The 249,205-nt window shown below is 45.2% G+C and overlaps 5 protein-coding genes, 4 long non-coding RNA genes, 1 other non-coding gene and 1 pseudogene across 19 annotated transcripts; 7 read left to right on the top strand and 4 right to left on the bottom strand.

The window, feature by feature from the left end:
- Positions 1-23,373: 23,373 nt before the first annotated feature.
- On the top strand, positions 23,374-23,497 carry LOC112207335 (small nucleolar RNA SNORA25). Its single transcript, XR_002941766.1, has one exon. It is a non-coding gene; the product is annotated as a small nucleolar RNA SNORA25 (small nucleolar RNA).
- A 13,559-nt stretch (positions 23,498-37,056) lies between these two features.
- LOC104002403 (uncharacterized) lies at positions 37,057-89,881 on the bottom strand. Of its 3 annotated transcripts, XR_008548381.2 has the most exons (4): positions 89,702-89,832; positions 81,749-81,861; positions 43,008-43,128; positions 37,057-39,196 (listed from the first exon to the last, which is right to left on the bottom strand). It is a non-coding gene; the product is annotated as an uncharacterized LOC104002403 (long non-coding RNA). The 3 variants fall into 3 exon arrangements; XR_010152870.1 differs by lacking the exon at positions 81,749-81,861 and having other exon boundaries at positions 89,702-89,881; XR_010152869.1 differs by lacking the exons at positions 37,057-39,196; positions 43,008-43,128; positions 81,749-81,861 and adding exons at positions 66,190-66,441; positions 69,460-69,577 and having other exon boundaries at positions 89,702-89,831.
- Positions 89,731-97,398, top strand: LOC134806918 (RNA binding motif protein 15). 3 transcript variants are annotated; one of them, XM_063798571.1, is made up of 3 exons: positions 89,731-92,975; positions 96,255-96,365; positions 97,028-97,398. In XM_063798571.1, the coding sequence occupies exons 1-2, from the start codon at positions 90,113-90,115 to the stop codon at positions 96,323-96,325; spliced, it is 2,934 nt and encodes a 977-aa protein (XP_063654641.1). In that variant the 5' UTR covers positions 89,731-90,112; the 3' UTR covers positions 96,326-96,365; positions 97,028-97,398. The 3 variants fall into 3 exon arrangements, with proteins under 3 accessions (XP_063654641.1, XP_063654643.1, XP_063654635.1); XM_063798573.1 differs by lacking the exon at positions 96,255-96,365; XM_063798565.1 differs by having other exon boundaries at positions 96,255-97,398.
- A 551-nt stretch (positions 97,399-97,949) lies between these two features.
- On the top strand, positions 97,950-123,750 carry RBM15 (RNA binding motif protein 15). Its single transcript, XM_054685493.2, has 3 exons — positions 97,950-98,608; positions 106,626-106,781; positions 122,881-123,750. The coding sequence occupies exons 1-3, from the start codon at positions 98,504-98,506 to the stop codon at positions 122,929-122,931; spliced, it is 312 nt and encodes a 103-aa protein (XP_054541468.2). The 5' UTR covers positions 97,950-98,503; the 3' UTR covers positions 122,932-123,750.
- On the bottom strand, positions 113,665-142,411 carry SLC16A4 (solute carrier family 16 member 4). 5 transcript variants are annotated; one of them, XM_016925853.4, is made up of 9 exons: positions 141,672-141,868; positions 140,043-140,161; positions 133,605-133,737; positions 132,429-132,572; positions 131,733-131,894; positions 129,585-130,088; positions 127,682-127,893; positions 126,188-126,281; positions 113,665-114,632 (listed from the first exon to the last, which is right to left on the bottom strand). In XM_016925853.4, the coding sequence occupies exons 2-9, from the start codon at positions 140,127-140,129 to the stop codon at positions 114,505-114,507; spliced, it is 1,464 nt and encodes a 487-aa protein (XP_016781342.1). In that variant the 5' UTR covers positions 140,130-140,161; positions 141,672-141,868; the 3' UTR covers positions 113,665-114,504. The 5 variants fall into 5 exon arrangements, with proteins under 5 accessions (XP_016781342.1, XP_016781344.1, XP_016781343.1 ...); XM_016925855.4 differs by lacking the exon at positions 133,605-133,737 and having other exon boundaries at positions 141,672-142,411; XM_016925854.4 differs by lacking the exon at positions 132,429-132,572 and having other exon boundaries at positions 141,672-141,854.
- Positions 142,412-152,071: 9,660 nt separating this feature from the next.
- On the bottom strand, positions 152,072-159,905 carry LAMTOR5 (late endosomal/lysosomal adaptor, MAPK and MTOR activator 5). Its single transcript, XM_513650.9, has 4 exons — positions 158,426-159,905; positions 157,158-157,219; positions 154,754-154,871; positions 152,072-152,406 (listed from the first exon to the last, which is right to left on the bottom strand). Exons 1-4 carry the CDS (start codon positions 158,704-158,706, stop codon positions 152,346-152,348), a joined length of 522 nt encoding a protein of 173 aa, XP_513650.1. The 5' UTR covers positions 158,707-159,905; the 3' UTR covers positions 152,072-152,345.
- On the top strand, positions 158,627-169,347 carry LOC104002400 (uncharacterized). The gene is made up of 4 exons (XR_001709017.3): positions 158,627-158,794; positions 163,024-163,144; positions 166,866-167,045; positions 169,108-169,347. It is a non-coding gene; the product is annotated as an uncharacterized LOC104002400 (long non-coding RNA).
- A 32,538-nt stretch (positions 169,348-201,885) lies between these two features.
- PROK1 (prokineticin 1) lies at positions 201,886-208,186 on the top strand. The gene is made up of 3 exons (XM_001162989.4): positions 201,886-202,112; positions 204,784-204,909; positions 207,060-208,186. Exons 1-3 carry the CDS (start codon positions 202,041-202,043, stop codon positions 207,177-207,179), a joined length of 318 nt encoding a protein of 105 aa, XP_001162989.1. The 5' UTR covers positions 201,886-202,040; the 3' UTR covers positions 207,180-208,186.
- Positions 208,187-223,041: 14,855 nt separating this feature from the next.
- On the bottom strand, positions 223,042-224,152 carry LOC107974016 (uncharacterized). The gene is made up of 2 exons (XR_001716575.3): positions 224,068-224,152; positions 223,042-223,365 (listed from the first exon to the last, which is right to left on the bottom strand). It is a non-coding gene; the product is annotated as an uncharacterized LOC107974016 (long non-coding RNA).
- Positions 224,153-224,194: 42 nt separating this feature from the next.
- On the top strand, positions 224,195-225,483 carry LOC107974014 (uncharacterized). Of its 2 annotated transcripts, XR_001716573.3 has the most exons (3): positions 224,195-224,297; positions 224,447-224,585; positions 225,211-225,483. It is a non-coding gene; the product is annotated as an uncharacterized LOC107974014 (long non-coding RNA). The 2 variants fall into 2 exon arrangements; XR_010148967.1 differs by lacking the exon at positions 224,195-224,297 and having other exon boundaries at positions 224,318-224,585.
- A 5,706-nt stretch (positions 225,484-231,189) lies between these two features.
- CYMP (chymosin, pseudogene) lies at positions 231,190-241,729 on the top strand (annotated as a pseudogene).
- Positions 241,730-249,205: the final 7,476 nt, after the last annotated feature.

The raw sequence follows: 249,205 nt of genomic DNA, 5'->3' as shown, positions 1-249,205 counted from the left end.
GGAGCCCAGATAGGACTCTTGTCCCTTCCTGCCCCATGGCCAACTACATCACTATGAAGATTCTGTCAGACAACCCTAACTGCTTCTCACCATCTGGACACAGAGGCACTTTTGTTGTTAGAGGTCAGTAGCAGAGCAGGCCCCTTTTTTTCTGGGGGCTCTGGAAAAAATTCTTTCGGTCCTGCATCCTGGCAGACAATTGCAAGAATATGTCTCTTCCCCTTTACCCTCCTGCCCATCTCCACAATAAGGGATGGCAGGCTGGTAACTGAGGGTGAAAGTTGCTTGCAAATTCCTTGAGGAGAGAAGCTGTTGATTTGTATGCCTGGCACCTGGTTAGCACGTTGCCTGGCATACAGCAGACACTCAGTGAATGCTAATCCACCTCCCCTCCCTCGGCCCGACTTCAGCACCAGAGCCAGCTTCCTTCCAATGAGTCTGATATATAGACTCCTTGGCCTGGACAGAACACTGATTAATCAATCCCCCCTCTGGGAGTCTTGAGCAGGATCAGCTGATAATTAGGCATCAAGCTCAGAGTTGGTGACCTTTTAGAAGTGTCACTGCTCTTGTCTGCTCTCCTTAAAAGAAAAGAGAAATTGGTAGAGGCTTTGCTTCTGGAGAATAAAAGCATTGCTTTAAAAAAATTGTTGCCAAATAGACATAAGATAAATTTATTATTTTAACCATTTTTTTCAGTGACATTACGTACATTCACATGTTGTGCAACCTATACAGCCATCCATCTCCAGAACTCTTTCTGTCTTCCCAAACTGAGACTCTGCACCCATTAAACAATGACTCCTCATTCTCTTCTCCCCCAGTCCCTAGCAACCAGCATTCTACTGTCTTTGTGAATTTGACTAAGTACCCCATATAAGTGGAATCATACGTTTTCAAGTCCCACCTTGAAGCTGTTATCAGCGAACACTTTCCTTAATTAAAAATTAACACCTTAGCAAGAATTAGTCTCTGACAACAGGAATGGGTCATCACTCCTTTTCTCATGCCAAATGAAACACTGTCTTCCATATGGTTCCCAGACACAGCTCCCCTTTCCCGGGCTCCCCCACCTCCCTCCTCCCACATGACCAGGCCTCGCACACTCATCTGGCTAATGCCTACTCAGCTCAACCCTCTTCTCCAGCCAGAAGTCCAGACAGACCCCTGGAAGGGGTCTCTCCTCCCTCCTCCATGTCCTCCAGGCTGCCATCTGGTAGGCCACCCTGTATCTTGCCCTACTGCCTTCTACACTCACTCCCTCTGGCCACAAGCTCCCTGAGGGCACAGTTCCCACCAGTCTCTTTGTATGGCTTGCACCTACCAAACCAGGCCTTTGAGTTGCTTAGAATAGTTCATATGTCACATTTGGCACCACTGCACAAGCCTGGGCCATTTTGTGGTTAGAAACTCCCAGGAAAAAAGATGGAATTATCCTCTTGGAGAAATATGCCTGCATGGTTGGTGTAAGGAAGGGCCAGGGGCACTGTCAGTGTGGATAGAGATTCCTGTCCTGAGGAAAAGCAAATTGCCAAGGGGATGAATTAGTTTTGAGACCTTCAGCACAGTTATTCCTTCTTTTATTCACTCAGTCATCCTACAAACATGCAGTGGCACTTGCTCTGAGTGAGGCACCCAGCAAGGCCCCCAAGGGAAAAGAGGAAAGGAAGACCCCCCTCGGAGGTACTGTGTGCTCATACACAGCCAGTCTGCTAGGAGAGGCCCTGGGCTTCTCTAGGAGGAGGAGGAGAGGAGCGGCTGGGGTAGGGGAGGCTAGGCCAAGCCCATCAGGTGGAGAAGCAGGTGGTTGTTCCTGAGGCCTCAAGCCCATAGACTGCCTTGAAGCCCTGGCCTCACCTCCTGGAGACTTAGCTATACTCCAGCTTTTGAGGTCAGTTCTGGGGGACGGGACTAGGGCCATGTAAGCAGGCAGAGAGGGGAGACAGGTCCTAGGCAAACAGGAACAGCCAGGTATCCCTTGTGGCAGTTGCTTCTACCCAGAGGGTGGCAGGGGAGTGCCTGCAGGGTAGAGTGGTCTACTGGCAGGAGTCCCTATAGGACCTCCATGTGAGGGGCCCCAACGTCACTGCATGCTAGTCCGGCTTGGCTTAGAGAGTCCACTTAGAGGACTTCAAGCTCCACAGGCCACGAACGTTGTTATGGTTTGGCTGTGTCCCCACTCAAATCTCATCTTGAATTGTAGCACCCATAATTCCCATATGTTGTGGGAAGACCTAGTGGGAAGTAATTGAATCATGGGGGCAGGTCTTTCCCATGCTGTTCTCACAATAGTGAATACATCTCATGAGAAATGATGGTTTTATAAAGGGGAGTTCCCCTGCACACTCTCTCTTGCCTGCCGCCATGTAAGACATGCCTTTGCTCCTCCTTCACCTTTTGCCATGATTGTGAGGCACCCCCAGCCATGTGGAACTGTGAATCCATTAAACCTCTTTCTTTTGTAAATAACTCAGTCTCAGATATGTCTTCATTAGCAGCTTGGGAACAGACTAATACAAACATGAAGTCTATAGTAGAAAGTGACAGAATTTGAATCTGCTCAGAGGGTAAGCATTTGGGATTATTTACCCAAGAGAGAAGGAGGAACTTAAGTGACTTGGTTATCATGATTATTTTTAAGGTGTTAAGCTGACAACATTAACTCGAATGGTCCTCACAACAACCCTATGAGAGGAGCAGGGCAGAAACAGCGATCCCATTATGCAGGCAAAGACAACAAGGCACAAAAGGTTAAGGCCCTTGCTGGCCACTCACTTCATCAGTAGAGGAGTTGGGGTTTGACCCCAGTGTTTCTGTCCTTGGTCCAGGGTCCTTGCTCAACCAGCCTGCCTCTCCTTACACCATGGGTCTAATGGGGGCCCCACATTAGGGGGACTTTGAGAGCAAGCCCATGATGGTGAGCGCTCCAGCTGCTCCAGGCAGCCCTTCTGATGAGGGGCCAAAGGAGGGAGCAAGGGGTGGGGCAGGCTCTGAGTCACTCCAGGCCTGCACAGCCCACCAATCTCTCACCCCCACTCCTAATCAAGGTGCCCAGAACCCAGTAAGCCTGGAGCTTGAGTTCATTTATCTTATCAGGCATTGGCAGGGGCAGCTTGGGGAGCTCAGAGGCCTCCTGGCTAGGGGAGGATGTCCAGATTCTGTGACTCTCAGTGTGCCCCTAAGAAAATAAATCCATTAAAATGATTTCTTTTTCCTTCCAACCAAGAAATGAGGTTCATAACCCATCCTTGGCTACCAGAGAACAGCCCTCTCCCAATTCCTTCCCTACCTTGGTTACAGCTGTTAAATTGGTCATTTGGGTTTCACAGGATGAAAGTCTGCCCTGCAAAACCTGTGGTTGGGCCTGGTTAACTCACTGGCTCAGGCCTGAGAGAAGGGTGGAGAGAGGCTTAGCTTCCCACTGGCTGTCTTGAGCACAGACGGAACTTGCCTGGATAGAGCACTCAGAAATGCTCTCCCTTGATCACCGGAGAGAGGTTGGATGGCTCAGCTGAAACCCTGCCCCTCTGCTCCAGAAACTTCCTGATGCCCTGCCTCCCGAGAATGGCTCTGGTACAATATCACATTCATTGAGCATCTACTCTGTGCCAAATATTTTACATATCTCATTCAATTCTAACACAATCCTTCAAAAGAGATATTATCTCCACTCTAAAAATGAGAAATCTGAGCATCAGGGAAGTTAGGTTAACTTGTCTGGTCAGGCAGCTAGTGAGTTGCAGAACCATGGCTTGGATCTATTGTAATCTCACCACAGTCCCTTCAGGTATGTGTTGTTATCAACTTTTCATAGGATAGGAGAAGAAATTGGGACTCAGATAGGCTAATTATAGGCCAATTATGCTTGCCCAAGGCAAGCAACTCCCCAGCGTATGTTTGTGATCTTATCTCTCTGCTCTCCCAGGCAGGCTGATTCCCTCACCCCATATTTAGTGGGGCCTCCATGCTTTTGCTAGGTCTCCTCCACTCAACACTCTTCCCCAGCCCCATCTTCTCAGCCAACTCTCTGAAGCTGGTATATCTTCCCAGTCCAATGCACAATGGCTCCCTCCACAAAGCCTTCCCTAGCACTTGGGGCCATGCTGACCCCATGCTGATCATCCCTTCCTCCCCTTTCCAATCTCCAACCACATTTACTGACCATGAGGGCACTTCATTGTTGTCTGTTTATGCATCTTCTTGTTTTGCACATGTGTGCCTTGTTTCTGCCCACTCTGGTCTTCCCTAAAGAATAACAACCAATCATGAGAGATGTCTCATTGCTTACAGCCCTGAGATGTCAACTCTAGATTCTGCAAGTGTCTTCACAGTGGAGGCCACATTCATGCATCTGCCACAGCATCTAGCATAGTGTCAACCACAAACAGAGTGTTGAATAAATTCCACGCATCTGTATGTTATTGTTCAAAGCATTTGAATGTCCCCTGTCTTGATGCATCCTCCTGAGAACAGTGTGAGGTGGTGTCCAGGCTCTGAGGGGCTAGTGCTGTAGCTAAGGTCAGTGGGAGACCCGGACCAGGACCCAGATTTTCTGATCCTGAGTCTAGGGCTCTTTCCTCTGCTCAGGCCACAGATAATCAACTGTTTCTTGGAACATGTTCCAATCAGCTTATTTTCTCCACTGTTCCTTCTTCCCCAGAGCCATGAGAAGGGAGCCTTCCTTGTTGACAGTGTTATCAGACTGGCTCTGAGGGCAGCAGAAGTCAGAGGGCAGGGGTGGTGAAAGCATCTCAAGTGAAGCTCTGAATGAGTCCAGCCACCTGGCTAGGCTGAAGTCCTGGTCAAGAGAGGCCTTTCCCATTTCTCCTCAGGGGTTCTTGGGTCTATAGGGCCCCTGCCCTACTTCACAGCCGTGCAGAGAGCCACCAATAGAGGCAGGTGATCAGTTGCAGACCAAGGTCCAGGTACCCTCAGGATCCTTCCTCTAGCAGGAAGGGGAAGGAAAACCCTCAGAGGCCTGCTACGGCTTCTTCATGAGAAGGAAGAAATAGGCAGAAGTCGGGGTGGGGAGGCGTTTCTGTTGTTGTTTTGCCTGCAGGGTTCCAGGAGGGAACCCCAAGCAGCTCTGCTGTGGATGTCCCCCATCAGACGTATCTGGAGATGCTTTGTCAGAAAGGAGGATTCGGTTGCATAAAACCATTCCCATTCTCAGCTAGACAGCCTGTGGGATTTGGGTGCATCCAGGAGACCAGCCCCTTCTCTCTGCTCTAAGCCAACCAGCCAGCCACAGGATCTGACCCCTGAGGCTTGGGAGGATGGTCAGGGTCACTGTGGCATCTTCATGTGATTCAGTGCATCATTTGCACCTCATGTTCCTTCATAGTACCCACTGCACATCCAAGAACATCCCCAGAGAGTCATGGTCATTTTCCATTTCTCCATCTTGTGGCTTATCTGCCACGTGGAGGAGGCCAGGTTGGAGTTAAAGACTGGGGCTGAGTGTGTGACACCTGCTTTTTGAGAGCAGCCCTGGCATAGGCTGCTTGCTCTAAACTCTGTACAGCTTCCTGCCCTGGGAAATGCAGAATTAATTGAATGACATGTGAAGTGATTACGGGAACAAGGAGATGAGTTGGGGGGAGGACTGTCTGTAGATCCTGCCAAGGAGACTAGGAATATATTCAAACCATCACCTTATACTGAGCTCCCTTAGCAGGTGTCAGTGTAGCAGTCACCTGGTCTATCCCAAATACAGCACCTTACAGCCTGAGCACATACTTTGCAGAGCCAGCCAGAGCCTCTGGGAGGCCCACAAGAAGGCTGCAGCAGTGCTGTAGAACAGCCTACAGCAGTTGTAGCAATGCCATTCCAGTCCATCCCATTCCATTCAATTCTGTATTAGCTCACCACCTACTATGTTCTGGAAAGGGTGCCAACATTATAAGTAAAATAATCTTCAAGCTGATGAAGCTCACTGCATAGCATAGGAGACATCCAAGTATATACAGATAGCATTTCTGGACTTGCAGAGATGATTCTCATTTAAGACATTTGGTAAACTCTGGTGAGAGCAGGGAACATACACTCTCTTTTATTCACCCCTGTAATCCCAGTGCCTGGCACAGAGCCTGGAGCAGAGTAGGTGCTTAATAGATGGTTGGCAAATGAGCAAATGCCTAGATCGTCGGAGTTGGACAAACAAGTTCCCTAGAGCTCTGCAGGGAGTTAAGATTCAATGTGCTCTCTGTTGGCCGTCCCTCTGGAACCCCCTGGTTTCCTCTCAGGAGGTCCCCCTCACTTCACCATCTTCTCTCCAGCTCACCCCTTCACACTTAGGCTCTGCAGTTTTGCATTCAACACCCTACTCCATGTCCCCAGGCACAAGTTGCCAAAGATAACTAATATTAGCAGGTTAGAGTCAGCACAGATATACTTTAAGATGCTTAGTGGGGCTGGAGAGCCCTAGACAGAGCCGGGTGTATTTTTAGCTCTTTGGGTATCTGGAAAGGTATTGAGATGCAGTCATTGCTACAGACACCCAGGCAAATCAGTATTCTGCTACTGGCCTCCCCATACCAGGCAGTTTCCATTCAGTGTCTCAAAAGCAAGGGTTGCCATGGAGACTGAGTGCCAGGACAACCGAACTTCCTCTCAGGAAACAACAGCACAGGTGGAGCTCTGGGCCAATGGGGATCAAGAAGCTTCTCAGATGGCCACAGCTTTCTCTCCTGAAGGCAAACGATGGCAGAGGTCCCTGGCACCCTCAGAAGGGGTCAGCCAGAAGATGGAGGACACTGTCTCTGGAACTTCATTCAGGGAGGGGTTGATTCTATTTCTCACTCACACTTGCTGTGGACTGCTTTAGTTCTCTTCCTGGCCCTTCCTTCCACAAAGGGATTTGGCCACCCAAGAAGCAGTCTAGAAGCTGCTCAGGGAGGAAGGTGGCAGGGCCATTTTGCAGTAGAGGCCAGTTCTGGCAAACACCTAGAACACAAGCTCTGCAGGAGGCTGGGGGAGGCCCGGTCAGTCCTGCAGCCATTAGAATTACAGTAGCCCACTCTTCTGGGTGGCACTGTACAGGACCATCTTATCCTATTCTTGCTATCATCTGGGGAAGCAGCCAAGACAGGTGGCATGATCTCCACTTTCCTCCTGCATTCGACAAGCATTTCCTGTGTACCTGACATGTTAGACAAGCGAGATGAAAACCCAAGGCTCCAAGAGGCTATGAAACCCACCTACAGTTACAAAGCTATTAAGGGTGGAACCAGAAGAGCACCCAGATCTCTCCAGTCCCTAGATTCAGAGGGATACGAGCCCAAAGAATCTGTTAGAGATTATTTAGTGTGACCCTCACACTTCAGAGAAAATAAACTGAGGCCCCGAAAGAACACATAACTTGGTCACTCAGAACTTGTAGTGGAGCAAGGCCAAGATTCTTTTGCCCAGTCTTCTCATCACCCGTAGCTCTTCCCAGATATTCCAGCTTTTACTGGACATCATGCTGTGTCAGGCAGTGGATCAGCTAAGAATTACATTTAGTTGTGATTAATGAAGACCTGACCACAATGACTTAAACAGGGGCTTACGTCTCACTCATAAAAGTCCAGAGGCGACGGAGGCCTTGCTCGCTCCAGGCCCGGTCACAGTGGTTGCAGTGGAAGAAAGACGAGTCTGCAGTGGACGGGAAGCGCCGTCACGCCCCGGTATTACAAGGACAAGCTGAAGGAGGACCTGGGCGTGTGTCTGTTGCAGTCCAACTGTGTGGTCCAGGAAGGAAAATCCCCTCTGCAGTGTTTGAAGGAAGGATACTGCAAAGCTTTGAAATACTCATTTTTTGAGTATAAAAGATCAGTGTTGGATATCAGATCAAGAACCAGAGGAAGAAAGGGATATTGATACATTATGTTGAAGCCAAGATGAAAACAACAAAGGATTTTCTCTGGTTATTAACACAAAGAAGCCAAAACAGGAAACATACTTTTTACTACATCTGTTTGGTTGGACCAGTTTTCCCCTCCATGGAACACTGAAGAAAATGAATGAGTTCTGTTTTTTAATATGTATAAAGTAAATGATTCTCTTGATCCAAGTTATTTTTAGAAGAAAAACCTAATTAAACAGTTATGGGTTGGGAGCATAATAAATGTGTTTTCAGAATTGTTCTAAAGCACAGAGAATGGAAAGATTGTTATTTGCAAACTTGACTCTTCAATTGAATTACACAATTTGTACAGGCCACTGATGTGACTGACACAGTTGATAACATGGAGCCTGTCCAGAAGACGTCAGTTGGGAAAGTTTAGGGTAAAACTTTTTCTTTAGTTCAGTCTTTCCTGTCTAGTTATAAAATAAATTGTGTTTGATTCCCTCCCCCGCTGCAAAAAAAAAAAAGTCCAGGGACCGGGTGCGGTGGCTCACGCCTGTAATCCCAGCACTTTGGGAGGCCAAGGCGGGTGGATCACGAGGTCAGGAGATCGAGACCATCCTGGCTAACATGGTGAAACCCCGTCTCTACTAAAAATACAAAAAAAAAAATTAGCCAGGCAAGGTGGCGGGCGCCTGTAGTCCCAGCTACTCGGGAGGCTGAGGCAGGAGAATGGCGTGAACCCAGAAGGTGGAGCTTGCAGTAAGCCGAGATCGCTCTACTGCACTCCAGCCTTGGCAACAGAGCAAGACTCCGTCTCAAAAAAAAAAAAAAAAAAAAAAAAAAGTCCAGAGGCAGGTGTTCCAGGGCTGGTATGGCAGCTCTAACCAAGTCATCAGGGATGCAGCTTTCTTCTAGCTTTCTGCATCACTGACTTTTGCACACAGCTTTAATCCTAAAATGTCCAAGACTACTGCTGGTGTTTTAGCCATCACATCCATATTTCAGGCAGGAAAAGTGAGAACAGAAAGGAACAAAAGGACATGACATGCATGCCTGACCTGTCTGCCCCGTTAGGAGTCTTTCTGCAATCCCATCCAAGTTCTACTTATAATCCTTTCGCACTTGCCAGTAAGGGAGGTTAAGAAATGTTGTCTTTTACCTGGGCACATTGCTATGCTAAATGGATTTGAGCTTGTGGTAGGAATGAAGAATGATATTGGGAGCAACCAGAAATTTCTGCCATAGACACTTTCCTAGGCACTAAATGGAGATACTATTCATATATCTAGAATCTGTATCTAGATTTGTATTTCTCCTAAGATTTATGAAGGGTTTTTGTTTCCTGCTTCTTTTTTTTGAGACGGAGTCTTGCTCTTTTGCCAGGCTGGAGTACAGTGGCGTGATCTCGGCTCACTGCAACCTCCGCCTCCTGGGTTCAAGCGATTCTCCTGCCTCCGCCTCCTGAGTAGCTGGAACCACAGGCACACGCCACCATGCCCAGCTAATCTTTGTACTTTTAGTAGAGACAAGGTTTCACCACATTGGCCAGGATGGTCTCGATCTCTTGACCTCATGATCCGCCCGCCTCAGCCTCCCAAAGTGCTGGGATTACAGGGGTAAGCCACAGTGCCTGGCCATTTCCTGCTTCTTAAAATTGTTCTGTACTTTCTAAATTTTCTTCAGCATGTATGTGTTGATTTCACAATGAGAGAAAAACACCCATCCATCCTCCTTCAAATCATTCACACAGATGACTATTAACCCTGCCCAGAGTCACCTAGGCTATGCTGTTTTTACGAGGAAGGCACAAAAATTCTTAAAACAGGATTTGAGCAAAATATCAATTCTGTTCAGCTTGAATGAAATCTACCATATCACCCTATGAGGAGGCATGGAGCAGAAGTGGTGAATCCTCCAAGGCACTGATGAGAATCACAGCTTCATGCACAGCCAGCTCCCCAGCCCTCAGCCTCCCCTCCTCCTGCTCCCATCTCCTCTTGTCTGGGAGTACCTCCCACACAAGGTCTTCTCCACGCTGAAATCCAATGCCCTCAGGGGCTTCTGGGCTGCATGCCCATCTGGACTCAGAGCTGAATAGCAGGGGTGGATGCTGTGGCTCTGCGATTGAGGCTCAGCCTTTGCACAGCCTGTCACAGATGGCTCTGTTTATTTGTGAATCGGAGGTATCCTCCTCAAGCACCCAGAAGGTAGGTCAAGGACCTGGAGGAGTCTCCTTTTCCCCACAGTAAACCAAAGGCTGGGTCCAGGCATCCTGACCCCTACTGTCCCCAAGGAAATTGTTCAGGAATAAATCGTAGGCCAGCTCAGCATGTGACTAGGGCACACGGGGAACCCACCGGAACACTTTCTCTCAGTGTGCTGCTTGTCTAAGGCATGATGAACAGGTGTTTGAGAGGGGACGGTGGACAAGCAAGGATCAGTCTATTCCATATGGAATTGAAGCATGGGTGCTTAATTCATGAGAAGAGCCCAGACATTGCTACTTATTCCAGAATCTTTCCTCCCCTTCATCTTACTAAATGGACATCAATTTTACTTGGGGCTGTAATGTGTTCAGTTGATACCTGATCTCTCACACTCTCTTGCAGATGTTCACAGTGCTGGACCTTGAAATGTAGGTTCAGGGCTCTGGAAAGGGTATGTGTGCCTGCAAAGAAAGGCCCAAGAGGCTGCATTTGGCCTCACCCTTCCCCTTCTTCCCGCCTGGAGGAGGAGATGCCTGGGAATGAAGCAGCTGTCTCACACTCCTGAAAAGGAAAGCTCCATGCTAGGATGGTGGGGCAGGAAGCTAGAAGGATCTGAGGTTCTTCTTGACTTTCTTGACAACATCTCTGGACTATCTACTTCCTGATTTCTTGTTACATGACACAAATAAAAGCCTCATTTGGGTAAGCCAGCATGGTTGGGTTTCTAGTACAGGGAGCCAAATACAATTTTAAGTGATGCCTAAAGATTGTCAAAGAGGGTGCCTTTTTGTGTGATTGCAGACTCGCCAACCAATGTGCATTTCCTGTCCAGGTTCTGTCCTCAGGCTCACTTCCTCTTAGGTAAGACCTGGCCAGGCTGCATTGTCCCAGCAGAACGCCCAGCAGGCCTGGGCATGCATCTCAGATGAGGCTGAGCTCTTTGACTGTTCATCTGTATTTATCACTATGGGGGAAAGTGAAGAATAAACTACCATGGATTGTTTTTACTCCTCTCAAGAGACAATGTGGAATACAAGAAAATACATCTTGGCTGAGAAGTCCCTGAGAATTAAAAATTTGATCCTCCTGAACTAGGAACAGGGGGGCTTTTCCCTCTCTTTATCAAACCATTTAGGGCATAAGGGTGCTTCCCACTGAAAGCCCCATGGATTGCAGATCTTGAAAATCCTTTGGGATCTGTAAGATGTTAGGACTTTGTAAAGAGGAATTGATGATCTTAGACTAGATAGTGTGAGAAAAAAAAAAGGAAATGATGAATATATCATCTATCAGGTTTCAGGTTTTTCTCAATCAACCAACATCTTTTCAAATGCCTACCGTGTGTCTATATAACTTTCACAAAATGAACAAATGTCTTTGAAAGATTCCTGCAAAGAAATTCGGGTTGGAGATAATATCAATAGTAAAAGCATAAAAAACAAAAAGAATATTTCTGGGGTGACCCTTTTCTTTCTTTATAAGTTCTTTGTTAGCCACTTTATAAGGCAAAAGCAATGAGAATCCAATCAGATCTGAAAAGAAGTTGACAGAAAAATGCAACATTTAAAAAACAATTCTCTCTTTGGGAGGTCGAGGTGGGTGGATCACGAGGTCAGGAGATCGAGACAATCCTGGCTAACACGGTGAAACCCCATCTCTACTAAAAATACAAAAAATTAGCCGGGCACGGAGACGTGCGCTTGTAGTCCCAGCTACTCGGGAGGCTGAGGGAGGAGAATGGTGTGAACCTGGGAGGCGGAGCTTGCAGCGAGCCGAGATCGCGCCACTGCACTCCAGCCTGGGTGACACAGCGAGACTCCGTCTCAAAAAAATAAATAAATAAAAAGCAAAAACAATTCTCTGAAACATGGTTGCCATTTATTATTGTTAATGAAGGATATTGTCCTAAGAGTTTTTGTCTTGAGATATTAGCTAATGATAGCAGAAAATTTCCCAATTAGTAAGATATTTAAAAATTAAGCATCTAGACCATGAAGAAAAACTTTCTCAATTTTTTCATTAATGCGTAAAGTCATTACAATGCTTAATCCGGTATTTAACAACATTTCATTAAATCTAATGATAAACATATGCATGAATCCTTTAGTGTTCTTAGTAATTGCAAAACACAAAAAGCCATATGCCCTTAGGGAAACACTTGCTTTTTCTACCATGAAAAATGGCTGAAATAAGACATGAAAAACAATATGGCAATAAAAAATGCAATCTTTTGTCAGCAGGCATTATTGACAGATAAATAAAAAACATTGCTGAAAAAATTTTAAATGAATATTAGGACAAAGTATGCCTGATAGGAAATCTGCTATATATTTGATTTAAAGTATAGAGATTTCTAACATCTCAGTTAATGGGATTTGCTACATTTTGTTGAAATACGAGAATTATATGATAAAGCACTATTTTTGAGCCACTAAAGGGAAGATGAGTGGGAAAAGAGTAAATGACTTCCCTAATAAAAATGCTTTATAGAAAAAGTATTGACTGGAATAAAAAGAGGGATCTGGTGTGGTTACGAAGATAGAACCACACTTAATATTCCTTTACTGGGCAGCAAAGAAGTTAAAGCCATATGTGCACAAAATGCTGTGTTGTCATTGATGATGTTAATTTTATAAAAAGAAGGTCTGTAAAATATAACAGAATTCTTATAACACTTTGAAATGGGATATGGAGTGACCAGGGAGGTCTTTTGATTCCCATAAAGGTTTACCAATTTTCTCATGGCAAGTACTTAAGGTTTATCAAAATTAAAAAGTTACTTGTTTTTCTTATACAAAACAACAAGCGTTCCATTTTAAAGGTGATGCTTTATCATCTTTTAAAAATTGATGACATGCTAAGGAAAAAACATTTGAAAACAGATGTTTAGATGTTTCCATCATTACGCAATTTTGCCCAAAGCACTGTTTTGTAATACCTTTAAATCTCTCATACCTGTACACTTAAAAAAGATTGGAAACAAAATTTTCTACCTTATTTTAAAATCTTGTGAATGAGGCCATATGTTTTGATTCCATTTTATTAGAACTATAAAGATATAATTATATAATAAATGCTTATAAAATATAAAGTTATAAAAATATTTCTGTTTGCTTAAAAGAACAGACTCTGGGCGCTATAGCAATTATGTGATGCTTATTGTATACTGCCTTAGACTTCTGGCTTCTTATCTTGAATGCCTGACCTCAAGCCATCCTTGAGCGCTGGGATTACAGGCATGAGCCGCTGCACCCAGCCAACCTCTGGCTTCTTATGGAGTACTTTGTCTTTTGATGCAACTGGGAGCTCAGTGACTGCTTCTTCTTCTTTCTGTGCCTTTCCTCTTCCCTAACTTCCCCAACCCTACCCTGCCCCAGTGCCTACCTCTTTGATCTGCAGCCGCTGCATTTGTGAAAGTGAATTTAAAGTTCAGGCCAATAGGGAGTTTCCAGTTCTTGTATCATACATTTTAAGGTCCATTTACTTGACCTACTCTGGCTCCCAGAAGCCCATAGGATAAGCTCTAATTTCTTAGCAATACAGCTGTCCTTCTGCCTCACTGTCTCTATCAACCTTGTCAAACCCACCTTTCTCCAATACTTCTCCAGAAGCCCTTCCTCTCCCCTACTAAGTGGAGGTCTAGATTTGTGAGAAGGTACTTCTTAGGTCCCATTTCTTCGGCCCTGACCCCCTCCTTTTGGTCTTTTCCTCCTCTGAGGGCTTTCCTATAGTGCTTACCTGCACAGTCAGGACTGATAATAAGCATTTGTCATGATGAGGATGTCCTGTCTTTCCCGCCTGTCAAGCCTTGAGCATCTGTGGTAAGACTCTGCGTAACCCCATCACCTAGGATAGCCCTGTGAACAACAGAGGATGCTGTGCACAGGCCCTGTCAGGAAATGCTCATTGGTGACAGCATGACCTCTGGTGTCTGTTTCATGACCTGTTTGCATCTGTCACTTGCACATTTTTCTGTGGTGGAGGGAGTTGCCGTGTGCTGTGGTTCTAGAATGGCTGCCTGCCTGGTGGCAAAGGGAACATGTGGGTCAGCAGTGGTGGGGCTTTTCAACCTGTTTTGGGGACAGCCAGCTATCCTGAGCCCAGGAAACTGAGGGCTGGATGCTGGCTCATCCCTTGGGTAAGAGATACGGTAATAGCAGCTGTTCTGGGCCAAAATACATTAGTGACATCCTGGGAGATTTTGGTGCATGAGGCATGCTTTAAAAATACATGAGAATTTAAGGGTTTTTTTTTTCCCACACCTGCTGGGGAAACATGTCCACACATCTAGGCTAATATTAGGGCTGTTTATTTCCTAGGGTTGACATTTTCTTGGCTGTCTAAGATTGTTGCCGGAGATAGAATGACCGATATTCACTTTGGCATCCTTCAGCCAGAAAGGATGATCAAGGTTAAATAGGAGCACGTCTCGGCAACACAGACAGACAGACACCCAGAAATATGTAGGCCACTCCAAACAGGGTCATCATCTGACCCACAGTGTTGCTGCGGCTCAAAGTGGCCCCTACATAAAGGACTCCAGTTTAGAGGGTACATTTCATATGGGAGACTGATTGATAGGTTCAAAAATCCAGTTTTATACATAGAATAAGAAATAGCTCTTCCCGTGGGAAAGACTACTTTGGGGAACAAATTGAGGCCTGGAAGGCAACCAGCCTTCCTCTCTAAAAAAAAACAATCTCTAGCAAGCTTTCAGTGATGGGGGGAGCTGAATTGGGGTCTCCATTTGGGGAGAGTCCTTCTCAAGCATCTCTACCTCTGGGCTTTTTCTCTCCTCTGGGTACAAAGCTCCCCCATTCTCCCTGGTCAAATGGATGGGGTGGGGGAATCTCTTTCCCATGTTATTCTTGGTACAATTGAAGAATTCCAAAAGGGACTTTGCATACAAAAAAAAGAGAAAAGATGTTTTTTTAACTGAACAGGTGTCTTCTGGCCCCGGGCAGTAAAGCCAAACACTGACATTGGGACTGCAATGAAAGAAACCAAGGCATTTATTGTAGGGCACCAAGCAAGGAGAATTGGGCCACTAATGCTTAAACCCTGAAGTCCTCAGTGGCTTACAGGTAAGAGTTTTTGAAGGCAAGGAGACAGAGGTTACAGGCAAAGTCATAAATCAATACATAGAGTCTGTGCATTGGTTTGACCTAAAAAGGCAAGACATCTCAAAGTGGAGGAGAGAGCAACAGGTCATAGGTGGATTCAAAGATTTTTTTGATTTGTGATTGGTTAAGGAGGCTTTGTCTAAAAATTTGGAAGCAAGCAGAAAAGAATATTAGCTCTGGCTCATGGGCATGACCTCCTCCAAGCCCTTCAGGAAGAATTTTAGAAGAAAGAACAGAGGTCAGAGTTCAGTCCTTAGTCCCCCCTTATCTGAGGTCGACATGCCAGCAGATCCATTTAGTAGGGGTCCAGGTTTCTGAAAAACAACTCAGGGACATATGTTGAGATGTTATCTTTAGTTTCTAAAGGGAACCAAACATGACTTTCACTTCCTTGGCTATTGTTTTAAGCCACTGTTACCTTCCTGCTTACCAAGTTGCTTATTTACTTCTCAAGGCTAGCTAGGAGCCTGCAATTTTCCTGGAAGGAACTCAAGATTTTTCTTTATTTAGACCCCTAAGAGGGATCCCTACTCGTCTCTGGAGAAGGAGGGGGAGAAAGAAAGGAGAGAGCTGGCTGGGCGCGGTGGCTCATGCCTGTAATTCCAGCACTTTGGGAGGCCACGACAGGCGGATGGCTTAAGGTCGGGAGTTCGAAACCAGCCTGGCCAACATGGTGAAACCCCATCTCTACTAAAAATACAAAAATTATCCGGGCATGGTGGCACACACCTGTAATCTCAACTACTCGGGAGGCTGGGGCGGGAGAATCACTTGAACCCGGGAGGTGGAGGTTGCAGTGAGCGGAGATTGTGCCACTGCACTCCAGCCTGGGCAACAGAACCAAGACTCTGTCTCAGAAAAAAAAAAAGAAAAGGTGGGGGAGAGTGAAAGAAAATAAAGAACAAAACCACTTGCAATCAAAACAGAATTTATTGATGCTATACTAGTAACTTCTTTTACCCTGTCCCTTCCCCCACACTCTGAGCATCTTCAGAGAAAGATCTCGTTTATAGTGTTCAGGTTCTTCCTAGGCAAGAAGCCTCGGAAAAATAAGTTTACAAGTGGCTGATGAGTGAGCAGTAGAACTCTCAGGCTCCCTGAGTTTCCAGCAGCAGAAATAAAACATAAATAAAATAAAATAAAATAAAATATTCCCCACCCAGAGGATGGCCCCTAGCAGTCAGGTTTTAGGCTGCTAGAAGAGGGCTCCCAAAGGAGCTTTTAGAGAGGGCTGCCCAAGAAGTCATCCAGGCCCCTGTTCCCAGGCAACACTGAGGAACTCTGCACTCCTCTGGGCTGCTTGAGTTTCTTGCATTACAACAGTACTTATGTCAAAATGTTAACCCTCTCTGGTTTGGAGAGAAAGCCCCAATAGTCATCATCTTCCATTTTAGCACCAGGGAGCCTGTTCTGGGCCCCGAAGAGGAACTCAGAGCCAGGGAAGAGGCCCTTGGAGGTGGGTAGGACAGGGTAGGTCCTGCCCAGCACTAGACTCTCTCCTCCTGAAAACACGGAGAAACTGGGCTGGTGGTGCTCCAGTCCCAGAGAGGCCCTTGGTTCCTTTGTTGACCCTCCCAGTGACTTGTTGCACCTACCTTCCTACCTTGTTTGTCATTTGTTCATTCATTCATTCTTTCAGCACAGATAGACCCAGCCTACCATGTGATAACATTAAACCTCAGAGCACCGCAGGAATACAAAAGAAATACATGTAGCCTTGTTCCCTTTTCACATAGAGAGCTAGGGACAGGGTGGGGACTGCCTCTTGAAGTTTCATGAAGGCAGAAGAGGCACTGTGGAGCATTTAATAGATGCAGGCATTCTTCTGCTTAAGCACAATTCACCCAATTCCCCCGACAGCTCTGGAAATAGGGGGAGAAATAATGGGCAGGGAAGCAAGTTAAGTGGCTGATCAGGGACACAAGTACTGGCTTTGTGGTAACCAGATCCCAACACTGTTGCATGGGGAGAGAGTCTCAGCTGACTGAAAGGATCAGATATTGAAACATTCATAGCCGCAACACCGAAACTGCACCCTGGAGGGCTGAGTGAGGAGGGGAGGGGCTGGAGTGCAGAACAAACCTGGTCCCACAAATAAATCCAGCCCCAGGACATCACTTTCCTAATGAGAAGCAGCAAGAATCTCTGCAAGGTTTTTGGAAGAACCTTTGGAAACAGTCATTCATTGTTGGTAACCCTCACTGAGTCCTTAGGAACAGCCAGGCTTGCTCTAAGCACTTTACATGGGATAACTCCTTTAGTCTCCCTAGCAACCCTAGGAAGTAGGTACTATTACTATTCTCATTTTGCTAATGAGGAAAGGTAAAAACGACTTGCCCAAGGGCACAGAACCTTTAAGTGGCAGGGCTGGGATTTGAACCCAGCCTAGCTCCAGCCTCTGCTCCTAGCTATAAGTCTGCCACAGCTGTTGTTGCCATTCTTGATCCAGATTGGCCCCCTTGCTCTTTGTATGGGCCCCATTTCTTCCCCTTAAGTCCTTGGCATCTGTACCCCAAGGGACCCGAATACCAGGAGAGACCTAAAGTCTGTGTTCCCCGGACCCGAGGACCCCGTGCCTTGATGTGCCATTGTCATGGGGATGTTTGCCCCTTCTGATGTCTCCTTCTTAGCTCCTGGTTAGTTCTCTTGAAGCATCCCACTTTCTCACTTTGGCTTGCGGGGCAGGCTGAGCAAACACCATCTGCCAAGGGGCCTGCAGCAAAACAAACTGCAGCAGCCCCAGAGGTCTTGTAGCTTCCATTTAGGAAGCAGCCCGCACGCCTCTGTGGGCAGAACCCTTGGGGAGAGGGCTGCTATTCATCACTTGTTTGGCTGTGGGAGGCTCAGCAGTCTGTGTAGGGTGGGCTTTGCTGGGGAGAAAGGTGCTGGTTTTCTGAGAGCTGAGGAGGCCACTGGGAAGGTTTGGGGCCCAGGAGGGCTGCTGCTGGACTCCAGGTTGCTCAGGATCAACGTCTTTTCTCCATTCTGCTGCAGAGGAACGATGTGCTTGCTTGTTTGCTATTTATACTGCAGTTGCTGTCTAGGGGTTTTCTTTGAAGGGAATGAATAGACTCTGAGGCTCTAAGTACATTTCTGGCTCAGTGCTGTGCTGCACACACCTCAGTTCAGCTGATACGAGGCCCGTCCTTATTCCCCGCTGCCTCCATGTCCTTCTGGAATCCGTACATTCCAGATAGCACCACTCCCCAATGCCTCCACCACCCACATGAACACACTCCTAAGTACATTTACAATCCGGCTCCCGCTTCCTTCCCTGGCCAGCAAAACTTCATTTCAGCCTCTCTTAGGATTAGGTTATGCCCCTAGCCCTCATCTTATTCTGTTCCTTTTAGCAAGATGCGAACCTCTACATTCAGGCATTCTTAATCCTCCTTGCCCCACTTTCTATGTATCTCACCACCAGGAAGGGACTGAAATCGCCTTTGCAGAATTATAAGTAATGAGAGAAATCTAACCTGACAGACTCCATCTTGCTTCTAACCTCACAGGCTAAATTGGTTTTTTGCTTATTCTAGTCTGGAGGCCAATATAACTATGAGAGGAATTTGGTTTACAGTTAAACTTTGAGGCCAGAAAAACTGCCCCTTCCTTGTTCAGAGATTGAAGTCGTATTCGTAATACATGGTTAGAATCATGGTAAGGGCTCTAACTTTGCTGAAGAATAGGCATAGTTAAGCAATAACCTGCCATGACTTAGCGTGCTTTTCTAGAAGTTTTTTACTACCCCAGAGTCATGTAAGCAGGGGTCACAAGATTTATAACTTCCCCAGCTATTCCTATAGATAACATCACTATTGTGAAACCTAAAGAACTTCCCCATATGTATCTGAGATATTTTTGAGATTTTTTTTCAGATTTGGCATTTTGGCAGACCAAGAGATAGATGCCACCTGGTCTTGAGACCCCCTCCCAGTACCTGACTCAGCTGCACAAAGGCAGCTTTAGATACCCCTGTGATCTTATCCCCTGTCAATCAATTGTTTCAATTCTCCAGCCCCCTGGCTGCCAGAGTGCCCTTAAGAAACCCTAGCCTTGGCCGGGTACCGGCTCACGCCTGTAATCCCAGCACTTTGGGAGGCCGAGGCGGGCAGATCACGAGGTCAGGAGATCAAGACCATCCTGGCTAACACGGTGAAACCCCATCTCTAATAAAATACAAAAAATTAGCCAGGCGTGGTGGCGGGCGCCTGTAGTCCCAGCTACTCCGGAGGCTGAGGCGAGAGAATGGCGTGAACCCGGGAGGCAGAGTTTGCAGTGAGCCGAGATCGCACCACTGCACTCCAGCCTGGGAGACAGAGCACGAGACTGTCTCAAAAGAAAAAAAAAGAAAAGAAAAGAAAAGAAAAGAAACCCTAGCCTTGGAATTCTCGGGAAGACAGGCTTGAGAAGTTTCTCCCGTTCTGCTCATGTGGCTGGCCCTGAGATTTTTTTTTTTTTTTTTTTTTTTTTTTGAGACGGAGTCTCGCTGTGTCACCCAGGCTGGAGTGCAGTGGCGCGATCTGGGCTCACTGCAAGCTCCGCCTCCCGAGTTCACTCCATTCTCCTGCCTCAGCCTCTCTGAGTAGCTGGGACTACAGGCGCCCGCCACCACGCCCGGCTAATTTTTTGTATTTTTAGTAGAGACGGGGTTTCACCGTAGTCTCGATCTCCTGACCTCGTGATCCGCCCGCCTCGGCCTTCCAAAGTACTGGGATTACAAGCGTGAGCCACCGGGCCCGGCCTGCCCTGAGATTATTAAACTCTTTCTTTGCTGCAACAACCTGCTGTTCTCATTGTTTTCTTCAGGGCAGCAGGCAAGAAGAACCCATCAGTCTGTGACAGGGCCATCTTTTCAGAAAGCAAATCTCCCTGGGCCTTCCTGTAGCCTGGTATTTTGTTTTTTTCATTCAGGTTTATTAAAGTGCAATTTACACCAAGTAAAATACAACTCAAGATTTTTGACAGACACGTCAATTGAGTAACCACCACCACAATCAAGATACAGAACAATTCCATCACCCCAAAACATTCTCTCATATACCTTTAAAGCCAACAACTTCCCCCATCGCCAGCTTCTCACAACCACCGATCTAATCTGTGGTGGTTTTATTTTTCTCCCCTCTGGTTTCGCCTTTCCCAGAATGTTACATAAATGAAATCTGGAGTCTGGCTTCTTTCACTCAGAGAGATTCAGCCATGTTGTTGCAAGCAGCAGTAGTCCATTGCTAGGTAGTATTCTGAAGTATGGATGTACCACAGTTTATCAGTTCACCAGTAGAAGGACATTAGAGTTTCAAGTTTTGGGCAATTATGAATAAAGCTGCTATAAACATTCATGTAGAATTTTTATGTGAACATATGTTTTCATTTCTCCTGGTAAATACCTAGGAACGGGATTTATGAGTTGTAAGGTAAGTATATATTTAACTTTTTTTTTTTTTTTTGGTTACCAGATCTCAGGCAAGAGGATATATTTAACTTTTAAGAAACTGCCAAACTGTTTTCCAAAGTGGCTGTATTATTTTGCATTTCTCCCAGCAGTGTGTGACAGATCCAGTTATTTTGCATTTTTACAATGTCAGGTATTGCCAGTTTCCCCATTCCAACCTCCCTCCGTTCTAAAGATGTGTTACATGGCACTTTTGTGATCTATTTTTGTGCTTCTTTTTCTCAAGTGGCAGTCCTAGAAGGCAGGAAATGGGATTTGTTTATTTCTATATTGCCTACACAGAATATATCAGGGTAGGAGCTCAATATATCTTTAACACATATATGAATGAACACATGAAGCTTTCTAGGTTGCTTGGCAGTTTCTAGAGGACAGAGCTACTGATGCTTCATCCTTCTCACCTGGAAAAACACTGACGTCCAACTGGCTTCCCTTGGTCATGAGCAGTTCCTGATCTACCTCTGTCCTCACCCCTTCTTGAAGTCATGCCGCCCTCAGACTCTCCTCTCTGGGTCCTTTCTGTTTGGATGTTGCCTGCTGCATTGGCCTCATTCCTCTGGAAATAAGCTGAGTGCAGAGAGGACCTTCCCCTCCAGTACCAAGTTATGGTCAGCAGATCCCCCAGGGAACAAGCTACTGGAAAGATTTAAGGACTGCGTGATTAAGAGAGGGAACAGCCATGAAAAACAGTTGCATCTGCCTGAAGATCAAACCAAAGCTAAGGAGTTGGATGAGGCTATACTAATAATCTCAGGGTGGACTTAGAAGCAGCCTGATGACCCTGTCCACATAGGCACTGCGAGTCTTACAAGTTGTCCCCATATGTGTCTACTGAACTTCTTTAGGGAGATAAGCTGCTGACTGGAGGGTGTGAGCACAAACCAGGAGGCTGAGCGAATGACCTTCAAGAAAGGAACAGGTGCAAGGGAGCTGGTTGTGAGGAAGATAAATAGAAGCAGTATGTGCGAGGGAAACAAGGCTACAAAGGTGGGAAGGGATTGCCTCCAAAGTGGGCCTGGCTCTTCTCACCCAACCACACTGCATCAGAGGTGAGCAGCCTATCAGGGCCTGAGGGTCTGAACACAGGATGCCTGGCCTACCCTCAGTTGCATTGCATTTTTCAGCCCCTGCAGACTGGCTCTGCGGTGGCCTCAATTCAGAGGTACACATTCCAGGACATTGGAGGAGTCTATTGATGTGGAAGATCAGCTCTTCAGTAGATTTAGACCCTGGGGGGCTGAATGGAACCCTCTTGAAAGATCTTTTCAGGAAGGCTTGGAAGCAAATGGAAGGATCCTGAGGATGACAGTTCTGGAGAGGGTAGAAATAGAAAACAAACAAACAAGGAATGACTCTCCAGAGTCAAAGGCATGCAATTCTCCTTGTGTGAACTGGCAAGGGCTAGATGCCACTCAGACCCTGGAGAAACTGAGCAAAGAGAAAAGAGAGGTTAAACCTTCAGAGGTGGGAAGGTTGTGAGAGTTCAGGGCATATTCCTGGAGGTGAGAATAGCTGAGCACTGATGGTGTGGTTGGGTGAAAGCTGGATAACAGAAGGTCAAGAAGAAAAGAGCATTAAAGATCATCTACTCCAAATTCCCTCTTTATACAGGGGAGAGATCTGAAGCTTAGGGTGGGGAAGGGATAGCCCGCAGTTACATTGCTAGTTAGTAGTAGAGCTAAAACTGGAACCCAAGTCTCTGGACTCTTGAGAGTAGTTTTGAATCCTGGCAGCTCATTAGAAAAATCTAGTCTAGAAAATTTCTCTTAAAGAGCAAAAAGCTAAGAATGGGAAGCAAGACTCATGTGAACCCAGATCTGTTTGGACTGGTTTATTCCTATCCCAAATACTTGCACTTGGGTAGCCTCTGATTACAGGGGCTTAAGCTTGTGAGTTCAGTGCCAGCAGACAACTTTCTCATTCTTTAGAAGGCCATTCCAACAAAAAGTGGGCTAGCTGCCTCTGGAAACATTTAGGTCCAGTTTTGCTAGGAAGCAAACAATCATGTGGGGGCTGTTTCTATTGCAGGGTAGGGAAGAAGGGGGTTGAGGTGTGGGGTTGGGGAGGAGACTGTCCCCATCGCATGCTTTGGGAATCTTCCCTCTTGCTGCCAACTGTACAGTGACTCTGAAAAGCATCTGAAAGAGGAGGAGGAGGAGGCTCCGTTCACACATGAAAGGCTAAGACTCACTTAGGTTATAACACACACTCACCCATAATTACCCCATATTCCTCTAAATTGTCCATACCATGTTGGACAGATCCCCCCTTCCCGCCACAATTTTCCCTAAAGTTGTGGACCTCTGATGACCTTGAAACTGATCTAACATAGTAATTTTGTTCTGGGGTACCTGGCCCACTCCATCTTCTTCTGTGATCTGTCTTGGATTGTAAGCCCTACTGAAGGGACCAGCTGGATTGCCTTATGTGTTCTATGTGACCATCCAGCTACAGCTGGTTGGACCAGAATCAGATCCTGTCTCAATATTGAACAATCTATTGGCTGGTCAGCAGCCAATCAGATTCACCCTCTTGAGAATTTCAAGTATGTGTTGCACAGCCAGAATGCAATCAGAGCTCAAAGGTTACTGAGGGTTGGGAACTTTACCTACAATCAATGCTGTAAACAGGCTGAAGTTATTAAGAGGCAGAGATGCTTCTTGAACAAGCTGCAGAGAGAAAAATGGCCCAAATGTATGAACAGATGAGACCATAGAGACACCATAGAGGCCCCAGAGAAAGAGAATCAAAGAGAGGGACTATAAGTCATTTCAAAGAGGGCTTGGATGGCTATGAAACCAGAGCTCTTAAGGTTATAATAAGATTGAAATTTTCCATAGGATGCTGTAGTCACACAATAGTGCTGTTTTCTTGAGGAGACAGAAGACTTAGCCACTCATAATCATGACATCTCATTCATAATAATCCATGATTGGAGGTGTGGGAAAGTGAATAGGTATCTTACAGTTAGGGTGAGAGAGGAAAAGAGAAAAAGAGGGGGTGGGGAGAGAGACAGAGAGAGAGGATACCTTGAGCCCTAACAGTTCAGATTTCCCAGATTCAATTTTCAAAATGATACTGGCTGCACTTTATTTCCATGAGCTGTCTTAGAACCTTACAATGACTACCTTGTTCATTTTGGTTTGCTTTTCTGTCCTTTGCATGCAGTAAATTCATCCTAAAATTCATTTATCTAAATGTAATCTGATTTCCTTGTATTATAAAAATCCTCAGTCCCAAGTCTCCAAGGGATAGTCCTGGAGTTGGTTGTGGTGTCTATCTAAATCTCCGCAGTTCCCCTGACAATTGGCCTTGGCAGAATGAAAGACCATTAAGAAGCTGAGCAAGGAGAGGAAGGAGGAAAGCTTCACCTCTGTAACTGCATATAATGTTTCCTGGAGAAAAATGAACCCAGGAGCTGAAAGAGGGCATCTAGTTAGAGCTACAGAGTGCCTTTCATTGACCTGGTGTGGTCCCTAGAGAGAAAGTGCTGTGTGTTTCCTCAACTGGTTCCTTTACTCATTTATTGTACATAGATATGGGCCTGACCCTGGGCTTGGTGCTAAGGAAGCAGATAAATACAACACTAAACCTTCACTAAATCATGAGTTTCTTCTCATGGTTTAGTGGAGACACTTTGGCATTCTATTGGTACTGCAACAAAACAGTCTGCCTTCTGTGAGAGTTATTTATCTCTGTGTCAGTCTCTTCTTTGAGACGAAGAGTCTGGAAAGAACAGGGACCCTGGGTTATCATCTCTCCTTCCCTCCGCTGAAACTAATGCCAAGCCTGGCACTCAAAAACTGACTGGAGAATTGGCTACCAGGTTTGGGCTGTGGATTTGAACTGTGTTGCTCCTCCCTGCCCACTGATGGCCACCCTGGCCCTCTCCAGCAAATCGTGGAACTATGTGCTCCTGGTCACAGTGGGAGGCTAAGGAGCATTGAGGAATGTGGGTGAAACCACTCAAATTCATTCTGGGGGAAGAGCTCAAAGCACATGCCCACTGGATATGGGTGAGTGGTGTCTGTAGGGAGGTGCCCTGGAACTTATAGATAAAGCCACTCACCTAGGAGTAGAGCAGGTAGCAAAACTAGTTGTCTCTAAGTTCTCTGGATGCCCTGAGTTTTCTGAGGGAGTCATCCAAATTTCAGAGTCTGCATTGATGGTAGAGAGGACTCAAAACACTCCCAGAACCAACCCAGGAACATAAGGAGCTTCCTTAGGACTAAAACGTTATTAAGAACTTAATGTGGAAGTCATAGACAGAGCAATCAGGCAACAGAAAGAAATAAAAGGCATCCAAATTGGAAAAGGGGAAGTCAAATTATTTCTGTTCACTGATGATATGATCTTATATCTAGAAAGCCCTCAAGACTCCTCCGAAAAACTCTCAGATTTGATAAATAAATTCAGTAAAATTTCAGGATACAAAATCAACATACAAAAATCAGTAGCATTTCTATATGCCAATAAAACTCAAGCTGAGAAGCAAATCCAGAACACAATCCCATTTACAATAGCCACCAAAACAAAATTACCTAGGACTATATTTAACCAAGGAGGTAATACTATTCAGCCATGAAAAAGAATGAAATCTCAACAAGGAAAACTACAAAACACTGATGAAAGAAACTGTAGATGATATAAACAAATAGAAAAATAACTCATGCTCATAGATTGAAAGAATTAATATTGTTAAAATGACCATACTGCCCAAAGCAATCTACAGATTCAATGCAATCCTTATCAAAATGCCATTGTCATTTTTCACAGAATTAGAAAAAACAAGCCTAAAATTCATATGAGACCTAAAAAGAGCCCAAATAGCCAAAGCAATCCTAAGCAAAAATAGCAAAGCTGGAGCCATTACATTACCTGACCTCAAATTATACTACTGGGCTATAGCAACCAAAACAGCATGGCATGGGCATAAAAATAGACACACAGATCAATAGAACAGAATTTAAAAACCCAGAAATAAAGCCACATACCTACAGCCAACTGATCTTTGAAAATGTCAACAAAAATATACATGAGGGAAAGGATACCCTTTTCAATAAACGGTGCTGGGGAAATTGGATTGCTATATGCAGAAGAATAAAACTGGACCCCTGTCCCTCACCACTTACAAAAATCAATTCAAGATGGATAAATACTTAAATGTAAGGCCTGAAACTACAAAAATACTAGAAGAAAACCTAGGGCAAACTCTTCTGGACATTGGTCTAGGTGAAGAATTCATGACTAAGACCTCAAAAGCACAAGCAATAAAAACAAAAATAGACAACTAGAACTTAACTAAAATGTTTCTGCGCAGCAAAAGAAATAATCAACAGAGTGAACAGACAACATGCAGAATGGAAGAAAATATTTGCAAACTATGCATCTAGTAGGTTACTGATGTCCAGAATTTACAAGGAACTCAAACAACAACAAAAGCAAAAAACAAATAACCCCATTAAAAAGTGGGCAAAGGAAATGAATAGACATTTTCAAAAGCAGACATACAAATGGCCAAGAAGCATAGGAAAAAAATGGCCAACATCACTAATCATCAGGTTTTAATGCAAATTAAAGCCACAATGAAGTATCATCTTATACTAATCAGAATAGTTATTATTAAAAAGTCAAAAAAATAGATGTTGGTGAGGATGCAGAGAACAAGGAATGCTTATACACTATTGGTGGGAATGCAAATTAGTACAACCTCTATGGAAAACAGTATGGCTATTTCTCAAAGAACTAAAAATAGAACTACCATTTGATCCAGCACTTCTACTACTGGTTATCTACCCAAAGGAGAAGAAATCATTATATAAAAAAGATACTTGCATTTGTATGTTTATCACAATAGCAAAAATAGGGAATCAACCTGAGTGTCCATCAATGGAGGACTGGATAAAGAAAATGTGATATGTATATACCACGGAATACTATTCAGCCACTTAAAAAAGAATGAAATCAGCTGGATGTCCCTGTAATCCCAGCGCTTTGGGAGGCTGAGGCGGGTGGATCATGAGGTCAGGAGATCGAGACCATTCTGGCTAACACAGTGAAACCCCGTCTCTACTAAAAATACAAAAAATTAGCCAGGCATGGTGGCACACGCCTGTAGTCCAAACTACTCAGGAGGCTGACACAGGAGAATCACTTGGACCCGGGAGGTGGAGGTTGCAGTGAGCTGAGATCACACCACTGCACTCCAGCAGCCTGGGTGACAGTGAGACTGCCTCAAAAAAAAAAAAAAAAAAAAGAAGAAGAATGAAATCATGTATTTTTCAACAAAATGGATGGTACTAGAGACCATTATCTTAAGTGAAAAAAAACTCAGAAACAAATTCAAATACCACATGTTCTCTTATAAGTGGGAGCTAAATAATGTGTACAGCTGGACACAGAGTGTGGAATGATAGACATTGAAGACTCTGAAGGGTGGGAGTGTGGGAGTGGAGTGAGGGATGAGAAATTGCTTAATGGGTACAATGTACATTATTCAGGTGAAGGTTACACTAAAAGCCCAGACTTCACCACTACATAATATATCCATGTAAAAAAACTGCACTTACATGCTTTCAATTTATACAAAAAAAAAAAAAAAAGGACCTTAGTGTTCTGTGATCTTTATACGTGAAGAATGGGTTAATAGAAATAGCTGGGTTTTCATGGTGTTCAGGCAAACAGGACACCAGGACCAGAGAGAGAAAGAGAATTTCAGTGTCTCCAGCTTTTTCAGAAGGAGAGGGAGCCCTGACTAGCCCTCATGGGTACCTGGACTTCTTGGCAGGACTTTTTCTGGAGTGAAGACATAGGTACCTAGCTCCCATGGCATAATATATTGACCATCAAAAGCATAAACCAACCTCCTGTGCCCCACATTCTGCCTCAGGACCATCCAGTCCAGCCTGTTTGGGTTCTATTTCTCATGACAATTCTGGTTTACCATCAATCTCTTAGGAGGCTCATTGGCATGTATTAGTCCTATAGTGCATCTAAATGCAAGAGCATCATCTTCAGGCAGAGAGAGCAGGACATTTTGTATTCAACACATCTTAGAACAGCCCCAGGAGCTTAGTATCTCATGCAGGAATAGTGTATCATGTCACCAAGCCAAAAACAAACTAAAGACTGACAAACATGGACCTCCAAGGGAAGACTGCAAAAGTGAGTTGATAACAGACAGTTGCCCCCAGAAGTTCTCAACAGTGCTGAGAGCCGGGTCATATGTATATACCAATACCACCCACACATTTTTCATTATCAGAGACTCAGATTTTACCAAATTGCAAAGGACATATAAACTGTCTTCTGAAGCCTCTGCTTTCAGCATTACCTTCCACCCCACATCCCGCTGAAATCTAAATTTAGCCATCTGTTTTCACCATTCCAATAATCACAGGGACTTAGGCTTACTTGATAGGGGTGATAATGTAAGTGAAGTCAAGAAAGAACACACATCATTAAAAATGTTCAGGGCCAGCCAAATGCCTTTGAAATCACTTGCTTTTTAGCTGGAAATGTGAAATAGCATAGCAGCAGCAGGTCTTGATGCCCTCATCAGGAAGATAATAGAAATGTAATGCTATTCCCTGTGTCACTTTTAATGCCACGGGCAACTCTGGGCTCTAACAAATTAGCATTGGGAAGTCCTTTTCTTTAAGAAAGAAGAAAATAAGTTTTATTGGTGAAATGGACAGCCCACCACATTTCTTATTCCATCACCTTACCTGTCCCTGAGATAGCTCATCTGCTACCAACCTTGGAGCTCTTCCTCTCCAGATGAAACGTAGGGCCTTCGTCTTCCTTCAATACCAAGATCTATAAAGTCTGACATTCAAGTCAGTGGCACTGCCATGGGAGCTGAGAGTGACAGTGCTTCTATCTCCAAAACCTGGTACACGCTGTTCTAAACCAGATTCCAGGAAGGTCGGAGTGGGAAGTAACATCATAAAAGGCCCCAGACCCAGTACCCCCAGGAGAGGGGACAGGAGCAGAGCCCTCCTCCAATTAAATGTAGGCTAATTCTAAAAGGTTTTATATAGCTGTGCAAAAGTTGTATGATCTCACTAGGTGCAGATTTATAAGACCCTTTCTTTTTGTGTGGGGTGTTATTAGAAGAATTCTTGGGCTGGGCATGGTGGCTCATACGCCAGGCACACTGGCTAATGCCTGTAATCCCAGCACCTTGGGAAACTGAGGCAAGATTGCTTGAGCCCCGGAGTTTGAGAGCAGCCTGCACAACTGGCGAAACCCCATCTCTACAAAAATACAAAAAATAGCCGGGTGTAGTGGCAGATGCCTATAGTCCCAGTTATTTGGCAGGCTGAGGCAGAAGGATCATCTGAGTCCAGGAGGTCGAGGCTGCTGTGAGCTATGATCGCATCACTACCCTCCAGCCTGGATGACAGAATGAGATCCTGTTTCAAGAAAGAAAAGAAAAGAAGGAAGGAAGGGAGGGAGGGAGGGACGGAAGGAGGAAAAAAAAAGAGAATTCTCCAGGGAGAGTCACCAAAGAACATACTAAATGTCGCTTGGGCAGATCACCTTTCTGGACCTCAGTTTCTTTATCCATAGATTGAGATGATATGAGTCAATGGTTTTGAACCAGGGGTGACTTTGCTTCCTGGGGACATTTGGTAGCATCTGGAGATGGAGGTGTTTTGGATTGTAACAATGAGAGGGAGTATGCAGTGCTACTATCATCCATGGATGCTGCTGATCAGCCCCCAATGCACAGGCTCTGTGTGCCCCAACAACAAGCAAGTATTTGGTTTAAAATATCAATTGTGCCAAGGTTGAGAAACCCTGGAGTAGATGATTTCAAAGTTCTCTCCCACTTATAAGAATATCTTCCCTTTGGTGTGAGTATTAAAAACCCAAGTGAACATGTATAATTGGGATCCCTGAGTTTTAATGGCAAGGCCCAAAATTTATTTCAGGTACCAGGAAGGTGCCCTGCTTCTGTGCCTACGTCCTGAACTCACCTTCCTAGCCAAGCAGACCCAGGGCCATCTGCTGCAATCGTATCTGTCATCCCAGGGTCAGCAGAACACCTATCATCATGGAAGGCATTCCCAGCTAGAGAAGCTTGATGGGAAGTGGGGACAGAGGTATCACTTGTCACTGGGCTTTTCTCACTGCCCGGTTCCTCTCATTATCTGGTGAACTCTGTTCCTGTCTGTCAGCATGCCACTCAGGGGCCCAACTGCAATCTTCCTTCCGTCTCATGTCTATTTCTTTCCTCTTCTGGGACTTAGGTCTGCCAGCTCTGAAGACTCACCTTCCCCAGGGGTGGGGAAGCTCTTCATCACTCCATCCCCCAGGCTTGGATTCATAGTCCTAAAGAGATTCAAGTTGTGGGCTTTTCTTCCAGGATATAAATGCAAGGAAAGGCTTGATGTGCATATCAGTGGAACATCTGTGCCACTTCTCTTTCCTGCACCCATGGCAGACCACTAATCATCACAAAACCTTTCCCCATTGAGCTGGAGCATGGCTAAACATGGCTCTCGACAAAGCCACTTCCAGTTGATAGAGTCGGCATTCTGATTTTAACCAACTCACCATCCTGTTCTCTGAACCATCCAAGTGAAGATAATAAGGGTTGGGAGAGATAATGAATGAAATGAGATTCTCAACTAGATTGTAAGTTCCTTGGGGGCAAGGGCAAGTTCTGTCTCATTCACTTGTCTGTCCCCAGTATACACAGGAGAGACCCAATAAACATTTGTGGAATGAATGAAGAGCCTCCCATGTGGTCTCCCTGAGATGCACACTCCCCACCTGGCTCCCTAAAATTGGAATGGACTCCAATTCATAGCTTGCCATCTGGACTAATGCTGGATAGAGTGATCCTGGGAAAGGAGAGATTTGAAAGAGCAAAGATGATATAGTGAGCTCTGCTCTCAGATGTAAAAGGGGAATGCAGGACTGATGCTTTCCATTATTTCTGAAAGAGTGATAATGGCTGTGAGAGAGAGCTTTGAAAGAATCTGGTACCTGTGTCACTTCTCCATGTTAATTTTTTTTTATTATCCCCTTCCTGGTTCCCTGTGGGCTTTAGGAATTTTTTTTTTTTTTTTTTTTTTTGAGATGGAGTCTCACTCTGTTGCCCGGGCTGGAGTGCAGTAGCATGATCTCAGCTCGCTGCAACCTCCGCCTCCCGGATTCAAGTGATTCTCCTGCCTCAGCCTCCCCGAGTAGCTGGGATTACAGGCACCCGCCACTACGCCCAGTTAATTTTTTGTATTTTTAGTAGAGACGGGGTTTCATCATGTTGGCCAGGCTGGTCTCAATCTCTTGTGATCCACATGCCTTGGCCTCCCAAAGTGCTGGGATTACAGGTGTGAGCCACCGCACCCGGCTGGAATGTTAAGGCTATCATTTATTGAGTGCTGTGTTCCATCAGCTTTGTAAACATTGACCCACTAGATGATCACAATAGGTTGGTTCTCTTTTTAACTATTTCGCAGAAATTGAGGCACAGAGGGGTTAATTACATGTCTATGATGCCCAGCTAGAGGGCGACTAAGTTCAGGTTCATACCTAGGCCAGTGTGCCTCCAAAGCTGGTCTTTGTAAAGCCCTTCAAACAGAGAGATTCTGCGTGCTTGTGCTTGGTGGCCACAGGGTGGGAGGAGATTGTGCTCTGTCTCCCTGCCAAGGTTGAAGACTCTGGGGGAGGGAGTGGCAATGGGAGAAGCTAAGGGAAGGTGTCTTCCCTGAGACCTTAGGGAAGGCGGAAACAAGTCCCGTGAAATTGGCCTGGATAGGAAACAGGTCCTCAGTCTACAACTCTGCGAAACCCCTGAGGACAGAGGCCCAGCTCAGAGGCCCAGGTGAGTCTAGCCTGGTCCGCTGCCCACAATCCCCTAATCTCCTGCTACACCATCGCCTAGTTATCTCCCCCAACATTTGGGTGGCCAGATTTAGCAAATAAAATTACAGGATGGCCAGGTAACTTTGCAATTCAAATAACAACAAATTTTTTTTCAGTATAAGTATGGCATATTTGGGACAAATACTAAAAAATTATTTGTTGTTTATCTGAAATTCATATTTAATTGGGTGTCTTGTATTTTATGTAGCAATTCTATCTACCATCCTTGGCCACCTCCCACACCATCCCCTGGTCTGCTGCCCTGCTATTCCCAGTGGAAATTCCTGGCCCCACGTAGACCAAATTGCTGTGTCACATTCCCTACCCAGAGCTGCCCAGTGATCTTTACCCAGCTTAGTTTCTCCAGGAGCCCTCCTCGAAGCAAACAGTTGCATCCCTGAAGACAGGACCGTGAGCATCCTGCCCCAAGTCACTCAGATCCTCCTGGGGGTATTAGGTTCAGGCTCCCTGTGGTGGTGGTGGTGGTGGTGGTGCGGGGGCTTCTGGATAGCAAAGTAAAGAAGCTAATGAGACAAGAAACCTTGCCTCATAATTTGGAAAACTTTATCACTTCCCTGGCTCTGGGCCAAAGCAATCATTTTAAGGTGCTTGGAGCGGGGAAGGGGGACTGAGAGGAGGGTGGTTTGCTGTGGGTTTCTCCTCCCAGACTTGCCAGCTGCAGACAGGATATGGTTAATGAGCTGTGGAAGCAGAATTCACCCAGGAAATGATGTGGGGCCACCCTACACCTGTTTCCAAAGGCTGTGGAGCTCCAGGCTTGGAATGAGTGAAATCTGAAAACTTACTACCTATTTGGGGGCTCCCACTCCTCTCTTCAGACATAAATACAGAGATGGGAAAGGACTTGACAGGAACCCATGGACTGAGGAAGATAGCAATGGGGGCGGGAAGGGGGAAGGGGGATTAGAGGAGCTGTGCTTTCTTTATCTGACTCCCCACATATGTAAAAACACACACACACACACACGTACTGCACTTACAGCTCAGGAGCTGGGGAGCTGAGTTCTCATGCCTATTCTGTGGCTCATGGTGAGCCAGTTGCTTCCCTTGTCTAGGCCTCAGTTTGCTCATCTATAAATTTTAGGAGAAGGGCTAGAATCTCTCCGGCCCAGCCTGCAGAGGTCCAGGAATTTGGTATCCCCACCTAAGTATGATCTCTCTGAGAGCAGGGACTTGGCTTCAATCTCATGGATGACTGATCACTCAGAACCCAGCCAGCCTCAGGGAGAGTCCAGCAATGCTGGCTTCTGTTGCTGCTGCTGTCCCTAGACCTGAAGACTGGCCACAAAACCAGAGGCATTTCCCAATGTGTGAGCCGGGGCCTTCCCAGGCTGCGCTGGCAGAGGCTGCAGGGGAACCAGGAGCCTAAATTCCCAAGCAGGCAAATTACCCACTGAACACCCTGCACCCTAGTGCCTAGGGACCAGTCCAGGAGACAGGGCAGAGGAGGACACATCTGCCAGGTGGCTCCCAGGGTCCCACCCCCGAGTCATTCTCATACTCAGTGCCACTGTTAATGCCTTCCGCTTTAGCTTAATTAAGCCATCTGCCCACATTAAATGGTAAATTATCTCAATCACTCCCTGGATCCCAGAGGGGAGAAAGAGATGAAAGGAAAATGTCATCCCTTGAGTGGAGCTGGAGGACTCTGCCCCACCTGTGATGACTTCTCCCTCAGTGAGAGACAGCCTCCAGTGTTTACAAATCCTTCTGTGTCCTTGAAAATCTAACTCCACCTGTCATCTCTCTGCTTCTTTCTCTTCCTATAGGGAGGAGCGAGGCTCTTACATGTCTGACCATGGGTAGGAAAAAAGATGAGAGCTTTTCTGTTTTTCCTCTACCTTAGGGGTGCTTGAGTGTCTGTAATGTTGCTCTCTTCCAATAAGCCTGTTATTTTTGCACCCCTGTCAGCTCTCAGTTCTGCTGAGGAAGCACTGTGCTCCCACTGAAGTGACCTGTGAACACCACTCTGCTCTGCAGGCATGTGGCCAGAGGCTGGAGGATGGAGGGATCTCATTACAGGCATCTGTGGGGTAAGTGGGGAGGTGTCTCCCAGGGTAGAAGCACCTTCTTTGAAGGGTTGCTGTGGACCAGGGGATGGCCCTTGCTTGGCTTTGCAGTTCCAGACATTGGATTTATAAGCATGCTCGTAGTTGTTCAGGTTCAAGAACCATTGACTTACAGTCACTAAATCCCTAAGAGACTGATGAACCTGAGTCCAGTAAAAAACTGGGAGACATGACTTAAGAGAGATTGACTCACAGTCACTAAACTTCTAAGAGACTGAGTGTCTTGGTTCATTTTGTGTTGCTATAGCAGAATACCCAAGGCTGAGTAATTTATAAAGAAAAGAGGTATATTTAGCTCATGGTTCTGCAGGCTGGGAGGTTCAAGAAGCATGGTGCTGGCATCTGCTTGGCTTCTGTGTGGGCTTTCTTGCTGCATTAAGACATGGTGGAAGATCAAAGGGGAAGTGGACATGTGCAAAGAGGTAAATTTCAAGGAGTGTCCTGGTTCTATTAAAGCCCACTCTCAAGGGAGCATTCCTGTGAGAACTAGTTCAGTCTCACAGAGAGCAAGCGCTGACTACCACCAACCATTTATGAGAGATCTGTCCCCACCTGTCACTGGGCCCCACTTCCCAACACCACCACATTGGGGATCAGTTTCAACATGCATTTTGGTGGGGTCAAACTCAAACCATAGCACTAAGGAGCCCAAGGTAAATGTAAAATGGTGAGTATTCCTACCAAGTATTCCCTTTTTGGTACCAAGCTTACCCAGAAAACTAATAATCAGAAGATTGCTTACTGAGTTCAGAACAAAGAGACATTAGGTCAGGGGATAGGAAATTGTGATTAACGATGTCTGGTCCAGAGCCACTTGTCTCTCTCAGTGGAAGTGGAGACACACTGACTGGTTGTATTATTTGACTGCCCCTTTTCTGGACGCCTAGCAGACCGAGATCTTCAGTTGCCCTAGGCTTCCTTCAGTCAGATTGGGGACTACTGACTGGGCCCCAGCTCTCTTTAGCTACATTTAGTCCTGACGACTTTTTTTGGACTTGGGTACTTCCCAGTCTCTTCATTATGCATTTACAAAGCATCATTTAGAGTGGGTCTTTTCTATGAATTGTTAATGCTTAGCTGTTGTACTTTCTTGAAAATGACTGAAGTCCCAGGTTCTGTTAATCTCTTTCTGTAGCTCCCTAGCTACACAGTTATTTTATGAATCATAAGTCATGCCCCCGGATCTCAGACAGACTTCATATGCTATTTCAGGGCACATTGGGCTTCTGCTGAGGCATCACTCAATGGAGCCACTTGCTAACTGTGTTACTTTGGGCACAACACTAAGCCTCCATGAGCCTTGGTTTCCTTGGGATAAAATGGGGATATTAATGATGATTTCACAGGGATACAAAGATCAAGGGAAATAGTCAAGTGTTATATCTTGATCATGTATCAAAATGGGCTGTGACCTCCTTACAGTGACTGTCATCAGTCAGAAGCCTCAAGGGATGCTTTCCCAGACAGAAATAGTCTTGTGAATATGCTTAATTTGTTTATTCACAAAACATTTATCAAGCACCTACTGTGTGACAAGCATGGTACTTGCAGTGAGAGAATAAATTTTCTTAAATGCTGAAATAATTACCATGAGAGGTGAGGGTAGTACATTGACAACTAATATTGGGAACTTATTGTGTGCCAGAGAGGGAACTAATTGCAGGTATCATTTTATTGAATTCACACAATGGTCAAATGAGGTAGACACTTTTACTACTCCCATTTTGCAGATTAGCACACTGAGCTAATCAAATTCTTTAAGGTCAGACAGCTTGTATATGGTATAATTAGAACCCCGATCTGAGTGGCTGCAAAGATCATGCTCTCAACTAAACTCCAGAGAGGGATAGATTACAAGTGCAAAATCAAGATTGGTACAGATTAGACCCTCTTGCACTGTGTGTGTGATTTTCTTGCATGGTTATTAAATGTAATGTGTTGTATTCAAACATGACTGTGAGTTTAAGGCTACAATGTTTGGGTGAGTAAAAGGAGTATCTCCTTCAATAGGGTGAATAGTGATGAAAGAGCCCATAATGGAGACAAAGAGGATTCTCAGACTAGAATTCAGGAAGCAGAGGGAATGCCCCATGTAGGTGTGGCCTCCTGGAAAGTTAAGTGCAAAGGCAGCATCCACCACTTTGAGGAAAGCAGGAATCAGGAAGTGGGAAAGGGGCAGTGGGCCAGGGAGACCTGCCATCTCTCTTAATAAAATCCCAGACCTCCAAAACCAGCATATAAGGGGACCTGGGCCTCACTGCGTCCAACCCAGGGATTCATACTCCCCTCAGGGATGTTCTGACAATGACTGCTGCCTCTCTCATTGGGCTTCACGTCTAAAGGTCCAGCCCTTCTGTCTAAGGGACAAAAGATTGTCTTTAAAGCCTATTGCTGAGTGGGCAGGGTGTCTTGAAGTCATGTTCTATGGTCATATTCTATTGCCTGCATTTTTTTTTTTCTCTGTTATTCCTAAGCCTTTAGTCAAGTCTCATGTAACTGGCCCAGCCTGATTTCACCAGACAAAAGGAAAGGTCTTGTATTCAGGCTCTAATTGGAGCATTAAAAAGATTGCAGGCTCCCTTCAGCTTTGTGGAGAGAATGTATTCCAGGTTAGAGTGTCCTCTGCATCCTCATCAGGAGATATGCTGGAATGGCCTTGTCACCACAAGACTGCCACAAAGCTTGTGAAGTTCACGGAATCACTTTAAGGCCCCAACCCACCCTCAGGCCCCAGCAGCTGATGCCCTTGCTCTCAGATTCCCATCATGGTTCCAGGTGGTGACCATTACCCAGTACCATACGTCCCAGACTGTGCCCATCTCAGGAGCCAGCTTGACAAACTCATCCCTAGAGTTTGTCAAGAATGCAGAGCCTTGAGCCTACTCCAGACCTCCTGAATCAGAATCTGCATGTTAACAGAGCCCAGATGATTCAGAAGCACATGGAAGTTTGAGAAGCACAGATCCAGGGCAGGAGCTCTTAATCTGGGTCCATGAGCTCAATGGGGGAAAAATAGTATTACGTCTTTATTTTTTTATTTTTATTTTTATTTTTGAGACGGAGTCTCGCTCTGTCGTCAGGCTGGAGTGCAGCGGTGTGATCTCGGCTCACAGCAACCTCCGCCTCCTGGGTTCAAGTGATTCTCCTGTCTCAGCCTCCCAAGTAGCTGGGACTACAGACACATGCCACCATGCCCAGCTAATTTTTGTATTTTTAGTAGAGACGGCGTTTCACCATGTTGGCCAGGATGATCTTGATCTCCTGACTTCGTGATCCGCCCGCCTTGGCTTCCCAAAGTGCTGGGATTACAGGCGTGAGCCACCGCGCCCGCCCACATCTTTATTTTTATCAATCACTAACCAAACATTAGGATTTCCTTCCATTTTGGATGTAGCTTGCAAATCACAGAAGTATTCACGATACTTTTGACTTTGTCACTGATAGAAATCATGGATATTTTTGTAACACATTACAGTTGTTTTAGACATCTCAAAATAGCATATATATTCACAACTACTTCAAAATAACAATAGCTATTAGATATGAAGTTATATTATACTATATAATAGCAACCAAACTTATTATATCACAAAATTTGAAAAATATTTTTGATAAGGATTTCAAAGGACATGACTTCCCTTATTATCCCATGTGTTTTACTTTCTGCATTAGAAACTTTTTTCTGAGAAGGGCTCACTAAGTTGCTGAGGGATCCATTACACTAAAAAGGCAAAGAACCTCTGCTCTAAGAATCACAGCAGGGCCGGAATAGTGTTTGGAGAATTTCAGACATGTGGGGTGAGCATTACTCAATCTGGAAAGCCCCAGAAGTCACATTCCCCCACAGATAGGCAGCCTTCAGAGCAGACCTGACTGGCAGCTAGAGGTCTGCTTCAATGGCTTCTTCATTCTCCCTTCATTAAAAAGTGGGTTTGATAAGGCCCATGCTAAGGAATAAAACCAAGATTCCAAGTAGGGAAGATTGCTCTTGTCAGCCCAGCAAGAAAATCAGCAATCCAACTGAAAGAATATCAAAGATTATTCCTTTTATCAGCCCCTGTCAATTTCCCCGCAGTGATCCACAGAAAAACACTTAAAAGGAAAATCACCTGTGTGCCTGTCTTTAGGGGCAGAAAGGAAGGAGCCAGTAGGGACACCAGCTGCCTTTGCAGCCGGAGGGGTGAGGAGAGTCCTGGGGAATGAGAGTGGGTGGTGGTAGCTTTAAAAAGAAGATCCTGGCTGGGAGCGGTGGCTCATGCCTGTAATCCCAACATTCTGGGAGGCTGAGGCGGGTGGATCACCTGAGGTCAGGAGATCGAGATTGGCCTGGCCAACATGGTGAAACCCCATCTCTACTAAAAGTAAAAAAATTAGCCAAATGTGGTGGCACACCTGTAATCCCAGCTCCTGGGAGGCTGAGGCAGGAGAATCACTTGAACCCAGGAGGTGGAGGTTGCAGTGAGCCGAGATAGCGCCACTGCACTGCACTCCAGCCTGGGTGACAGAGCGAGACTCCATCTCAAAAAAAAAAACAAAAACAAAAAAGAAAAGAAATCCCTTTACACTGTGTTAGGCATAAGGAAAATATAAACAAATAAAAATAAAAAGAAGATCCCATGGTAGGGGAGCAGCATCCCTAGACCTGAGGGAATGGTGGGGGTGTCTGGGTGAGATGTGACCCTGAGGCCAACAGCAGGCCTGAGCTGGTTGGTCCCCAGAATTCTCTTGAGGAGAGGGAAGCGGCCACCCCTAAAAAAAAGCTCCTCTGGCAAGAGTGTAATGGAAGGGATAGCAAGATCAGGGGTCAGTGCTTCTCCCTGGGTCCTCAGCTGGAGGCAGGGTGGGTACAATGAGCCATTCCAGGAGCTGGGATGGACCAACAGCCCTGTGCTCTTTGGGGGCCTTGAAAACATGGTCCTATAGGGCTCCTGGCAAGATGCTTTGGGCCAACAATGGGGCTCTCTAGGGTAAGACTAACCTCGCGCTGTCCTTTATGAATAATGATAATAACTTCACAAACTGTTTAATATTTTAGACTTTTCAAAGTTGCCTTAAGGCAACCTGATATGGTAGTGGAAAGGGACCAAAACTGAAATCTACTTCTGCCCATGAAAAAGAAAATAAAGAAAGCCATAGCCCAATTTCTTTGGCCCTCTTGAGCTTCAGTTCTTTCCATCTGAAAGGTGGGGATAATAATAGCTGAGGAACCTGCTCAGTGATTTGTGTGCAGATCAAATGGCGCATGGGCACGAAAGATGAGGGCTTTGCCATGGAAGTGGAAGGTCCTGTTTCATCTGAGCACTGTCACCTCCTGTATGAGTTTCCTAGTGCTGCTGTAATAAAGTGCCACAGTCAGTGGCTTAAACCACAGGAATGTATTGGCTTACTGTTCTGGAGGCTGCAAGTCCAAGACCAAGGCATTAGCAGGGTTGGTTCCTTCTGAGGGCTGTGCTTCTTCCTTTGCTTCTAGTGGTGGGCTGGCAACTGTAGGAGTTTCTCAGCAAGTAGAGGCATCACCCTGACCTCTGCCTTCATCTTCACATAGTGTTCTTCTTGGTAGGGTGTCTGTGTCCAATTTCTCCTTTTTATAAGGACACCAATCATACTGGAGTAGGGGCCTACCCAAATATAATAAGACCTTATGTCAACTAATTACATCGCAACAACCCCATTTCCAAACAAGGCCATAGAATGAAGGAGGGGTGGGACTTCAAAATTTGAGTTTGGGGCCAACACAATTCAGCCCATTACACTCCGTTAGCCCATTGATGCTCCTTGGCCGTGGGGAGCCCAGAACACACAGGTCAGGTACAGAGGATGGAGCAGGCTGGAGAAGTTCCAACTCTTCTAGGCAGATTCTGCTCTCAGATGAATTGAGGTCTTCCACCACTTCTTTTATTAAGCACCTAAACTTTATTAAACATCTACATTATGCCAGATATAGAGAATATAAAATGAATAAATTATTGTCCTTAACTTCAAGGGAAAAGAGAGACAGACATGTAAACAAATCATTGCAAGGCAGCATGATTCACACAATAAGAGATTTATGTGGCAAAAAAGACAGAGTCCAGGACAGGATTGTCAAGGAAGGCTCCTAGGAGGTGGTAACATTGGAACTAAATATTGAAGACAACTAGGGATTTTCCAGGCAGGCAAAAGGCAGAGACATTTCAACTAGACTGAAAGCACCACAGCACAGAAGTGTAAGAGCCTGGCTTGAGTAATAGTTTGGCTGGGCTAGAGATGGGAGCAATGGGAGACAGAAGTCAGAGGTAGGTTAGGGCCAGGTTAAGGGGGTTATCCACCAACCTAAAGAATGTAAACTTTAGAATGGAAATCCTATAGGACCGCCATGGAAAATTTTCTATGCTGTAAGTTCTGAAAAGTCAATGATCTCATTGGTTGTGGGAGATGAGGCCAGAGTACTAACATAGCAGACACTCAATATATATGCAACAAACACATGAATGAATGAAAGAGTGAATGAATGAATGGTTTTAAGCAGCAGAGTGGTATGAGAGTCTTAAGAGTAGGGTGCATATGGAAGCAGATAAACACAGTCAGGATAATTTGCTGTATACCAGGCAAGTGCTGTGAGGGCCTGAATAGCCTCCAAGAAGAGAAGAAACACATGGCCTTCAATGGGATGGGAAAGGGGGGAAAAGGTGAAACTAATGGTACATCTGTAGGGGTCTTAAGATGGGATTTTTTTTTTTTTTGAGACAGGGTCTCACTCTGTTGCCCAGGCTGGGGTGCAGTGACACGATCTTGGCTCACTGCAACCTCTGCCTCCTGGCTCAAGCAATCCTCACACCTCAGCCTCCTGACTAGCTGGGACCACAGGTGCACCAAGAATACAAAAATTAGCCACCATGCCCAGCTAATTTTTGTATTCTTTGTAGAGATGGGGTTTCACCATGTCACCCAGGCTGGTCTCAAACTCCTGGGCTCAAGGGATCCTCCTGCCTCGGCCTCCCAAATTGCTGGGATTATAGGTATGAGCCACTGTGCCTGGCCTTAAGGTTTGAATTTGGAGGAGTTCCTGCCCCAGACCTCAGCCATCTCTGGGGTGCTACTTCCCGAGGGAAAAGAAAGAAGAGGCTGTAGGAGGCACTCTTGCTGAGAAGCACTGAAACCAGCAAAGAGCAGGAGGAGCCAAGAACAGAGCTCAGCTGCCCCAAGGCCAAAAGGGAGATAGATGCCCAACTGTGGGCCTGAGCTAAGCTTGGGGAATTTGGAACGCAATAGAAGGAAAAACGGGGCTACAGTGGGTTGAATAATGTCTCCCCAAAATTCATGTCTACCCAGAACCTTGAAATGTGACCTCATTTGGAAACAGGGTCTTTGCAGATGTGAAATGAGATCATACTGAATTAGGGTGGGTCCTAAATCCAATGATAGGTGTCATTATAAGAGACAGGAAAGGACACAGACACACAGGGAGGAAGGCCATGTGAAGAAGGAAGCAGAGATTGGAGCTGTGCTGCCACAAGCCAAGGAAGGCCAGGAGCCACCAGCAGCGGGAACAGGTAAGGAAGAGTTCTCCCCCAGTGCCGTCACAGAGAGCACGGCCCCACCAACACCTTCATTTTGGACTTTTGGCCTCTGGAACTATGAGAGAATACATTTCCCATTGTTTTAAGCCCTTGAACTTGTGGTACTTTGTTATGGCAGCCCCAGAAAACTAACACAGAGTCAGAATACAAGGGGCTGGTGAAGGTTAGGTCAAATGGTCAACCATGGAGTAGGGATCCAGGCAGGAAAGGAAGGGACATCAGGAGGGACTGGTAGACTCAGAGAGGTCTAGGGCTGAAGGTCTTGAGGAAGAATGACAGGTTTGGGGAAAAGCTGAATGAACAGATTTATATCCTGAGGGTGGTATATTTAAAATTAAGATTTTAGAGGTGTCTGTTGGACAAGAAGTTGTAAAAAAAAAAAAAAAAGATTTCAGAGATGGAACAGTTCCAGGTGACTATAGGTGTAATCAGATTAATCTCTTTTTTAGTGGAGAAAAGCTGCCTGACAACAGATTTACCCAGCCTGGCAAGACAATTTATCCTCCTTGGAATCTGCGCTTTAAATCCAAGGACTAAAGAAGAGCCTATGTTCTTCTGAGAAATTACTATTAGCTCCCTTCATGTCGAGGCATTTCAGACACTGCCTGGGAGTTTTGTGTTTTAGGAAGGTCATAGGGGTGGGGGACAAGGTCTCAAATCTCAGCCTGTGGGTGAGTCTTCCCAGGCCTGGCCCAGGCTTTCAGAGAAAGGCACCCCCCAGAGGCTTTCAGAAAGGTGTGCTTGTCTGGAGACCCCTGGGACATTAGATGGCAGAGAAAATAAAACCCACCAAAATGGCAAGGCAAAGCTGGGCCATTTGAGGAAATTCAGAAGGAAAAACTCCAAACAGAATCTGAAGGTAATAAAGTGACACCTCTACTGCAAGCCAGAGAAATTCTCAGAGTTGCCCTGGGGCCAGGAATTACTCAATTAAATAGCAAAAGCCCAGAGGGAAATGGAGAAACAGTACCTCTTCCTCCTTTACCTGAAGCTCTGCTCCCCCTATTCCCTTCACCCCATATGCCCTCTGCTAGCAGCTTCTCCCCGCAGGCCCTACCCTTAGACCAGTCTGCCATCACATCCCAGCTGTCAGTACATTCCTCCTTTCCCACTAGGACACGAACACTGATGGATCTTCTCTCCTCCTGCTCCTCTCTGGCCCTGGTCCAGGCTGTTTTCTATCACTTTCTCTCGGGAGCTTTCTAGCTGAGCTTTCCTATCACTTTCCCCCGGGGCGGGGCAGGGTCTCATTTCCACCTTCTCAAGATATTGTCTCCTATTATATATTTATTTTTTCTTTTTTAGCTATCTCCTGCCGAGAGGGTGGTCTCCTACTATTTAAACAGAAAAGAGTGTTTGTTTTGAGGGAGAGTGGACAGGCAATAAGGAAGTTACATTTCTTTCCTTACACAGTGCCTGAGCCAAGAGGACTCTGGCCCTAGTATCCATGTGACCAGAGCATCCTCAAGCCTGCCTCGTCAGCCCCTGCACTGTCCCCCAAAGGCCCTTGCATTTGCCAGCCCAAGACTGTCAGGGGCATAACCCTCTGACCATATCCTCACACTCTCTACCTTTAGCTCATTCTCCTCTCCCTGTGGCATCCTGGGCACCACTTCTTCCTCTCTCTCTCCCTAGCCCTTTCTCCAAATCCCCCAAGTGGGAGGGATAGGTTGGGAGCAGAAGGCTGTTTAGCTTTTACAAGCCCAGTGCAAGGATCTGCTAAGAACTATTCCAACGACCACGTTTTCCAGAACAGATTTTGTATTTAATCAATGAAGGTGTTTCTCTCCCAGCAGACAGCTAATCTCCAAGAGCCTCACATTCATCTTCTCTCGGTATTTACTCAGATGGGAAAAGTGGCTCCTCTTACCCTTACTGCCTGAAGATCATTCTTCCTTTCCCCAGCTTCTCCCCATTCACATCGGGGAACTGTACTATTCGACCAGCTCTCTCCTGTGCGAAAAGTCAGAGGCGAGTGAGAGGATGGTGACCTGGGGAGGCAAAGTGACAGAATATGTCAAAGAGCAGTGACAGTCTCTAGGTTGTAAGCTGCCTGGGATGGCATGGGGGATGGTGATTATATTGAGTCACCACTGATGAAATATTTATTGAGCTGTAAAGGAAACACTCCAGGGTAAAGCAGAGAAGCAGTAACTGATTTAAGATGCAGAAGTTCAAGTACTCACACCATTGCCTCACTGTGCAGGGACAGCAAGTTCTTTACCTTCTCTGGGTGTCAGCTTATAGGCTGGGCTGTCAGGGCTGGAAGGGAGCAGACAGAACCTTTATTGGAACCTCACCTATTAAAGATGGGGCATTGGTGGGTTGCTGATGACAGAACCTGAAAAAACCTACTCCTCTACAGCAGGTCGAATTCATGACCTGAAACTGAATACTTCCAGCATATTTGTTCAGGGTGTAGATGGGAATAAAGTATCTTTGCAGTGCTATGTTCCCTCCATCTTCCCAGACATCTGACACCCTGAAAGCCATCCACAGCTGTGGAGCCTGAGCGACACCTTGATTTGTGTTGTCACCTGACCAAGCCTAAAGACCTCCAGCTCAGTCCCCCACCTTCATCCCACCCCCCACATGATAAAATTCAGACCTCTCTCCTGAAAGGCAGAGGTTAAACATTCGGGACTGTTTCTGGCCGAGGACTTCTTCCAATTTAAATCCCCACTGTGGGCTGTCTCCCCTCATTTCATTTTTCTAAAGAGGCAGAGGCTCTTTTAAAAAATAATAAAATGCAATTTATGTGATTTACTTTTCTGATCTCTTTGAGAAATAGAGAAATATAAAAGTGTGTTCTTAATTCCGGAACCACTCTTTTTGCATAAATACCTCATTGGGTGGCTTTCTAATTGTGATTTTCCTGAGTCTCCCTTCATTGGATCTGCCGAAAGACTTGTCAGGGAACCTTTAGTGAGGGTACTTCTTCCTATTTTTCTTCTGTTTTTGGAGGCATGCACATTATGCATAACCAAAACAATGGCTCAATTGTGTTTAACTTTGTATTTTGATTGTTGAGAACAAAAACAAAAAGTATCGATGTGTATGTGGCTGTTTGTAGTGAATTCATTGCAGAATGAGGTTGTCCGCGTCCTTAACAAGCTAAGGGGCAGGAGGCACCCTCTCTTATTCTTATTCCCTTCTCCAAGAGCAGTAGATAATTTAAGCACAAGCCTATTTGTGAAAGAATATTTTGCTTAAGTGCCATTCACCTTAGTCTTGGAATTCCTTCCCAAACGTCAGGTGTTCTTTCAGCTTCCAAACCAGCATATGTATCCATTAGTCTGACAGATCACCTGAACACCACTAAGAGGTGTGGTGCTTTTGCTTTCATTTCTCCTGCTGGGAGAAGTGGCAGTTCATGTGTCATTCAGTATCTCACATACTCACACAAGGCAGGGGGGAGGGGGAAACGGGGAACTGTAGCAATATTTAAAGATGCTTTGGAAACCAACCGTGAACACATCAACACCACGACATCTACGATTACTTGCTGTTGGCCCTCGGACACATTTAAGAGAAAGAGACAGTCACTCTTTTTTTCTTAAATGATATACACATAGACAGTTATTTTTATTCTATTATAATTGTCTTTTACCTTTATCTAGTGCTATGTGGAAAGGGTTTGCATCATAGATTTTTCCCAGCTTTATAATATACCACAAGCTCCTACTTCCCTGCTCCTCTCTAATCAGTATTCTTTCAAGAGTTCTTTGGTGAAGCCAGCTATCTGAAACTAAAATGAACCAAACCCATATCACTGGTGGTTGGAGAAACCATGGCCAAAACGATTGTGGCAGGTCTCAATCTTGGGAGTTTTTAAGAAGGAATGTGCCAGAGGCCTTTCCCAAGAATGGAGTTTTGTTTTGTTTTGCAGAGGCATTCAATGTGTCTGGTGCTTGCTGGCCACAGCAGTTACTACCACAGAGACTTCTGGGAGGGGCCGTTGTGTTGAAGGAGGCTCCTGCCTGAGGGACAGCATCAGGTAGTGGGCTCTGTAGAGTGAGAACCAGGTGGACGCCTTCTGTGCCCAGCTCCGAGTCCTGCACCACGCCAGGACTGCCCCGGCCAAGGGCTACTGACGCAGGTTCCACTCATTCCACTGTGTGGGGGGCCTTGCACCTCTCCTAGAAGGGCTCCTGGAGAAGGAATTGGAGTTACGTACAAGTGACCTAAATGGGAAGCTTTTCTTTTTTTTTCTTTTTCTTTTTTTTTTTTTTTTATACAGAGTCTCGCTCTGTCTCCCAGGCTGGAGTGCAGTGGTGTGATCTCGGCTCACTGCAAGCTCCGCTCCCCGAGTTCACGCCATTCTCCTGCCTCAGTCTCCTGAGTAGCTGGGACTACAGGCGCCCGCCACCACGCCCAGCTAATTTTTTGTATTTTTAGTAGAGACAGGGTTTCACCTTGTTAGCCAGGATGGTCTCGATTTCCTGACCTCGTGATCCGCCCACCTCGGCCTCCGAAACTGCTGGGATTAAAGGCGTGAGCCACCGCGCCGGACCAATGGGAAGCTTTTCTAGATGAGATTGGATTAAATTCCATGTGATTTCTCTTTCCCTTTAATTCAGGTTGGGACTCGTTTCTTTCTGGTGGATCACAGCTGCCCAGATGTTGCAACTGATTTTTATGTTTCTGTAGAGAAGTACTTTTCTTTAATCTTCAGGATTTTTTTTGCCACCAAAAGAAAACATGGAACTCTGTGTTTCCTCTTGATTATGACTTCCCAGTGTTGACAGTTAAGTCCTTAGTGTTGCAGGTCCCAGCCCACCAATACTATATCAAACACTGTTATGCACATAATGCAGCACTGTGATCTAATTTAAATAATACTTTTTTATTAATTATGCTACTATATGTAATATACATCAACACTTTCGCCATATAACCTAGGTGATAACCCTCTTTTAGTTACCTGCCAAACTCTGGACTTGGTTTATATTGCAGTTAACACAGTTACAAAGTTGTAATGGTGTCTTTTTTTCCTTTGTAACGGAATGTGTAAATCAAAGTATATACATTGTGTGGTGTTCCCGTTTCTGGAGTTTCATGAGGATTTACACATGGCATTCACTGTTCTGTATAGATCTGCACACCTTTGTAAATTCATCTGTTAACCCCTCTTCCTTTGAGAGAGCACCGGCGATGGTCGTTAACTCCTTGTGTTTTCTCTCTCTCCTACTGGTTATTCTATTTTTTTTTTTTTCCTCTCTGTCGCCCAGGCTGGAGTGCAGTGGCGCAATCTCAGCTCACTGCAAGCTCTGCCTCCCGGGTTAACGCCATTCTCCTGCCTCAGCCTCCCGCTAATGGTTATTCTGAATTAAGCACAGACTTGTCAGCTCAGTTGCTTTATCATGAATAATGTGTGTGACCTTGCAGTTCTTCCACAGTTCAGCAAACAACTGCTAGCTTCACTGACCAAAAATTAAGTAAGGAAAACGCAGTTTTTAAAATGATCCATCTTTTAACAGCCGAAACCGATGTGTCTATGGTGCTGCATCTTGCTGTTGTACTTCTGAAATCAGACCTGTGTGAATGATCATTTCTGACTTAACTGTGAGATGCTCACGAGTACCCTTCCTGTTGTTTTGTTAGTGATGAAATCAAGACTATTTATTTGGAATATATACAACCGTGTTTTTCCATTGTATTTCATTTGCAAAAGTTGAGAACTGCTTTCTCTACCTTTTGCAAAATAATTGATATTCCATATTGGATTATCAAAGACTTCGATATGGTGAACCTATTAAACCTAGAAATTGTATTCATCCTTTCATGACTGTGGCCTGAGTTCCCCAGCCCCTCTCCTCCTTTTTTTTGGATGAGATTTAGCACACTCTCAGTTATTTAAACATGCAACATTTCTTAAGTATGTATGTTGAGGCCATCTGAACTCATAGCTGATTCAGTAACCAGTTTCATGCTGTGTCATTCACACTCACTACTTTATATTGCCATGGTGAAAATGTGGAGGAAAAATGTATCCATATGTGTCTGGGAAGCATATACACTTGTATATTTTTTAATACTCTGATTCTGTAACATTTCCCAGTTTTGTTTTGTTTTACAGAAAAAAAAAGTGATAAAGCAATCAGAAGACCAAGAGGTTTACTGTTGATGCTTAGGGTCGTCTGACCTTGGCTGGCCAATAGACCTACATGGCCAAATTAATTTATGAGAGTAATAATTTTTCAAAAGCCAATTTTTTTTTCTGTATTTTCTTTGTGAAACTGCCAATATCATGAATAGAAAGGGAGAACCATAAAGGAGAAAGAACGTGATGTTCAGTTATGTTCGTGTGAACCTAAAGAAACAACGTGGAGGCAGGTGCCATCAGCCGAACTCTAGGGACTTGATGGTGTTGCTTGGAAGGCATCCATACCTGCATTTTGCATTCTTTGTATGTAATCATATTGCCAAAGACAAACTATTTCATCATTTCTTGTAAATAACACTCTTCCACAGACCCACCATAAAGTTTCTGTGATGCATTGTCTTCCAGTTGCAATAAAAATTACTGAGTTGCATCAATTGGAAAAAAACAAAAAAAAAAGATAGGGCATTGGACTTGGAGAGGCTGAGCTGCTCCAAACTGTAATTCCAGATGGATGGAGGCAGGGACAGCATCAAGAGCCAGCCTCCAGTCCCTGGCCACTGTCCTGTCTATCTGCTAATTAGTTTGGGAAAGACCTGAACCTGTTTGATCAGCAAAGAAGCCATTGGCCTTCCTTCCAAGTAGCTCCAAAAGGAGCGGCCTCAGATGAACATTAGGAGGCTTGGTCAGGTCCCAGCAGGAAACAGAAGGATCCTCAACTGGGATTATGAAGGTAATTGCACGAGGGAACCATTTGCAGAAGTACGGCAAGGTTAAGGGAATCAACAAGGAATGCTGAGACAGGTAGGGACCAGCAACAACAGGAAGCTCTTCCTACTCTCAACCTGAGGAGATGCATGGAAGAATGGAGTCCTCAGGACCCAGAAAGTGTTGGAGCCATGCAAGGGGGCTGCCCAGAAGGAGTTGTAGTCGTAGAATTAAAGCAAGGCAGGGAAGGAGGGAGCAGAAGAAACATCCTGACCTGTCTCCTGCCTTTGATCTCCTGCCAAAGCTTCCTGTTAATCTAACCCAAACTGGAAGACAGAAGACAGGAGAGCCCTGTGATACTATGCACAGAGATTTGTCTCCTGGAGCATGGAGCAGGCAGAAAATGGATCTTGGACTGGGAGCAAAGCAAAACTGCAAAACCAGCAGATGGGGTGTTGTAGATGGTGCACCCCAGTAGAAATAACAAGTCCTTGGAAACCAGTAGTCAGTATGAATCCTGAGTTTCCTGCTTACTAACTGTGTGATCTTGGGCAAGTCACTTTACTCTCTGAGCCTGGGTTTTCTTCTTGGGGCTAATTATACCCTATTGATGGAGTAGTTGTGAGGATTAAATGAGACACCTTATGGGAAAGTGCCGACCATGTACAAGGTTCTTATAAGGATTGTTTTTCCTTCCCTTCTGAGCCCCACTTCCAAGCTCTGCTGGACTGGAGGCACTGGAGTAGAGTGGAATGGAAGAAACACACAAACTTTGGATTCAGACCCTGGCTCCACAGCTACCAGCTGCATGACTTTCCACAAGTCACTTAACTGCATGACCAGGGGCAGGTTATGTATCCTCTCCAACTTTGTTTTCTTAATGGTAAAAAGGGACTACCCAACTCATAACATTGTTGTGAGGATTAGAAATGATGTAAGGCACCTACTAAGGTATTGGGCTTATGGTAGGTAAGCCCTGGAATTAGACTAATTTCAAATCCTACTTCCCTCCTTATGAACCATGCAATCTTGCACAAGTTTTTGGATCTCTCTGAGCCTCAGTTTCTTCATCTATAAGATGGGGATAATAAAAGCACCTCTTTTTTAGGGTTGTTGATAATGAAGTGAAGTCATGGGCACACAATGTGCCAGGCATAGAGTTGGCCCTCAAAAGTTTGTTGTTATTGATCATTACTATTATAAGTCTTACGATGTTTCTTGTGTATCTTTCCCCAATCAAGCATCCAACCCTTCTACTCAGACCCCCAGAGTCTTTGCTGGAGAAAAGCAAGTAGGGAATGGGACCAGGGGAGACAGCTAATTCAGAGGGGATGGGTTCATGGCATAAGAATGGCTCAGCCTGCTTGGCAAATGCCTTTGCACATGCATCCAGACATGAGGTGCAGTTGAAAACTCAGCCTGTAACTCTTTGGCCTTCCTCTATCAGGTTGCCCAAACAAGAGGATGGCCTGCCCTCCAGCTTTCTCACCCTCATCTTGGGCTGCCTGATGCCATGTTGAGACTGACTGGCTTTCAGTTAGATAAAAACAGAGGAAAAGGGGGAGTGTAGAGTATGTCTAGACTTGACACTGTATGCCCCAATCATAATTTGCTGAACACTTACTATGTGCTAGGCATTGTGGAGACTTAACATAATTAGCTCACATCAATTTTGGCAATATTTGAAATTAGCCAAATTGAAATAGTAACATTAGTAATACTGGAAGTTAAAGCTCAGAGAGGTTGAGGAACTTGGCCAGCATCACACAGACAGTAATTGGCAGAGTCCACATTTGAAATCAGGTCTGATTGTTCCCAAAGCTCAAGCTTGGGCAGCCGTGCCACGTGGCCTCCCGGAAGGATGGCTCATATGTTGAACATCAACACAAGGGTTTAAGGAGAGGGTGGGAAGACAGGAGTGAGGAATGAGCCTGGAACAGATGTGAGAACAGCATTGTCTGCCATTGCCGGTCACTTCCCTAGGAGGCTTGGGGACTGAGAATTTCTGAGGCTCCTTTCCCTCTGATATTCTGTGAGCCAGACCCTAACTGCCAGGGTCCTGGAGAAGAGAGACAAAAATTCCCCTTCCCAAGGCCCCAGAAGCTGGCCTCTTTCCCTCCTCCCCATCCTAGTTCCTTAGGGCTCAGATCACCTTTTCCTACCCTGAGCTGCAGAAAGCCTCTTAGCTAATGGTTTAGTGTGCCCCAGAGGGTGCCTAGAAAAAGATGGTGGACTTTCAGATGGGGGCCAGGAAGGAGGGGCTTTTCCTTACATCATAATGCCCAGGTGCTTTTGAGCCCTTAGTCTGTCAGCCTCTCAGGCGAAATCTGTGGTCTTAAGTGTAAATGGACTGGCCAAAGGGTTGTGGGGAGCAGCAGCTGGACTGCTACAGCCTCTGTTGGCCTCTTCAGAGCACACATACTCTTCTTGGGACTTCTGCAGCCAGGAAATGTGGGAGCTCAGAGCAGTGAAGGAGCTTTGCCATGGGGTGGGGGAACACACAGCCCTGGGTGCCCCTCAGAACTAGACCCCCCAGGATGTTCATTGGTTTCTTCATGGATTCCACAGTTTTTGAGCATTTATTTTAGGTGAGCCCTGTGTAGGCAAAATCAGATAGAATCATGCCCTCGAGTTGCTTAGATATCATAGGAGAGATAAAACGTGCAACACAAAAATACCAAAGCGCTGGGCACAGTGGCTCACGCCTGTATACCCAGCACTTTGGGAGGCTGAGGCAGGGGGATCACCTGAGGTCAGGAGTTCAAGACCAGCCTGACCAACATGGTGAAACCCTGCCTCTACTAAAAATACAAAATTAGCCGGGTGTGGTGGTGCACGCCTGTAATCCCAGCTACTCAGGAGGCTGAGGCAGGAGAATCACTTGAATCCAGGAGGCGGAGGTTGCGGTGAGCAGAGATTGCACCATTGCACTCCAGCCTGGGCAACAAGAGTGAAACTCTGTCTCAAAAAACAAAAAACAAAACAAGCAAAAACAAAACAAAACAAACAAAAAACAAACCAAAACAAAATCCAAAGCATGGAATGTTATCCAAACCTCTTCTTGGCATTTATAAGTATCTGAAGGGATCAGAAAGACAGCAGGTAGGGGAAGGGGATGCTTCCATAGCACTTACTGTATACCAGTCACTGTTCTAAATGCTTTGCATACATTAACTCTCATAATCCTCACAACCACCCCATCATTCTACAGATGAAGGAACAGGCATAGAGAGGCTAAGTGACTTTCCTCAGGGCCTAAAGCTGGTAAGTGGATTTGACCAAGGCTGTGTGGCTCAGAGTCTGTGCTCTTATCTAGGTTATTGTGCGGGGATCCTGCCTTGCCCTCAGGTCTTATCACCTGATTGTTAAAACACAATGATAAAAAAACAAGCACTAATATTTTCACCTGTATTATGCTCAGTTGTTAAAAATCAGTATATCTGCAACATGTTAATATGTGTCATTGTTAGATTATAAGCTACAAAGAATCTCATTCAGCTATACTCATTGAGTGTCTGCCAACAGCCAGGCACTGCTGTAGCTGCTTAGCATATTCTAGGTCAATTTACTTCTTGTAACAGCCTTGGGAAATAGGTGGCAATTTCCCCCTGGGTTCCAAAGGAAGAAAATGAGAGACAGACAGCAAAGATATTTGCTACACCAGTAACTCCTGGAACTAAGCTTTGGACATAGTTCTTTTAACACCAGCTTTAACTTTTACTGCTTTTAATTTTAAAGATGAATATTAATATGGTTAATCTTCATTATATAGAACCACATACAGTGTAGCCTATACCTAGTATCTTTTTCATTTGTTTTTGCATGTGAAGTAAGCTTTTAATTTTTTTTTTTTTTTTTTAGCACTAGTGTCTTAACTCCTAATATTAAAGAGCATAGAATGTGGGCTTTGAATTTGGCTCTGAGTTCAAGTTTTCTGGTTATCAGTATAAGGATACAAACTTGGGCAAATCTCCTCAAATCACAGTCTCCTTATCTATAAAATGGGGATTATAATAGCCAACTCCATGAGGTTATTGTAAGGATTACATTAAATTTCATACAGAAAGAGCCAAGAATTGTGTATGATACCCTATATATCCTATAGACTCAGCAAACAGTAGCTATTCTTTATAGACAGCTACATAGCATGGGTCCAATAAATATGTCATGGAGTGATGGGTCTTATGTAGTCCTCTAATACACATCTTCATTTCATCCCATCAGTACCGTTGGGAGATAGATATTCTCATTTCAGAGACAGATATCCCACATCTAGTAGATGATGGAGCAGAATCTCAAATGCATATCTCCTGACTTGCCATTCCAGTGACCTCTCTGCCTTCCCTCATCTGTTCAATGGGGACAATGGCAATGCTAGTCTTACCATCCATTGTGACCCTGGGAGATTTGCGTGATGGGACAGTTGCCCAGAAGGATCACAAAACATTAATGGTGACCTCTCTGATGGTGAAGACAGGTGAGTGCCTCCAAGGCACATGTACCAAGGTACTGTCCTAGAAATATCAATCCTATGAGGTATTAAAAAAAAAAAAAGTTTCTTAGCCAAATTTGTTGGCTATGGCCACTGGCTATGGCCAGTCCTATCTCAGAAAGCCCCTATTTGGTGAATAAGTCCTGACTTAGAAAATCCCTAGGTCTGCAGCTTAGTTAGAAATTCAGTATCTGGAATCTGGCTGTTGCAGCCAGGTGTACGTGGTTTGAGTGAAGGTTTATTGGTTAAGATATTGATGATGGCCCACTACCTCCTTGGGTTGAGAGGAGATAGACACCTGAGAGAGAAGAGACTCCTGTTCCCCTCACCCTATGGGACCCCCATTTAGCATTAGCTGTGTGAGCCCTGTGATTCAGAGTGTATCTGTGTGAGGTTGGATTTATTAGTTGATCTTACCCTAGTCTTTGTCTAACCAGTTGCCTTCCATCCTACACTTGGTCTTAGCCAAAAGGCTGAGAAGCAATGCCTTCTAACCTTTATCTGAGATAAGTAGATGTTCTCCACCATCCTGAGCACTATCTTAGGGTTCTGTATCTGCTTGCCCTAAGCCATGTTGATCTTGAGTTCCCACACCTTTCTTCTTGGAATATCACAACGTTCATTAACATATTAGGGCTCTAAGAAATGTGCTTTAGTTAATCACGGGTCTCTTTATCCTATAACACCTATTAATAGCCTACAGCCCATAGAACACAGTTTGGGAAACACTGTCCTAACGAAAGAGAACCCAGGTTCCATTGCCTAACAGAAGGGAATCCAAATTTCACACACACCTTAATGAGCCTCCACTTCTGAGTAATCAATAAGAAGGCATTAAAGCTTACCATGTGCAGGGGTCTGTGGGATGGAGAATGTGGGAGGCTACAAAGCTGTGCTGAGCCCCCAAGCCTGCTCTCGAGGAATCCACAACATGATTGAGAGAGATAAAACACCCACATAATCAAGGCTGAAGGAGGCCGAGTGTGGTTTAGTGCCAAGGATGGTGTAGGGAAGGCATCAACGTTGCTCTAGGAGAATTCACCCAGGGAGCAGACCAAGGGAGAGAGAAGGAGTTGGGAGGCAAATTGATGATAGTCCTGGCACCATGGGGGTTTTTTCAAAGGACAAGTTGGTCCCAACTTGGAACCAAAGAAAGCAATCCCAAGTGAGGCTGAGAACCCAGCCAGGTATGCCATCAGGTGTGGAGGAGGAGGCTTGGCAGGGCTCTGGCTGAGCAAGCAGCAGAGCAGTGGAGAAGCAGCCACAACCAAAGCCCTGCAGAGCAGGAGCATCCATGAATCAGATGTGGAGGGGAATGGAGGAGGCTGTGGGAAGTGGGTCCCAAGAGGGCAGTCCAGAGATGGGGGAGAACATGCTGGCCCCAGCTTTGGAGTCTCTGACTCTAGGTTCATGAAGGGCAGAGTGGGTAAGGAGAAAGGGCATGCACCAGTTGTCCATGACACTTCTTTGCATGGCTCTGTACACCAGAAAAAAAAAAATAAAACAGCGAGGACAACGAAACTGAAGTCTGAGCTCAGCTTCATCCAATAACTATGTATGGAGCACCTACTCTGTGAAAGAGACTGCACCAGCCCCATCTGGGTCTCTGCCCTTGAGAGTAGAGGGCTAGGGGTAGAGGCCACATGTGGGAAACAACAGCTTAATACCAATTTGTAAAAAGTGCTTGGTAAACTCTACCAACTGTAGGTCCTGCATTCATTCTCTCATCTGGCTTTGGGCCAGAGAAAGCTTCCTGGGCTGGTGACCAGGGTGGACATCATTCCATTTAGCCAAACTGATATGAATGAGCCCAACATGTGCTGGTTGCTAGGAGTGGGTTCAGGGACAGATAAGGAAATTAAAATTGTAAGGTCTCACTTAGGTGCTGTGACAAAACCAAAAAGATCCTAGAAGTGTTTGATAGGCTCTTTTTGGTTCTGTCAAAGCACCTACGACTGGCGTTAGGGAGACAAGGGCTATGCCACAGAGGTAGTATGCCCGAGCAGATCAGAAAGGCAATGTGGAGTAAGGGCGCTGCCTGGGAAGAAAAGAAATTGGCAGACTTAAGAGGTAGCTCACAGGCAACTGTGAATAATCTTGGCCAAGCCCAGAGGATTAGGCCTTCCATAGGACCATCACAGCTCAGTGTGGAGTAGAGGAGAAAAGCTGAGTATCCCAGCCTGGTTACAGTGTGGGCTGGAGAAGAGGAATAAGCATGACAGATCTTCCAAGGCATGCTAAGGAGTCTGGCCTCTACTGGGGAGCCATTGAACATCCATTGGTGGATGTTGCATGGGGCAGGATGCCATTAGCTTTGCCCTTTAGAAAGAGCTTTCTGGACTGGGTGCAGTTGCTTATGCTTGTAATCCCAGCACTTTGAAAGACTAAGGCAAGAGGACTGCTTGAGTCCAGGAGTTCTAGACCAGCCTGGGCAACATAGCAAGACCCCATCTCTATAAGAAATACAAAAATTTGCCGGGTGCAGTGGCACGCATCTGTAGTCCCATCTACTCAGTAGGCTGAGGTGGGAGGATCTCTTGAACCTGAGAGTTTGAGGCTGCAGCAGTGAGCTGTGATTGTGCCACTGCACTCCAGCCTGGATGACAGAGTGAGACTCTGTTTCAAAAAAAAAAAAAAAAAAAAACAAGAAGAAAAAGAAAAAGAAAAGCTCTTTCTGGTGCCTCAGAGAGCTGGTGCAGCCAGAGGCAGAGGACTCCGGTGAAGCTTAAACTGGGACCTTAGGGTGGCTTCAGTTCTGGCATATGGAGAGAGTGGGTCAGCCTTCAAGACTGGGAGAAAACCCTGGCCTTAAGGAAATGTTGACTCTGGGGATGGAAGTAAGAAGCAGGCTAGACCCCACTTGGCCCCTGGTCCATGGCCCCTGTGGCCACACTGTGCTCCATCTCTTTCCTATCAACTCCCTTTCACCACTTTCAAATACTGTTTTGGGACCAGCCAACCTTGTATCCTGTAGAGAGGATAAAAATCAGCCGTGCCCCAAAGGGGAGGGAGGATAACAGAGGAGATAAAGAATTATGAATTAACAGAGGAGGGGAAGGATTCAGTGTAGGTTCTGCCCCTCTAGCTTGGTGCCTGGGCCAAGAGGTGGGCAGGGGTAAGTCTCAAGGGTAAAGCAAGCTCCAGGGACTCAGATGTTGGCTTTGAAGCACTGGCAAGGCAGCCTTGTGCCTAAAGGTCTCTCAGGGACCAGAAATGGACAGTCACGTCTGTTGATAATGTTCTCCTTCAATATTCTGAAGTGACAAGAGGATGTGAGATGATGACAATAGGCTTCGAAGCAGAGCTGATTCAGCTGATGTGGGAACCACATGTTAACATGTCAGAGACGACATGTTAGATTCAAAATGAAGCAGGGTCTCCAAGACACTGGATATTAAAGCATTTATAGTGTAGGTAGTCTGGGTACGGAGCAAGTGAGTGGCATTAGACAGTCTGGGCATGTAGTAGGTGAGTGGCAGATGAAATTACATTTCTCATCCTTGTGTTATGACACTTTTCCCCAAGCATCTTGCAGAATGCTACCACATCAGGCCTCAGTGCCTCAGGTCCTCCTACTGATAATGGGGTGGTGACCAAAGCCCTATGACTGGAAACCAAGGGCAGAGAACACAAGGCTCAAGCCCCTTTTGAAGCTGCAGAACTAGGACCATGAAGATTCAGTAATGCTTCCTGGCTGCCTAGCACTCTGCCCAATCTCTCTTCCCTACACTGTGCTGCTCAGTCTCAGAGACCCACAGGGATAAATGAGAATATCAGAGTCCAAAATCTGCCCAAGCCCAAGGGTAGAACTACATTGCCATCCACCAGGGTTCATCCACAGGGCAAAGCTGGGATGAAGCTGAGGGCCCAGGAGTGGTAACAGGCAGAGAGAATGAGGACATTCGGCTGAAATGACTATCAGCTACTTTACTTCTCCTGGTCTGAAACTATGCCTGTGCTGTCTAGTACAGTAGCCACTAGCCACATGTGTCTGATTGGATTTAAGTTAGTTAAAATTGAATGCAATTACAAATTCAGTTCCTAAGTCACACTAGCCACACTTCAAGTGCTCACTCGTGGCTAGTGGTTACCTTATTGGATAGCACAGGTGGAGAACATTTCCATCACTGCGGAAGGTTCTGTTGGATAGGTCTGTGGCACTCCAAAGTAAGATCAACACTAAAATCAAGCCTCACCTCTTACACCATGTACAAAATAGGCTTTTCTGTCTCCATTTCCCTTTTCTCATGTATAGCCCTTCCTCCTTTCTTTCTCTGGGCTCCTCCTCCTCACATGCCTGGGGTTCCCTGCTCCATTGTGGCCAGACCTTTGCAGGCAGTGATATTCCTTGCCTGCTGACCTCTCGGTTAGCTCCTCCTCCTAGACCTTGGCTTCCTGGCCCCCTTCCACAAAAGTGGAGCACAGGAGAATTGCACAGGGGGCATTGCAGTGTGGAGTGTAAGTTCTGGGCCCCTGCCTTTTTTCCTCCCCTGGTAACTTGGGCTGGACCTAAGGTTGCCTGAACCTGCCTCATCTGAGCCCAGAGCTGGCCCTAGGTTACCAGGCCTCTCTTCAGAGGGTCCTCTAGACCTTGAGAGCACCATTCCCCTTGGCCAAGAGCTTCCCAGTTCTTTGAGCCTCAAAGTCAAATACTCCTAGCATGTCTTCCCTGCAGGACACCATGCTCCTAAGGTGAGGAGATGGGTGCCTACTAATGCTACCCCATGGTAGCATTGGGATGTTGTCCAAGCTCCCCATGTCTTTTCCATCTGTTCCGTTCTCAGGTGCTTCTTCCCAATCCTCTATCGCAAAATGTCCTCTGTGCTTTTAGGCATGTGACAGAGATTGCTGATTGATCACCAAATCCATCTCACCTTCTCTGGCATATGGCTAGGCTTCATTTCCCAGGCTGCCTTGCAGGTTAGCTGTGTTCTTGGGAATGAGTTTTGGTCAGTGGAGTATGAGGTGATGTGTGCCACTTTCAGACCTGACTGTAAAAACATCCCAGTGTGGTCTCAATGTTCTTTCTTTCTGCATCCGCTGGACACCAAATCCCAGGGCAGCCTTGGTTGGAGACGGCAAAACCATGGCCACCCATGGTCCCTGAATAACTGAGTAGAGCACAAGCCCATGCTACCAACCCGTACCTGCCCTGGAGTGAAAGGAGCCAGGAGACAAGGCGCACTCACATGTATACATATATGTGCACAGGCTGTCATCACATCTGGTTGGGGGTGCTCCTCTGGGCTCCTGGCCTGGTACTATTTCTAGTTAACAGGCAGGGCATGTCTGCCTCAAGGATCTGTGGATGAGGGGCCTTCTGCTTCCCCAGACACCTTCCTGTCCATGTCGCCTTTCAAGTTAGTCTGCAAATTGCTTTGGACAATCTTGCTCAGATCCTGAGGCCAGAAAGAACATTTCTTTCCCTGCAGGCCGATGACTTGACCCTTGCCACTTGGCAAGCTTCTTCCTCTCACTGTGGAGAATGGGGCCAAGTGATGGTCAGAGGAGGGACCAAGGACTCCAGCTGAGACCAGATCTGATTCTAAGTGGTCAAAGGAGCCCCTAACCTTGGCCATCCCTGCATACCTCTTGCAGATAGAAGCCCCTGTGTCAGCAAATTTGGATTCAAGTTTCAGAGACTAGATTTGATGCACAGAAAGACCCTGCTTGATTTACCAAAGAGGCACAGGACAGAAGGCCTTCCTCGGACTGTCTCTGGCAATTTCCCGCTGTCCCACCCCAGGGATGAAAGGGGCGGTAGTCTCCTCAGACTGTGTCCATGGGTCTGGGGGTCCTTCCGCTTCCACTACTCTGTGATGCCTGCTGGGTGGGGTCTTCTGTGAGGCACATGCTCCAGCGAGTCTAAACTGCGTTAGAAGTAGTTTCTTAAACTACCTTAGTCAAGTGCTCATCAAGCCACAAATGAACAGCTGCCTCCTGCCTTGAGCCCAATGCCTGGATTATTCATCCTTTTTGGCTTTCAGATCCTCTTTTTGGATCCAGGCAGATACTGCTCCTTCCACAGCCACCTTAGTTTGTAATGTCATCTTCCCAGTCACCCCCTCCCCACTCCTGGCCCTTTTCTCTTTTTGGTTGGGCACATCTACCTCTTCTCCAGGCCCCTCCTTTCATCCTGGATAGAGTCTCTGGGGCATGGCTCCAGGCTTCTCTTGCTTCTAATCAGTTCCTTTCCCCCTTATCCCAGCAGCCTCCATTCATTTTGTTGGCTCCTCTCCATTTTACTGAGCTTTCCTTAAAATATCTCCTTCCTTTTTATCTATCTCTGTTCCATCCCCTTGGAAGTGTGGTCTTTAGTAGGCCCTTGTTTCTCATGCCTCCTGGGGCTCTTTCCTTCCTCATTACGACCATCCACCTTGTCCAGGCACCACCCTGCAGCTACTAGAATACATATCACTGATGGAGTGTGGAATATGTGCCAGGCACTATGTAAATGCTTTGCCTGCATTTTTTCACTTCATTTCCTCATAATAACCCCTTGACAGCCAATACTATCACCCCCTTTTAGAGTGAGGAAACTGAGGGAGAACCACAGAGGTTGAGTAATTTGCCCAGAGCCACAGTCCGTGGGAGGAGGAATTCCAATCCAGCTCTCTCATGCTCCCTGCTCACCCTGCCTCACACACACTCCAAGTCAGCAGATATTTATGAAAAGTCTACTGCATACAAAGTGCTGTGGGTAATAGTTATGTGGGGAGGAAATAGAAAGAAAATAAGATTCTGTCTATGCCCTCAAAGAGCATTGCCTAGGGTAGGAGACATGCATACGTATGTATAACACTACATGGAAAGCCTAAGGGTTAAACATAAGCACAGTTTCTGAGCGCTTAGGAGAGGGAGTGGCCTAGCATGAGAGATGGGAATCTCCCTACAGGAGGCTCTTGCTTCCTTGAATCAAAAATCTAAACATGGAATGAGAGTGCATTTCAGGCAGGGATGCTCCAATCACGACAGGAGAGCAGGATTTGTTGCAGGGCATCTTAGATGTTCAGTACTTGAGCTCTGCATCAGATTCCTGATCACGTTGGCCTTGGACAAGGAATCTAACATCTTGAGGTATCCGTTTTTTAATCTGCAAATTGGAGGATGCATACTACCTGTGTCATAGGAGTGCTGGGAGGATTAATTGAGATAGCACATTTTGAGTAAAGAATTGAGCATAATAACGGGTATGTTTTAAGTGCTCAGTGATTATCATTCCCATAACCTTTCTTCTTGCCACAAAGTTTCCCACTCCTATGCGGTGAAAAAGGGCATTTATTGAATATCTCCTTAGAGTGAGGTGGCTTCACATGGGTTAATTCATTCAATTCTCAGAACAAAGCTGTAAGTTTTGTTTGGTGTAGTTGGTTGTCATCATTTTAACAAATGAGGGAACCCAGGCCCGGAGGGCTCAGCAATTTGCTCAAGGTCATCTGGTTAAGAGAGCCTTCATCAGGACTCCAGTGGCTCTGCCTGGCTCTACAAGGCCATGTATTTTCCCTCTGCATGAGTCACCAAAAAGTCCTGGAGTGGAGTCACCAAGCGGAAGTGGAGGCATCAAGATCCAGGGGGACCTCAGAGTACATCAGGCCCCAAGATGTGGGCCTGTGGAAGGAGAGAGCCTAGAGAACTACTTTAAGTTAATGCTAGGCATTCTCCTGGTGACCCTGTGAATACTGAGCTATTTTCCTGCTCACAGTGGGGATAGGCAACCAGAGCATCTGGTTTTCCCTGAAAATGTCTACATTTCCACCAAAATCTGGCCAGTCTGCATGTGGTAAAGGTAGGAGGATGTTGTCTATCCTTGCTACAAGGTAATAGGAGGACACTGGGCGTTGGCATCTTGATGTAATAAACACAGGATTTGAAGATAGATAGACATGGGTTCAAATCTCAACCCCAAGCCTTGGAAGCTGGGTGACCCTGCATGAGGCACTTCTGAGTGGCCCTTGCTTTTCTGTCTCTAAACACGGATGATCATAATCATACCAGTCTCCACTGACTCCAGACAGTGGTCATTAGATCCAATGAGTCAACACATGGGAGTACACTTTACAGAGTCAGTTATAACCGGGCATTAGCTGTCAAATGAATGAGTCGGGTATCTAGGAGAGTTCACTGCCTGAGGAAGGAAATCCAACCAATCCCCTGCCTGAGAGCCGAGAGCATCCAGCTCTAAGGCACCTCCTGGAGGATCTTGCAGCCCTCTGGCACTGAGTTCTTTCTTCTCCAACTTCCTACCCCCACATGTTTATAGTCCACACCATATCTAGTTCTCACGGTTCAGAAAGTCCTCCAAGCCAGCCCATCTGAATCCTTTAATGACACCCCCACAGCTGTTACCCAGCGCCACACACAGAGCAGACGCTGAATCACTGCTTATTGACTGAATCAGCAATGGGGTACCTGCTCCTGCCCTGCTTGCTTTCCTTTGCAGAGCCTCCTTCTATCAATACTTTCCCCCTCACATGGAATCCATCCTCACACAGGCCTTTCAGGAGGAAACTTCCCCTGGGCCCCTGACCAGTGTTTCTTTTCAGAGCTTCATCATTTCCCAGGTGGCTGAGGTTGTAGATTTCAAAGCAAGGCCACAGAACGTAAGCTCCGGGCTGGTTTTCACTGCTTCTGCCAGCCCTGCTGCTTACCCTCACACGTCCCTGAAAAGCTTTGGCTGGAACCAGATGCCAATAGGCTAAGGTCCCTGTTGCCTGGCCCTCCACAGCATCCAAACCAGCAAACCAGGGGCTTCCCTGGGGCCGACTGACCTTCTCTGGGAAGTAGGCCAGAGCTCAGCAAAGTGCTACCTCTTCAGCCACTGTGACTGTGTGAGGCCTGGGCTGAATCCCAAAGAACGAGGGCCCAGCTCTGCGGCTGAGAATCTCAATAGGGGCAGGGCTACAGGGACCTCCATGGTCAGCAAGCTCAACCTTGTCATTGTCCAGAGGAGGATACTAAGGCCCAAAGAGGCTTGGCAATGTGGATAAGGTAGCAATCTGATAGCAGAGATGTGCTAGGCCATGGTCCTCTCTCCCAGCCCAGGGCTATTTACACCACCCAACAGCTCCTAGTGCCTGGACAAGAAGATTCCAAAGCCCAGCTTCCGATTCTTTCCTTTTGAGTTGCTCTTTGGCTTTCCCAGGGAAGAAGATGGCTGTTTAATTTATTCATCCTTCCAATTTCAGATTAAGAGGGACTGGAAAGAACAGGGGCTATAAGGTAAATACTATTAGTGTCTCTATTTTATAGATGGGGACACTGAGACTTGTAGATATCAAGTATCTTGCCTAAGGTCCGACAGCCAGTACATGGTGGTGCTGGAATTGCAATGCAGGTGACTGGCTCTATCACATTATGCTGCCAGCACTACACACCTGGTGAATTACCCCTCAACCTGAGAAGCACTTGCTGCTCCTTGGAGCCCTAAAGGTTAGGCTGGAGTGAGGAAAATTCAGTCTGTCTCCCACCTGGGGTTGGGTAACACAAGCAGTGGCTAGAGTTTAGTAGAGAGGATGTATCCAAAGAGAAATCCCCAAGGAGGCAGAGAGACTCCAAGATTTGAGCAGCTCACCATAGGGATCGAGCCACTTTCTCCAGATGGTCACAGATGAAGATTCTAGCAGCAATTGCAAATGAGAGGAACTTTACTTCTCCTGGTTCCACAGTTCTCTGAGCCTCAGTTCTATTTATTTTTTAATCAGTAAAACTGGGAACTCAAATTACTTGTCCAAGATTCCTTCTTCATCAATAGCAAACAAGTATTGAGCACGGTGCTGAGAGCCTTTACATAGCAGCATCAGCACCCACCATCCCTCCTGGAGAGGAATGGGCAACAAAGTCCTTGCTTCAATGTCTTAGATTAGTTGAGAAAACACATTTTGAAGAGTGCATAAACTGGTCCTTGCTTGCAGGTTCAAGTGGCCCTTCTAACCGTCAGAGTCCATAAAGGGAATGGGAATTTGGGGAATGGCTCCTTCCCATTCCATCCTCCAGTTTCCTCCCATTCCAGGCCTATTTCACCTCCCTGATTTCTTAACCCTCAGACTTCAAGAGGTCACGCGAGCCTTCACACACTTCGCATCTTTCTGCAGCAGGACTCTATGGGGACCAGAGAAGCCTGGGGAGAGGTGGCTCCACGTGCTTTACCCAGAACAGCATTCCTTCAGGTTGAGTTCACCCTGCCCAGACTGACAGCACGGTGGGCATCCACTCCTCACTTCCATTCTCAAAAAAACATCTGCTTCAACTGTTATCCCAAGCACACAGTCCCCTGACCAGGATGAGAGAGAGCTGGGAAGGAGAAAGAATCGCAATCTGCACACTTGCTTCATTATTCCACTTAATACTCACAGTAGCGCCACCAGTTTATAGAAAAGGAAATCAAGTCTGAAAATGACTTACCCAAGGTCCCATGACATATAGATGGAAAACCAGGACACAAAGGCAAATCTGACTCCAAACCTGCCTCCTAACCACTCAGGTATCAGATTTGGCATTCACCCATTCATATCCAGCGAGTTAGCCTTTTATGCACTTCCAAATGGGGGTTTCAGCCCAGCCCAAGGAGAGCCTCAAACTCCTTTAGTGAAGTCCAGGCATTCTCTGAAGCAAACAGCCCCACCCATCCACCGTAGCAGGCCTGGCCTCCCATGGCTCCTCTGTGACATGTAGACTGGGCTGTCCCTGTTACTTGAAACACTTTGCTGGGAAGAGATCCCTCCAGCCTTCTCCCTGAGCCATCGCATGTTATCAGCCTCATCCTTCCTTCCTTCCCCATGCAGGAGGGAGTGACTTTGCCAGTCCAGAGGTCTGAGGTCTCAGCCTTGCCAGGTGACATCTAGGGCCTCATAGCCCTTGCTGGAGAGGTCCTTGCTGGAGAGGCCCTTGCTGGAGAGGCCCAACATGCTCACAACCCTCGGAATGTTTGCAGCTTGGCAGGACTGAGTGACCCAGTTTCCCCGGCAGGGAAGCTCACTTGGCTAGTGGGCTGTGCAGGGTTTGGCATCTGCACGTCTCTCCTGCCCTCTGCTGGTCACCAGGCAGGAGGCTTGCCAGGGCAGGCAACCCCACGCTGCGTCCGCTGTGGGAATTGACTCTCAGGCCTGTAAATATTTGCTGAATTAACTGAATGAATGAGTGTATCGTGTACAGTTCTAGGCTTTAGGGCCTAACGTGGCCGAAGAGACAGGAGCTACTCTGGGAAAAGAGTGAATTCTGCTGAGCTGGGCCTGTGTTCCCAGCAGGCCTCCCCCTACACTTTCCTCCTGCGTCCCTGCATAACCAGCTCTCCGCTCCCTCACAGGCGCTCCCCTCCCTCACAGCGTGCTGCCATCCTAGGATGAATTAGATCTTCCCAGGCCCAGGTCAACTAGTTTCATCACCACCTGACTCGTTACATTTCCTCTACCACATTCCCATGGAGTGGTCTCAAATCTCTGTTTGAATGCCTCCAATGGCAGGCACTCACTATCAGGTAGCCCTTTCCACTTTCCGAGAGCTATAATCAAAAGAATGCTCTTCTTTCTTCACACTAAATCAGCCCTGACACTTCCACTTAGAGACCCAGTTCTTACCTGTTGGTCACTCAGAAGTCTGACCAGGCCACCCTGTGACAGCCTTTCAACTCCTTGAAGACGGCAGTCATATTCCTGAGACTTCTCTTCTCTCCCCGCAAACACACTGGGCTCTCTACTTCCTGCCATTTATCTTAGTAAGTCTGGAAGACTTGGACAATGACTCTCCAGCGGTGGAATTCTAAAAGATGAAGGTATTTTCAGTCTGAAGACTTTCTGCACTTGAACTTAGCCAAAAGGCCGAGAAGCAAGTTTGAAGACCTTCTGAAAGGCAACTTTCTGTCTACTCTAGGAGAAGTCCTAAATCACAAAATGGGATAATTATTTGGCCACAGCTTGCAAATTTACAAAGCTCTTTCATAGGCCACCATCTCAGTGTGTAAAAGTATCATCATCCCAATTTTAGGGATGAAAACAGCAAGGCCTCACAGAGGAAAAATGCTTCACTGGTGATCATACAGGAAGCAAAAGCTAAGTGGTACTCAGACTCAATCTTCTGATTCCAAGTCTACCATTCTTTATACAAAGGCATTGCTGCTTCTGCCTTTTGAGAACGTAAAAAGAAAAAAAAAAAAGGCAGATAACAAGTATTGAGCACTTACTATATGCCAGACATTGTTCTAAGGGGCTTAATATTTATTAACTTCATGTCCAAAATGACTTTGTAAGGTATGTATGTACACTTATTATTATTCTAATTTTATTTTCCAGGGTTAGTACATTCAAAATCCAGGACACTAACCAGTGCAATTCAGCTCAAGAACTAACACTTAACCACATCACCATGGCTCTCCATGCTTGCCTAAGTTTATACATACATCCATCTTTGTTTCTCTCCTTGCCTCTCATTTATCTGACCAATGATACTGTGGAGAAAGTTAAAGAAGAGTTCCCCAGTGGTGGGAGTGGGGAGACTTTCCTTCCTTCCAAGGCAGTGAACCAGAGGCAGTGAATCCTAGCTCTGCCACTTTTCAGCAAGTGACCTTGAGCCAAGTTATTCAACCTCCCTCCTCTCCTCGGTTTCATCATCTGTAAAATGGAGGTGCCACCAGCACTGACTTCATTGGGTCTCCGTGAGTTATGAGTTAATGTTTTTGTAAAGTGGTTAGAGAAGTGAATTTCTATTACTAAATTTGGACCCTCGGCTGTTTGAGGTGACCGGGGCAAAGTCTAGATGGTGGGTAAAAGCAGGCACCGTCCTGTGGGAACACAGAAGGAAAGAGCCCTGGAGCCCAGATGGAGGATGGGCTGGGGGAGGTGGAGTGGAGAGAGAAACTGATGGAGAACTGGGATGACTTTTGGTGGGATCTGACCCTTTCATGGAGTCACAGTTTCTCTGAGTTAAAAGTATCTTTCTAGGGCATCTAATGCAGCCAAGCAGTGGAGCAGGCACAAGTCTCCAGTCTCAGCCAGAGGCCTTGGAAGATGAAGAATTCCATTTCCTAAGACTGGGGGCACACTGCATTAAAATAAATGACACTTGGCAGGCTGGAGTTGAGGGAGGTTCTCTCTGGCCTCTTGAAGAAACTAGACAGCAGGGATATAAGGTCCAGATGCCTTTACACCTGGCCTCAATTTGGTCTCATATTCTGTTCTCAGGAACAATACAAATCTGTAGCAGAACTGCATGAGTTCCAAGCTGATAGCACACTGATAATAATAGCTAACACTTATGAGGGATTCCCATGCACTAGATGCAATTCTGAACGCTCATTTGTGTTAGCTCATTTAATTTTACATCATTGCTTTAACGGTATTAGCCCCACTTTACCCAGGAGGAAATGGATGCACTGGGAAGTTCAAACACTTGATCATCATCATGCAGCAAGTTGTGATCAAAATCAGAGGATGAGACCCAGACCCTCTGACTCCAGGAGCAGTATTCTTAACTATTATAAAAAGCCAGCCATAGGCGGATCACTTGAGGTCAGGAGTTCAAGACCTCCCTGGCCAACATGGATGGTGAAACTCCGTCTCTATAAAAATACAAACATTAGCCAGTCGTGGTGGCGGGCACCTGTAATCCCAGCTACTCAGGAGGCTGAGGCACGAGAATTGCTTGAACCCGGGGGGCAGAGGTTGCAGTGAGCTGAGATTGCACCACTGCACTCCAGCCTGGGTGACAGCGAGACTCCATCTCAAAAAAAAAAAAAAAAAACCCCAGCCATTATCCTCATTTCAGAAATTATTGAAATTGTGTATTAAAGAATATTCATTTTGAAAAAGTAACCAAATCTTTAAAGGCTTCAGAGAAGCAGATTTCTCTTGTAGCTTGTGGCAGCATTTTCTCAGAACTGGACGGGGCCACCAGTAGCGTCCTTCATTCATATATCCGGGTGCTCGTTCCATGCAGTCATGGTATTAGGTTCTGGGGATGCTGCACACAGTGACACACACTCAGTCACTGCCCTGATGGGGTTTTTACAACCTGGTGAGGCAAAGAGATACTGGTCAAATAGTCACACCAACATATAATCCACAATTACAATAAATGCTATGAAGGAAAAGACTAGAATGCTCTAAGAGTGCATTATGGGTAGCAAGAACTGCCCTAGACTGGGGTGTGGGGTGGGGGAGGGATGTGTCAGGAAAAACTTTGCCTCTAGGTTTTTATATAAAAGAATGTCTTTGGGCTGGGTGCAGTGGCTCACGCCTATAATCCCAGCACTTTGGGAGGCTGAGGAGGGAGGATTGCTTGAGCCCAGGAGATTAAGACCAGCCTGGGCAACATAGTGAGAACTTGTCTCTACGAAAACAAAAAATTAATTAGCCAGATATGGTGGCACATGCCTATAGTCCCAGCTACTTGGGAGGCTGAGGTGGGAGGATCACTTGAGCCCAGGAGGTTGAGGCTGCAGTGAGCTATGATCAGCCACTGCACTCCAGCCTAGGTGACAGAGTGAGACCCTATCCCTTAAAAAAATATATATTTTTCTAAGGTTATTTCTGAGTTAGTGTAAATAATGGACATGGACTCAAGTTTCAATTAGAGTTTCAATACTTAGACACAGGAAAGCTTCACCAAGAAACTTCTGAGACTGCATAGTCCTGGGGTAAAGAGGGTCAAAAATGCTTCTGGGGTGTCCATAGTGAGCTGGCATGAAGGAATCTTCATTGATCCCAGGAACTTACAGTGCTCTGGCTCTTGTTTCTAGAAATGACAATCCCTATACATTCACGGCATGCCCCACCCAGCCTTTAGTAGCAGAGTGATGTTAGGAGCCCTGGCTGGCTCTGGAGCCAGATGGACACGTGGTAAATTCCTTAATTTCTAGAGTCTTCAGTTTCTACTCTATAAAATGGGTTGATAATAATATCTACTTGCAGGGTTAATGTGAGACGTAAATGAGATAAGACATAGGAAGTACCTGAGAATTATGTGGATCGCACCAAGTGTTCAATCAATGTTAGCTAGTATAGCCTTCAACTCTAACTACAAACGGGCAGGATAGTGAGATGAACCTGTATTTATCTCAAGATATAACATGGAATTTCATTTCTTTCTAAGCAAACCATTGCTTATTTCCACATCATTGTTTCCTTCTTTTCTTCCTTCCTTTCCTATTTACCTGCCAGTTTACATTATCTAATTTTATAAACCTTCATGGGAAAAGGTCACGTGACAAAAAAATTGCTTGGTATTTCCTATGTGAAAAGACAAAAGAGAATCAATATGGAAATTGAATTCTGTTCAACATTCCCAATGGTTATTTATAAAATTTACCCAGAGGGAGAGAAAGAATTCTAAATATAAAAATCACACAGAAATTTCCATTTAGGGAGCCCAAAGTACTTTATTTTTAATGTATTATTATGATTGCAGAGGCTATTGTTAAATTTCAGATGCTGCGGTAATGCTGTGGGGGTGGCAAGAAAACCTGCAGGTGGATCTCACCCACAACATCTCTGGGGCCCGGGGAAGGGGCCCGGGGAAGGGGCCCAGGGAAGGGGCCCGGGGAAGGGGGTCTTCATGAGTGGCTTTCAGAGCTCAACCACGCTCTAAGAAGCTACCTTGATGGTGGCTCCAGGCAGTGAACTTCAGAAATGTTTTTCTCTCTCTCCACATTGGAAATGAATCGATAAAGAAAAATATGACTCCGCAGGGGATTCCTGCCTAGGTGTGTCCTGTGTGTGTGTGAAAGCTGCATCCAGATTCCTGACCCTCTGAGGGCAGGAAAGCAGCTCCTGCTCCCCCAGTCTCTAATAGAACACTCTATCACTTATCTCCCTCCCTCGACAATGGCTGGAATGCTGCCTCTCCAGGCAAAAGTAATTGCTAACCATAACTATACTTGACATTTGGACAACACTTTATAGCCACTAATTAGTTAAATGCACACAGCACCCTGTGAGAACCAGAAGGATCCCAGCTCTACTTCGTGGAGGGGAAAGGCCGGGTGGGGAGTAGGACCTCAGGTGCAGCTTGAATCAGAGAGGCAATGTTTCCGGGCCCTGCTGCCACTCCCTGCCCAGCACCACAAGCTCTGGGCAGCTATTAATAACAAGGATGTTAGTTTTCTTCTCCCTCAGAAAGACAATGAGGTGAAGGTCCCCTAAAGTATTTCTTCTGCTATGGTAATGGTAATACAAACAGTACGGTCAGCAATCTCTGCATCAATCCGAAGCCCTGGTTAACTGACTACCAAGCACCTTTTGAGCTCTGACTGTACATATATCTGTACTTCACCTGTGCTAAACATCGTGGGGAAAAGGCAGGCCTCCATTCCTTCCCTCAAGGAGCTCATAACCTAGCTGCACTGGAGTGGGGCAAAATAGCGGCCATGAAATAATCAGAGGGTAAGTCAACAGGAGAGAATGATGTGGAACGAAGTTTGCTGAAGACTGAATGAAAGAAGGACTTGTTGCTCCAGCTCCTGGGAGTGCTGTAAGTGGACAACCAGCAGCTGTCAGCCACTTGGGGATTTCCTCAACTGCAGAGAGCTGCCTTGCCCAAGCTCATGCTCCTTTCCATGGTGGCCCATCCAATGACTGGACAATGCAGAAACATAAAAGCTCATCCGTCTTAGCCCATTGTGGGACAACTCTGAAGGAACATTCTAACTCCAGAGCTCCTCACTGAGTCAGCTGAGGCTGTGTTGGGCCTGTATTGCAGCTCCACTTTTTATCCTTCCCAATTCTAGTTCCTTCTCTTCCCTGCCACAGGTGTCCACTCAAAGTAACCCCTTAAGAAAAACCCTGCATGCTAAGCTCTGCCTCAGAGTTCACTTCCCAGGGAACCCAATATTAGAAATTTAGATAAATGGACTTCAGTTAGGGGCCCACTCCAGAATTAGGAAAGTGGGATGTGGAACCAACATAAAGGAAGAAGAAAAAATAGGACTTTGTAGCAGATTATTTTCAGAGAGAAAAGTCAAAGCCTGTGCAACATGGAGAAACCCTGTCTCTACAAAATATACAAAAATCAGATGGGCATGGTGGCGTGTACCTGTAATCCCAGCTACTTGGAGGGCTGAGGTGGGAGGATGGCTTGAGCCCAGGAGGCAGAGGTCACAGTGAGCCGAGATGGCACCACTGCACTCCAGCCTGCGTGACAGAGCAATTCCCTGTCTCAAAGAAAAAAAAAAAAGAAAAATGTTTTAGTCTGTTTTTTTAAAAAGTTATCATATTACAATAATAATAATAATAATAATGGGATGGAGGTTTGTTGTGATAAATTCTCCTTTAGACTTGAGTTGACAACAAAACTTCCAAGTGGAGATATCTTGGGGGCAATTGTGTATATAAAATAAGTCAATTTGGGAGCTATGTCGATTGTTTTTTCCAAAGATGGCCACAACACGTGTTCCCATCCCACATGTGCTTCTGTACTGTCAACTGGCCATTGCCCTCATCAAGAAGTGGAGTCTAATTCCTCCCACCCCCCCCTTGAATCTGGACCACTTGAGACTGCTTCAACTAATTGAGTACAGTAGAGGAGATGTTGTGTGACTTCTGAAGCTAGATCAGAAAAGGCCATGCGACTTCTGCCTGGTTCTCTTGAAATGAAGCCATATGTCATGTAAGAAGTCTGACTACCCCCAGACTACCCTGCTGGAGAGGCTGTGTACAGCAGATGACAGCTGGCATCAACTGCCAACCATGCATCTTTATTTATCTTAGCACAGACAAGATAAATAAAGCTCCAACCAACATCCAACTACAACTATGAGGGAGACCTCAAGTGTGAACCACCCAGCAGAGCCCTTCCCAGATTTCTGACCCACAATTGTTTTAAGCTGCTAAGCACTGGAGTAACTTGTTATGTAGCAATAGTAAGGGGGAAAGGGTCATTAGCAGAGAAAAGCATAGAACCTCATCATTCTGTCCTGCACAATACCTTCCTGTCTTCCAGTCTTGCTCCACCCCACTCTGCCCTGCTTCACCTACCCTACCCTATCACTATCTACCTTCCACATAGCCACCAGGGATCCTTCTTAAGCAGTTCCCAGCTAATCTGATCAAATCACTTTTCTTGAAAACCTTCCATGGTCCCTAATGGCCTGTAAAGGTCCTCAGATTACAGTGTGCATTCAAAACCACCTATACGATACACAGTATGTATCAGTAATCATCTGTGTGATGGTTAATTTTTGTGTCAACTTGATTGAGCCACAGGGCGTCCAGACATTTGGTCAAACATTATTCTGAGTATGTCTGTGAGGGTGTTTCTGGGTAAGACTAACATTTGCCGGGCACAGTGACTCACACCGGTAATCTCAGCACTTTGGGAGGCTGAGGCAGGCAGATCACTTGAGCCCAAGCATTTGAAACCAGCCTGGCCAACATGGGGAAACCCCATCACTACAAAAAATACAAAAATTAGCCAGGTGGGCATGCTGGCAGGCACCTGTAATCCCAGATACTCAAGAGGCTGAGGCACAAGAATCGCTTGGACCTGGGAGGTGGAGGTTGCAGTGAGCTGAGATCACACCACTGCACTCCAGCCTGGGTGACAGAGTGAGGCTCTGTCACAAAACAAACAAAAATACACCTAGCATTTGACCTAGTAGACTGAGTAAAGCAGACTGCCCTCCCTAATGTGGGTAAACCTCATCTAATCAATTGAAGACCCAAATAGAACAAAAGGGCTGAGTAAAGGGAAACTCCTTCTGCCTGACCACTTGAACTGCACATGGGTCTTTTCCTGCCTTCAGATTCCCACTAAAAAATTGGTTGTTCTTGGGTCTCAAGCCTGCCAACTTTCAGAATGAAACTAACATTGAGGCCAGGTGCGGTGGCTCACACCTGTAATCCCAGCACTTTGGGAGGCTGAGGCGGGCGGATCACCTGAGGTCAGGAGTTCTAGACCAGACTGACCAACATGGAGAAACCCTGTCTCTACTAAAAATACAAAAAATTAGCTGGGTGTGGTGGCACATGCCTGTAATCCCAGCTACTTGGGAGGCTGAGGTAGGAGAATCACTTGAACCCAGGAGGCGGAGGATGTGGTGAGCTGTGATTACGCCATTGCACTCCAGCCTGGGCAGCAAGAGTGAAACTCCATCTCAAAAATAAATAAAAGAAATTAACATCATCAGCTCTCCTGAGTCTCAAGCTAGCTGACTGCAGATCTCGGGACCTCTGAGCCTCTATAATTGCATAAGCCAATTCCTTATAATAAATTATATATATATGTATACACACACACAGAGTCATAAGCCACATAATGAAATTTTGGTCAATGACGAACACTGACTTACAGGACAATGGTCCTATAAGATCATAATACTGTATTTTTGCTATACTTTTTCTAGGTTTAAATATGTTAGATACACAAATACTCCTGTGTTACAATTGTCTACAGTATTTAGTACGTTAACATGCTGTACAGGTGTGTAGCCTAGGAGCAATAGGCTATCCATATAGCCCAAGTGTATAGTGGACTATGCTCTCTGGGTTTCTTTAAATACACTCTATGATGTTTGCAGAACGATGAAATCACCTAATGATGCTTTTCTCAGAATGCATCCCTATTGTTATGTAACACATAGGATCCAGGAATTTGCTTTTTAAAACAACATCCCCAAAACAAAAACAATAAATAAATAAAAATAAAATAAAATAAAAAAAAAACAAGATCCCCAGGTGATTTTGATTTTGATTCTGACACCAGTTGACAAACCTTAACCTACAGAATACAGTCCTTCAAAGCCCATTATTCTACACCCCCTTTTGTTAAACATAAAAATCTCACCACCATCCTCAAGAAGACAATGGTTTTGCTGCAGAACCTCTGGAACTTCTATATTTACCTATATTTATCCAGTTTTCCTAGTTTGAGCTTTAATTTCTGTAATTCATATTATGAAGACAATAATTTTATTCTCATTCTTGTTATATAAATGTATAAAATTGAATCTATAAATTAATATTTTATGTAATGTGGTTTTAAATATGCATGTTTGTAAAATTTATAAGTTAAATTGCAACAGTAGGAATACATTTTTCATATGCAATCCCCCTTCAGATACACATTGTTCCCTTCACCATCCCCTTCCATGCCTCCAGAGAACGTAATACTCTGCCTCACTGTGTTGAAAACCACTACTTTAGCTAGTGAGGGCTCCCTAGAGATCCCTGTTTGTGCTATTATCTCCACCTGGAAGACTATTTGTTTCTTTGACAAATATTTGTTGAAAATTTAGCACGTGCCAGGCATGGTGCTATGCAATGTACCCCCTCCCCCCATAGAGAAGTAATCGATTCTTTCTCTGAGGGCTACAGGCCCTGAGTGTGCACTTCTATAACAGCCTCTCCACTCCATGATATAGTTAGCTGACTCCTTCACTACACTGTGCAGTCTCTAAGGTCAGGGACTACATCTTGTTCATCTTTGTATCCGTCACTGGTAGAGTGCCCAACACCCAGTAGGAACTCAATTAATGTTGATGAATGAGCTAATAAACCAATGATGATAGTCCAGTGTCTGGCACAGCATAGATGACCAATAAATACTGGTTGAAATGAAATTGAATTGAAAGTGCAGGTCACAGAAACAAGAGCAGAAAGAATTTAAAGAAAGAGGAGTTGTGACACTGTCAAAAAGATACCAAAAGATCAAAGAGGGTTAGCACTGGGGTGAAAAAGAAAGAGAAAACATTGGATTTGACGAAACTGAAGTTAATATTAAGTCCTAGCATTAGCAGCGATGGACAAAACATTTATCACAAAACCAACAAGATCAGTATTTAATTGTCTTCAGCGTGTTCATGGTACTTCTTTAAATCCAGTTACTAGGTATGTAAGTTCCTGTGAATGGTGCAGGTTTATTATGCCTCACTCTTTACTACATAGCCAGTTAAAATGCTCACACACAAAGATCTTCTACTCACACTTGAATTTTAGGTTTAACAATAAAATTGTATTTTCTATGAAAAGATGAGACCACCAGCTAAGGTGTGATCACCCCAGATACTTTCTCTCTCCATTCATTCACCAAACAAATGTTTAGTGTGCTACATACTGTGCTGAGTAGAGTCCATTCTTCAGCTAACTGTGCAGGTTCTATTTGTAGAACTTGTTTGTGCTTGTGGCGCCATTTAACACATCTTAAATCCTAGACTTGCCTGGATTCCCAAGGCAGCTTGACTCTTGGGAAATTTCTCTCTCTCTCTCCCTCTTTTTTTTTTTTTTTAAACAGAGTCTCACTCTGTCACCCAGGCTGGAGTGCAGTGGTGTGATCTTGGCTCACTGCCACCTCTACCTCCACCTCCTGGATTCAAGCAATTCTTGTGCCTCAGCCTTCCAAGTAGCTGGGACTACAGGTGTGCACCACCACACCTGGTTAATTTTTGTATTTTTAGTAAAGATGGGATTTCACAGTGTTACCCAGGCTGGTCTCAAACTCCTGACCTCAAGTGATTCGTCTGCCTTGGCCTCCCAAAGTGCTGGGATTACAGGCATGAGCCACCGTGCCCGGCCAATTCTTGGGAAATTTCTCTTAGTACACATTTAGAACACTTCCTGCCATTTGCTGCTTCCAGAAACAGCACTAGCATTGGCATCCAAGTTGTCTCTCTTGAGTAGAAGTGCTGCCCCCAGTATGTCCTGGTTTATATCCTGTGGTCAAATAAGTTGAGGGCTTCTTTACTGCAGGATTTGACAGTCTTTTATATGAAAATATGTGTGTGGGGGGTAGAGATGGAGGCTTAAATAATATGCTATAAAGTGTTTTCTAAAGTCATTTGACTTTTTACTCAACTTCATTTTATAGGATATTTGAAAATATTATCATAGATTACGTTCATTCATTCACTCAGCAACAATTTTTGTGTGCCAATTATGTGCCTGGCAGTGTGCTGAGACTGGATAAAATGGTGACTAACCAGACATACTGTCCTGACATTATGAAGACTTGGGGGGAGATACACATGAATCAAATGCACTAAACTGTAAATCAAATAATCGTAAGAAATATGAAATTGTAATTTTGACAGGAGCAATAAAGAAAAGTCACATTACATGGCCAAATGAGAGCCTATAATAGGGAGCTTCAGTCTGGTCAGGGAAGGCTGCTCTGAGGAGGTGACCTGGGGCTGACATCTAAAGTATGAGTAGGAGTTCACATGGGGATGAGGGTGGAGAAGAGCATTTGCCCCAGAATGGGATAGAAAGAAAGCCAGTGAAAGAATGGAGAGCAAGATGAGGCTAGAATGACAGAAAAGGCCACACCATATAGGGCGCTATAGGCCATGTTGGGAATTTGTTTTTATCCAAGGAGTATGGAAGCCATTCAAATTGCTGAGTGGAGAACTCATCAGAGGTGAGCCAGAGTGAATCTAGGTGAGCTGTTTAAAAAGCTATTGAAGTGGTTCAGGATGGTGGTAACTTAGCCTAAGATGACGGTGGTGGAAGAGATGCTGAAAAAAAATCAATTCATGTGTCTAGATCAATCCCTCTTCTACAAAGCAGTTGAACCCACACAGAGCTGGCTTTGTAATAACTCATAGATACCCATTCACTTCTCCAGAAATCTCCCATCTGTACCTAAAGGATTGGGAATGGGGAAAGAAGTGGTCTGCTGTTATCTCAATTCATTCAAGCAAAGCATTGTGCAGAAACATGTCTTAAAATTAGAGATGTTCTCTGGAACATCTATTATTAGGATCTAAAAAGAGCCCCAGGACTCTCTTTCCAGCCTAACACCCACCTGTAACCATGCACTTTGGGGCCTACCATTTACTCTTCATGACTGCAAGTTTGATTTATGTATCTGGGAATTTCAAAGCTGGGAGGGATTACAGAAGTCATCATCACCCTCAACCATATGCAAAAATTCCTATATTTCTGAAAAACGTCTCAAACAAGAGTCAACTCATTCTATACCCAATTATACTAATTATTAGCATCACAAATACAAGTCTTTCATCCTGTCCCCAAGCCTCTGGGGTCTTTAGAGTTTAAGCATCATCTCACAACTGCCCATAGCAATTCCTGACATTCTTACAGTTACCTACTCTCTTATTTACTCACAACAACTCCAGTTTACAGAGGGGTTAAGTGTCATGCCCAAGGTTACACACTAAGGACACTTAGAGTCAGCACCCCTCATAAAACATTGCTTGGAATGTAATCAGAATTCTATACTGTGCATTCTGTACTGTCTGGAATGTTACAATGAACACATATAACTGGCCTGGTTTTCCCAGTCTGTGCTGGTCTACTTTCACTAAATTTTTATACTTGACAACTTTTTTTTTTTGACAGATAAAATTCTATGTATTTATCGCATACAAGATAATATTTTGAAGGCTTAACTTATAAATATTTATATTTTAATTATTCATTGACTAATTTTTAAGTGTACCTGGTTTTTGTCCCCATATAAGCAAATTCTGGGTAGGAATCATATCTTGATTTTCTCCCTGTATTTTAACTGTATTAGGCACATAAAACATGATTAATAATGATTAATTAGTTGATTTATTAAAGGAAATCACAATTTTTTTTTTTTTTGAAACAGAGTTTCGCTCTGTCACCCAGGCTGGAATGCAGTGACGTGATCTTGGCTCACTGCAACCTCTGCCTCCTGGGCTCAAGTGATTCTCCTGCCTCAGCTTCCCGAGTAGCTGGGACTACAGGTGCCCACCACCGTGCGTGGCAAACTTTTGTGTTTGTTGTAGAGATGGGTTTTCGCTATATTGCCCAGGCTGGTCTCGAACTCTTGACCTCAAGCAATCCACCCGCCTCAGCCTCCCAAAGTGCTGGGATTTGAGGTGTCAGCCACCATGCCCTGCCTGGAACTTACAATTTAAAAATTTCATGGCAATACTGCTTTTATTCATGCTACATATATACAAACATTTGCAGAAATCCACTTTTTTGCTTTTTTTTTTTTTTTTGAGACAGAGTCTCTATCTGTCGCCCAGGCTGGAGTGCAGTGGCTCGATCTCAGCTCACTGCAACCTCTGCCTCCTGGGTTGAAGCAATTCTCCTGCCTCACCCTGCTGAGTAGCTGGGATTACAGGCACACACCACCACACCTGGATAATCTTTGTATTTTTAGTAGAGACAGGTTTCCCCATGTTGGCCAGGGTGGTCTTGAACTCTTAACCTCAAGGAATCCACCTACCTTGGCCTCCCAAAATGCAGGATTATAGGTGTGAGCCACCACGCCCAGCCAAAACTCCACTTTTTTTCTACTAGATGATATACAGCTGTTTCAAGAGGCTGGATTTCTCTAAACTTTGTCTCATCTCGCTAATAGTGGGCTCACAGAAATGGCTTGTGAGATCTCAGAAGTTGATTGCATTTGTGTGACAGACTTGATGTGCTAAAACACCCCAGAAAATATCTGAATCTACCACGTTTTGTCCAACTGAAACACAGTTGGCTGGGAGCAGCGGCTCATGCCTATAATCCCAGCACTTTGGGAGGCCAAGGCAGTCTTCTACGTAATTAATTTTAAAACCATAAAAAAGAAGAGGAAAAAGAAAAAAGAAACACAGTTGGTAACAGATGTACTCATATTCTATCAACTTTATAACCATACCAGTTTTTATAGGCGGGTGGAATTTCAGATGTGAGAGATAGGAAGACTACATAGAATATACTCTCAAGACCTCTTTAAATTGATATCTCCACCAGACACTAGAAACAGCAAGAGAATTTTGCCTAATACCCAATAAACAGCTGAAAATCAAACTTTTATTGTCTCTGACTGTAGACGCTTTGTCCAATAATTGAGAGTCCCTGAATCTCCATCTCCTTTGCAAAACACCTAAATTTTGCCTCTAAACTGTCCACAATCAAGTGAAATACTCTCTTGTGGTTTCTATAAACTACTGAGGTTAAAGTACCATTCTTGAAGCAGGCAATTAATAACATAGTTACTGTATATTTCTACATTACATTTCTATAGAATTGTCTGCACCACTTGTTATCAACTTTCCTGTTAAAATATTGCACTTATTCACAACAAAGAACAGGAGAATGGATATTGGTTACACAACAAGCAGTGTCATCCACAATATGGAAGGATGACTTAAAATCAAATACTTTGCACAGACTGTGGTGGCAGCCAGGGGATCAATCAGGGTACACATATTATTCTTCTTAAATATTTGTAAAATATATTAGATCTCTAAGCCTCAGTTTCTTTTTCTGAAGAAAAAGGGATTATAAGACTACCTGTCTCCTGGGGTTGTTGTGAGGATAAAGTAAGCTAATGTGAGGAAAGTTTTAGTGGAGTGCCTGGCATGTAGTATGTGCTCAATAAAGGCTGGCTTTTATTTGTCAGTGAATGGATCATGTGATGATTTATTTGTTCACATTTCTACTTTGGGAAGGAGAGGCAGCTTCTCAAGACCCATGTCATTTCCAACAACCTGTTTCACATGGGATACAGTGGAAAGTGTCCAGTGGTGGCAGTCAGTGGACTTGAGTTCTGTCCCTTGCAGACTTATGTGCCAAATTGGGAAAGTCACAAAACATAGAATTACAGGACTTGACAGGGAGAGATTCTGTCTAGAGAATCTGGGGCTCCTGAATGGTGCCACTGCTCCTTTCCCTTCAACTGTACTGCCTCCCTCTTTAAAAACAAAACAAGGAAGGCCGGGCACGGTGGCTCAAGCCTGTAATCCCAGCACTTTGGGAGGCTGAGGCGGGCGGATCACAAGGTCAGGAGATGGAGACCATCCTGGCTAACACAGTGAAACCCCATCTCTACTAAAAATACAAAAAATTAGCCGGGCGTGGTGGCGGGCACCTGTAGTCCCAGCTACTGGGGAGGCTGAGGCAGGAGAATCGCTTGAACCCAGGAGGCGGAGCTTGCAGTGAGCCGAGATCATGCCACTGCACTCCAGCCTGGGCAACAGAGTGAGACTCCATCTAAAAAAAAAAACCAAAAAACAAAAAACAAGGCCGGGTGCAGTGGCTCATGCCTGTAATCTCAACACTTTGGTAGGCCGAGGCGGGTGGATTACCTGAGGTCAGGAGTTTGAGACCAGCCTGACCAAAATGCTGAAACCCCGTCTCTACTAAAAATACAAAAAATTAGCCGGGCGTGGTGGCAGGTGCCTGTAATCCCAGCTACTCAGGAGGCTGAGGCAGGAGAATCCCTTGAACTTGTGGGGGTGGAAGTTGGAGTGAGCACAGGTTGCACCACTGCACTCCAGCCTGGGCAACAAGAGCGAAACTCCATCTCAAAAAAAACAAAAAAACAAATACTACCAACGATAATCATAATTAGCTGAATTTTAGTTTTCTAAATCTGCAATTTAGTGTTCTAATCTGCAATTAAGATATTAATGTTTGTCTTTACTCATATGATTACTGTGAGAATCGGATTAGATAATGTAAGTCAAATCATGAAATGACATGCTATAATCGAATCCTACTAAGTACCATGGACTTTACATGCATTGTGTCATATAATTCACCCAGTATGGAGTTGTGGAAGAAACTGCTGGTTGGCCCCAGTGTCTGCTCTTCCCCTTTTCCTTAGATATAAAACCTCTGCTTTTCAGCTGGGCTAAAATAAATTTAAAAATACACTTCCCAGCCTCTCTTGCAGCTAAATGTAGCCAGATGTCTGTTTTGGCTAATGAGATATAGGTGGAATTTTAGTGTGTCACTTCCAGGTAGTGTTGTAAAAGGAAGCTGGCATGCTGCTGTTCCTCCCTTCTTTCCTGTTGGCTGACTGGAATGCTTATCATGGCTGCAACTTGAGAAGCCATGTCAGATCATAATTCAGTAGAAGTGCAGAGCCACAAAATAGAAGGAAATAATCTGTTCCTTGAAAGTTTTCTGAGTCATTTAGAGGAAGTTGGAGATATCCCTTTACTTTACCCTTTGTGAACTGGAAGTATCTGAGACAGGTCTCAATCAATTAGAAAGTCTATTTTGCCAAAGTTAAGGACGCATGCCCGTGACACAGCCTCAGGAGGTCCTGACAACATGTACCCAAGGTGGTCAGGGCACAGTTTGGTTTTATACATTTTAGGGCAACATGAGACATCAAACAATACATGCAAGATGTACATTGGTTTGGTTGGGAAAAGTGAGACAACTTGAAGCGAGGAGGCAGCTTCCAGGTCATAGGTAGATAAGAGACAGATGGTTGCATTCTTTTTAGTTTCTCATTAGCCTTTCCAAAGGAAGCAATCAGATATGCATTTATCTTAGTGAGCAGAGGGATGACTTTGAGTTCTGTCTGTCCTTTGTCCGCAAGGAATTTCCCTGTGGACAAATTGTGAGTGAGGTATGTAGCTTTTTTATCTTAGTAGCTATCTTTTTTAGGAATAGAATGGGAAGCAGGTTTGCCCTAAGCAGTTCCAAGCTTGATTTTTCCCTTTGGCTTAGTGATTTGAGGATCCCACGATTTATTTTCCTTTCACACCTTAAGTATTTCAGCATGTGTTTCTGACCTTAAAGGCATTATCTTAATAACCCCAGAACACCGATCAAAATCAGGAACTATAACATTGGTACATTACTATTAACTAATTCATAATACATATTCAAATTGTATTAATTGTCCCAGTACAGGTTGAGCATCCTTAACATGAAATTTCAAATGCTCCCAAACCCAAAACTTTTTGAGTACTGACATGAAGCCGCAAGTGGAAATTTCCACACATAAACGTTAACACAAACTTGGTTTCATGCACAAAATTATTATTACTTTATTTTCTTTTGAGACGGAGTCTTACCATATTGCCCAGGCTGGAGTGCAGTGGCACCATCTTGGCTCACTGCAACCTCCACCTCCTGGGTTCAAGTGATTCTCCTGTCTCAGCCCCCCAAGCAGCTGGGATTACAGGCGCATGCCACCATGCCCGGCTAATTTTTGTATTTTAGTAGAGACAGGGTTTCACCATGTTGGCCAGGCTGGTCTCGAACTCCTGATCTCAGGTGATCCGCCCGCCTTGGCCTCCCAAAGCGCTGGGATTACAGTCATGAGCCACCGCGCCCAGCCACAATTATTTAAAATATTGTATAAAATTATCTTCAAGTTATAAGATATATATGAAACATAAATGAGTTTCATGTTTAGACTTGGGTCCCATCCCCAAGATATCTCATTATGTATATGCAAATATTTCAAAATCCAGAAAAAAAAATCTGAAACACTTCTGGACCCAAGCATTTTGGATAAGAGATACTCCATTTGTTTTGTGCTTTATAGCTTCTTTTCCCATCTAGGATATAAGGTAGCATTAGGCATTGATTTTATTGACATGTCTCTCGTCTACTCTGGAAGAAATTCAACTTCTATAATTAAAAACTTGATAGCTAACTGGAATAAAGCGAATTTTCTTAAGGTAAGGATAATAAGAAAACAAACAAAATGCATAATAAACATCATCTTAAATGGAGAAACATTAGAAGTACTCCTTTTAAAATTAGGAATAATAAGCCAGGTGCAGTTGCTCACACCTGTAATCCCAGCGCTCTGGGAGGCTGAGGCGGATGGATCACCTGAGGACAGCAGTTCGAGACCAGCCTGACCAAAGTGGTGAAACCCCATCTCTACTAATGTAGCAGGATGAGCCGCAGACAAAACCCCTCAGACACCAGGTTAAAGAAGGAAGAGGCTTTATTCGGCTGGGAGCATCGGCAGAATTGCGTCTCAAGAACCGAGCTCCCCAAAGAAAGAGTTCCTGGCCCTTTTAAGGGCTTCCAACTCTAAGAAGTCCACGTGAAAAGGTCGTGATAGATTGAGCAAGCAAGAGGTGTGTGACTATGTCCACAAACACTAGCGGCAGGGGTAAGCAAGGCAAGTATTTCTCTATACCATTGTCTGTGATCTATAGATAGCACGAGCAGTTAGGGTGGGTGTTAATCTTTTTTTTTTTTTTTAAGACAGAGTCTTGCTCTGTTGCCCAGGCTGGAGTGCAGTGGCACAGTCTCGGCTCACTGCAAGCTCCGCCTCCCGGGTTCACGCCATTCTCCTGTCTCAGCCTCCCGAGTAGCTGGGACTCCAGGTGCCTGCCACCACGCCCAGCTAATTTTTTTTGTATTTTTAGTAGAGACACGGTTTCACCATGTTAGCCAGGATGGTCTCGATCTCCTGACCTCGTGATCCGCCCTCCTCGGCCTCCCAAAGTGCTGGGATTACAGGCACGAGCCACCACGCCTGGCCAGGGTGAGGGTTAATCTTTAACCTACAGGCCTGGCCAGTGGCGCTGATCAGTCTGTTATTTTTCAGTTTTTACTTCCTCCTTTTCTTTGGAGACGGGACAGGAGGAGAAATGGCCTCTCTCCTTACTAAAAATAGAAAAAATTAGACAGACCTGTTGGTGCTCAGGAGGCTGAGGCAGGGGAATCACTGGAACCCAGGAGGCAGATGTTGCAGTGAGCCAAGATCATGCCATTGCACTCCAGCCTGGGCAACGAGAGTGAAACTCTGTCTCAAAAAATAAAAATAAAATAAAATGAGGAATAATAGTGCTTACCATCATTCTTTCTATGTAACATTCTATCAAAGATTCTATCAGTCAAAGTTAGCACAGTAACACCAGAAAAGCAAAATCATAAGGATTAGAAAGGAAGAAATATTCTTACTATTTGTAGATGATATGACTGCCTACATAAAAAACTAAAAGGGGGTCAGGCACAATGGCTCATGCTTGTAATCCCAGCACTTTGGGAAGCCAAGGTGGGGAGATCGCTTGAGCCCAGGAGTTCAAGATCAGCCTGGGCAATATGGTGAAACCCTATCTCCACTAAAAATACAAAAACTGAGGTGAGAGGATCACCTAAGCCCTGGGAGGTCGAGGCTGCAGTGAGCCGTGATCACACCACTGCCCTCCAGCCTGGGCAACAGAGTGAGACCCTGTCTCAAAAAAAAAAAAAAAATTTAGCAAGGGGCTGTATTTTGAATCCTGACAACAGACAAATAAAAAGCATAATTTAATTTAAAAAGACACCATTACCAATAGTTACGAACCATACTAAAAGAGATGCAAGAGTATTCATCAAGTATACAAATTTTGCTGAAGGAAACGAAATAAGACCTAATTAAATGAAAAAAATCCATATTCACTGAAATACTTTTTTAATAAGGAAAAATAATTTTTTTATAGGGAGACTTTTTTTTGTCTTTTTCTTTCCTTTTTGTGGAGAACAGGGTCTCGCTATGTTGCCCATGCAGATCTCAAACTCCTGGGCTCAAGCTATCCTCCCCTCTCTGCCTCCCTAAGTGCTGGGATTACAGGTGTGAACCACTCTGCCTTATAATTTATAAGAAGGAACACAAATTTAATATAGTCAAATACTGGTGGCAGGGTTGGGGAAAGTGATGAGGATTTCTTAGACAAGATACAGAAAGTGCTAACTATAAAATGTTGATAAATTCAATCTTATTTAAATTAAGAATTTGTTTCTTAAATATCAGCTTAAATTGTGTGAAAAGATAAGCCACAACTAGAAAAAGATGTTTGCCATACATACACTCTATAATAAAGCATTAGGATCAAGAACATGTGAAAAACTCATATACCTATAAGAAACATACAATTCAATAGAGGAGCAAAATACATGAGTAGATATTTCATAGATGAAGAAATATATATGGCCAGTAAACTTATAAAGAGATATGCAACCTCACTAGTAATCAAGGAAATAAAATATCAAAACCACAGAGACATGCTATTTTATGTCCATTTGATTAAAAAAAGTTATAAAATGTTAGTGACGTGGATCAATAAGATCTCTTATACACTACTGATGAGACTGTAAATTGCTAAATACCACTTTAGAAAACAATTTGACATTATCCTGTGAAATTGGATATTCAATATAACCTTTTTTTTTTTTTAAGAGACAGGGAGGGTCTCACTATATGACCCAGGCTGGCCTTGAACTCCTGGGCTCAAGTGATCTGTCCACCTCAGCCTCCTGAGTAGCTGGGGTTACAGGCCAGCTTCAATATAACTTTTTAATCCAGTAATTCCACTCCTAGGTATCCTTCACCTCTCCATCCTATCCCAGGGGAATTCTTGCATGTGTGCCTCAGGACATATGAATAAGAATCTTCATCATAGCACTGCGTTAGGCCATTCTGCGTTGCTATAAAGGAATACACAAGACTGGGGTAATTTATAAAGAAAAGAGGTTTTAACTGGCTCATAGTTCTGCAGGCTGTACAGGAAGCATGGTGCTGACATCTGCTCAGCTTCTGGTGAGGTTTTGGCCTGCTTACAATCATGGCAGAAGGCAAAGGGGGAGCCAGCATATCACATAGTGAGAGTGGGAGTGAGAGAGAGTGGAGTGACATATACTTTTAAACAACCAGAACTCTGGAGAACTCACTCACTATCACGAGGACAGCACCAAGCCGTGAAGGATCCTCCCCCATGATCCAAATGCCTCTCACCAGGCCCCACCACCAACACTGAAGATAACATTTCAACATGAGATTAGAGGGGACAACATTCAAACTATATCAAGCACTCTTCATAATAGCACAAAAAGTAAAAAATACTCATAGCCCAAATCAAAAGAAGAATGGATATATAAGTAGTAGTATATTCAATATAATGGAATATTTTACAACAATGGAAATAAACTATAGCTACTATGTATGATAACATGCAAGAATCATAGTAACACAATAAATGAAAAATGCAAATCTCAGGAATTATATATAGTGTGTTGTTCGAATACACGTTTGTATAAAGTTCAAAAACAACCGAAATGAAAAGAATATACTTTTAAAGTATGTGTGTGCACACATGTGCAAGCACACACACATGAACTCTTTAAAATTCCTTTAAAAATTCCTTTACAAGGCAAGGATTGTTAAATGCTAGATTCAGGATATCTATGAAGATGGGCAGTAGACAGGATAGAGGAGCAGCATTTAGGTAGATGTAAATTACTGATAATTTTCTATTTGTTTGAGTGCTGGATTGAGTGCTGGGTTCAGGGATATTCATTATGTTATTAATAAATAATAAACGTTGAATGGCCCATATATGGACCATTGATGATTGTATACCATGAATTAAAGATTACAATTAATCCAATTCTATATACCCAAGTTCAAAGAGAAAATATATTAATAATAGCAATCATTTATATAGTGCTTACCATGTGCCAGGCACTGTTCTAAGCTCTTTATATAGTTTAACCCATTTAATTTTCCCTGTGAGGAGAAAACCAAGGCCCAGAGAGGTTACCAGTAACTCTTCTGAGGCCCATAGCAGAGCTGGGATTTAATCCAGGCTCGCAGCCTCCAGAGTCTGTACTCTTAATCACTACCCTATAAGGTGTCTAAATAAATAAAAGAGATAATTACATTACGGCTTAGTCATGAAAAAGTTATAGCAGAGTGCTTTCTATAACAATATTAAAGGAGGAACCACATGGACAGCTCTGTAAGGATACTAAAACCCCCTGAATTGTATTACTTTGAGTGGGTAAACTTTATGGTATATAAATTATATCTTAATAAAGCTGTTAAAAAAAACTCTCACAGACCACAAATAGTGATTTTGTAACACAAACTGGGTCCTGAATGCTTGTTTGCTACTTGTGGGACTTAATATTTGCCTAAGGGTAAAAAGATACACTTTTTCTGCAGACCAAACAAAATAAACCTCACTGTCAAGACACCACTCATTTTATGAAGGAAGATGAAATAGAAAATTTTAATCTGCTATTATGGATAGAAAAAAATTTTCAATTCCCAGCTTTAGCCTCTTTTTTGCATCTGCCAGGAAATTGGATGGCTCTCAACTCTCAAGATAAATTTCATATTGCAGTTGTAATTTTTTGTGCGTATATTGAGGATACACAAACAATAAAACCTAGGAAAGATGAGGGTGGAAAGAGGACATTTGATTGAAAACATACACATAAGTTTAAGATGCCAGTATGTTTTCAATCTTTATTAAGCTTAATTTATATACCATAAAGTTTATGCATTTAAAATACACAATTCTAAAATTAGCTGGGCGTGGTTGTGCATACCTGTAATCCCAGCTACTTTGGAGGCTGAGGCAGGAGAATCACCTCAACCCGGGAGGTGGAGGCTTCAGTGAGCTGAGATTGCATCACTGCACTCCAGCCTAGGCAACTGAGCAACACTCCATCAAATAAATAAATAAATAAATAAAGTATACAGTTCAGTGGTTTTTTTTTTTTTTTTTTTACTATCCTTACAGAGCTGCTCTGATGCTCAGGGAATCTGCTGGTAACTTAACTCTGTTTTCTTTCATTTTTTTCTTTTTTGAGACAGAGTCTTGATCTGTCGTCCAGGCCGGAGTGCTGTGGCACCATTTCAGCTCACTGCAACCTCTGTCTCCTGGGTTCAAGCGATTTTCCTGCCTTCGCCTCCCGAGTAGCTGGGATTACAGGCGTCTGCTACCAGGCCTGGCTAATTTTTGTATTTTTAGTAGAGACACGGGGTGGGGTTTCACCATGTTGGCCATGCTGATCTCCAACTCCTGACCTCAAGTGATACACCCATCTTGGTCTCCCAAAGTGCTGGGATTACAGGCGTGAGCCACTTTGTCCAGCCCTGTTTTCATGACCACCGAAAATCCTCCTCACCTAGGTCAGCTCTCCTCACAAATCTGGCCATTGATCACAAAGAGATCAAATGAAAGCTCAGGTTGCACCTTAACAATTCCAACAGCAACAGCAAAAGAAGGGTTCAAAGTCCTGGCCAACTAAACCATGGGTCACTTTTATCCACTTTTACACATGTGCCCTCTCTAAAGCACACATGTAAACAGAGGATAAAACCTAACTTGGTTGGGTGCAGTGGCTCACATCTGTAATCCCAGTGCTTTGGGGAGGCTGAGATAGGAGGATCACTTGAGGCCAGTAGTTTGAGATAAGCCTGGGCAAGACAGCTAGACCCCATTGCTACAAAAAATTAAAAAATTAGCTTAGTGTGGTGGTGTGTGCCTGTGGTCCTAGCTACATGGAAGGCTGAATCGGGAGGATTGCTTGAGCCCAGGAATTTGAGGTTGCAGTGAGTTATGACTGCACCATTACACTCCAGCCTGGGTGACAGAGCAAGTCCCTGTCTCTAAAACAAAAACAAAAACAAAACAAAACAACAAAAAAGAAAAAACAAAAAAATAAAAAACTCACTAAGCAGCTTTATGCTTTAAAGCAGGGGTTCCCAGACCCCAGGCTGTGGACCAGTAATGGTCAGTTGCCTGTTAGGACGTGGCTGCACAGCAGGTGAGGGGCAGGGGAGGGAGCATTACTGCCTGAGCTCTGCCTCCTGACAGATCAGCAGAGGCATTTGATTCTCAGAGGAGGGCTAACCCTATTGTGAATGGAGTATGTGAGGGATGTGGGTTGTGTGTTCCTTATGATAATCTAATGCCTGATGATCTGAGGTGGAACAGTTCCATGAAACTGGTCCCTGATGCCAAAAAGTTTGGGGACCACTGCTTTAAAGAACACAAAGGATTTTCAGGTAGTATCTGCTGGAAGCCAGGGGAGGGGGTAATTTTGGGGACAATAACACAAAGGAAATGAAAACAATCACTTATTTTAACTACAGCATGGATCCAACTTATGTCATTCGTTTTGGAAACACACACACACACACACACACACACATACACATCACAGGCAATATTTTGGCTGTTACTCTTAATGGAATCTAGGCCTTTTCCATCTAACCATAAAACTTACTAGCACTCTTGGCTCCAGGCAGATTTCCAGTCCCCCTAGGCAAGCCTTTGTACTATAGCCAGCTGCAGGCAGTAGCTTCCATCAAGCTCCCTGGTATTTGAAGTGGCAAGCCACTAAGCTTGGCATGCCTCTGGTGCATGTTCACACAGACTGGGTGTCTGTTTATCTCCCTGAATTATTTCTCTCAAATCTTGTGCTCCCTCAACCCCTATCTTGAAGTTTGGAAAACTACTGATTTGGTCATTATCTTTTTCTTTGATCAGTGAGTCACCTTAGCAGGTCTATTTAGGTTAAAAAGTCACTCTGGTGCCTGGTTTATTATCTCGATTGGTTATTACATTGAGTAATCAGATAATGGCTTAACTTCAATTTCCATTTGTGGTCTATTAATATAACCTTGAAACAGATTTAAACCCAGCTATAACTTTTTATTTCATGCTTTTACAAATAATGTGTTCATGTGTTTTTTATCCTCCAGCATCCAGATTTTTATCTTTAAATACCATCTCCCACTAAAAGGAACCAGAGCTCTCTGGAGAAATGGCTGATTCCACAACTGGGGCAGGAAATGTATCAGGTAAGTCCGGAAGAAAATAATGGAGAAAGGAAGAGTGGGAAGAGTGATGCAGATGAAACAAGATTGACATGATTTGATAATTGCTGAAATAGGGTGTTGGGTACACATGGGAGTTCTTTAAAGTATTCTTTTATAAATTTTAAACTTTTTCCACAAAAATAGTTTAAGGAAAGTTAAAAATGTTATTTTTTAAACTGAAGGAGTAATAGCGCCCTTTGTAGAAACAAAAGATTTCTACAAAGAAAAGTCTCCCTCCTACTCCAGACCCTCGCACCCCTCTTCAGGGCAATCCTAGTAACAATTTCCCGTGTGTTTGTCAAGAAAGTTTCCATGAAAATATATTTTTTAAATGTACATACTCATAAATACAAACGTTTTTAAAACCACAAATGGTAGCGTATTATACACATTATTTTATGCCTTATGAAGTTTTATTTCCCATTTTAATACAATGAAGATGTCTACACATTACAATATTGTGGATTTTTATGCTTTACAATTGAGCTTCTTCCTTCGAGTTTCTTTGATCTAATCAAGAGATAGAAGGCCTCCAGCTTCACATTCCTCACAATTATTTACAAAAAGAAGGATGGCTCAGCCAAGGCTAAATTTAGGTTACAGTCCCTAATCTTAACACAGTTTTTAAGTTTAGGTTTCAGCTTTTGGGATATTATTGTTACCTTGAAAAATGTCATGTTTAAAAACATCTCACACCCTCTACTATAGATTGGATCTTGGGAAATAGGGTTGAGGACCGGATCAATACGAGAATCCTCATAACCTCCGCCCCGGCGCGAACCTGGGAGGGCTGCAGACAGTCTAAAGGCTGTGGTGACCTCAGCGCTGCGTCCCTCCAGCAACCGGCGAGTGCTGGGGCACAGGCCATACCCCCCTAAGCTCGGCATCGCCTGCACCTCTCACAGGTGCTCTGTCCGCCACAGTAACGCACTATGGAAAGGAAAGTTGTACGGCGAACGACTGAAGGAGCCAAACGAGGTGGATCTGGAGCGGCCGCAAGGTGCCTGTGCTGCTGGCTTTTAACACACAATAAGAGTGCCAAGGGATACAAGAAGCCACAGGGGGAAAAACAAGGGACATATCTGCATGGAGCCTAAATTTCGCTTGGTGATTTTCAGGGTAGAAGCATTACATATTAAAAACACTGCTATTTTAGGGGAATACAGAATTTAAAAATCCACACAGATTCGCAACATAAAACATGCCGCCCAAAGACACGTCCGCGGTGTCCCGACAGTTCCGGCTCCGCCCGCGGGCCACGAGGCGGGGAGCGACAGTCACTCCCCTCGGTTACCCGGAGTACTTGGGCGGGAACGGGTAGCTCGCGGGAGAGACGGGCTCCTGGGCGAGGGCTGCGTCTTAGTAGCCCTGCTTCCTAGCTCTCGAGGTCCCGCGTGTTACGTGTTAGCACCGCCCGGGGGCGTCAGCATGACCCGAGGCTGCAGGAACCGTGAACTCTCTGCCCCGCGGGCCCAGGTGACCGCGGGCGGCGCTCTCCCGCGCGCGGGGGGCGGGGCTCCCCCCGGCTGTTCACTCAGCTACCACAGCGACGTAAAATGGTGTCCGCTAGGCGTCCCAGGACGGCTTCCTGAGGGACTGGAGGGCCCCGACAGCCGGAGAGCCTACCCCGCCCCTTGGCCGGCACAGGCACGACGGCGGGGAGCTCAGAAGTTTCGAACTCCAAGGGCCGAAGCACAGCCAAATACCCGACGGAACTTAACAAATGTTTGTGGGGAGAACGCCGAAAACGCAGGGAGGCGGGGCTGGCGCACAGTCACCCTCTCGCGACATCTAAGTGACGTCGCACAGCAAGCACGTGTTCTAGTCTTTCACCTTCAGTCAGCCTCCTCCGTTATACAGGCCTACCCCTTTAAGCGAGTGATGGACAGTTATTTCAGCCTATCAACTTCCTTGCCGACATCCAATCAGATTTAAACTTCTTTTAGCCGCCGGAGGAGTTGGAAAAAGGGGGTCGAAAGAGGGAGCTTACCGTCTCTCGCGATATCGCTGTGAGCCTGCCTCTCTGGAAAAAACGCCGAAACTGATGGCCCGACCTCCCAAATAGTGGTTTAAAGGACGGGTTTATAAGCCAATGAAAGGGATAAGGAGGTGGGGTTGCTGCTTTCACTGAGCAAGAAGTACCGTTACAGGGCAGACTTTTTGTCCAATCAACACCTCAACACTTTGGGTCACGTGACCGCAGAGTGCGAGGGGCGGAGCTACAGTCTGGCGCGAGGAACCGTTAAGATAGACAACAAATGTAACCAATGAGGTACTCCGACTAGGGGGTTGGAAACCCAATAACAGTGGTTGGGCGGGCGCCTTCCTGGAGCGCGGGGAGATGTAAAGATAGACAAATAATTTTCCCAATGAGACTGTAGAAGAGAGAGCTAATTGGCCAATGAGGACTGCGGGGCGGGACCCTGTGCCGCGGCGGAGTCCAAGATGGCGGCGTGCGGTTCCGCTGTGTGAAACGAGCGCGGGGCGGCGGGTTACTCAGCTCCGCGGAGACGACCTCCGACGACCCGCAACAATGAAGGGAAAAGAGCGCTCGCCAGTGAAGGCCAAACGCTCTCGTGGTGGTGAGGACTCGACTTCCCGCGGTGAGCGGAGCAAGAAGTTAGGGGGCTCTGGTGGCAGCAATGGGAGCAGCAGCGGAAAGACCGATAGCGGCGGTGGGTCGCGGCGGAGTCTCCACCTGGACAAGTCCAGCAGTCGAGGTGGCAGCCGCGAGTATGACACCGGTGGGGGCAGCTCCAGTAGCCGCTTGCATAGTTATAGCTCCCCGAGCACCAAAAATTCTTCGGGCGGGGGCGAGTCGCGCAGCAGCTCCCGGGGTGGAGGCGGGGAGTCACGTTCCTCTGGGGCCGCCTCCTCAGCTCCCGGCGGCGGGGACGGCGCGGAATACAAGACTCTGAAGATAAGCGAATTGGGGTCCCAGCTTAGTGACGAAGCGGTGGAGGACGGCCTGTTTCATGAGTTCAAACGCTTCGGTGATGTAAGTGTGAAAATCAGTCATCTGTCGGGTTCTGGCAGCGGGGATGAGCGGGTAGCCTTTGTGAACTTCCGGCGGCCAGAGGACGCGCGGGCGGCCAAGCATGCCAGAGGCCGCCTGGTGCTCTATGACCGGCCTCTGAAGATAGAAGCTGTGTATGTGAGCCGGCGCCGCAGCCGCTCCCCTTTAGACAAAGATACTTATCCTCCATCAGCCAGCGTGGTCGGGGCCTCTGTAGGTGGTCACCGGCACCCCCCTGGAGGTGGTGGAGGCCAGAGATCACTTTCCCCTGGTGGCGCTGCTTTGGGATACAGAGACTACCGGCTGCAGCAGTTGGCTCTTGGCCGCCTGCCCCCTCCACCTCCGCCACCATTGCCTCGAGACCTGGAGAGAGAAAGAGACTACCCGTTCTATGAGAGAGTGCGCCCTGCATACAGTCTTGAGCCAAGGGTGGGAGCTGGAGCAGGTGCTGCTCCTTTCAGAGAAGTGGATGAGATTTCACCCGAGGATGATCAGCGAGCTAACCGGACGCTCTTCTTGGGCAACCTAGACATCACTGTAACGGAGAGTGATTTAAGAAGGGCGTTTGATCGCTTTGGAGTCATCACAGAAGTAGATATCAAGAGGCCTTCTCGCGGCCAGACTAGTACTTACGGCTTTCTCAAATTTGAGAACTTAGATATGTCTCACCGGGCCAAATTAGCAATGTCTGGCAAAATTATAATTCGGAATCCTATCAAAATTGGTTATGGTAAAGCTACACCCACCACCCGCCTCTGGGTGGGAGGCCTGGGACCTTGGGTTCCTCTTGCTGCCCTGGCACGAGAATTTGATCGATTTGGCACCATACGCACCATAGACTACCGAAAAGGTGATAGTTGGGCATATATCCAGTATGAAAGCCTGGATGCAGCGCATGCTGCCTGGACCCATATGCGGGGCTTCCCACTTGGTGGCCCAGATCGACGCCTTAGAGTAGACTTTGCCGACACCGAACATCGTTACCAGCAGCAGTATCTGCAGCCTCTGCCCTTGACTCATTATGAGCTGGTGACAGATGCTTTTGGACATCGGGCACCAGACCCTTTGAGGGGTGCTCGGGATAGGACACCACCCTTACTATACAGAGATCGTGATAGGGACCTTTATCCTGACTCTGATTGGGTGCCACCCCCACCCCCAGTCCGAGAACGCAGCACTCGGACTGCAGCTACTTCTGTGCCTGCTTACGAGCCACTGGATAGCCTAGATCGCAGGCGGGATGGTTGGTCCTTGGACCGGGACAGAGGTGATCGAGATCTGCCCAGCAGCAGAGACCAGCCTAGGAAGCGAAGGCTGCCTGAGGAGAGTGGAGGACGTCATCTGGATAGGTCTCCTGAGAGTGACCGCCCACGAAAACGTCACTGCGCTCCTTCTCCTGACCGCAGTCCAGAATTGAGCAGTAGCCGGGATCGTTACAACAGCGACAATGATCGATCTTCCCGTCTTCTCTTGGAAAGGCCCTCTCCAATCAGAGACAGACGAGGTAGTTTGGAGAAGAGCCAGGGTGACAAGCGAGACCGTAAAAACTCTGCATCAGCTGAACGAGATAGGAAGCACCGGACAACTGCTCCCACTGAGGGAAAAAGCCCTCTGAAAAAAGAAGACCGCTCTGATGGGAGTGCACCTAGCACCAGCACTGCTTCCTCCAAGCTGAAGTCCCCGTCCCAGAAACAGGATGGGGGGACAGCCCCTGTGGCATCAGCCTCTCCCAAACTCTGTTTGGCCTGGCAGGGCATGCTTCTACTGAAGAACAGCAACTTTCCTTCCAACATGCATCTGTTGCAGGGTGACCTCCAAGTGGCTAGTAGTCTTCTTGTGGAGGGTTCAACTGGAGGCAAAGTGGCCCAGCTCAAGATCACTCAGCGTCTCCGTTTGGACCAGCCCAAGTTGGATGAAGTAACTCGACGCATCAAAGTAGCAGGGCCCAATGGTTATGCCATTCTTTTGGCTGTGCCTGGAAGTTCTGACAGCCGGTCCTCCTCTTCCTCAGCTGCATCAGACACTGCCACTTCTACTCAGAGGCCACTTAGGAACCTTGTGTCCTATTTAAAGCAAAAGCAGGCAGCCGGGGTGATCAGCCTCCCTGTGGGGGGCAACAAAGACAAGGAAAACACCGGGGTCCTTCATGCCTTCCCACCTTGTGAGTTCTCCCAGCAGTTCCTGGATTCCCCTGCCAAGGCACTGGCCAAATCTGAAGAAGATTACCTGGTCATGATCATTGTCCGTGGTGCGTCCTAAAGTCCATGTGTAACTTGTATTTACTACTTTGACATGGTTCCTGTTTTGTGATGTGTAATGGGATACAGCATCAGATGCAATTTTCTTTTTAGTTGTTAGTTGTAACATTTTCTTTTTTATATTTTTATAAACGTCTTTAAAATAGAAATCAGGACAGTTTAGCTATTTTTTTTTGTTTGTTTAGCTATTATTTTAAGTGAAAGGGCTGCCCTAAAGGTAGCAGGCAGGCAGACAGATTTGCTTTAATTAGGAGTTCCCACCCTTATGAGTAATTTTTTTTCTCTATTCAGTTGTTTTTTTTTTAAATCTTGAGCTTAAAAAATCCTCAGAGTTACAAAACCAAAATTTTGAAAAGTCAGAATTTGGAGAAAGGAGTCCACTGACCATATAAAGAGAGTAATAGCCACCTAAAAATGACTCGATTGGTGTGTAGGTAAATAATTCTTTTACCAGAAATGTGTGTGACTGAAATTTGATCAGGGATCTCAAAGATATGCTGGTAAATTGTATAGCAATGTAATTATTTTAATCAGGTATTTGAGTATTTCTTAAGATACAGTTTATTCCCAGAGAGTTTGCTTTAACATGCATTTTTAAAATCATTTGTTCTAGAGTTCTGTATCCCATATATGCACTTTTGGTTTGTAGCAGTAACTGTTCAGTAAAAATTAAGGACTGTGTTACAAACCATATATGTCTTATGCTTACACTAGTATGCAAGAAGTGAGTAGGTGCTTTGAAAATCAGAATTATTTGGTCAGTTATTGGTGTGTGGTGGTGTTTTTACTGACTTTTTCAGAGAGGTGTAGCAGGTACAGTTCTAATCATGCATATTTCAAAACTAAGTGTTCTTCATCAAAGATGAGTTTTTGTTTTTGTATCAATTCAAATTTCTGGTTTCAATAATAGAAAGAAGAGTTGTCTGCAGGCTCATAGTCATCTTTTATTTCAGTGGGCATTTAAATCAGCCATATTTGGATTGCAGAATTTCTTAAAAAGTCATCATAAAATGCCTTTGACATGCTCTTTTAAAATTTTGCTTGTCTTTTTATTTTCATATTTAAACAGTAGTGACATTACATTATTGAAAATGTTTTGAACATCTTGGAAATTTTATGTTCAATATTCTCACTGCTGTCCAGCTACGGAATTGAAATGTCAGTGTAGGAAAACCTTTTTTAATTGTTTTATTTTCCCAGACACCCGGAATTAATACAGGATCATTTAACTTAGCCTCACAGTTTTTTTTTTTTCAAAGGTGAGAATGATATCAATCTCTGGTTCTCAACAAGGACTTTTGCTGCTTAACAGTAATGGATTTTTTTTTTTTTTTTAATCTATCCCCTCTGTCCCACCCCTAATTTGTCAGGTCATTAGTAAGTATATTTTTCTCCCTTGATTTAAGTGCTGAAGACTTCAGCTAAGGCCCTTGATATTTAATTATGATTAGAGACTTTTGGACCTTCTGGATCATGGTCATGTTTCTGTTCTATGAAAGTGACTTAACTTGAAGCCTGGCAGAACCCAACTGTTTTCTTTCTGTTATCAAAGCTGGTAGTTTTGAAATAGCACCAATAATAACCCAGGGAAATGTCATGTAATTTTTATTTTCCATTATGACAGGTGTCTAATGCATGTCAGCACGAAAGTGTCATCACTGCTGTGTCATCCCTCTTGGTTTTCACTATGCATCTATAATTTTTTAAGTTTGCAGGTTTTGTGGGGGTTTTTGTTTGTTTGTTTTTAAACTGGAAAAACTAGCCATTTTGAGAGAAGGAAGGTTCTAGGCTATGAGCATGAAGGTCCTTGTGCCTCTTGGGAAAATACCTGAAATCCTATAATGAAGACTTTTGATGCTTCTTGCTTTCAAAAAGCTGTGCTTGGTTTGGAGTAGACACCTGTTCAGAAACTAATGCAAGTGTGGAGTCTGCATACGTGGGCTCATAGTATAATTTGTGGCCAGCTACATTTTTCCAGTTTAAATAAACTCACTAACCATTAATTTTTGAATATCTTTTGTTGAGATAGTTGGACAAATGATTTTGCTCTTTTGGAGAGTGAAGTCCATGACATCTAATTTTACTGTCATCCAAAATGTGTGTTTTATTTCTTTTCTTTTACTTTCTTTTTTTTTGTTTGTTTTTTGTTTTTTGTTAGTGTGACAGCTTACAGAAGAGTACTATGTTTTTGCTCCATGTTTGTTTGAATCTTTACCTGACATTGCCGCTTTTGTTAGGTCTGGGCAATTTGTGCTTCAGTGTTTTTGAAACAATGGCTTGATACCATTTCTAAATGTATGTATTATAAAAAACTAATTATGTTTAGTTGGTCATTACCTACAGAGTGCCATAGTCCACATGAACCTCATATTTGTACTGCCCATTCTTTTGTGCAGGTTCATAATATCCATAAAGTATCTAGTTAAACCTTAAGAATTCGAATGAAAGCAAAAGTCTAAAACCGGTTCTACTTCTCATTAGCCAGGATTTAATAATCCCAACGTTGAATGTTCTTTGTAACAACCAATTTTTTTCTATCTTTCTTCTTTAATTATTTTAATGTAGTTGATTTTTCTGGAACTCAGTTAAAATGAATGGAAAGAAAACTTCAGGATATCATTTAATGACTATTAAGTATTATTGGTAAAAACGTGAAGATAAGACTTTTAGATCACAGCTTCAAATTTTATGGAAAATTAAGCAAGCAATACCTAGCCAATAGTTCTGCTTAACTTTTTGGTTAAGTATTTTGTTGGGATTCCTATAAATAATTTTTCACACAAAGTTTTAAATTTCTGGTGTACTTTGACTCTCAACTGAGAGTGGATAGAGTTTTTCTTTTGAGGATTACATCTTAAAATGTCCATCACCTGGCTGGTTATAAGCATTTGTCACCTTTTGAAGGTAAAATATACTCTGGCCCTTCTTGACTCAGTTACAGGTCATTTTAGGTCCAGTAATAAGAGTCAGGTGTTTGGTTATTGCTTTCAGAGTCAGACATTGTTTAGGTTTATTTAAAAACTATTAGCAGGTTTTCACTGACAATGCTTTTTTAAAAATAAAAAATGTAAATCCACTTTTTTAAGGCAGATTGTTCATTATGCATATACAGCTTGAACTATAGTTTGGGTCCATATAGGAACCAATCACCAAAAACTCTGGTAACAGAATTAGGAAATCCTCTTGAGAAGAGGGCCTTAATGACCTTTTATGTGAAAAAAATTTTGGAGAGAATTTCTGGACATTTTTTTTTTCTGTCTCTCTCACAGGGTTTGGTTTTCAGATAGGAGTTAGGTATGAGAACAAGAAGAGAGAAAACTTGGCGCTGACCCTGTTATAGTGGTTATAGTGGTGTCCCTAAAGGGAGGAAATGATTTCAGGTAACCACAGTGAAATGTTAAGCTGAATGAAGAGTTTTATATGTATGGTTTAAACAGAGTTGAAAAGTGAGATTCCTGAAGTGTTCTTTGGCTGTTTAACAATTATTTGTATGAGTGTTTTCTTAAAATAACGGCTGCTGTCTTTGGTAACATAGATGAGGGTGGATTTTTAAATGGCTTTGTATCGACCCCTTTCTACAATAATGTGGAGTAGTCTATGTTGCTCCATATAAATTACAGAATGAAAATAGATGGGGCAAAAGTTTGACTAAACTTCACCTTTTTATAGTTTCACTTTTTAAGTTATATTTAGAATATATTGATAGATTATAAATTGATTGTGAAACTTTTTTCTGAATTTTTTCAACATGTTTTACTCAGTTACATGAGTGTAAAGGATATTTTCAGTCCTGTTATCTTCAATTGCAGTCTTTAAAAAAACCCACCCTATTGTTCTACTTGTTATATGTCTATTCATACAGTAAATTCATTTCAAGGTTTATGCCAGTGGGTATTATTGGTGCTTTTTGAAGTTGAGGTGAACCATCCAGGAAGGTCTTGTTAATGTTATGTTCATCTATAATGGCATAGGGGAAATATATATATTTTTAATATTGTAAACATTTGTACTGAATAACCTTTTTTTCCCCCCCCTCCGCAAGCAAAACTGGTTGAACAGCGGATGAAGATATGGAATTCAAAGCTCTAATGGACCTTTTTGAAGAGAAGTTGTGGCTTATGTGGAGTTTACATGGGCCTCTGATGGAAGAAAGCTAATCTGTTTAGTATTTGTGCATTTTACTAAAATGGCAGCTTAAAGTTGTGTATCTGCTATTGTGATGCCAATGCCGGTGTTTTAAGTGGAAAAAAAATGACCTCTTTGCTTTGTGCTGTGTACACAAGATTTCTGGAAAAGTAAAGAAAAACCCTTTTTATGGCTCACACAGCTTAAGAGTAGCTGTCTCTCAAACCGTGCGCTCACAGTTGAGCTGCTTTTGTTTTATTCTAAATAAATTGTTTCTTTTGAGGAAAATGTTTTTCTGCCTGGAAGTGAATTGACGGCAAACCTTTGACCCCTTTGTTTGCAGCCGAGGGGGTGCTTGCTGCTGCTCAGATCTTGTATGTCTTGAGCAAGAAGCAGGGAGACCATCAATTTCATTTTGACTATCACGGTGTGTCAATTCTGAAGGATCACTAGTGTTACTGTTGACCCCCTTTGTTTGCAGTGAAGGGGATCATTTGCTTCTCGGTTCTCAACGTGATGAGGAAATGGTGCTGTTTGCTGGCACGCAAGAAGCCGGGGCAGGCACCCTAAGCCTCACCACAGTGCCTGAGTCGGGGGCTTTTGCTGGTATGAAGAGCTGGAGTTGCTGAAATTTAAGTTTTGATTTATTTTGTTCACCCATCACGTTTGGCCTTAGTTTCATTTTTAATTTGAAGAAAAGTTTGAAATTGCTTTATCTTGCACTTAACATTTGCACCAAATTGCCAAAAGAAGGAGAAATGCTCCGTTTGCTTTTTAAATGTTAATGATGATGTTAATAAAGCCTTTCCTGACACATTTGAGGAGCTCCTCCGTCTCCAGGGGCTTCTTACCAGAGTTATGCAGTGATGGGTTTAGTTCTGAATGGATGAAGAGTTCCTGAGAGCTAGCGTTTGTAATTAGAACCGTTACTTGGTATCTGTGCCTTATTTGACCTTTGGTTCCACATGCCTTGGATGTGCATGCACCGTGACGGTTTCATAGGTACGAACGCACACTCAGGCCCAGTCACTTCGGTTGGTAGTACAGATTGTGAGGAAAAAGATGGAGGCATCCTTAAGGAGGAAAAATGTTTGCCTTTAGTTCCTGCATTATCCTGTACAGAGGGGCTCCTGAGTTTTGGAAGCCTGTTCCCAGTACAGGAGAACAACTCCCCTGTTTGCAGCAGGAGACTTCAGTGCACGGTGACAACGCTGGAGTTCAAGAGGAAGCCAGCAATGCTGCACCATTGGCTTCAGACACCATTGTTGTTGTTTGCCAGTTTTAAACTTAACTAGTTGCAGACGAAGACCACCTTGAAATGCAGGCTTGTTGGGCTTGTTTTGAATTTTAACCTCGGATGGAAGAGCCCTAGTGCTGTCTGTCTCCATGCGGGATGATGATTGCTAGGCAACAGGTGATTATCAACAAAGGATGCCACGGTTATACTCTGCAAGGTGGTGTTCCAGTGGCAAACAGCTGTATAAACTCTTGTAAACAGGTAAGAGGGTTTTTAGAGGTCAAAATGCATTATAATTAATAGGGTGAGGGCTTTTAATGTTTTGGGTCTGTTTCTCTAGATGGAAGCCTTAAGGCACTCTGCTGCCATTACTAGCTTCCTTCACCAAAGTGTCATATTTCAGGTCAGAACTTTTGTTCTACTTGATATTTTTAAATTTATTTTTAACATTAAAAAAATACTTTTAATGTGGGAGCCAAAGTTTTAAAATCTTGGTTATGGATTTGGGACCTATAGCCTTTATGTCCTTTAAAATTTTGACATTTGCTGTTAACCTTGGCCTTTACCCGTAGTCACGATTTAATGATGCAGGAGGACTTACTGCTGTAAAAACGTTGCTTGTTTACGAATACTGATTTCTAAACTTCAGAGTTAAGACATTACAGTGTATAACAGCAACAAAAGTATGCCATCAGATTGTGAATGATACATATTTTAGCCAGGATTTTTTCTTTCTTTCTTTCTTTTTGTCCCACAGAGAGATTATAAAACTAGGCAACCTTAACTTTAGGGAAATTAATAAGCAGTGTTGAGAAGTCTGGCTTTTTTTGGTCTCCCCTTAACATTTTCAGTATTTATTTAGTTTTACCAGCCTTCTGAGCCCTTCTTCCCCACATTCATCAAGTTTGAAGCTTTGGCAACTTATCACAAGCCCAGCTTTTTTAGTATATAATACAACTTAGGTTTCCTTGCTTTATTTCAAATGGGATCAAAATTTTTGAATAGAATTGTTATTTTTTCATCTCTTCTGGAAGACATCCAGTATCTAGTAACTACAATAGCTGATCTATACTAGCTACTTTTTCCACAAGATAGAGCTCCTTGGGTTGTTTTGCTAGGCAGCTTATGTACCCATACTTTGATATAGTAAAAGGGAAAAAATGAAGTACAGTGGAATTTTTCAGGTTCTCAGTGTGTCATAAGAATTTTTAAAACAGCTGGTTATGAGATGATGGCTGCCATCTGAGGCTTTTCTAAATGGTCTCTCCCCTGCATTTCTTTAAACATTTTATACTTGTTGGAAATGTCAGTTTTCAGTGTGTTTTCTTTTTCTTACTAGTTCACACCATGAGCCTGCTGAGTGGTTTTTTCCAGTTAGTAAGCAAATATTTTAAATCACTATGGAGATTTAGAAAGATTATGTTACACTTTATACATATTTCTGTATGTCTGGTATCTTTTTAAAGTTTCAAGCTTCATCTCTAGTAAGAACAAGGAAAAAAAGTTGCAGACAGGGCATTTGTTTATTTGTGTATAAAACCATGTCATACAAAATGGGAAGGTACACAGCATGACAATTTTTTGAAATTACTCATGAAATCATTTTATTTATTCCCAGTTGCACTGTGAAAAAAATTAACTGGACTGAGTGTTAGATTCAGTGTTCTGGTTTTATAAATTGGAAACTTCTCTTTTGAAGTATTTGTGTGGTTTCCCAGTGTCCTTCATATGATCTAAATTTAGGGTTCTGTAAAGGAACTACTTCCAGGAATACCTCCAAGTTGACTTGGGCTCGATTTGAAAAGCTTTGTTGTTAGTACTAAAATTGAAAATGAGGATTACCCTGATTTCAGTAAAACAACCCAAATTGTATAAATTGCCACTTCCATAGCTTAAGTTGTATAATTGTTTATAAGCTGTTTATCTGAGGCAATATATTTAGTGTTTACAGCTTATAGAGCATCTATTTTTCTTCTGACAATAGTATATCTGATTATGGCTTCTGACCATCATCTCTATCTCCTATTTCAGTTTAGTCTTTTTGAGCTTCCCTGTTTAAAGATCCTTTAACTTAATAACTTGAATTATCTAGTTTTAAAATCTTGGCAGAGGAATTTATTGAATAACAAAATTCCTTCAAACCTCAGACAAGTTTGGTCTTAGCAACAAATAAGTTATTTTGATCAATCTATTCTCTTCAGCAACTTGTACTCTTAATTGGAGAAACTATTAAACAGGTGAATAGTTAATTGCTAATGATTTTTTTTTCCTGTCGCCCAGGCTGGAGTGCAGTGGCATGATTTTGGCTCACTACAACCTCTGCCTCCGGGGTTCAAGCGATTCTCCTGCCTCAGCCTCCTGAGTAGTTGGGATTATAGGTGTGTGCTGTCACGCCTGGCTGATTTTTTGTAATTTAGTAGAGACAGGGTTTCACCACGTTGGCCAGGGTGGTCTCGAACTCCTGGCCTGAAACAATCCCCCCACCTCAGCCTCCGAAAGTGTTGGGATTACAGGCATGAGCCACTGCGCCCTGCCTCTAATGAATTTTTATGGGTGATATAGGTGTATGAATGAGCATATGAACAAGTTACTTGAAACTGGGATGGTCAAGAAAGGCTTTACAAAAGAATTTGTTAGAGTAGGACATGGAATGGTGGAGAGAGGTTGGGATGGACGTGTCAGGCAGACAAGCATAAGTAAGAATATAGCAGCTTGTGGATTGATGGGAAAGATAAGATGCAAACTGAAGCCTGGAATACTAGTAAAATGATTGGGTCAACAAAAATAGGGAATCCTGAAGGGTAGGCCAGTTTGAGGGGTGGAGAGTGGAAACAGATCATTTGGGGCACATTGATAGCAGTCATTTATTGACTGTCTACTTCAAGCCAAGGATTCTGCCAAGTACTGTACACACATTGTCTCATTTAAGTCTCACCACAGACCATAATTTGACAGTTTAGTGATAGAGCCACAGTTCTAACCAGGCCTTTGTCCCAGCTAAGGCTCTCTTGGTTACCGTACTTGTGGAGGCTAGGAATGAGATTAAAGCTGCAAACCTGAAAAAATGGGCAATGGATTTCAAACTATAGTTTATGAACATTGGCAGTAGTTGGGAAACGTACAGGCCCTTGGTACCTCCCTAGACATTCTGGAATTTGTTAGGACCAGCATGACTTAGGAGTCTTTGTTCTTTTACAAACCCCTCAGGTAATTCTGATATATTCTGTGGTCAGTGGGCCATGTGTTGAGCAACACTGGCCCATAGAGAGTAGAGTACTAAGGTAAACTTAGGATAATGTCATATTTGAGGCATGGGAAGAGAAGATGGTGCTGGAAAAAAGCCTAGATAGGAAAAAAAGAATTGTGTTGTCTCAGAAACTGAGAGGAGCTTCTAGAAGATAACTTTAAAGCTGTTGCAGCAGGCAAGGAGAACAAAACTGCAATTGCCATGGAATTTATTACTTAAAATTGCCACTTAAGTAACATAACAGTTTTCTAGTCATGTAATTATTTCTCCAAGAAACTCAATCTAGATTACTATTTAATTTTGCCTCATAACAGTCCTGAAGATGGGCCACTGTTTTGTTTATGAAATGCTAAAGGGACACCAGAAAAGTTTTGTGACTAACTGAAGGATACACAGCCAGGAACTGATTGAGGTATCTTTGAGTTTTCAGATGTCTATCTAAAAATACTGTGACTATAGTCTTAAAATTGAAAGTGATGCTGGGATTGAGTGTGTACACATGAAACTTATTTCCATTAATGGACCATCACCTATATCTACTACTCCTAAGTTATCAATAGGATTGAGACAAAGGCATTATAGGTAAAGTTGAGTGTATCTTTGTCCTGTAAATGATTATTTTGAATTACAGTATCTATACTGCATTTGTGTTTGATAGGTATAGCCAATGAACTATTCAAATATTTGAGTACATATTATATATCAGACATTATTCTAGATCTTGGGAGTGTATTTGTGAAAAAAAAAAGAGACGTTTTTCTCTTTTCTTGTGGAGCTTACAGTCTGATGGAAGAAAGGAGGTGGTAAGCTATAAATTAGGGCCTTTAGGCTCCAGACAAAGGGTTTGGATTGTATTCTAAGTGCTGATTGCTGTGGGAAGACATTGTAGGTTTTTAAGCAGAGAGTGATGTGATTTCATCAATATTTGACTACCTGTCTGAGGAAAGTAATAAATTTCCTTCAAATGCCAAAGAAAATAAGTTACTTAGCATTTCACAGATTCTCTGTCAGATTGTAAATATGTTCCTGTTCAGAGATCAGCACTGTTCTTTTATTTAAATACAATAATAAAGATTTTATTTCTTTTTAGGGCTCATAGTTGTTGACCATCCTGAACTTTCAAAGCAGTCTTCCTTCTGAAGATGCCTCATTTTCTGAATATGCTGCTTCATATTTTCTGCTTTCAATAAACTGTCATGACAGTTTCCACTGTAGTCATATATATGACTGATATAACACACTGACCATGCTTTCTATATTTCATAACTTGCAATTTTTATAGTGATATTTAACCAGACTCCCTTGCTAAAAAATAGTTTAGAGGGTCTTTTTGTGAAATGGCTGTTATCCTATGCAAATAAGATACATGTGTGTATACAGTTTTTAAGTGCTGAATTTATCTGACCTTTCTGAGGTAACCAGCAGATTCCTTTTTACCTAGGAAAAGGACTTAATGAAAAATTTTTATGCATAAGCCTAAGTCATTACACTAGTGTCTGCAATATAATTATTACAGGTAAAATTATTAACACTTTGGGATGCTGTATTCGTATATGTTTTTTATTACACAGTTTAAGACCTATTGGGAAAATTAATGTTTCATAAAATTGATTTTCATTTTAGCATATAGAAATTGACTATCAGAGGCCAGGCGCAGTGGCTCACGCCTGTAATCCCAGCGCTGTGGGAGGCCAAGGTGGTTGGATCATGAGGTCAGGAATTTGAGACCAGCTTGGCCAACATAGTAAAACGTGTCTCTACTAAAAATACAAAAAATTAGCCGGGCATGGTGGCGCATGCCTGTAATCCCAGCTATTCGGGAGGCTGAGGCAGGAGAATCGCTTGAACCCGGGAGGTAGAGGTTGCAGTGAGCCGAGATCACACCATTGCACTCCAGCCCGGGTGACAGTGCGAGACTCCGTCTCAAAAAAAAAAAAAAAAATTGCCTATCAGGCTGGGCGCTGAGTCTTGCACCTGTAATCCCAGCGCTTTGGGAGGCCGAGGTGGGAGGATTGCTTGAGCCCAGGAGTGCAAGACGTATCTCTTTAAAAAAAAAAAAAAAATTGAGTATCAATAGTTTTACCTAGCTCCCAAGATAAGTATCTTTCTTTCTTTCTTTTTTTGTGATGGAGTCTTGCACTGTTGCCCTGGCTGTAGTGCAATGGCGTGATCTTGGCTCACTGCAACCTCTGCCTCCTGGGTTCAAGCGATTCTCCTGCGTTCAAGCGATTCTCCTGCCTCAGCCTCCGGAGTAGCTGCAATTATAGGTGCCTGCCACCACACCCGGCTAATTTTTTGTATTTTTAGTAGTGTTGGGGTTTCACTCTGTTCGCTAGGCTGGTCTTGAACTCCTGACCTCGTGATCTGCCCACCTTGGCCTCCCAAAGTGCTGGGATTACAGGCATGAGCCATCGCGCCCAGCCTACGATAAGTATCTTAATATATGCCATTTGTGTATATTTATGTACAGAAACACTTCAGTAAACTGGACCCCTTAATTGGAATTTTTCTGCATTCTATGGCAGAGGTCTCAACTCTGGCTGTACAATGGAATCACCTGAGGAACTTTAATACCAATGACTGGGGCCCACTCTCAGAGATTCATATAAATTGATGTAGATTGGGTGGGTTTCTGCAAAGGCCCAGTTTTGTTGTCATTTTGTTTTAAGTGCTCCCAGGTGATTGTAAGGTGCAGTCAGGGTTGACAACCACTGCTCTAGAGACACATTTTATACCTACAAACACACACAATCAGCCTTTTAAGGATTGCTTGAAAATCAAAACACAAAACTTTGAGAATGTAATTTGGGTTCAGTACAGTATGTATATTGCTCGGTCTTCTAGAATCTGTTATTGAAGTGTGGTCCTCAGACCAACAGCATTAGTCTCAGCCGGAAGCTTATTAGAAATGCAGAATTGCAGGGCCTTATCCCAAACCCACTGAATGGAACAAGATCCTCAGGTGATTTGTACATATATAAGTTTGAGAAGCAGTACTTTAGATGTAGATATAAATGTTCTGTGTGATAAAAATTGATAATTAGAATCTTCTTCCATGTGCATAGGATTCTCAGATTTGTGCATTAGTCAGTGACATTTACTATAAAGCATTTTTAAAAATACTTTCAACAAGAAAAGTGGAACAAAGTAGTTCTTACTTAGTGAGCCTCAGGTGACCAGAAAATTACCAGAGGTCTCTGTCACCAAGGTAGGGGAAAGGGTTACTGTTTTGCCTATCCTAGTTGGTTGGTTCTTGATTACTTTGCTCTGCTTATCTCTTTTCTTGCCTTCCCATTCTATCCTTGTCACCTGTCTTCTTTATGAGATAGAAAATGTTACTTTTTTACAAGTACAGGTGCAGATATTGGAGACACTCTGCTAATAGGTGCCGCAGGATTTAGGAAATTTGGTAGTAGTAGGTTTAGAGCTTTCTGTGAGGGGATAGATATGGGCAGGACTGAGGAATGGTTCCTAATTGCCTTTGTTTCTGAAGTGTAGTATACTAACTTCATAAATCAATTTTCCTTACATAACAAGAATCAAATACCTATTAAAGTACACAGTGACAAATAATGTATTAAGATTCATATGTATTGAATGGTTCAGTATGAATGCTCAGAGACAAATAATGTATTAAGATTCATGTATTAAAGGGAATGGTTCAATATGAATGTTCAGATAGTACTCTAAATTGCAGTGTATCAAATTAGGTTCAGGAATGACATTTTTACCTTTTTTTTTTTTTTTTTTTTTTTTTTTTTTTTTTTTTTTGAGACAGTGTCTCACTCTTGTCACCCAGACTGGAGTGCAGTGGTACAATCTCAGCTCACTGCAACCTCCACCTCCAGGGCTTAAGTGATCCTCCCACCTCAACCTCCCAAGTAGCTGGGACTATAGGCATGCACCACACTGGGTAATTTTTGTATTTTAATTAGAGGCAGAGTTTCACTATGTCACCCAGCCTGGTCTTGAACTCCTGGACTCAAGCAATCCACCTGCCTCAGCCTCCCAAAGTGCTAGAATTACAAGCATGAGTCACTGCGCATGGCCAGGAATGACTTTTTTTTTTTTTTTTTTTTTTTTTGTTGAGACAGAGTCTTGCACTGTTGTTCAGGCTGGAATGCAGTGGCACCATCTCGGCTCACTGCAACCTCCGCCTCCCAGGTTCAGGTGATTATCCTGCCTCAGCCTCCGGAGTAGCTGGGACTACAAGCACGAGCCACCAAGCCTGGATAATTTTTGTATTTTTAGTAGAGATGGGGTTTCGCCATGTTGGCCAGGCTGGTCTTGAACTCCTGACCTCCTGCCTCGGCCTCCCAAAGCGCTAGGATTGCAGGCATGAGCCACTGTACCCGGCCTGATACTTTTAATATGTAAGTTTTTCATACTCAGAGGCACATGAAGAGATAAAATAATGTGTAAATTTTTATGATAAAAGAATCTCAAATACATTCACCAAGCAACCATGTGGATTTCAATTGAAAAATTGTACTCAATCCCACAATTTTAAAATTTCTAAATTGGTATATGTGACTTAGAGGGATTTTTTTTCATCAAGCACAACAATGCCAACGTCTCTAGAAGACTTTTCAAAGGTTCATTTGTAATTTATAGATTTCTCCTAGAAATGAGAGGTTTTTAGTGGAGACTTAACCTATGTCATCATTTCTCCTGACAAATTTCATGTGTGAAGTTTACCCTTTGCAGTGCTGTAACCTTACTGAAAGTTCACTCCACAAAAGGAATGGATTCATCTGAACTTTAAGGTTTAGTGAATGAAACTACTTTATAATGTATGAGTGCTTTTTTCCTTTAATATAGTAGTTTAAAAGGGTTTTGGACCTTCAGAGACACCCTCTCTTCTGTTTGCTGCTCCTTAATTTTAGTAAAGTCTGAAGCCCTAATAAAAATTTTTTTAACATGTGGTGTTAGATCTCCCTCCTCAATTTTTTTTAAAGCCAATTTTAAAGGGAGCATTTCTAAGTACAGTAATTGGTTAAACATCTTTTTTCCCCCTGGGTTTCTTTTTAGGAACTACTGACAAAAACCTATAGTCGACTTTGGGATCTGACTTTATTATTCAGCAACTCAAAGATGAGTTCTAATTGGCAGACTTCTGGCACTGGCACTTGTCCTCCTGTTTCTATAGAAACTGGGTTGGAAGTCAGAGCTGCACAAAGGGAAAGGGTAAGTTTCTTTTAATTCCATATTTATAAACCCATATCTTATTAACTGTGACATGTTGTCAGTTTTCACATAAGAATATACATCCTCGAGCTAGAACTCAAATATGTGCTACTGATTTTCACTTGAGTGGAAACTGACATCAGGTCACTAAATATAATAGGAGGGTTTAAATATGGATTTATTTTTCTTGTGACTGACTTCACATTTCTTGAAGCAGTGAACTCAATGTCAATTCGCACTTTCAGCTATTTTTAATTTGGGGGTCATAAAATTGTTTTTTATTATCTTAGATCTTATTCTCTTGTACTTCTCTGGTAAGTGAAAATTGGAAGGACATTTTGAAAGTCTGCATGGATTATAAAATCTTGTTGTAGCGAAGTCTGATTCTTCTTTCCATTATAAAGTACTATACTACTGATCAGTTTTTTTAGTCTCTCTACTCTCTTAGCCAAGCAGGATGAGTTCGTCTGTTGGGGCACATACATTTGTTTTCACCTGGGCAGACACCCATTATTTGTAGAACCTAAGACACCTGCCAGTTGGTGAGTCATCTTATTGCTATGGCTTCAGAGGACTGCTGTACAGCTGGAGTATTTAGGCTTGAAATTGTTTGATTAGGTATGATAAGCACATTCCTCTAATTTACAGGTTGCCATATATAGGTAACTTATATTGAACTGTGACTAGTTTTGAGGTAGTGGAAGGAAGGTAATATTTGCTGTTGCTCTTTAAAAGTTGTCTCACTTATTTCCTTGGTCCTGGCGTACTACCCTTAAGGGATGGACTTACTTTTTTCCTGCTAAAAGACATAAGATTGGTTGACAGAAGTCAAAGGGTGGAACACCTTGCCATTACTTCTGCTCAATTTGTCACTTTTAAAAATAGTTTAAAAGCTGGAAGCTTGTCAATAGGAAAAGTAAACTCATTTTAAAAAATTTATTTTCACAAGGCAAATAATTAATGCCTTAAAGTGGCTTCTTTTTAAAAATTTAATTTAATTAATTCTACTCTGATGGATTCTCATTAAAAGTGTTGTATGCCTCCTTTGTTGGTTTCTGTTTTGCTCATTAGTGCTTGCACGAGGTAAAAATAGAAATGAATTTGTGGATTTTTTTTTGTTTGTTTGGAAGGTGGCTAGAAAAAACTTTAGTCTTTCGTTGTGTGCTATCAAGTATTCAGATGTATTCTCCACTACTTAATAAGGAGTAGCCAACTCATCCTGGCTTTAAAACTGAAAGTTCTATGTCTCAAGAACTCCTTTGTTTCTGTCTAGACCCAGACAGTCACCCTAATCCTAGTTCACTCTCTGTATCCCTAAAAAGGCCTCACTAAGTTGTTATTGATTATCATTTTGAATGGAAGGAGATTTCATAATATACTAGCTTCTGTTGGAATGTATCAGGGATTAGGTTATTTTTATTTTTATTTATTTTTGGGGGGTTCGGAGTCTCGTTCTGTCTCCCAGGCTGGAGTGCAGTGGTGCCATTTCGGCTCTCTGCAACCTCCACCTCCCAGGTTCAAGTGATTCTCCTATCTCAGCCTCCTGAGTAGCTGGGATTACAGGCGCCCACCACCATGCCTGGCTAATTTTTGTATTTTTAGTAGAGACGGGGTTTCACCATGATGGCCAGGCTGGTTTCGAACTCCTGAGCTCAAGTGATCCACCCGCCTCGGCCTCCCAAAGTGCCAGGATTTCAGGCGCGAGCCACCATGCCTGGCCCCAGGTACTTTTTTCAAGAAATGACTTGTCTCTGATCCTAAGTCATGCCAGTCTAATTCTCACAGAAATAAAACATGAAGAATTTTAAATGGATTTTAAAAGTTGCTTTCAAGCACTTTAGTTATTTTTTGTTTGTGTATATGTTAAGACCATAGATGACAAATGTGAAACAATTGAGTAGATATTTGTGGCAAATGAGTAGCCACATGAGGCAAATATATAGATATAAAGCCTCATACAAGGTGATTCTGGCTTAAGAGAAACACTCAAGGCTTTTAAAAAGTATTGGGCTTTGGGCCAGGTGTGGTGGCTCATGCCTGTAATCCCAGCACTTTGGGAACCTGAATCGAGGATCACTTGAACTCGAGTTAAAGACCAGCCTGGGTGATGTGGCGAAACTCCGTCTCTACTAAAAATACAAAAATTTAGCCAGGTGTGGTGGTGTGCACCTGTAGTCCCAGCTACTCTGGAGGCTGAGGGAGTCTGGGGCAGGAGAATTGCTCGAGCCTGGGAGACAGGTTGCACTGAGCTGATATTGCGCCACTGCGCTAGAGCCCAGGCAACATGAGTGAAACCCTGTCTCAATAAAAAGTATTGGGCTTTGGTTTTATATGAGGTCTTCAGAGAAACCACCGTCCAAGTTTTGCACTATGTCTCTCTTAAAAACAATTAAAATAATAGTATATGATTTTTCTCCTCACATGGAAAAAGCTGATTTTACAGTTAGACAAATGTATTTACTAAACATATTTTGCAAACAGGACATAACACATACCTCAATTATTTGAAAAAAATCACAAAAGTATCATTTCAGTCCATATAAGTATAATTGCTTTTAATAAAGTTAAACTCCTAGAGAATCATTAAAGAAGAAAAGCCAGGGGCCACGAGCTAATTAATCAGCACCAGTAATTAGGTTTTAAAATTGGCTTTGTTAAGGGCTAGCTTTAAGCAAATAACTTGTTCTTAATTGCCTTTGTTCCTTATATATGAAATAGAAATAATAATAATACTTATCCATACTTTGTCACAGAATTAACGTGATGATAATGAGGTAATAGATGGGAAAGAACTCCAAATAGTTAACAGTACCGTAAGGTAGAGTTTTAGTGTCAGAAATAGTATTTTACAATGACATATATGGACAATTCCTTCTTTTATAATGATGGAAATATCCTAACAGTTTTAAACATAACCCAAGAAGTAGCAGAGAAGAAAGTATACTGAAGTATACTGAACTTTTATGTTCAAATTACAATAGCTCTTCTAGATATGTGTGTGTATTTTAAGGCTTACAATTTGTAAACACTCCAACTATTAATAATAACGTATTAAGGAATTATAAGCGGCCCTGTACGTAGGCATTATTTTCTCTTTAATCAGGTTCACTGAGTATTGGGAGACCTAAGAAAGTTAATTATCTTAACACAACTACATTATTATTGCATTGTAGCAGATGTATTTTGTGGTTTTAATTTTGACGGAGGTGGAGGATGGGGGGTGGTTCTTAGGTACTTTGCATATTTGCATTCTCTTTTTTTTTTTTTTTTTTTGAGACGGAGTCTTGCTCTGTCGTCCAGGCTGGAGTGCAGTGGCACGATCATAGCTCACGGCAGCCTCCACCACCTGGGCTCAAGTGATCTTCCTGCCTCAGCCCCCCGAGTAGCTTGACTACAGGCGTGTGCCACCCTGTCCAGCTAATTTTAAACAATTTTTTGTAGAGATGGGGCTCACTGTGTTGCCCAGGCTGGTCTTGAACTCCTGATCACTCAAGTGATCCTCCCACCGCAGCCTCCCAAAGTGCCAGGATTACAGGTGTGAGCCACCTGGCCCGCATTCTCCTTTTTGTTTCAATACAGACATTAAAATTTTAGGCCAATTTGAGTTAGATTTTTATTATAACTGCTTTCAATTAAATCAGCTTCATAATCTGTTGATACTGCCAAGAAGCCAGAGTAATATAAAGGAGAAAGAGTAGGGTTTTGTGTTAGATTGTGTTTGAATTATTACTCCACTACTCACTGGGTATTTAATTTCTTTGACCTTCAGGCTGGGCACGGTGGCTCATGCCTGTAATCCCAGCATTTGGAGAGGCCCAGGTGGGCAAATCACCTGAGGTCAGGAGTTCAAGACCAGCCTGGCCAACATGGCAAAACCACATCTCTACTAAAAGTACAAAAATTAGCTGGGCCTGGTGGCGGGCATCTGTAATCCCAGCTACTTGGGAGGCTGAGGCATGAAAATTGCTTGAACCCGGGAGGTGGAGGTTGCAGTGAGCCCAGATCATGTCATTGCACTCTAGCCTGGGTGACAAGAGTGAAACTCCATCTCAAATAAAACTGAATTATTTTAAAAAATAATAATTTATTTGACCTTCAGTTTCTTCATTTGTAGAATGGGCATCATAGTATGGTATCTCTATCTGCTTCTGAAGGTTATCATGAAGACTAAATAGGATATTTGTCAGCTGGGTGCAGTGGCTCACACCTGTATTCCCAGCACTTTGGGAGGCTGACACGGGAGATTCACTTGAGCCTAGGAGTTCTAGACCAGCCTGGGCAACATGGCAAAACCCCGTCTCTACCAAAAATACAAAACTTTGCCAGGCATGGTGCACGTCTGAGGTCCCAGCTACTTGGGAGGCTGAGGTGGGAGGATCACTGGAGCCCAGGAAGTAGAGGCTGCAGTGATCTGTGATTGTGCCACTGCACACCAGCCTGGGTAACAGAGCGAGACCTGGTCTCAAATAAAAATTTTTTGAAAGAAAATTATTTTTTTAAAAAAGGTATGTGTCTACCTCAGTAACTGGTGTATTATTAGATGTTGAAGTGAAGTTATTCACCACCCTACTGCCCCAAGCGCACTTACTCATATGTAAGTTGTGTAATATTTGTTTCCTCTTTGTTTTATGGAATCTCTTGAGGGGGAAGAAAAAATCAGCAACTATTATGCTTTTCTTGAAACTCCATATATAGCTGGGATGATATTCCTGCATTATGGATTCCTAGAAATGTTTTATATGGCATCTTATTGTCCACAAAAATGACAACATAGCAGTAAATGAACAGGAACATCATAAGTTAATTGTTAATATGATGAACGCGTTAGTTATAGAAGTCGTTAGCTTTCTGTAGTCTTGGGATTCAGGCTTTCTTAATTCACACCACCCAGGTTTAGAGGGCCTATTACTATTGAGTAGGATAAAGAACTTCTCTGTTGCATGAGATTCATAAAACCTAAGAATTCAATTTGGAGTTCTTTAGTTGGTCCCACTTAAAATGTACAGCTTGCTTAGCTAGGAGGAAGGATCAGGTTGCTCTAGGTAGTTGAAGTCCCTTTTAAAAATAATTGCTACTCTAAAGAGAAGGAGGAATTAATGAAAGTGGTTCATAAAATCATTGATTTCTTTTATCTTTTGTTTTGACATGAAAGCAGAATGGACATTAGCAGCTACTATATATGAAGGGCATTTTGCCTGGTATAAGTATATTTTCTTTTTCTTTTTTTTTTTTTTTTTTTTGAGACGGAGTCTCGCTCTGTTGCCCAGGCTGGAGTGCAGTGGCATGATCTCACTGCCACCTCCGCCTCCCGGGTTCAAGCGATTCTCCTGCCTCAGCCTCCTAAGTAGTTGGGACTACAGGCGTGCGCCACTGTGCCCAGCTAATTTTTGTATTTTTAGTAGAGACAGAGTTTCACCGTGTTGGCTAGGCTGGTCTTGAACTCTTGACCTCAAGTGATCCACCCGCCTCAGCTCTCAAAGTGCTAGGATTGAAGGTGTGAGCAACCATGCCCGGCACAAGTATATTTTCATGGGTTTAGTCCTCACAGTATATCTGTGAGGTAGGTTGGTGGTATTTTCATTTTACAGAGCAGGAAATTGGGTCTCAGATAAGTTAATTTTAAGTAACTTTCATGAGGGCATATGGTAACAAGTGGCAGAGCTGATATTTATTATTAGTTAACTATTTTTGCTGTTTGTATGTGTAAGGGGTGGTTTTTTTTCATATTTTCTTACATGTAAAATGTAAAAATATTAGACATCCACATCTAAATGTAAAAATGACATTTCTTTTTTTTTAAGTCAGAAAACCAGTTTTCTTTTTTCTTTTGCTTTAGTCAGAAAGCCATAAAAACCATATTTAAATAGGATCAACTACTGGTTTTTAACATAACTGAGATTTGAACCGAGATTAATTTGGTTCCAAAGCTTATGCTAGGCCTTGGAGAATACAAAGATGAATGAAACCCCATTCATCTTGTTGATCTTGCAGACTAATGGAAAGGATTGACATGTGAGTTCATGTAGTACTCTGTTAAAAGTTAGATAGGATTCCAGATGAGAATGACAATGCTGGGGAAGATTTTTCCAAAGGAGGTAGCCTTTGAGTGAGTCAGATAGTGAAAAGTGAAATGGTGCCTGGTAGAGAAGGCATACATAGGCAGTGACAGGGTATGGAGCTAAAACCAGTCTTCTAGAGTTTTTCTCTGTAAGTTGTTAATAGACATTTTAAAGCAGAGAGGAATGGAAGAGTGGAATAACGATGATGGTAATAGTTTAAGAAGCATTTTGGACCAGGCATGGAGGCTCACGCCTGTAATCCCACCATTTTGGGAGGCCGAGGCGGGTGGATCACTTGAGGTCAGGAGTTTGAGACCAGTCTGGCCAAGATGGTGAAACCCTGTCTCTATTAAAAATAACAAAAATTAGCTGGGCATGGTGGCCGATGCCGGTGATCCCAGCTGCTTGGGAGGCTGAGGCAGAATAGCTTGAACTCTGGAGGCGGAGTTTGCAGTGAGCCGAGATCATACCACTGCACTCCAGCCTGGGCGACAGAGTGAGACCCTGTCTCAAAAAAAAAAAAAAAAAAAAAGCATTCAGAAGGAGATGCTAAGGGAGGTTGGTGGTATAAGAAACATCTTTTAATTTAAACATATTTCCTATTAAAACCACCTATTCAACTTTCATGTAAATCTTGTAAAGACACGTTTCAATATTTAGTGTGAATATTTTGTTAATTAGATGTACCAGAAAAATAACGCTTTGATGGGCAAAATTGCTGTTCAGATGATCTTGAAATAAAGAAGTTTTTAAAGCAATTTTTATATACTTTTTATTATTTAGCAATACATGTTTATCATAGAAATTTAAGAACCTAAGTAATACAAAGAAAGTAAGGATTACCTTTAATTAAGAACCTAAGTAATACAAAGAAAGTAAGGATTACCTTTAATCAATAAACAAAGATAAACTTTTGGAGGGAGCATATACCATTCCAGTCACTAAGTAAGGTTTTAATATTCAGATTCCAGAATTCTGATCAATCAATGGCTATGTTTCACACTTCTTTAAATTAAAAAATTTTCTATCTTTACATATTTTAGTGACTGAATTACCATGGCGTAATTGAGAGTTTGGATTTATTATGGTACATTCCGATTTCTATTTAATACATAAGGCACCTGATTAAAATTTTAGCCTATTTGGTTAAATACTAACAATACAGGTTGCTATTACTCTTGTCTTACTACCAATTAGACATTTCTCAGAATGCTAAAGCAAGAAGGAACCTTAAAAACTTATCTGGCCGCGCCCAGTGGCTCATGCCTGTAATCCCAGCACTTTGGAGGACAAGGCGGGCGGATCACGATGTCAGGAGATGGAGACCATCCTGGCTAACATGGTGAAACCCCGCCTCTACTAAAAATACAAAAAATTAGCTGGGTGTGGTGGCGTGTGCCTGTAGTCCCAGCTACTTGGGAGGCTGAGGCAGGAGAATCCCTTGAACCCAGGAGGCGGAGATTACAGTGAGCCGAGATTGCGCTACTGCACTCCAGCCTGGGCAAAAGAGCGAGACTCCGTCTCAAAAAAAAAAAAAAAAAAATTGTTTTCCTTCTCATGTTACAAATGTAGATGCGATGTGTTTCTTTCAAGCTTTTGTTTCCAATGACATTAGTTTAGGTTTTCTTTCGTTTAGCTCTCACTTGATTGCAGTCTTCTTTCTTTCAGGTCAGACTGTTTTTCCATCTTTCGGCCAATGGTACAAAAAAAAAGGAAACTGAAGAGAGGAGATAGCATATGCCAGAGAAGTAGAAAGAGCCATTGTATGTCTGGGTATAATCATATAACCAGCCTGGAAGGAAGGAATGATTTCTGTTAGGGAAGGAAATTTTGCCATTAGTAACTCTCAGCCATGAATAGCTCCTCAAAGCAAGGAGCCTCCTGTATTGTGACCCATTTGAACTTAGTGAAGCTTCTTAGCTGCCCTATTTTTCACTGATGAAGTTGAATCAGCTCCACCTGAGTTAGGGACTTACACCATCTCCAATCTTACAGTGGAAGTTGGAGAAAATTAGGAACACATACCATTTTATTTTACCATGAATTTTATTAGAAGACCACTATTATGAAGAAAATAATCATAAATTATTGTTTTCCAAAGAAAAAAAGAAGTGATAATAATCAGTTTTCTTTTTTTTCCTTTACTAAACAAAGACTTGAGTACTTACTATATTCCTGTTAATATTGCTAGGTGTTGAGGATACACTAGTGAGCCAAAACAGATACGGTCCTTGCCCTCACAGAACTTTAGTGGGGGAGATAGGTACCAACCACATAAATAATATGTGATAAGTGCTATGAAGGGAAGGTGCAGGAGGCTATCAGAATATATAAGAAGGAACTGACTGCTTGATCACATGAGTTAAACAATGACAAGTTCCCCCCTGAAATCTAAATGCTTTTTTTTTTTTTTTGAGACAGAGGCTTGCTTTGTCACCCAGGTTGGAGTGGTGTAGTGGCACGATCTCTGCTTTGCTTACTGCAACCTCCACCTCCTGGGTTCAAGCAGTTCTCCTGCCTCAGCCTCCCAAGTAGCTGGGATTACAGGTGCCCGCCACCACACCCGGCTAATTTTTGTGTTTTTAGTAGAGACGGAGTTTCGCCATGTTGGCCAGGGTGGTCTTGAACTCCTGACCTCCAGTGATCCGCCTACCTCGGCCTCCCAAAGTGCTGGGATTATAAGCGTGAGCCACTGCGCCTGGTCCTAAGTGCTTTTTAAAAGCATAAGTTGGAGGGTCTTCAAAGTCTTTTGGCTAATGGCACATATTAAAACTTAAGCGAAACACTTTTTTTTTTTTTTTTTTAACTGAGTAGGTGATAGCAAAGAATATTTATGCTAAGGCACATCATTGCAAAAGTCAACACTGAAAAGAGCAAATAATGTCCTTAGTATTATCATGACAATAATTTTGGCCTCCTGGACTTCCTAAAGGGTCTCAAGGATCTCTGGGGGTCTGTTGACCTCACTTTGAGAAGTTCTTTTCTAAAGTATAGTATGTATATTATATCTGATCACTTATTCAAGAAATTTCAGTGCTGTATGGCAGCACAGGTCTGGGTTTCAGGGATATACCCCTGAACAAAATAGATGAAAATATCTGCCCTCATGGAGCTTACATTGTGTCTTTGATTTTTCCCTTCTATCTTAGATCATGATGCCTCACTGGATATGTAGAGTATACCCTCCCCCACCTTTTTCTTCTGGTCTGCTTGTCTCATCTCCTCTTTGTTCTGTTATGGACAAAGAGGAGATGAGACAAGCAGACCAGAAAAAACTGACTTAATTTATTTTTGTTTTATAGCTCTGTGTTTCCTATTGTTAATGTAAAAAATAAGTGAATAGAATGTTTTATAACCTCTTAAGTTCAACTAACTTTAAGTTGCTTTTTACTTACTGACTCCTGTTTGATTAGTGACCTCTATTAAATGTTTCTTGGAGTTACTGGAGTGAAAACAACTGGACAAGTCTTTGTGTTATGTTGATTGTTATTGACCTATAGATCTCTAAGAAATAGGTGACTAGTCTCTGAACTCTTGTAGACATTTCTAGAAAGGAAGGAGTATAGAAGGTAGCAGTCCTTACCCTCCCATCCCTTGTCATTCTTGCCTTAGTCCTGCCAACACAGCAAATGTATTAGAGTGTATGTGTCTGTGTATGTATATGTGTATATATAAAACCTGTGAATTATAAAATAGTGGTCTCAGAAGTAACACCCTGGGGAAAGACTAGGAATTCTTGGACAAAAAGGTAGACAGTGCTACTAAAATGTCAGGTAGCACAGCTAAAAATAGTAAAAATGGATTGAAGAGAAAAACTGTTTATAAGCCTTTTCTTTCTTTTCTTTTCTTTTTTTAAAATTTCTTGTAGAGACTGGATCTAAGTTACCCACGCTAGTCTCAAATTCCTGGCCCCAAGTCATCCTCCTGCATTGGCCTCCCAAAGTGCTGGGATTACAGGTGTGAGCCATCATGCCGACCAAGCCTTTCATTTTACACACACACACACACACACACACACACACACACTCTTTCTCTCTCACTCACTCACTTTTTTTTTTTGTTTTTTGAGACAGAGCCTCGCTCTGTCGCCCAGGCTGGAGTGAGTTGCGCAATCTCGGCTCACTGCAACCTCCGACCCGCAGGTTCAAGTGATTCTCTTGCCTCAGCCTCATGAGTTACTGGGATTATAGGTGCCTACCACCACACCCGGCTCATTTTTTTGGATTTTTAGTAGAGATGGGGTTTCGCCATGTTGGCCAGGTTGGTCTCAAACTCCTGATCTCAGGTGATCCGCCTGCCTCAGCCTTCTAAAGTGCTTGGATTTCACTCACTCTTAGAATGCTGTTTCTGAAACATTAAGTATTAAAATATAGTCATGTGGCACATAACAGGACAAACCTCATGAGGTTATGATATGCATTTTTACTGTATCTATGTTTAGATACATGAATACTTTGTTTGGATACACGAGTATCTTTCTATGTTTAGATACAGTTGCCTACAGTGCTCAGCACAGTAACATGCTGTATAGATTTGTAGCCTAGGAGCAATAGGCTCTACCATATAGCCTAGGTGTGTGTAGGTATACTGTTCATATGACAATGAAATCATCTAACACATTTCTCAGAATGTATCCCTGTTAAATAACTCATGACTATATTTAATATATTTTCTTACCAGGGCGGGGAATTGTTTAGCATGTTTTAGAATTATTTCTATGTATTTCCATGCAAAATTAGGTGAAATAAAACCTGGATGAAATAATTGTTGTAAATCTGTTTCTCCCAGTCATATTTGATCATTGAGATATTTGTATTTTTTAGATTCTAAATTAAGATCCAATTGCCATTCAATAGGATAATAGTATACAGCTGAGTATTTAGTTTTAGGATGCTGTTTATACTAGCAAATATGAGGTAAAATGTAGGATGCAGAAATATACATATGACTGATTATTTTATGAAAGTATTAGTTGTTAAAATCAAGCTTATATTTAAGTGGCTACTAGGTTAGTTAAGTTTTGAGCTTCATTGCTATTGAAACATCTACTTTATTTGATTGGAATAACTAGCCATTCTCTCCTGCTGAAAGTAAAAGGATTGGCCAGGCACAGTGGCTCATGCCTGTAATCCTAGCACTTTGGAAGGCCAAGGCAGGCAGAACTCTTGAGCCCAAGAGTTCAAGGCCAGACTGGGCAATGTGGTGAGACCCTATCTCTACAAAAAAGAAGTAATAAATTAGCTGGGTGTTGGCCAGGCGTGATGGCTCATGCCTATAATCTTAGCACTTTGGGAGGCCAAGGTAGAAGGATGACTTGAGCTTAGGAGTTCAAGACCAGCCTGGGCAACACAGTCAGACTTTGTCCCTATTCTATCAAAAATTAAAATTAAATTTAGAAAAATATTGGAAAAGAATAAAGAAAAAGTTAAAGAAAAAAAAGCCAGGTGTCATGGCACATGCCTGTAGTCCCAGCTACTCAGGAGGCTGAGTTGGGAGGATCACTTGAGCCCAGGAGGTTGAGGCTACAGTGAGCTGTGATTGTGTCACTGCCCTCCAGCCTGGGCAACAGAGGGAGAGCCTGTCTCAAAAATTCAAAAAATATATATATGTAGGGAGAGAGAACGAGTGTCTGATTTTATTAGATCTCTGTATTTTTTTGGTAACAGTATGAAAAATCTGTTCAGATGCACTTCGGACCCTAAACAGTTTAATGCTTCTAAGTAAATTTTTGTTTTTTTTTGAGAGGAATCTCACTCTGTCACCCAGGCTGGAGTGCAGTGGCGCAATCTCCACTCACTCCCAGCTCCGCCTCCCAGATTCACACCATTCTCCTGTCTCAGCCTCCCGAGTAGCTGGGACCATAGGCGTCCGCCACCGTGCCCGGCTAATTTTTTGTATTTTTAGTAGAGACAGGGTTTCACCATGTTAGCCAGGATGGTCTCGATCTCCTGACCTCGTGATCTGCCCGCCTCGGCCTCCCAAAGTGCTGGGATTACAGGCGTGAGCCACTGCGCCCAGCCAAGTAAATATTTTTAAAAGAAAGTATTGTTGATAGTTCAGAAGCCACTGTATTCTCACCATTTTAAATGGAAGCACACACATAAGTTGACATTCAAAAGACTAGATTCCTTTGTGGTCATAGCATAAGCATTGTGAACGTCAGAGAAAGACAAGATTACATACCAGTTATAATCTAGGATAATGTGCATGTATCTGAATGTTCACTCTATGCCTGGTATTACTGTATGTAGCCAGCACTCTGAGGAATAAACTGGCAGCTGATGCAGAATTATTGAGCTGAAGACCTCTGTAAGCATTTCCTTGGTGTCTACAGGCTACCTGCGTCAGATTTACCTGAGATGCATGTTAATAATGCAGATTCACTGGATTCTGTCAAGCATAACTCCATCCTGGGTGGCACTCAGTTGATTCTTACGCACAGTAAAATTATTATTTAACAATAATAATTATTGTGTTTGAAGTTACTAGTCCAGACTCTTTTCTTATATCTATGGCTATAGGACTTGTTTTAGGCAGAAATGTCTAGTAATGTTTCCTGTGATAATTTAAAACAAATAGGAAGATTGGGCTGAGCTTCTTTAAACACTTGTGCAAACCAGTTTTTTTACAGTCAGTTAAAAAGGAATAAGAATAATTATTCAAGTTAGATATTTAATACAGGATTCTGAACTCATTTTTTAAGTGTTAATATTTTAAAACTATTCCACATTATTTTATGTGTTAGGCCATACATGTTTCAAAAGGAATTTAGCATCCTGTCTAAAAAGTATTCATACCTTCAGACATCTCAGAATCTCAGAACTTGATTGTTAAGCTAAGTTATGAATCTTTTTTTTTTTTTTTGAGATGGAGTCTCGCCCTGTCGCCCAGGCTGAAATGCAGTGGTGCAATCTCGGCTCACTGCAACCTCCTCCTCCTGGGTTTAAGCGATTCTCCTGCCCCAACCTCCCAAGTAGCTGGGATTACAGGCGCACACCACTACGCCCAGCTAATTTTTGTATTTTTAGTAGAGACAAGGTTTCGCTATGTTGGTCAAGCTGGTCTTGAACTCTTGACCTCGTGATCTACCTGCCTCAGCCTCCCAAAGTGCTGGGATTACAGGCGTGAGCCACTGTGCCCAGTCATGAATCATTTTTATTAGGATTACTATGTAAGTTTACTATTGGTCATCTTATTGAAACTTAACATGGCCGGGTGCAGTGGCTCACACCTGTAATCCCAGCACTTTGGGAGGCCGATGTGGGCAGATTGCTTGAGCTCAGTAGTTCGAGACCAGCCTGGGCAACATGGTGAATCCCATCTCTACTAAAAATAGAAAAAATTAGCCAGGCATGGTGGCACACGCCTGTAGTCCCAGCTACTCAGGAGGCTGAGGTGGGAGAATCACTTGAACCTGGATAAGTGAGCCAAGATTGCACCACTGCACTCCAGCCTGGGTGACAGAGGGAGACTCCATCTCAAAACAAAAAACAAACAAAAAACTTAGAAGGTCCTTAATTCCAAACTTTCTTGGTGCTAGTTCTAAAGTGGTTGAAAATTCTGCAGGTGACTGGTCAGAGTTGAATCAGAACTCCTGTGGTTGGGTTGTAGCATAGTGGCAAATTTCCAAGGTGTGCAAAGACAATTTTCCTCTCATCCCTGGGGCCACTGGAGCCACCAGCTGGCTATTGGCAATCTTGTTCTTTTACTTTGGGTGTATTGTGCAAATATTTTCTATATGTGCCATGATCGGAAAAATCTTGGGAAACTTGGCTTAGCAAATTTAAATTTCAGGGCCTTTTAAGATGGGAACTCAGTAAAGTTTCCTTGATAGAAATTTGCAATAAGATTTACTAGGAATGCTTCAAGTATTAGCTCTGTGCTGTAATTTTTATTAAAAGGATTGTGGTGTCTATTAGGATGTGGAAGCTGGATTCTTTGGCCTTGCAAAGTGTGTTATAAAAGGGAAGAACTCCTCTTCTTAAACCACAATAGAGAGCTATTTGGAATTTATTTTTGATGCTTTGTAGGTATTCATCAATCTTAGGAAAACTGAATCAAAGTAAAAATCTGTAAGGCTTTGTAGTTTATGGGGAAAATAATCACTAGATACATAAAATATTTACTTTTTTTTAGCCTTTTTTTCCCCCCACAGAACATATAGAGGACAGGGCTTTGCTCTGCCTTCTCACTTTCTCCCCACTCACCCCCAACCTCCAGAGTGTGTTTTCCAAGTAAAATTTTAGGCCATAGAGAAATTCGCAATTGATAGGCCAAGGTGACTGATAAAACTCTAGAGGTCAGGATTGGTAATAGTGGAGCGAGGACCAGATGGAATTTTTGTTTAATACTGTATCTGAAATTGAGGATGGGATAGATAGGAAATGACCTATCATTTCATGAGGAGATGACTTTTCTGTGATAATGGGACAGAGATGAGCTTAGATGAATGAATATATATTTTAGCACTTACCTTTTTCCATAAAACACAAATAGACTTGGTGCAAAATTACCAGTCTCACTCCATGGTATTGCTGATGAGATCGGTAAATAATAGAGAGAGACATACTTCTTTAGGAGCTAGCTGACTTTAACATATGCTGGAGTACAATTGACTTACAACTATTTGGCGTTAGAAATGATTTTTCTAGGGCTTGGTGGGGGAAAAATACTCGTGAAATACCTGCCTTGACTTAAACTTCAACATATTTTAAAGTCATTTTATTATCCCACAACTCAGAATGTCTTCAATTAAAGGTAAGAAAATAAGGTGATGGGCTACAGTGGCTTAATCAGGTGTTCAGTTAATGAAGTAGAAGAAGGATACAGATTCTAATAATTCACAGTTGTAGAGGTTCTAGACTGTTCTTAGTATGAAGTCCTGGCAGTGTATGTGGCAGAGTGAATAATGTTTCACGACCTGGTGAGTCATGTGAGGACTGTGAGTAACTTTTATCTTCTGTGTGTCCCACATAGCGTATAACAGTACTATGCTAGTGATTTGCTTGACAGTTATTGAATGAATGCTAAGTTTCAAATATTTATTTGATAGTCACTTGATTACCAAGTAATCAAATAATTACTTATAGTGTTTTAGGGAGTTTTCAGAAGATATTTGTGATTAAATAAATGATTATATATGTATATTAGCATACTGTATGCATTTGTCAGTTGGGAAAGAGGGGAATATGGAGAAGTGGGGAACTGCATTCAGTTTTTATTTTATAGGCAACTAATATGGTCCTTTGGTTTTATTTTAAAATGAAACTGAGCCTTGAGCATTTTGAGCTTTCATGTCAAATGCCTTGAATGGAAGAGTAGGAATTTCATGTAAGTAGCTTACATCTGCCCTGTGTGTTGGAGAATGTGATTAGATATACTTGCTTTTCTGCCCAAGGCACTATTTTTGTATTTATATTGCTTTTTGCAGGTTTACTTCTGTTAACAGGGGTCTGTGAGAAATAAGGCTTAAAATATCAATACTTCTCATTTTTCCACAGCCTTCCAAGGCTTCCATCTTTGTGCCAGTGTGTAGCTCTGGGTGCCATCTAACCCCAAAAGCAGCAGTTGGGTTTAGATGAGCTGTGTGACATTTGGCCTACACTTAGGTCTACTCACCACCCTGGTCAGGGAACCTGGAACAATCCTAAAACTCACCTACTCTAATGCAGGCCATATTTTTTAATTAAAATTGAAATTGTCACTGAGTATTGGAATAAGAAGGGACTTTGGGGTGGAGTGGGTGAGCAGGGCATTGTCTTACAGAGGAGGTGTGGGGACCGGTAAGTTTTAACTTTCATCCTTTCAATCTCTCAGTTTCAGCAAAGATCTTATAAAGAATTTTGTTGCTACCATTATTTCTTAAATTCATGAAAGAAATGTAAGAAATTGAGGTGTGTAATTTTCTTGCCCGTATTCTCTATATTAAAAAAAAAATAAGAATATGGTTCTATGAATTTCTTGTGCTATTTTTGCTTTCCTTGAATTATTAAAATATGTTGCATAGAACTAATATTGTTTTCTTTTTTATTTTTATACAGGAAGGAGAGAAATATTGTTCATGTAATGTGTTACCTTTTTTGTCTGTGTGATCTACAAGAGCATGGCTGAAATGTTACCAATTTTAACTAGTGTTTTGACTGAAGATTATTATGAAAAGTTTTACTTTTGTTAGATTCCTAATTAAAAATGCCTATACTCTTTTATAGGAGTTTCAACTTTTGCAATTTGGTAATAACAGATTTAGGTAAGTAAAAAATGGGAATCTCATACAGTTCTGAAGATCTAAGTTTGGTTGAGAATTTAATGTTTCATCACCAGTAAATTCAATTAAAGACTTTTGATTCAATTAAAGACTCAGTTCTGCCTACACCTGCAAGAACTGAGTTGATCTGTACATCAACATTTCTGATGTTTCTTTGGTAGTTGCTGCTGGAGTCAGAAGTTAGGAACAAATCTAATGGCCTTTGTAATGTCCTCTGTCATTTCACGGAGGAATGACTTAGAGGAACAAAGCTTTCCTGTGATTTCTTTCTTCAACAGATGGCTAATGGCACAGCATTGCAGTTAGAATCTTGTTTAAGATACTAGGAGCACGTCCTGGACTAAAAATTTCTACATAAGCTTTAGCAACAACCTTATAGCTTCCTTTGACTTTTTTGTAGAGCTTACAGAATGTATGGCTGCCTAAGTAATAGTCTCTGAATTAATGGGTAAAAAATATATTATGAGTTTTTTATCCTCACGTATGGTGCTAGGCTATACTGGATTTGGGCTAACAAAAGCTTGTTAACTTTTTTTTGTCTCATTGACAGAAGTATTTTATATCTCATATTTTACATTACATAGGTGTGTGTGTGTGTATGAAATAAAAGTTTGAAAATAAAGTGATATACTCTTTTTTAATCTGCTCTGTGGTAGTCTATCTTTTTTCATAAAAACAATGAGATCATGACCCAAGAAATTTATTTCAGAACTCACATATATACCTGTAGCTTTTTCTTTTCAGGTAATGGTCTTCAGAAACTTGACTTGTCTTCTCGAGTATTGAACTATTTAAACATTTTATTTTAAGAAGTATACAAAGACACATAGGACATTAAACATGTTATAGTTTTGTTGCTTGTCTTTTTCATTTGAGTAAGATATTCTATGCCCTTGTATTTGTTACTTCCTTGTACTTTTGGCCCAATAGGCTTGAAAAATTCCAAGGCACTACTGGGACAGCCAATGAAGAAGGATCAAGATTGAAAAAAATGCATCAGCAAACTGTGTTTGAGCTCTGTTTTCTGTATCTCACTGTCCTGGGTACTAGCCATAGAGTAGTTGTGCAAGGTACTTCTGGTATTTGGCCTCCTTTTACTAGTCCCTATATAAAAATTCTGGGCTTTACTTTATAATTCTAGCCTGCTTTCCAGGTATGAAACGTAGGCTAAGTGTTAGATAGCATGGGAAGGGGTGTGTTCATAAATGCAAATAAGAGAGTTGGTTGCATATTTATGTAAATTTTTTCTTTAGAATAAGTATGCCTTAATTGAACCTCAGCTATTGGCATATTTTTTGTTCCCAGTAATAATTTTTTTTTTTTTTTTTTTGAGATGGGGTCTCACTCTGTCACCCAGGCTAGAGTGCAGTGGCATGATCAAGGCTCACTGCACTCATTCCTGGGCTCAAGCAATCCTCCGGCCTCAGCCTGCCGTGTAGCTGGGACTACAGGTATGCACCATCACACCTGGCTGATTTTTAAAATTTTTTTGTAGAGATGGTGCCTCACTATCTTGTCCAGGCTGGTCTGGAACTCCTGGACTCACACAATCCTCCCACCTTGGCCTCCCTAAGTGCTGGGATTATAGGCGTGAGCTACTATTGCCAGGCCCTCTCAGTAACAATTCTTGTTATCCTTAGTTTATAGTCTCCTTCTTTTAATATTTACTTTTTCTGAGATGAAGTCTCGCTCTGTTGCCCAGGCTGGAGTGAAGTGGTGCAAAGTGAAGTCGGCTCACTGCAACCTCTGTCCCCCGGGTTCAAGCAATTCTCCTGCCTCAGCCTCCCAAGTTAGCTGGGATTATAGGCATCTGCCATTACACTCGGCTAATTTTTGTATTTTTAGTAGAGACCAGGTTTCACCATGGTGGCCAGGCTGGTCTCGAACTCCTGACCTCAGGTGATCCACCCACTTGGACCTCCCAAAGTGCTGGGATTACAGGCGTGAGCCACTGCGCCTGGCCCCTTTCTCAGTCTTAAGAGGTATAAACTTAACATCATTATGAAACTTAATTTTTAAAAAAATGATAGTAGGACAAGATTAACTCCCTTCTGTCTTACTTCAGGACTAAAAGAAGCAAAAGTAAGTTTTAGGCTAAGTTCCTTTATGTGGATGATTAGAAATGTCATAGTAATTTGTACACTGAAATACATTGAGAACCTGTGGTGTGTGAGAAACTAAAGTTTAGGTCTATTCCCTAGAAATACTTCTGTGTGAGTATTCAAGTTTGTAATAGTATTAGATTAAATATTCAGCAAGTACAGAATGTCCAATTAGGTAAAAAGTGAATGTAAAACTACAATTTGAATCTTAAAGTTAACTTACATATCAGAACTCCCCAAATGTCTACTGTACTTGTATATAATAATTTCCAACGGCCCCCAATATCCTCTCCATAGAGATGGGGCCTTTAGGCCAAGTATCCTCCCATCCTTGGTACCGACAATTTGAAGGGCCCTCTTTTCAAAGAGAGATACTTAACAGATAACAGGCAATCTTGGACATCCATATGGCACATCAGAAGAACAAAAGTGTCAGGCCTATACCTTTCAAGCTCTATAAAAGTGACTCATGTTTAGATACAAGATGCTAGTCGTTCATTGTTTTTTTGTTTTGTTTTGTTTTTTATTTTATAGAGACAAGGTCTGTCTGTTGCCCAGGCTGGTCTTGAACCCCTCAGCTCAAGTGATACCCCCGCCTTGGCCTCCCAGAGTGCTAGAATTACAGGCGTGAGCAATTGCTCCCAGCCTTTTTTTTTTTTTTTTTTTTTTTTAAAGCATCATGGGTCTTTGAGGCTCTGAAAAAACTCTGGATTGTCTCCCCAGACAAGTAGACATAGATCCAGTGTCTGCCCTACAACTCCCAAGAATATAAGAATCTGCTTAAGGCACATCTTAAGATAATACAAGAATCTGAGCCTTCAGATTTTCCTGCATTGGTGGTGGAGTGAGTAGATACAGGAAAAGCAGAAATAATCTGTTTCTTTTAACCTGATACCGTCATTACATGTTACCATTAATCCTGGATCAGTTTTTCCCTTTTATTGCTATTGAAATTTGTTCAGAATGTGGTGAAGGTGTTACCTGCTATAGGTGGTCCAGAAAGGACAGCCATCCCAGCAAAGAAACTGGCAAGTCCCAAAAACCTGTTTACTGTAGAATTCCTACACAGATCAACCTGTAGGAATTAGAATTCAGTGTTAGCCATATTAAGGGTGAAATTCTATAGAGACCTATGCCTAAAAGGGACAAATACTATTTATATCATCTCAAGCTATGAACAGTGTGACTTCTGGGGTGAGTTGGTTGGCTTTTTGCCCCCAATATTGCGAAAGAGCTGAGGACTAATAGCGGACAGTAAATGCTAGGCAGGCAGTGTTTTCAGTTTATTAGTAAGAACACAAGTTTTTATTTTCATTTTAATTTTTTAGGTAGTTCATGGGTACTTTTTCTTCCCCAAACCTTGCTGCTTTTCTCTTATTAGGAAATGATATTTACAATATGAATTAATAGTGATATTCTTTTTGAGACAGGGTTTCACTCTGTCACCCAGAGTGGAGTGCAGTGGTGTGATCTTGGCTCACTGCAACCTCCACCTCCCAGGCTCAAGCGATCCTCCCAGTTACTTCCAAGTAGCTGGGACCACAGGTGCGTGCCACCACACCTGGCTAATTTTTTTATTTTTTGTAGAGACGGAGTTTCACCATGTTGCCCAGGCTGGTCTCCAACTCCTGAGCTCAAGCGATCCACCTGCCTCTGCCTCCCAAAGTGCTGGGATTACAGGTGTGAGCCACCACGCCCGGCCAGATGGTGATATTCTTGAATCCCCTAAGGCTAAGTATCAACCATTGGTTTGTAAGTAATCAGATATCACAAGGAGTTAATTTCAGCTTTAGGAAGCTTGATTTTTGCCTGCACTTCATATAATATCCTGTAGCACTTACGCTAATATTGATAGAACAGAAGTTTTCTAGGAAATCTGTTCCAGCATGTTTAGGACCTGGTTCTAAGGAGAACCCATGAGACTCCCAGGGGTTCCCAGAACACTGAAGTGTTTGTATAAGTATTTTGGTTCCATCTGGGTCGAGGACTTTGCGTCAGTTTAGGGTAAAAATGGAGAGGAAGTATAAAACAATGGCCCTGTGAAAGTACACAGGACCAAGGCAATAACTTCAAGAGAGAAACCACACTGGTCAGGAAATCCTTTTTTCTCTTGAAGTGTTCTCAGGGAGCTTTTCTTTAAGATTGTGTCTTAAAAGGAGCCAAACAAGTTTCTGGAGCTGAAGGAGAGAAGTGAACACAATCCTAATCTAGGAGACTGATAAGTAAAAAGGAATCCTGCTGATCCCTTTTTTGCTTTAATTTTATTCCTGTCCCATGTGGATAGTCCTCTCACCATTCCTCCCCACTCACACACAAGATGAGTAACTGGACAGGATATAGCTGCAGAGTTTCTAAGGTCTTTGAAATGATTTTTTAAGTTACAAAATTAATACAAAATACGTATTTTGGGGAGATTGTTACTGATACTTGCTTTTACTAAATGGTTTAACAATGTTAATGAGTGTGTCTACTCACCAGTACAGGCAGTATCAATGCCAGGTAACCACCAGCAAAGATGGCAAAGCAGATGGTGTAGGTCATAAGTAGTGGAAATGTGGTGGCTAAAGGAGCAAGCAGGTTAGTGATGCCGCAGAGGATGAGGTAAGACTTGTGGTAATGATACTTCTTAATCCAGTTTTGATCAGCAACCCATCCAGAAATAATCTGACTGACCGTCTCAAGGATACCTGGAACAATATTGAAATCTTTTTATTTTCCTGGTCCCTTTGAAAAATGTGAATGCATACAGCATCATTTCCCAAGTAATATGATCTCATCCTGAGGCCAGGATATGTGAGGAAAAAAATGATTTGATTTGTGTACCAGTAAGCTCTATTATATACTTACCTATTCCAAATACATTTAATAAAATAGCAAAAAAGTCTCCGCTAGAGTAGTGTAGAAGACCCATGTAGTTAGTGTTTTTTTCTGATTGTGTTTGGAAAGCTTACGTCACTACAGTGGTAATCCCTGGTTACAGAGGACCCTGGGCACAGAAGGCCATGCAGTCTCTTCGTCTAAGAGGTCCTGCAAGTGAGAAAATGAAGTTTCTAAAAGACAAATAGACCTTCAGGTCAGTGTCTTGGGGAAGTCATATTGTAGAAGATTGGAGTATAAATAAGTCTTCTGTTAAAAAAGGAGATGTTGGGACTCATAATTGCATATGAAGTTTTAGGAATTAAGTCCTCCAAAGTTTATGCTTAATTTGAAAATATGTAGGAAGTTTGGAAATGGGAGATTGTATTTTGGACCACTGCACCTGGCCAAATCCCTCTTCTAGATCAAGGATTCTGTCTTTAAACAGTTTTATGAGTAGTCAACTAAAATAGTTGTTTTTATTTATTTATTTATTTTTATTTTATTATTATTTTTTGAAACGGAGTCACGCTTCGTCACCCAGGCTGGAGTGCAGTGGTGCATTCTCGGCTCACTGCAAGCTCCGCCTCCCGGGTTCATGCCATTCTCCTGCCTCAGCCTCCTGAATAGCTGCTACTACAGGCGCCCGCAACCACGCCCGGCTAATTTTTTATATTTTTAGTAGAGATGGGGTTTCACCACGTTAGCTAGGATGGTCTTGATCTCCTGGCCTCATGATCCACCTGCCTCGGCCTCCCAAAGTGCTGGGATTACAGGCGTGAGCCACCACGCCTGGCCAGTTGTTTTTACTTTTAATTTACATTTTAACTTATTTTAAATATCAGACAATCCATAAGTGACTAGCCTTAAAAGTCACATTTATCTGTTTTACTATGAGTTCAAGGGGAAAATTCCTTAGCTACAAATAATAAAACATTATTGAATGCTTACTACAGGCCAGGCACTATTCTAAACTCTACATGCATTGCTTTTTTGATCCTGACAATCTTATGAGGGTAGATACTATTATCCCTATATTACAGATGAGGAAATGAAGGCACCATGAAGCAAAGTAACTTGCTGAAGTTCCCACAGTTAAGAAATACAGAGCAGGAGGTTGAGCCAGGGAAGTCTTGCTCCAGAACCAATCCTTGAGCCACTGCACTGTGCTGTCTACCTGGGGTTTTCTGTTCCTTATAGTGGCTATTGCCATTGAGCATCAGCTTTTTGAAATTTCCGCATTTATCCAATAAATAATGTCTACTGTGTCAAACACTGTTATATGAAGATGAATAATACTTGATTTAGGGTCCACTGTCTAGTAGGGGAGCCTGTGTGCAGTGACAGAGATCTCTTCCTGGGAAATGCCCAGGTGCTCCATCTAGCCTCAAAAATTTTACTTTCTCTGGCCCTTCTACAATTCCTCTTTTGTTTTTCTTTAGCTTTTTATTAAAATGTAATAAACTTGTAAAATTAAGTTGATCTTTCCTTTTGGGTAGGAGGCTGATGTAGGCTTTCTTACCTGCTACAGAAACAAGGTAAGAGGCATCCATGATGTCAATCCCCAGTGTTTTGGCTCTGGCTACCAGGTGAAAGGTAGGGATGAAGTATGCTAACTGACTGAGGAGAAAAGACCAAGTAAATATGTAGAAGAAAGGATTTCTAAAGAGAGAAATGTCAAACAGTTGTTTGCAGCTCCACGAAATAACCTTATCACTTTCTTCATCACTCTTTAATAACAGTCTGTTCCTGTTAGGCCCATTGTAGAACTCTTCACTTTGATTTTGTGAGACTGTTAAATTTTTGCTAGGTAGTCCAGCCTTCTGCGTAGTACTGTCCTTGATGGTAGACTCTTCTGTCTCATGGCAGTGTGTTTCTGTTGCATGTGCCTCTGGACCATGTGCAGACAAACTGCTGCCTTTATCTTTAATACCAGAATTGTTCTCACTTTTGATATGGATGGGTCTTAAGAGCATACTAGAAGGCACCAAATTCAATGCGATAGCTCCAAATAATATAAGGGCACCTAAATAGGAGGGAGAGATTGAGCAATTAAAAATAGCCTTTCAGTTCACAATACTGTTTTGTGTTCATAGGCTCAGAAGAGGCCCCACTGGCATAGCCCATTAATTCTTGAAAACATTACTTTGTCTCCGATTTGACTTATTAGTCATATACACTGCTGTATCCATGTAATAATGTAGTGCTTTGGAGATAGAAAACCAGAAAGCTGCACCAATAGATGGGATAAAAGGAGAGATGGTGGTTATTTGTGTTAAGGGGGGTAGGGGGGGCAAGTTTTTGGAGGGAGAGGAGAGTGTTTCAAATGCTAAAAAATTAAATAGAAAATTTAAATATCCTGAAGTGAGAGTACAGATTTAGGTACAGAAAAAATAGAATAAGATGAAAGAAATCATTTGGAAACAGCCTTAGAAGAGGGGACAGCTGGCCAGGTGCTATGGCTCATACCTGTAGTCCTAGCATTTTGGGAGGCTGAGGCAGGCAGATCACTTGAGCCCAGGAGTTCAGGACCAGCCTGGGCAACATGGTGAAAACCTGTCTCTACAAGAAATGCAAAAAAATTAATTGATGTGGTGGTGTGCACCTGTAGTCCCAGTTACTTGGGAGGCTGAGGTGGGAGGATCGCTTAGCCTGGGAGGTGGAGGTTGCAGTGAGCCGGTATCATGCCACAGCACTCCAGCCTGAATGACAAAGCGGGAGAGCCTGTCTCAAAAAAAAAAAAGAAAGAAAAAAGCAGGGGGAGGGAGGAAGGCATGGATAGCCTTTCATCCCATGACATTTTTTAGATCTTCCTTAAAAGATGACAGATGCTAATCTTGCCTTTGGAGCTGAATAGTTGCTTGCATTCAGCATGTCCTGATCAAAGCTATGATTTGTATGGTGCTTCTAAAGATAGAATGGGCTATAGGTTCTGCTATCCTATCATGGATTTGTCAGCTGGTCCCATTCACCATGAGACTACTGAATAGTTAGGAAAGATTCAACAAAACTGCCATGTAGATAGCAATAGGCATATGAATACACACATATACATGTATTTTTTCCAGTAGTTTAGGATTATTTTAATCCAAATGTCTTAGTTACAAAGAAAATTGTGAGATGAATCATTTTTTATTCATTTGTGAAAATTTATAGTTGACATTACATAAACTATTAAGGAACATACTCTTTTTACCAAAGTATTTGTTTCTTTTTTATCTATTTCAGTGAGTCCGATGGGGGAGGAGTTTTTTTAAATGCAGATACTTGTCTTAAAGGGAAAATGGGAAAAGTGAGGGTTTTTGATGGGGCGGGGGCGGGGGGGGGGGAGGGAAGGGGGAAGCCTTATTTCCCCAGAAGTATCGCTTTTACTGCAAGCTGTTTCCAGCTGCACGGAATGCCCTCCATCTCCTCAGACATTTGAGCCCTATGGTGAATTCTGAGTTGCTTGTGTGAGCTGGCAAAGCCTGCAAGTATTTCAAGATCTCTTTTGCGTATGTATTCTCCAGGGAAGAGAAGCATGTTTACTTTAGAAATTATGCTCATTTCCTCTCTTGCAATACCTTGTGAAATCGATTGCTCTGAAAGTCTTAACTTCCATTTCTCAAAGGGAGAAAGCTGAACGCTAAATCTTGCACAGTTGATAGTAAATAAACTTAGAATGACGTACCTGTCCAGTCATACAGATCTATCAGGAATTTCGTAAAGGGTGCCAAAAGAAAAGTCAGTCCCATCCCAGAACGGGCAATAGCTGTAGAAAGAGCCAATCGTTTTTTGAAGTATTTGGTAGTTACCACAGCAGCCACTTGGTATAAGAAAGCAGAACCCAAACCTAAAAGAAAAACGTAATAGTTTAGAATCACTCTCACATTAAGTGGCTTGGTAACAGAAAAGATAATCTCCTGGATCCGAGATAATACAGCTAGGCCTTTTGGACCCAGGAACAGTAGAAGGGAAGAGTCCTGTTCCATCTTCTATCTTCTATGGATGGATGCATATATATATATATATATATACACACACACACACAGACACACACACACACACATATTTTGAGACAGGGTCTCACTTTGTCACCCAGACTGGAGTGCAGTGGCACAATCTCGGCTCACAACAGCCTCAGCTTCCTGGGCTCAAGCAATCCTCCCACCTCAGCTTCCCAAATAGCTGGGACTACAGGCATGTGCCACCACTGGCCTGGCTAATTTTTGTATTTTTAGTAGAGATGGGGTTTCACCATGTTGCCCAGGCTGGTCTCGAACTGGACTCAAGCGATCCACCCACTTTGGCCTCCCAAAGTGCTAGGATTACAAGTGTGAGCCACCACTCCTGGCCTTCTATGGTCACATAATTACAATGGACTCACCGGGTAGAAGTCCCATAGTCACACAAAGAAAAGGAATACTTGTGGCCCAGCTGCTGATCAGATATCCACCAGTAACAAGGAAAGCCCCAAGAATGGAGGTAGTTTTCTCTCCAAGTATGTCACAAATAATAGCAACCAGGGGACCTTAAGAGAAGAAAGCAATTCTTAGGTAAATAATGATCTGGCATCCCTTATCCTCTGATGGCGATTTAAATGAATGACAAGGAAAGCAAGAGGACTGTTTACTTTGAAGTATTACGTATTCTTCAAAAAAGATTTTCATATCGGGTTTCTTAATATCACTAGTCCCACACTATTTTAGTTTTTGGAAGGGGAGTTTAAAAGGAAATGTTGATTGTAAGTAAGGTTTGGAGGGGAGATGATTTGAAATGCATTATAGAACCTCCACAAAAAGATTGCATCTAGTGGTCAATGACTAGAATACGGTTGAATCACTTATCTGCTCTTCCACCCTGTTACAGCTCCAAATAAAAGGAGAAGAAATTGGTTCTATAATTTGTTCTGAGGCTGGATGCCATGGCTCTTTAATCCCATACTTTGGGAGGCCAAGGTGGGCAGATCACCTGAGGTCTGGAGTTTGAGACCAGCCTGGCCAACATGGTGAAACCCCATCTCTACTAAAAATACAAAAATTAGCCAGGCATGGTGGCAGGCGCCTGTAATCCCAGCTACTTGGGAGGCTGAAGCAGGAGAGTTGCTTGAACCTGGGAGGCAGAGGTTGCAGTGAGCCGAGATAGCACCACTGCACTCCAACCTGGGCAACAGAGACTGTGTCTCAAAAAAATAAATAAATAAATAAAATTGTTTTGAATATACTTAGATAACTAGAACTTCATGGCCTAACTTCCAGGTTGAGGGTCTAACTCATTGAACCTATATTAAGGCATTAACAGACTGGAAAGGCAATGCATGAAATACTGAATCATGGCATTTAATAATTCTTCAGCTTTCTTTGTTTGAATGCTGATTCTCCCAACTTTGTTACTAAGTCAAGTGGAAGCTAAATATTGCAATTCCTTACTTTCTCAGCGTTACATATCAGTAAATGAACCTTAATTTTAGAAACTGAATTCCTATTCAGTCTTGAATAGGAATCTTGGAATTGCCCTTTGTGGTTCTTCTCCTTAGACAGCAAGCTTATTGCCAGCCTTATACCTGCACAAAAACGAAGAGATGACATGATGGATCCAATCCAACCAATTTGCTCTGAGGTGCCTTCAAACTCTTCTTGAAAGACCACAAAGAAAATTGCAAAAGTCTTGGTCATCCCCATCACAAACACATTCACCTAAATCAAAGCAGACCAGAGTCCAACTCAGGTGGTAAGTGAGCCATTACAGAGGCAATTACAGCTACTAGAAGTTATGATTCCCTCAGCTTACTACTATTTACCAGTTTGCCTTATTGGTTCAGCCTCATTATACATCTTATATTTTATGGGGGAAGTCATTCCTTTTAAAGTAGCTAAGCATTTTAAATGGAAACATCTCATTTAATCCTCATTTCATGGCTTTGGAATAGGCATGCCAATGTTGTGTACCAAATAATTTATACCAAATAAACCACCCAGTGGGTTCATCTTGCCTGCTGCCTAGATACAGCTGATTCATCAAGACAGGAATTGCAATAGAGAAAGAGTTATTCCCACAGAGCCCATTGTGCAAGAGACTGGAGTTTATTAGACCAATCAGTTTCCCCGAGCTTTTGGGGATCAGAGTTTTTAAGGATAATTTGGTGGGTGGGAGGCCAGTGAGTTGGGAGTGCTGATTGGTTGGGTCAGAGATGAAATTCTATCAAAGCTGCCCTTTTGCGCTGAGTCACTTCTGGGTGGAAGGGTGGAGGGGGACCCACAACCAGATGAGCCAGTTTATTAATCTGGGTGGTGCCAGCTGATCCATCAAATGCAGGGTCTGCAAATTATCTCAAGCACTGATCTTAGGTTTCACAATAGTGATGTTATCCCCCGAGCAATTTGGGGAGGGTCAGTCTTGTGGCCTCCAGCTGTATGACTCCTAAACCATAATTTCTAATCTTATGGCTAATGTGTTAGTCCTACAAAGGCAATCTAGTCCCCAGGCAGGAAGGAAGTGTTTTGTTTTTTTTTTTTGGAAAGGGGTGTTAAAAGGAGGTTTTTTTTTTTTTTTTTTTTTTTTGGAAAGGGCTGTTAGTTTCTCTTTCAAAGTTAAGCTATCAACTAAGTTTCCCCCAAAGTTAGTTCAGCCTACACATGGGAATGAACAAGGACAGCTTGGAAGTTAGAAGCAAGATGGAGTTGGTTAGGTCAGATCTCTGTCACTGTAATAATTTTCTCAGTTATAACTTTGCAACAGCAGTTCCAAGATCAGGAAATTGAAGTTTAGAGAGGTAAAAAGTTGCTTAAAATAGGGGTACTGGAACTGAGATTTGAACCCAGATTAGACTGACTCTAGACCTGGCACTCTTTTACTGCCCTCAGTAGCATCTGTTAAAGACAGCTAATTCCAGTTACCTTTGTGGGAGAAAAGTGTTTGTCCAAAAGAGGAATAATTATTCCTGTCAGTTCTTAGATTAGTTTTGATTTAACTCTGCTGCTGAGCTGAGTACCTTCCTTCACTTGATATAGAAATAGGTTGACCATAAAATGTATCATCCAAATTGAGACACTCAAGAGTGAAAAGGGGTGCTTAATTTTGGATTAACTGGGATTTGTGGCCATCTTAAGGTTGGGCCAGGGGCCCCATCCTTTTCTTTCTGCCCCACCTAATCTTCCTTACCTGTACTCCACTAGAATTGCTGCTTTGGAGATGAGGTTTTCTTTCTGTGGAGTATTAACTTTTATTTCTCAGAATTCTAGTTAGCCGGGAGGCTGTTAAGTGCTATTCTTTCTTTCCGTTTTTAAGTAACAGTCATGCTTTATCCCACAGGGGTCTAGAGGGGAACCTAGCCAGGGTTTGCATTCACTCGTAAAGCCCAGGTGTACTCTCTGTCTCCAGGGGTTTGGTAGCGTTGGCTTTTCAAGGCCACTTCTGCTTTCAACCTGGCCATGCATTGCTTATGAACCACAAAACCAGCTGGGCATGGAGGCTCCTGCCTATAATCCTAGTACTTTGGGAGGCCGAGGTGGGTGGATCGCTTGAGCCCAGGAGTTCAAGACCAGCCTGGGCAACATGGCGAAACCCCGTCTCTACAAAAAGTACAAAAAATTAGCTGGGCATAGTGGTATAACACCTGTAGTCCCAGCTACCTGGGAGGGTGAGGTGGGAGGATCACCTGAACCTGGGAGGTCGAGGGTACAGTGAGTAGCGATCACACTACTGCACTCCAGCCTGGGCGACAGTGAGACCTTGTCTCAAAATTAATAATAATAAAAGAACCACAAAGCCTTAGGTTCCCCTTCATTAATTCCACTTTCTCAGCCTGCCTGTTACAGTTCTGTACTCATCTCGCTTGATACCTGCTCCCTGGACAATCATTTACTCTCAAGGTTTTAATTACCACCTGCATACTTATGGTGGTGTAGCTGAACAGGGTTCTGCAATCAGTCTGCCTTAACTTGCATCCAGGCTGTTCTTCCTACTGGGGCGTGACCTTGGGCAAACAACTTCGCACGTCACATGGGTTAAGCTTCCGCTTTTATGATGGGGGAGGCGGCATTGGGGATGAAAATATTACCTAGCTCATAAGACTGTGAAGATTAATTGAGAAAATTCTGATAAAGTACTTAATATTTGGCACTTAACACTCAAACAATTAACTGTGGTTTCCATTCTGCTTTCCCGAGAGCTTCAGACTCCTAATTGTCTACCATATCTTTATAACTTCTGGTCAACTTGTCCAAACATAAACTCATATTTCCCTTATCCTATGCCTACTCTTTTCAGTTTTTTCTATTGGTACCATCCACCCATTCATTTGAAAGACAGATGTGCCTTCTCTTAGACACCTCCCTCCCTCAGCCCCTGCTTTTAAATAATGGTCAAGACCTGCCCCCTTCTTTTCACCCCATCACTACTGGCGATGCTCAGAAATTGCAAAAGTGGTAGTGGTGAGGAAGAAGTCTCTTAATATACTTTTTCCCATTCTGATTTGATAAAAGGAACAAAACTTATTTAGAATGAACAGTGCTATAAACGCCAGGACTATATATTCAAAAGTTAAAAAGACATTTTATCAGGCCCCCATTGAGGCAATTTATAACCATAATTTTCCTCTAAGGCACTTCTGTCAGGCTAGAAATTAGGTTAGAAAATATACACAGATCTCAAATGACTTAGACTTTCTTCTCTCAGTTCATAATAATGTGATGATTGTGTCCTCTCATGAGCAAGGAATAATACAGTGCATCATTCTGTAAAGTAAACTTCCTTTTGTTCTATGGACGTGGGTTCTGTGCTGGTGTCTAGAGGATGTTGACCTCTATATTCTTAGCTACCTAAATTTAGCTAGCTACTGGTCCCCCAGTTCAGAGCTTTTCATCTCTGGTCTGTCCTTGGTGTCTGCGTGTAGCAGCAGTGAATGGTTAGGACTTGTCTCTAATAACTGGGTCCGTGTCCACTATGTATCAAGAAGACCAAGGGCAGAGCCTTTGCACCTACCATGCTTCCCGTCCCTTAACTTGAAGTCTTCCAACTTTGTTTCAGTTTTGACTCAAAGATATTAAAAATCTCTCCCAAGGTCTAGGTTTTTCCTTAGTTAATTTAGCAGACTACATAAATCTGCATTATTCTACATAATCCCATGTCTTAGACCAAGCTTGGTGGGTTTTAGTTCTGTTACCAGAGTCCACATCATACATTGTAAATGGCTCACTCCAAAATAAAGCAAAAACCCTGGAACTTCTCCAGTCCCCTCATTTTCTTTTTGTTTTTAAGAGCAGTTAATTGGGTTGAACCTGGCAGGAACACCTTAAGCAGGACTTCCCCCACACCCCACCTCCAATAAGAGCTTCCTCACTAGATCATTTTAATTATTGTCTGGGAAAGGAGTTGGATCAGCCTCAGTGACTTATTTTCAATACAGGCACCAGGCTTTGTCAGAGTTAGTTTTATCTAATAACAACTTCTTATCCTGCGTCCTTTTCTAGTATCACCCTAGCTCCTCCTGACCTTCACAGGCAAACTTCTGTAAAAAATAGTCTATTAGGTATCTCCACTTTCTGTCATTCTGCTACTCCACTGAAAACTAAAGTTCACTACCTTTGGCCCCCACTGCTCCACTGTACTAGCTCTTATCAAGGTTATTAGATTTCTTTGTTGCTAAACCAATAGAGTCTTGTTATTTCTCTCCTATTTGACCTCTCAGTAGCATCTGCTGGTCACATTTCTCTGAAATGCAAATCTAGCACATCCCTGCTTAATTTTTCTCATTAGCTTCTCATAGCCTCAAGAGCCATTCTCATCTCTTCAGTTTCATCAACTATCCCCTTCATCCTTATTTGTTTATTCATAAATGTGTGCAGCTATCAATTCATCCATCCATCTATCCATCCACCAACAGTATTTTACTGAGTGCCTACTATGTTCCAGGCTGTATACTGGCACTGGGCTTACGGTAATGAGCATATACTCATGAGCAATGCAGACATAGACCCTGCCCCCATGGAACATTCAGTCTAGTAAGACAGACTGAATACAGAAAACAGTCATACAAATATATAAAGTGTGGTAAGTTGGTTAGAATGAATCTCTCTCTTTTTTTTTAAGTAGGAAGCTCCCAAAGAACATTGTTATTTTTCACTTACTAGGAGCTCATCTGTTATAGAAAAGAACAGTTGTAAGTCATACAGAAACAAAAGCACAGTCATTCAAGTATCCACATTACAACAGTGGGGGATTAGCCCCTGAATTTATTGTTAACATTTTGAGGATCCAGTGCATTTTTTGTGCTTAGTAAGCAGTATCACACCCTAAAAGTGGGACAGTGTTTATTAATCTGGTTATTAGATGGTTTTTCCTATCAGCAACTAAATTGATCAAAAACCATTCTATCCTCAGAGGATAATGTAGAAAAAGTCAGGGTGGTTACTGGGGAGAAAGGCAGGAGAATTAGAGATCCTCACCAACAGTGCCTATTCTGCAAAGCCTATGATTTAGGGAGGTGGCCCAGCCCCAGGAAGGGCTCTCAGACTTAGGGCATCCTTTAGTTTCCCTATTAGTAACATTTCTAGGGGGAAAATGAGATTCCCCTAAAATAACATATTCTAGGGGGAAAATGAGATTGTTTAGTACTGAAGCTAATGTTTAGCAAGTACTACTATTATGTGTTAAGAGTTTTGTATTACATAAATCCTGGCTGGGGACCTCTGCCCCTATCTTGTCTAGCACGAGGGAGGAGGCCTGATGTTTTCCCACCATCCTATTTGTAGAATTCTTAGATATCTGCATGTGAACTATAGGATTATTAGAAGGCACCAAGACCTGTGCTACCTTTCCCCGTGAGCTGCTTACTGTAGGGCTGAGTAGGGGGGAAGTGTCGGCAAGAAAAGGGTGTTTTTTTTTTTAGTGCATCTCAAAGTTAATAGAACTCTGGAAACACTTAAGAATTGTGCAGCTGGTGCCACTCTCTGGAGAGCTGTGTGGGGCATAGCTGGGGTTCACCAACATTCTGGAATGGGCATGCTGATGATGCAGATCACCACTGTCACACCTCAACCCCTGGGAGGGTGAGGGAAAGAAGTTAATTTAAAAAATGGAATGCCTCATCTAGTTGCTTATGGGTAAAGGAGAATAATCAGACTCCCCCTTCAAAATCTTGTCCTCCCTTTCCAAACACATCGGAAATATAGACAGCATAAACTACAGTTAGTGGGGATGGATTGGGAAGTAGACAGCAGGCCAAACAGAGGAAATGTCCCCACCCCTTATCAGTGGAAGGGGCTGTGCCCACAGTGTTCTATCTATGCTGGGCTGAACTGGGGAGATCACCCCCAGAGCACTTTTTAGCACCTCCCAGTGCTACTTTTGGGTTGGTTAAAAGTATGATTGTCCCCAAACCCTAACTGCCATGCAGCCAGTACAGAACTGCTGATTGTGACTGAGCATTCTCAGGTTTAAGAGATGATAGGAAGAGTAGATGACTGGATTCAGGAACACTTCTGTTTGTTTGTTTTGAGAGAGTCTCTCATGGTTGCCTAGGCTGCAGTGCAGTGGCACGATCTTGGCTCACTTCAATCTCCACCTCCTGATTTCAAGCAATTCTCCTGCCTCAGCCTCCCAAGTAGCTGGGACTACAGGTGCATGCCACTGCACTCAGCTAATTTTTGTATTTTTGTAGTGATCGGGTTTCACCATGTTAGCTAGGCTGGTCTCGAACTCCTGACTTCAAGTGATCCGCACACCTAGGCCTCCCAAAGTGCTGGGATTATAGGCGTGAGCCCCCACACCCAGCCCAGGAACATTTCCGCTTTTGCTCTAGGGGCATTTTCAACTTTCTCCTGGGTTCGGCATGGGCCTCTGACTTTAGCAGTTTTTGGCAGCTCCTGGCCTTGTTCCTGCCCACCCCTCCACTCAGATGCCAAAGATTTCCTAAGTGATCCTATTCGTAGGCAGCTCTGAGCCTTTCTCCAGAAAGCCTGCTTTTAGGCAATAGGAAAGGGGGAAAAAAGCGAATTCTTACCAGGAAAAAATGAATCACAATCATCCATCCCCATCCTCCATCCAGGGTTTTAGTGTAAGGTTGGACCTTCCCCTCCCTCTTCAGCATGATGCCTCTTCTATTTTAAATGCAGAAGATCCCTGTGATAAATCCAAGACAGTTGATTCAGTGGACCAGAAACTAATCTAAACTTTTAAACTTTTTATCTGAAAGGGAACGTTCATACATTGTTGGTGGGAATGCAAATTAGTTCAGCCACTGTGCAACGCAGTTTGGAGATTTCTGAAAGAACCAAAAATTGAACTACCATTTGACCCAGTAATCCCATTCCTGGGTATATACCCAAAGGAAGATAAATTGTTCTACCAAAAAGCCACATGCACTTTTATGTTCACTGCAGCATTATTCACAATAGCAAAGACATGGAATCAACCTACGTGCTCATCAACAGTGGGTTGGATAAAGAAAATGTGATACATAGACACCATGGAATACTACACAGCCACCATAAAAAAGAACAAAATCATATCCTTTCCAGCAATATGGATGCAGCTGGAGACCATTATCTTGAGCAAATTGATGCAGAAACAACCAAATACTGCATGTTCTCACTTATAAGTGGGAGCTAAAAATTGGGTACATATGGACATAGAGGGGAACCACAGACACTGGGGACTACAAGATAGGGAGGGAGGAGGGTTGAAAAACTCCCTATTGGATGCTATGCTCACTATCTGGGTGAGGGGTTCAATTATACTCCAAATCTCAGCATCACACAATATGCCTTTGTAACAAACCTACACATGTACCCCCTGAATCTAAAATAAAAGTTGAAATTTAATACAAAACAGAAAAAAAACCTTTTTCCCTATGATATAAAACCACTTGTAATTTTTTTTTTAACCCCTCAGTTACAGATGAAGTCTGCCTGATGCAACTAAGGACTTAGTTACCTGGAAAGCCTGATCTCAGTGACTGTGGGGTGGCCACTCCTAGAACTGTACTCAGTGTCCCTCCCCCCAGGTCTGCAAGCCAGTTTCTTGGAGAAGCTGTGCGTCACCCTGCTGGTCCTCCGGGTGAACGCTTAAGAGAAATAGAAAGGGAAGGCGAGCCTTGAGTTTAGGAATTCTCCTTAGAAAACATTTGCTAAATGTAAATATTTTTGGAGCTAAACAGACATGACAACGAAATGCGATACCCGCTTATTGAATATATCCTAGATCAGAAAAAAAAGTTGTAAAAGACAGTTTGTGGGGACAATTGGGGAAATTTGAATATGGACTGTATAATACAGAATACTGTACCAAGGTTAACCTCTTGGAACCTCTTCCACAAGAGAATATTCTTAGGAGATACATGCTGAAGTATTCAGGAGTAACATGACACTATGCTACCTTCTCCCAATCGGTTCCGTAAAATAAACAAGTGTATATAAAGAATGATAGCAAAAAGAAAATGTAAATGTTCTGAGGAAGGGGGAACAGTACTCATTATTTCCCCTGTCGGGTCGAAGGCTGACTGTTTCTAACTGGAAAGGAAAGTCAGCTGGCAGGGTATGCGGAATGGCCATCTGGTGAGCAGGCTGGGTGGGGAGAGATGCCAGTCGTTGTTAGAAAACCAACCCAGCACACAGTCCCATTCCCATCTTACCTTTGATGTGGTGTTCAGCAAAGAAATCCTCCACAGATGGGGCAATTAAGGAAGAAAAATAAATTACACCGTTTTCTGGAATGTTACTCTTTTTCTAAGGCATTTCATTTTGCTGCATTGTGAAAACAAGTGAGCATTGTAAGAGCCAAGGAGGGCTCAGACGATTTAGGCCCTCCTGCTAGTGGACTTTACTTCCTGAGGGGAGGAGGAAAGACTGTGATTTGATGTCATCTCAGGCCCTCCCTCCACCCACAGTCACTTAGAAGGTAGAATTTTTTGCCGCAGGCTCAAAAGCAAGCATGAAGTAAACTAAGTGGAAAGTCCTTTTGGCGACTATGCTCAGGGCAGGGGGATGGGGCTCCAGAGCTCTCATACACTTGTCTTCAAATTTCCTCAGGGAACTTCTCACAACATGCTTATTTTACAGGAGAATATAAAACTCCTGGATGGGTGGCGAGAGAGGCATTTCCTGGGCCACAAACAGAAATCTTCAGTAAGCTCAACCCATTCGTGTGGCCTTTTGTATATTGACTAAAGATTCTGGTTACTAATTTGGGGTTTCAGACCCCATTTTAATTGCATTTTTGAGATCTGATTACCTCAACCACCTCCTGCAAAAGACGTATGCTCGTAGTAATTTTAATGAGATTGTTTTTTATTATATTTTGGAAATGGTTAAGGCTGAGACCCCTAGAAAATTACTGGGATAATTCAACTTTCTCTTCCCATTTCCTCCCTCTACCCTCCACATAAAACAAAACAAAACAAACAAGTCAAATGGGAAATTGTCTTTCGTCTCCCACACCAATATTCCAGATTTTAAACCAGAGTATATTTTAGACGAAAGGATGCGTTTTTAGTTTTATCTGGAAAATCTGCACATATTTATGCATGTTCCTTTTTAAGAAGCAAGAGGCTTCTCAGATGCTTAAAATCAAACTCTATAATACTTTTTGATTAAAGTGCTTGCAGAAGGACAGCTTAGTGGTTTGGGAGGGTGCCCTGTGAGTGTAAGCATGGAAGGATTATGCAGTTACATGATGCTGGTGGCAAGGATCAAATAAACATTCAACAGGAGAAAACCCAAAGAGAGAAGGCTTTTTGCTTTTCAGAGAGCTGTTTGTAATTATGAATACACTCTAGACAACAATTTTTTTTTTTTGAGACAGAGTCTCACTCTGTCGCCCAGGCTGGAGTGCAGTGGTGCAATTTCGGTTCACTGCAAACTCTGCCTCCCGTGTTCAAGTGATTCTCCTGCCTCAGTCTCCCAAGTACCTGGTACTACAGGCGCATACCACCACGCCCAGCTAATTTTTTGTATTTTAGTAGAAACGGGGTTTCACCATGTTGCCCAGGCTGGTCTCAAACTCCTGAGCTCAGGCAATCCGCCTGCCTTAGCCTGCCAAAGTGCTGGGATTACAGACGTAAGCCACCGTGGCCAGCCTGAAAACATTTTTTAGTAAACAAGACTGATTTATTTATTTTTTTGGTGGCACGCTTGTTGCTCTTTTAAAGCAGGGCTATCTATGATTTCTTTTTTTCTTGAGACAGGGCCTGCTCTATTGCCCAGGCTGGAGTCAGTGGCATAATCATGGTTTACTGCAGCCTTGACCTCCCCAGCTCAAGCAATCCTCCTACCTCAGCCTCCTGAGTAGCTGGGACTACAGGCATGCACCACCATGCTCAGCTAATTAATTTTTTTTTTTTTTAAGAGATGGGGGTTTCACTCTGTTGCCCAGGCTGTTTGCGATGTCCTGGGCTCAAGCGATCCTCCCATCCTGACCTCCCAAAGTATTAGGATTACAGGCATAAACCACTGTAAGGAGCCAGCTATCCATAATTCTAATCACAGGATGAAATGATGCTAGGCTATATATATATTTTTCTTACACACACACAGGAATATATATATACACACATATACATATAGGAACATATACAACTGGGAACTTAGTTTTCAGGAGGGTTCCTACCATTCCTTAAATGATAATAGTGAATCATTGTGCCTAACCTATGTAAACAATACATTATATATGTGTGTATATATATTCCTATTCATCTTTGTCTTATAATAGGCTTTATATTGATAGAGAACTCTGATGCTAATGCCTGGGGTCAGATTTGAAATGCGGCAGAACAGCAAGTCATTCATAGAGGCCAAGAGGGCAGCAAAGTAATCAGAGATGAACTTCAAACATACGTTTCATAGAGGCACATGAACAGAAATGCAGGCTTGGTGATAATCTCAATTTTGTCAGTTTTTAAGCCCGTAGACTCTGGGCAATTTACTCTCTTTGAGTCTGTTTCTAAAACTCTAAAGCGTAGCTAATATTTTGCAAGGTTGTTGTGAGGATTAACAATATATAATGTAAGATGACTGCACATTGGACCTACTATTGGTACTTGGTTCATGAAAAATAATTTTTGTTAGTCAAATGAGGCCTAATAGCAAGAAGAAATAATTCTTAAGCCACCTTTGGGATATTAGTTAACATTTTGGCATCTGTACCCAATTGTCTTAATAAAGCTTGTAGGGTCTTTAACGAAACATAAACAATTCCCTCAACTTCTAACCTTTTAACTCTTGGCCCTAAAGCTATTCAGCAAGAATGCAGCATGATTTGGCAATCACCACTATTACCCTCATCCCACTGTCAAACATAGCCAGCCCAGGAATAATTTTTAACACTTATGGATTTAGATTTTAATAAGCTTTACCAACTAGAATTAAGATACTTTATTTTTAGTTGACTCTCTCCTTGCCCTCATTCAATCCTTGTTCAGAAAAGAGTTAACATCGCTGGCCTGAGATTCCTATTCTTTGAAAGGCCTGTTTACATGGTTGGCCTTTGGCTGGCAACTGGGAACTTAGATTTCAGGAGGGTTCCTACCATTCCTTAAATGATAATAGTGAATCATTGTGCTTAAACTATGTAAACAATACAATTTTTATGCTGAACATTTGCTTTTTTTTCGGGAGCTTGGAATTTTGATATGTGCTAGGCAGAGAGGGTACTTTGGTGACCAGCCCCCTTGGGCACTGAGTCTCTACTAAGCTTTCTGGATTGGCAACATTTCACACATGTTGTTACAACTCATTGCTGGAGGAATTAACTGCATCCTGTGTATCTTCACTAATAGAAGAATTCTTGCAAGCTTCTGCCTGGTTTCTTCTGGACTTTGCCCCATCCTCCTTTTGCCTTTGTTGAGTCAGCTTTGTATCCTTTCACTTTAATAAACCATGTAAGTACAACAACTAAATGCTCAGTCCTGTGAGTCATCCTAGTGAATTATCAAACCTGAGGGGTTGAATGAGTCTGGGTTCTCGAGAAAGAACAGAATATTCTCCAGAGCAAGAACCAGTGATGGGGGAGGAGATACTAAGGTTGATTTACTATGAGAATTGACTCACATGATTATGGAGACTGAAAAGCCTGCACTCTGGTCAGCAAGCGGGACACTCAAGAGAGTTGATGGTGTAGTTCCAGTCTGAGTCCAGAAGCCTGAAAACCAGAAGTGCTGATGGTGTAAGTTTTAGTCTGAGAGGGCCTGAGAACCAGGAGAGCCATTTGTGTAAGTTCCATTCTGAGTTTGAGTCCAAACTCAGGAGAAGACTGATGTCCCGACTCCAAGACAGTCAGGCAGTGAGAAATTCTTTCTTAGCCTTTTATTCTATTCAGGCCTTTAATGGATTGCATGAGTTCCACTCACATTGGGGAGGGCAGTCTTCTTCAGTCTACTGATTCAAATGCTGATCTCATCCAGAAACACCTTCACAGTTACACCCCAAAATAATGTCTAGCCAAATACCTGAGCATCCCATAGCCCAGCCAAGCTGACACATGAAATTAACTATTATAGAAGTGTCCTGGGACTCCCTCATACAAGCATACTTCAGCTTTGGCTCTGTACAGACTAGAAAATGAGACTTTTCCAGCCTCAAGCTCTTTCCAGCACATCTTATGTTTCATCGATAAATTGGATACATTACATCCTACCTCAAAGGGTGCTGTGAAGAATAAATGAGAATGTACGTTCATTTATTTCATTCAATAAAAACAATTGCTTCCTATGTGCCAGACGCTGTGCCAGAGGGGGATATGTGGTAGACACAGGGTGGCATGAGATCTGGCCCAAGGGGTTAGCAGGGCCTGAATTATGCAGGGGTTGGGAGGTCATGGTTAGAACTTAATTTTTTTTTTTTTTTTTTTTTTTTTGAGACAGGGTCTCGCTCAGTCACAGCCCAGGCTGGAGTGCAATGGCACAATCTCATCTCACTGCAACCTCCGCCTCCTGGGTTCAAGTGATTCTTGTGCCTCATCCTCCTGAGTAGCTGGGATCATGTGCACCACCACACCCAGCTAATTTTTTTGGATATTTAGTAGAAATGGGATTTCACCATATTGGCCAGGCTGGTCTCGAACTCTGGACCTCAAGGGATCTGCCCCTCTCGGCCTCCCAGAGTGCTAGGATTACAGGCATGAACCGCTGTGCCCAGCCATAACTTTTTAATTCTAAATGCAATGGGAGGCTGTTCGTGGTGGCTCATACCTATAATCCCAGTGTGCCCGGAATTGGTGGGTTCTTGGTCTCACTCACTTCAAGAATGAAGCCGCAGACCCTGGCCGTGAGTGTTACAGTTCTTAAAGGTGGCGTGTCTGGAGTTTGTTCCTTCTGATGTTCAGATGTGTTCAGAGTTTCTTCCTTCTGGTGGGTTCGTGGTCTCGCTGGCTCAGGAGTGAAGCTGCAGACCTTCGCCGTCAGTGTTACAGCTCATAAAGACAATGTAGACCCAAAGAGTGAGCAGTAGCCAGATTCATTGCAGAGAGAAAGAACAAAGCTTCCACAGTCTGGAAAGAGACCACACGAGTTTGCCACTCACTGCTGGCTCAGGCAGCCTGCTTTTACTCTCTTATCTGGCCCCACCCACATCCTGCTGATTGGTCCATTTTACAGAGAGCCGATTGGTCTGTTTTACAGAGAGGTGATTGGTCCGTTTTGACAGGGTGCTGATTGGTGCGTTTACAATCCCTGAGCTAGACACAAAAGTTCTCCACATCCCCACTAGATTAGCTAGATACAGGGTGTCGATTGGTGTATTTACAAACCCTGAGCTAGACACAGAGTGCTGATTGGTGCATTTACAAACCCTGAGCTAGACACAGAGTGCCCATTGGTGCATTCACAATCCCTTAGCTAGACGTAAAGATTCTCCAAGTCCCCACCAGATTAGCTAGATACAGAGTGCTGATTGGTGCATCCACAAACCCTGAGCTAGACACAGGGTGCTGATTGGTGTGTTCACAAACCTTGAGCTAGACACAGAGTGCTGATTGGTGCACTTACAATCCCTTAGCTAGACATAAAGGTTCTCCAAGTCTCCACTAGACTCAGGAGGCCAGCTGGCCTCACCCAGTGGATCTCGCACTGGGGCCGCAGGTGGAGCTGCCCACCAGTCCAGTGTGGTGCGCGCAGTCCTCAGCCCTTGGGCGGTGGTTGGGACCGGGCGCCGTGGAGCAGGGGGCAGTGCTCGTCGGGGAGGTTCAGGCCGTGCAGGAGCCCACAGCCGGCCATGGGGGTAGACTCAGACATGGCGGGCTGCAGGTTCCAAGCCCTGCCCCGCGGGGAGGCAGCTAAGGCCTGGCGAGAAATCGAGTGCAGCGCCGGTGGGCCAGCACTGCTGGGGGACCCCGCGCACCCTCCGCAGCTGCTGGCCTGGGTGCTAAGCCCCTCACTGCCCGGGGCCGGCAGGGCTGGCGGGCCGGCCTCTCCGAGTGCGGGGCCCGCCAAGCCCACACCCACCCGGAACTCTAGCTAGCCCGCAAGCGCCGCGCACAGTTCCGGGTCCCGCCCGTGCCTCTCCCTCCACACCTCCCCGCAAGCCGAGGGAGCCGGCTCCAGCCTCGGCCAGCCCAGAGAAGGGCTCCCACGGTGCAGCGGCGGGCTGAAGGGCTCCTCAAGCACTGCCAGAATGGGTGCCGAGGCCAAGGAGGCACCGAGAGCAAGCGAGGGCTGCATGGGCTGCCAGCACGCTGTCACCTCTCACAGGCACTTTGAGAGGCCAAGGTGAGTGGATCAGTTGAGGCCAGGAGTTTGAAACCAACCTGGCCAACATGGCGAAACCCTGTCTCTATGCAAAAATTAGCCAGGTGTTGTGGTGCATGCCTGTAATCCCAGCTACTTGGGACACTTGAGGCACGAGAAGCGCTTCGACCTGGGAGGAAGAGGGTTGCAGAGAGCTGAGATAGTGCCACTAGGCCCCAGCCTGGGTGACAGAGTGACACTCTATGTCAAATAAATAGATAAATAAATAAATAAATGTGAATGCAATGAGAGGCTCCTTAGGGGAGGTTTAGCATTGTGCCTGGTAAACAGCAAGCACTCAATACATGCTTGCTATTAAGGATTACCACCAAGATGCCCTGTCAACATCTAAAATCAAACCCAGTCATCTTTTCGCTGTTATTAAGTTCACTGCTTTTTTCTAAGACACCCAGTTCTATCGCCTAGACTAGAAAATTCAATCATCTTTAATTCTTCATTCTCCTTTATTCCCTTTCTGCCAAATTTTTTAATTTAATTTTATTTTTTTGAGATCGCATTTTGCTTTTGTTGCCCAGGCTGGAGTGCAATGGCGCGATCTCACTGCAACCTCCCTCTCCTGGGTTCAAGCAATTCTCCTGCCTCAGCCTCCCGAGTAGCTGGGATTACAGGCATGCGCCACCATGCCCAGCTAATTTTGTATTTTTAGTAGAGATGGGGTTTCTCCATGTTGGTCAGACTGGTCTTGAATTGCCGACCTCAAGTGATCCACCCGCCTCAGCCTCCCAAAGTGCTGGGATTACAGGCGTGAGCCACCGCGCCCGGCCTAATTTGCTTTTTTTGTCTCTTACATTTGATCCTGAGCTAATCATCTTGTGGAGCCTATTTCTTCTCTAAAATGGGGATAATACCTTGTAAGATTGAGGATCAAATGAGGTAAATGAATGTAAATTGCTTAGCATGTGGCAAAAACTCACTAAAGATTCACTGTTATTACTTTGGGCTAGGAACTGGAGATACATAGATGAACAAAAGGAAGCTCACCTTGAAAAAAATGAGCTCTTTCTACAAATTAATTTTGTTTTTCTTTGAGATGGAGTCTCACTCTGTCACCCAGGCTGGAGTGCAGTGGTGCAATCTTGGCTCACTACAACGTCCGCCTCCCGGGCTCAAGCGATTCTCCTGCCTCAGCCTCTCAAAGTAGCTGGGATTGTAGGTGCTTGCCACCACACCCAGCTAATTTTTATATTTTTAGTGGAGATGGGGTTTCACCAGGTTGACCAGGCTGGTCTTGAACTCCTGACCTCAGATGATCCAGCTGCCTCGGCCTCCCAAAGTGCTGGGATTATAGGCGCGAGCCACGGTGCCTGGCCACTACAAATTAATCTTAAAACTCCACCTTTACTCTCACCTGCTCCAAAATCCAATCTGCTAATAGGATAAAGCCTAGATTTCTTAAAAAGCAGATATTCAGTTTCCTTGAGTTAGCTGCCCTACCTTTCAGCTTTTTCACTTCCTACCTCACAGACCAAACTAAGGCATTTGCTATTACATATTCCTTTTGGTTTATCCACTCTTCACACTGCCATTTCCTCTTGCTGGAAACCCCATATTCCTTTTACTGCAAGCATCCATTCATTCTATCTTTGGAGGCTCAGTTCATACTACAAAACTCCTTTGTGGGGCCAGGCATGGTTGCTCACACCTGTAATCCCAGCACCTTGGGAGGCCGAGGCGGGAGGATTGCTTGAGGTCAGGAGTTCAAGACCAGCCTGGGCAACACAGCAAAACCCTGTCTCTACTAAAAGTACAAAAATTAGCCAGACGTGGTGGTGTGCGCCTGTAGCCCCAGCTACTCGGGAGGCTGAGGCACAAGAATCTCTTACACCTGGGAAAGCAGAGGTTGCAGTGAGTCAAGATTGTGTCCCTGTACTCCAGCCTGGGCGATAGAGCAGGACCCTGTCTCAAAAACAAAAAAATAAAGAAAACCTCTTGTACTAGTTATATACTCATCTATTCAGCAATTATTCAGTGCCTACTCTGTTCTAGGAACTGTTCTAGGTGCTTAAGATATATATGTAAATAAGACTAAGGGGCTGGGTGCGGTGGCTCACGCCTGAAATCCTAGCACTTGGGAAGCCGAGGCAGGTGGATCGTTTGAGGCCAAGAGTTTGAGACCAGCTGGCCCAACATGGCAAAACACTGTCTCTACTAAAAATACAAAAATTAGCTGGGCGTGGTGGCGTGTACCTGTAGTCCCAGCTACTCAGGAGGCTGAGGCACAAAAATCACTTGAACCCGGGAGGCGGAGGTTGCAGTGAGCCGAGATTGTGCCACTGCACTCCAGCCTGGGTCACAGAGCGAGACTGTCTCAAAAAAAAAAAAAAAAAAAAAAAAGACAAAGCTTTTGCCCTCAAAGTGTGTACATTATTGGGGAAATCAGACATAAAACAACATGTATGTCAGGTATTAATAAGTATGGTGAAGACCATACATATATATCCCATTTATTAAAGTACAAGCTCAAGGGCTGGAGCTATGTCTTACTAAAAATCTTTGCTTTCTCACATAGCACCTTATATTTGTAGATGCTTAATATTTTTGGATAAATAATATCCTGGAGGTTTTTATACTGTCAAATGTTAAATCGCTAGAGCAACAGAACTACATTCAAGTTCAACAAATCAGTCTTTTGTGCCTGCTTGTGCACAATTCCGTTGAGAACTATAAAGGTTGAAGCGAACCTTTTTTTTTTTTTTTTTGAGACAGTGGCTTGCTCTGTCACCCAGGCTAGGGTGCAGTGGCACATCAACGTCAACCTTCTGGGCTCAAGTGATTCTCCTGCCTCAGCCTCCCAAGTAGCTGGGACTACAGGCCCATGCCACCATACCTGGTTAATTAAAAAAAAACATTTTTTGTAGAGATGGGGTCACACTATGTTGCCCAGGCTGGTCTTGGCTTAAGCCATCCTCCTGCCTTGACCTCCCAAAGTGTTGGGATTACAGGCATGAGTCACTGTGCCCAGCTAGACCTATACTTTTCAAATGTAAAAGTTTATTTTCTAGCCAACATGTCCTATTTGGTGGTCTGGGTGTTAAAGAGTACAGACTCAGCTGGGCGCGGTGGCTCATGCCTATAATCCCAGCACTTTGGGAGGCTGAGGCGGGTGGATCATGAGGTCAGGAGATTGAGACCATCCTGGCTAACACAGTGAAACCCCATCTCTACTAAAAGACAAAAAATTAGCCGGGTGTGGTGGAGGGCACCTGTAGTCCCAGCTACTCGGGAGGCTGAGGCAGGAGAATGGCGTGAACCCAGGAGGCAGAGCTTGCAGTGAGCTGAGATCATGCCACTACACTCCAGCCTGGGCAACAGAGCAAAACTCCGTCTCAAAAAAAAAAAAAAAAAAAAAAAGTACAGACTGAATTGGAGTCCTGAGTTCAAATGATGACTCTGGTAATTTCATAGCCTTAGTTACACAAACCTAAGATAGGGTAAGTAAGAGTACCTACTGTATAGGGTTGTTAAGGATAATTAAATGAGTTCCTGGCATATAGTATACTTGATCCTTGAACAACACGGGTCCACTTACACATGAATTTTCTTTCACCTCTGTCACCCCTGAGACAGTGAGACAAACCCTCCTTTTCAGCCTACTCAATGTGAAGATGACAAATATAAAGACCTTTTATAATGATCCACTTCTACTTAATGAATATTGAATATATTTTATCTTCATAGTTTTAATAACATTTTTTCTAGCTTACTTTACTCTAAGAATATAGTATATAATACATAAAACAGCCGGGTGCGGTGGCTCATTGCCTATAATCCCAGCACTTTGGGAGGCTGAGGCGGGTGGATCACGAGGTCAGGAGATCGAGACGATCCTGGCCAACATGGCGAAACCCCATCTCTACTAAAAATACAAAAATCAGCCAGGTGTGGTGTCGTGCGCCTGTAGTCCCAGCTACTCTGGAGGCTGAGGCAGGAGAATCGCTTGAACCCAGGAGGCGGAGCTTGCAGTGAGCCGAGATCGCACCACTGCACTCCAGCCTGGCGACAGAGCAGGACTCTGTCTACTGAAAAAAACAAAACAAAACAAAACAAAAAACAAAAACGTAAAACATAGAAAACTCGTGTTACTGTTTAAGTCAGTAGGCTACTGAGGGGTCAAAAGTTACATGTAGATTTCTGACTGCACACGGGTGGGATCCATGGACATACCTGTGAGAATGTAGGTATTTCAGGAAGCTTCTTAAATAAAAGTAATTTAGAACAAAGACCTTTTAAAAAAATTACAGTTTGATAACTGAACAAAAAGAACATTTGGTTAAGTTTAAAGAATCTAGAAAAGATCCATTTTCCTCCAAACAGATTTATTGAATATAGCAAAATTCTATATACAAAGTGACCTGGACCTGCTGCTTCAAAACATGATCCTTTCTTACTAATATCTTGATAGTCGGTCCATAGAGCATTAGAAAGCAATTGACTCTTAAATAAACAGAAAAGTGCCTAATGCACATTAAATGAATGGCCTAACTACTGGAACTTTAGTAGTTCTATAAGGTAATTAACATAGGTAGGATCCAGTTCCTATGACAGGCTACTGAAGAACAGATATGAGCATCAAGACGCCATTTTGTGCACTGCCACTGTGATGCCATCGTGTTTCTGGATCATAATGTTCCTGAAATGCAAGGAAGAAAATATTCAGTAAAACGTAATCAGTGGGACTTCACTGTAAGATTAAAGATGTTGTTTGCTTTAGGATACAATATTTAAAATAATGTAATTGTTTCTACGTATAAAAGCAATATTTAAACATAACAAAACATTTGGGAAATACATAAACATATAGCATGTGAACATGAAATGAATCCTTAATCCTACTACACACAGACAACCACTGTTAATATTTCCCTGGTTCTTTGTTTCGGTTTTTTAGGCACTGTCTTGCTATGTTGCCCAAGCTGGCCTCAAACTCCTGGGCTCAAGCAATCCTGCTTCAGCCACCTCAGTAGCTGGAACTACAAAAAAAAGGCTTTACTGGTCTTTGTTTTCTTTGCATGTATATGATACAGTCATGTGCTGCATAACAATGCTTCAGTCAACAGTGGACCCTACATATGATGGTGGTCCCGTAAGATTATAATGGAACTGAAAAATTCCTATTGCCTAGTGACCTTTTAACCGTCCCAGCATCACATAGCACAACACACTACTCACATGTTTGTGGTAATGCTGGTGTAAACAAATTGTGCTGCCAGTCATAAAAAGTATAGCACATACAATTACGTACAGTACATAACGCTTGATAATAATAAATGACTATGCTATGGTTTATGTATTTACTATACTTTTTTTCTTTTTTTTGAGACAGAGTCTTGCTCTGTTGCCCAGGCTGGAGGGCAGTGGCATGATCTCAGCTCACTGCAACCTCTGCCTCCCGGGTTCAAGCAATTCTCCTGCCTCAGCCTCCTGAGTAGCTAGGATTACAGGTGCCTGCCACCATGCCTAATTTTTGTATTTTTAGTAGAGACAGGGTTTCACCATGTTGGTTAGGCTGTCTCACACTCCTTACCTCAAGTGATCTGCCCGCCTTGGCCTCCTAAAGTGCTGGGATTACAAGTGTGAGCCACCATGCCGGGCCTACTTTTTATCATTATTTTAGAGTATACTACTCCTACTTATTAAGACAAGGTTAACTATAAAACAGCCTCAGACAGGTCCTTTAGGAGGTATTCCAGAAGGTATCATCATTACAGGAGATGACAACTCCATGCATGTTACTGCCCTGGATGACCTTCCAGTGAGAGAAGATGTGGAGGTAGAAGCCAGTGATATTGATGATCCTGACCCTGTGCAGGCCTAGGCTAATGTGTGTTTCTTCTTTGCTTTTAACAAAAAAGTCTAAAAAGTAAAAAAAAAAAAAGTTTAAAAAAAGAATTTTTGTACAGCTGTACAACTGTTTTAAGTGTTATTATAAAGTCAAAAAGTTTTATTGACTCACTCAGAGCAACTTCCAGTGTTGTAAGCTCCATTATGGTAAGTGCCCTATTCAGATATACCTTTTAAAAAATTTCCCTATGCCATACTTTTACTGTATCTTCTCTATGTTTAGATACATAAATACCACTGTTATAACTGCCTACATTATTTAGGCTACAAATCTTTGTAGTCTAAGAGCAATACAGCCTAGGTGTGTAATAGGGTGTACCACCTAGGTTTAAGTACACTCTATGATGTTCATACAACAAAACTGCCTGACACATTTCTCAGAACATATCCCCATTGTTAAGCAATGCATGACTGTATGTTTTTTCTTTTTACAAGGCTGTGATAGTAGCAGTTGTATATATATACTTTTTTTCACATATTATTCTGAGGACCATCACTTGGAATATCTTTAGTAATTTTATTACTTTAGAAGTAATTTTTGGCTGGGTGCAGTGACTCATTCCTGTAATCCCAGCACTTTGGGAGGCTGAGGCGGGCAAATTACTGGAGCCCAGGAGTTCGAGACCAGCCTGGGAAACATGGTGAAACCTCATCTCTACAAAAAAATACAAAAATTAGCTGGGTGTGGTAGTGTACACCTGTAGTCTCAGCTACAACTCGGGAGGCTGAGTTGGGTGAATTGCTTGAGCCCGGTGGGGTTGAAGTCACAGTGACCCATGATCACACCACTGTACTCCAGCCTGGTGCCAGAGCAACACCCTGCCTCAAAAAGAAAAAAAAAAAAAAAAAGTAATTTTTATTCTCTGATTAGTTTTCCTTTGTGCTATTTATTACTTTCTTTTTGTTGGTAAACTGATAGCTTCTGCCAATTCTTATTCTTCATTTAAATAGCATTGTGGCCTGAGAGCACATTAGCTTTAGGGATCAACTTGTCTGTTCCTGTGATTCAAAAGATTAAGAACTTTTCCCAAAGTAGTCTGAATAAGGAATCACTGATGAACACAGGGCCGGCCCCCGCCAATTTTACCAGGAATTTTTCTGAACAAAAAGGAAAGGATCTGCTGAAATCTACTCACCCATTATCTGATTCTAGACACACCACGGGAATATCAGTGGGGTCAGAGGTTAGCTTAGCTGCTTGCTGGGCTAGAACAGATATCACTCCAGCATGCTCATCTGACAGGGTCCCGCGGCCTGGAAAATAGAGATGATATATGTCACCTGATTGCTCATAGAGTATTTCTGCTAAAATAAGCTAGCTGGCTGTTTTAAAATGTCAACAGAATTGTCTTTTTATTAATGTTTGTATTAGTCTGTATATATTATAGTAACTAAATCTCGGGTACAAAAGTACCTATAAATTCTAGGTACGAAAATTAATTACTAAGTGTACTTTACAATATATTTCTGTATATAAAGGCAACACAAAGTTAACTGTACCTGAAACCAAATCAGGTAATAGACATGCCACTATGGCAGAGCATTTGGATGTACTATTACTATACAAAACATTTTGACCAGATCCGATGCCGACGTTTGAGCCTTGAAGGTTTCTTGAAGGAACTCATTTAGTTTTAGATTTCCATACCTGAATTTCAGTCTTTCCATTAGTAAGCCTAGCAAATGCTTCCAAAAATTTACCCTTTTTCTCCCAAATGACTGATCTGCATGTTAAACATAACTGAGTTACACCGATTACCTCTTTCAGTTACCCTTCCAGCAAAAATTCAGAGCTTTAAACATTCCTGCATTAGGAGCAACAAGTCTTGGGTTTACTAGTTGTCACTAATTAACTGAATGCTTTACTTATTTACCTTTCCAAACTTATTTCCTCATGTGTAATTGCTACCATTTATTAAGTATTATGTCTCAGTTCTATGTAAGCATTTTATACATATTATATAACCTTAAAATATCGTGATTAGGCCGGGTGTAGTGGCTCATTCCTGTAATCCCGCACTTTGGGAGGCGGAGGTGGGTGGATCACCTGAGATAAGGAGTTTGAGACCAGCCTGGCCAACATAGTGAAACCCTGTATCTACTAAAAATACAAAAATTATCTGGGCGTGGTGGCAGGCGCCTGTAATCCCAGCTACTCAGGAGGCTGAGGCAGGAGAATTGCTTGAACCTGGGAAATGGAGGTTGCAGTGAGCCAAGATCGTGCCACTGCACTCTAGCCTGGGCGACAGAGCAAGATTTCGTCTCAAAAAAAAAAAAAAAAAAAAAAAGTGATTAAGAGGCATCAGGGCCAGACAAAAATCCTAGCTTAACGACTTACTAGCTGTATGACCTCAGGCAAGTTATTTAACCTCTGTGTCTCAGTTTCTTTTTTTATTTTTTGAGACAGAGTCTCGCTCTTGTCGTCCAGGCTGGAGTGCAATGGTGCAATCTCGGCTTACTGCAACCTCTGCCTCCCAGGTTCAAGCGATTCTCCTGCCTCAGCCTCCCGAGTAGCTGGGATTACTAGCACCTGCTACCATGCCTGGCTAATTTTTTTTTGCATTTTTAGTAGAGATGTGGTTTCACCATGTTGGCCAGGCTAGTCTCGAACTCCTGACCTCAGGTGATCCACCCGCCTCCGCCTCCCAAAGTGCTGGGATCACAGGTGTGAGCCACCGCATCCGGCCTCTTTTTTTAAATTTAAAAAACATATATATATGTTTATTGTAAAAATAGAGATGGGGGGTCTCACTGTGTTGCACAGGCTGGTCTTGAACTCCTGGGCTCAAGTGATCTGCCCACCTTGGTCTCCCAAAGTGCTGGGATTACAGGCGTGAGACACTGCACCTGGTCCCTCAATTTCTTTTTCTACCTCACTGGGTTGTTATGAGGAATAAAAGAGTATATGTAAAGCACTTACAATGGTGCTTGGCACATAACAGCTCAATAAATATAATTCTATGATTATTACCATTATCAAATAACAACCCAGTGAAGAAAATGAGGGCCTAAAAGGTAGTTTTTTGGTCCACGTTCACACTACTAACAAATGAAAGAGCAAGGGGTTGAGACCAGGTATGTCCAACACTGAAATCCCATTTTACTGCCTATTCACTTCTTGTTTAGTGTAGTTGAGCTTCAAAATTGTACACCACCCACCTTGCCGGGTTGTTGTGAAAATTAAAGATAATGTATTTAGAGCCTAGCAGTCTCAGCATATGGCATACATTCAATAAATGGTTAACAGCTGTCATTATCTGAAGTCCTTTCTAGACTCAATTTAAAATGATTCAAATATTATTTTTAGTAGAGACAACTATTTATTGTTATAGGACTGCAAGGAACATCTTCCTTCATAAATACCAACTGAAAAGTTTCAATTTTCTGATACTGTTATTTGGAGATAATCTCTACTCTCAAACTCAGAAAGAACTGGCAAGGTAACAGGAAATAAAAGCTAGAAAATAATAGCACGCTAGGCTCCAAGTCAACATCAGATGCTATGCAATTCATCAAATAGTTGGTATGAGAGATACTTACAACCCAGATTAAGTCCTTGTGAATCTGTGCACAGGACTCCAACAATGGAGGGATTCTTCATTCTAATTCCAGGAACACAAGAGAATTGAAGTACATAATGGGAGAAAAAGGATTTAAATAAGTACAAACATACAGGTGTTCTATGTACCAGGCATTAAGTGCTTTAAATCAATGTTTCTCAATCTTTTTTCATTGTCACACCCTAAGAAAAAAATTAAGTTCTAGGGCCGGGCGCGATGGCTCACGCCTGTAATCCCAGCACTTTGGGAGGCCGAGGTGGGCGGATCACCTGAGGTCGGGAGTTCAAGACCAGCCTGACCAACATGGAGAAACCCCGTCTCTACTAAAAATACAAAATTAGCCAGGCGTGGTGGCGCATGACTGTAATCCCAGCTACTCGGGAGGCTGAGGCAAGAGAATCGCTTGAACCTGGGAGGCGGAGGCTGCAGTGAGCCGAGATCACGCCATTGCACTCCAGCCTGGACGACGAGCGAAATTCCGTCTCAAAAAAAGAAAACAAAAAATTTAAGTTCTAATTAATTAATTGAAATAAACCAGTTTCTCTCTGATGAGAGAAAAAAATGTGCTAAGTACTGCTGAGTTCTGGAGGGCCACAAACACTGCGTGAAAAACATCTAGGATGTTTTCACTCTTGTTAAAAACGCATGTTTTAGTACTAACTCATTTAAAACAACTGTTGAAAAACTCAAGTTACCTCCTGGAGGGTAAGTGGAAGCTAAGGGACATCGGTGGGAGGCAGGTGTCTCTCTGTACCCTTTATACTTTTCCAGTTTTGAATTTTACATAGATACTGCTTGTTCGAAAAATTTAAAGAATGATTTTTATCTACTTAAGCACCAAGTAACTGATAGGTTACACACAGGAGATACGTGTTTGTTTACACTGCAGGGCTCGACTCTGCACAACTGGCACAATCTTCCCAAAAGTCAACCCGTTTTCTAAAACTTCTGCAGAACCACCCTGACCGTAAAGACGATTTCAACAACGAGATAGGCAGTTTTGGCCCGTGGCCTGGGCCCGGGAGACTCGCTCAAGAGGGAATGTGCGGTGCCCGGCAGGATTTTAATTCCGGGTCACCCGCCCCGCCCTGCGGCCTTGGGTAGGGCTTAGCCCCCTCATCCCGTGTCCCGGGGGTCGCGCGACGTCCCCGAGACGCCCTGGCCGGTACTCGCAGCTCGCGCCTTTCGTTCCGCTCAAGTTCCTCCGCCGCGACCTCAGGACAGGCCGAAGAGGCGCGCACTACTCACGTGTCTTCCAAGTGCTGCTCCAAGGTCGCCTCCATCCCACCCACCGACCACTCCGGCTCAGAACCCAGCGGCACGGCACGTCCTTCTCCACCACAGGCCTCAGTCACTTGACGCGAGCGGGGCGTGGACCGTAACGGCGCCTCCAAAGGGACAAAATTGATCACGGTGCAACGTCCGCGTTCTTTACTGGAAAACATCACTGCGCTTCCGCCGCACAGAGCCTGACGAAGGCTTGGGCTCCCCGCGCGGTGACCGTCGAGGTGACCTGCACCTGGCTCCATGGCGGAACCGGCTGGCACGGATTATTCCCCTCTCGGGAGAGGTCTGCAGCCGGGCTTCAGTGCTTCAGTTCGTGGCCTGGCATTTTGTGTCAGTGTTTTTTAACCTTTGGACCCTAGTTCAACCGACTCCAAGACCTAGGGGACAGATCTTAAGTTTTACAATAACCCAGGGGTCAGACAGGGTCTGATCTAGCCTGTGGGGCAAGTACGGGGAAGACACGGGACCTCTTGGAGGGGGTCAATAGGCTTGTAGGGGGAAAGACGCACACAGGGACTAAAGGACGAGATGGAGCAAGGTTCAACCCCCTAGCTGAGTGTTGGCAGTGTCGGGATTTTAACGAAGACATTGGTGCTTATTATGGTGAGGGGACTCAGGACAGTTTAGGGGAAGAGAGTGGCATTTGAGTCCTAACTCGTAAGGAAGACTGGGTAGGACTACTTGAAAATAACTTTTAAAAATTAATTATAAAGCTGGTAAAAATAGGAAAACACCTATGGCCCCACTGTCCAAAGATGACTTTTAACTTCTTGGAGAATATCCTTTCAGATAGTTGTCTTTGTAAATGTATACTTTTAATGTTTTTTCGTTTGCCTTTTTAAAATAAATTTTTTGGGGTACAGGGTCTTGCTCTGTTACCCAGGCTGTAGTGCAGTAGAACGATTATAGCTCATTGCAACCCCGACGTCCTGGGTTCAAGCTATCCTCACCTCTCAGCCTCTCGACTGGCTAGGACCACAGCCTCGAGCCATCATGCCTGGCTAATTTTTACGTTTTTTGTAGAGATGGGGGTCTCGCTGTGTTGTCCAGGCTGGTCTTAAACTCCTTGCTTCAACAGATCCTCCCACTCCAGCCTCCCAAAATGTGATTACAGGCTGAGTCACCACGCCCAGCATGGTTTTTTGTTGTTTTTTTTTTTTTTTTTTTTGTAAGCAATATTGACATACATACTGGAGATACAATTCTGTAGCTGGCCTTCTTTTCAGAGTTTAGAATAAATGTCTTTCCATGTCAAGTTTTCACTTACATCCTTTGTAATAGTTGCAAAATATTCCATTTTATAGCTGTATCTTAATTGTGGATTAAGGTTGGAGTGCAGTGGCACTATCATGGCTTAGTCCAGCCTCAGCCTTCTAGGTTCAAGCGATCTTCCCACCTCAGCCTCCCAAGAAGCTAGGACTACAGGGACCCGCCACCCCACCTAGCTAATTAAAAAAAAAATTGTAGAGATGGAGTCTCAGTGTGTAGCCCAGTCTCAAGTGACCCTCCCTCCTTGGCCTCCCAAAGTGCTGAGATTGCAGGTGAGCCACTGTACTTGGACTTTTTTTTTTTTTTTTTTTTTGCTTTTGTTTGTTTTTTGTTTTAGCTATTACAATGCTGGTTGAATATCCTCATAGCTAAATATCTGTGCAGTTTTAAAATTTCCTTATAAGTTACTAGAAATGGAATGACTGGGTTAAAGGACATGATCATTTTTTAAGACTCTTGATACATACTTACAAATTGCCTCCCGAAAAAGTGGTGCTAATTTACATTCAAATTGGTAAGCCTCACCCCCTCTGTGGATCATTCCTTGCACTAAGTTTCTTCCGACTCTGTCACCTCCAGCTTTTTACTCACAGCCTACCTTCCAATCTGGGGCCCAGCTCCCAGATCAGAAGATACCAGACTTTGGTATTGAACCAGAGTCCAATACCCTGCACTGGCATTCAGAGTCCCTTTTTATTCCACAGCTGTCATAGTGAAGCTTGCAGCTTCCTTGAAATTCCAGTTTGTTTATTTCTTTATTTTTTTGAGACAGAGTCTTGCTCTATCGCCCAGGCTGGAGTGCAGTGGTGCCGTCTCAGCTCACTGCAACCTCTGCCTCCTGGTTCAAGCGATTCTTCTGCCTCAGCCTCCCGAGTAGCTGGGATTACAGGCATGCACCACCACACGTGGCTAATTTTTGTGCTTTTAGTAGAGATGGGGTTTCACCATGTTGGCCAGGCTGGTCTCAAACTCCTGACCTCAAGCGATCCGCCCACCTCAGCCTCCCAAAGTGCTGGGATTATAGGCATGAGCCACTGCACCCAGCCAAAATTCCAGTTTGAATGTTATAATTCAGGGGTCTTGGACTCCTGCTCTAGAGAAATTATTCATGTTAAGTTAGGGGTAACACAGTACAGGCCATATAAGTTTTAGAAAAAGCAGTTTAAAACTTAGCATTAGAAAACATAAGTACTGCCTGGTGAAATGGCACGTGCCTATAATCCCAGCTACTGAGGAGGCTGAGGCAGGAGGATCCCTTGAGCCCAGGAGTTCAAGTCCAGCCTGGGCAATATAGTCTAGTGGCCACATTAAAAAAAGTAAAACAGCCGGGCGGGGTGGCTCACGCCTGTAATCCCAGCACTTTGGGAGGCCGAGGCGGGTGGATCACGAGGTCAGGAGATTGAGACCATCCTGGCTAACACGGTGAAACCCCGTCTCCACTAAAAATACAAAAAATTCTCCGGGTGTGGTGGTGGGCGCCTGTGGTCCCAGCTACTCAGGAGGCTGAGGCAGGAGAATGGTGTGAGCCTGGGAGGCGGAGCTTGCAGTGAGCCGAGATCGCGCCACTGCACTCCAGCCTGGGCGACAGAGCGAGACTCCGTCTCAAAAAAAAAAAAAAAAAAAAAAGTAAAACAGGGCAGGGTGCAGTGGCTCACGCCTGTAATCCTAGCACTTTGGGAGGCCGAGGTGGGCGGATCACTTGAGGTCAGGAGTTTGAGACCAGCCTGGCCAACATGGCGAAACTCCATCTCTACTAAAAATACAAAAATTAGCTGGGTGTGATGGTGCGTGCCTGTAGTCCCAGCTACTCAGGAGGCTGAGGCAGGAAGATCGTTTGAACTCGGGAGCTGGAGGTTGCAGTGAGCCGAGATTGAGCCACAGCACTCCAGGCTGTGCAACAGTGTGAGACTCTGTCTCAAAAAAAAGTAAAACAGATGAAACTAATTTTAATAACATTTTATTTATTCAAACAATATATTCAAAATATTATTTCAACTTGTGATTGATAAAATACTAATGAGATATTTTATATTTTTTCTCCAGTACTGTCTTCAAAATCCAGGGTATATTTTTCAGTTAGCAGCACATTTCGATTCAGACCAGCCGCATTTCAAGTGCTCAGCAGCCACCTGTGGCTGGTGGCCAAAGTATTGGCCAGTGTAGCCCAAGGATATCTCAAATTATCTCAAAGCTAGATCAGTGATTAAAGGATTCTCAGGCCAGGCATGGTAGTTTTCAGGCCTGGTATGGTGGTTTACGCCTGTAATCCCCGCACTTTGGGAGGCCTAGGTGGGCGGATGACTTGAGCCCGGGAGTTTGAGACCAGCCTAGCCAACGTGGGGAGACCCTGTCTCTACCAACGCACAAAAATTAGCCGGGCATGGTGATGCGCACCTGTGGTCTCAAGTACTTTGTGTGAGGTGGGAGGATCACTTGAGCCCGGGAGGTTGAGGCTGCAGTGAGCTGAGATTGCACAACTGCACTCCAGCGTGGGTGACAGAATGAGACCCTGTCTCAAAAAAAAAAAGGATTCTCCGAAAGGCTGGTGATTGCTTTTTAAGCTATAAGGAAGGCCTTTGAAGGGAAATCAAGTAGGAAGAGGATGATAGCTGGCTCACATGTCCTTGCCACATGGGAGGTGAGAGAGCAGGCTACTCCTTACCACCCCCGCTTTCTCTGCCCTGCTGCTGTCTTGCCCCTGTGCAAGTAGGCAATGGGAGAGGAATAGCATATATAAATTGGGCAAGTGCTAGGGGCTGGAGTGATGGTTGGGGAAAGTATCTGACCCTTGTTTTCTACTTTCTTTAGCTTGTGGGGTATTTAACAATTCTTTGTTCTTAGTTTTGAGTGCCGGCAACCATTTCTGGGGTGATAGGAAAAGTTCCATGACATCCGTATTAGAGCATTTGTTTCATTATATTGTAAATTTTTATGTTTACTTTTGAAAAAGTTCATTCTTTTCTCTTTTTAATTCTTATTCTTTTTTCTTTTCTTTTCTTTTTGAGGCAGGGTCTTACTCTATCACCCAGGCTGGAGTGCAGTGGCACAATCTTGGCTCACTGCAACCTCTGCCTCCTGAGCTCGTGATTCATCCTCCTGAGTAGCTGGGACTACAGGTGTACACTACCATGTGTAGCTAAATTTTTTGTATTTTTTGTAGAGATGGGGTTTTGCCATGTTGCCAGGCTGGTCTCGAACTCCTGCAATTTGCTCTCCTTGGCCTCACGAAATGCTGGGATTACAGGCATAAGCTACAGCACCCAGCCCTTATGTTTACTTTTCATTGACAGGAAGAGTGTCTTCATCTCTGCATCCCTAGTGCAACAGAGCATGATAAAAATTCAATAAATATTTATTGAAGAGTCTTGATGTCTTTTGGGAAAGGAACTCTATGGTTACCTTTACTCTAAGGTAAAGAAATTTAGGTCCTGAACTTTAACCACCTTCTCCTCTTCTTTCTTCCCTCTTTCATAAATGAGCTCTTGGAAAATTAAAATGCCAGGAGGGTCCAGCAGAGAATACCCAAGCCCACATGTCCTGATGGGAAGTGGGGGATAAGTAGAGAGGGAAACACAGACCCTGTAGGCCATCTCACAGCTGCTGGCCCAGGGGACCCTAACTCCTTTTGTTGACTCATCAGAAGTAGAATCCTCCTGAGGGTCTGTTTAAGAAGCACAGCTCTGGTAGAAAGGGTAGCTTTCCTATGGGTACGGAGGGCTCTGCTACCCCAGGGCTATCCACACTGGCCTGTGAATCACTCTCAAATGCTTAGGGTCACGGGCTTTCAGTGGAATGAGCCCTCATGTGCCACCAGGGGGCACCAAGGCCACAGAAAACCCTATTCAGAAGGTTCTGGGGTGAGGGAAAGGAATCCACAGGTTTGTGGAGCTGGCAGAGCATGGGTGAGGACAGCATTATGCTAGGTTGGTGGCCTTGAAGTCAGATGTAAATTGGGATCCTGGCTTGGCCACTGACTATCCATGGGAACTTTGAACCTCAGGGGGCTCATTTGTGATGTGGGGGTACCATTATCTGCCTCATCAGGTTGTGGGGAGGATTATATGAGATACCTTATGTAAGAGGGGGTGGTGCATTGTGGAAGTCAACAAGTAAGTTTTGTTAAATTTGAGTAAGAAGACCTGTTTGTTTCCTCAAGTTGCTTATAATCTAGGTGAGGACACATCTGAGAGAATAACTAATAGTTCAGTGAAGGTAAGAGCCAAATGATTGGCACAGACCTCAAGTGGTCTGGCATTTACGGGAGAGGGGGATTGTGAAACAGGAATTGAAAGAAATTTAAAAATGCGTAAGCAAAAACTCAGTTTATGTTTTAAAAAAACCAATTCCCCCTGAGAAAGAGAAAGAGGTGGAGTCCTTTAAAAATTATCTGCCTGTTTTTCTGTCTGTGGCTAGTGAGCCTTATCTCTCCCTTTCCCAGGCATTGTGAAGACCCTGTTTCTCTAGCTGTGCAGCCGCAAGGTCACTAGGCAGATAAACTCAAGCCATAAAACATGTTTTTCCTTGAAAAGTAAGAAATAATGTAATGCATGTGTCAAATGAATAACTATTTCTCGCTTCTGTAATATGCTTCCCCTCGCACAGATCTCCCCCTGCCCCATGAAATGCTTTAAAGGTAACTTAACTCTTTGTTCAGGGCTCAGTCCTTTGGATGTTAATCTGACTGACTTGGTGCACCTAAATAATAAATAACATATATCCTCCTCAACCCCTCAGTCTCTCTGATTCCTAAATTATCCCGCTGTAATTGCAGGGCTAGATTTACCGACCTGCTTTATAAAGCTATGTTAAATGAAATCAGTATATTTTATTCTTTTTATTAGACTTTTCTATAGCATAAAAATGATAAAATACAGCAAGAAAAAAAGTCACCTGAAATTCTAGTCCTAACCCTAATATGAATGTGAAGGAGCTGGGCTAGAATGGAATAGGGTAGAATTTGCATAAGGTGGAAATGGGGACAGGCCTGGCACAAGGATCACTAGAGTCTTGCTGGCAAAAGCATCTTACTGCATTCATGCTGCAGCACAGGACCCAGATGCAGAACAGGTTGGGGACACAGCCCTGCCTTCTAATAGTGGACACCATCTGAGAGCTGAGGCATAGATTCAAAGCCTAACTCCTAATAGCGATTGGTAGTAATATCATCAGCAGTTCATATACATGGAGTGACAACGGTGTGCCAGGCAATTCAAAGGGTCTCTTGGTCCTCACAGCATTTTTGAAGTAGCTAACATCACTATCGCCCTTTTACAGTTAAAAACAACAACAACAACAACAACAAAAACACAAAACCCTGAGGCTCAGAAGATAAATATTTGCTGAAGATCACTGTGCTTGTAAGTGGTGGAGCCTGACCATTAACTTCCCCACGACACTGCTTCAATTTCTATCACTTCATCAACCACACAACCCGAGAACTGTGAGGGGATTTAGCAGGCCCAGTCCAGATCTCTTATTGTACAGAGAAGAAATCTGAGGCTCAGAGAGGGGAAGGGACTAATTTGGACCTTTAACTTCTGATTCTTAACTTTCTTTCTGGTGTTCCAACTATACTGTACTACAAGAGGCTGTCTTAGAGCTTTAGTTAAACCAGCTTCAGAGATACTCATTGTTATGGGTTGAATTATGTCTCCCCAAAACTCATATGTCAAAGTTCTAACCCCCAGTACCTCAGAATGTGACCATATTTGGAGATAGGACCTTTACAGAGGTAATCAGGTGAAAATGAGGTCGTTAGGGTGGGCCTTAGTCCAGTATGGCTGGTGTCCTCATAAAAAGGGGAAATTTGGACACAGATGTACATAGAGGGAAGACGGTGTGAAGAGACATAAAGAACAGATAGTCATCTATAGCCAAGGCCTGGAACAGATCCTTCCCTAACAGCCCTCAGAAGGAAGCAACCTCGCTGACACCTTGATTTTGGACTGCTACCCTCTGGCACTGTGAGACAATAAATTCATGTTGGTTAGGCCACCCAGTTTGTTATGGCAGCCCTAGGAAACCTTTGTGGATATATCTGTTCGTATACCCATAAAGTCTGCAAGTCAAAAATATCACAGACTTTTGGCAGCCCTTCATTCAAGCACTGGCTGGGAGGGTCACCCTCCCCGAGGCAAAAGGATAGAGCAAATGATCTTTCCAGCTTGCTCCCAACCTTGATCTTTGGCCAAGATATTTTTCTTTCACTGGACATTGGCCAACATTGGTGTCATAACTTATTTGACTGTGACCTTCTTGAGTCTTTTATATCTCTGAGCTTGACCTGTAGAAGAAGCTCAATAAATGTGGGTAGAGGGGATGAGTGGGAAAATCAGCTCCCAGCCATTCCAGTTCAAGCCTCTTCAAGCAGAAGAGTCCCACCTGAAAGACCTCATTTTCACTTGATTACTCGATCTCCAAGCAATAGGTGGGGCAGGAAGCAGGGTATGTAAGGCCTGTCAGTGGATGGAAGTTGAAGTTGGACACCATCTCCTAAAGTTTAGAGCTGAGCCCAAATTCTGGAAAACACAAGCAAAATACATTTTATATGACTCAGGATGGGCTAAAGAAGTTCCAGTACAGGAAACTGTTTTCCTGCTGCTTTATTAATTTTGCTACAGAGGATAAATGAGATGCAGACTTTCGTATCCAAGTCTTCATTAGATGCCCAGTTAATGCAGCCATGACAAATGGGAATGAAGCCCTTATGAATAAAAAAAAGATCAACTCAGTATAAAAAATCATAGACCAGAGAAATGAAAATTTAGAGGAGCTGATAAAATACCCTATCCTTAATTAGACTGTCAGCATACACATCAAATCAGCCTTAATGCCAAGATTTATTGGCCTTGGAATTGGGTAAATGAAATAAGTGCTTACAAATGAATGGAAAAGAAATTACCTGTATTAAAACGTATTTGTGATGCAGGCCTGTGCACTGAGGGTTTTAGTCAAACTCAGGCTTGCAGCTTCTTTTGCTCTGCATCCATTTCCACCCCATGTTCCCCAGTGGGTTTCAGAGACCCTCTTTGTGGGGTAACAATATGTACCATTGTCAACTACCTCTGCTGTTGTCCTGGAAAAATCCTTCTTGGACAGTAAAATATTTTTGTCTTTATTTCACCATCTCCAGATTAGATGGGTGTTACTGATTCTTACCTCAGAGAAGAGAATGTCATGGAGACAAAATGATCTGCTTAGAGTTCTGCACCCCCCAGCATGGAGAGCAGAGCGCAAAGATTTCTTCCGGACTCTCACATTCCCCTTGGAATCCAAGAACTGGTCTACTGTCACAACACTTTAGTACCCTCTTGTAAGCCTGTGGACAAATCCTCTGATGCCTTGATACCTCAGTTTCCCCCCACTATAAATGGGAAGATAAATTCACTAGAAACAGTACTTACCTTGCAGTGTCATTATGAGAATTTCATGAGACAATGCAATATAAAGCTCCTAGCACAGTTCCAGGCACCATTGTAAGCACTGAACAAATGAAAGCTGTTGTCATTAGGATCTCAAGAAATGACAGCTGAGGCAAATGTGGATTAGACTGCATTCAGCATTCTTAGCTGCAAGCAACAGAAGCTGACGCTGGTTTAAAGAATAGGAAAGGAAGTTAATTAAAATGACATTGGGTAGCTTGTGGAACTGGGAGGACTAGAGAGCTCAGTCTAAGTTCTAGTGACAAAGCTTCAAATCATACATGAGGAAAATGCCCCTCTGCAGGAGGAACGTAATCCTGCAATCACTGCTTCCCCTGAAGCCAGATGCCTCTACTGCTGCCCTTCCCAGCAGTGATGGAGCCTGGATCACATACCTGGCTTTAGTTGTAAAGGAGGCTGGAGAGAAAATGCTCTGCTCTATGTAACTGTCTTGAAGGGGGCCCACACATAGCAAAGCCATTCAAAAGCGGGTGAGCAGCATGAAAGCATCCAGAGGGATTCTTGCTTTGCATGAGGGAGAACTCTTGCTCCCAGAGTGTGAGACCAGCAGGGGCATTTTCCTCATGTGTGATTAGAAGCTTTGTCACTAGAAGCTTAGACTGAGTAGGACACCTCTGAGTGTGAATGTCCTACCTGAGTTCTGCCTCATGCAAAGCAAGAATCCCTCTGGAGGGATTGACACCACAGCCTCTTCCACAATGTCTCCAAACAACTTTACTGGGCAGCATTCCACTCCTTGACAAACGGGAGAGGTGCATTCTACCTTCTCTCCTGCATGAGCCTAGACTAATATGGAATTTGGGAGTGTTGATCATTGTACTTTGTGCTCCTAGAGATAAGGGTCATCATAAAGCATCTCAGAGTCTCACTGTAGATCCACAGTTCCATTTCTTTATGGATCCCTTACCCCTACTTTGCCAAATTCTATGCAGATAGCAATAATAATTCAGACAGGGCTTCCTCACTGAAGGAGTTTGTGCTCTATATAGTTAATAAGCTAGAGATAATGAAAAAAAAAAAAAAACTCAACTTGAACTTTGGGTAAGAGAAACTTTTCAGACCAACGATCATTACCAATAACAGCTTCCATGCATGACCCTTCCCGGAGATTGGGGCCTGCACTACTGTTTCCAGGAAACACATTCTTTTGAATTTTTAAATTTTTTTTGTAGAGATGGGGATCTCACTCTGTTTCCCAGGCTGGTCTCAAACTCCTGGCTTCAAGCAATCCTCCTGCTTTGGCCTCCCAAACTTCTGGGATTACAGATATGAGCCACCACGGCTGGCTGACAGGCACCAAATTCTAGGAGAGGACTTCAATAGAGTAGGCATCTGTCTCTCCCCATTCCTTTCAGGGACAGAGCTCTCCTGGGTGGGAGAAAGGGGGAGGGAGAGGGAGGAGGATGAATAGTGAAGCACCAAACCTCAGAATCAAGGCCTTTTTCTTTTCTTTCTTTCTTTCTTTTTTTTTTTTTTGAGATGGAGTTTCGCTCTTGTTGCCCAGGCTGGAGTGCAATGGCACAATCTCGGCTCACCGCAACCTCTGCCTCCCAGGTTCAAGCAATTCTCCTGCCTCAGCCTCCCGAGTAGCTGGGATTACAGGCATGCGCCACCACACCCAGTTAACTTTTTTGTATTTTTAGAGACGGGGTTTCTCCATGTTGGTCAAGCTGGTCTCGAACTCCCGACCTCAGGTGGTCTGCCCGACTTGGCCTCCCAAAGTGCTAGGATTACAGGCGTGAGCCACCATGCCCAGCCAGAATCAGGGCCTTTTTAAAACTTCAGTGTCTTGTCTTTACCCTTCGTGGTGCCTAGAAAAGCATCTGGCTCATAGGTGTTCAGTGAATGATTGTTTCATTAGTGAAGAAATTCCCTTTGGAAATCTCATAGGAAACTTACCCTCTCCAACCCTTCACCTGTGCATTATTCCAGCTCCCAAGGAGGCAGCAGAAACTGGGGTAATCACAACGGTCAACAGCAGCAAAGGCAGCACTTTCTGATTTACTTGACTGCTATGGATGCCACCTATCTCCACGCCTCAGTTTAATATCTGTAAGTTTGGTCAGTATCTCATTCAAGAACATTGCATTTACTCTGGTACTTAAAGATGAAAAATCAACATTTACAAAGCAGATCCATTGTCAACATAAATAACAAACAAAGAGAGTCTCTATAAAAGAAAAGAATATTTATTTGGGAATAGAGCATTGCATAGGAATATGCCTGCCTTAGTAATGCATGTATTCAGGGAGGTAGAGGAAGACAAAGGTTTTTAACAGAAAAAATGTGGAGAATTACATAATTGTTTTGAAATAATTATCCTTGGCTATAAAGATCAATAACAAGGGTGATGCGAGTCCAAGGTCGGACAGGCAGTTGCTGGGCAGATGTCTCTGCAGAAGTCTTTTTTGTGTAAGGTTGTAATGGCTTTTGTAGGAGGTTGTGGCTTTTGCAATCTTTTGTGATAGCTTTTGTTACCAGGCATACAAGCATGAGAATGCTCTCTTCAGGGCCTTCCCTAGCTCTATTTATCAGGGGTTTCTTGTTAGTGATTCCATTTTGATTCTGACAACTTTCATGGACATTATCTCATTTAATCTCACAGTCATTCCATGACTCTATCCCCATTTTGTGAATGAAGTAACTGAGGTCTGGAGAGGTCAACTAACTGGTCAAGGTCATAGAACTTGAAAATGTTCATTGTCTTGGGTCTCTAATACTGGGGCTGACCATTCTCCCAGGCAATGTTGAGTGAGTTGGCCCAGGTGAGTCGGCTCCTCTGCAACTGTGTCTTCTCAACTAGTTTGAACAACACAGGCCTGTGAGCCAGTCCCATAAAGTGGCTAGGGGTTCCCTTCTCCCCATTTCCCCTCAGCAACAGGAGGACTTGTCCGTGTGCCTTCAACCACCACACAGTAAATCAACTGCTACATTAATTCTGGACCATCAGTATTTTGCCCCAGGAGAAAGTCAGAGGCAAGCACACTAATATCTCATTGATATTTTCAATTGCCAAAGGGGAAGTGAGATGAATCTAATCCCATCTGTCAAGGTGGAGAAGAGCTGATTCGAAAGCAGCATAGATTACTTTAAGGAGATGACAGTTTATCACTCTCTGGACAAGGGAATATGAAATGAGGACTAACCTCCTTTATGAGTTGGTAAAAACATTGATCAGCAAAGACAATGTCTGGGGAAATGAACAGCAAGTTCTCTGGCCCTTTTTCCACTTTTCCTTTCCCCGAGACTTTATGTTATATATACACACTCACACAAACAGGACAGAATCCACCTCCTGCCCCTCAAGAAATAGTTAACATTTGTTGAGGATTAATTATTGCCAGGCTCTGTACTCCATGTTTTATATTTACTATCCAGAAGCCTTAATTGTTAAACGAGGTAAGTGTTATTATTAGAACCTTTGTACAGATGTGGAAACTGAGGTGTATAGAGGTTGACTTGCCCAAGGTTACCCAGCTAGTGAAGAATGAAATCAGATGCAGTCCAGCCAACGCTTGGCCTGCCGTCAGTCACACGCAGTACACGTAGATCAGTCGCCTGGAAAGCCACCTAGACAGCCCTGCTTCACTCCATCCTTGGTCAGCACCTTAGGGAGCCCTGCTGACCCCAAGAGGATGTGCCTTTTACGGGTTGTAGAGGCTGAACCACAGCTGAGGGGCTGGAATGAGTGGGGGCCTCAGACAGGGTGTCTGGAGAGCTGAGGCTCAAGGAAGGGTGGAGGGGGTGCTGAAGCTGAAGGCCGTGGGTCTTGCCAGCAAGTGGGGCTCAGTGAGCCGAGGTGCCTCTCAGTTACTTCTGTGTGTGAATTTCTGGTGGAGGACAGTGATGGGCTCTGGGCCCTTGGAAACCGGGACATCCAGCGTGTCCAGCCACAGTGCAGGCTGCCCTGGCTGCTGAGAGTCTCAGAAAATGCCACTGTCATGGGTTAGGAAGGCCTGGGGACCACAACAATGTGACTTCAAAAACCCAAGAAGGAATGTGCACACCTGAGATGCTCAGAATGCATGTGTCAGTGTTCAGTTCTGACTCCTTGCTTCAGCCAGGGACAGAAGAACCTTCTACAGTAAAGAACCACAAGAGAGGGCTTTGCTGCCAGCCTCAGCCAGGGACACTTGGCGGCCAAAGCAAAGGTCACTCCAGGGCTGCAGATTTCAGCCTCTGCGGCCAGAAACAAGCTTCCCAATTAATAATACTCTGGATCGGACAGAGATGGCTGCTCTGTCTCAGGCGTGTTTGCCGTTGATCCCTGTGATTGATGCTGATAACATTAAGAGTCTGTCAGGGTGATATTTCATGAATGTCTCATGTGGTGGGATGATACAGTCGGGAAATGCAATTCCCTAGCTCGGGCAGAATCAGAGATGACCCAAAGTGCTGATGGAAAGGCTGAGGCCCTTTCCAGCCTCTGGCAGGGTAGGGAAAGCGGGTGAGGTGGAGGCTTGGGAGGGGCTGGGCTGACCTAGAGCTGTAACAGGGGTCTCTCATGAAGGGCTGTGAAGAGAAACAGTATGTGAGAGAGGCAAGAAGCTTTTCTCTGGGTTTCCTCATGTAGAATGATTCCATCTGTGTAGGCCATGAAGGAGTCCAGGAAAGTTCACCCCAAAATGTTGAAACCACCTTTGCAAAGATTATGACAGAGAGAAGCCTGGCATGGCTGACTCTATCTTGCTTCTAGCCTCACAGACTGGCTGTTCTGTCTCATTCCTGGGCATAGGCCAAGCTAATCTTGGGAGGGATTTATGGTTTAACTTTGAAGCCAGGATCATAATTGTCCCTCCCTAAAACTGACCCCTTTCTTGTTCAGGGACTGAAACTGCCTTTGTAAGACTAATGAAAGGCCACAAAATTAGGATTATGGAAGGGGCCTGAATTCTGATAAGATGTAGGCATAGCTTGCCTTTCTGTCATTGTTTATTGCACTGGCACTCACAAGATTTGTAACTTCCCCAATTGGTCCCATAGATAACATCACTATTGTAGAACCTCAGATTGGTCTTTTGAGATCTTTTTCAGACTTTGGTATTCTGGTGACTGACTCCACCCAGATCCCATGACTCATGACTCAGCTGGTCCTGTGGCTCTTACCCAGTCTGACACAGCACCAGAGGACCGTTTTCCACACTTCTATCTATGATTTCATCCCCAACCAATCAGCACCACCCATTCCCTAGCCCCCTGCCCACCAAGTTGATATCCATAAAAACCCTAACCTCTGAGTTCTCAGAGAAACTGATTGGAGTAATAAACTCCTGTCTTCTGTGTGGCTAGCCTTATGTTAATTAAACTCTTTCTTAGGGCAGTACTGCTGTCAGTGAATCAGCTTTATCTGTGCAGTGGGCAAGAAGGACCCACTGGGTGACTACAATATGGCACTTTGGTATGTTGGTTATTTTAAGTTAGAGGCCTTTGATGCTGGAAGAAGCTTTACTCTGATATCTCCTTATCTACCACAAGACTGGATCTGCCAAAGAGAACACAATTGCGTTCCATTCCCTTCCTGAAATCTCATTATCTATGGCAGAAAAGAAGACTGAGGAATGTAATACACAGTATTACACAGTAATGTAACATACTACACAGTATTTACACAAAACATGTAACACAGAATGTACTACACAGTATTTTCACAAAACAATATCTGTCTCTCCAACTCATTCAAATTCTAAAGAGTCATTTACACGTTAATTTGTGTCTTCTATGCCCATTCATTCTCCCTAAGAATCATTTACTACTCAAAAGAATTACCAACATTCTCCATCTCCCACTCCCCTATGAGGAAGGGTATATAAGTTTCTGTCTGGATCTCATTAGATGACTGTGTGATTGTGCTTCTATGATCCCTACCCCACATGTTAAATGAATTTTGTATGCCTTTTTCTTTTATCAATCTGCCTTTTGTTAGGGTATTTTCAGTGGACCTTCAGAAGGCAAAGGGGGAGCTTTCCTTCTTTGACCCTATAGCTATTAGACTTGATTGAGTAAGACACACAATAATGAAAGTAAATAAGAAGAAAAACATTCATCCTGCTGTCTCCAGAGTTTGAAATGTCTGCCTCAAACTTCGATTTCTATCTACCAAAAATTCATGCATTAATCATAAGGCCGATCTCAAAAGTGAATTTTTTTTTGTTTTTTTTTGTTTTTTTTTTTGAGAAGGAGTCTCACTCTGTTGCCTAGGCTGGAGTGCAGTGGCACAATCTCGGCTCACTGCAACCTCTGCCTCCTGGGTTCAAGCGATTCTCCTGCCTCAGCCTCCCAAGTAGCTGGGACTACAGGCACGTGCCGCCAGGCCTGGCTAATTTTTATATTTTTAGTACAGACGGGGTTTCACCATATTGGCCAGGCTGGTCTCAAACTCCTGACCTCAAGTGATCCACCCACCTCTGCCTCCCAAAGTGCTGGGATTACAGGCGTGAGCCACCACGCCTGGACGTGAAAAGTTTTTTGAATTCCCCCATTAGAAATGATCTTCACCCTGACTCCCATAACACTTTGTACATTACTGTAAAAGCATGATATTCAAACATTTACAATATACCTCCTTCAAATATAAAATGGACACATGCCGAAGACTTAGCAACTCATGAAGGAGGGAACCAATAATGTAGTTAAGCTAATTCAAAGAGCATTTTGAGGAAATGAATACTTATGGTCATTTAAAAGGAAATGTTAAAATTTCTAGATTAAAAATAAAACTTGCCATTGCATATATGGTCAAATGATTTTTGACAAGGGTGCCAAGACCATTCCATGGGGAAAACACAGTCTTTTCAACAAATCGTGTTGGGAAAACTAGATATCCATGTTCAAAAGAATGAACCCTTACCTTACCTTCCACCATATACAAAAATTAACTTAAAATGGATCAAAGACTTAAGCATAAGAGCTAAAATTATAAAATTCTTAGAAGAAAACATAGGGGAAAAGGTCCATGGTATTATATTTGACAATGACTTTTTTTTTTTTTTTGAGACAAGATTTCACTCTGTCACCCTGGCTGGAGTTCAATGCAGTGGCACAATCTCAGCTCACTGCAACCTCCACCTTTCAGGCTCAAGCAATCCCCCTACCTCAGCCCCTAAGTAGCTGAGACTATAGGCATGCACCACCACGCACAGCTAATTTTTGTATTTTTGTACAGGGTTTCGCCATGTTGCCCAGGCTGGTCTCGAACTCCTGAGCTCAAGCTATTCACCTGCCTCAGCCTCCCAAAGTGTTGGGATTACAGGTGTGAGCCACTGTGCCCAGCCCTGACCCCCACATTTTTAAACAAAGCTTCTCTTCCATAATCAATTGCAAATCAGAAGATCTTTGAATCTATCTGCAGCCTGCAAGCCCCCTATTCAAGACATCCCACCCTTTTAAACTTAAGCCAATGTGTAACCTCCTGGCAATCAATTTTGCAATTTATGATTTTGCCTGTAGCTTCTGCTGTTCTGAAATTTATTCCTGCCTCTAAAAATCCTTGCCGGCAAGCCACTGGGGAGGCTAGGTTTTGAGCACTTAGCTGTCTGGTCTTCCTTACTTAGTGCTCTGCAATAAACACCTTCCTTTCTATCACCACAAAATCCTGGGTGTGGGTATCTGGTTTTACTGTGTTGGGTGAGCAGACCTCAGTTTGGTTCTGTTACAAGTCCCTGCTCCATCTCACTTGCTACAACATGAATGAAACTTGAGGACATTATGCAAAATGAAATAAGCCAGTCACAAAAAGACAAATACTGTATTATTCCACTTATATGAGGTACTTATGATAGACAAAATCATCAAGACGGAAGGTATGATGGTTGCCAGGGGTTGAGGGAAGACAAAATAGGGAGTTATTGTTTAATGGGTGAGAAGTTTCAGTTTTGCAAGATGAAAAGTGTTCTGGAGATGGATGGTGGTGATGGTTGCATGACATAAATGTGCTTAATACCACTGAACTGTTCTTATCTCTGCTGAAATATGGCTAAGATGGCCCGGGTGCAGTGGCTCATGCCTGTAATCCTAACACTTTGGAACGCCAAGGCGGGCAGATCACCTGAGATCAGGAGTTCGAGACCAGCCTGACCAATATGGCGAAACCCAGTCTCCACTAAAAATACAAAAATTAGCAGGGTGTGGTGGTGCACACCTGTAATTCAAGCCACTTGGGAGGCTGAGGCAGGAGAATTTTCTGAATCCAGGATGCAGAGGTTGCAGTGTACTGAGATCGCACCACTGCACTCCAGCCTGAGCAACAGAGCAAGACTCCATCTTAAAAAAAAAAAAAGGTTAAGATGGTAAACTTTGTACCAATTAAAAAACAAAGCTGGCTAACACCATACAGGGCAATTAAAACATCATAATCTTTGGTGTTATCTTTTTTATTAGATAGAAATTATTTATACTTACTGGATAAGATCTGTAAGTTAACACATATCTTCACAGAGTCTGAGCCCTTAATGAATAATAAATAGCCAAGTCACAGGGAGATACTTTCCCTGAGGTAATTAAGCAATCCTTGGGTAGGCTTGTGAAGAAATGCCCAGAATGACGTTGGAAGGACATGCTGTTCTCTCTTGGCCTTATTTCCAAGGTTTGGACTCAAAGTATTATTTTTTAACATCACAGAAATTTTTTATGCCCTGGTCTCTTGAGGGTAGGGACTGTGTCTTTTTCATCTTTGCCCCTTTCCACATGCTCTGGTTTGTAGAACAGAATTGAAGAAGGAGCCATGTGCTAGATAGAGCGGGTTGGGAGCAGCAGACCTGCCTGCTCATTGTTTCTGTGACCTTGACCCATCCTGTAGTTTCCCCACGCCTTGCTATTCTCATCCATCAACGATGAGATTGCACCTAAATCCTGGGTGCTGTGCTGGGCCTGGGGATGCTGTCTAATCCCTGGGTTTCCTTCTAGTTTGCTCTAATCACCCATATGAAAAAGAAGCTACTCAAGGCAAACATATAAATGAAACGGATAATGAATGAATAGTATTTTTTCTTGCTTTCTTTGGAAGAGGCATCCTGGATTCTACTTGAAGCCTGCAGCCCTGACTCCTGGGCTGGGAGGTGGGCGAGGACTTGTATTTTGTAGCTCTGCTAGAGAGGGAACAGCTGTCCACTGGTGGCAGGACTGACGCCTCCCAGAATACAGGGGCTTTGGATCAGCAGGCTTCAGAGGGAAAGGAAACTGGCATCCGAGTCTGCCTTTGAGAAAGGAGTAAATTACTATCTTATTATAAATTCATGATCCACTCATTGCTGTTTTCAATTAATTTCTTGACAAATCTGGCTGTTCCTTTTCTTATTTTCCTTAGGACAGGAGGTGTCCTGGTGATCAGCTGGAGCTCTGGGGAGCTGTTGCTGAAATTAACTTGAGTGCTTTGGAGAGAGATTTACATGGCAGAGTGGAGCCAGGGCTGCTCCTTTGGCAGGCACTGCTGTGCCACTGTGGAGGCGCCCCTGCTTTTCCCATGCTTTGCAGTGTCTTTAAAGGCCTTTGGAGCCATGCCCAGGCTCAGCCCCATCCTGGTGTCCCCCTGTGTCCGTTTTGCCACTGCCCGGCTACTTCACTTGGCCATGGGCCTTACCAGCTTGCAGACAAACCCGTCCATCTACGCCTCCCAGCGCAGCTTGGCCCACTTGCAAGCACTTACAGAGGGTTTCAGAAGGAACATGTCTGCCATCTGTGTTTGGAGACTGTGTCCCAGACTTTTGAGCTCACATTAGTCATGGCCACAGACGGGACTGGAGTCCTGCCCACTGGAGTCCCAAAGGTCTCTGGTGTTTGTTTTCCACTCTGCACGCCTGGGTTGGGGGATGGCAGGGGGATACAGGTTGTTGGAGTACCTCCCAGCCAGGCCGTTTCCTTGGTTCCCTGGGGCTGCCTTGCTTCCTCTCTAGATCATCAGTCTCAGCAGAGGAAACCAAAAATCTCCTCCTCGCCCCGCAACCACCTTTTGCTGACTGCTAAGCATCCCTGCTCTGAAACCATAACCACCATAAAAGCAATAGGCTTGTCTTCTCTGTTCTAAGCATGTACTATTCAGGTGATTTAGGGGGAGTAAACAGGCCCAGAGAAATTAAATAATTTGTCTAAGGGTACCGGCTAATGAGGATCTGAGCTCAGTTCTAAATGACTCCATCACTCATGCTCTTTTTTAGTCCCCTTTATAATTATTTTAAAATAACATTTAATTTTCTGTTATAAAAGGAACACATGCTCAAACAAAAAACTTAGAAAATATAAAAATGTATGAAGACAAAACAAAATAACCCCCAGTATTAGCAATGCCAACTTGCCAAGACAAAAATGTTAACATTTTTATTTCTTTTTCTTTTCAATCTTTACTCTCTGTGTGCACACACACACACAGGCAAAGTGAAATCACATTGTATATTCTTTTTTGCCTCTAGCATTTTCCACTTAGCTATCTAATATTACTATTTCCTGATATCAATAAATGATCTTCAATACCATGCTTAACTCTTCTGTCCAAGGCATGTTCTGCCCAATTTTGTTTTCTCCTGTGTCTGTTTGAATGCCTCCTTTCTGGCCTGCATCTTAGGGGGACACTGAAGTCTCCTTTCCAAAAGAAGTTCTATTCAGGGGGAATCTGTTATCTTGTTTAAAGCCCATCCTGGGCTGGGGAGCAAGCAGGAGAGAGAGAGAGACACCACCCATACGTGACTAGACTGCCATTTGTAGCAGGATGCCCCAGAGGCAGCGTGGCCCTTCACCACCACAGTTATCTGGAATGAGCAGGAACTGTGTGGAGGAAAGGCACATCCCCTTTTGAATGGCTGTGCCCTTGCAGCCATCTCAGTCCCTGCTTCCTGAAGGGAATCAGTTACTGGGCTCTGGGAGACAATTTTCAAAGTGAACTTCCACGGATGTGAAGGGAACCATGACCTAGAAATCTGAAGGTGCTAGGTCTTATTTTGCTCAGAGCTGAAAAGAGCCACTTTAAGAGGGCAAACATTGAGGAAAAAATGAAGAATATTTCATTTTTTAGGGAAATCCTATGAGCCTATAGGAGTCATCTTAGCCCATGTGCATGGTCACATGGCCTCTGTCCAGGATGGCCAGGACGGGGTGACTTCCTTAGAAGGGACTGGCATCTTGGGAGGCAGGCCTTTTCAGGGCTCAGCCCCAGGACTCCTTATCAAAATGTTGAAAAAAAAAGTTTATTCCATGGACCTCTAGAAATGGGGAAAGCATTGATGGGTTATAACTCAATTCTCAACACCAACAATCCATAACTCTCAAAGAAGATCTATGACTCCAAAAGGGTGACCTGAATCAGGAGGCTTATAATTGCATTGCCAAAGTGCAATGTGATCAGAGGCAGAAACATAACTAGGACCTCCCACAAGGAGTTGAAACTCCCTTTATCCTGGGCCTGTGGTTATCTCATTGATATTTTCCACTGTAGGTGAATTATTTCATTGTAGAGTCCCCTATTTAGAAAATACATGGCATGTGTACCAGCATTTTCCTATCCTGCACCCATGGCAGGCATCACCAATCAACATTGGCACCCTCCCCACTGAGCCTAGAAGCAGCTTCAGACTCAGTCTCAACATACTTCTCCAGGCAGCCATTACGAATCAGTCAGCACTGACCTGGAATGAAATCCTTTGACATTCCTGAATTAGTTTATAATCACAAGCAGGAATTGTATATCAAGTTCTTATTAGATAGAATACTTAGAAGGCCCTTAGGTTGGTTCATTTGCCTGTTTCCTCATAAGAATGAGGGCAGAGCTGGGCATGGTGACTCATGCCTATAATCCCAGCACTTTGGGAGGCTGAGATGGGAGGATTGCTTGAGGCCAGGAGTTTGAGACCAGCCTGGGCAACATGGCAAGATCCCATCTCTACAAAATATATATTAAAAAAATAAAATGAAGAATGAGGGCAGGAGGTGGCGGGAGAAGTGGAAGCAGATGGAGGAAGTTAGGTTGAAGAGAGCCAAGGATTCTTATTCTGATCCTATGATTTTCTTTCTTTCTTCACTCTGTCACCCAGGCTGGAGTGCAGTGACACTATCCCAGCTCACTGCAATCTCTGCCTCCCAGGCTCAAGTGATTCTTGTGCCTCAGCCTCCCAAGTAGCTGGGATTACAGGTGTGTGCCACCATGCCTGCTAAATTTTGTATTTTTAGTAGAGAAAGAGTTGCGCCATGTTAGCCAGGCTGGTTTCAAACTCCTGGCCTCAAGCATTCCATCCACCTTAGCCTCCCAAAGTGCTGGGTTTACAGGCATGAGCCACCATATCCAGCCCCATTTTCTTATTTAAGACTGAATATATTTCTCCTGACATTGCCACAGGTAGCCTCCTTTCCTGCCTGTTCCTAGTCCAGCCCTGGGACTCTTCTCACCTCTTGTCAGGGTCCCTTGAAGCAGGGGCTGGGTTGCCCTTCTCCCTGAGGCAGGCAAGAGGCAGAGCCGGGTTCAAGCAATTCTAGTGCCTCAGCCTCCCAAGTAGCTGAGATTACAGGCATGTGCCACCATGCCCGGCTAAGTTTTGTATTTTTAGTAGAGGTGGGGTTTCACCATGTTGTCCAGGCTGGTCTCAAACTCCTTACCTCAGGTGAGCCACCCACCTTGGCCTCCCAAAGTGCTGGGATTACAGGAATGAGCCACTGCATCTGGCCTATTCTTTAATGAGAAAAATAGAGCAATGAAGTCCCTGAACTGGGCCGGGGTTCCCAGGGGCTTCCCAGGAGCATGTGGCTGACTTATTGTAGTGAAAAATTAGCCAGCACAGATTTATCACCCAATATATAGCTTTGGCCATCAGTATTCTCATAGCAGCTTCTGCTGATTGCCTCATTCAATCAACACAGGGTGGAGGTAATATTCCATTCACGTTGCGAGATCCTGGCTTTGCGTCCTGACGGGCCATGTGGGCAGGCTGCTCTCTGCTCTAACACTCCTTCAACACTATGTTCACACCATCCTGATTTTTTCCCCCAAGTGTTTGCACGACTCAGCCTATGCAAGGGATTATGGAGCTCAGTGGCTCTGTGGCTTCTTTTCAGGTTCTGGCAAATGACTATTTGCTTTTTCTTCTTCTTCTTCTTTTTTTTTTTTTTCTTTTTTTTTTTGAGATGAAGTTTTGCTCTTCTTGCCCAGGCTAGAGTGCAATGGTATGATCTCAGCTCACCGCAACCTCTGCCTCCTGGGTTCAAGCGATTCTTCTGCCTCAGCCTCCCAAGTAGCTGGGATTACAGGCATGTGCCACCATGCCCAGCTAATTTTGTATTTTTGGTAGAGACGGGGTTTTTGCATGTTGGTCAGGTTGGTCTCGAACTCCCGACCTCAGGTGATCCGCCCATCTTGGCCTCCCAAAGTGCTGGGATTACAGGTGTGAGCCACTGCGCCCAGCTGATTATTTGCTTCTTCATGGCAACTCACAGACCATGATCCCCACTCAATCTTGTGGGTTTGTAATAGCAGCACAGAAAAGCTGTGTTGAACCTTGGCACATCTGTTAGCTTTTCCAGGTGCTCAGGAGGAGAAGGTGAACTGGCTGTGTGTAGTATGGTAAATAAAGGGGCCGGGCTACCTTTCAGAGGTTTGGCACACTGAATGACTTATGCCCTGACCAGAGACCTGGGCTAGGAACTTAGCTCCATGGCCTGGATGCCTGGGACCTTGGTCCGATTTGCAAACACAACAGCTCCACAGGAAGAAGCTTTGTCACAATAGTTATTATTATAGCAACCATCCAGAGGATGCTGCATCCTAAATATCCCTCAGCAGTAGTCCAGGTAAGAAGCACACCTGACTATGTATGCTCTTCTCTGCTTCAGAACCCTTCAGGGAGCTCCACTGCCTATAAGGAAAAGTCCACATCTGGGCACTTGGGTCTCCACGAGCTTCTGCCTGCTTATGGCTCCAGTCTTACCTCTCACTGCTTCCTGCATTAAACGTTTGCCCTAAACATTGAACTGGGTTCATTGTTGCATGTTCCCCTTCACCCCCAAATCAGACTTTGCTCATCCCCAGGATACCTTTCAACTTCCTCCACCTCCCCACCTGCCTAACACCACCACTCACTAACAAGGAGTTGTGCTCCGAAGCTTGTGGACAGCTGTGTCATAGAGGAGCTGCCGTGCTCTGTCCAGTGGGCTGTCTCTTGAGCACAGAGACTGAGCCTTCCCCACCTCTCTAGCCTCTAGTCCCAAGCACAGCCTGCCCCCTGGTAGCCCCTAGGAAATTTCCACCAAATGCATGCAAGGTCTTGCAGCTGCCCCACAGCTTGACATCCCACTTCCTCCTGAGCCTCCTCCTCCACTGTCTTCTATCCTCTGCTCAAAGCTCTTAACCGATGCCCCAGTTTTTCAAGGGCAGCTTCTTCAGTGTTGTTTGTTCATTCACTCAACTAACAAGGGCTGACCATGCATCGGCCTTGAGGGACTGAGGAACAAAAGTGCTCACACTCTGATGGGAGGCACACGGAAGCAGTGGCAATAAAATCTGTAAAGTCTTCTGTGAGAAGTTAAAGAGAAAATGCTAGAGGATCCCAGAGGAGGAAGCTACTGCTGACTGTGTGGTGGCTCCTCCCCAGCCTCGTACCCTGACTCTCACTCTTCAGCCTGCCCCAGTTCCCCTCTAAGCTACACCTTCTCCAGGAAATCGCAGCACACCCATGGCATCCACCTTTCCACTGAAGACTCCTGAGTATTCAGCCCCAACCTCTCTCTGAGGATTAGAGAAGTTAGGTAACCTGGCCAAGGCCACACAGCTAGGGGCAGCAGGGATGGTGCTCTCCTAGGACCATGCTGCACTCCTCCAAATCTGCTCTTTGCTCCACTCCCATCCATCTCCACCTTCTTTGCCCTGCTGTGTGTCCTGGGAGGCTGATCTGTGAGGATGTCTTAGTGGCTGCCTTCGGTGGATTTGGCTAGTAACCCTCAGAGGAGTGGAGGAAAGGAGGAACATGAAACCGGGGAATTAACTCCTCTGTCATGCTCCCAGCAAGACCACCTAGGTTGGCTGTCCCTTGGCAGAAGGGGATCCTCTCAAGGGAACTTCTCTACAAGACCCTCTCCTTCTGGTCCAGGTAGCTGTTCTCCTCCTGGTCTTCTGGCTGGGTGATGGAAGAAGCTCCTTCACTCCACTGCTACTGGCTCTAAGTTACTGCATTAGTCCTGCCTTTATCCGACACCACGCTCACACCTTTGTGAAAACACCCTCTGTGCATTATCCTAGTTTGAGTGGCTCCCTCTTTCCTGCGGGCCCGGGGCTGATGCATGCTCCTTCTGCATGTCCTGGATTGGCGAATAGCATCAATATCTGTACAGCTCTCCAGGCCCCAACCTTAACCATCTCCTATTCTTCTTTCTCTCTCATCCCACTCTAGGACCTGAATGCCTCTGAAGTTCACTCCTTCGGCCCCACTCCCTTCCTGCTGCCTTTGGGCTCTCCTCATGTGACTCTGCCTGTTGAAACTGTCTGCTAGCCGGCCCAGCATCTCCAGGCATGGCCTCACTCATCCATCTCTCCCTTGCTGAAGGTCTCCTCATGTAACATACGATTCCTTTAGATGGTCCTTCATCACCAGCAAGATGAAACCTAAATTCATTGGCATGGTAGACAATACTCTAGCCTTGCCTCCCAGAGGCCAGTCTCTGTCTCCGCCACTCCCCAAGTGGACTGCATTGTGTTTCTGCTGCCATAAACATAATTTATTCTGACTGGAACATCTTCTGTCCGTGTCTGCAGAGTGCACTTCACTCCCCCTGCAGTTCAAGCATCCTTCCTCCACGAAGCCTTTTCTTTTGATCACTGCAGGACCTGTAAAAGCTATCCTGGGATAGCCTGTATTTACTGGACTGAAATGATCTGTTTGCCCATCAATTTCCCCAAATGATATATGGCAAGGAGTAGTTGAATCTAAGAGCAGATCTCAAAGCCTATGTCCTTTCCATTGTCTTGTGCCCTGCTCCCCTCAAGAATACCTATTTTTTGGGGTTGGTGGGAGGATCATGTGAGATAATGCATGGGCAGTGCCTGGCACACAGTAAGTGCTCAATAAATACTGTTATAAATGGGCGACCAGGCTGGGAGCTCCTCGCCTTATCTCTTTCCTGTGTATCTCTCAGTCCTTCGAATCTCCTGCCTCCTCTACCCAGAGTATGTTTCTGGGGGTTACAAATTGTTGAGGCTCCCAGTTAGAGATGAAGATCCCATTAGCGAAGATTGAATATCGGACTAGCTGTCAGGAAGCTCAGCTTGTTAGGTCAGGAAGGGAAGGGAAGGGGAGGGGAAAGGGAGAAAGAAAGAAAGAAAGAGAAAGAAGGGAAGGAAGGAAGGGGAAAGGAAGGAAGGAAATATACATATATATATATATATATTTTTTTTTTTTTCCTGAGATAAGAGTCTCTGTCACCCAGGCTGGAGTGCAGTGGCATGATCTCGGCTCACTGCAACCTCAGACTCCCGGGTTCAAGTGATTCTTGTGCCTCAGTCTCCCCCTGAGTAGCTGGGATTACAGGCGTGCACCAACACACCCGGCTAATTTTTATATTTTTAGTAGAGACAGGGTTTCATCATGTTGGTCAGGCTGGTCTCGAATTCCTAACCTCAAGTGATTCACCCGCTTCAGCCTCCCCAAGTGCTGGGATTACAGGCGTGAGCCACCGCGCCTGGCCCGGAGAGAAAAATGTTATAGGCAGGTGTGTGTGTGCGTGATTGTGTCCAAGTGCTAAGGACGTGCTATTCATGGGGTGCAGGAAGATGGATCTTGCTTCTCCAGTAGTCTTGTCTACCTGCAGGTCTCATCAGGCCATATCTCCAAACTTCTACTTGCTTTGGAAATCTCACATGGAACCTTCCCAGGATCAGGAAAAAAAAAATTAAGTAGAGTACCTTAATTCTATGACTCTACTTGACTAGCACTGAGAGATCTTGACCACTTAAAACATTCATTTATTTCCCACATACCTGGCAAAATTCTGTTTTGCCACAGGCCCTGCTGCCGTGCAAGGTTTTGTTACATGGCGGTGGAATTTCACTATTAGGGGAATCCCCTACAGTTCAACCTGTAGAAGCAGAAGGAAGGAGCAGATATCCAGTCATGTGGGGGTACATGGGATTATAGGGCTTCTCCTCCTAGCCTAGTGGGATAGAGTTGATAAAAAGGACAACTGTTATCTACCCCATCTCCTCCCTCTCCACCCTAATGGAGGAAGAAGCTTCCTGAGAGAAGCTACTTCCTGAGCTCAGCCTTGCTTCTCTCTTCTGGAGAGTCACCCCCTCAGAGGGCCATGTTGCCCTCTCTGAGCATTTGCCAGGCTGAGCTGGGCTGGGTGGAGGGAGTGGAGATAATGCCTGCCTGCCTGCCTTCTTACTATCTGCACAAGCATTGGCCTCTGAGTGAAACCCAGAGTCTCTGCTTTGGATGTTGGGGACCTGGGCATCTTTGTCCCCTTGTGTCTCCTCCTGGCGCTGGCCAGGGGCCTACAAAGTGCACTTGGCACCAACTAGTCCAAGTCCTTGGTGAACTTGTCATTTTCCTTAGTTCTCTCCATCCTTCTGGCCCTTTTAGGGACCTGTCACAGTGCCTGCTGAGAGTGATTGCCCAACAGAAGCTCCTCCTGCACTCTCAGCCCACAGTGGGGGCAGGGGCAGGCCGAAAGGCTGGAGAGTGAGAGAAAGCCACCTGCTGGGAGGTTCTGGCTTTGTTGCTGCCACTGACTCAGCCCCAGGCCTTTCCCCCGTGTGACCAGCCCATCAGACTCACACCCCTGAGCTAACCTGCACCCAGGCCTTCCTGGCAGTACAGACTCACGCTCAGGACCGTGTTTCATGCCTGTCTTTCTAAGGAGTTTCTGTAGGATTTCAACATGTGATCTCCCTGCCCTGCTGCCCTCAGAGCTACTCATGTGACTCTGTTTCCTTCTTTTCAGTCTTTTAAAATTGTGGTGAAATGCGAATAACTTAGAATTTACTATTTTAACCATTTTTGAGTGTACGATTCAGTGGCATTAAGTATTTTCCCTTCTTTTCGCTCCTGGCAGCCTTAACAATAAAGCGGTGGTCCTGTCTGTTTCCCCCCAGGCCACAGAGTGGGTGTCGGGGGTCAACTTGGATGCCCAATATCTCCCATTTGGATGAAAAGTTTCTATTCTGACAACCACCCATTTGAAAAATGTAAACTTCCATGGAATCTGCCTTCCTTCAGCAGACAACTAATGGGAGGCTTTTTAAATTAAGAAATTAGAGTGAGTTGGCTGGTCACAGTGGCTCACAATTGTAATTCCAGCACTTCGGGAGGTCGAGGCAGGCAGATCACTTGAGGTCAGGAGTTCGAGACCAGCCTGGCCAATGTGGTGAAAACCCGTCTCTCCTAAAAATATAAAAATTAGCTGGGTGTGGGGGCATGCACCTGTAATCCCAGCTACTCAGGAGGCTGAGGTTTGAGAATCGCTTGAACTCGAGAGGTGGAGGTTGCAGTGAGCCGAGATCGTGCCACTGCACTCCAGCCTGGGCAACAGAGCAAGACTCTGTCTAAAAAAAAGAAAGAAAAAAAAATAGAGTGAGTTGGTCCTGATTTCACTTACTCCTACTTTTACCAGCCTATGTGAGGAAGGAAAGAGCGCTGGATCCAGAGCTTAGAACACCTTAAAGGCTGCTGGCTTCTGTGGGGCTGGCACCACTGGGGAGAGGGACTCCAGTCAGCTGGTGAAGGGCTCGGGTCCCTGGCTGCTTGGAATGGGAACTTGTCTGATCTTTCCCCAGAAGCTTGCATTTGTTTGGGATAGAGCCAATGTGCTGTCTTCGGGCAGGAGCCTGCCTCTTGATGTACTGTGTTTGTATCAGAATGCTTCTGGGTACAAGAGATAGAGAGCCCGGCTTAAATTCAATTAACATGTGGTCAAATCAAGGATCCAGGTTCTTTCATCTTTCTGCTCTGTCATCCTCAGCATTGGCTTTTTTCCTAAGACTGGTTACCCTGGTGGTCCCGACTCTCCAACTACCGATGGTGGAAGGAGAAGGGCTCCATGATTGCTTGATTCACCCAGCTGTAGAAAGAAAGAAACCACTCTCCCAAGCATAGACTTTATGGCCTTCCCTTCTGACTAATCAGGCCAGCATAGCTCACCTGTACACCCCTGGATCATCCGCAGTTACAGGTGAACAATGTGGTGGGTTGACTGTTCAAGATGCAGTGCTAGTGCTGGGAATATAGTCAGCTTCCCCTGAAGCACAGCTTCTAAGTACCCTGGGGAATTGCATTACCTGTAGGAGAGGTACACACTGAGCAAAACTTGGTTTCTGTTAGAGGAAAAGACTTGGGGAGTGGTCCCCTACAGCAATGTTTTTCAAACTGTGGATTGAGATCCATTAGTGGGTCATGAAATCAGTTTAGATCACAGCTTATGGGGCAAATTCAGCCTTTATTTATTTGTATGAATAAAGTTTCATTGGAACACCGCTACCCCCACTCGTTTCCTATTGTCAATGGCAGCTTTCCCACTACAATGGCAGAGTTAATTTAATTACTTGGGACAGAGATCATATAGTCATCAAAGCCTAAAATATTTACTCTCAGGCCTTTTGCAGAAAATATTTGCTGATCCCTGGTTTAGCGAGTTGCAACCAGTACTAAAAGATGAAACAGATTAGACTAGAATAGAAAATATATCAGAGTGCATTGCCTGTGATAGGGATAAGTATTATTTCATAAACCCTTGATTTTAGTTTTATATAAACATAAATTCGTGCTTGTGGGTGCTGGGCTCTAGTTTATTTCTTATGGTGGGTCATAGTCAAATAGTTAGAAAAATTGCACTAGAGCACCACTCATGTTTTGCCGTGGAAATAGCTACTTAAGAAGGCCTATTTGTAATAGTGCTGCCCTTTGGGTTACATGTGATCTCTGTACCTAAAAGGTCGGGTGCTGGGGAAGATGCCTTGAATTAACAAAGGGCCATGAAACAATTTTGGGGGGTGACCTGGGAGCACTGAGTGAGCAACAGTATAGGATGAGCAGGGATCTGGCCAGGAGGAAGCTGGACCAGCCGCGCTCAGACTTGAAGAGACTGTGCTGGAAGATCTAAGCCTTTGTTGCTTCTAACATTCTGTGATTTTCAGAGGGGCGTTCACCCCATTCTGGGGGTGGAAAATCAAGGCCAGAGGAGACCACACACAGAAAACTCAGGGGCAGGACTAGTGGCTTTGGCCCTTTGGTGGCTTTCTGCCTGCCGTCCCCTGACTGAATTTTCTTTGGCCCACGCTCCAACTATGCCTGGAGAGAAGCTAGACCAGATGGAGACTAGCTGGGAGCATTGACTCCTGGGTTCTCCTCTCCTGAGAACTCTGATCTTGCCAGCACAAAGGGGAAGACATCTTCTCTGACTCCTTCAGGGAAGGGAGTCCTGCCGACCACAGCTTTCCACGTTTCTGGGCCTCTGGCTTTTAGCAATTGCCCTCCTTTCCCTCCAACTCTGGCATCTTCCTGCCTGTGTGGGAGTCACTAGCGTGCAAGGAGGCTGAAGGGCCCTGATTGTCTGTGAGAGCCTCTGCCATTAGTAAGGCAGTCGTGGAATGTTTATGGCCTCTGCCACTTCAAAGACATTGCTGGGCTCCCATCTAGGGGATGGCTTTGACATTTATAGGAGGGTCAGCGAGCTAATAAACCAGAGAGGTTTCTAGTGCCTGAGGGATCCTCTTACAAGAAGAAATTTATTTCACATAGGAATGTCCAGAAATTTATTGGAAATATCCAGCCAAGTGTGCATACTAACCCCATGCTTCATTTTGATGAGACCTTATGTCCTTGGACAGGAGGCCCTGTAAGGCAGCTTCAGACAACGGGCTCCACCTCAGCAGGAGCAGCTGGGAGCCTGGGCTCTTCTTTCTGAAACTGCCTTCAGAGTTGGATGGAAGAAGGGCAATTGCCAAAAACCTGGCTGAATCTGTGCTCAGGTGGAATTTTCTATCTCAGCTGCTGCTGAAATCAAAGATGAGCTCAGGCACTGGTCTTCCAAGATGTCAAAGCACAAGTCCTTTCAGAAAGTGAACTCACGTGGACCCCAACTATGTGAAATTGCTGAATTTGGAGCTGCTCTGTCCCAGTGGTGTGGGCAGCTTTCTGCTGGACTCTTCTAGCCACAGGGAGGATACCCTTCCTCCCAGGATAGCCCCCAAGGCACTGTGTCTGAAAGCCCCTTATTTTGTAGAGAAGAAAAATAAAGTCATAAAATGTTGAGGTGACATCTTAGCTTGGGTTCCCCACAAAACAGAGCCAGAGGCAAAGGCTTGGGTGCCAGTAGTTTATCTGAAGGTGATTCCAGAAAATAGAAGAAAGAGTGGGGGGAAAGAAGCAAGGAAAGAAGGAATGCTGAGAAATAATGTGTTCTCCAGATTGCAGGCTGGATTCTTCCATAGCCCCCAGAGAAGAGGTCTAAGGCCCTCTGAGTTGGAGCATTCACCCACTGGTTCCTACTCCCTCTGGTTGAGGGTTCCTCCAGTGGGGAGGGATTAACTTCCTGTACTTCCAGGCTGTGCTGATGAGTGGGTTGAGCTCCTGCAGTAGAGAGGCCGTGGGCATCACATGGGAAAAAACGGTTTTCCAGGTTGACCCTGTTAGCACAAGGTGAATGTCAGGCCTCTGAGCCCAAGCTAAGCTATCATATCCCCTGTGACCTGCACGTATACATCCAGATGGCCTGAAGTAACTGAAGAATCACAAAAGAAGTGAAAATGGCCTGTTCCTGCCTTAACTTATGACATTCCACCACAAAAGAAGCGAAAATGGCCAGTCCCTGCCTTAACTGATGACATTACCTTGTGAAATTCCTTCTCCTGGCTCATCCTGGCTCAAAAGCTCCCCCACTGAGCACCTTATGGCCCCAGCCCCTGCCACCAGAGAACAACCCCCTTTGACTATAATTTTCCACTATCCACCCAAATCTTATAAAACGGCCCCACCCCTATCTCCCTTCGCTGACTCTTTTCGGACTCAGCCCACCTGCACCCAGGTGAAATAAACAGCCTTGTTGCTCACACAAAGCCTGTTTGGTGGTCTCTTCACTGACGCGAGTGAAAGTGAATCTGAGCTCACATGGAATTTTCTATCTCAGCTGTTCCTGAAACCAAAGATGGGCCCAGGGGACATGATGTTGTGGGGCACCAGGGGAACCTGCTATCAGGAACCCTTGGGGTCCAGAAAGTCCATGAGCTGGGCCTAGGATGCCAGCGATCCACAGGCAAGAGTAACATATGAGATGTATACTTATGCATGTGGGTATACATGATCGCACCTCGGCATAGAAACACACACACACACACACACACACACACACTCATTCATTTGAATCTTAGCATTTGGAAGGATTGTGGAAATAAACGAAGACCAAATGAGACAAGCAAAAGCTACTTGGCCCAAGCTTGCTATAGCAAGGGAGACAGCCACCCTCACTTGCGTATTGATGAGACCTAACGGCAGGCAGAGGAGTGGGAAAGCTTTACAGTGGGAAAAAGGGAAGGCTTCAGGTGTTTCCTGATTGGGGGCTGCTGGCCTGGGGAAGCTGTAGGCAGGCTCACTAGAAGCGGGGCATCCTATGTGATTGGTAGGGGGTGCATATTTAGCTTTCTCTGGTTTGTCCTAAGTTGGAAGTGGGGACAAAAATTAGGGGGGGTGGGTGCTGTTGGTTATTAATCAAGTCCTGGCCATTTGTTTACAGCGGTTATTTTTTGGTTTTCTGGATTACTGTGAGAGATAGCAGCATGATTTGCTGCAAGTCTGACTTATGGTAGCCGGGCTTCCTGGATTGTTTATGGTAGATAAGGGGTTGGTTTCCTGGACTTGTTGCTGCAGATTGTAGGTGCAATCCCTGTTTTTGGATATGGTCTGGCTGTTGTCCATTTGTATATTCAGTCTCTTAGGATCTTAAAGGGTACTAAGAAGAAAAATCCCCTCCATATCCTCCCTGACAGAGGGTCAGCTGTAAGGTCTCTTTCTGAACATATTTAGCAATGAGAAGCTCACTGCCTCCATAGCAGCCAATTCCCTTGTCTGCTGGGATATTCTTCCTTATACTGGGCTAAAATCTTCTTCCCTGTACCTTCCACACTTTGATCCTATTTTGCCTTTTGGGGCAACACAACTCTCTCATATGTGAGAGGCAGTGCGGCACAGCAGTCAGAAGTGTGAGCATCTAGAATTACATTTGGGGTCAGGTTTTAGCCCTGTGACTTACTATCTGTGTGACTTTGGGCCATCATGGAGCCTCCGTTTCCTCAGCTGGAGTAGTGATGGAGCAGTGATGTCTACTCAGGACATCAGACAATGCACGTAGACTGCCCAGTAATGGATCACTCCAGTGGAAGGTTGCCATCATGGCTGCTTTTTCAGGCTAGGCATCTGCAATTCCTTCACTTCTTCTTCCTCATAAGCTTGGTTGCCATTTCAAGACCTACCCTAAACCAGCGCACCCACTCTCTGGCTCTGGAACTCGGCCTGCAGTGGACCAGAGAGAGAGTGCAGTCCTGGGACTCTGCCTTATAGGGTGATGTATGGTTTGGCTCTGTGTCCCCACCCAAATCTCATCTTGAATTGTAATAATTCCCATGTGTCAAGTGCGGGACCCAGTGGGAGGTAATTGAATCATGGGAGTGGTTTCCCCCATGCTGCTCTTGTGATAGTGAGTGAGTTCTCATGAGATCTGATGGTTTTATAAGCGTCTGGTGTTTCCCCTGCTGGCACTCATTCTCTCTCCTGCCACCCTGTGAAGAAGTGATTTCTGCCATGATTGTAAGTTTCCTGAGACTTCCCCAGCCATGCGGAACTGTGCGTCGATTAAACTTCTTTTCTTTATAAATTACCCATTCTTGGGTATTTCCTTATAGTAATGTGAGAATGGACTAATTCATAGGGTTAGAGTGTTTGGAAGCTGACAGGTGACAGGGTGGTGGGAGGTGGAAATTGAGGGCTGCTGGGGAAGAAGATGATCAGAAGATTAGCAGGCTGGACTTTCTGGTGTGTGGGTGGGGGGACCTAAGGTTGGTAAGGCAGGTGGGATAGGACATTGTCCTGTTAAGTTTCCAACCTAACCCCCAAACTCAGCCTTGGGCTCCAATTTGGGAACACAGGCTAAGAGAGAAGGGCCCCAAGCTTTCTTCTGGGCGGGGCCTTTTGCCAAAAGGTCCAGCAGGTCCAGACTGTTAAGGCTGCCTCTGGGCTCAGGGCCCCCATGCTGCCTTTCCCTCCTGTGCACCAGATTCCCCCAAATATGAACCTTCAGGGAGACCCCATCCCAAGGACAGAGCAGGGGGCTGAGACTGGAGAGCATTAACAAACCTGGTGTGGGGGCCGGTGGGAGAAGCCCCAGAGTAGGAGGGGAAGGTGGGATGGGATGAGCATCATGGCAGGATGGTAGGAGGAGACGGTGGAGCTTATTAATGTCTCTTGTGGCCAGGGGCAGTGGCTCACACCTGCAATTCCAGCACTTTGGGAGGCTGAGGTGGGTGGATCTCTTGAGGCCAGGAGTTCAAGACCAGCCTGGCCAACATGGAGAAACCCCGTCCTCTACCCAAAATACAAAAAATTAGCTGGGTGTGGTGGCACACTCCTGTAATCCCAGCTGCTTGGCAGGCTTAGGCACGAGAATCACTTGAACCTGGGAGGTGGGGGTTGCAGTGAGCCCAGATTGCGTCACTGCATTCCAGCCTTGGTGATAGAGCAAGACTCTGTCTAAAAAAGAAAAAGGCCTCTTGTGCCTTTGTTTCCAGTCCTTCTTGACTGGTCAGCCAACTCGACAGCTCCTAAGTGAGCCCCCATCCTGTGCCTAAGGCTGACCAGGCATGAGGAGGTGCAAACACTGCTTACCCTGAGATCCTGCTGCTGCACCTCCTTTCCTAGGCTCTGCCAAGTTATCATGGAATGTTCTTAAACAATAGTCCCAGCCCTGTGGCCTGAGAAGATGGTTCTGTTAGAACAACTCTCCTTTTCACCTTTCCAGCTAAATGATGAGGGCTCCAATGGGGCTGAAGAGCAATGTCCCATCATGAAAGATATCCCAGTCCACAGGCGTGTTAGCCCACCCTCTCTCCTTCGGTTCCCTTAAAAATCTGGGAGGTGAGGCAGGTCCTGAAGATACAGACTGGAAGGAGTGAGGGAATCCAGCTGATCTCAGTGGCAGAGCTGGGACTCAAACCCAGGCTTCTTCATTCCAGGCCTCCTCCTCCTGGGCCATAGCTGGGTGGAGTTTGGGTTCTGCCAGTGTCTAGCTATGTGACTTAGGCACTATCATGACTCTGGGTTCAGGTTCCTTCTGGGTTCAGGAACTTATGGGTTCAGGTTCCTTCTCCGTGTGGTGAGGGGGTAGAAACAGACCAGACTGCCTTGGGATGAAAACTTGAGGGTGAAAATGCCAAGTCCTGCCCTAGCAGTGGGCAGCAGAGAGAGCTGTGGAGAGAAAGCCCTTTCCCCTCTGTGGCTGGCTTCTCCCTGGCCTCCTGGGTCAGCCTGAGCCATCTCCTCTCTGGGCAGTGAAGCAGTTTTTACCCTGCCTGTGGCTCTCAGTTTCTTCGTAGACTCCTTAGGCATTGTGACTGGGGAGCTTAGTCAAAATAATCAAATGCTACAGGGCCCCAGAGGAAGAAGTGTTCTAGCATTTCTTAGGACATGTTAAGAAACAAACACACACAATCTGTAAATTCTGGGTGTGTCTTTAAAGGAAGCCAAGATAAAGTGGCTCTGGCCTTAAGCAGTGCCACTGGGAGACCTGAAGGGAGTGACTCCTTGCTTCTGGTCCCCTGGGTCTAGTCCCTCTAAACAGCTGGGGTGAGGGAGGGACAGTGTATCATTCAGATTTTGCTCTTCAGGGAGGCCTTCTCTGCAGTGATTACTTAAGGAAACAGGGTTTTATTGTGGTGCTGGCTGTCCAGGGCCTGGTTTTCTTGGTCCCAGGTCCACATCATACCTGATAGAAGGATAATGTGGGAAGAGGGGCAGATATGCTGTGAGTGCCAGTGCTGGTTCCCACAGCTGCTGGAACAAGTTGCCACAAACTTAGTGGCTTTAAACAACAGACATTTATTTTTTCATAGGTTGAGAGGCCAGAAGTCTGAAATCAAGGCATTAGTAGGGCCACATTGTCTCTGAAATCTCTAGGGAATAATCTTTCCTTGCCTATTCCAGTTCCTGGTGGTGGCTGGTGTTCCTTGGCGTGCAGCAGCACAATTCCAATCGTTGCCTCTGCTCCCCATGGCCTTCTCCTCTTCTCTCTCTTATAGGAACATTTGCCATTGGACTTAGGACTCGCTTCTGTAATACTGGATGATCCCATGTCAAGATCCTTAAACTAATTACATCTGCAAAGAGCTTTTTGCCAAATATGGTCATATTCACAGGTTGGAGTGCGACAGAGACATATCTTTTTGGAACCACCGTTCAACCCACTAGTGTGTCTAAGCACTCCGAGAGTTCTGTCATGTACTTGTAATACACCTGAGAGGAGGGTATTATTCCCATGTTTCAGAAGATAAAACTGAGGCTCAGAGAGGTGAGATAACTTGTACCAGTTCATATCATCAGTGAGTGGCTGGACTAGGATGGAAACTGAGGGCTTCACCACCCAGGCAAGAGGGCAGGGGCCAGCCTGTGGAAAGCTATGGAAGAATGCAAGCTCGGCCCATGGAGGAGCTGTGAGCAGCTTCATCCTGCAGCAGTGGTGAGTGTGTGAGGGTGGGAATGATGGGAGAGGAGGCTGAAGGAGAGCAGGGCAGGTCTTTCAAGACCTTTGACCCAGGCTAAGGAGTTTGGGCTTGACCTGGGGATACAGAGGATCGTTGGAGACTTTGGAGCTCTCAGAGATGAAGAGCAGACCTCTGGGTTGCATGGAAGATGGATTGCAGAGAGGTAAACCTGGAGGGAAGGGCCTGTCAGGAGGATGGGAAGAACAGCACCAGTGCAGATGGAAAGGGAAGGAAGAGTCTGAAGTTAAGGGGAGGTCCAAGTGACAGGATTAAATGACCAATGAATTCAGATAAATTTAGGAATCTAGGAAGTTCCCAGGTTCAACTCCTGAGTGTATTGTGGTGCCTCTCACAACGCTGGAAGGATGTGGCAGTGGGCAGCCATGGTTTGTAGCTGCCTAAGATCCTTGGACACTTTCCTTGTACTCAGGTCTGAGTCAGTTATCTCCCAGTGCGCTTGCAGAGGTGCAGGTGTGAGCACTGGGCTGTGCGATCGGACAGCCCACATGAGCCTTTCACAGGAAAGAAGCGACTCGTAGAAAGGGCTCTGTAGGGGCCTGGACGTCAGCAGATGATGGCAGAGGAAGCTGAACGGAGAGCTGGGCCAGGTCTCATCAGCAGAGGAGCTGCCTTTGGGAGACGCCTTCCTTGTTAGGCAATTCTGTGGTTGGTTCTGGACATTGTTCTTGGACACTCAGCTGCATCCTGTTTCTCAAGACACCCAACAACTCAACGAGCTACTTAACAGTCTTCATTAAATTCCATTTCTGCTGAAGCCAGCCAGGCTGGACTCTGTTATTTACAACTAAGAACCCTGAACAATATAAGTGGGTTTAGCAGCGAGGGTGAAAAAGAGGTGAAAGGACAGGGGCATGCTGAATGTGAGGTGCCAGTGGGGTATCGATGTGGTGATGTCCAAGGGGCTATTGGCTCTATGGGCCAGGAGCGTGGGGTGGCCTGTGCTGGGAACACTGGTGTGAGATCATGAATGTGTAGGTGGCTGTGAGGCCTATTTGGGACGGGTGCGGAGGGACGGGAGACCATTGAGTGTGGAACCTCAGTGAACAGCTTCGTTTAAGAGATAGCAAGGAGCAGGGGAGACTTAGAAGGAGACTGAGATGGGAGGATCTAGACAAAATGGTGTCATGAAAAGTAAGACAGGAATTCAAAGAAAGAGTAGCGCCTGGGTCAAAAAGGCACAAAAGGGCAAGGGAGATGAGGAGTGAAAAAACGATGCCTCGCGTTTGATATTTAAAAGGCTAAGGATAGGCCAGGCAAGGTGGCTCATGCCTATAGTCTCAGCATTTTGGGAGTCTGAGGTGGGCAGAATGCTTGAGCCCAGGAGTTCAAGTCCAGCCTGGGCAACATGGCGAAACACTATCTCTATGAAAAATACAAAAATTAGCCGGGCATGGTGGTGTGCACCTGTAGTCCCAGCTACTGAGGTGGGAGGATCCCTTAAGCCTCAGACATTGAAGCTGGAGTGAGCCATGATCACGCCACTGTACTCCAGCCTGGGTGACAAGGCAAGATCTAGTCTCAAAAAAAAAGAAAAAAGAAAGAAAAGAAAAGAAAAGAAAAACAGTAGAAGGATAAAGGTGACTTGGAGAAAGCAGTTCCGCTGGCACAATGGGAACAGGAGCAAGACTGGAGTGGGCTGAGGACAGTGTGGGAGAAGAGGAAATGCAGAGCTCTCCTACAACTTACTGTGTCAGGAAGAAGAGGGGCAGGCAGGAGTGAAAGGAGAGGCGCGTGCTGCGCTTATGGGCTGAGCCAGGAGCCACTGTGGCCGAGAGGTAGCGGTGTGGTCTGTGTGGGGATGACTAGGGGAGATGCCAGGGTTGACAGCTTGTTTATCCTTAGGTACTAGATAGTCTGACACTGTCGTTATGATATCTTTTCTTGAATTGCATCTTCTAGTTGTAGAATAAAAAAGTCTTGCAATCATTTGAAACCCAGTTAAAGGGATCACTTGAGTGAGGATGCCATTTAATGAAATTATTATTTTCAATTAAAAAAATGGAGATAGGGTCTTGTTCAGTTGCCCAGGATGGTCTTGAACTCCTGGGCTCAAGCGATCCTCCTGCCCTGGACTCTCAAAGTGCTGGGATAACAGGTGTCAGTCACTGCACCCAGCCGAGGATACCAGTTTTAAGGACTACTGGGCACGTAGGCCTTGTTTTTTAAAATCCAGAGTTCTGAAGATGAGAGTGTATGGGGCGCAGGTTATCTATGGGTTAAGGAAACTCAGAGACCTGGGAGGGAGTCTACCTGGATGCAGACCAGAGGCTAATGTTTCCCGTGATCCCTCCATGCAGATATAGCCTCTGCCATGTCTGAATGTTGGAGTGCCCCCAGAATTCATATGCTGCAACCTAATCTCTCATGCAATAGTATTAAGAGGTAGGGCCTTTGGGGAGGTGATTAAGTCATGACAGGGAGCCCTCAGAAATGGGATTAGTTTCCTTATAAAAGAAGCTGGAGGGAGCTTGTTTGCCCCTTCCACCGTGGGAGGACACAGCAACAAAGCATCCTCTAGGAAGCAGAGAATGAGCCCTCACCACACACGGAATCTGCCAGCATCTTGATCTTGGACTCCCCAGCCTCCAGAGCAATACATTTCTGTTGTTTATAAATTACCCAGTCTGAAGTATTTTATTATGACAGCACAAGCAGCCTAAGACACTCCCCAGGTCCCTGTTATTCTCTGGACCCCGACACTGTACTCTTCTCTTTCTTTCTTTCTTTTTTTGTTTGAGACGGAGTCTTACTCTGTCGCCCAGGCTGGAGTGCAGTGGCGCGATCTCAGCTCACCGCAAGCTCCGTCTCCCGGGTTCACACCATTCTCCTGCCTCAGCCTCCCGAGTAGCTGGAACTACAGGTGCCCGCCACCACGCCCGGCTAATTTTTTTGTATTTTTAGTAGAGACGGGGTTTCACCGTGTTAGCCAGGATGGTACTCTTCTCTTTCTATTTTGTTTTCTTCTTCTTTTTTCTCCTTGTTCTTCTCTTCCTCCTCCTCTTCCAATTCTTCTTAGATTTGTCCAGTTTAAATTCAGGCTTTCAGCTGGCCTGAATTTATGACCCTGCACTGTACTAAGCTGCATCTTTCGTTTGCTCCGAGTCTCCAGAGTTTACCCCCAGAGTTCTTGGCTATTGTGCTGTAGGCCCCTTTGAAGCCTATGGCTCAGAATAGTGACTTCAAATGTATAAAATACAATATGTAAGATTATAAAAAATATCAAGTTTATTAAAATAAAGTTATCAAGATATTTATTAAAAACAAATTTGTGACATGGTAATACATGCGCTTCTTTATTAATGGATCAAGTAACAATCTAGCAAGGAGCCTAGTAACTACAGTGATTTCAAGGTAGTGATGAGCAGGAATGATATTTGGAGCTATTTGCAGCAATAGTAATATGACATAAAAACATCTGTAATTTCTCCTGGCAACAAAATCACGGTACTGTTAAAACTTTTGTAGTTTGTGGCCTATGGTTCAAAGAAAATGTTAAAAATTCAGTTAGAAGTTAGTGAACATTAAGATGCAATTTTTCTCTCTACCAAGTTTATGGATTCTCTGAATTCTGCTCATGAGCTCCTCAGGGCTGTGACTCCAAGTTAACAACCCCCAGCCTGGATGCTTGGGTTTCCTTTATTCTATTATTCCTTTCTTCATCTCTTTTTGAAATGGATCAGAGTTAATTCTTGTTTAATCATTAGCAACAAACCAGTAATAAAGGGAGCATTTTTTTTTTCTTTGAGACAGAGTCTCACTCTGTCACCCAGGTAGAGATGTGATCTGGGCTCACTGCAACCTCTGCCTTCCAGGTTCAAGTGATTCTCCTGCCTCAGCCTCCCGAGTAGCTGGGATTACAGGCACATGCTATCACGCCTGGCTAATTTTTGTATTTTTAGTACAGATGGGGTTTCACCATGTTGGCCAGGCTGGTCTCGAACTCCTGACCTCAGGTGATCCACTTGCCTCTGCCTCCCAAAGTGCTGAGATTACAGGTGTGAGCCACTGCACCCAGCCAAAGGGAGCATATTTGAACACATGTGCTCAAACATTAACACAAGATCCGCCCACTCAGGCAGGAGCAAGGAGACCCCTGGACATGGGCTCCCTTTCTAGCTTGCAGAACAATAACCATGATCTTAAGGTAGAGTGGAAAGGGGCTTCTCAACCTCTCCCCCATGCTTGGGTGAGACTTACTCCATGCCTGAAGGTAAACAGTCTCAGGGGACTATGCCAGGTCAGGGAATATTCCACTCCATAGTCTCACTCCATGAGAAGGTCGCCCTACATCTTGAGGGGCCCCTCAAGGTAGGCCTTGAGATTGGCTGTTGCTACACGCGCACACACACACGTCTGTATAAATGGTCCATGGTGACACTGACATCAGCTAAAGCAGAGAAATAAGGGCCAGGCTGACGTTATGAGATGTGAACTGCACGTAGCCCTTCTACACAGACACTCAATGGCATGCTGCCCACCTGCCCTCATTCTCTCCGCAGGTGTGTAGGATTCTGGGAAAGGCTTGCCCGGCACATCTTCTCCACTAGCTCTCTCCTCCCTCAGCGGAACCAAGTCCACTTTTAGCACTTTAACCGTTTCCCCTCCATTTTTTACCACTTGCTTCTTGTCTCACCTCCCCTCCGGCTTCCCTCCTTTGTCTCCTCCAGTTCATGCTTGCTTAGTTCAGGGTTTTCCTCTCCTTTCCACTGTCCTTTTCCACACTGCACCTGGCAGCCAAAAAGTAACCCTAACCATGGCAAAAAAGAATCAAGTACTGTTGAAATCCACCTAGACATGGGAACAGGAGAGCTCTAAGGTCTAGAGGGAAATTAGACCCTAGAAGTGCGAGTTGCTGGTCCTGACACATGGAAGGAACTGAATGAATGCGTAATTGAGTTATTGAATAAAGAATCAGTACTGCTTATCCCCGGAGCTCCTCAGAGTCTCTTCTGGGATTTCCACCAAGTTGCCCTCTGTCCCTTGCCCTCCTCTAATTAAAATGGCTTTTCCTCAAGCACTAGCATTCAAGAGAAATAAAATGCTTTTAATCAATGCTATTGGTTTTGTTTTGCAACAGCATTTCTTGCTACCATTCTTCACTGCAATTGTGAGATGATTAGTTTTGTGTGTTTGGGGCAGTGGGGAGGGAGGGAGTGAGAATAGGGGAGCGAATGGGACAGGTGTTAGCCTGAGAATCACCTGATCTGACATTGTCTCTTGGAAGGCAACCTTGTGAGGTGGGGTAGTGTGTGCAGGGCAAGCAGAGCCCACAGGACCACTTCTGTAAGGTGTTCCAAGCCCCCAGCAAAGTGCTGCCTCCTCCCTAGGTAGCTTTTCTCCCAGAGCAGAAGGTCCTCCAAGGCTCGGATGGTCTCTTGGTTCTTCTGTCACCAGCCCGGCCCAGTGTCACAGTGTACAGGTGGGCCTTACAGACTCATTATTTTGATTCTCACCTCCCAGGAGAATTTTATATTAAAGCATACAAGTTCATATGTTTATAGAAAAAACTGGCCATTGGTAGCAAATGCTGCTGTGTGCCGGGCATTGTGGTAAGCACTTCATATGCATCACCTCACTTAACTCTCCATCTGCAGTCAGAGGGATCCTTTCAAGGTGTGAATCAGGCCAGGCGCGGTGGTGCGTGTCTACAGTCCTAGCTACTCTGGAGGCTGAGGCAGGAGCATCGCTTGAGCCCAGGAGTTCCAGGCTGCAGTGAGCTATAATCACACTTCAACCTGGCTAACAGAGCAAGACCTTGTCTCTAAAAAAAATCCAAGTGTATACCAGATCCTGCCTCTCCCCTGCTCCAAACTCTCCAAGGGTTCCCATCACACTTGGAGTCAGCTTCCTGCCATGTCCCACGAGGAGGCTGGATTTGGCCTTTGGCTCCTGCTCCAACTGCATCCCCTCCCATCCCGTCCCCTGGCTCACCTTGCTCTTTGCTTTTCCTGGAACTGGCCAAAAAGCCCTGCCACAGGGTTGTTGCACTGACTTTTCATCCAGGCTCTGTCCAGCTCACTCCTTCACTTTATCAGTCATCTGCACAAGTGCCTTCTCAGAGAGACCCTCACCACATCTAAAATATCACCATTTGTCAAGGTCCGTTGCTTTCCCTGCCTTTCTCCCCACCACCTTTTTTTTATTTTTTGAGATGGAGTCTCGTTTTGTTGCCCAGGCTGGAGTGCAGTGGTGCGATCTCAGCTCACTGCAACCTCTGCCTCCCAGGTTCAAGTGATTCTCTTGCCTCAGCCTCCCGAGTAGCTGGGATTACAGGCGTGAGCCACCACAGCTGGCTAATTTTTATATTTTTACTAGAGACGGGGTTTCACCATGTTGACCAGGCTGGTCTCGAACTCCTGACCTCAAGTGATCCGCCTGCCTCTACCTTCGAACCCAAAGTGCTGGGATTACAAGCATGAGCCACTGCGCCTGGCCTTCCTTTTTAACAGTGCCCAACACAACTGGCCATTTTATTACAAATCTGTTTATTTGTCTATTACCTGTCTCCTTGACTATAGTCAAAATTGCATGAGGACAGGGTTTTGTTTTGTTCACTGCTATATTCCCAGTGCCAAGAACAGTGTCTTCTATACAGTAGGCTCTCAATAAATATAGTCAATGAATAAATAAATAGATGAATACTTGCAAAATCGTATGATGTAAATGCTATTCTTATCCCATGTTATAGATAGGAAAACTGAGGCTTGGAGAGATTAGCAATATTTTCAAGGTCATGAAGCCATCGATCTGAATCAAAGCATCTGCCTCTGGGGGCTTAGCTCCCAGCTCCCGTGCTAGTTAATCTTCCTCTCTGCACTCATAAATGCCTATCAACGTTTCAATGTGGAAACCCTAGACCCCTGTGACATTTGATGAGAAAGGTTTTGTGGATGAATCTGTTTGTGAAATACTACAAACTGCATTTCCCACTTGGTGTTTCAAACACTTATTAGCATATGAAAGGCCCTGAAAAGTTCTGCAAAAAACAAGCCGGTTTGTGTTTCCCAAATTTTTGACTGTAGAAGTCTTTTATTTGTTTATTTGTGTATTAACATATTGCAACACATACCTTGGGAAATGTTGGCTTTTATTACTGTGGAGAGAAGGCAGATCATCTGACAAAGCACTGGGAGCTCTCTCTGGGTCGTATGACACAGAGAGGGCTGGGGTCAGGGGCTTCCCTCACAGGCGGAGGGGCCATCCCAAAAGTCAACTTCCCACCAGACTGGCATCTGAGCCCACCGTGTTTATACACTCACGGATAAGGCCACTCTCATGCTCACCCCTAAAACTGGAAGGCCAGTGGTGTGGCTCTGGTACCTTTCAGCCACAGCCCATACCAGCTCGGCTATGCAGGGTACTGAGAGAGTGTGTGCCCTGTGTGTTTGCTGGCTTTCCGCCCTTGGGTCATTGTACCAAGGGACACTTGCTGGTGTTCATCCTGAGCCCATGAGAGAGCAAATCCTTATGTGTGTGTCACTTAGGAACATCAGCCCCACAAGTCTGGTCTTTTTTTCCTCACTGTCTTATGGCTCCTCACTATAATTGTAACCTTTTAGAGAAATAAGGATACCACCTCACCCTCTTCTGTCTTCTCAGCTACCTCTGTGTTGAGCCCATGGTAAATGCCTAGATAAGTCTTGGCGTGAGTGTGAGGGAACCAATAATCTTGTATGTTGCATAGTTTGGTGCAGGGAAGGATAAATGGTGATGTTGCAAATCCCTTAATTCATTACCAGAGGATTTCCTCTGCCCCAAGTAATATAGAAGGATACCCAGAGGCAGAAAAGAACATTGAGTGAAATATACATAACTGTCTGAATCACTGCGTTCTTGGGAGAGTTAGAGCAACCGTCAAAGCCCCCGAAGTATCCATTTTTATTGGTTTTGATGTTGATTTGATGTTGTTAGAGATTCAGGTCTCATCTTCGCTTCTGAGATCATCTGAGTAACATCGGTGTTGGAGAAGGGAAGAGCAGAGATGAGGCATCCACAGGCAGCCCTGGATCCTGAGTGTAAACATCTGGGAGGAGGCGGGGGATGCAGGAGAGCCTGGCCTCCCCAGCTTGCCAGGCACAAGGCTGAGCGGGAGGAAGCGAGAGGCATCTAAGCAGGCAGTGTTTTGCCTTCACCCCAAGTGACCATGAGAGGTGCCACGCGAGTCTCAATTATGCTCCTCCTAGTAACTGTGTCTGACTGTGCTGTGATCACAGGGGTAAGTCGCCTAACATTCTCTGTGCCTTGGGTTTTGGGAAGATGTCAGGGTCTGCACGGGTTGTGAGCCCAGGAACCATGCAGGAGGCTCTGTTGGCTCAACACAGTGTGAACCAAAGGGAATGGGGAATTATGCATTAAAGGGATTGCATGCGATTTTCAGACTAGTTAGACCTCACTCTACTAAATGGGATCTGCTTTTGAGAAGCTGTGTATGAATCAAATCCTGTTTTAAATGTGTTAGCAGAGCATTGAATATTTTGAAGTTCAGTCCTTTGGTAAAATGAAGATTCCTATTAAGTAATAAGGAATTCCTTTATAAAGTGGATTGGCAAACCTTAATTTATCTTTTGTGTGAATTTTAATTTTTATTTATGGCCTGATTCACATATTAATATTAATATTAATTTACATAGCATGTTGACTTAATTAAAGGCAGTAAGCTTAATTAAAGGTGGTAAGCTTATAAACTTCTATTGTATAAACTTAACCTCTGCTTAGAAAGGATATCTTTGCAACTCTTTCACTCTGTGCCTGCCTAGTTAGTTCTGAGAGAAATATGGGTGACACTAACATTCAGCTGAGTGTACCCCAAAGCAAGCATCCAGATAACAAGTAGAAATCCAGTCTCGAAGCAGAGAAGCAGAGGTTCAGCATATGGGCACTGTACAATTGGTTCAAAATATTCAGATCATGGCTTTCTCTCAGAAGTTTGCTTTTACCTCAAACCACCTTCAAATAGGGGCACATGATGTGTTATGGTAGCAGGACCATTCTTATTGAAGCAGAAAGCAATGCTTTACCTGAGAGCTTTCCATATAAAATCCACTGGAAGAAAAAGGTCGGGGGAGCAGGGAAACTAACTTTTAGTTCAGCCTCCACCAGCTTTTTACATGGATAGTGGAAATGTAGAGAAATGCCAAACAATTCCTGGAATTGGGTTAATTTTACCATTCACAGAAAGGACAAATTCTTTCTTTTCTCTTTTAAAGGAAAAACACTGAGTTCAAAAGAACAAATATTAAAGGCGAGTCAAATGCTTTTGAGATCCAAAGCAAAAATAAAAATAATTGTGAAGGCAGAATTATACCTAATGAAGTGTTTGCACTGTAGGCTGCCCTTCTATGGGGTAGCTTGAAAATCTGGGAGGGCAAGAACAATGGAGAGAAGCCCCGGCTGCTGCGCGGTGAGGGCAGGAGCAGCGTGGTTGGCCTGGATGCCAGGCTTGCCTCACCACCCGTGCCAGCTCCAGCACTGGCCCAGAGTAACATCAGGGCAGACAGATCTGAGAGCGGCAGGCGAACATTTTCACGGTGAAAAGCACAATAGAGAGCACTTTTCCCTAGGTGAGGGAAACCCAGGAAAGACAGGTGAGTGGTGAGAACAGGGCAGTAAGGGGAAGTCAGGAAACCCCAGGCTCCCCACATCCTCCATGTCCTGCTGGTGTCTCACTTCTGATTTTCAGCAGGAGCCCAGGCTCCACCACCTCTACACTCCCCTGCTCCCTGGACTGTAACTGTCCCCACATCCAAGGCTTTATGATCCTTCTTCCAAGAGTGGGACAGTGATGCCCCACCTCTATGGGAGAAGAAGAGTCGACTGGGGTTTCCTTTACCCCAACCCCAAGCTTTTGCAGCCTGGCTGGGTGTGAGATGTGGCCTTGCTGGGCTGGAGACAGGCACAGCTGGGTGCCCACCACCCGTAACTCCTCTGCATGATCTGTGGAGCTGACATCCACTCTTTCCCTCTTGGGTCTGAGCAAGTAGGAGGCTTCCAGGTCCTGCCACGTCCCACACAGCAGCCTGAAGGTGCCCATAGGCTTTTATTGGAGAAGAGTGATCCAAAGCCCAGCTTTGCATTTCAGCTCAGAAAAGCCACATAGCATCTCTGAGAATGGCAAGTGTGGATGCTTCTTCAGCAGGTCCCCACCTGAGTCTGGGGCAGTTAAGAGTTCTGTCTTCCCTGGCTCTGGCTTTTATTTAACGTGGGCTCACGTTAAATGTGAGCTTATTTAATGTGGCCTTCTTTACAAATGGTACCTTCCCCAAACCAGGCAGGGCCGCTCAGCCCCTGTTCTGCGATCCTCTCTGGGGATCATGGAAGTCAGTAGAGAAACCCTGGGAGAGGCACCTGTTCACTGGGGTGCTGGCCCCTCGGCTGAGGCTGGGCCACTTGAGGGCCAGGATGGGGGTGCTTCCATGCAGAGGGGAGGGACTGACCACAGTGCAGAGTCAGGGCTGGAGACTCCTGGTCCAAGGCAGCTCAGTACTGACCACCCAGGAATTTGGGCCATCAGGGTCCCTCCCACCTCTGAGAATTCTAATTAATTCAATTCCACCAGCATCCACTGAGCATCTACTTAGCCCTAGAAAAGCAATGCCTTCTAACCTCCAGCCTTGTCAGAAAAGGAGGACTGTCTTCCTTCTGAGTGGCCTCCAGGAGCTTGGAAGTTCCTCAGATCCAGATCCAATGCCCCGCTGAGCCCTGAGCCTCCCCATGAGGGGAGCAAGGCAATAAAGTGTGGCCCAGGGTGTTCTGTTAGGCTAAGGCCGGGGGTGATACTCTCAGCCTCTTCTTGCTCCATCCTGATAAGGGCTTTTTGGATCTACCCTTCCCTTCTGCTTTCTCTTGGGTGCACTAATGAACTGTTCCCTTCTCTCTCCCTCCTACAGGCCTGTGAGCGGGATGTCCAGTGTGGGGCAGGCACCTGCTGTGCCATCAGCCTGTGGCTTCGAGGGCTGCGGATGTGCACCCCGCTGGGGCGAGAAGGCGAGGAGTGCCACCCCGGCAGCCACAAGGTACTCTGCAGACACTGCATGGGTGCACATATGTGGGTGGGCCATGCGGGGAGCAGAGGGTGATGTCCTGGGGCCTTGCTCTAGCTAGGAAGGCTAGAGAGGCTGGCTCCAGAGAGGCAGTCTAGGGAGGCTGTGGCTCCAGAGGACTTCACCCTCCTCTGACAGCTGATCCAGCCCTGATCCAGCCCCTGAATGTCCAAGGGGAAGCAGAAGGCTATGGGGTTGCTGTGCCCCCGCCACCAACATGCATCCACCTTACTTAGTGCCCTGCAGATAACACATTTGTACATTTATTTGTACAGGGCCTGACATGATCCATCTACAAACTTCTAGCACAGGTTGGAGAACCACTGATCTTTATTTGATCCTCACTGCAACCCTGGGCAATGCTGAGGAAACTGACATACAGCAAAGTCATGTGACTTGCTTAAGGCACACAACCAATGAGACAGAGCTGGGACTGGAACTGCAGTTTTCCGATGCCACCTCTAGTTACACCTCACTGATGTTGGGCACTGCCTCCTTGTTTTTGGGGGGCAGCCTCAGGTGGAGGGGTGCCACTGATCTCATAGGCTGTTAAACAAGCTGGGCATTCCCAGTCCCTAATTTGCTGTGTGGACTTGGGCAAATTACCTCACGTGCTCTCGGGCCACACTTATATGATGAGTGGAGCAGACTCACTACCTCTAATGTCCCTTATGGATCTGATGAATTCAGATTTGGGAAGGATCTCACATGCCCTTTGCTCTGTAAGAACTTCCCTTCGGGGACACAAAAGTAGACCCACAAAATCGCCTTCCACACCTGGTCAGGCCTACAGTGAGGCAAGTGAGGTGCCCACTTTAAGAAGTCACTCTCTCTTGTGGCCTAAGTACATAGCTCCTGCCTTGCTCCCACTCCTTGACCTTCAGCTCCCAGTCCAGAGTCCTCTGGAGCCACAGCCTCCCTGCTGCTCTCCCTCTCTGGAGCCACTTTACCACACTTTACCAGTTAACCAGTGAAGCTCCCAATTCCCACAGCTTTTTCATTAAAATGCAAATGGTGGTGGTTCAATCTAGTCTGACATTGACATATTAGAAGGCAATTAGGGCATTTCCACAGGCTCTCAGGTGACTTGCTCTCCTCCCTGGGCCTTGCCCCTCTCCCTACATGTACCCCTCTGTCTGAATTAGACCTTCCTGAACACAGGCTTTCAGGCTTACCAGCTGTCTTCCACCTGGACTCAGGCATGTTTCCTGCTCTTCGGGGACTTGCCTGCATCCTGGCTCGGTGCTCATCTCTAGGCACGGAGCATCCTCCAGCGGTTTCTCTCCCAATCACAGCCCCTGTCCAACCTCCTGTCCCAGGACGAAGAGGGGCTAGGGAGTGGTGAACGAGGCAGGACAATGTGGCAGTCCTTGTAACCTTGGGGAATGTGAGGTGGTTCAGCTCCAGATCCATATTCCCAATACAGACAACAGTGGTGAAAAAAACTAATGCTGAGTGCTTCCTGTATGCCACCCTTCATACTGGGTGCTTTTTGTTATTTTAACCTCTTTATAACCACATGTGGTAGTTGCTATTATTAAACCATTTTACAAATGATAAAGCTGAGGCACAGAGAGGCCAAATGATTTGCTGATTATCACACAGCTGGGAAGTGGTAGACCTGGGATTTGAACCCAGGCAGTCTGACAATGGGCCCATGCTCCTAACTTCTCCCTGAGGATACCCCATTGGTTTAGCACGCCTCTGGGGTGTGAGTCAGGGCAGAGATGGTGGCTGTCCTATTCACGGCTGCACTTGCAGCACCCACCATGGTGTTGAGCCCATAATGGATGAGCAACAAACATTCAATCAATGGACATGTGTGTGCATGTGTGTGTGTGTGTGTGTGCAGGCACATGTGTGCTGAGTCTCCAGAGCCAGGTAGCCTGGGTGCAAATCCTAGCTCCTCCACAAATTAGCTGTGTGATCTTGGCATATTGCTTAGCCACACCGTACCTCGGTTTCCTCATCTCTAATTGCTATTATTGTTGTGCTAGGTGCAGTGGAGAAGTGGGCTAGGGTGTGGGGGTGAGACATTTGCCAGTGCTGGGCTGAGCAGAGACTGCTGCCAGGAGGCCCACCTACCTCCCTTTGGTGAAGGTGTTGATTTCTTCTCTCCTTAGGTCCCCTTCTTCAGGAAACGCAAGCACCACACCTGTCCTTGCTTGCCCAACCTGCTGTGCTCCAGGTTCCCGGACGGCAGGTACCGCTGCTCCATGGACTTGAAGAACATCAATTTTTAGGCGCTTGCCTGGTCTCAGGATACCCACCATCCTTTACCTGAGCACAGCCTGGATTTTTATTTCTGCCATGCAACCCAGCTCCCATGACTCTCCCAGTCCCTACACTGACTACCCTGATCTCTCTTGCCTAGTACGCACATATGCACACAGACAGACATACCTCCCATCATGACATGGTCCCCAGGCTGGCCTGAGGATGTCACAGCTTGAGGCTGTGGTGTGAAAGGTGGCCAGCCTGGTTCTCTTCCCTGCTCAGGCTGCCAGAGAGGTGGTAAATGGCAGAAAGGACATTCCCCCTCCCCTCCCCAGGTGACCCGCTCTCTTTCCTGGGCCCTGCCCCTCTCCCCACATGTATCCCTCGGTCTGAATTAGACATTCCTGGGCACAGGCTCTTGGGTGCATTGCTCAGAGTCCCAGGTCCTGGCCTGACCCTCAGGCCCTTCACGTGAGGTCTGTGAGGACCAATTTGTGGGTAGTTCATCTTCCCTCGATTGGTTAACTCCTTAGTTTCAGACCACAGACTCAAGATTGGCTCTTCCCAGAGGGCAGCAGACAGTCACCCCAAGGCAGGTGTAGGGAGCCCAGGGAGGTCGATCAGCCCCCTGAAGACTCTGGTCCCAGCCAGCCTGTGGCTTGTGACCTGTGACCTGTGACCTTCTGCCAGAATTGTCATGCCTCTGAGGCCCCCTCTTACCACACTTTACCAGTTAACCACTGAAGCCCCCAATTCCCACAGCTTTTCCATTAAAATGCAAATGGTGGTGGTTCAATCTAATCTGATATTGACATATTAGAAGGCAATTAGGGTGTTTCCTTAAACAACTCCTTTCCAAGGATCAGCCCTGAGAGCAGGTTGGTGACTTTGAGGAGGGCAGTCCTCTGTCCAGATTGGGGTGGGAGCAAGGGACAGGGAGCAGGGCAGGGGCTGAAAGGGGCACTGATTCAGACCAGGGAGGCAACTACACACCAACCTGCTGGCTTTAGAATAAAAGCACCAACTGAACTGAGATGTGTGGCGTGGTATTCCTGCTGTTGGTTTCAGCCAGGGCCTATGCCTCTGTGGCAACGTGGGGAGGAAGGCAAGGACCAGGTTGTGTCCAGGTTGGGGAGGGGTGTGACTGGTGTTCCTCCCCTCCCCAACCCCACCAGGGTCTCTTTTTTGGAGAGAGTGGATTTCAGGGTCTTTTTGAAGAAAGGATAAGAGGCAGGCTCGTGGGCTCTGGGCAGGTGGTGCGCTGCTCAGAAGGGTTGGGGGCAGGAAGGGGCTGTGAGCTGACATGGGCTGGAAAGATTCCATTGCTGAGATTGCTTAGCAGGGACCAGCTGCAACTCTCATTTTTGAAATTTGGTCCCATTTGTTTTAGGTTAAATATTTGACCCCACCAGGCCACTGTGTGCCTGGAGTGAAGAAATCCACATTACTGATGGAGCTGGCAAGGACGTGAGCCCTCCATCTTAACCCAGAGGCTGGGAGTCTCCTCTAAATGTAGCTTCCTGGTCTCGCTGTCTCCTCTGCTCCTCAATTTTTAGTCTAGAAAAATGTAACATACAATAGGAAAGCACATCGTGTTCCATTCTATTTCTTAGAAGCCTCCAGGAAGACTATGGTTGCTGAGGCCTAGAGGGCTGGCTCTGCGTGTGTTCTCCATCCATCAACCCTCCCTGCTCAGGGGATGCCCAGGACAGTCTTTACTCCAGGACCCACTTAAGCCAGGCCAGGCCCCCACAGGGTCCTTTCTTTGTTTTTTTTTGTTTGTTTGTTTTTGTTTTTGTCTCCTTTTATGGACATTGTCACCTGCTGTGGTGACTTGGGACCTTCTTGCAGCCCTTGAGTTGCTTTCTCCCTTGGTTTCAGGCTCAGGTCCTGGATATAAAGTTCCCTTCCACGTCCAGGATTCCATTTTGACCATGGCTTGTCCTTTGACATTCATAGCTTTTCTCGAGGTACCATTGACTGCTGCCTGGTGGACTTTTGTGGAGCCCTTTCTAAATTGTGACCCTCCCTGCAAGCAGAGCCATCCTGGATGAGGCAAGTTCTTGTCTCAGAGCAGCGGAGGGCAGGCAAAGGTGGCTGCAGGCACCAGGACACCCCGTGGTGCTCACTAATATGCCGTTGCTGCTGCGTAATCTATTAGGGTGGTGCAAAAGTAATTGCAGTTTTGCCATTAAAAGTAGTGGAAAACCACAATTACTTTTGCACCAACCTACTAATTGGACCCATTTTCATATTTTCTTTTCTGTTTTTTAAGAGAGAGAGGGGGCCGGGCACGGTGGCTCACGCCTGTAATCCCAGCACTTTGGGAGGCCGAGGCGGGTGGATCACGAGGTCAGGAGATCGAGACCATCCTGGCTAACACGGTGAAACCCCGTCTCTACTAAAAATACAAAAAATTAGCCAGGTGTGGTGGCAGGTGCCTGTAGTCCCAGCTACTCGGGAGGCTGATGCAGGAGAATGGCGTGAACCCGGAAGGCGGAGCTTGCAGTGAGTCGAGATTGCGCCACTGCACTCCAGCCTGGGCTACAGAGCGAGACTCCGTCTCAAAAAAAAAAAAAAAAAAAAAAAAAAAAAAGATAGAGAGAGAGAGAGAGAGGGTCTCTTTCCGTCATTCAGGCTGGAGTACAGGAGCATGATCATAGATCACTGCAGGCTTGAACTCCTGGGCTCAAACGATCCTCCCACCTCAGCCTCCTAAGTAGCTGGGACTACAAGCATGTGCCACTATGCCTGGCTAATTTTTCTTTTTTTTGTAGAGGGGGGGTCTCACTATGCTGCCCAGGCTGGTTTCAAACTCCTGGGCTCAAGCAATCCTTCTGCCTTGGCCTCCCAAGGGGATTACAGGCATGAGCCACTGCACCTGGCCCATTATGCAAATCCTGATATGCAGTTTGGAATTGTATGTCATACCCACTGGAAAGGTTAAGAATCAATGCATTTTCTTTTTTTTTGAGACAGGGTCTTTCTCTATCACCCAGGCTACAGTGCAGTGGCACGGTTATAACTCACTGCAGCCTTGATGTCCTGGGTTCAAGCGATCCTCTGGCCTCAGGCTTCTGAGTGGCTAGGATCATAGCTTTGTGCCAGCAAGCCTGGCTAATTTTTTTTTTTTTTCTTGAGACAGAGTCTCGCTCTTGCCCAGGCTGGAGTGCAGTGGCACGATCTCAGCTCATTGCAGCCTCTGTCTCCTGAGCTCCAGTGATTCTCGTGCCTCAGCCTCCCAAGTAGCTGAGATTACAGGCACACACCACCATGCCTAGCTAATTTTTGTATTTTTAGTAGAGATGGGGTTTAGCCATGTTGTCCAGGCTGGTCTTGAACTCCTGGCCTCAAGTGATCTGCCTGCCTCGGACTCCCAAAGCGCTGGGATTATAGGCATGAGCCACTGTACCTGGCCAAGCCTGCCTAATTTTTATTTTTTTTTTTGTAGAGACCATTCTCATTTCTTATTATCCGAATTTTGAGGAATGTAGAATTGGTCCCCATTCCTATTACTGAAGACAAAAGGGCAGAGAAAGGAGAGGCTCGGGGGGTTAAGAAGAATACATTTGTGAGTATTCTTTATATTCAGGAATATGTTCTTCATAAATATAAAAATAATTTACTTATAAGAATGTACCTATAAGAAAAATGAATTAGATGCAATTAAATTAAATTAGAAACAGATGAAACTGACATAGCTTCAAGATAGGGAGGAGCCTTCAATTGCAGCCTTTACCTCCTATTTGGCACCAACACTTTCCTCACCAACTGGTGGTGTCTGCTACCATCTAGTGGTTAAAGTGGGGACAGCACAGGGGAGCTGAAGTGGAAAAGATGGGAGACTCAGAGGCCACTCCTCAAAGCAGATAGGGACCATTCTGCAGCTATCCTCAAACGTTACTCTCAGTAACAGGTTTAGAGGGACGGCGCTTCTGTTTGTGGAAAGAAGTCTGCCACCCTATGGACCACACGAAAAATGCTTAATTGCTACTTGGGCCCTGTGCCATCCTGGACACTTCTTTCTTCGGAGCTGCTGTCCTCTTCCTGCTGGGATTTTAGGAAAGGCTGAGGGCATCCCCTCTCACAGCTTCTCAAGGATCGAGAAAGTGGAGGTGGGCAGGGGTCGGAATAACACTATCGAGTGTCCCCTTCCTTCATTTGTGTATCCTTGGGACACAGCATGAACGGCAAGAGCTGCCTCTCTGAGGATTTTTCATCATTCGATCCCCTCCCCAAATTTGCATTTCTGTCATTCACCTTGGTCAAGGCTTCCACCCTCTCCCTGGTATCCAGAGGGAGGCCGGGGTGGGCTAGAGCCTGGAGCCCTCGCCACCAAGGAGGAAGGGCTAGACACAGACTGAGAGGAGGGCAGCCGCCAGAGCAGTTATCCTGGGAGCTCTCCTGAGGGCCTGAAACACTCAAAGGAGATTAAGTGGAAATCTGCTGCTAAACCCAGCTCCACCTGAATATTTAACAGTGAACATGGGACAGTGTAGTCCATAGAATGCCAACTGGCTGATGACTGAGCAGGCACAGGTGAGTGCATGCTGACTGCTGTTCCTCCTGTCCAGTGATCCCCTTCTGAGGCCCCAGGAGGCAGTGGCCAGAGGTGAGACCCAAGGAGGAGCAGGAAGCCTCCCAAAGCCAAAGGGAAAGGTCAGCTCAGCAGAGGCTCCGAGGGTGGGGACCTGCTTCAGAGTTGAATTTGCAGGACGAATGACAGCTGGATTTTACTTAGAGTGTGTGTTTTGTCTAGGGTGGCAGTGCTTGGGCAGGGGCTGAGGTGGGGCCACGACCCTCAAGCTACGGAGGGCAACACTTGATGTTTGTCTTACTCCGTTTCTGCTGCTATAACAAAATACCTGTGACCGAGTAATTTATGAAGAACAGAAATGTATTTCTCATAATTCTGGAGGCTGAGAAGTCCAAGATCAAGGCACCAGCAGATTCAGTGTCTGCTCAAGGCTTTCTTTTTATCCTCATATGGCAGAAGGTAGAAGGGCAAAAGGGGCTGGCTAGTTCCCTGGAGCCCTTTTATTAGGGCACTAATCCCATTCACAAGGGCAGATCCTATTCTGACCTAATCACCCGCAAGGCTCCACCTCTTAATATTATTGCATGGGTGGTTAAATTTCAACACATAAATTCAGGGGGACATTCAGACCACAGCAGCATTCCTACTTCTTCATACCCTTGACAGTGACAATCACTGAGTTCCAGAAATTGCTACTTGAAAATGTGACCCATATACTGCCCAGGCTGGTCTCAAACTCCAGGTCTCAAGCATTCCTCCTGCCTTGGCCTCCCAAAGCACTGGGATTACAGGTGTGAGCCGCTGTGCCTGGCCCAGTAGTCGGCCTTGACCTGTGAGTCTAGCCCAAGAGTCAACCTTGAGGATTTGCCTGGGTTGTCAAAAAATCAGATTCTACCAGTGGGGGAAGGAAGCACAAGGTGGCCTGGGGGCACATTCTCTGTCTGGGTATCTTTGGGGACGCCTGTTCTGATTGGGAACTGGAAAGGAAAACAATAAGAGCCATTGTTAAACAAACAGGTTTTCTCCATTGAATGACAAGTGAATGAATAAAACACACTATATCCACACAATGGAGTATTATGCAGCCATGAAAAAGAATGAAGTATTGATATACACCATAACATGGAGGAACCTTGAAAAAATCATGCTGGGTGAAAGAGCCAGTCACAGAAGGCCACATCTTGTATAATTCTATTTATGGGAAATGTCCTGAATAGGTAACTCTGTAGAGACAGAAAGTAGATTAGCTGTTGCCCAGGGCTGGGGTGGGCTGCAGGTAGGAAAATAGGCGGTGACTGTTAATGTTCTTTTTGGAGCCACAAGAATGTTCAAAATTAGTTAGTAGGCATGGTGGCACAACTCTGTGAGTATCCTAAAAATTATTTGAAATGTATATTTTAAATGGGTGAATGGTCTGGTATGTAAATTATATCACCATAAAGCTGTTTTAAAAATACTAAAATCCAAAAAGTAAAAAAGAAAAAAAAATAGCTCTACAACTTCGGTTTGTAGAATCGAAAAGATGAGGTCAGGAAGGGGCCGGGGCTCACAGTTTCTGAGTTTTGGTGCTTCCAGGGACCCAGGAGATCCTCAAGCCCTGGGGCACATCAGGAGTGAGGAGGGTGGGCGTTCTGGGCTGGACTGTGATTTGATATTCCTTCAAATGGATATTTTTTAAAATGTTCATTTAATATTTGTTTTGTAGGCTGAAGAGAACGATTTGACATTAACCCAAACTGTGTATTTCTTTGCTAATGTACCAAATAAGGCATTTGTTATATGTGGTTTTCTACCCCAAACATCTTTTACACCAATGGCATACTAAACTGTTTTCAATTTAGATGATTAAAGAAACTGCCTATGAGCAGAACAAAAGCACTATACTGTGCACTCTGCAGTCTGGGGTTTCAGTTTCCTGGGACTGCATCTTAAGATGAGTGCAAGGAATTTTTGTTTTCCACTGGAGGGCACTGCTCACCCTGGTGGGAACAGAGAGATCCCTATGTAGTGGCTGAGTTATCTGGCACAGGCCTTAACTGGCTCTGAGTCTTCTATTGACTGCAGGGATGTTTTGTGCCCCCTTTAGAACTACACCCTGGACAGCTGACCCTGATAAGGAATAAGGTTGAAACATGGGTTGCCACCTCTTGCTCCAACCCTGGTTGGGGCCATGGCTAGACTCAGAAGCCCAAAGCCACAGAATCACTGAGGTGAACAACTTTAGGTGAACGAAAGAGTCAGCTTCCCTGCTGAGGTTTTCCATCCCATGTTTATGACAAAGGGCTCTGCCGGGGCCTGCACACAGCCACGGTCTGCAGCCACACCCTAGGTCCCTGCCACTCTGCTGTGTCCCGTCCCAGATCTCTGCTCACCTGAGGGGCAGTGCTTGGGTCTTGGGAAGACCACTTGGTCCAGGTCACAGGAAGGATATGATTTATGGTCTTTTTGTCCAAAAGATCCTTTCCTGTCTCAGCCGCCTGCCTACTCCATAGACTCTGCTGCCCGTCGGTCACAGACATATTTGTTTCTGTGTACCTTGGGAGAAAAACACGAGTGTGGTTCTCAAAAGGATTCGGAGCTCCTGCGGGGGCTGGCCTGGTACAGGGCAGGAAAATATTCTGGGTCTAGTGAGGACAGAGGGGCCTTTATTTGGGAGCTGAAGATTAGTGAGGAGGATTAACTGGATCTAAACAGAGAGAAACACTGGTGTGAGTAAGAAGACGTGGGCACATTTCTGACGGAGACGAGTCATGGAGGAGCCTGTGAAATTCTGTCTCAAAGCTAAACCCCAAAGATTAAGTAAACAAATATGTCAAATGGCAGCTTGACTTGTTCTTGTTATTTTACATTTTGCTCGATTGGCATTTCTCATCAAATTAGCGGCAAAGATCCCTTGTTTATGTTTCCTGACGGGGGGTTAGCACAGTGGTTCACTGCACAGACTGCCTGAGTTCGAACCCTAGTTTGGATGCTTACTAGGGACTTTGGACCCAAAGTTAATAAACCTCTCAGTACCTCAGTTTCCCCATGTGTACAGTGGCAATAATAAAAATAGCACTTACATATTGTAACCAGCACACCACACTAGCATTACCTGGAGGGATCTCTTCAGTGAGGTAAACCAATAAGATGTCCAGGAAGGAACGAACAATCTTTTCTCAGATGTGCTTCAATTCCCCAGAAGCTGAACATGGTAGGAAGAAATCAGTTTGTTCAGATCATGTTCTGTTATTATCTTGAAGTTTAGAAGCACAGGTTTATGTAGGCAGAGCTCAATAACAGCTCCATTTGGGAACACAGATACACAAATCTTATCTAAGTACTTCTTAATACCTTGCTTAAACATATGAGTCACTGTTTCACAGTAAAATGGAATGTTTGCTCAATACGGGCTATGATCTTAATACTGTGCTATTCTTTTTTTTTTTTTTTTTTTTTTTTTGTAGAAAAAGCATAAGAGAGTGGGCTTTGAAGTCTGTCCTGGCTCCTCTCAGACTGTGTCCAAATCAAACCTCCCAAACCATGTGGGTTCCCTGAGACAGGCCTCACTGTTGCTGCGACTCCCTTCTAGAAGGAGGCAGTGCTAGGGAATGTTGCTCACCCCCTAGACCACCAGTTCCCAAGCACCAAAGGAAGACGTTACTGCCAAGCACCAAAGGAAGACTCTGCTTCTGTGGGGCCTTCAACAAGCCCCTCTACAGCTTGGACTCTGATGCAGGTGCTCCTTGTACCTCCCACTCCCAGAGAAACACTACCCTAACCCATCACCCCAACCTTTGAAGGAAATCAGTTAAACAAATAATGAAAATTCTACTTTTCTTTCCAAGTGGCAGAGAGGCTAGTTTCCATGGGGAGAAGTTCCAGCTAAGATAGAGGGTAGTCTTCATGCTAAAGCAAGGACTAGCAAGCCCGGGAGAGGGAGGAAGAAGGGTGTGTGTGCGCACCTGGGTCTGTGCCCATCCAGAATTAGGTTTCAAAGGGGGAACTATTGTGCCTATGAAAACCTGAGTCATCAAAGTGCAAAGGGGGAAAAAGAATACAAAGAGAGGAGCAGTTGCGCAGGAGAGAGAGGAGGTCCCTTGAAAGGCAGTCATTTCCGCGCACTTTAAGGCAAACAGCTGGGCCCCCACCTGGAGTCTGGAAAGCCTTGCAGGTGAGGAGGCTGAGCTGGCTGCTCTGAGGCCCAGACCAGGAGGCAGCATGTGTTCTACATACACACTCCCTGGACCCATCTGGGGCTCAGCTGGGAAGGGATGAGACAGGGACCTGAGCTGCCAGATGCGATGCTCAGGGTCTCCAGGGGGTGTCAGAGAGTCAGGGCAACAGAAGGCGGGGCCCAGGACCCTCTCCTGGGAGCTGCTGGGGGTGGTATCTTAGTAGCAGTAGCCCCATGGGCAGAGGCAGCCTGCAGCTTACTGTCAGCGTGAGGGGAGGACAATGAGACATTTGAGAGCCTGCAGTGTCAGGCTGGCCATGCCTGGTCTCATTAGCCTTCAAGAAGGGGCCTGAGAAGAGGCTCTGGTGCAGGCCCAGGGAGGTAGGGTCAGAGGAAGGAGCCTGTGAGGGGTCTCAGGGGAGCTAAGCACCCACGGGAATTTGGCCCCAGCCAGGGAAAGATGAGAGAGAGGGTTCTTGCCTTATCTCCCTATTGCAGTCTTAGTTGGACAAGTTGGGGCCCCAGTGTCCCCTGGAGGTGGCCTAACTGCAAAGCATGTAGGCCACAAGGGGCTTTTCTGGGTTGCCCCAGAGGTCCCCTGAGCCCTTGAGGAGCTGGATACAATCAGAAGTGGGACCATATACTGCCCCCAACATCTCCCACCCTATTTCTCAGACTCTGTCCCCACTATTTCCCACTCTACAAGGCGCCCTGTCTTCCTGCTCTGTCCTCTCTCTGACCTTCAGGCTGGTGGTCAGAGGTCCTCTTGGCGGTCCTGGGACCAAAAGTCTCATCTCAGCACCCTGAGGAATCAGGGTCTATTTCCACGTCTGGTAAACAGGAACAGTAACCCCTGGCTGCCCACAGGCTGTCACAAGGGCACCCTCGGCAGTGCTCCCCCAAACTCCCCTAGGGTTAAACTCACCTGGGGTGCTTGTCAAGTACCCAGAGTCCTGTGCCCCATCCCAGAGCCACTGGATCTGGATTTCTGGAGAGGAAGTCTGGCAAGCTAGAGTTTTAGCAGCTTGAGAAATGTTGGAGAGGAGTGAAGCAAAAAGGCCCCATTCACTCACTCTTCTTGGTTTGAATCTTGCTCCACCCGCCACTGCCTAGCTACAGGACCTGGGGGAATTTGCTCCTCTAACTCAATTTCCTCATTGGTAAAATAGGTTCTCATTAGAGCTTATCTTGTGAGGTTGTTGTGAGGACTAAATACGAGGAGCAAGCCCCAGGCTGGCACAGAGAGGAGCCACAGTAACTGTGAGTATCACTACTGGATAGGCTTATGGAGTGAACGTGCTTTGTAGGCTGATAGATGAATTTTTTCTTCTCTTTATATAAAGTGGGCTCTGCCCTCTCTTCAATAAAAGACAGTGTCTGCACCAACCAATCCTCAAAACTCAAGTATAGAAACTGGATTGTGCACTTAATCAGGGTGGAATAGAACAGCCTGTGCCCACCCCCTCCGCTGATGGCTCATGAAATGGGCCAAGTGGGAGTGAGGCTGGCCTCCTGCAGCCCTGCACCTGGGCACCCTGCCCCATGAGGAGGAAGCAGGGCAGGGCCCTCTGTGCTCATACCCCTCTCCCTGACCCTTCCCTGCTTCAGGATTGCTGCCTTAAAAAAATTCTTTGACTGTTACCCCAAGTAGACCCACCCAGGATTTTACTGCATGCTGCAGCCCTCTTCATTCGTAAACCACCCCGTGGAGTCAGTCTGTTCAGTTCAAGGTGAAGATTTTAACTCAGGCTATTTATAATTCCTGCAATGGAGTGGGTGTTAGTTTCAAAGCAGTCACGCCAGATGTCAACTTAGAAGCTGAGAGGGAGACAAGCGTTATTATAAATTAATGTTGCCAGTGATTAATATTTGATATTTTTAACACACGTTCGTCTCAGAGGAAAAAAATCCTCTTTAATTAATGTGGCTAGATGTTGTGCTGTCCTTCCACTGACGTGGGATTACTGAAAATCTTTGGGTATAGCTTTGGGCAAAAATCTGACAGAAGAAAATAATTGAACCCTGACGTCAGAGTCAGAGTTTGATGCCCCAGTGTCTGTACACCTGTCTCCTTCAGCTGGGACTGTCGGGGTTGGGCATCCGCCAGTCTCCTTCCGCCTTCCATCCTTTCCCCTCGGGACCTCCTGCTCCCATTCTGGACTGGTTCAGGCTGGAGAAGACACTGGTTGGTTCCATCACGACCTGGGAGTCTGGAGATTTTTCTTTAGTTTGGGCTTTGCCAATATGTGAAGTGGCTCATCCTGTAGACTGTCACTGGGTGGGAGGAAAGGCTTGCCCTACAGACCTCTGCTATTTTGTCTGCACAGTGCAAAAACAAATGGTTGCTCTTATTTCAAAGCTGGTATATTTCTCCCCACATCCACATTTCCTGTATCTCTTGGAAAATGGCAAATCCTGGCATCCCTAGTGTGGGTTCCCACAGTGGCACTAACTTGTGATATTATCTTTCTTTTCAAATGTTCCTGAACCCGCCATTGATCTTGGCCTCCACTATACCTTCCTCAGGGTGGCCATCTGGTGGCTGGGGTTAGCATCTGACCTGCAGACAATTTGGTCTGCAGGTGTTGGCCTGCATTATGCTTAAAAAATAAATTGGGGCCAGGTGCATTGGCTCACACCTGTAATCCCAGCAGTTTGGGAGGCCGAGGCAGGTGGATCACGAGGTCAAGAGATCGAGACCATCCTGGCCAACATGGTGAAACCCCAACTCTATTAAAAATACAAAAATTAGCCAGGCCTGATGGTGTGCGCCGTAATCCCAGCTACTCAGGAGGCTGAGGCAGGAGAATCGCTTGAACCCGGCAGGCCGAGGTTGCACTGAGCCGAGATCGCGCCACTGCACTCCAGCCTGGGTGACAGAGTGAGACTCCGTCTCAAAAAAAAAAAAAAAAAAAAAAAAAAATTGGAAGGACACTGGGCCTGGTGGCTCATGCTTGTTATCCCAGAATTTTGGGAAGCTGAGGTGGGAGGATTGCTTGAGGCCAGGAGTTCGAGACCAGCCTGGGCAACATAGTGAGACATCTAAAATGAAACAATTTGGAAGATAATTAAATTAATTGCATTTTTTTCTTTTTTGATCTGGTTTCTCCTAAAATTATTTTTCAACATTTATTTTTAAATTTAGAATTTGAAGCACAATCTCTAGTATTTTGTAGGCCCATAAAATGTTACATGCCTACTCCTTAGTTTAGTAAAAATAGATATAATTTGGTAGAATCTCTGGTAGGTGATTTTTTTTTTTTTTTTTACATCAGCTAACATATTCTTCTCCATTACCTGCCTGGCCCCTGTGGTCATCTGGGCTTTCACCCTTGCCAATGTCACTGAGCCTCATGTTTCTCATCTGTTAAATGAGGCCTGAGAGGCTGGGGTAGAAAGATCATGGATTTTGGAGTTGAACTGGTCCTGGATTGAAATCCTGGCAACACTATCTTCTGATCTTGGAGCTGAGTAACGACTTAAGTTCTTTAAGCTTCATTTTTCTCATTTGTAAAATATAGATAATAGCAACCACCCTGCATGCTCTTGGTGATGATTAGATGAGAGGAGAATAATAAGAGCTTGCATTCATCAAGTGCCTGCTGTTGCCAGGCATCTTGCATGGCCTCACTGATCATCACAAAAATCCTACAAGGTAGAAGATGTTTCCAGATGAGGACGCCGAGGCTGGGAGGGATGACTGTCACAAGGGCAGAGCAGGGGCGCAGAGCACACAGTGGGCACTCAGGGACCCAGGGTTGTGTAAGAGACATTGCCAAGGTTGCCTCTAGTCCTGAAAACCCCATGATTGAGACCCTGTCCCTCTACTTTTCACAGTGACCAGGCCAGGGAGAAGTGAGTTTTGCAGATGTTCAAAGACAGAACATAAAACCTGAAGGCGTCCCTCTTTATATTCTGAGTTTTCAAAAGGTGCATATTCCATTCATTAGATTATAGTTTATGATATTTGGTTCACAAGAGTATACTGATTTTTATTTACAAGTAGACCTATTTTTTTACTGTCTTGTATATGTGACATAGAAGTTACCATTTTAACCATTTTTAAGGGTATGGTTCAGCAGCATTGAGTAAATTCATGTTCTTGGGCAAACATCACCACCATCCATTTCCAGAAATTTTTCATCTTCCCAAACTGAAACTCTGTACCCATTAAACAATAAATCCCCATTCTCTCCCTCGTCCCAGCTCCTGGAAACCATCATTCTACTTTCTGTCTCTGAATTTGACTCCTCTGTGTGCTTCACATAAGCGGAATCATACAGTATTTGTCTTTTTGTGACTGGCTTATCTCACTTAACATAGCATCTTCAAGATTCATCAATTTTGTAGCACGTGTTAGAATGTCCTTTCTTTTTAAGACTGAATAATATTCATATACACACACACACACACACACACACAGACATACACACATATGCCACATTTTGTTTATCCATTCCTCTGCGGATGGACACTTGATCCTACCTTTTGGCTATTGTGCATAATGCTGCTACAAACATGGGTATACAAATATCTTTTTGGAACCCAGCTTTCAATTCATCTGAGTGAACTGAAGAATCCCACAAGTGGAATTATTGAATCATACAGTGTTCTACTTTTAATTTTTTGAGGAATTGCCATACTGTTTTCCATAGTGGCTGCACGATTTCACATGCATACCAGCAATATACAAGGTTTCCAGCTTCTCTACATATTTGCTAACACTTGTTTTCTCTCCCTTCCTTCCTTCCCTTCTTCCTTCCCTCCCTCCTTTTCCTTCCTTCCCTCCTCCCTTCCCTTCCTTCTTCCCCTCTTCCCTTCTTTTGATAGCAGCCATCCTAATGTGTGTGATGTGATATCTCGTTGTAGTCTTGATTTGTATTTCCCTAATAATTAGTGATGTTGAGCATATTTTAATACGTTTCTTGGCCATTTGTATCTCTTCTTTGAAGAAAGCACTTCTATTCAAGTCATTGGCCCATTTAAAAATCAAGTTATGGCTGGGCGTGGTGGCTCATGCCTGTAATCCCAGCACTTTGGGAGGCCGAGGTGGGTGGATCATGAGGTCATGAGTTCAAGACCAGCCTGGCCAAGATGGTGAAACCCCGTCTACTAAAAATACAAAAATGAGCCGAGTGTGGTGGCGGGTGCCTGTAATCCGAGCTACTTGGGAAGCTGAGGCAGGAGAATCACTTGAACCTGGGAGGCGGAGGTTGCAGTGAGTCGAGATCACGTCATTGCACTCCAGCCTGGGCGATAGAGCAAGACTCTGTCTCAAAAAAAAAAAAAAAAAAAAAAAAAGGGAAAAAGAATAAATCAAGTTATTTGTTTTTTGTAGAAGTTCTTTACATATTCTGGATATTAGCCCCTATCAGATATATGATTTGCAAACATTTTCCCCCATTCCATGGGTTGCCTTTTCACTTCGCTGATGTGTGTCATTTCATGCACAAAGGTTTTAAATTTTGATGTAGTCCCATTTATCTATTTTTCCCTTTGTTTCTTGTGCTTTTGGTGTCATATCAAGGAGACCTCACCAAATCTAATATTATGAAGATCTTAAACATTAAATTTTGAACAAGTTTTCCTTCCCAACTACTAAGCGATTCCTTACAACTTTCTTTCTTTCTTTTTGAGACAGGGTCTTGCTCTGTTGCCCAGGCTGGAGTGCAGTGGTGCTATCTTGGCTCACTGCAGCCTCTACTTCCCTGGCTCAAGCAATCCTCCCTCAGCCTCAGCCTCCTGAGTAGCTGGGATTACAGGCATGCACCACCACCCCTGGCTAATTTTTGTATTTTTTTTCTGGAGACAGGGTCTCACCATGTTGCCCAGGCTGGTCTTGAACTCCTGGGCTCAAGTGATCCACCTGCCTCTGCCTCTGGAAGTGGTAGGATTACAGGTATGAGCCACAGTGCCCAGCACAAACTGTATTTACAAAGCAAATCAATCACGATCTCAAGATGTGTGACCTGGTGCTAATGCCTCATTGTCCTGCAGAGGGCTCGTGTTCTGTATGTCCATCTTCGTCATCCCATTTTAGGACTGCCCTGTCCAGTCTTGGTGCCTAGGTATTGTGTGGTGGTGGGGACAGAGCTGGAAGGGACCTGTTTCCTACCAGAGAAACTTCTCACCCCATCCTCCTCTCTCCCACTCTGCTTTCCTCTTCTTTTTACCTCCCTACCTGAAAAATACTCTGAAATGGGATTTAGGACCTGTCTGCTAACCCCACTTCCCTGCAGCCCCCAGTGAATCTGAATCCATTTGCCTGTTTCCCAGGGCAGGGCCCTAGGCTGTGAGTAACCGGCTCTCTCCCTGTCTAGTTTCCACCTTCTTCCTCTGGACATGCGGGGTGGCATGTGTCAAATTCATAAATATGGTTTTGGAGAGGCCTTTGGATTATCTCAATCTTTAAAATCTTTTTATTTAGACATAATTTCAAACTTGCAGAAAGAGTTCCTACATACCTTAACCCAAATATCAGAAATGTTGACACCTCACCACATTTACATTATTTTTCTGTCCGCTATTCCTCCCTCTCCCCTTCCCCTCTGCTTTTCTCTCTCTCACTCTCTCTAGGTATTAAAATATATATTATAATATATAATATGTAATATATTTATATATTTTATGTATAAAAATAAAACTTAAATATATATAAAATATATAATTATTGATATTTAATACATATGTATAAAGAAAACACATATCTATATAAATTATATAGAACATATATGTATGTTTTTCTTCCCCTGGATCTTTTAGGAAGCAAGTTGCAGACATAATACTCTTTTTTTTTTTGAGACGAAGTTTTGCTCTTGTTGTCCAGGCTGGAGTGCAATGGCGCGATCTCGGCTCACTGCAACCTCCACCTCCTGGGTTCAATCAATTCTCCTGCCTCAGCCTTCCAAGTAGCTGGGATTACAGGCACCCACCACCACGCCTGGCTAATTTTGTATTTTTAGTAGAGACGGGGTTTCACCATGTTGGCCAGGCTGGCCTTGAACTCCTGACCTCAAGTGATCCACCTGCCTCAGCCTCCTAAAGTTCTGGGATTACAGGCGTGAGCCACTGTGCCCAGCCTGACATAATACTCTTTACTTCAGTATTCCCCCCAAATCAAGGACATTTTCTTGTAAATATTAACATGAAAATTGGTACAAATATCGAAGTCAGGAAATTAATATCAGAACAATACTATCATCTGATGTAGACTATTTTGCCAATTGTCCTAATCATGCCCTTTACAGCAAAAGGAACATTGTTTTGGATTCTCTCTTGACACACAGGCAAGGGTGGGCTAGAGCCATGGCCAGCAGCCAGGAGGCTGGGTAGCCTCAGTCTTCCTCCCCGTGGTGGAGTCCAGTGGAGGCTCTACACCGCACCCTGGGCGAGAGAGAAAAGCCTGCCTGGTCCCGCCGGCGGCTGCCCAGGAGGAAAGTAGCCTTCATCCCCTGCTTTCCACTCGGCACCTTCTCTGCTTCCAGACATCTGCCCCCATCTCCACGGTGCCTGCTGGGCACTGTAGCAACAAAAATGCGAGTGTCAGCTCCGGCTTTGTGTTGTCACCATCCAGGGCCCTCATTCTAGAGTCATGCTACCTGAGTCTGAATCCTGGGCCTGCCCCTTACTGACTGTGATCTTGGGCAGGTTATTGAACTGATATGTGCTTCGGTTCCCTTAAAATGAGACAGATAGTACCTCATTTACAGGATTGTGGTGGTGTGTGGCTGGGAAGAAGTGATTTTATACATGTAAAGGGCTTAGGATGCTGCCTGGTCAGTGGCCGTGCTTGCCAACATTCATTGTTATGTGATCAAGCTTGATGCTTTGCTGAGGGGGCAGCTGAATCTCTCCTCACCACTTCCCAAATTATCTTGAAATGTTAGTGGCAGGAGCATCATGAAACTGATGTCTAGTCCTCTAGTTGGGAGCATCAAAGAGGGTCCAGACTAGGGGGAGGAGGATCTCCCAGGGGTCATCTCATCTCTCGCTCTGTATCTAAGTCAGCATCTCAGTGTTACCTTGATCAGTGCAGCACCTGTCAGCTGAGTTTCCCGGCTAGATCTGCTTAGGGATGTGCTAGATGCTCCCCAGGACTAGCCCCATTATATCCCTTCTAGCCAGCTGTTCTGAAATTTATACCTGGGGTTTGTTTTAATTAGGTATGGTAGGACATGCAGACATGGACATGATTGTCATGAAGGAAGAAGTTTATACTTACAGACCCCGAGACATAGGAGGCATGTAGGGCCACATTGGGAAGCACTGGGGTCAGTCAGGAGGTGGAGGTTGGTGGGGAGTTGTCTGGGGTGGTCAAGGGAAAGGAAATTGTGACATAGAGCCTTTATTGCATTATTACATGAAGGAATGGGTGACACAGGGTAGGTATTCTGAGTAAGCTTAGAATTGTATAGTTTGAGTAATTTCAGCAGACTCTGGGCTGGAGGAGTGGTATTTGACCCTGGGGTGGTTTAGGGCAGGGAGAAAATTGGCTTGCTTTTTGAGAGTTTGATAAAGGAGAGGGTTGGGGGTGTGGGCTGTGGGTGGGTTGGTTCGTATATCAAAGACAGGCTCACAGGAGAGTCTTTCGCCATGCCTAGGAATTAGCTAGTCCTGTGAGGGCAGTCTCTCAAGGATCAAGGCCCCAGATGCCAGAGCATCAAGAATATGGAAAATCAGAGAACATGATCAATATACCAGCTCATCCCTGGATGAAGCTCCCTGCCCTTCCTCATAGAGGCGAGTGCTCTACTCTCCCTTCCCCAGTAGCACTGGTCCGTAAGCCAAGGAAAGGACTCATGCATTGAATTATACTTAGTTGCCTACACGTCTGTGTGTTCCACTGGACTACAAGCTCCCTGAGGGCAGGGAGAGGAGCTTACTCACCTCTACATGCTCAGTGCTTGGCACAAGGGCCAGGTGACCTCATTGGCAGAGGAGGAGGTGTTGCTGTGGTGGGCCACAGGCCACTGACTGTCCATATGTGGGTCACCTGGGCACTTACTCCCTGATTTCAGCCACTGGAGACCTCTTTTGGGAAGGAAGTCCCATGGCCTCATTTGCTTACTTCTGTATATAGCTGTTGAGTGAATGGGAGGATGAATTTAACATTTACTGAGTGCTTATTTTAGGTCAGGCATTGTTCTAGGTGTTTAGAGTTACAGAGAAAATTCAGACAAAATTCTTGCCCTAGAGTTCTTAGTCCAGAGGGAGGCTGATGTGTAAGCCATCACTCAGCAGTGAGATAAGCACTCTGAGAACATCCCAGACCGAGGAGCAAACTGCGCTGGTGGTGGAGTGGGTGGTTTCTGCAGACAATGTGGGTGGGCTCAACAGAACCTGATTGTCTGCTTCCACTATACAGACAAAAAAGTGCAATCCTCAATTTTCCAGCCTACCTTGTAGCTGGGAGCTATAAAATGAAGTTCATCAGGCATGAGCGGTCTGCTGGTACTGCTTCTTCCCGCTTCCCCTTCTTCTTGCTTTGGGATGGGATGCGATGTTTGCTGCTGTAACAGCCATTTGCAGCCATAAGGAAAAGGCCAAATGAATCGCAGTGGTGTCCATTGAACCAATTCTGTATTTTTCTGGACTTCTTGTTTTGTGAGAAAAATAAACTGCTATTTAAACCACTGTAGTCAGATTTTCAATTACTTGCAGCCAAACCCATTCCTAATTGATCTCATAGGAGATATAAGAAAAGGCTTCACACAGGACATATCATTTTCTAAAATTATTTCTTTATTTATTTACAACAGAGATGGGGTCTCATTATGTTTCTCAGGCTGGTCTTGAACTCCTGGGCTCAAGTGATCCTCCTGCCTCAGTCTCTCAAATTGTTGGGATTACAGATGTGAGCCACTGAGCCCATGCCCAGCCCATAGGACATATCTTTTGAGCAGAATCTTGAAGAAGATGAGTAGGCAGAAAATAGAGAGAAGGGCATTTGGGCAGAGGTATAGCATAGGTAAAAGCACAGTGAGGGGAGAAGTTGCATGTCACGTTGAAACACATCAAAAAGTATTAGGTAAGTTTCTCCAAGATGGAGAGAGGTGGGGAGGGTGTTCCAATCTCAATGAAGCACTGAGCAGAGTGTGGAGACAGGATCATGCATGTCATGATTGAGGCATGATGAGTGTTTGTGCCTGGTTCCTGTTTGGGAAACTGCAGAGATGAGGCTGGGAAAGTGGATGGGGCCAGACTCCTGGTGGTCAGGAGCTTGGTCTGCAGGTCTCTGCTGGTAAAGGCTCCTGAACTGGGAGTGGCCTGATGAGGTGCTGGTTGACCAGCCTATGGGCTTCTGTCTGCTGGGTGCCGCCCTCCCTGCCCAGAGGCCTGCATGGTAGTTGTGGTAATTGCCTCTTCTCCTTCCTTCTATCCCCCTCTCCCTTCCCATTCAGGAACCAGGAATAGGTTTCACTATTGCTGTTTCTCAGAACTAATAATATGCTCTTCCATGAGCAGGGTGGGGCCCACGCCCCATTCTTTCTCCCAAGAGGACCTGGCAATTCCATCATGCATTGGGCAGAGGTTTCCAGGGCTCAGGCCACTTAATGCAGAACAAATAAGTGTGCAGGTGTGGAGGCTGGGAGTTATTCTCACCTAAATGTTCTGCTGACCTCAGCACGTGGACAGGCCATTACACCACGCACAGTGGCCATTTTGTGGGGAGGAAGAAGAAGGGTGGGGATTTCTACAAATGTGCGGGGCGACGTTTGTTAGGTCTCCACCTCCTGGGGTCTCTTCCACTTGAGCAATTGCTCTCTATTTGTCCTACAGTAAATGCCCCAGGGCCCCTTAGTCTTCTTCAGGCTCTGAGGCTTTTCAAGTGTGGACATGATTCAGTCATCTTTTGCTGAATTGCAGAATTCTAAAAATTCTAAAAAGTTTTTAGAAAAGCCACGATAAGATTTCATCACTGGTTACCTGGTGCTGGAGGGGGATGACTCCCCTTGGTCTAGATTCCTTGAGCCTGGGGACTGACCCACAAAGTGGCTATAACAAATCAGTGCCCAGGGACACCCTGTTTTGTTAGCAGTGGTAGTTATCTGTACAGGTCTGCAGCAACCTCAATTCTTGTCTACCCAGAAAAAAGAATTCAACTGAGGGGCAAAAGAGCAGAAGGAGAGACCAAGGTAGTTTTAGAGTAGGAGTGAAAGTTTATTAAAAAGCTTTAGTGCCGTAAGGAAAGGAAGGAAAGTACTCTTGGAAGAGGGCCAAACAGGCGACTTGAGACCAAGTGCGTGGCTTGACCTCGTGACTTGGGGTTTTATACATTGGCATGCTTCTGGGATCTTGCATTATTTCTCCCGACTCCTGAGATCTTATTGGGAAGCTGCTGATCACCAGTTCCAGGTGTTTTCTATCTACTAGGAGACTGCCTTTTGCTGGTGCTGGCTGTGACCAATTATTACTTTAGAGAGACAGTTAACAACCGCCTGACCATCACCTGATGGTCACCAAACACTCCTGACGTGTGTGTGGAGAGTCTTCTGCTGTACTCATACCTGGCTAGCTACCTACTGTAACACCTTGACATAAGCGTCTGATCTCCACTCAGATATGAGCATCAATAAAGATAATTCAAGTCAATTTATTGAGCATCTTCTATGCATTTGCTATGGACACAGAGACTAGGGAGCCCACCATCGGATGGGAGATGGAAGGATCTAATGTGTGACCCCACTGTGAAATGCACGTCAGGAGGAGGTCCAAAGGGATGATGCCGCATGCTGGAGGGGGCCAGGTGGCAGGGGAGTATAGCCCCTGGGAGTGCATGTGTGACCATCCTGGGCTCAAGTCCTGGGTCGACTGCAAAGTGGTGTGACCTTGAGCAAGTTACTTCTCCATGTCTCATTTTCCTCTTCCAAAGGCTTGAGGCAGAGATACTGAGAGGGTCATGTAAGGATCAAAGATAAGAGTGTCAAGTGCTGGCATGTGTTTGGCTTTCTACAAATGTGACTCACAGATGACTACAGTTGTGTGACTCTGAATGACTCAGTTCAATCCCTGGTTCTATTTCCTCATCTGTAAAATGTGAGATTTACAAGCTCATGGTGCTAGTCCAAATCTCAGGTGTGCACAGAGCAGCAGGTCTTTTCGTCTTCTATAAATCAGTTGAATTTCTGCAGTGTGCCCCCATCTTTCAAGAGCACAGAAAGAGGTGGCTGAGTCTGGCATCCAGGGCCATTGTCCAGGACAGTTTGCTGCTGAGTCAGGCTGGTGGTGCATCCCTCCCTTCCTCCCCCACTGGCCCTCCTGCCTATCCCTGCCTTCCTCCCTAAGGTTGAGAGGAAAATTAATCTTGGTCATTTTTGTCAATGCCCCATTGTTGTGCTTTGATCCAGGTGACTCTCCAGCATGCCAGGTCTTTCTTGTCCCTGCCCCAGCCCCCGTTGCTTCCATGCCCTGTCTGGGCCAACCTAATCTTCTGGAAGCTGCCTTAGTCATATTCCCCCAGACAGGCCACACAGCCACCCTTCTCTGGGCTTGCCACTTCCCGGGGCTACCACCAGGGAGCAGGGCTCAAGGCCCTGCCACTCGAGACCTGCCTGTCTCTCTTGCTTCTTCCTTCTGCATCCTCCAAGGAGCCTTGGGTTCTCATATGGGCTTAGGTTTCAGGCAACAGTGCCCTGAAAACCCTGCAGGTGACTTCTGTTTCTGCTCTGCACACACCTTTTGTGAGGCAAAGAAAGGCAGAGCAGGCTTTTCCTTTCATGAGATAAAGAGAAAGCAGAAAACAGATTTTCTACATACGTAACACTCTCAGAATATTATTCAGCCCACTAAAAATCTATAATATTTATGGTATATTTACTTAGTGTCAGACACTATGCATTTACTTCTTTAAAAATCTCCATTTCACAGGTGAGCAAACAGAAGTTTAGAATGCTTAACTAAGTTTCCAAGGCACCCAGCTAATAAAAAGTGGAGCTGGAATATAAACTTGGGTCTCTTTGACTCTTTTTAATTCTATCACATGACCTACCCTCCACCCTAAAAGCTTTTTGCAGTTCTTGGCCTGCCGGGATAAGCTCTCCTAATGCTTCATGCCCTCTGGGTCAGGTTTCCTAATAGTGTGTACTTGAATGCTGTTAGACTGACTCCAATCTTGTGAACAAACGCAGAGCAACCAGTGCTAAGGGATCTTTGATTCTTGGCTTTGAGAGTCACCTTCCAGTGGAAGAGTTGGCTGAGCCTGATGTCCAGGGTCATTGTTCAGGAGACTTTGTTGCTGGGTTCAGGTTGGATCACTGGTGACACGAGGCAAAGTGGTGCAGCCCTTCTTCCTCCTGATCTTGCTAATCCCAGAGAGCCCTAGCCCTAGATGCGGCAGACAGGGCCCATTGCACATGGTATTACTATCCTGAGGGGTGCCAAGAGGTGGGGAGGAGTGAGCTTGAAGCAGAGCTGCCTCCACACCTGATTTTGTAAACAACTGGGCCCTGTGGTGTAGTGTGCATTGTGTTAGACTAGGAGTCTCAGGACAGTTCCAAGCTCTGTCTTCATTACAGGCCAACCCTTTGACCTCTCTGAGCCTCCATCTCCTTGTCTGCACTCATTCATTTGCTTAACCAAACATTCCTTGAGCACATACTATGCATTACACTTGGTGCTGTGTGGCAGGAAGCACTGCTCAGAGGCAGGGCCATCAGCATGGGGCACGCAGGTCCTGGCCTGGCAGGGCGGCCACCTCAGGGAAGAAATCAGGAAGCAAATTGTGCTATTTAGTGTTGACTTTGATGTCTGCTCCTGGCATCTGGGGAGGGTGGGTGCCACAAGACAGCTGGATGTGTTTGTGGCCACTTCCCAGGGCATGAGGAGCGGCAGTGTCCTGGACTTTTGGGGACCTGGCCATCGGCTTTGTGAAGGGATGCGGCAGGGTGGGAGGCATTGCCATGGTGGGGATCAGATCTCGCCGCATTCCTAATTCTGTTACAAAACATCAGTTCTCTTTACTGGCCTTCTGAGGCTCCCTCCTTAGGTTCCCTCCTGAGGCCCTTGCAAATCAAATGTATGCAACTCCAGAGCCTGCCCCTCTCCATGGCACCAGTGTTTCTGGTGCCACCACATGCCAGCCTCTTTGGCTGCTCCTGCCTGCCCTTTCTTACATCCCCACCAGGCCTCCTTCTCCATGTGGACATCTGTCCTGCCAGGCATTGGGCAGCTGGCACTCCCACTCTCCCATGGACCTGAAGCCCTTGCCTTCCTATTTAGCCCACCTTACCCTTACACAGTCCTGATTTGCCAGCGTTAGCCTCCCCTGGTCCTTGGAACATGATCTTCTCCACCAGCTTCTTGGCCACAGCCCTTGTTTTCCTTCTTATCCTGACTCTCTCTCTGGCTACAAGCCTCAGAGAATCTCTGGCCTAGACTCCAGGGGCCTCTACTCAACACATCCCCTGCACATGTCCTTCTGAGGGGCTGTCTGTGTACGCTCCAATGGGACTCAGAGGCTGAGTCCTGGCCTAAGCTGCTCCCTACCGTATCCCTTCTTCTTCTATGTGGGGGCACTTGTCTGCCTTCCTGGTTCAGCCCTGCCCCGTTCTTCCAATGCCAGTGTGATCTGGCATCGATTTACCCCTCCCCTCCTCAGTACCCTTCCACCGTGGAACAGGGCATATGTCCCTAGGGGTGCATGTGCCTTGGGCCTGCCTTCTCTCTTAGACTGTGCTCTGTAGGAGTGGAGGGCACACCTGCTCTGTGCTCTAAACCCCAAGCTCCACTCACGGGGATGACAGAATGAACAATTCCTCTCTGCCGCAGATGCCAGTTTGAGGGAAGACCGAGTACCCCTGCCACTAGAAAATTGGGCTGGGGGCAGATTCATGGATAGGGCAGGCTACCAGCTTCCAGTGGAGTCAGATCATGGGAGGGGAGGCAGATAAGGTTGGAGTGGGATCTGTGGGGAACAGGCCTCTTACAGAGCATAAGGTGGAACATGGAACACATTTCTGGCAGTGCCTCCCCTGTGTTGGCTCGAGAAGTCCCGTCTGCAAGTGGGGAGCTGGTCAGAGAGGCCTATGTTGACATTTCTCAGCCTGAAGACCAGGCATGTATATCCTTCAACTTTGAAGTCCCTGGAATACAGATATTCTGAGACAACACTCAGAATACCTAAGACCCATGCTGATAAGGGCCACAGATGGCCTCACTCAGTGTGAGTGGTCCTTATCAGCATGGGTCTTAGGTATCCTGAGTGTTATCTCACTGTATTTGTGGAGTGACCTACAGTCAGGAGCTATCTCTGAAGTCTGGGCTTCCAGCCACAGGACACCTGGCTCCCTCTATAAAGGCTGTGGAGTGGGCTCTGGCTGGAGCAGTGGCCAGTCTGCAGTCCAGGATGAGGGACCTTGTGGTGTTCCTTGCAGTCTTTGCTCTCTCTGAGGTCAATGCCATCACCAGGTGAGTGTCAGAGCCCAGGGGAGGTCAAGGGCATCTCATCGTCCTCTCTGGGAGGTCTGTCCTTGGTCTTCCAGCCATTGGTCCCCCAAGGAGTCTTGGGAGATGTGCTGCAAGTTCCCAGGGTAACAGCTCCCTGTCAGTCTTGCCTTTGCATGCTGGGACCTTTGCTTCTGTTTACCCCAGCACTTCACAGTGTGGTGAAAAGAACAGGGAGCCAGATGGGCAACTGGGAGGATAGGGCATGGCTCTGGAGTCAAACTGCCTGGGGTTTGATCCCCAGCTCCATCACTAACTTAACTCTCTGTGCCTCAGTTTCCTCCTCTGTTCATAAAATTTGAATAATGGTAGTGTCCATCTCATAGGGATATTGTGAGGATTACAGGAGTTAATATTTAAAAAATGCTTCAAACGGTGCACACTGTAAGAGCTATGCATGCATTTGTTAAACAAAATAAAGTTCCCTATTGTACTAATCCTTTGTGGGTGAAGATCTCAGGTTCTCCTCCCAAAGTAATAACTGACATTGATTGAGCTGTTTGCTCCTAGGTGCTAGGCACTCCACTAAGCCACTAATCCTCACGGATTAAGTACATATTATCATTTGCAATTTACAGATGAGACACTGTTGTTTAGGAAGGGTTCCTAAGGAGGGTCCCTGAGCTGTCTGAGGCTGCATGGCTAGTAATGGAGGAGCTAGAACTTGGCCTCTGTGGATTTGCACTCTTGCCATGACATCACACGGTAATCTGCAGGTGCTCAGGTTTGAGTCTGGTCAAGCCCTGAGCACAGAGAAGCCCCAATCCCTCCCTGGGAAAGCTGGATCCCTGAAAAGGGGTCAGGGTGCTTTCAACTGCCCTGGAATCCTTGTGGCAGTCCTGAAAATAAAGTTCCTCCAAGTCCCAGGTGCGCTATCTGCCCCAGCACTTGGGATGTGAACAGCCTGTGAAAATCCATTCTCTCTGTGAGTTTTAACACTGCTGCCATTTATGGCTCTCAAAGCACATCTCAACAGTCTCACAGAGGAGGACCACGTGATTCTTAGAGGTAAAAGGGACTGTGGGAATCACTGAGTTCTACTTCTGTCTATAGGAGAGGAAACTAAGGACCAGAGAGGTTAAGCCATAGGGCTAGTCAAAGGCGGGGCCAGGAGAACGGCTGGAAAGGAAGGGGTTAACTTAAGGGAGTTGAAGCTCAGAGGGCTTTGGGGAGCCACCCAAGTTGACACAGACAGGGCAGCGCCAGGTCTAGAACCAGTTTCTGCATTTCCTCTCTTGATCTCTTCACTGTTGATCTGCCTCCATCATCTAAAACTCAAGCTCTCTCAGGAGGCCCCTGTGAGACCAGGCTCTGTGCTGAGAAACGCTTTGAGAATTTTCCACTCGTCTTAGGGAAAAAGCTATTCAGAGAGCGGAGAAAGGGTATTGACAGAGGGCAGGATCATTGTCGTAGCATTTGTCAGCTTGTGGGAGACACCGTCTTTCACTGCAGACAGTGGGCTCCCGGGGGGCAGAGACGGTGTCCTTTCCAGTGTTGTGTCCCCTGTGCCCTGTACAGTGTCTGGCACAGCAAGAATTTGGTGACTGAATGAGTGATAATGTGCTTAGTGCTTTTCAAACCATGGGTTTTGAAACTTATTAGTGGGTTGCAAAATGCCTCTAATGGGTCTCCACCAGCATTAGAAAAAGAGAAAGCAATATAAAATATGAGAGTGCACTGCAGTTAGCAAGGATAGGCATTGATTTTTGAACCGATGTAAAATACATTTCTTACTTTGAGTTATGATTTAAAAAAAGTTTGAAAGCCCTTGGCCTGGGGTCAGTGGGCCATTGATCAGAAGGCTGGCTGGGAACAGAGTGTACCGAGTGGTTTATGGAGCCCACTTCTGGGAGGCTGGGCAGCCTGTGGGAGATGCAAACCCTCCTCACGAATTCTTCCCCATCTCCTCAGGGTTCCTCTGCACAAAGGGAAGTCGCTGAGGAGGGCACTGAAGGAGTGCAGGCTCCTGGAGGACTTCCTGAGGAATCACCATTATGCAGTCAGCAGGAAGCACTCCAGCTCTGGGGTGGTGGCCAGCGAGTCTCTGACCAACTACCTGGATGTGAGTGGCTCTGCCAGCCTTTCCACTAACGAAGTGGAAAGCGCCCCTTGGCCCCTACCTCACCACAGCTGTTTCTCTTCGAGAAATCTTGGAGTCTGTGGTAAAGGCAGTCTCCCTGCCCTCAGTCAGCTCCACGAGGGGCTGGTCGACCCAGAAAAGACAGTGCTCCTGCCTGCCAGCTCTGAATGCCACCACCAGGAGGGTCTGAGCTCAGGCGCCTTCCTCACACAACATCCCCCAAGAGTGCATGAACTGCGCACCCGCCCCGCCCCCCCCACCTACCATCCCAACCTTGCACCTGCCTTCCCGGCCAGGGAAGTTCTGTCTTAGTCTGGCTCAGCAGGGATGGAGACAGCGGGTGCCATTCTGCAGCTGCCCAGGACGTGGCTGCCAGCTTGCTCTTCCTCCCACCCAGGACCCAGGCTGGAGTGCCCCTGGTTCCTGTTCTTTCCTGGAGCTTGTCTTTCTCTCAGCCGTCACTCTTGCCAGTAAACAACCAGCCTTTTTTCTCTTCTGTGCTCTCATTTCCTTATCTAGGTCATCTTCGCCACCCGCCCCCAGCCTCTGCTCTGACAGTGGGGAGAGCTGGCGAGGAGGCGCGCGTGGCAGGGGCCACTTGGGCCAGAACATGGAGCCCACACCTAGCTGATGCCCCACCTCTCTGTCCAGATTCATTTTTGCCCTGGCAGGGGTGGCCCATGTCCCACCCAGGCAGGATTTAAGTTTAGGACCCAGGTCTGCTTCTGAGGCTGATTCCAGCAGTGGTTGCAGGACTTGTGGAAGGATGAAGCCAAGTGTGTCTGGGGGTGGGAGCCCAGGTGAGGGCTGGAGGTCAAGAACCCTCTTCAGTCTCTTCCCCCTCCTTGAGACACCCAGGTCTCTGGGCAGAAAGCACAGGGCCTCCACAAGGGCCCCTGCTCCCTGCCCACCGTTAATCCACACCCTCCTGCCCCCTGATGCTCCCACCTCTGACCCAGTGCCATCTGTCTTCAGTGTCAGTACTTTGGGAAGATCTACATCGGGACCCCTCCCCAGAAGTTCACCTTGGTGTTTGATACAGGCTCCCCGGATCTCTGGGTGCCCTCTGTCTACTGCAACAGTGATGCCTGTTGTGAGTGACCGCCCGCTCCTGACCCAGCCCCTCATGCTTGGATGCCCCGGCCGAGTGGCCAGGGTGGTCAGGGTGGCCGGGGGGAAACATGGGGTGGCAGGACAGCAGGCTCTGACCTTCCCAGCCTCCTAGTTGTGGTTGATCTCCTCACTCATCCTCCCAACTGGCCACAGACTGGGAAGATTTGAAAATCATGGGTTTTAGTTAAAAATTAGGGACCTTTATTTTATTTTTTGTCTCTACTGGGAGCCAAGGCAAGCTGTTTACCCTTTTGGATCCTGAATTTTCCTTTCTATAAAATGGGGCTATGATGTGCCAGCGAGTGCTGGGAGAGTAAAGTGAGAAGGTCTATTACAAATAATGAATACATGCTTAACACACGTTAATTATTTATTTCTCCACCAATCCTGGGAGATTGGTGCTCTTTTAATCCCCATTTGACAGATGAGGAAATTAAGGTTTGAAGAGGAAAAGGGACTTGGCTAAGATTGCTCAGCTGGTAAAAGCAAAACATCTACGGAATCTTCAGCGGGGCTTTTCCCTTTCATTTTTGAGTAGAAGCTACGTAGGTAGCACTGGAAGTCAGAGAGGTAGGGCAAGCAGCAAAGAATCATGTTCTTTTTTAAACTGTGGGACCAAGGCTTTAGAAAGAATGGGCTGCTTTTTCTCTATAGAGAGAATTGCCAGTATTGAGGCCATATTCTTACAAGGCCTGCTGAGGGGTTCGGCCCTGGCTGGCACCGTGAGTGGTGAGAAGATTCTAAGGGCCCCACTAACTCTGGGTCTGTGTTTCAGAAAACCACCAACGCTTCGATCCGTCCAAGTCCTCCACCCACAGAACATGGGCAAGTCCCTGTCCATCCAGTACAGCACAGGCAGCATGTGGGGCTTGCTGGGCTATGACACTGTCACCGTAAGTGGTGCTGCGCTGGCCAGTGCTCACTGTGCCTTTCCCACCAGCCACTCTCTGCCCACACAGTCCGGTGGGCCACACCTCCGCTGTGCTGAGGAGCCCTTTAGGTGCTGCCTGCCCTGGTGGCTCAGGAGGTAAGGAGAGGGATTTTAGCCAGCAGCCAGCTGTCGGTTGTCCCTTCCTCCCGCCTCTTCTTCCTGTGGCAGCACCCAGAGCCCCACCTGAGGGCCCTCTCAGGTCCGGGTTCCCATCTCCCTGATCCTTTTCTATGCATCCTTGACACAGTTAGTTCCGAATTCTGAGCTGGTGCCAGGACTGAGCTCTTCAGTGTCCTATGTATAGTCTTATTTTTAAATTTTGTTTTTCCAACAGCCCTTTGAGGAAGATGTCATTATCCTCGTTGTTCGAATGAGGAAACCGAGGCTTGTAGTTGATAACTTACCTGAAGTCACACAGCTGGTGCCTGGGGGAGCTGAGTGTGGGACCTCGCCTCTGGCTCTCAGAGCAGTGCTCTTGGTTTGACTTCATGCTTTATAAGTCAGAGCAGCATCTTCTTTCAGGTCCGAGAGCACCCATCCCTCTAGGATAACGGTTCCCCTTTCCCTTGACTCTTTTTGGCCTCCAAAGTACCTAATACAGTGATGGGCACATAGTAGGTACCCAGTGGATGTTTGCTTCTTTCTTTCTTTCTGCATGCACCATCTGACGTGAAAACTCTGGCGGTGTCTCTCAGTGCTGACCACCTTGACTTTCCTTGGTCTCTTCCTTGGGTCTGGCTGAAACCTTTCTTGCTTTGAGTCCAGAAGGGCACGGTCCTTCTCTGTGGACAGTATTTTCCTCACTGGGCAGGTGCCCACCAGGGTGCTCTGCTCAGGCCTCCTCGGGATTCCATGCCAGACAGCAGAGGCCTCAGGGCTGCTTGCTGAGCTGGCCAGCAGTCAGGCCTTTGACAGCCAATTCCCCTGCCCAGTCCTATTTCCTCTGCTGGCCTGAGCCATTCACTTTCTTCCCTGCTATTTTCGGTGCGTCTTCACTGGAGAGCTGGCCCAGTGCCTGGAACCTCAGCAGTGCTGCAGTGGGCTGCTATCACTCACTACCTTGGGCAGGGGGTCGGGGAAAGCCTCCCTCAGGGGTCTCATGTGGAAGCAGGACAGGTGTCCTGACCACTTTGGGACAAGAGGCAGTAGTGGTCAGAGTAGGCTGGTGGATACATTGGGCATCTGAAGAAGTGGGCAGATTAAGAAAATATTTTGGAGTTAGCACTTTCTTAGCATAGTGCTGATCCATATTCAATAATCAAACACTTAGTAAATGTCAATAAATGTTCAGTGTTAGTATTATTTAGTCAAAGCCCTGCCTTGAGATGTGAGATGTAGGTATTATTATTCCCTTAAACAGATAAGGGGATTGAGGCTTGGGCAGGTACTTGTCCAAGGTCACACAGTCAGCACATGGCAGAACAGGAGCCTACACCTGGGTCTTGGAGACATAAAGCGTATGCATGTTCTTTTTGGACTTCCTGCTGCTTCTATGGCTTTTGGCTGGGAGGTGTTCCAGGCACAGCTGGTGGGAGGGCTGCAGGCCTGCAGAGGGCCTTGGAGCATCCCTCATTCTGCCCCCTTCTTTGAGCTCAGTCCCAACTTTTGCACAATGAGCACCAGGGTCTGTGTCCACCTTGTCCTCTGTTCCCCTCCTCCCCTGCCTCATTAGAACGATTCCTCAAGATCATTGCACTAACTGCCGGGAAAGGAGAGGTGGGTTTTTTTTGTTTTGTTCTTTGTTTTTGTTTTTTTCTCTCTGTTAAGGGCAAATAACTATGTTGCCTATAAGAGGAAAGGAACTGGAACTGCGATACTGGCTCCTGACCTGGGACTGGCTGCCCTCATGCCTGGGATGTTTCTGTCTCTGGCTGCAGGACCTAGTGGAGGTCATGATTCTCTTGCAGGTCTCCAACATTGTGGACCCCCACCAGACTGTGGGCCTGAGCACCCAGGAACCTGGCGACATCTTCACCTACTCCGAGTTTGATGGGATCCTGGGGCTGGCCTATCCCTCCCTTGCCTCTGAGTAGTCAGTGCCAGTGTTTGACAACACGATGCAGAGGCACCTGCTGGCCCAGGACCTGTTCTCAGTCTACATGAGCAGGTAAGAGCTGTGCCCAGCCGGGGCCTAAGTTTGATGTCCTTGTAAGGACTGTCGGCTGAGGAGAGTGTCCACTCCTTGGGGACACTCAAGGGTAGTCGCCAGCATCCAAGCAAACCTTCTCCTTTCCAGGCACATCCAACCTCTTGTCCAAAGGCCCATGATACGGTCATTTATACAGCCAGAGTTCACTGGATCAAAATTTGACTTTCCTTTCTGGCACTCAAAAAACAAAGCCCGATTCCACCTCTGCACAGGGGCTTTCGAGTTCTTTTTCCCAAAGTGGCAGGGCCTCAATAACCATTTGCTAATGTCATTGAGATGCACAGACTTTTAGAGCTGACTCCAAAGGAGTCCAACCTACTCCTTTCACTAGGGAGGAAGCTGAGGCTTGGGGAGGGACCAACACCCTGAGTGGTGGCGGCGGCTAAGCCAGGCCTGGAGCCTGGGGCTCCTGCTCCCAGCCCTGTGCTTCCTACTCTACCTCCCTGCACCCTGTGATGATGCAGCTTGGCTCAGACAGAGGGGAGGATGGCAGGGAGGAGAGAAAGGGACCCTCCCCAGGAGAAGTTGCTGGATGGCCGAGGCAGGAGAATGCAGTTAGGGGGCTAATTAGTGCATTCACTCATGCATTTATTCACCCAGTAGATACTTACTGGGCCCTTACTATGTGCAGAGGCTCTGCCAGAGATGGGGACACATCAGCAGATAAGACAAACTGGCAGTTAACATTTTAGCAGGAGAAGCAGACAGCACACCATTACATACACTATTGTAATCAAACAGTGTGATAAGGGTGCAGCAGGGGAGATTTGGGTGTGTCAGAGGCTGAGTAACAGGGGAAGCCCCAGCCGAGGGCAGCCAGGGCAGTCTTTGCTGAGGGAGGAGTGGGTGCTGTCTGGGGAGAAAGCGTGTACCAGGGCTGGGAGCTGGGATGGGCTGGATGAGTTCTAGGAGCCCAAGGCAGTGCTCCGGAAGTGGGTGGGTACAGTGTATGTTTCCCAGCCATGTGTGAGACACGGCCCCAGGAGGAACAGAGGGGATTTGCGTTTGGGTGGCAGTTTCAATCCAAAGTGTAGATTTTGTTGAAGACCTCCTTTCCTACTAGAGGCAGAAAGCCCTGGGTGGCGGCTGACAGGGAGTAGGAGCCTAGGGAGACAGCTGGGCACACTCAAGGGTGGCTGGGGCACAGCCTGGCAGTCCCAGGACCTGTGGGGTGGGTTACTTCCTCTGGGGTTGGGGTGGGGGCTGCAGCGCTCAGGAGAAAGGATGCTGCCGCTGACTTCAGAGAAAGCCCAGCGGACGAGGAGCCAGAGGGGGGCTGGAGACCTCATCTGAAGCGTGGGGTAGGGGTGGGGCGGAGGAGGGTGGGCTGGATCTCAGTGGTGTCCGCCCCAGGGTGGGGCTGGGCACCACTTTCCTGAGCCTCGCTGAAACAGTGCGCTGCGCCTTGGTTTCAGGAATGACCAGGGGAGCATGCTCACGCTGAGGGCCATTGATCTGTCCTACTACACAGGCTCCCTGCACTGGATACCCATGACTGCAAGAATACTGGCAGTTCACTGTGGACAGGTGGGTGAGCGGCCACCCTGTGTGGGCCTCAGCCAGAGGCTGATCCAGGTGTGGGGATGTGAGGGCCCGGGCGTCAGGCCACCACACTCTGAGGACTGCAGCACAGTAGCTGGTAAGACCACCCATGAGAAGCTGAACTAGACACTTCCAAGGTCGGTGACCTTTGTCGGTGCTAGTGCCACATATTCTACCTGTGCTTTATGAACAAGACCAGCTGCCTTTCTGGGGCATCTACTGCCTGCTAGGCGCTGTGCTGAATGATTATATGACTGTCTCATTTATTCCTCACTGAGACACCATGAGGCGGGTGCTACTATTACCCCACTTTATAATGGACTAACATTGAGTTTGAACCTCAGGACCACCTCTTGAGGAAGTCAAAGAAGGGGTTATTAATGTACCCATTTTGTAGATGGGAAGCCTGAGTACACAAAGGTTGGGTAACTTGCTGGAGACACACAGCAAGTAAATGGCAGAGCAAAAACTTGAAACCAGATCTCAGACAACGAGTATGCTACTCGCTCTACTCCTTAATGTGGGTGAATTTGTTGTTTTATTGACGTTTCTGTCCCATGGAAAGTGGGATGTCCTCAATTTAGCCACTGAATTGGAAGAAAATGGTTTTAGGTTTTTTCTCTGGGCTCAGAAAGTACTGGGGCCTCCAGGAAGGGGCCCCAGGGAAGGGGCTGAGGGCTGGGGGCCTTCCCTCCCTACTGCAGATCCTGGCAGGGGAGGGTAGGAAGGACCTGGGGAGGGAGGGCTGGATGAGGCCATCTTGCATACCCTCGGAAGTGTCATCATTGATGGCGTGGTGGTGGCCTGTGACGGTGGCTGTCAGGCCATCCTGGACACCGGCACCTCCCTGCTGGTGGGGCCTGGCAGCAACATCCTCAACATCCAGCAGGCCATTGGAGCCACTGTGGGCCAGTACAATGAGGTGAAGTCATGCCCCACCGCCCCACAAGGTTGCCTTGAAGTGGGGGCCCCTTCACACAAACGAGATGATGCAGGGGTGGTTAGGGAGCCCGTTTCCCAGCCTAGGTTGGGGTTTCTCCGGAGGCCTCTGCTGGGGCCTTTGGCTTTGGCTTCATTGCCGTGGGAGCCTCCATGCCTCAGGTAGCGGCTGCCGTCTGACCTCCTGTTCCTCTGGGAGTGGTGCCCTCCCTGACGCGCTGGACTGTACTGTGCCCCTTCTTCCTCCTCCACCCCCGAGTCTGTTCTTCTCTCCTTGACAGCCAAATGCTCCCAGCATCCCTGTGAGCTCTGGCTGGGCCTAGGTGGGGAGACACAGAGGCAACCCCCTTGGGTCCCAAGCTTGGGTCTGTCCCTGGGTTGATGACAGCTATGACTCTTTTGAGAACCATGTCTCAGGACCAGGCCTCACCCTGAGAGCCTCCCTGTGGTCCTAGGTGTAGGCAGGGCCCTCTCCCCACCCCATGGCTCGTGGGGTGGCAGGAGGGGTTCTGGGCCCTTCCAGAACCCCTTCAGTCAGCTTACTTACTCGCCGCTTCTAAGAGGACCTCCCTTGGTTCTTTAGTTTGACATCGACTGCGGGCGCCTGAGCAGCGTGCCCACGGTTGTCTTCGAGATCCACGGCAAGAAGTACCCCCTGCCACCCTCCGCCTACACCAGCCAGGTATGAGTCTCAGAGGGGAAGCCTGGGCTCCTCCTCCTTCTTCTTCACCAGCTTCCTCCCCCACTCCCCCAGTTGGGCCCCTGGTGAGGCAGTGATGGTGGTGATAAGAAGTGGTGTGGACTCCACAGAGAATGGAGGGGCATGCGTTTGGACCAACTGGCCTTTCTGAGTGGGCCATGTTGTCCTGGGGCCTCATTTGTGGCCACTTCAGCCTCATCCTGGGAAAAATGGGGAACAGGAGGGGCGGTGTGCCAAGGTGTCAGGGAGGGTGGGGTAGGCAGGTCCACATCTACCTATGGAAACCTGCCTCCACTGCTCAAGCTTCTAAGTCCCGGGGCCTAGAGCTCTGTGCAGGGTTTGCTTAGCCAGCCTGGGCTTTGTGGGCCCCAGCCCTTGGCCCCACTGACCACTGAACTCCACCCCCCAGGCCTGCTCTGGCTGGTCATCAGGGCAGTAGGTGCTGAGAGCAGGAGGCAGGGGCTGGGGAGGACGAGAGATGGGGAGTGGAGTCCAGTGCAGGGAACAGGACTCAGGATGCCAGAACCCCACCCAGTGATCCTAGATTATGTCATTTTATTTTTTGAATCTGAATTTCTTCATCTGTTGAGAGATGAATCCAATACTTGTTTATCTGGGAAGGTCATTTCAAGGATAAAATGACGTCACAGAAGAGGAGGAGTTGTGGATGAGGTATAAATGCCTATCTTTAGGCACAGCAAATGGGATTGGGACCAGCGTCATCTCTGCCTTGCCTTCCCCAGGACCAGGGCTTCTGCACCAGTGGTTTCCAGGGTGACTATAGTTCCCAGCAGTGGATCCTCGGGGATGTCTTCATCCGGGAGTATTACAGTGTCTTTGACAGGGCCAATAACCTTGTGGGGCTGGCGAAGGCTGTCTGATTGCATCACTGGCCACGGACCTCAATGTGACCAAACACACACACGCACATAGATGAGATGTGCAGGCAGATGGTTCCCAATAAACACCGCATTTCTGCAAAGCCTGACTTCCCTTGTTGTCACTGGGGCTGAAGCTCTGCGCCGTTGTGGGGGTGGATGTGACTGCCAGGTGGTGTGTGGGCACAGCAGGAACTACATGGTGGGAAGGGTTGGTGGGTGGAGGCTACCTGGAGGGCAATGACTATTTCAAGCTCAGGTCAGGGAAGACCAAGGCGTGCCTTACCTACCTGTCCTTCACTCTAGAGCTTTCTGGGCAAAGGGCACAAGAGGGGAGACCCTCGCACGATAAGACCCATTTGTTCCTGGGGAATGAGAGGTAAGGGCATGGTGGTGTGGGGATGTATAGGGAACACTTGGCCCCTGGAGAGGAAGGTTCTAGCTGTATTAAGAGAGGGGCCTCAGTGCTGTTGGAAGAAGCCAGATGAAAGAGTGAGCAGGGAGCACGGGGAAAGATCGTCCTAGGCTGCCATCCACCCTGGGGGAGAGCCACAGTCCAGACTCCCATCCTCAGGCTCAGGGGCTCAGGCCCTGGCAGTGGTCAGAGCGGTGCCATTGCCGATGGCAGGTTCGTGTTAACCTGGCTTTCAGAGGCTGATGTGTCAAAGCCAGATGCCAGTGTTCAGAGTTCCTGTGAGTGCCCAGGCTCACAGAGCCCTGCACATTCTCCTGGGAGAGAGCCACGCAGGAAATCCAAATATTACCGGGTCACACAAGGGGATTCAGGTGGCTTTAGGAAGTTTTTCTCAGTGATGCTACTCTAAGGCCCCTCAGCTACCTTGGGAAGGAGGTGGACAGCTCTTGGGGAGATCACAGTGCTTGGAGTCCTCTTGGCAGACTCCTTGGACAGTGCTCTGCTGGGAGCTGCATGTGTCTGCTCTCCAGCCCTCCTCCCTTTTTCTTTGCACCCCCCGCTTTAGATAGTCTTTTTTCCCATCAGGGGAAGACAATTGACCAGGCCTTTGTTTTCTATGTCATAGCTAGTCTTGTCCCCTCTGCTTCACCCACCCCAAATATAGTGATCGGACTTTGTCACACCTTTATAGTAGTTCAACCCTCACAAGGCCTTGGGAAGGGGGTGGGGTCATCTTGCTATCTAGCCCCTGCCCCTACCTCAGGCTGACCACAGGCCTGCCCTGCAAACAGCTGGAGCAGGTGAGTAACGCCCATGTCTCCAGGAACCGGAAGCTGCAGGTTTGGCAGTGACACTTCACAAAGGAGACTGTCCTTCATGAGGAGTGAGGCGGGAGGCAGGAGCAGAGTGGGCTCTGACTTCTTTCTCCCAGTGGCAGCTGCTAATGGGATCCGGTTGACAAGCCATCTGGGGGCATCTCCTAGGGCCTTTCTTAGTGGTACCCAAGAACAAAAGAGATGAGGGACCCAGGCAGTGGAGATGGTGCCTGTGGCACCTGTCTGGGTTTGCGGCTGTGCAGCCAGCTTGGCCGCAGAGGCAGCCCATGGCTTCCTGCAGGGAAGAGACTGGGCTGTGGGGGTGAAATGGAGCAGGAAGGCTCAAGCTGCCTTTCCTGGGTGAGCCGAGGAGACTGGTGTGGGATGGTGCAGAGGCCACAGGAGAACATCCCAGGACTTCAAGGACAGAGGGTGGTGCCAGCAATGGGCAGGCCTTGGCGTTTGAATCTTACTGGGCCAGCGAGGTAAGCGAGGTGCCAAGGAGTCAGTCTGGCTTTGGGAGGCTTCTCTAAGCCTCCCTGTTCTTATCTAGGACCAATACTGCCTGTTTGCCAAGAACGAGACAGAATTGGGCCACTTTCATTATTTTTACACTTCTTGTATATTAAAAAAATGCCAAATAGGCCTACAAAAATGGTTATAGATTTCAATGGTTTACATTTAGCAACTGTATTTTAAACACCCACATCCCAACTGGAGATAATGTAGAAAGTCTAAATATGATGACTTTCACAAATGTGAGGTTTGGACCAAATGGGTCCTGTCTCACCCCCTGCCCAGTTGGCCCTGGTGGTGACCCCTGTCCTGGGAGGGCAGTGAGGGCACAGCGAGGGCAGCTCCCCACTGGGGCTAACGCAGTGTTGCCGCACAGCAGCCCTGTGGCCTCAGCAATGTTCCTGGCTGCAGAGAACTCTCTGCCTGGAATGTTCTCTACTCTCCAACTCCTCTCCAACTCCTCTGACTTTCAATCAACCTTCAAACCTCAACTCAGTCCACATCTCTTCAGGATGCTTCTGACGACCCTGGGGGCTTAGTATCATATCACTTATTTCCCTGTTGGTCTTCCTCATGGCCTCTGGGCTCGCTGAGCACAGACATTGTGCACTTCTCATTTCTTTTTCTTTTTTTTTTTTTGAGACAGAGTCTTGCTCTGTTGCCCAGGCTGGAGTGCAGTGATGCAATCTCCGCTCGCTGCAACCTCTGCCTCCTGGGTTCAAGTAATTATCCTGCCTCAGCCTCCTGAGTAGCTGTTATTACAAGTATGTGCAACCACACCCAGCTAATTTTTGTATTTTTAGTAGAGATGGGGTTTCACCGTGTTATCCAGGCTGGTCTTGAACTCCTGACCACGAGTGATTCGCTCACCTCAGCCTCCCAGGCATGAGCCACCATGCCCAGCCTCACCTCTCATTTTGATATCTTAGGTGCCCAATTCATGGAATGTCCCATCAAGTATTGTAGGGTGAATGAATGAATGAGTCACTCGGTGAGGTCCTCAAGAGTCACACTGCTTTCTTTGTCTCCTCTTTCCTCTTGGATCTTTATATCCCCCCTTCCCAGCACACACTCAGGCCCACTCCCCATGTCTTCTCCCTCCCCTAGCTGGCCTAGAACACTCCCCATTCCCTTGCTGTCCCCCTGGAACTCCTCTGTGTATGTTAGAAGGACAAACGGCCACCAGGGCTTTATGGTTCTGGGAAGGGGTCCACATTGGTCTCTGTGGTCAGGCCTTCTGAGGGCTGTGCCAGGTGGTGAATGAGGAGGCTTTGGGAAGGGGCCACCAGCACATCCGTGGTTTGCTTATGAAGAGGGCCTACCTGGAGGCCAGGGAGGAGCTACAAGTCTAGAGGGGCCCCTTTGCAGGGCGGGGCTGACTTGTTTCTGGATATCCCACCAGCCCTATCTGCCAATAAGGTCCAGGCAGGGAGAGGGCAGCTGAGGAAGCCTTGGTGGCCATTCACGTCCACCCAGCAGGTGTTGCCTGCCGTCTGTCCTTCTGCCACAGCCACATCCAACACCTGCAGGGTTCGCCTCTGGGAGTTTGTGACCCCTGTTCCCTTTGCCTGCTATGCCTTTCCACCTTCTCTAATCTGTGAAGTGCTCCTTCTCCTTCAAGGCCAGCCTAAATGTCACCTCTTCTAGGGTCCCCACTCCTCCGCCTTCTCATTGCATTTATCCTGTCATAGTTGTTCACTGACACATTCGTCTCTCTGACTAAACTGCTGACGAACAGTGCCTGCGTCCTTCCTCCCTGAATCCTCAGCGCCCAGCAGAGTTCCTAGAATGCTGTGGAGGCTCAGCCAATGCCCGAGGGTGGCTTATGCTTTGTGATGCAGCACGAGTAATGAGTGCTGAGAGATGCGAACTCACAAAGACCAGGTGTGGATGTGTGCACAAGCACACACACGTGTACACACAAGTACATACATGCACACCCACGCCCTGCCCCTGAGTAGACACAGACCCAGGCCCCAGTTCTAGAGCCCTATTCCCAGCCCCTCTCCTCCCCTGTCACTCAACGCCTTGCCAGTTCTTATGCTAATGAGAGGAAGCGTTTGGGCAGAGAGAAGCTTGGAAAGGAAGTCTTTGAAATGGAAATGTTATGACAAAATGATGGATTGTTTTCCGAGCTGTGCAGTTTGTTTCTTTCTTGCAGCAGAAGGGAGAGTATAACAGAGACAAGAGTGGCAGAGGCTGCCCATGTCAGCAAGCCCCAGATGGCAAGGAATGCAGGTGAAACACTCCGGGAACATGGAGCGAGGGGAAACTGCAAAGCAGGCAGAGGGACACGGCCTAGCTACTGTCCAGAAGCCTTGGTCATGGCTGGGGCCCGACTGGCCAGAGCATACAACGGCTGTCTGGAGGAGGTGGGGTCTCTGAAGACCAGGAGGAACATCTGACCCGTCCTTCTGCCAAGGCTGCCATACTCAACACCCTGCAGGGCTCATCTCTGAGCCTCTGTGCATGCTGTTCCTTTGCCTGATATGACTCCACCTTCTCTAACCTGCAGACTGTTCTTCATCCTTCAAGACCAGCTGATATGTTACCTCCACTGGGAAGACTCCTACTGTACATGAGGCCTGCTTCACCCAAACTCCCTAAACCATAGGAGAACTCATTGGCTGATCCCTAGCTCCTTGATTGACTTGGGGCTAATTAGAATTGTTGCCTATCTTACTCGTTAAAAATATGCATTGCATACTTGCTGTGTGCAAAATGCTGTTCTAGGCACTGTGTCCATTGGTGAACACAAACAGACCCTCCGTCGTCATGGGACTTATGTCCTGGGGGGACACAAACAAGGAGATCATAGATGCATAAGTTACGTGGCTTCTGGGTGGTTATAAGCACATGGGAAAAGTGGAGTAATGAGGGAACACGCTTTGCTTTGAAATGAGGTAGGAAGGGCAGGCTCAGTGAGAAGGTGACATTTGAGCAAAGACATGAAAGATGGGTCAGCCATGCAGATATGGGGGCAGGGATGGTGTGCAAAGACCAAACACATCAGCATTTAATAAAGAGAAGCTACAGATGGATACATATGGATACATTATTTTTTTGCTTATGCTGGTTATCTTTCTAATGAAAGATAAGTTGCATCTCAATCGTTTTGCATCCTTTATAGCACTTAGTGTTTGACATGGAATAACTGTTCAGTAGACGTATGTTGAATGAACAAACAAGCTCCAAACTGTCTCCCTCTAAACCCCTTAGCCATGGTGAGGGCTGCCCAGGAGTCAGCTCTTGTCCTGGAGTGCCCTCTAGTGACCAAATCTCAGATGCCAGCTTTGTACACCTTGTTTATATCCTGTAACATTTCTCTTTCCCACCCCAGGAGAACTTAGGGACAGTGGCCAACCAATCAATAGAATTAACTAAGTGTCTCCTATACGCAGGGCACAGTGGCAGCTTCTACACGAAGCACGCAGACTCAGGATATATGGTCCCTGCCCTCAAATCCCTCACTCACTGGACATCTCTCTGGTTAACCATTTCCTTCTCAATCTTTGCTCTCCGATAATCCCCCCTTTCTGATTTTTCTGGATCATCTGTAATACTGGAATTACATTTTGAGCTAGGGCTGGCTGGGTGAGGATGTGCATGCTGTGTGTGCCTGAGGGGCTTGGGAATAGCATTAGCTTTCCAGGTCAGCAAATTAGCCCATCATTCCGTAGTAGTGGAGGGGTGGAAGACAGCTAGGATCTGGTCCACTAGGCACTCCATGGAGTTTCAGAGCTGAGGCTGATGCTGGCTGGATAACATGCAGACCAAACTTGTCACCCCATTCTGGCTGGTGGAATTGTGCTTCCTTTTTAAGGACTTCTCATGGCCCTGGCCACCTTCTCTGTGCTGGCGGCCTTGGTATCCTCAAAGCCAAAGCTGAAGCTCCGTTCCTGGGCACTGAGCCTCCACCACCTTTTGTCCTTGCCCTCTCCTCTGACCCCATCCATGAAACTCGAGAGCCCCTTTCTTTCCCAGGGCTCTGTTTAACACTGAGGCCAGAATAACTGTGTCCTGGTAGCTTTATTTTTAGGGCCTGTAAGAGGGAACAAGGAGCCTCTGGAGACAGGCCTCCCATGTGTCAGGGAGGGTCCTGGGCCCACAGGTGCCAGCCATACCTCCTGCAGCTTTGGAAGTCCAGTGGCAAATCTCAGCCACACCCCCATATCTGCTCCCTGGGGTGCACATTTCTCATCGAGAGCATAGCTCTTATGCAATGAGGTGGATGTGGGCAAACTGGCTGTCCAGATGCCTAGGCTTAAGTCAGTGCCCTGGGACCTCCCGAGTTATGCTGGTGGCCAGTCTCTTGGCCTCAGCTCCCGAGTTAGGAAGGTAGGTGGCCTCAAGCTGAAGGGATGCTTTGGCCTGACTTCCACCACCTGGGCTCATGCCCCTTGTAGAGTGGATGAAACGCAAAGAGTAGAGAATCTCCAAGTGCTTTCCTGAGTCCACGCTTTTCCTGGGAGTCCCAGACGCAGACCAGTCAGGGTGAGAGTGGACTGGGAATCTGAGAATCTTCAGAAATTATTCTTTGGCTTGAAAGTCTGATGAATGAACTGATTACGGCTGGTGCAGAAAGTGCCCCGTGGACACTCTATCACTGGGTGGCAGCCTGGGTATGGATTTGGACTGGGCTTCAAAGATTTTATTTGGACCCAAGAGGGAGAAAAATGGCTTTCTGCATCCCATGGAGTGCTTCCTGGCAAAGGGCAGTGGGCACTTGTGCATATGTCTCCCAAGCCACCTTCTCTCCTTTGACCACTTAGATCTGGATCTTCCTTCTAGCCTTAAGCAGTGTCCTAAGAGTGGTGTCTTCTCTTCCTCTCTGTCATCCCCATGCTTCCCTGGTTCCCATTAGTCCTTACCTTCCCCAGGCCCTAAAAGTAGCTCTTTCCCAGGGCTGGAGTTGCCCCGGCCTTGGGAAAACCCCAGCCTGGGGACTAGTGAGGCCCTAAGGGGTGCAGGTACTAGGTGGGACTTGATGTGTCTCTCCAACAGGAACAGAGGGACACTGGAAAATCACTGGCCCCACTGGAGGTGCCTGAGCTAGGAAGATGAAAGAGGATGACACAGGGGACTGTCTTTTTTTCTCACACAGCTGGCAGCACTGGCCTGGGGTCAGAGAGACAAATGTGTTGGGCATGTGCCTTGTCAAATGAATTGTCTTTCTTTCTCTCTCATCAAATATTTACAGAGCATCCCTATCACTAGGTGCTGAAGCCACGATGGTGAGCAAAACATGCTCTTCATCCTCATAGAGTTTTACGGAGGTAAGAGTTATTGGGAGTTTGGTCTTGGTGAAATTTATTGGGAGGGACCATATTTTGGATTTGGATTTTAAATATTCTGTCCCATAGTTCCCTCAACTGATTGCAGTGTCCTAAAAAAGCTGGTAATCCTGAAATCACACTCCATCAGTCAGACTGTTACTTACGCCAGCAAGCATCACAAAAATCTTTTGTTAGGACTCGCGTCCCAGTTTTTAGTCCAGAAGGTGTGATTCCCATTCAGCCGGGGCTTCCAAGCCCCTGACGTAGAGCAGGGATTTGAATGGAAGAGAGAGAAGCAGCTGCGGCCCCGTGCCTGGAAAGCCCAAGTGTGCTCTCCTCCTGTTTGTGAAAGCCTCTCCTTCCCCAAGTCAGGGCAGGGCCTGTGACCCACTCCTCTGTCTACTGCTCCAGAGAGGCCACCTGGACTTCACCAGCCTCCTGACAGCCTACAGAGTCTCCCTGGATGACAGGATGTGACCTTTCTCATGTCAACGGGGTTTGCTGGAGGATGTGAGAGCTGAAGCCAGAGGCAGTCTAGAGCTGTGAGGTGATGGAAACTGGTAG

Source organism: Pan troglodytes, chromosome 1 (genome assembly GCF_028858775.2).
Source record: "Pan troglodytes isolate AG18354 chromosome 1, NHGRI_mPanTro3-v2.0_pri, whole genome shotgun sequence".
NCBI classification, from domain to species: Eukaryota; Metazoa; Chordata; class Mammalia; order Primates; family Hominidae; genus Pan; species Pan troglodytes.
This window is presented reverse-complemented; position numbering and strand designations above follow the sequence as displayed.

Excerpts from the sequence above, each read along its gene's own strand:
- LOC134806918 (XM_063798571.1), top strand. The coding sequence starts at position 90,113 with ATGAGGACTGCGGGGCGGGACCCTGTGCCGCGGCGGAGTCCAAGATGG. Across the intron at positions 92,976-96,254 it reads GGTCATGATCATTGTCCGTG|GGTTTGGTTTTCAGATAGGA; the intron begins GTGCGTCCTAAA and ends TCTCTCTCACAG.
- RBM15 (XM_054685493.2), top strand. The coding sequence starts at position 98,504 with ATGATGATTGCTAGGCAACAGGTGATTATCAACAAAGGATGCCACGGT. Across the intron at positions 98,609-106,625 it reads GTATAAACTCTTGTAAACAG|GAACTACTGACAAAAACCTA; the intron begins GTAAGAGGGTTT and ends GTTTCTTTTTAG. Across the intron at positions 106,782-122,880 it reads GAGCTGCACAAAGGGAAAGG|GAAGGAGAGAAATATTGTTC; the intron begins GTAAGTTTCTTT and ends ATTTTTATACAG.
- SLC16A4 (XM_016925853.4), bottom strand. The coding sequence starts at position 140,129 with ATGCTGAAGAGGGAGGGGAAGGTCCAACCTTACACTAAAACCCTGGAT. Across the intron at positions 131,895-132,428 it reads GACTATGGGACTTCTACCCG|GTTTGGGTTCTGCTTTCTTA; the intron begins GTGAGTCCATTG and ends TTTTTCTTTTAG. Across the intron at positions 114,633-126,187 it reads TTCTGGACCACCTATAGCAG|GCTGGTTATATGATTATACC; the intron begins GTAACACCTTCA and ends CCTTCCTTCCAG.
- LAMTOR5 (XM_513650.9), bottom strand. The coding sequence starts at position 158,706 with ATGGAGCCAGGTGCAGGTCACCTCGACGGTCACCGCGCGGGGAGCCCA. Across the intron at positions 154,872-157,157 it reads ACAAGGACTTAATCTGGGTT|GCCGCGGGACCCTGTCAGAT; the intron begins GTAAGTATCTCT and ends TCTATTTTCCAG. Across the intron at positions 152,407-154,753 it reads TGTCTAGAATCAGATAATGG|GAACATTATGATCCAGAAAC; the intron begins GTGAGTAGATTT and ends CTTGCATTTCAG.
- PROK1 (XM_001162989.4), top strand. The coding sequence starts at position 202,041 with ATGAGAGGTGCCACGCGAGTCTCAATTATGCTCCTCCTAGTAACTGTG. Across the intron at positions 202,113-204,783 it reads ACTGTGCTGTGATCACAGGG|GCCTGTGAGCGGGATGTCCA; the intron begins GTAAGTCGCCTA and ends TCCCTCCTACAG. Across the intron at positions 204,910-207,059 it reads GCCACCCCGGCAGCCACAAG|GTCCCCTTCTTCAGGAAACG; the intron begins GTACTCTGCAGA and ends TTCTCTCCTTAG.